The 224,463-nt window shown below is 34.1% G+C and overlaps 5 protein-coding genes and 4 long non-coding RNA genes across 33 annotated transcripts; 7 read left to right on the forward strand and 2 right to left on the reverse strand.

The window, feature by feature from the left end:
• The first annotated feature begins 1,387 nt into the window (after positions 1-1,387).
• On the forward strand, positions 1,388-152,328 carry LOC141455019 (uncharacterized). Of its 9 annotated transcripts, XM_074129828.1 has the most exons (11): positions 1,388-1,595; positions 18,882-18,910; positions 145,105-145,246; positions 145,532-145,639; positions 145,822-146,147; positions 146,999-147,125; positions 147,207-147,449; positions 149,185-149,295; positions 149,379-149,517; positions 151,762-151,862; positions 151,999-152,328. In XM_074129828.1, the coding sequence occupies exons 3-11, from the start codon at positions 145,222-145,224 to the stop codon at positions 152,151-152,153; spliced, it is 1,335 nt and encodes a 444-aa protein (XP_073985929.1). In that variant the 5' UTR covers positions 1,388-1,595; positions 18,882-18,910; positions 145,105-145,221; the 3' UTR covers positions 152,154-152,328. The 9 variants fall into 9 exon arrangements, with proteins under 9 accessions (XP_073985929.1, XP_073985926.1, XP_073985927.1 ...); XM_074129825.1 differs by lacking the exons at positions 1,388-1,595; positions 18,882-18,910 and adding an exon at positions 20,981-21,226; XM_074129826.1 differs by lacking the exons at positions 1,388-1,595; positions 18,882-18,910 and adding an exon at positions 20,981-21,226 and having other exon boundaries at positions 145,825-146,144.
• Positions 152,329-157,126: 4,798 nt separating this feature from the next.
• Shark (SH2 ankyrin repeat kinase) lies at positions 157,127-171,606 on the forward strand. 2 transcript variants are annotated; one of them, XM_074129820.1, is made up of 16 exons: positions 157,127-157,447; positions 158,268-158,361; positions 159,116-159,256; positions 159,334-159,498; positions 160,065-160,249; positions 161,051-161,138; positions 161,482-161,640; positions 161,747-161,946; positions 162,552-162,713; positions 163,969-164,176; positions 164,452-164,552; positions 166,053-166,199; positions 167,428-167,536; positions 168,235-168,406; positions 168,492-168,618; positions 168,975-171,606. In XM_074129820.1, exons 1-16 carry the CDS (start codon positions 157,412-157,414, stop codon positions 169,170-169,172), a joined length of 2,292 nt encoding a protein of 763 aa, XP_073985921.1. In that variant the 5' UTR covers positions 157,127-157,411; the 3' UTR covers positions 169,173-171,606. The 2 variants fall into 2 exon arrangements, with proteins under 2 accessions (XP_073985921.1, XP_073985922.1); XM_074129821.1 differs by lacking the exon at positions 157,127-157,447 and adding an exon at positions 157,833-158,112.
• A 9,209-nt stretch (positions 171,607-180,815) lies between these two features.
• LOC141455024 (uncharacterized) lies at positions 180,816-185,871 on the forward strand. 4 transcript variants are annotated; one of them, XR_012459099.1, is made up of 6 exons: positions 180,816-182,174; positions 182,521-182,627; positions 183,005-183,261; positions 183,641-183,760; positions 184,268-184,471; positions 185,566-185,871. It is a non-coding gene; the product is annotated as an uncharacterized lncRNA (long non-coding RNA). The 4 variants fall into 4 exon arrangements; XR_012459098.1 differs by having other exon boundaries at positions 180,816-181,174; positions 182,008-182,627; XR_012459100.1 differs by having other exon boundaries at positions 180,816-181,174.
• LOC141455023 (uncharacterized) lies at positions 184,265-191,763 on the reverse strand. Of its 4 annotated transcripts, none has more exons than XR_012459096.1 (6): positions 191,687-191,763; positions 188,413-188,588; positions 187,650-187,769; positions 187,078-187,197; positions 186,752-186,877; positions 184,265-185,667 (listed from the first exon to the last, which is right to left on the reverse strand). It is a non-coding gene; the product is annotated as an uncharacterized lncRNA (long non-coding RNA). The 4 variants fall into 4 exon arrangements; XR_012459095.1 differs by lacking the exon at positions 191,687-191,763 and adding an exon at positions 190,234-191,631; XR_012459093.1 differs by lacking the exons at positions 188,413-188,588; positions 191,687-191,763 and adding an exon at positions 190,234-191,605.
• Positions 188,732-189,180, forward strand: LOC141455026 (uncharacterized). The gene is made up of 2 exons (XR_012459102.1): positions 188,732-188,868; positions 188,953-189,180. It is a non-coding gene; the product is annotated as an uncharacterized lncRNA (long non-coding RNA).
• A 16-nt stretch (positions 191,764-191,779) lies between the features above and the next one.
• LOC141455021 (uncharacterized) lies at positions 191,780-203,559 on the forward strand. Of its 3 annotated transcripts, XM_074129833.1 has the most exons (5): positions 191,920-192,384; positions 192,475-192,648; positions 193,003-193,271; positions 196,873-197,377; positions 198,087-199,772. In XM_074129833.1, the coding sequence occupies exons 1-5, from the start codon at positions 192,214-192,216 to the stop codon at positions 198,552-198,554; spliced, it is 1,587 nt and encodes a 528-aa protein (XP_073985934.1). In that variant the 5' UTR covers positions 191,920-192,213; the 3' UTR covers positions 198,555-199,772. The 3 variants fall into 3 exon arrangements, with proteins under 3 accessions (XP_073985935.1, XP_073985932.1, XP_073985934.1); XM_074129834.1 differs by lacking the exons at positions 196,873-197,377; positions 198,087-199,772 and adding an exon at positions 201,370-203,559 and having other exon boundaries at positions 191,780-192,384; XM_074129831.1 differs by lacking the exons at positions 196,873-197,377; positions 198,087-199,772 and adding an exon at positions 194,328-195,740 and having other exon boundaries at positions 191,783-192,384.
• LOC141455016 (ubiquitin carboxyl-terminal hydrolase 15-like) lies at positions 203,246-217,200 on the reverse strand. Of its 8 annotated transcripts, XR_012459091.1 has the most exons (19): positions 216,249-216,601; positions 215,051-215,214; positions 213,235-213,500; positions 213,008-213,130; positions 211,655-212,052; positions 210,898-211,164; positions 210,238-210,436; positions 209,102-209,195; positions 208,590-208,768; positions 208,374-208,487; positions 208,176-208,286; positions 207,358-207,470; positions 207,066-207,261; positions 206,312-206,538; positions 205,996-206,112; positions 204,753-204,871; positions 204,282-204,425; positions 204,042-204,132; positions 203,246-203,952 (listed from the first exon to the last, which is right to left on the reverse strand). XR_012459091.1 is itself a non-coding variant. In XM_074129815.1 (18 exons), coding segments are annotated over exons 1-18 (2,874 nt in total). In that variant the 5' UTR covers positions 217,068-217,200; the 3' UTR covers positions 203,246-204,091. The 8 variants fall into 8 exon arrangements, 7 of the variants coding, with proteins under 7 accessions (XP_073985916.1, XP_073985914.1, XP_073985913.1 ...); XM_074129815.1 differs by lacking the exon at positions 216,249-216,601 and adding an exon at positions 217,066-217,200 and having other exon boundaries at positions 203,246-204,132; XM_074129813.1 differs by having other exon boundaries at positions 203,246-204,132; positions 213,235-213,497.
• On the forward strand, positions 213,897-214,900 carry LOC141455025 (uncharacterized). The gene is made up of 2 exons (XR_012459101.1): positions 213,897-214,070; positions 214,579-214,900. It is a non-coding gene; the product is annotated as an uncharacterized lncRNA (long non-coding RNA).
• Positions 217,201-217,378: 178 nt separating the features above from the next.
• On the forward strand, positions 217,379-220,299 carry viaf (viral IAP-associated factor). Its single transcript, XM_074129835.1, has 5 exons — positions 217,379-217,760; positions 217,835-217,967; positions 218,092-218,320; positions 219,434-219,642; positions 219,989-220,299. The coding sequence occupies exons 1-5, from the start codon at positions 217,755-217,757 to the stop codon at positions 220,117-220,119; spliced, it is 708 nt and encodes a 235-aa protein (XP_073985936.1). The 5' UTR covers positions 217,379-217,754; the 3' UTR covers positions 220,120-220,299.
• The last annotated feature ends 4,164 nt before the right edge of the window (positions 220,300-224,463 follow it).

Genomic DNA, 224,463 nt, shown 5'->3' on the forward strand with positions numbered 1-224,463 from the left:
TGTTAAGACTAAGTTCAACTTAAGTCTTTTTTCGTTATTAAAATAGTTATTCCAACTTGAAAAAAGTGATGTTTTAGTTCATACAATACGACATCATAAGCTAGACTTAATCTCTTAATGTAAGTGCAATGTAATTACTATAAATGAAGTTAATTCAATGGTTGTACATTTTAGTTTTTACTATTTTGCTATTTTCATCATGCTATGTGTTACAGCATTACAGCAATAAAAAAAAACTAATTCTAGTTCTTAGAACATCACACAAGGCAATTCAGAAAACCAAGTATGCTTCATTATAATTATTATTCATTTAAAGTCAATTCATCTTCAAATTTCACTTTCAACTTACAGGTAAAATTAGTGTTAACACTATTTTTGATTACAAGATTTCAATTAAAAGTTTTTCATAAAAAACTATTTAATAAAAAGTGGCGCAACCTACTTGAAATTGAAAGGAGGTTGTATGACCTTGTACTTTTTAAGCATTTAAATTTGAATGGAATCAATGTTCAAATTGAATTTAAATTGTTCAAAATTGACTAAGCAAGTCCTAAATTTATGATCTCAAAATGGGTTTATAGTTTTAAAGAACAAATCAATATTGAGTTCTATTCATTTTAAGATAAAAGTAAGATGGAGGGAATTTAAATTCATAATTGTAATTAAGAATATATGTTAATTTATTTGTCTTACCAAATTCATTGTAAAGTAATTGTTAAAATTGTTTAAAGTACCATTTTATCTGGTTTCTTTTTCATAGAATCTTAACATTACATAACACCTAATTAGGATAAGATATTAAGCCCTCCATATTGGAATCTTCTATAATCTTACTAGCTCCATATTCACTTATTTAATTATAAAGCTAACAATAAATCTTAAATCCTTAAATGATTTCGATGTATCAATGCTCTTAATCCACTTACCTCATTTGTATTACAAATTAATTATAAGAATTGGATTTTTTTAAAAATAATTATTAATTAAAAACTACTTACAAATTTAAAGTTCCTTACGTGGCCATAAAACATGGACTGATCTGAGCAGGGGAGTTACCCATAGAGAATAAATTCATACTTTTGTATAGAAAAATATGAATTAATAAATAAATTTATTAATTTAATTGAATTTTTTAATTGTTTTTATCCATTTTTTAATTATTTAACTTACAATACTTTGTTTTTAATCACTCGTCGAAAAAATGTATAATCAATTTTTTGCGAGTTCTTCAATTTCTTTTTTAATACAATTAAAAAACTATTTTTTTATTCTTTTTAATTAAAAAATATAATTTTTATGAATTGTTAGTAATTTGTTTTTTTTTATTAATAATAATAATTAATTGTATTACGTCACTTTCTTTGTCCCAGGATGTAGAACTTTGAACTCGCCATCTTGTCGTTCGTGGCGTGCCCTAATTTAGTGACCTTATTATTTGGTGAAAATAGTGTTAAGTTATGGTGCTTTTTTTAATAAGAAATGGTTAATAATGGTTAATAAAACTTTTTATAATAATCAATATGGTGTAGTGGACTGATAAAGTACTGAATTTAAAAGGAAAAGTCTTAAAGGCTTTTCAGAGCCATGACTTTGAGGTATGTAGAATCATCATTTCTTTTTCCAGAATGCTTTTCATTTATACCTTATTATTTATATTATCATTTAAAAATTCATAAGTATTACTTTGCATATTATGCAATGCAATTTAAGTGCATGTACAGATGAATATCACAGAGTCATAGATTAAACTCAGTGAATTTGGGTCACCTTTAGATTTTCAAGGTTATTCCAATGATATGGCAGTTTTTTAAAATTAATACTACTTTTTTTAAAGCTTTAACTTGCTAAAAATAGAATCTTAATTGAATAAATTATATTCATTATGCTAATTATATTATTTTGTTTTGCTCAATTTCATTGTAATCTTAAGATAAATTTTGATTTTGTTCTGGTATAAGAAGATGCACTCATTTTTTCTTATAATTAATGGTCTTTAGCTAGAAATCTTTGAATGAAGAACCATTTTTACGGCTCATCTTAAAGTGTAGATGTAATAGAGTGAAGCTTGAACAGCATTTAGAAATAATATTTAAGTTGGGCTTGATCCAGATTACAACAGAACTAAACAGTCAGAGTGAAATTGGTGAAATTTTCTATTATTTAGGTTATTTAAAAAGTTGTAGTTTTATTTAAAGTATAGTTTTGAATGAGTTTAAATAAAATAATAGTTTGAAATCATTTTATAGTGAAACTAGTCGGATCTAATTTTTATTTTGATCTCCAACTTGGTATTTACCAGTTTCAGTGAATGTCCTCACAGAATCCTAAAACAATAGCTTTCAAATATTTTTGATTTATTAAATTGTTCCCTTTCTGTGCAATCTTTTCACAGTATTATCATTATTGTATTCTGTTAAAGATAGTTCTTAACATAGGAGGCTGCTGGAAAACAAATCAATTCTTTCTTTGCTATTGTCTTCTTTTTTAGGACTTCTACCAATCTCTTTATGTTAACATAAGCTGTTTAAAGAATTTATTGTGCTTAAAGTGTAAAATTTGATGCCTATGTGGGTAATCAGTTTAAGTGCTAATCATTTTTTGGATGATTTCTTCGTGTGCTTAGAAAAAAAAGAAAGTTCAACAGCTTTGTAAGTAAGTGTAGTTGGATGTTGGTGTGTACCTCATCTTCTTATCTCCATTTTTCATCTTGAGCTAATCTAAGTCTGCAGTGGCTTTGACAATCAAGTCTTCCTCATATTCTTATCTTCATTTTCCCTTCTTGAGCCCTTCAAAGCATACAGGAGCTTCAACAATCGTGCCATCTCTTTCTCTCTTAAAATTTGAAAGTTCAACAGTTTTTTAATTAAATGAGACGTAAGATTAGATAGATGTTAGTGTGTTCCTCATCTTCATATCTCCTTTTTTCATCTTGAGCTCATCTAAGCTTGCAGTGGCCTTGGCAAACATGTCTTCCCTCATAAACAGTTTTGTAAGGTTAAAGAGACGTAAGATTAGATAGATGTTAGTGTGTTCCTCATCTTCATATCTCCTTTTTTCATCTTGAGCTCATCTAAGCTTGCAGTAGCTTTGACAGTCAAGTCTTCCTCATATTCTTATCTTCATTTTACCCTCTTGGGCCCTTGCAAGGCATACAGGTAATCCATCAAACGAGCCACATCTTTCTCTCACTGTTCTTTTCCCTTGGTGCCCTTTCTAACCGGTTCATTCTGGACCTTTTACCTGACCTTCAATTTGCACAAAGCATTGTTATTTCTTGCGATGTACCTGCAATCAAATTGTAATTGTCTCACTTAACTCTCTTTCTTTTTTTTTCTATAGTTAAGATTCACTTCATATTATCTAGTTGTACCTCTTTTCTAGTTCACTTATTTATACAGTATAGTCTCTACCGATTTTGGCCAGTTATCTTGTTCTGATATCTAGTTTCTACAATATTTCTGATGCTGGACCTGTCCAGCAACACCAACTTTGTTTCCTTTCTAACTCTTTTTATATCCATCTCTATTCAGTACAGTTGCAAATCTCCAGATAAAGAGAAAATATTGCACCTTTTTTAAATTTTAATTTGGACTTAGCTCTTGCTACTTTTGATGGTTGTTTCTACTAACTCCTGAAGATGTCCAGAATGTAGTTTTATTTATTAATGTATTTTATGCTCCTTTATAAAATTTATTTTTAATAATGTATTGTTTAGGAAAAATGTATTGGCCTATAAGGAGTTTTATTATCATTTTTTTCCCCCTTTAATACATTATGAAGGTTAATATTGTATTTAATACTATTATAGTTCTCCAGTTGTAACAAACTATTGATTCAAAATGATCTCAATAGTTTTTTTCTGCTGCAGTCCCTCCTACCATTTTCTCAAGAACCTTTTCATCTATCTACAATGATAAACTAATTACTATTCTGGCCGTTGATTGTGTCACCTGATTTCTTTTCAGCATCTTTGGTGCTCAGTTTGATTCTTCTCCTATTCTTGTTGGTTAGTTTATTTGTTGGTTTTTTGTAGCTTGTTTTTTGGCCTTGGCTTCTGCCATACAGTCTAGCCATACATCGTCTAGGTGCTTATCACTAGAATATCACTCACTCTCCATTCTTACTTATAAATACCTTCGCTTCACACATTCATCCCTCTACTATATCCAACTATTTACATACAAACTTACAATTAATAGATAGATCAGTACTCTATATTCCTGCCATCCTTGTAGCTTAACCGATATTAAAATCACCGCAATCCTTCTCTAATCATTTTCTTCCATTCATTCTAATCGGCTATAACTTCTAAATACATTCATATTTCATTGCTAGCTCTGCTACAGATTTATGCACATAGATGTTTATGGAGAATATTATGTCTTCGTAGCGAAATGGTGCATCTAAATACCTGTATATGTCGTCAAATACCCGTACTCCAGTACCGCTCTTATTGTGTCCCAGTAGAACATTAGGGAAACCTCCGGGTCCGCCCTCCCCCCTACCTATGGGAAAAGGCTCGTAATGTGTTCTGTTAAAGTACTTTTCTATTTTTAGTTCAACGGTTTCGATGTGTCTTTTCCAATTAAGTACTTTGTCCATAGTCAGCCCTAAGAATTTTGCGGTCATTTGGCGTGGAAATTTCCAGTTCGCCAATACCATCTCACCGGAAAGGCCCAATCTCCTCTTTCTAGTAAAAGGGCAGAGAACTGATTTTGGTTCTGATAGCGACGTTGTTGGTTAGTTGTTCTAGGTTCTGGTATTCAATTGTAAATTTAGTTGTAGGTATCTCTAGTTTTAATTAGTGTAAATCTCTTGTTAAGTGCAGTTAATGTCTTTTCATTTAACTGTTAAAACAGTTAACGTCTGACGTTAATTGCATTTACCCCTTTCTTTCTCCAGATTATTTGGATAAGATCTGCTCGTTTTATGAATGATTGGCTAGTTAGGGGAAGTGTAAGCTGCATACCTCCGGACAGTCACCGAAAGCTTACACCTTGTAAACCAGATAGTGATTCTGCTATAGAACATTCCTAAAGATTTTTATGTTCTTTTGCTTTCTTTTTTCTTTTTTAATTTGAGTTAAAAAAGGCTGCCCTAAGGTCTTAAGGGCCGTAATTACAATAACAAGAAAATAATGTAATTAGCATAGTCTATAATTAAAATCACTTTATTAGTCAGAACTTTGTAATAGTTTTCTTAGCATTTACATTCAATTTGTTATTCTTGAATCTCGTATATTCAGGTCATTTGATTAGCTTATAAAACCCGACTTATCAAAACCTGACTTATCATAACCCTACTTATCAATAGCCAGAGAAAGATTCGATTACCTATTTTCAAATTTAGATTGTCAAAAATGGTAGCGATGTATTTAATATAATACAGAAACATAACACGAATAAAAATATGATTCAAACTTCGAGTGTGTAACATAAAAATTAAAATTCCACAGTATTTGCCCACTTCCGGTGTAAACAAAAAATACGCTTGACACCTTTTTTTTGATACACGTAAATTCCATTTCACAATTTTAAACTACAACTTAATATTAGGGGAATAAATGTTGGTAACATTCTTTGACAGGCCTAGTTCTAATTTTCAACACTTGAGGGTGTTTTGGAATAACTATAATTTTAATATGTGCATAGTTAACTGTACAAGTAGTTCGCCCAGTATTACCAACCTTAGTTTATAATTTTGTTGTCTTTTTTTTTTTTATGTTAACCTATTATGTTGCAATAATTTGACTGTTAAGTAATATCGAAAAAGATTCCATATCGATGTGTCAACTAAGAAATATGTAAATGTTTTGAACTTCCTCTTATCGATCGTAAAAAAAAAAAAAAATGCCGAGCAACTAGATTCGATCAAATCGATCGACCGGAAGAGAGCAAAGAAAATTGACTATCGTGTTTTTACTTCCTTATTTTCCCGGTTTAAAAGGTACTAAGAATTTCCTAGGAAAACTGTTGGGTACTTCTAGGAACAGCGATGGTCGTCACCCTTTCCGCTAAAAGTACCATCTAAAAGAGGGGCGCCTGGTACGCTGAAGGCTTCGTTTTCGACACATTCATTCCTGTACTATCCATCTAAGTCATTCGGCCACAGATGGCATGACGCCTGTAAGAGAGAGAGGAGCAGTAGTCTGGGATTACGCTCTCCCTCTTTCTCCTCATACACGAGGTTGATTAAGTAACGAGACTGATGCTGTAAAACATTTTATTTTAAATTTATACATATTTGGTTATTATCACCTTCAATACACACCTATTCCTCTACCCCCTACAACGCTCCACAGCGAATTTACCATTGTTCAGAAAAAGTGCTGGAAGTCTTTTTCTTCTGTGAGCTCCTGCATGACGCGTGCCGCTGTTTCTTTCACAGCTTCAACTGAACTGAAATCGTGTTTCTTTTATTGCAGACTTTGACTTTAGAGAACAGATCTAAAAGTCACATGGGGCCAGGTCAGGCGATTAAGGCGGATGGCCTAAAACTGGGATGTTGTACTTGGCTAGAAACGCCGTCTTGACAGACAATGCAGTGTGAGCCGGCGCCGGTTGTCTTGATTGGAGAACCCCGTGACTTGTTCTTCCACAAATCGGGTCTTTTTTTCCTTACTCTTTCATAGAGTTGAGCAAGCACCTTACGGTAGTAATGTTGATTAATAATAATCGATATTTACATCCATTTTTGACGTGGAAGGGCGACCCTTCTCCTCCGACGTCTTCTCGGCCATCTTGGTAACGCTTGAACCACTCAAAAACTCGCGCACGTGATTAATATTCATCGCCATAAACTTCTTTTAATAAAAGATAAGTTTCAGTAGCGGTTTTATCAAGTTTTGATGTGAAATTTCACGACAATTCGTTGCTCTACTACATGTGTAGTATCATGTTTTCTTACTTACTCAAGGGCTATAACGGTCCATGAAGGACCCGAGCCTCAGCCACTACAGCTCACCACCTCTGTCTATTTCTTGCCGGCGTTCTCCATCTCTGCTGACCAAGGGCTTCCAAATCTTCCTGCACGTCGGTCAACCATCCTAGTCGAGGCTTTTTCCACCAGGGTGTCTATACAGTGCTTTCCTGGGACCTCTCTCGTCTCCTCCATTCGGTGCAAATGTCCCAGCCATCGTAGTCTACCAGACTTTATAGTGGCTACTATATCAGAGTATCGTGTTTCGGCAAAACAAAACTAACACCTCTTACACAAAACGACGGTTCCGGTCAGACGAGATTTCTCTACAAAAACACGTGAGACGCTGCAATCGAAAGAGAAGGCTTTACGGCTGCACAGCTGTCGGTCGTTAGGATTTGGTGCATGCATAGTTCTTCTGTAGCAGCATCAGTCTCGTTATTTAATAGCCGCACCTCGTATTCTGAGCAACCCTTTATTCAACAACATCCAGCAGGATGGCAACTTGCGAGATTGAGGAATACCTCAATCCTGGCAAAAAACGTTCTTCACCCTGACTTCTCCTAAGAGCAGATTTTCGGAATGGGGAAGCACCACAAGGAGGCGTGGATAGCCGATTTTGCCTCCCATTTTGTTTGTGGTTTAATTCAACAAAAGTTGAATTCAACGAAAGCAGTTATACGTTCTAAAAAAAACAGCACATTTCATCTCGGAAATCTAATTACAAAAAATTTTAATGCAACTTTTATAAATAGCCAATTAAATGCGGAAGCTAGTCTCGGCATTTCATTACTTTATAAACTATGTACATTAATTATAGTCTTTCAATTATGTTCATTAATTGCTATTTTTTTCAAGGCCGTATTTACTAGACATTAATTTAATATTAATGATATTAAAACTTAAAATTGTTTTTTTAAAAAAAAGTTAAAATGTGATTAATATTGAACCGGCTTTCTCCCAGAAATCTGAGATTTTCACCGGAAGTGAAGACGTCATCTTAATATACGTTTTTATAAACTTTATATTAAGTAATTAAATGAATCTTGAAAACTTTATTTGTTTGGAGTTTCTTTCAAAGCTAAAGTCTTGACGAGGAGATCCTGAATATTGTTCTGTCTCTAGGCGCCACGGTAGCCGAGCGGTTAGAGGCGAGACCTGCGAAGCTAATATGTATTGTGGTACTGGGTTCGATTCCCGGTCTTAGGCCTTGGATTTTATTTAATGGTTAAATGAGAAATAGTAAAGTACGAGTATGTTTGCTAGTCGCCTCCGTCCACGACACCTAATTTAGGTAGTTGGACGTAAAGCCCCGCCTAAAAAAAATAGGCAATTACTTTACTTTTACTTTTATTGTTCTGTCTCTAATTGTCTTAAGCATTATTCCGCTGTATTGTTTTTTGGGTTATTGCTTCCTCTACAAATTTGTAACTTTGGAATCGTTCCTCGTTTTCTTCCGAATTTCGTTTTGGTTTTTGGCGAGGGGGGGGGGGAAAGGCCCAGAATTAAAGAATAAAAGGCCAATCTCTAGGCCCCAGGGTCTGTGTGTGCGTCTCAATGGGAACTAACAGGAAGTCAGCTCCTTTTGAACTTTTTTCTCCCTTCCTTTAACCTTCCCTGTTTCTTACAACCTGCAACGCAATGTATGCAGGTTCTCCTCTAACAAAATCTTCCGGAAGTGCCACTGAAAATTTAAAGTTTTCTTTTTTCCGAGAGTATCTGAAAAATGTTTACTTTAGTTCTTCACGCTTATGATTTTATTTTTTATGACGTAGGTTACTCTAATAGTAGTTGCTCTAATAAAATTAAGAAACCTCAATCTCTTGTAGTCTTAATTTATAACCTACTGATTTAAGATTGAAGCGCTTAGCCGTACAGTTCCAAGTCCGTATATCTTGGGATTGGGGCTAGTAGGGGCTGTTTAGTGTCACTTTTTGTTCGTTAAGAGTCGAATTGGATCGTTTGGATTAAATTTACTGATTAACATTACGCAACCGGAAGTACTATTTTCCCCAAAACTTGTTCCAACGAATTTCTTTGAAGTCGATATAAAAATTGTACTCATGAGTATAATAATAGCCAAACGATAGACTTGGCTGTGTATTGATGGACATCTAAATCATATTCAATTGGTTTAATCGATAAAATACTAATTCAATTTCTGGTATAATGTAGAAGAACCTTTACTGGCATTTTAACTTGGGTTTTGCAATAATTAGCTAACGGAAAATAGCTGACTTATTAGAGATTATATCTCATTAGCCAGCTGTAAAAACGCACGTAATATGCTTAATAGATCTCATCACTGTCTTTAAATATCAAGTTAGCTGACATTGTCATGATTAAGATTACATAATTAGATGTATTATCATCTGAAATGGAAGTGTTGACATTTTTGGAGGGGGTGGGGAGGACATGTGCAATCTTTTGCGCATGAACTATGAGTTTCATAATATTAGCTGCGATGTTCATAATTATAATTGCTTTCTATGAAGTGATATTCTAATTACCCTTTGTGACATGTGGGAATCTTCTGTTACTTTTAGTTCGTTCTTGTTTTGTTCCTCTAGTTCTTCACGCTTATGATTTTATTTTTATGACGTAGGCTGCTCTAAAAGTAGAATATAGCTTAAAAGCATTTACGTCTCCATCATGATGAGTTGTTCATCACTTTATTATCGAAACTATTGATTTAAGAATCGATCAATCAAGGTTAATCTTCAAACAAATCATGATTACTTAAACCATATCATCCTTCCTACCCGTTACAAAAGTCCCCCGTTATCTCGGGACTTTACCTCAACAAACGACCAACCTATAAATCCTCTACCCAAACCTCCTCATGTCAACCTTGGCTTGTACGCTGATGACGTGGCCTTATACACGTCATCTTGGAGAATGGACACCATCACCAACAGACTTACTCTTGTAATAGACAGACTTACAAAATTCTGCAGCAAATGGAAAATTAAAATTAACCACGTCCATTAATAACACAACCATTCTGTGGTCTACCCACGTGAAGTACTTAGGGCTAACTTTAGACAACAAACTGACTTTCACTACGCACGTTCAGGACAAAGTAAACGCAGGCAAACTGGACTAGTAAGACTATTATTTCCTCTTCTCTCACGTGACTCCAAAATGACTGTGACTAACAAATTCCTCCTCTACAAAGTAGTCATTAGGCCGATGTTGCTCTACGCCTGCTCCGCCTGGAGCCTGGACTTGTAGTAGCAACATCAAGCAACTTCAGATAACCCAGAAAAAATGTCTCAGACTCGCAACAGACTCTCCACGACGCACTAGAATTGACTCACTCTACGAGACTGCGTCCATTATCCCCTGTACACTCCTGTATCCAAAATCGTCTGCTCAAACTCCTTTCCATCCTAGACTGCCATCCCAATCCACTATGCCGTGACATAGCCTCCTACAGATCCTTCTACAACATACAGACTCAGAAGACTAAAACATATCCTACTCTAACTCTCTACACTAGCTGCAGGTTTTTCCTCTCCTTTTTTCCCTGCATTCCAATCCTCCTCACCTAACTTTTCTCTTACTTCACTTAGTTTAATACATTTATACTTCTATATTTATTTTATGTATTGTATATATTGATTATAATAAATATTTATTCTTCTACTCTTACGACCAACCTGGAATCATCATATTCGCTGATAAAAACCTGTTGGCACCAATGACCACAGATATTGACGCGCCAAAAAAATAAAATAAAATAAGAAATTTTGGATGAATACAGGAAGGAAGCTTGACGTAATATAATTTTTCTTTATAATTTCCATTGATAAAAGTGAAAAGTTATCATATGAATGACTTGATTCATAATGGGTTAGTTCTTCGTTTGTATTACAATTGGTATTTACAGGAAATAATATTTAAATGATGCAAATTCAATACATCTTTATTTAAAGCTTCCCTTCCGGTTTCGTTTATTTTAAAAATAATTTTTTGAAGAATAAGAAGTATAATAATTCAATAAAGAGCAAACTAGAATTTATGATAGGTGAAATTAGATTATTGTTGGTTTGAGTTTAAATAATTCAAAAAGGAAACGGAAGCGCTTTTCGAATAATAGCTGCTTCATTAGCTGCTTGTGAAGTACAATTAATGGACATGCTGACTTGATCTTATAAGAAATCTAATGTTCTCGGAAGATTTTATTTCTTTTCATTCAACGCGTGAGACAACCATAATAAACTACGTTAGTCAAAAAGACAATTTATCTTAATCAAGTCAACGTCAAAAAAAAAAGAAAAAAGGTACATCTTCATCTCACCTCGCTTTGTTGAATTTAACTTTCAAAAACTGAAATTAATGATTTAGAAGTATTGTGTCTTTGTATTCATACAGAAAATAATAGATAAGTTAGTCTAGTTTGGGGAAGGAATTGTCTAAGTGTATCCTAGATTGCCACGTGCAGAACCTGGATTCGATTCCAGCTGCTGGCCCTTAGATTTTCTCTTCCTAGATAAGAGCTTCTTACAGCTCTCTGTCCGGTTATGGACAGTGTTGTCTGTGACGAGAGAACACTAGTCCGGAGGCTGGCTGTGCACTAAAAAAAGCTCCGGGCGCCATTAACCTCAGCTGTTGACGCACCTTAAATGGAAATAAATAAATGAATAAATTCTACTTTTGTATACGAGGGAGTACCGAAAAAAAACCGGAATTATTTTTTAAAAGCTATTTATTTACAAATTTTTTACAGAACAACCTTATCCCCTTCAAAATACTCTCCATTACAACTAATACATTTGTCCCACTGGTGCTTCCACTGTTCGAAACATTTTTTGTAGTCATCTTTAGAAATGGCTGACAGCTCCTTCTTCGTTTTTTTCTTGACCTCTTCAATGTTGTCAAATCGGTGACCTTTCATGCCCTTTTTCATGCGTGGAAATAAGAAAAAGTCGCACGGAGCCAGGTCAGGCGAGTAAGGTGCGTGGGGCAGCGGAACCATGCCATTTTTAGCCAAAAACTGTGTAACAGAGATGGCTGTGTGTGCAGGTGCATTGTCGTGGTGGAAGAACCAGTCTCCTGTTTGCCACAAATCGGGTCTTTTTTGGCGAACACTATTGCGCAATCTTTTCAAAACTTCCAAATACAAGGTTTGATTGACGGTCTGACCTGGGGGGACAAACTCTGAATGGACTACGCCTTTGGCATCAAAAAAGCAAATCAGCATTGTTTTGATGTTTGACTTGACTTGACGACATTTTTTTGGTCGGGGTGAAGATGACGTCTTCCATTGGCTCGACTGTTGCTTTGTTTCTGGGTCATAACCATAGCACCATGACTCATCACCAGTAATGACCTTTGACAGAAAGTCTGGATCAGTTTCAAGCTGTTGTTTCAAAGCACGACATGTTTCAACTCGATGTTCTTTTTGATTTTCAGTCAGAACTCGAGGAACAAACTTGGCAGCAACCCTTTTCATCCCCAAATCTTCCGTTAAAATTCGCTGAACCGAGCTCCAAGATAACCCTTTACTCTCTGACAGTTGATCAATTGGCTGTCGACGGTCTGTGAACACCAGCTCTCGAATTTTTTCAACATTTTCGTCGATTCGGGCAGTTGATGGACGTCCAGAACGAGGTTTGTTATCAATCGACACGTCGCCATTTTTAAACCGAGTAAACCACTCGTATACTTGAGTTTTTCCCATAGCGTCATCTTTGTAAGCTGTTTTCAACATTAAAACACTTTCAGCAGCATTTTTGCCGAGTAGAAAACAAAATTTCAGAGCTGCACGTTGTTCACTTAAACTTGCCATCATAAAAAACGAAAAAAGAACAAAACAGCGCTGGTAAAAACTATCACTGCAGATGAACAGAACAAGCCAGGCAGACAACACAGGCAGGACTGAACTGGCAAGGAATTGCGCTATACACGTCTAGCGGCAGAAATGCGTACTACATAAGCTCCATGCGCGGCAACGCAATTCCGGTTATTTTTGGGTACCCCCTCGTATATATTTGTGTATTTAATAAATAAATTATTTATTATTTTAATAACATCAATTTCAACAACAAGGTTTAATTTTAAAATCAATGTTACATAGAGATTATTATATTAGTGGCACTGTAACGGATATAGTAATGTTCCATCGAACTTCTTTGTTTTTATGAAAGCTTAACTTAAAACTGTGCTCGACGGAAGTAATAACAAACTCTTAAATATACAGGGTGGTCCATTTAAAACGCACCAATCGCTAATAACTTTTTAGAAAAGCGGAATTCCGAAAAAAACCCATGAAGTAAACTATGTTTTTTTTCCCCGCATATGCAGTTATTCATAATACTTAATATACTCGTATTATAATACTTTTGTAAATAAAATGTAGTCATAGGCGGGATTCATACTGGGGATCTCCCACTTACAAAGCCACGCTCTTGACCACTAGACCAACATCCTGGCAAGATATTCTTACCGTAATCTTAGGTCATGAAGTCTTACATACGGAGTACATTAAAATGATGTGTTGGTTGCTTTTATTTGATGATAAAACAAATTTATCCTGATTCACTACATGTTTTAAAATCTTCAATTATTATTACTTTTTGTTCTTTGCGTCACAAATAACATTTTTTTGCAGTCAGAGGACCTACCCAAAACGTGAATTTCTGGTGGAAAATTAATATTGAAAACTGTTCACGAATAGAAAAAATTGTAACTTTGATCTTAAATATCTCAACTGATATTAGGGATATCGAAACGAGTTTAACGTCATTTTTCACAAATTTTTATGAAGTTTTCATAATCATTGTCAAAACTAGTGGTCCTCATGACACTCCAATCGGGTTTTTGGCCTTAACTCCGCAAAAAAATGAAGATACAGCATCGGGGGTGGAAAATTTGAAAACTAGACCAAAAAAAAACATGTAGTTTACTTCTAGGGTTTTTTCGAAATTCCGCTTTCCTAAAAAGTTATTAGCGATTGGTGCGTTTTAAATGGATCACCCTGTATATATATACATACGACTATATATCTATATAATATATTTTTTAACCAGGCTTGATTCTTTCCGGACTAACTCTTGATGTCAGTCCATTATAATAGGATCAGATTCGCAAGGAACATCGTCTACAAATTTGTAAGCTGTAAATAACAATAAAGAAATTTACAAAAATATTAAAAAAACAATTTGGTTAAATAATAAAGCATTTTATTCCTAGATTTTTGAAAGAAAGTATTTTGACTAACGTGGTTTTGCTTGTTTATTTTCCGCTTTGAATTCGCATTCGTTATTGAAAGTTCTGTACTCTCCTTGACGCTTGGCGCAAAGTGGTGCCAAGATTTTGAAGCATTCTTCGTCGTCATCATCATCATCTTCATCTTGACTTTCTTCAGATGCTCTGATTAATTGAGTCATCAGTATCAACCCTGGAGCGGGGAAAAAATAAGTGAAATACGTGTGTTACATTCTTTGATTTCCGTCATGTCAAATTTTTTGGAAAAAAACAAGATAGCCGGAAGTATAGTTTGTTCGTCTCCATAACACCATCTTTTCTGACTACCATTCAAACATTTTAGTTTCTACTAAATATTAGTTTCGCTTCACTATAAATAGAAGACTTTTTTAAGAGAAACTTGTCGTTCTAGGATTCGTTCTTAAAATAGATTTTTCTGAGAATAATTTCAAATAAAAGAGGTTGATTTATGGTTGACTAAGTTCTAAGAAGAAATTAAATTCAAGGCAGAGGATTTCGTCAATTTTGAAATTTCAGTGAAATGACATTTAAGAGTGGTAAGCCTGTAATACTTCCCCAAGACTGGTTAACAAGTTAAGCGTGGAATTTAGTTTTAATAAGACTCCCCACAGTGTGCGGAATTATAATCAAACAATGACGTGTCGAACATAGGGCAAAACAACCAAAAGTTTACAACAGTCGTAATAGTCACTGCAAGCGACTTTTTCTGCAATCTCTCTGGGGGCTTACAGATTACAGAGCATTCTGTGCTCATTCAAAAAATCTTACACCACTTCACGTTATGCATTGCTCTAGTTAACTAGGGACACAAGAGCTTTTTTACAAGGAAGAAATAAGCTTTGGATTCTGTGGAAAATGAAATCCATGCTCGTACTGAGATCTGAATCTCTATCTAAAAGGTAAAAACGGGCATTGCACAAGGGTTGAGAGCTTCTATTTGTGTGCGTAATTCCCCAATCTCTAGACTAAACATGTACCAACCACTTATCATTTGGCTGGCTCCCTCCACCTCCCTCCGTATAAAATACTTGGCAGTTCTATTGGGTAAGATAAAGGAAACATCCCACCAAAATAATATTCTTATTGTATTTTATTAAAATTTCGAGTTTTTATAGTTAATGGCAATTTTATATTTTTCACAACGAGTATACACGTCGAACGCACCGTAATAGAGATTTGGTTTGACGTGTATACAAGTCGAAGGCGCTTAACTGGTTAAAGGAAGGAAATTTTGCTGGAAAATAAAATCGTAGAATTATTGTTACTAATACGCACTTCCGGCCACTCGTTTTCATTAAAGCGGTATATTTAGGTACTATGTGGGTAGATCATCGCACTGACATTTCAGTACTTTTTGAGGGAAACCTAACCATAATCCTTCCGCCCTCCTCGGAAGTTATGAGTAGATTTCAAAAACCGGACTTTGTCTATTCATAACAATGCAACAAACTAAAACTATCCGTTAGAACCAGTTGGATAAGGGTTTCAATTGTCAATAAACTTCACGAAAAAGTGTAATGTTGAAAAAATACCCAATAATGTAGGGCATACCCTAGTTTATGAGTGGGTCTTTTAGGGAGGGGGGAAGGGACAACAACGTAGATCAAATTCAGCTCTTATTGTACTTCCGGCGATAAATAAATATAGAAAAAAATCGCTTACCTAAAACAGCAATTAGAAGGAAGTATTTTCTGTTAGCCATATTCCTACCTGGAATGAACTGTAAAAAAAATAAAGTAATGTAAAACTTATCACCATTTTTTTTTTTTTTTTAAATGTAGTAATCGATTAGCGATAAGTCGTGTTCAGGTAATTAATGTGTAACTATTCAGAACTCGATATGACCTATAACAGTCAATTTCTTGATTATTTATAGTACAATAATATGAGTTTAGCAACAATTACTATATCTAGGGGGCGTTTGTTTGAAGTTTTAACATTTCCTACTAATTAGACGTACGAGGGTCGTTTGAAAAGTCCGTGCAAAGTCAGAGAGATAGCACCACTAGCGCGTATCGAGGTTATGTTTAGTTAGTAGCATCTCTTGGAAGAACACACACCAAGTTTCAGCCAGATCGGTCTATTTCTGTGTGTTTGGCATTCGTTTGAATCGAGGAAGTCGAGTGATTTTCAAAAAAAATGGACGAAAAAAGAATTTCGTGTGTTGATTAAACACTACTTTATGAAAGGCAAAACGCCTGAGGAGACTAAAGAGAAGCTTGATAAACATTATGGTGACTCTGCACCTTCGATTAGAACAGTTTATAAGTGGTTTCAAAATTTTCGGAGTGGTCATATGGGCACAAGTGACGCTGAACGTTCTGGACGCCCTGTTGAGGTTACTACTCCAGAAATCATTGATAAAATCCATGATATGGTGATGGATGACAGAAGAGTGAAGGTGCGTGAGATTGCTAGTGCTGTGGGCATCTCGAATGAACGGGTACATAATATTTTGCATGAACATTTGGACATGACATAGCTATCCGCAAGATGGGTGCCGCGATTGCTCACGCTTGACCAAAAACGAAATCGTGTGAAGTGTTGCAAGGACGGTTTGCAGCTGTTCCAGAAGAATCCGCAGGACTTTAAGCGTCGTTTCGTCACTGTGGATGAAACATGGCTACATCACTACACTCCTGAGACCAAAGAACAATCTAAACAATGGGTTACCAAGGGGGAATCTGCGCCAAAAAAGGCGAAGACCGTTCCTTCGGCCGGAAAGATTATGGCGACTGTCTTTTGGGATTCGCAAGGAATAATCCTCATCGACTATCTGGAAAAGGGTAAAACTATTACAGGTGCATATTATTCATCGTTATTGGACCGTTTGAATACTGAGCTGCAAGAAAAACGCCCACGATTAGCCCACAAAAAAGTCCTTTTCCATCACGACAACGCACCAGCTCACACCTCAGCAGTTGTGGTCGCAAAATTAATGGAAATAGGGTTCCAACTCGTTTCACATCCCCCCCTATTCTCCAGACTTGGCTCCCTCGGACTACTATTTGTTCCCCAATATGAAGAAATGGCTGGCGGGAAAAAGATTTTATTCAAACGAGGAGGTGATTGCAGAAACGAATGGCTATTTTTCAGACTTGGACAAATCCTATTATTCGGAAGGGATCAACAAACTAGAGCAGCGTTGGACGAAGTGTATAAGCCTAAAAGGGGACTATGTTGAAAAATAAAAAAGGTTTACCCCAAAAAATTAAGTAGTTTTTATTTTTGCACGGACTTTTCAAACGACCCTCGTAAGTATTTGGATTTGGGATGATCATTGTTAAGATCCTCAACCTCTTTGTGGTCTAACTTATAGCCTACTGATTTAACGGAAGTTGTTTTTTTCAAAGGAAATAACTAATTTCAGTTCTCTTGATTACGAAAAAGTTTTTTTTCCCATTTTTATTTTTACAAAGATGTATATCTACAATACTTGTGCGTTTCCGTCTGCCAGCATTTCGGTCTGACAGAATCTAATTCGAACGTCACTTGGCGGTCAGAAATCCCTCAAAATGGACTTTTTTTTTTAAATGGAGCTCAACCAAATCCCTGTTAACTCCAAAACGCCTACAGACACAACAATCAAAATCCTACAGAAAATCCTGAATGCTCCATACTACATTTCTAACCTTACAATACACACTGGACCTTCACATCCCCTTTGTCTCTGATCTAATAAAGTCTCGCTACTGCAACATTCACAGCCTCCTAGCTCTCTCCATCCTAATCCTCTAGTACAACAACTCTCCTCTCTCCTAACCTTCCAGACAATTCTTCTCGTCGTTTGAAGCGGAAGTGGCCTAGGGACCACTACTGATGTGAGTGTAATTTCCACTGAGAAAGAGTTTCACCAAAATGGGTGAAATAGCTCTAACCATGTCTTTCATGTGAACTTAACCAGTATTGTCAAATTTACTTAATGTAACATTTTTTTTTGTAGTTGTATATGTGGCTAATAAAGTAGATTTTTTTTTTTTTTAATATTTTTTACTTTTTTCTTTTTACTGTTAAGATGGTATTGTTGTAATCCTGCAGATTTTAAATGTTTAGTTTTCATCGTGGAATATCCCATCCAGTTTTAAGGTCCCCTGGATTCGAAAATGTGGTTATTAAGAAATCACCTCTGTGTGTGTGTGTGTTTGAAAATAGTCACGGAGCGGAAGTACTACAATTTGCTGTAAAAGAAAGGAAGTGAATATTTCACAGCAAACTTACAATTTTTTTTTTAAATATAATTACTTCCACAAACATTTAAATTAAATTTTTTTGGGGTCTTAGTGTAGGCGATAGGAGATATACATTAGTAAAATGATTACGAATACGTATACGTATGAAACGGAAGTACGTAAAGGTCGACGGCCTCTGATATAGAACAAAATTTGTGACTTAATTGTTACTTCCTCATGTCAGAACTCTTTTCCATTGCTTTTAATTAAAATATTTTACCAATTCTCTTTGATCTACAAAAAACAAAAAAGTGACATCACCATCACAACTGAATTAGTAAAAATTATATTTCCTTTAAAACCAGGAAGTGCAGAAATTGTAACATTAAAAGAGGTCATAAATGGCTTTATTATTAGATATGCTTACCGGCTTCACTAACCTACTTATATGCTTGTTATTTATTATAGGCTTAAATGATATATTGATGGCTAAAAAAGTTATTCTTATTTTAAAATTTTCAGTTTTTTTTTATTAGTAATATTCCCATCTGTTTGTTTCAGGAACTGGGAATTATGAAGCTGGCAATAAGGTAAGTTTCAGTATTATAACTGTGATTAATTGTTACTGATTATTTAAAAAATAATTATACTCCGATGTAATGAGATGTACAACTCAAAAAAGTGAGCCATAGAAGTTCTAGAACCTTATTCTGGAGCTAACAGAACATAAATCGTCTCCCCCTAAACCTCCTCAAGACAACCTTGCCGAGTATGCTGATGACGTAGCTCTAAACACGTCATCTTGGAGAATAGACAGACTAACTAAGTACTGCCCTAAGTGCTAAATTAAAATAAACCATATCAAGACTAACACCATATTCTTTACTAAACGCAGACACTCTTTTAATCGACAGATTAGACATAACCATTCTCTGATCCCTTACTCTACCCACGTCAAGTACCTAGGCTTAACTTTGGACAACCAATTAATTGACTTTCACTGCACACGTTCAGGATTAAGTGTACTCCAGGTAAACTGACTACACGATTACTATTTCTTTTACTCTCACGTGACTCCAAAATGATGGTGACCAACAAACTCCTCCTCTACAAAGTGGCCGATGATGCTCCATGCCTGCACCGCCTGGAGCCTGTACTTGTAGGTAGCAACATCAAGAAACTCCAGGACAACACAGACTCGCGACTGACTCTCCACGACGCAATAAAATTGATCCATTATCCCCCAGTACACTCCTATATCCAAAATCGCCAGCTGAAACTCCTTTTCCCACTCTAGACTGTCATCCTAATCCATTCAGCCACCATATAACCTCCCCTACGATCTCAGAACCTTAAATACCATACACACACCCATGAAGTTTCCAAAACCAAATATTCTGTCAATCTTAAACCCCACTTTTAGAAGCCAAAAAGCCATTAGCAGATTTATTTTAGAAATGTTGGAGGTCGCAAAAGTGGTAAATTTACAACCATCCCTCCTTAATGGGAAAATAATGTTGAGTTTTCCTGAAAAAAATATGTTTAGAAAGTCTAGAAATTAATTTTTCCCGGTTTCTTCCGCTTAATTGTCGCTTCATTCTAGAGAGAAATAAAAATAGTTCGGATTCAACACATGTTTTGCGCTATTTGGTATCAACTTTATGGAAAAAATAGACGCCACGGTAGCCGAGCGGTTAGGGGCGAGTCCCGCAATGCTAAGATGTATTGCGGTACTAGTCTATATTCCCAATGGTAATATGAGAAATTTATAGTAAAGTATGTTAGGCGGATATAGGCTAGACCCCTTAATGCTAAGATGTATTGTTGGTTAGTGGATTCGATTCCCCGGTCTTAGGCCTTTGATTTTATTTAATGGTTAATAAAAGAAATTTACAGTAAAGTATGTTTGCTAGTCGCCTCCGCCCACGACACCTAATTTGGTAGTTGGATGTAAAGCCGGCCTGAAAAAATAGGCAATACTTTACTTTATGGTAAAAATAACAAGGATAGATTAATTAAAACCTTATCAGGAAAACTTTATCCAAAAAAATGTATTCATTACTTACAATAAATTATGTAGTAATAATATTTTCCATTACACCTTTCATTACGTAATTTAGGGAACGCTATGGATGGGTCAAGGGTAACATATGCGGGGGAACAAAGAGGGATGGCTGCAGCTAGAGAAGAATGTTAGAGAAGGACGTTTTTAATTGTTCTGGGTTTGAAGGGAATACAGAATGGATTAGGATGACAGTTTTAGACTGGAGAGGAGTTTCAGCAGACAGGGTTTTGGATATGGGATTTTGGAGAGATTATGGAAGCTATATCAATGAGGCAATCTATTCTAGTGTATTGTAGAGATTCTGAGAAGTTTGTTCTGTATTGTTTGGAGGGTTAACTCGAGTGGGTGTTCAGAGCAGATGATTTTATTCTGTTTTACAAAAATAAATAAGGCGCAACCAATGAATCTGTGGAGGTGAAAGGTAACTGGAGATGATCAAAATAGACTGACAGACAAAAAAAAAAGACTGTGTGCAGTAGAGTATCTTATGATCAACAAGTTGTTTATAAAAAAAAACGTCTATCTTGCCGTAAGTCTTTTTTAATACCTACTACCTTAGCTTCTAGCCCCCCACTAGCGTCATGATGCTAGCTAAAAGTATAGGGTCAGTCTGTGCTCTGTCTCCATCCAGAGACGTCTGACGCAGTGCCGGGTATTCTTTCAAATTTTGTTTTTTTTTAAATAGAAGACGTAAACATTTTTGGGGATTTTTATTTTTTAAGAATTCTCAGTTTTTTTTTGGGGCGTTCCTAGTTTGTAGTTTCTTTTAATTTTCAGAGAGAAAGATTGTTCTTTATCTGTTAAATAAGACGAAACAATAATGGGAACTTTTTTTCTTACCGTGAGTAAAAAACGTTTCTTTACAATAGATTTCTTGCTTCATTTCCTCTCAAGCTAATAAGTATCTGGTATTATTCTTAATTTCAATACTAAGTTCTCATCGTAATTTCTAATTGAAGCGATTCATTTCGTTCATTCTGTGGACGTACGCACTCAACAAATACAAACAGAAATTATACAGAACTACTGTTCAAGGCGTTGAAGTCTTTTTTTTTTTATATTTTAATTTTTTTCGTATTTCTTATTTCAAGATCTTATTAGTGCACCTGCTGTTTACAAGCTAATTGATCATTACAGTTTCCTATTGGCTCTTATCATCATAGTCTATTTTCTGAAAGTTAATGTAAAACTCTTTATTGGAAATTAATACTTTGTAAAAAAATTGTGAAAATTTTTATACAAGAAGTTTTCATTTGAAATTAACATTTGATGGCCCCTGAGTTAGAATAAAAGTGGTTTTTAATTTCAAGCCCGGGTCCCGTCCTTAAAAACATGCTTAGATTTGTAATTGTTGTTCATTATTTTTGAAGACTGATTCATAGTTTCAATAGGATGAAAAAATAATTGCCATTTCAGTCGTGACACATTTATTCTGCCGAGCTTTCGACCTAGGGACTAGGGGTCATCTTCAGGGCTAGTTTACAAAGTAATACTTTTACATTACAGGGTTGGTGTTCTTCTGTCTTGTCTGTTCATGGACTCTACTTTGTAAACTACTTTGTAAGGTAGTTTACTTTGTAAACTAGCCCTGAAGATGACCTAGTCCCTAGAGGTCGAAAGCTCGGCAGAATAAATGTGTCACGACTGAAATGGCAATTATTTTTTCATCCTATTAGATTTGTAATTTAAATTGAAATAAAATTTAAAATTTGGTTTACTAAATGTGTCTGGCATTGAAATTAGGGCAAAAAGATTATTATTAAATTGATTTTATTCGTAAGAAAAAGTTCAGATATATTGTGGCTGAACGATGCTGCAACATTGCCTGAAAAATCTGCGACTGATTCTTGTGAACTTCTCATTTCTTTAAAGATATCCTCTCCCATTCGATGTACAGCGTTGAGGCACATCTGCATGAAATTCCGAATCGAATGACACCTCATTCATAAAAATCGGTACGCGCGTTTGGGCGCTACATTGTTTACAAAAAAGGTAACAATAACAACAACAAGAAGAAGAACAAGAACATTTTTTGAAAATGCCGTTTTTGCTCGTTTTCAGCAACGTATTACTCGAAATTTATTTAATCTATGTTGTTGCAACAAAATTACAGTCATAAAGGAGGATTTGCCCTTTATTATAAAGAAAATTTGGGAATTTTATCTTTTATAGAAAAAGAGAAAAAAAACTGTCAAAGTTGGGTGTTTTTCATCGATACGCTTTTTCGTGCACTTTTTGACGATCAACTCTTATACAACTGTCCTACCGGACAGTTTTAATCACTGATTTTGATACCGTTGTAGGGCGCACGTATATTGTAACCCTGACCGAATTCGAAGGTTCATTTATCAGTAGAAGTAGATTAGTCAGATTTGTGTAGAGAATTCAACAGCTGAGTCACCAAATGTAGTGTGGAGTTAAACCTTTTGCTATCAAAAATTTTTCGCACAATCCTCAATGTTGCCTTCTATCTATCCAACCCAAGGGGAAACATTCATAGTGACCTCAATATTCCTTGTTCCTGTTTGACGTCCTCAATACATTCTACAGCACGTTATCCGCACATCAGAATTCTTTAGTCTATCGTCTCTCTCTCTCTCTCCCCGTACAAATCCTGATGTTCTTCCTAGACGTCTTAAGCACCAATGGCCTCCAGTGATTTGCTCGAATATGGACTTAAAGCTATCAATAAAACTAATAAGCTCTTATTCGTTATCTGTTATATTTGTGAAGCGCTGCCATTGGATAGTTTCTCTCCCACATTAATCATTTATTGCTGAGAACAGCTGTATTACCTATCGCAACATTTTGCAGTTGTAATAATAAAATAAAAAAAATCGATCTGCAAAATCGATCAGCAAAATCGATCTACAAAATCGATCTGCAAAATCTAGAAAATATTAATCATTAATTTAAAATAAAAAATTTCTCTTAATTTAATTTGTAACATCATAATCTTTGACAGAAGATTTAAATAACAAGCAAAAGTGTTCTGAAGCAGTGGACGTAAATTAAATCGCCTCTCAGCTGGATAGAAACGCTAGTTAGTGTTGTTTGTATTAAAAAACTAAAATGGCTTCTGGAATTACGATCATAAATATTATTTATGGGAGATAGTATTTTTTAAAAAGATGCTGTTGTAAAGTATATATATATTTTTGCTAAATTTATTTACTCTTAACTTTTATTAGAGGGAGTTTTAAAATCGTACAGAATTTTGATTTTGGATTTTCAACCGAAAAGGTATTAACTTCTGAAGATACGAGTAGTATGCACGAAGAAGTACTTCACAACAATCAAAACAAAATTTAAAAAAAAATTAGCTTAATGAAGTGAAATGGCTAGTTTATTAGGGTTAAAATATCTAGCGATAGTATTAATTAATAAAAATAGATAATAAAATGGGCTAAATAGAAAAAGAATAGATGGAAATATTAATATAATTAATGACGAGAGAGATATGACGTGTACAAAACTAGGGAACAATTTGGTAAAATATTAACTTGAGAAATGGTTAAACGGTAAACGTACGAGGGTCGTTTGAAAAGTCCGTGCAAAAATAAAAACTACTTAATTTTTTGGGGTAAACCTTTTTTATTTTTCAACATAGTCTCCTTTTAGGCTTATACACTTCGTCCAACGCTGCTCTAGTTTGTTGATCCCTTTCGAATAATAGGATTTGTCCAAGACTGAAAAATAGCCATTCGTTTCTGCAATCACCTCCTCGTTTGAATAAAATCTTTTTCCCGCCAGCCATTTCTTCATATTGGGGAACAAATAGTAGTCCGAGGGAGCCAAGTCTGGAGTATAGGGGGGATGTGAAACGAGTTGGAACCCTATTTCCATTAATTTTGCGACCACAACTGCTGAGGTGTGAGCTGGTGCGTTGTCGTGATGGAAAAGGACTTTTTTGTGGGCCAATCGTGGGCGTTTTTCTTGCAGCTCGGTTTTCAAACGGTCCAATAACGATGAATAATATGCACCTGTAATAGTTTTACCCTTTTCCAGATAGTCGATGAGGATTATTCCTTGCGAATCCCAAAAGACAGTCGCCATAATCTTTCCGGCCGAAGGAACGGTCTTCGCCTTTTTTGGCGCAGATTCCCCCTTGGTAACCCATTGTTTAGATTGTTTTTTGGTCTCAGGAGTGTAGTGATGTATCCATGTTTCATCCACAGTGACGAAACGACGCTTCAAGTCTTGCGGATTCTTCTGGAACAGCTGCAAACCGTCCTTGCAACACTTCACACGATTTCGTTTTTGGTCAAGCGTGAGCAATCGCGGCGCCCATCTTGCGGATAGCTTTGTCATGACCAAATATTGATGCAAAATATTATGTACCCGTTCATTCGAGATGCCCACAGCACTAGCAATCTCACGCACCTTCACTCTTCTGTCATCCATCACCATGTCATGGATTTTATCAATGTTTTTTGGAGTAGTAACCTCAACAGGGCGTCCAGAACGTTCAGCGTCACTTGTGCCCATATGGCCACTCCGAAAATTTTGAAACCACTTATAAACTGTTCTAATCGAAGGTACAGAGTCACCATAATGTTTATCAAGCTTCTCTTTAGTCTCCTGAGGCGTTTTGCCTTTCATAAAGTAGTGTTTAATCAACACACGAAATTCTTTTTCGTCCATTTTTTGAAAATCACTCGACTTCCTCGATTCAAACGAATGCCAAACACAAAGAAATAGACCGATCTGGCTGAAACTTGGTGTGTGTTCTTCCAAGAGATGCTACTAACTAAACATAACCTCGATATGCGCCAGTAGTGCTATCTCTCTGACTTTGCACGGACTTTTCAAACGACCCTCGTACTTACCGGTGATTGCTGATTTTGTCAGAATAATGGAACGTTTAAACAGGAAAGAAGCGAATAATGTAGCCATAGGTTTCGCAAAAAAAAAAAAATAAAATCAACAAATCAACCGGATCTACGTCATTTGAGTAGTTTTATACACGCCCATAATTTAGGCCCCAACGTGCTCCCCTTTAATTTTAAATCAGGGCATTTTTACTTTAGACATGCTCAGTGTTCTTCTCTTGGCATGCTGATTGTACAATGCAAATCTTTATTATCTTGCCTTAGGAATCCGCCGGATTGCGTATAAGTCCACTGCCTTTAAATAATTTGGCACTCTCTAATTTTATACACGCCTATAATTTAGGCCAACGTGCTCCCCTTTAATTTTAAATCAGGGCATTTTTACTTTAGACATGCGCAGTGTTCTTCTCTTGGCACGCTGATTGTACAATGCACCTCCTTTATTAACTTGCCTTAGGAATCCGCCGGATTGCGTACAAGTCCACTGCCTTTAAATAATTTGGCACTATCCCCTTACAGGGCCTTAATTTTGCCCTATAAAGGGTTGCTTTTTAGAAAGCTGATCTTCCTTTTTTTTTAGCGCATCATAAACTGTCTCCGTATTTAGATTATTTTCTATATAATTTTATATAGGTCAACCACATTTCCGGACTGGGATTGTTAACAGCACTCACGCACCGACTAACAGTCATGGCATTTTCAAGCCAGTTAAGTCCAAGTTCGTGACTTAGTGATTCAAGGCTCGTTCTCTCTTTCTCTCTCATCCAGACACTGAAGAGTCAGCTAATTTATTAGCTGCTTCATAATTTCTAACACTACAAAATTATTGGTCTTAAGCCGTTTGACCTACATTTTGCTTTTGTTATACTGATAAACTTATAATTTGTTAACGAAGTTAATGTGTTTTAAAATTCTAATTTTTTGAAAATTATATAAGTTGGGGCCTCAAAAATTTATGGTAATGAGCAAGTCGTGGGAGTGTTATGTACCGGTTTTTTATTTTTCACCAATTCTTCCCTATATACAGCAATAAATAGTAATAATACTTTATTTTAAAAAAAATGTATGTACATAATTTTTTAAAGAAAAAAGTCTATTAGACATGGCTACTTGCTGCCAGAGTTTACTCCTAGATGAAAAGAGAACTATCTTAATGAAACAAACAAAACTAGACCTAGAAAAATGAAAATATATAATAATAATATTGAGCTGATGCAAAACAAAACGAAGAAATCGACTTTAGTAACAAATTATATAAGAAAATAAATGTACAAAATAAATAATACAAAAATTATAAATATTATAAAAAAGAGGAAAATAAGTAAATAAGAGAAAAGTTAGATGAGGAGGATAGAAATGCAGGGAAAAAAGGAGAGGAAAAACCTGCAGCTAGTGTAGAGAGTTAGAGTAGGATATGTTTTAGTCTTCTGTGTCAGTATGTTGTAGAAGGATCTGTAGGAGGCTACGTCGCGGCATAGTGGATTGGGATGGCAGTTTAGGATGGAAAGGAGTTTGAGCAGACGATTTTGGATAAAGGAGTGTACGGGGGATAATGGACGCAGTCTCGTGGAGTGAGTCAATTCTAGTACGTCGTGTAGAGAGTCTGTTGCGAGTCTGAGAAATTTGTTCTGGGTTATCTGAAGTTGTTTGATGTTGCAACTACAAGTCCAGGCTCCAGGCGGAGCCTGGCGTAGAGCAACATCGGCCTAATGACTACTTTGTAAAGGAGTAGTTTGTTAGTCACAGTCATTTTGGAGTCAGGTGAGAGAAGAGGAAATAATGGGCGTATAGCCAGTTTGCCTGCGTTTACTTGCACTCCTTGCAAGATTTCGCTTACTAAAATCCCTGTCTACAACAATAATTATTATATTTTAAATTAAGATTTTTACCTTTATTTTTAGCCATTTTCAGTTATATACAGGGTGTACATGGTGGAGAGGTCGCGAAATTTCGGGAGGTGATTCAGCAGCTCAAATGCAACAAAAAATATTCTCTTCACTTTGGCCCGATTCTCAATAGTGCCCAAGATATTTGCATTTTTATTAACTTTTCCGTCGATATTCGCGTTTTTCACCATAAAAATGGCCGTAACTTTTCTATCCTTTATCCTACAACAAATCTGCTTATTCCAAACGAAAGAGCATAAAATTTTCTATAAATTTGCTTGGTACAGAGCCTTATAACAATGAAATTTTTTACTTGAATGTCTAAAAATTTCGTCTTCGACGATTTTTGTTAAAATTTTCAACTACATTTTTTCAATGATTAATGAATCCAAGGAATCACATAATTTCAGAAAAAAGTTGCGCATTTATTGAGCTTCAATATCATATGGATTTTTTTTAGTTTTTAATAAAACCCTACCCCGAACAGAGGGGTGTAAATGCAGAAAACTGGGATTTTGCGTAACTGACTTTTCACTACTAATTTAGTCAAATGCAAATATCTTGGACACTATTGAGAATCGGGCCATAGTGAATAGAATATTTTTTGTTGCATTTGAGCTGCTGAATCACCTCCTGAAGTTTCGACCACTCCTCCATATACATCCTGTATTTTGTTATTCTATACGTACAAATTTTGTCAGTATAGAAATTGGTCATGCTAAATACTTATTCACTCTTTATTTTACGTTACATTTCTTGTAATAAAAAGTTATCAAATTACGTAGGGTTTTTATTATAGTTATGTTGATTATTATTTTTAATTAAACATATGTTTAATTATAACTGACAGGAATAATAAAATCCCCTTTCGCGTTACTTCCTTTTTTTTGTACACACATTTCCGGACAGGATGTGCGTATTTTACGAACCAGTGCCTGCCATGAAGTTCCCTAAACATTTGCCATAAGATCTTCACAATACTAAGCAAAAGATTCGATTTTTTAGGCTTATTAAAGTATAGCATTTCCGCGTGACCAACGTTATGCCACTATGTCAATAAATTGTATAGAAAACATCTTGCCATGCTTAATCTAAAATAAACATAAATAGATAATAGTTGTCAATAACTTTGATGGTAAATATATTTCCGTTGGATAATACTAGGAAAATGAAATAATATATACGAGTATATAGGAAAATATTTAATGGTCATTTGAGGGAAATACTGATTTCCTGATCGTAATGGGCACATCTTATTTCCACCTGGGTAATGCTGGAAAATTTGCCCATAAGCTCTAACTGTCTGATCTTCGACTTAAAAACATTAATGGAGAGAACATATCTTAATCAATAACATGATCTTTGATTACCACAAAGAAAGATGCACTATCTTTTTCTAGGTCGAGAAAACAAAAATTACCTTTTAACGGAGCTATTCTTTTCACTGATTCCAGCTGGATGTTCTGGATCGAGTACCCAAAAATTAGGGGCACTCCCTGAGTCGCTAATGCCCACCTTTTCCTACCAGTAACTTCACTGTGTCCAGAATTACGTAGAGCACATTTTTAATGGCACCATCCCTTTAAGACAAGCAAGAATTTCAGGAATCTAGGCAGGAAAAAAAAAAAAACGATCAGGTTAACAAATTATTATGTCACTCAGTCTCAGGTGGTCTTTGATGAGCCATTCCAGATTCTTTCTAGTTGACCCAATCTGTTTACATAACCATGCCGAAAGGTTGTAAGTCCTACGAGGTCATTGAGCTCCATGGAGCTTCTGTATCCACATCGTCATTCGCATACTATTGACCTTTGCCATTCATTTAAAAAAGAAGTCCCCTTTTACGATATTGCGTAAGAATTTATTAAACCATTATAGTAAAGATTTTATTATTTATTTTAATTTTATTACAAAAAAAAAGAAGAATTTATTACTGTTACGGGCGTTTACAAATGTATGCAATAAATAAGCTGACCTTTATTGCAATTCTAACTCTGCTTACCAATCTCTTTTCCTATTTAAATATCTTATTGTTAGTAAGAATTTAACTTAAGAGTGGATGACGTAGTGAAAATGACATTTTAGTTTTCCCGTATTGTGTGAACTTTTTTTGTGTGTCGTCATTGAACGAATGCGTAATTCAGTAAACATCACAATTCGCCTCTCTCTCTCTAGTTCCTGAAGTGGGACCGAAACGTCGACTTATAATTATCTGTTAAATGAATAATTATTTATTAAACAAGTGTGAAAAATGAAAACTACTAGCAATAGTAAATTTTTTAAACTCTTTCAATAAATTGGAGGATTAACTCTTAACTTAGATGAAAAAGCTATCATCTGAAGGTTTGGCAGGTTATTGAACTAAGAATATTAATTACTGTTCATTATTTTTGGTGACTGAATCATAGTTTCAATAGGATGGAAAATTAATGCCAGTTTCAGTCATTATAAACTTTATTATGCCGAGCTTTCGGCCTAGGGACTGTACAGACAAGACAGAAGACACACTAACCCTCTAATGATGAAAAACAGTACATTGTCAATTAGCCCTGAAGATGACCTAGCCCCTAGGTCGAAAGCTCGGCAGAATATATCTATTAAATGGCAATTATTTTTTCATCCTATTAAGAATATTAACTTAACTTTAGCTTTAGAAATCTAAAACTTCTTTATTTTTTTAATTTATATCGTTATTTACAATCTGTATACGCATATATACAGTAAGTAAATAGGAAGAATAAAAGATAAATGGATGCGTGAAAGGCAGGAGGAGAGAAACCACCCAGTGGTAGCACTCTCTACAGGATATTAATTATGTTTATGATCTTCATACTCCAGCAAGGAAGTCGCGGGGCCACTGGCGATTCAATCAGCGAGGAGGATTGTTAGGGATGTCAGAGGAGGCGAGAGACTGTACAAGAGAATTGGAGCTAGTAGAGAGAGCAGTATGGAATTTTTGATATTTAGTCTTGGCGAGTTGGTTTATGAAGGGATATTGTTGAGGTCGTTGTGAAGAGTGAGGTTAGTCACCGTAGAAAGGAGCGTCAGCTATCTGTCGGCAGTAGTTTTGACTGAAATGTCCTGCACTGTCCGTATGTTTGTAGGTTTGGCTGAACCTCACAGCTCTAGTCCTGTAAGTCCCACATAGGTTTGAGGATAGTACTGTATATTAAGCGTTTGAGTTCTATGGGTAATTTAGAGCGTCGTCCAAGAAGTCTGTAAAGCAGTTTCGCAAGTTTCGTCATTGTTTGTCTTTTAAGTCTAGTGTTTGGGTTCCACGTGAGTCTTTTGTCTATGTAGAGCCCATGTTAGCGCACCTGATCTGTACAAGGAAGAGGATTTCTGTTGTAGAGGAAAATCTAAACTTAATAAACAAATAAAATAACTAAGATGTGCTTCAATTTAATTTTTGCCAAATTATTATATATATATATATGATGATGTTTACTGACCTGAACAATAAATCATTTTCATAACTGGCGTTATAGATTATATAATCATGTTATAGATTACGTGCTATTATTATTTATCTAAATAATTTTTAGATGAGTTATCTGTTAGTTGTCTGTAATTAATTTAATATTAGAGGGGTTCAAGATTGAAGTTAACCAAACTAAAACTACTCTTGTGATCTCTACCACTCGTCCATCATAATCACATCTTGATAACTCGTGAGGAGAAGGTCATCTAGTACAATGCAATCACTATTATGTATTCTGTCACTCACTCGCTCTTCTCAAGATATTCTAAAGATGGGCCAACGCCCTAAAACCGGTCGATGACCATAAAACGACACAGTGTATCTTGCTGAAAGGGAGGGGAAAGGCTGTGCTTTTGAAAGTCAATAAGGTCCTTCTTTCGCTCTGTGTGTGTGTCCTTAAGACGCTCGAATTGTTCAAGTGGCGGATATAAAAAACGAGGAATGTAAACAGAAACGAATCGAACAAAATTTCTGTATTAAAGTAGATATAGTATGCTGAATTATTGTCCTTCCGCTGACATTCAAGATCATTCATACGCACTTGTGTCGATTTTCATGAAAATTTTTCTACTACTGTGGAAAATCTATGGAAATATGAGAAGTGAACAGAATTGAAGAAAACTCAATTGGAAATATAACCTCCTAGTTAGTGAATGAATTTTGAAATTTTACACAGTTCTAAAATTGAGGTTTATCTAAGCCTATCTTTGAGTCTAAGCAGGCTTAGTGTCGTAAGTTTAATTCTGAACTGTCAGAAGATGAACTATCTTCTGAATTGGTGCGCTATCTTGAGGCTATTCAAACGACTGAGATGGAACCCACGTACGTCCAATGCTACAGATCTAAACTACAGACGGAACTAGAAAGACTAAATATACAACAGCAGTCTGGGGTTCAGCCGACCAGATAAACAAAAGAATCATACAAACATTTTAATCGAAAATACTACGAAAAATTAATTATGCCCCTTTTCAAACGTCACAAATCTGGCACTATCAATTTCTACATTCCAATCGTAAAGCACCTAGCCAAGGAAAAGTACCAGAACTACCATCCTACAATCTCCCATTGCCCTAATCCTATCGTACAGTCTCTCGCCTCTCAATCCTCCTCGCCTAATGAAGCACCCGAGATCTCCTTTAGGACACTAGTAAAATGGGTATCATCGACAGTGCTCCCAACGGGTAGTTTCTCTCCTCCTGCTACTCAAGTTTAATGGATCCTTTTTTTTTTTTTGTAACCTACGCCTTCACGGTTAATGGCTACTTCGGTCTTACGACGTCTGGTAGCCCAAGATAACGTACTGCTTTCGGCGACAATTGTCAGTCGTTCAGCAAGAACAGGAGGCACCAAGAGTAGGCGACTGACATCACCCTTCCGTTTAATAGATTCCACTTATCACTTAATTACTTCGTGTCTTCTCCTAAATACATAATCTTTTAAGCAGACCTCATTTACAACGGTCGTCAGGGTAACACCTGAACTCTTAAATAAAGATTGAATCTCCATACAATTTTAGAACAGAAATGATATCATTTAGTATTCTAATTTCAAATTTATGGTTATTCAAGTTCCATAATTTTCAATACTATCCAGAAAGGTCTTAAAAAACAGAAAAAAAATTAAACTAATAATCGATACTAATTCTCTCTTTAATTGAATTCAATTATGAATCATCACAATATTTATCTGTGCTTTAGAAAGTGATATTTGAAAGATTGACCTTTTTTTTCTCTCTCTTTGTAATTATTTTTGCGAAGGTTAAACCTTAAGTTAGTGGTTATTGCTAGTGTTCGATATTTTTTTGACTTTAATATCGATGGTAATTAGTTTCATTTATTATAATGATTATTTCCTTTCATAGGTTATTTCACTAGCTTTACAGTTATTGCAGAGTATATTTGATTGCTTTACTGATGTACCCATCTATTAAAATAGATAAATGATTTATCAATAAAATCAAGAAATTATTATTATTATCTTCAATTAGGAGCCATATAAATTTATAGTTAGATCAATTTTTTAATCGAGTTGTTCATACCGATAGGAGGCACATTGCAATCGTGCCAAATTTTAAAGTGTACTTATCGCCGGAATTACGTACAAACTTACAACTAATGGATGGATCAGTACTCTATATTCCTGCCATCCTTATAGCTTAACCGAAATTAAAATCACGTAACCCTTCTCTAATCATTTTCTTCCATTCATTTTAATCGGCTATAACTTTTAAATACACTCATATTTCTTGGCTAGTTCTAATACAGATTTAAACACATAGATGTTGCTGAAGAATATCATGTCTTCGTAGCGAAAGGGTGCATCTAAATGCCTGTATATGTCGTCAAACATAACGTGGACATATCATTATACGAGGGTCGTTTGAAAAGTCCGTGCAAAAATAAAAACTACTTAATTTTTTGGGGTAAACCTTTTTTATTTTTCAACATAGTCTCCTTTTAGGCTTATACACTTCGTCCAACGCTGCTCTAGTTTGTTGATCCCTTTCGAATAATAGGATTTGTCCAAGTCTGAAAAATAGCCATTCGTTTCTGCAATCACCTCCTCGTTTGAATAAAATCTTTTTCCCGCCAGCCATTTCTTCATATTGGGGAACAAATAGTAGTCCGAGGGAGCCAAGTCTGGAAAATAGAGGGGATGTGAAACGAGTTGGAACCCTATTTCCATTAATTTTGCGACCACAACTGCTGAGGTGTGAGCTGGTGCGTTGTCGTGATGGAAAAGGACTTTTTTGTGGGCCAATCGTGGGCGTTTTTCTTGCAGCTCGGTTTTCAAACGGTCCAATAACGATGAATAATATGCACCTGTAATAGTTTTACCCTTTTCCAGATAGTCGATGAGGATTATTCCTTGCGAATCCCAAAAGACAGTCGCCATAATCTTTCCGGCCGAAGGAACGGTCTTCGCCTTTTTTGGCACAGATTCCCCCTTGGTAACCCATTGTTTAGATTGTTCTTTGGTCTCAGGAGTGTAGTGATGTATCCACGTTTCATCCACAGTGACGAAACGACGCTTAAAGTCCTGCGGATTCTTCTGGAACAGCTGCAAACCGTCCTTGCAACACTTCACACGATTTCGTTTTTGGTCAAGCGTGAACAATCGCGGCACCCATCTTGCGGATAGCTTTGTCATGTCGAAATGTTGATGCAAAATATTATGTACCCGTTCATTCGAGATGCCCACAGCACTAGCAATCTCACGCACCTTCACTCTTCTGCCATCCATCACCATATCATGGATTTTATCAATGATTTCTGGAGTAGTAACCTCAACAGGGCGTTCAGCGTCACTTGTGCCCATATGGCCACTCCGAAAATTTTGAAACCACTTATAAACTGTTCTAATCGAAGGTGCAGAGTCACCATAATGTTTATCAAGCTTCTCTTTAGTCTCCTGAGGCGTTTTGCCTTTCATAAAGTAGTGTTTAATCAACACACGAAATTCTTTTTCGTCCATTTTTTGAAAATCACTCGACTTCCTCGATTCAAACGAATGCCAAACACAAAGAAATAGACCGATCTGGCTGAAACTTGGTGTGTGTTCTTCCAAGAGATGCTACTAACTAAACATAACCTCGATACGCGCCAGTAGTGCTATCTCTCTGACTTTGCACGGACTTTTCAAACGACCCTCGTATGTTTGAAATCCTCCTCCTCATTGCAATCTACGCAATAGACCTTTTGTTGATCCTGTGAAGATACGATCCACACACCACGTGATTCCCTCTCAGCCTGCTTATTGTCGTAACAACCCATTTATTAGTGACAGTTCCCCTTAAACCATGGTTGTCTAGGTAAAACTGATCTACACATAGTTTTATAGAATCCTCCCTTTATTACCATTAACTGTAATCTGTCTGCCATTTTTTGTAGTGCTGTATTTTGCAATTATACACTTCATATCGGTGTGCGTGGTAATTTATAATTAGCCATTTCCCCCACTATTGGTGGCTTCCTTCGCAAGTTTATCCACAATTTCATTTTCTTTTATACCACAATGACCCCTTACCCACAAAAAATTAATGCAGACCCCTCCCTTCTGTTTAAAAATGGCCCATAATTTCTAAAATCTCTGCGATAATATGATTCATTCCTGTAGACTGGTTGTGTATATGTGATAATTTACACAACGCACTCTGGTTGTCACTAATAATGGTATATTTTTTCTCCGACAACGAATAAATATATTTTAAAGCCGTTAAAAAATAGCAATTAGCTCCGCTGTATAGATGGACTCCTGGTCTTCTAATTTAATTATAGTAAAATAGTTCCGAACCGGAACATACACGGCACTTCCGACTTAAATGTCTACAGTTAGTTTGATCTTTATTAAAAAATATTCGTAAATGTAGATATATTTGTGTACGAGCTTAAGTTTTAACCTCCCGGGCAAGTCCCATACCAGAGCCTTTTTTGTGCTCTTCTATGTCTGTAGTCAGTGACCATGTTCCGTAGTTCCCAATCTCTTTCTCTGCCAAGGTAATTGTTTGCTCAGTCTGGGTTTCTTAGCCTGTACCACATGAAGAGAGGCGACGTCCCTTAACCAGTACTTACAGTAAGAGAAAGTGAAAAAAAACTTCAATTTTTTGAGAATGAAGATCGATATCTAAGAGAACCTCAACAGCCACGAGTGTAATTCGCTCCGTAACTAATCATTTCAAAGCTACGTGGCTGCACGTAACTTTTTTCCATTACCTTCCGATGAAATGGACCTCTATTTTTTTTCTTATTATTATTACGAACATGTAGAACAATTCAGATGTAGCGGTGTTATTAATAAGTTTTTTTTTTATTACCTTTTTAATTAAGCTTAATCTTAAGGTCATTGACGCTTGGAGATGACGGTTCTACCATTTTTGTTATTATTATAGGACCTCATTATTACTCAGTCATATCTGCACCGTTACTAGTATAATTATAGAATATCCAAGGCGCCACGGTAGCCGGGCGGTTATCAGCTAGACCCGCATTGCCAAGATGTATTGCGGTACTAGTCTATATTCCCAATGGTTAATATGAGAAATTTGTAGTAAAGTATGTTAGGCGGTTATAGGCTAGACCCGCAAAGCTAAGATGCATTGCGGTACTAGTCTATATTCCCAATGGTTAATATGAGAAATTTATAGTAAAGTATGTTAGGCGGTTATAGGCTAGACCCGCAAAGCTAAGATGTATTGCGGTACTAGTCTATATTCCCAATGGTTAATATGAGAAATTTGTAGTAAAGTATGTTAGGCGGTTATAGGCTAGACCCGCAAAGCTAAGATGCATTGCGGTACTAGTCTATATTCCCAATGGTTAATACGAGAAATTTATAGTAAAGTATGTTAGGCGGTTATAGGCTAGACCCGCAAAGCTAAGGTGTATTGCGGTACTAGTCTATATTCCCAATGGTTAATATGAGAAATTTATAGTAAAGTATGTTAGGCGGTTATAGGCTAGACCCGCAAAGCTAAGATGCATTGCGGTACTAGTCTATATTCCCAATGGTTAATACGAGAAATTTATAGTAAAGTATGTTAGGCGGTTATAGACTAGACCCGAAATGCTAAGACGTATTGCTGGTTTAGAAGGTTCGATTCCCCGGTCTTTAGGCGTTGGATTTTATTTAATGGTTAATAAAAGAAATTTTTAGTGAAGTATTTTTGTTAGTCGCCTCCGTCCATGACACCTAATTTGGTAGTTGGACGTAAAGCCCTGCCTGAAAAAAAATAGGCGATTACTTATAGAATATCCAGCTACTTGCTCTCAAGATTTTTCTCTTCCTAGGAGTTTTTTTTCAGCTGGCTGACCGGTGATGTAACGACAGAACATTGTCTGGAAGCCGGCCATGCAAGTGGAAAAAGCTTCAGGCACCTCATGACCTCAGAGTTGATGTTGATGAACCTTAAATTTAAAAAAAAAAAAACTAATTTACTTTTTCTTTTTGTCTAATTTATGCCTCTTCTCTTATTTTCTCTTACTTTGGTAAAAGAAAGTATTACGAACATGTTAAATATTGGAATTTTTGTGTTTCCACTAGAAATATCCGGTGTTTGAGGTCCTCTGAGTCAGAAAAAACAAAAGAAAATGGTTCGTGTGTTTACAAAATATCTCGTTATCTAGGTGAATCGCACACTAATGGAACGATTCCATTTCCTTCTACCAAAGGAAGTCATCTGTAAATTAGCCATCTAAAATTCTCTACCGGAAGTGCCACTGTACTTAGTGTTTTTCTTTTTTTTTAATATTCTCAAAAAGGGCGCCAATTTTTCTTGTGTGATGATCGTTTTTATACGTAAATATGGCGGATATCGTAACTTAAGATTTGAAATAAAGACCCCTAGTTGAAATTCCCATGAATCGTCATTTTTAAGAAACTTAGTATTTATTTTCTACCTTTATTACCAATTTATTATTTATAAATAATTTTCCACATTTTATAAGCTCACAAATAAATAGATGAAATCTTTACTATAACTTTCTATAGATGCTGTAAACGAAATTATTGGCCATTTTAATATAGAACTTGCCTTTTACTATCACTTTCCTTGGGAGAACGTCAAGTTTTTTAAAAGTAGGTCTGTAAGACTATAAGTGCAATATTAAGAGATGTAATTCTGCTTCTACATCCCAGTTACTAATATTATTGCAATCAAAAATTGAATTTTACTTAATTTCTTTAAGTTTCACCTTTCAAATAGGACTCTAGTATCCTTTTAATTGCCCAATATATTAGTTTTGATTTTACTTCCTTTTCTTGAAGTAATTATAAGACCTAATTCTTTTACTCTCTCTCTTACGATTGTAAGGGAAAGTACTGATATATTGGATCAATTTTTTGATACCCAAAAGATCCATTTTGAGATCTCTTCGGTTATCTCTAAAACCGGGGGGGAAAAAATAGAAAGAAGTTCAAAATTTAATTTTGAATAGGGGGCACCCCAATGAAACTTAACGATCAAAGTCTATCAACCGAAAGCAATACTTTTCTTAATATCGATTTTTTTTTTAACTTTTCTCTATCAGGAAATTGGTCCTGACGATTTTTCCTAAATAAATATCATTGCGACTATATCAATAACTTTAATTGGAAACAGATTTTTTTTTTGTAAAGAAAATTCGATTAAGGACAACTGTATGAGAAGGGAATTTGATGTAAATGTGGTTTAGGTTGGTAGTACTGGATAATATCATTGATTTTATCCGTCGAAGTGCGCATGTTCATTTTTTATCCCTAACCGGTTTTGGATTTTCATCCATAATCAGGGGTAGATTAAACAGATGGGGTGTAGAGATTTCCCACTTCACTTATGTCTCGCACTTTCATAGGAATAATTTACCTCGTATGAGTAACAAATAGTAACTCAATTAGCCACACTAGTTACTCTTCTAGAGTACATAAGTTACTCAAACTTAAAAATCTAAACAAACTTTTAATCTTATCTTTAGATTATGAAGGTAATGGTTCTGTTAATTAGATTGTAGTGGGATTCAATTCTGTCAAAAAAATTCCAGTATAATTGTTCGAAATAAAATTCTAACCTAAATCGATGGAGCTTTTTTACGAATATCGATTTAGTTTAATGGCACTTCCGGTCGTCGAAGTTTCGTCAAAAAACTTCGCAACGCGATTACACGAAATTCATTTTATCATGATCTTTCATGCGATATTTCATTATTTCCAAAGAAATTGCCATAAAAACATAAAAAAATCAATTTGGAGCTAAAAATGTAAGAACGGAAGTTCACAGTTTTAAAAGTTCTTAAAATTTTATTACAATTTTAGGATTGCATTCTTTATGTTCTTTTTTTTCCTTTTTTAATTTAAAGTTCAAATTCAGCCATGCAAATGTAATATAATTATAATATGGAGCTAATAAAGTAAAAAGGAAATGTCAAATTCGTGAAAGTGTATTTATTGCGAAAAAAAACAATAGTTACTTGAATTGTTTATATTATTATTTAAATTGTTGTACGTAAGAAGAAATGTGCGTAATATTGAAATAGCCAAATAAATTTGATAATCCAATAATAAATTCAATGTAAAGGAATACATTGATAAGGGAGCCGGTTCACTGCACAACTCCATTGACTCCATAAAACAAAAAACAAAATTGGAGAAATGCCAAGAAATAATTTACATTGTTTTTTTGAAATGTATTTGACTTCATAAAACAAAAAACAAAATTGGAGAAATGCCAAGAAATAATTTACATTGTTTTCTGAAATTTATTTGACGCCATAAAACAAAAACAAAAACAAATTGGAGAAATGCCAAGAAATAATTTACATTGTTTTTTTGAAATGTATTTGACACCATAAAACAAAAAACAAAATTGGAGAAATGCCAAGAAATAATTTACATTGTTTTTTTGAAATGTATTTGACTCCATAAAACAAAAAACAAAATTGGAGAAATGCCAAGAAATAATTTACATTGTTTTTTTGAAATGTATTTGACTCCATAAAACAAAAAACAAAATTGGAGAAATGCCAAGAAATAATTTACATTGTTTTTTTGAAATGTATTTGACTCCATAAAACAAAAAACAAAATTGGAGAAATGCCAAGAAATAATTTACATTGTTTTTTTGAAATGTATTTGACTCCATAAAACAAAAAACAAAATTGGAGAAATGCCAAGAAATAATTTACATTGTTTTTTTGAAATGTATTTGACTCCATAAAACAAAAAACAAAATTGGAGAAATGCCAAGAAATAATTTACATTGTTTTTTTGAAATGTATTTGACTCCATAAAACAAAAAACAAAATTGGAGAAATGCCAAGAAATAATTTACATTGTTTTTTTGAAATGTATTTGACTCCATAAAACAAAAAACAAAATTGGAGAAATGCCAAGAAATAATTTACATTGTTTTTTTGAAATGTATTTGACTCCATAAAACAAAAAACAAAATTGGAGAAATGCCAAGAAATAATTTACATTGTTTTTTTGAAATGTATTTGTCTCCATAAAACAAAAACAAAATTGGAGAAATGCCAAGAAATAATTTACATTGTTTTCTGAAATTTATTTGACTCCATAAAACAAAAACAAAAAAAAATTGGAGAAATGCCAAGAAATAATTTACATTGTTTTTTTGAAATGTATTTGACTCCATAAAACAAAAAACAAAATTGGAGAAATGCCAAGAAATAATTTACATCGTTTTTTTGAAATTCAGTTTATAATATAAATTCAAATCAATTTACTTGATTATCATTCAGCGCCTGCTACTTGAATTTGAATTGAATTATTGCTACGATTTACATTACGAGCTACACCAGCTTTCATCTTTGCCAACTTTCAGACAATCCCCAACCTGACAACTGAGACCGAGACCTTTCGTGATTTTATTTGGCGTTGAAGGGCAATAAAATTGATTCATTGGAGAGCCATTAATGGGATGGTAACTCCACACGTGTTATGGGTATCAGTTTAACTGCTATAAATTGCAATAAAGTTATTAAAAGTAACTGTAAGATGCTGGTGTTACCACTAGATCTCTAAAAAGTCTTTCTCTTTTACTATAAATTAAAATTCATTGAAGTAACTACAATATTTTGTAAAAGTTCCAAGTTATAATAATTAAAAAGAAGAAGAAAACTTAGAGGATTCTCCAAAAGTATTCTCCCTAGAATCTTATTTAAAGCTAGTTGATTGCCAGATTTTAAAACACATCTAATCTTCATTTTTTTTTTCTTTTTTATTTGATGCACAAAATTAAATCAATGATTTATAAAGAGGGTGTGGGGTGGGGGAGTTAGAAATGAATGGAAGGAAACCAAACCTTCTCTACTTCAGTCCTTCGGAAGGCCTTCAGTTCTTTGGGGCCGAAGACCTTCTTTATCTTTCCAGTTTATTTTTTATTATTATTGTTCTATAAGAAATCATCTAAATTATAAATAATAAAAGAATGTTTTTTTCAAAAAAATATATATTATTTATTATGCAGTATTTTTTTTTTTAAGTTGAAAGCTTCCAGTTTTAAAGACACAACTTGTAAGTCCACATTCTTCTGCTCTGCATTATTCTTAGTTCTTCTTATTATTATTCATTCTTCTATATTTGTTAGGTCTTTGCGCTTTGGCCAGTCTTCTCCTTTCCTTTTTACCTCTTTCGTTAGACTACTAGAATAAAGAATAAAAAATATATATAACAGACAATGACGCCACTAATCCACAATTCTTCTCCGTCCCTCGCCGCCCACCATCTTGGGGGAGTTCATTTCAGTTCACTTCACAGTGTGCGCTTTCTTTGACCTTGTTCGCGTGTTTGTGTCCTTTTTAAGAAGGTTGTGCTGGAATTGCGTAAACTAGAAAAAAAATAAAATACAAAAATTAATCCTTCGTCTTCATTTATTTTATTTCTGTTCTTTGTTCGTTTATTTATTTTTTTTTATTTTATGGCGCGCAAACATCTGATGAGGTCTTTGGCGCTCGGTGGTTCTTTCAGTGCACTTTGTAGACAACACTGTTCATCGGACAGTAAATTGTAAGGAGCTCCTAGGAAGAGAAAATCTAAAGGCTAGCAGCTGGATTCGAACCTGGGATCTCCGCATTGGAATCCCAGTATACTCTATCCACTGTACTAGAACCTTCCTTTGTTCTTTATTAATATTTTATTAAAGCGAAGATCTTTAAATTAGTTTTTGTTCATAATTTTTTTTTTATTGTTTTTATTATTCTGTACTTCAGTAGATTAATTTCTAATTTTCTTTTGTGCTTGGAGTTTATACTTAGGAATACGCTGGCTAGGTGCTTTGTTTAGATTGTAGTTGTTTTTCTTTTTTAATGAGGAAATTACATGGAATTTCCTGGATATCCCGTCTCAGCCTTGCGGGCAACAGGAATGTCATAAAACTGCAACCATAAGTAGCAAGCACGCCTAAGCTCAATCTGAAAGAATTTCGCCTATTAAAAAACTGCTTTATTAGAAATGTCCAAATAGCTTTTACAAGTTTTAGATATTGATGATACGTATTTTGACGATCTCCGGATGTAAAAAAAAGAGTTTTTTTTTGTATATATTTTAATTCTTTTACTTTATCACATTCCCTCGCCGGAAGTTTAATTTCTTTCAACTTTCTTGGTTGACCCAGTGGATTCATTGGAGTGATTGGATCCTAATAAAGTGGTTCGATATATTTTACGAGTAAGTAAGTCGACACGATAGTCGAGCGATTAGAGGCGAGGACCTCAAAGCAATGATGCGGTATTGGATTCGATTCCTAGGTCATGGATTTTATTTAATGGTTAATATGAGAAATTTATAGTAAAGAATGTTTGCTAGTCGCCACGATAGCCGAGCGGTTATAGGCTAGACCCGCAAAGCTTAGATGTATTGTTGGTTAGTGGATTCGATTCCCCGGTCTAGGTCTTGGATTCTATTTAATGTTTAATATGTGGAATTTATAGTAAAGTATGTTAGGCTGTTATAGACTAGACCCGCAAAGCTAAGATGTATTGCGGTACTAGTCTATATTCCCAATGGTTAATATGAGAGATTTATAGTAAAGTATGTTAGGTGGTTATAGACTAGACCCGCAAAGCTAAGATGTATTGCGGTACTAGTCTATATTCCCAATGGTTAATATGAGAGATTTATAGTAAAGTATGTTAGGTGGTTATAGACTAGACCCGCAATGCTAAGATGTATTGCGGTACTAGTCTATATTCCCAATGGTTAATATGAGAAATTTACAGTAAAGTATGTTAGGCGTTTATAGGCTAGACCCGCAATGCTAAGATGTATTGCGGTACTAGTCTATATTCCCAATGGTTAATATGAGAAATTTACAGTAAAGTATGTTAGGCGTTTATAGGCTAGACCCGCAATGCTAAGATGTATTGCGGTACTAGTCTATATTCCCAATGGTTAATATGAGAGATTTATAGTAAAGTATGTTAGGTGGTTATAGGCAAGACCCGCAAAGCTAAGATGCATTGCGGTACTAGTCTATATTCCCAATGGTTAATAAAAGAAATTTATAGTAAAGTATGTTAGGCGGTTATAGGCTAGACCCGCAAAGCTAAGGTGTATTGCGGTACTAGTCTATATTCCCAATGGTTAATAAAAGAAATTTATAGTAAAGTATGTTAGGCGGTTATAGGCTAGACCCGCAAAGCTAAGATGCATTGCGGTACTAGTCTATATTCCCAATGGTTAATACGAGAAATTTATAGTAAAGTATGTTAGGTGGTTATAGACTAGACCCGCAAAGCTAAGATGTATTGCGGTACTAGTCTATATTCCCAATGGTTAATATGAGAGATTTATAGTAAAGTATGTTAGGTGGTTATAGACTAGACCCGCAAAGCTAAGATGCATTGCGGTACTAGTCTATATTCCCAATGGTTAATATGAGAGATTTATAGTAAAGTATGTTAGGTGGTTATAGACTAGACCCGCAAAGCTAAGATGTATTGCGGTACTAGTCTATATTCCCAATAGTTAATATGAGAGATTTATAGTAAAGTATGTTAGGTGGTTATAGACTAGACCCGCAATGCTAAGATGTATTGCGGTACTAGTCTATATTCCCAATGGTTAATATGAGAAATTTACAGTAAAGTATGTTAGGCGTTTATAGGCTAGACCCGCAATGCTAAGATGTATTGCGGTACTAGTCTATATTCCCAATGGTTAATATGAGAAATTTACAGTAAAGTATGTTAGGCGTTTATAGGCTAGACCCGCAATGCTAAGATGTATTGCGGTACTAGTCTATATTCCCAATGGTTAATATGAGAAATTTACAGTAAAGTATGTTAGGCAGTTATAGTCTAGACCCGCAAAGCTAAGATGTATTGTTGGTTAGTAGGTTTGATCCCCGGTCTAGGTTTTGGATTCTATTTGATGGTTAATTGAGAAATTTATAGCAAAGAACGTTGCTTCCGTCTATTACAACTAATTAGTCTGAAAAAATAGGCATTACTTTTCTTTTTATTAAAAAAAAAATTGTAGGTTAAGGTTATCCTAAATCTACTCAAGCTTCGAATAATTTATGCTGAACTTCATCAGGAGTTTCATTCCTGTTACTGCGAATGTTTCTCTTCGCTATACCTTAGTCAGAGCTTTGGAGGGTTCGTTTTTCTCCTCAAAAATGATATAAAAAATTTGATGTTCCTCACAACATCTCTTCAATGCTTCTTTAGAAGACTTACTTTGGTAATAATAAAATTTTCTTGGCTGTTCTTCCTTGAGGTTGTTATAAGTTTGCAAGGATTTATGTGTATGTTTCTTGTTACCTACATTCTGTTGAAGAATTGCAGGACAAGCTGCAGGAGAGTTCAATGCCTTAAAGTAGTTGTTTATCCAAGTCTGTTGAAATCCAAATTTTTGTTACAATTATCGCTTTTTTATGTTAAATTGTTGTTATTGTTCTTCTTCTTTGACTTCGCTCTCATGCCTTTCAGCAACTAGCTTTAGATATACTTAGGCCTTTCACCAACGGGTGTACTCTTCTCTGTTATTTGCTAATTTTCTGACTGAAGACCTAGTCTGGCCTCGCTTTTGTTACAATCGCCCGATGTACTCCAAATAGCCCAAATCTTGCTCTGCGGCCTTCAGATTTGGCCCTCCATCAAGCAACTAATCTTCTCCTCTTCCACTTCTCCTGCAGACGTGGCCAAACCACCCCACCAACTACCGATTCTCCAACTTCGTTACGAAGGGTTCAGTACCTCTAAGCTGCTCCTTATTGTTCTTATTTCTAATTTTATCACGCTTAGTTTTCCCTTTTGACCCTGCGGAGAAATAAATTGTTGTTGGTCAAGTCTTTTCTTGGTCCAAATCTTGTAATCTCATTAAATATAATTGTTTCCATTAAATTATGCAAAATATGTTTACATATTCTATTATAATTCACAACATTAATGAGGTTAACAAATGTGTTAACCTAAATTTATTTAAAGAACTAAAGACAATCGTAGAGTGAATAATTACACCACCTAATTACCTGTAATAATACCCAGTAAAAGTGCAATAGCAGTTAGATGTGAACTAGGCTATTAATTAAATACAATTTTATGCAATTGCACCATAAAGAGAGGAGGAAATTATTTTAGACAAATTTCTCACATAAATTCGAAAAGTTCGAAGCCAATTTTTTAAAAAAAATTATATCTTTTAACTTATTTATTAGTTTAATATGTTTACACATTAAAAAGTGTTGAAAGTAATTTTTAAAATGCAACGCTAATCAAAAGAAGATTACCACTATTATGCATGCCAGTCAGTAAAACGGTAAAGTAAAGTACTGCTGCAATTGCTACAGCAATATACTCGTAAGAGCTAATGTCATTTTCAATTTCAAAATTGTAAAAGTTGTAACTTTTAAGTATAACCTAATTTTAATGTTATGTTCATTTAAAAAAGAAGAATATCTCAGCTTTAGTCGAAACTCACTCGCACGACATTCAAATTACAGAAATTTTTGTCGTAGTACTAACTTAAAAAATGAAAAGAATAATTCTGATATTTGGTGAAGACGGTCATCAGTAGGTGGTCCCAGGAAAGAAGATTATTGCGGGGGGGATTCCCAGTTTCTCATACTCAGGTTTCTCCAGATTTCTTCCTATTGGTGGTGATTGCACCACTCTTTACGAAGGAGTTATTCCATCATTCCATTTTTTTTTGATTAAGTAACCTACAATTTATGTACCTCTTGCCTAAGTGTTGACCATTTTTTTTATTTGTTCTTCAATATCCTCATTCTAGATCTATTTTGATCAGAAATTTCTTTCTCCTTTGGTTTCTCTCTCTCTCTCCCTATTTCTCACTAATATTCACACACACTAACAAACAAAATTTACCTGAAACATGTACCTTCCTAAATATAGTAAAAGAAATCCAACAAATCTTCGCTAGATACTCTTATTTCCGTTCTTTTACCGCCTCATCCAATCAGCTGTTATTTTGTGTACAGTCCTCTAACAGCTGGACAGAATAATCAACTTCCGATAGCCCTTAATTGCTCTGCTTTGGATTTATTGATGACAGAAAATACTTTCATTTTTATAGGATGAAAAAATAACTGCCAGTTTCAGTCATTATGCCGGAGCTTTTGACCCCTAGGGGACTAGCTCATCTTCAGGGCTAATCGTACTGTTTTACATCATTAGAGAGTTGGTGTGTCTTGTCTGTTCATGGACTGAGTCTTCAGAACTAGTCCCTAGGTCGAAAGCTCGACATAATAAAGTTTATCATGACTAATACTGGCTGTTATTTTTCATCCTATTGAATCTATAATTCAGTCACCAAAAATAATGAACAGTAATTTCATTTTTATCTCAATTAAATTGCGGAAGTAGGTGAATTTTTCTTTTCTGTTTGTTTGTATCAGTGTTTACACTATTAACCAATCAACAACTTGTATTTGTCTTTAGCCATATCTGGCAGGTAGGTTTTTAAATATTGTAATTTTTAATAAATTCTACCGAAGAAGAATACACATAGATATTATTTGAGAATATTATCTCCTTAAAATAGAGGGGAACAGTGCAATCTCTTGGGATCTCATTAAAAAACTTTTCCCTTTCTTTTTTGTAATTAGGGCAAACCATAACTATATGTTCAAAATCCTCCGTCTCATTTCGTCTCCTACAAAGAGGAGAGACCAATTTACCTATTCTAAACAAATATGACTCACAAATACCATGGTTTGCTCGCATTCTATTTATTATGGTAATAATTCTTTTGCCAAAATAACTTTATGGTTAACCTGTGTTACCATGGTTTTGTAAAATAAGCCCTTATCCGAATTTTCGAATTTCCACTGCCATTTTTCCATGATTTTTTTTTTTTTTTACCCAGCCCTTTAAATCTGATGGTGGAAGAGGGATCTCTTTTTGTGTTTAATGTCCTACTATGACGTCACCACCGGTATCCCAGGATACTTTACTAAATCGACTGTTTACATGTTTTAAAGTTTCAAAGCGACTGAACCAGAACTCATTCTTTATTCCGATTGGTGTAAATAGAATCCTTTTCGACTATAAATTACTATTAGTGTTTATATTTTTCGCATCAGAAAGTTTTGGTCTGTTAAGGGAAGCTTTAACTAAAGCTTTAACCTGATCTCAGCTGGGTAGGATCACCTTTCCAAGCCAAACTTGTCTAGCTGCTGGATTTCGCTTTAATCCTTCACTTTACTCTTTAAGATTTTGTGTTTGTAGCTCATTTATCATCAAAATCATCATTTATATTCCAAAATTATTATCCCCGTTCAATATTCGTATAGCGTCCTTAATGGTTACCGGTTTGTTGGCTTAAATTCTTTTCTAATTTCTTCTAAAAGAACTTTAAACTTAATACTTAATTCTATCAAAAATGTTGTATGTATTGTATGTTCTCTTAGAATAAACACATTACTATTATTATTCTTACTATTATTATTATTATTATTATTATTAAAATTATTATTCTTATTCTTACAAATATTATAATTATTCTCATTAAAATTATTATTATTATTATTATTATTATTATATTATTATTGTCATTATTGTTCTTCTTCTTATTATTCTTATTCTTACTATTCTTCTTCACCTTCTTTTTCTTCTTCTTCTTCTTCTTCTTATTATTATTATTATTATTCATTTTTTAAAAAACTAATCTTGTAACAAAAAATTACTTAAAAATGAAAATGTCATTTTGAATCGTCCTAAGACCTGTATAATATTTAAGATTTGGAAATACCTAACGGAAATTCTCACTTGTCAGAAAATCGTATGTGCCGGAAGAGCGTCCAGTGCAAAAAAGAAGGGATATTTCCAGCTTTCTGTAAGTTAGTGGAAGATCGGCAAAGACTTTCGTTTGAACTTATAGCGACCTGGACGAACTATTTACTGCACCATGTGGTGGTGTCACACACTATGTGACTCATCTGGAAGTGGGTGCTTGGTGCGTGGGAGTTGTTCTCTCTCTCTCTTTCTCTCTCTCTCTCTCTCTGGCTGCTGGAAAGCCAAGAAGTTGTGCACGTCGCTCTAATTGCTGAAGTTCTCCCAAGTTTGTTCGTGCTTTACCACGAATTACATAAGTTACAAATCTAGTATTCAAACATATACAATGCATCTATTACAACTGTAATCGCCAAGATCTTTAATTGAAAGCAAAGTGATACATCCTGTTCAGAAATTTTGATCCTAAGATATATTTAAGTCACATGGTGAAACCAAAACAAAATTTTCTATAAATAACTTTTTGTTTTTGAGATACCAGTTATAGAGCTAACTTTTCTCTACCATTTGGAAAAGAAATGATTAAAAACGAAACAATACGAAGCGAGATATAGAGGTTTGAAATTTGAACCATTTGCAAAACCTCCAAAATTTAACCTTCAATATCTCGATAACTATTATAAGCAAAACATCGCTACTTATAACAGTTATAGAGTTATGTATTCTCTACAATTTGGTAAAGAAATGATTAAAAACGAAACAATACGAAGAGAGATATAGAGGTTTGAAATTTGAACCATTTGCAAAACCTCCAAAATTTAACCTTCAATATCTTGATAACTATTATAAGCAAAACATCGCTACTTATATCAGTTATAGAGTTATGTATTCTCTACAATTTGGTAAAAAAATGATTAAAAACGAAACAATACGAAGAGAGATATAGAGGTTTGAAATTTGAACCATTTGCAAAACCTCCAAAATTTAACCTTCAATATCTCGATAACTATTATAAGCAAAACATCACTACTTATATCAGTTATAGAGTTATGTTTTCTCTACCATTTGGTAAATAAAGTTTTTGATTCGGAACAATACGAAGCGAGATATAGAGTTTTGAAATTTGAACCATTTGAAAAACCTCCAAAAATTAACTTTCAATATCTAGATAACTATTATAACGAAAACATTGCTACTTATATCAGTTATAGAGCTAACTTTTCTCTACAATTTGGTAAAGAAATCATTAAAATCGAAAGCTATTTAGTGTCTCTTTTATTCTTCCGCACTCCGCCTGATTCCAATATGTTATTCACCCTTTTGCGTCTATCTCCCTGGGCAATGATTACCTTGTTTCCTTATTTGACGCATGCGATATCGGTCCCTATAATTATCAAGAATACATTATTTATTTTATGCTCATAAACAAGCTATTTCTGTAGATATATAAGTTCTTAAGTAAATGTTTTTTGTCTAACTATATTTATTGAAATTCTTTCCAGAGATAATTAATGTTGCATGAATGTATGACGAAAGATGCTGATGTTCGTTAAGAACTTGTTAAGTGTGACCGATCGCAAAGTTCCACTTTATTGGCAGGTCAAACCATCTAGCCTTAGATTCATAAAAATGTTCAGTAAAAATCATTTTTGTAAATAATGTTAAGAATTTTGCAAAGAAGATTAAATTTACATTAAGGTAGGACCAGCGCACACACTAGCACGATTACGTGTTCGACGGCTATCCAGTGATTACCGTAATAGTCCCTTAAGGCGTTAGGCAGTGCTACGGACTCTCTAGATAGCCTACGTCAGGCATTAAGATGGACGCGTGACAAGCGATGCCTCAGAGACCTCTTGGATGGAAAAGTTAGGGATTAAGAGGGCTAGTGGATTTGAATGGGAGGATAGTTTGGAATTGAGTTTTAGCTTTAGAGGAAACTAAGGGAATTTTCGGTATGGATGGGTGAGGTTTGAGATGTAAAAGGGAGCACCTGACTATGGTTGGTAGGATTTTGAATTGTAAGGATTGAATGCGATTGAGGTTTGTGCGTTTGGTATAATCCCGTTTAGTTCCAACTCCATAATTCCATACTGGGAGCTAGCAGAGTGTTGTATAGTTGTCGTAGCACAAAGTGAGTTTGGAGTGTTTGGAGTGAATATACTGTGTCTGTTACTCAGTTCATTTCGTTTGAATCGAATAGACAACTATTTAGACACTCTTAAAGGCTGGAAAAGTCAATAAATTCGTAAGAGCTAGGACCAGGGATAAAAGTAGGTTTTTATCTGAAAGATGAACCAGCAATCCCCTTTCTAAGGAAAACTCTGGCCGATGAACGGAACAAGGAGGCTGCATGCCCTCAAGTTTCAGCACTGTACTGTCCTCTAGTCCCAGAAAAGAAGAGCATTGACAGCATCACGAAGTCTTGAGACTGGATAGAATCCCGGCCTGCCGTTTCCGTCCAGTTCCTCTCTCTCAGTACACATAGAGCTTATATCATATCCAGCTGATCAAATCAATTCTCGATGGCAATTAATCTTCTCATTGTTGTCACGCTGAGTTAGAATTACTGATAAATAACCAAATAGGTTAAGAAAGATATGGTCGATCGAACGCATTTGTTACATAAAGTTAGCTACTTACTGTACAAACAGTCCATATAATTGGGTTAGAAAGGTTAAAATAGCATTGAATTTATTAATTAGTTGCTTCAATCATAAAAACAGTTATACAAAAAAACAGAATCGAATTATTAGAGCTTTAGATTGTTGAATGAACAGAACATTAGCTATGATTTGAATGAATGAATGATTGTGGTGTAGGAGAGGGGATAAACGGCCTCTTACTAAGTTGATAGTATAACATTGAAGTGGTTATTAGCGACCAGTATTGTATTGGAATAACTAATTCGTATAATATTATAATCTAATAACATTGACCTTCATTTTATTCAATGGAATCTAAATAAATGAACCAGCTGGTTAGTGGTGCATGAAATATTTGCCTAATAGTATTTAGATCTAGAGGAAGGAAATATTGCAATCGAATATTGTTTTTTGAAGCAGATTTCTGGGCTTCTTTTTGCATATCACTCTTTGAATGGTTCAGCTCTCCGAAAACTCCCCCTAGGGGCCTTAGGCACTAGACCACTGGCTCATACTATGAGCGACCCCAAGCATACCCAGCCCATTTCCTTCGATTCAATCTAATCTAATCTTTTCCGCTTCAAAAATTCAGCATATTTTCTGTGGTATTAATTATTTCCGGCAAAATTCTCCCCCCTCCCTTCCAAGATTAACCTGTTAGTATTCATCAGGAGGTCTCAGTAAATTCTGCCTTCCTGTTTCGAAGTTATACTTAGGCGTACAATAAAAAGTGCATTCGTGAAGGCCGTGCTTCTTTCTTATTACCAAATGAATGAGCTTGGAAACTTTGCTGTTCTCAGATAATCCGGAGTTGAACACACTGAGCAAACCTGCGTGTGAGATACTGATCTGCTTTCAAACAGTATCCGACTTTTATTTATTAAAGGAAAAAGAAAAGTTTTTATTTGAAACTAAAACGTTTTTTTCGGAAATTCGGAATTTCCACCATGATAGTCGCCCACCATCGTTCTCAATTATCACAGAGTTTCCTGGCCAAAGAGAACACAACTGTGTCAGTCTCCCTAAAACCCCTCCCGACATGGGTTTTCTTTTTGCTATTTCCCCATGCTGAAAATACCGCTAAAAAAGGAATAATAGATTTATAGTCTAGAGTAGGGTTTATATCATGCAGAACATGTGCATGTTATATCATGTTATATGGCCGACAACCTGTGCGTTACATCTTAATAGAGACGTTTCAGCACTGCTTCCGAACTGTGGCAGACTGTAGGGGAGAAGTAAAGTTAAGTGATGACTATTTATTCAGGAAGACGTCGAACTATCAAATCATATGTCATGTACGGAGAAAGATAGCAAACATACTTCACTATTAATTCCTTTTATAACCCATTAAATAAATTCAAGGCTAGATTAGTACCGCAATACATCTTAGCTTTGCGGGTCTAGCCTATAACCGCCTAACATATTTTACTATAAATTCTCTCATATTAACCATTGGGAATATAGACTAGTACCGCAATACATCTTAGCTTTGCGGGTCTTCCTATAACCGCCTAACATACGAGTACTTTACTACAAAATTCCTTTTATTACCCATTAAATAAATCCAAGACTGGTAATCAAATTTAGTATCACACATACACACACACACATATTATAGCTTTGTGGGCCTCGCCTCTAACCACTCGTCTACCATGATGTCTCCTTGGCAAGAAGTGTTGGCTCCCCAAGGAAATCCAACTTTGAAGAAGATTAGAGTATGATTGTTGTACTCGTGCATGTGAATATTTCCAGATTCTGGATCGCCGGTTCGAATTCTTCTCTATCCCGGAAATAGGGTTCCAAGATTTTACCCACCTAGTTGCACGAATCAATTTACTTTTAGGAAGTAGGCTGAGCGTTTCAAGATTACAATTTTTGATTTAATTAATTCAATTAGGTAATTTAATTTTCTTTCTAGCAGTTTCATTTCCATAGATCATTTCTTTTAATCTTACTAGCTGGGTGTATTAATATAAATATTATATTAATTAAAATTAATAAAATCAGTAAAATGTTTTTTTATTTTTCCCCGGAATTAAATTTATAATAATTCAGGGGAAAAATAGATTATTACTTAATAATAATAAATAAATGTGAGAACAAAGAAAATAAATAAGTTGCATAATATGGCATAAAAAACAGTACTGAAATTTAGCAACACCTAATGAAATTAACAGTCGGTTTGTTTGTAAGTTCATGACGTTGCAATTTCAGTATTCTACATGGAAATCAGAACATGAGAACTGTTGGCAAAAAGTGGTTAACATTTATTATTATCTTATCTGTTACATTTTTAAAAATTTAAAAGAAAAATTGGCCAGCCAGTGGGAAAATCTATTTTGAGTGTTTTTTCACAATTAAAGCTGACGAGGTAGTTCCGTAACCGGAAAGTACCACTTACTGAATTGATTTTTCACTTAAAACACTTTTTTTTTGGGGGGGGGGGGGTTCGGGAATTTCTCAAAACGGATATGTGAAAACCGGAAGTAGAAAATTTAATACGATCGGCAATACTTTGACTCTCTTGTCTGAGCGTAGTGAGGAGGAAATAAAATAAAAGAAATTTCTAATAAAAATTAAGTTTAAGTAAAATTGGCCTCGATCATGTAAAATTCCCACTTCCGGTTGAAGGACAAAATTGGGTGATTGTCCGAACGGAAGTGAAAGTAAAATTAATTTTCAGGAATCCATAAAAAGTAATCACGAAATAATGAGTTTCCGCCCAATTGTGTACAGATTAGACTAAAAGAAGATTCTGCAATTTAAAAAAAAAAATCTATATCTCGTAAAGGAATGCACAGCCTTTTGTTCAATGGAATATCTAATAATCATTACATAAAACTATGTAAAGAGTAATGCAATTCTGAATCTATTTTGTAGCCAATCATCTTGAAAATTGAACGCGCCCAATTTCACTTTCTCTGTCTGTCTGTCTCTCTCTCTCTCAGCAGAATAGTGAGAAATCAATAGTTTCCGCATTCTATGTTAATATGGACCACTCGGTGAGAGGTTACTAGTGATCGGTTTCCAAATTTTAAATCAGTATTCTTTATTAAAACTAGTCAAATATTTATTATTATTATTACTATTATACGATTTTTATATAATCATAAAGATGGGGTAAAATTATACAGTTCGCTAAAATATATAATTATATAAAAATATACCAAAAAAATTCTTTGAAATTTTTTGTAAACCCATAATTTCTACGTGAAGGAGGGAGATAAGATTCTTTACCAAAAATAATAGTGCCCTCAACTACTTGGCCTTGATATTTAAGGAACTGCTATGTGTGTTTGTGTATAATTCGTCAAAAATATTGTGCAATATCTCTTGCATTGAAGGCGGGAAGGGGGCGGAGGTTAAGATGAAATGAAGAAACCAATTATAATGTACAAGTCTCTCTCTCTATCTTAGTATTGGTACATAACGGGCGGGAATCTCTCCCGCCAAAAAAAAAAAAGAGAATAAAATAAAATAAAAGTGCCTTCATGATTTCTGGTTCTTGCTTTACCGTAGTGATTTTATTTTTTATTTATTTTTTTTAAATCTGGTGTGTAGACTCACACGATTTCCTTTTACTTCTATTCTCAAGGTTCGAATTCATTAATATTCCACAAACTCGCGTATATTTGATCCCATATTTAAACCTCAACAGATTATAGTTTGTAGTACCTGAAATGTAGTGTTACACCAAACCAATTCAAAGTTTACGGAATAATTTAGGAGCCAATACGAGGGACGTTTGAAAAGTCCGTGCAAAAATAAAAACTACTTAATTTTTTGGGGTAAACCTTTTTTTATTTTTCAACATAGTCTCCTTTTAGGCTTTTACACTTCGTCCAACGCTGCTCTAGTTTGTTGATCCCTTCCGAATAATAGGATTTGTCCAAGACTGAAAAATAGCCATTCGTTTCTGCGATCACCTCCTGGTTTGAATAAAATCTTTTTCCCGCCAGCCATTTCTTCGTATTGGGGAATAAATAGTAGTCCGAGGGAGCCAAGTCTGGAGAATAGGGGGGATGTGAAACGAGTTGGAACCCTATTTCCATTAATTTTGCGACCACAACTGCTGAGGTGTCAGCTGGTGCGTTGTCGTGATGGAAAAGGACTATTTTGTGGGCCAATAGTGGGCGTTTTTCTTGCAGCTCGGATTCAAACGGTCCAATAACGATGAATAATATGCACCTGTAATAGTTTTACCCTTTTCCAGATAGTCGATGAGGATTATTCCTTGCGAATCCCAAAAGACAGTCGCCATAATCTTTCCGGCCGAAGGAACGGTCTTCGCCTTTTTTTTGGCGCAGATTCCCCCTTGGTAACCCATTGTTTAGATTGTTCTTTGGTCTCAGGAGTGTAGTGATGTATCCATGTTTCATCCACAGTGACGAAACGACGCTTAAAGTCCTGCGGATTCTTCTGGAACAGCTGCAAACCGTCCTTGCAACACTTCACACGACTTCGTTTTTGGTCAAGCGTGAGCAATCGCGGCACCCATCTTGCGGATAGCTTTGTCATGGTCCAAATGTTGATGCAAAATATTATGTACCCGTTCATTCGAGATGCCCACAGCACTAGCAATCTCACGCACTTTCACTCTTCTGTCATCCATCACCATATCATGGATTTTATCAATGATTTCTGGAGTAGTAACCTCAACAGGGCGTCCAGAACGTTCAGCGTCACTTGTGCCCATATGGCCACTCCGAAAATTTTGAAACCACTTATAAATTGTTCTAATCGAAGGTGCAGAGTCACCATAATGTTTATCAAGCTTCTCTTTAGTCACCTGAGGCGTTTTGCCTTTCATAAAGTAGTGTTTAATCAACACACGAAATTCTTTTTCGTCCATTTTTTGAAAATCACTCGACTTCCTCGATTCAAACGAATGCCAAACACAAAGAAATAGACCGATCTGGCTGAAACTTGGTGTGTGTTCTTCCAAGAGATGCTACTAACTAAACATAACCTCGATACGCTCCAGTAGTGCTAACTCTCTGACTTTGCACGGACTTTTCAAACGACCCTCGTATCGAGATAGTGAACTATCGATTACACCAACCAATTCGAAGTTTACAGAATAGCCTAGGAACCATTATCGAAATAGTGAACTATCGATTGAATAATGAGGCACTTCCAGTTGTGAATTTCTTTTTCAAACTCAATTTTAATATCGCACTTTACACCCATCAATAGTATACAGAAGATAGGACAGCACCTTGTGCTAACTTTTGGAGGGAATCTGTGTTGTGTCATTGCGAAGGCGGCTTGTCTGGCTAAGGATGTTACTTGTAGGGGCCACAATAGATGCAAAGAGGTCGCAGTGACGTAGGCCTTAATGGCCGCTATATTAGAATCTCTTACTTTTTATTTGGGCCTGGCAGATGATAGCCTCTGCAGGTTCTGTCAGGGAAAGGAGGAAACGGCACTGCACGTGTGTGTCAGTGTGAGGGACTTGTCTGGCTAAGGATGTTACTTCTCGGGGAGAGGAAAAACCAAGGCTCTAAGAGCTTTACTCAGGGAGCCGCTCTCCAGAATTAAGAGTCTGATTAAAAGGACAGGTCTGGAGAGTGAGCTCTAGAGTACGGTGGGAGCCCTCTAATAGATCCAAAGGGGTCGCAGTGACGTAGGCCTTAAGGGCCGCCTTATTAGAATCTCTTACTTTTTATTTAAGCCTGGCAGATGATAGCCTCTGCAGGTTCTGTCAGGAAGCGGAGGAGGAAACGGTACTGCACGTGTGTGTCAGTGTGAGGGACTTGTCTGGCTAAGGATGTTACTTCTCGGGGGATGAAAAACCAAGGCCCTGAGAGCTTTACTCAGGGAGTCGCTCTCCAGAATTAAGAGTCTGATTAAGAGGACGGGTCTGGAGAGTGTGCTCTAGAGTGCGATGGGAGCCACAATAGATCCAAATGGGTCGCATTACAATCTTAATCTTATTGAAATGTTGCATTATGGTGGCGAGTTTGTGATGTAAGAAGAGAAACTGGAATCTCTTTGGATTTTAGACTGTGAACTCGTCTTGAAGCAGAGCCAGCAGCCGTGGAGAGTTATCTCGAAGTGTGGTGGAGGCGAGATCCTGTATGGTTAGAGCCAGAGCAGCAGGCCAAATAGTTGTGGAATGTTTGGATAAAACAATGTTTGAGTTTCTTAACTCAACTCTGTTCTAACCTTATTTATAACCGTTTATCTAATCACTTACTCGATTCCATTTAATCATAGATATAATGTAATAAATGTGTAAAACAATTTTTGGAATTTCATTTTTTTAATATCTATTATAAAACATTTAATCCTACTCACAAATCAAATTACGTAAATTAACCAAACATACAGTAAACAAATTCCTTTAACCTTTTTTGGCCCCTTGTAATGAATCTTCCTTAATTTTATTTCAATCCGGAAGTTGTATTGTATTCTTGGAGAGGGGGAGGGTGCTAACCGCAAGCCACCATCTTAAGCCCATTTTTGAGGCTTTCTCTTGAGTAAACCCACAACTATTTTGCTGTTGCTTGATTTCCGTTGAACATATTTTTGGTTTCTTTATTAACCTCTCCCCCCCCCCCCAGTACACTGTACAATACGAAGGTGACGTCCCTAAATTTATGTGACTGAACTCCATGGAATGAAGAATACATTACAGAGTTTATTTATTTACATGTTTAGTTATTATATAAAAGAGTAAAAATTCTTTGTATATAATTTTAAATTCAATTTCCGTCCATTAGGATAATAATATAAAGGTGAACGTGAACATATCGGACCCTCTTCTTCCGTCAAAGACACCTAATTTGGTAGTTGGACGTAAAGCTCGCCTGAAAAAAATAGGCAGTTACTTTACTTACTTAATTTTCACTTTAATTCTTGTCTAGACAAGATTTAAAACAATTATGTAGCCTTCCGGGTTCTAGACTTTTTTTTTTTAATCCTAGATGGCATCAATGGAATGCTTCTCATTTCACTTCCTTGAGAAAAACGAAATGAACCACCCTAAGACATCAGAAACCTTGATGTACCTGCGGATATCTTCGCCTAACAACACGAACAACTCTTACTTGGACTATTCTTATGCGTTTCCCAACCTTTTTGTGGCGCGCGTACCACTTCGTAGATTGGTAGTACGTCATGCTAAATTGTACCACTTCGTAAAAATGATTATATTTTGTGAAATTTGTTATTCCGAGTGTGTTATTTTATTATCTTTATTTGTATAGATATACAATGTATCTTAGGGCGCCACGGTACCCGAGCGGTTAGAGGCGAGACCTGCAAAGCTAATATGTATTGTGGTACTGGGTTCGACTCCCGGTCTTAGGCCTTGGATATTATTTAATGGTTAATAAAAGAAATTTACAGTAAAAGTATGTTTACTAGTCGCCTCCGTCCACGACACCTAATTGGAGTTGGACGTTAAGCCCCGCCTGAAAAAATAGGCGATTACTTTACTTACTTTTTTACAGTGTATCTGTTGCAAAGGAGTTCCAAGTTCATGTTATCTTTATAAGCTTTGTAAAGTGTAAGCTTAAGATCAAGTCTCTTTAAGCAGATTTTTACATAGTTATCATTTAAGTTCTGTCACATGATAATTCTATTTAATTTTCTTTATCTTTTATTTGATAATGATGTAGCTTTTCCTAAATTTTCTTCATAGAAGGGGGGGGTTTGAAATCCAATTATCATTTGTGTTTTCGGGTTTTGGGAAAATACTCCATGAAAGACAATTTTAATCCTGTTAAATGTGCTATTATACGAGTATTTTCTCGTAGGCGCCACGGTAGCCGAGCGGTTAAGAGGCTAGACCTGCAAAGCTAATTTGCATTGTGGTATTGGGTCCGATTCCCGGTTTGGCCTTGGATTTTAATTAATGATTACATGAGAAATAGTAAAGTAGTTTGCTAGTCGCCTCCGTCCACGATACCTAGTAAATGGTAGTTGGACGTTAAGCCCCGCCTGAAATAATAGGCGATTACTTTACTTTATATTTTCTCGTATATCTTGAGACAGACTTACTTTATTCCTGTAAATATTTACAACTTTACTGTATAATATTATTAATTAAAATAATTTTTATGTTTTATAGGAAACATTTCTATGATATTTTTATGCTGTAATTTTTTATGTCCGCCATTATTGATTACTTTTTGCGTACCACAGGTTGGGAAACGCAGCTATAGACATTACAAGAATTGGAGCAGGTTTTTTTGATGTCTTGGGCGTAAAAAGTAATTTGCTTTCATTTGTCAACGTATCCATAGCCAAAATTTTTGAATAATTTAAGATTTGAATTTGATTTATTACAAACAAAAAACAATGTATTAATTCGTGGAAATATTTTCCTAATAGATCGATAAGACCCATTAAAAGAGTTCGATTGTGCGGGCACACCTCTATTAAATAATAGTCTATCGATAGCTTAGAGGCTCTATCTATTCAACTTGAACCCCCCCCCCCCACACCGAATTAATAGACCCTGCCAATTTACAAAGCCCATCATTAATCCCCAAGGATAAAGTTCATTAGACTGGGAGATAGATTAATTATTTTGTTTACGTGAGTTTTATTTTATTTATTTTTTTTCCCCATGATTCCCTCGGACACCTCCACAGTCTGTAATCACGTACAGTTTCTTACTTTTCCCTTAATTCTTCGGGGCAGACATTTAGAAGAATAGTTCCAAGTTACTGGATGAAGGCGCTTTGTTTTTATTGGCTAGTTCTTGGTATACATCTATAATTATATACTGGAGGAAGAATATCTATGGCATGTTAAAAGACTATTTTATTGCTTAAGAGAGGTTTTTTTTTTTAACTCAATTTCTTGGTGAGGGGCCTCCAACAATTTTATGTTTCTTCCATCTAATAGCAAAGCCATTTGCAGAAATTTTATGTTCAGTTTTAATGGCCCCTCTCCTCGTGTCAAAATGGGATTTCTTCTCTTAATTTGATTGCTGAATATTTTTTTAAAGTAATAATAGGGGGGGGGGTCTAAGAATTTTATTTATTTTATTTTTTATTTGGTTTCCACACACGAGACTAAAAAAGATAAGAATTAATTTCGACTGAGATCCAACCAAGAATGTAAATAAACAAGCTAACTCTTTACAAAACATTTCTAGAGACCAATCTGAGCTTATGGAGCCGAACTGTGGAGTTCCTCGAAACCAGTGAATCCAACCCTACCAATCATATTGTCAATAAGCCCCATATTGACAGTTTGGCGGATAATTTTTGCATTTATTTTTAAGGTTTAGATTCCTTGGGGAGGTTGGCAAGTTTTACAGAACCTTATAGTTCGACTCCTCAGTTCCTTATCAGCTTAAAGTAACGTAGGGTTACTCTCCAGTGGGGGTTGTGTTGTTCTGCTGTCTAATTCAGGGGTCCCCTAAACTTTTTACACAGAGGGGGCCAGTTCGCTGCCCCTCAGAAAGTTGGAGGGGCGGACTATAAAACAAAATATGAACTAATCTCTATGCACACTGCACAAATCTTATTTTAAAGTAAAATAACGAAACGGGTGACAAATAGAATATTTAAAATAAAGAACAAGTAAATTTTTTTAATATTTTTTAAATCTTTTATTGGAATTTACCACTGCAACAGTTGTTGCAACAAGCAAATATGGTAAAAGAGAAAAGAAATAGAAGAGATCACGAGTGGAGAAGGCACCCAGTGGTGTCACTCCAGTAACGTGCTTTGCTCTCACGATAAGGAGTAGATCACGAGGCCATCTTCTCTTCAATCTCCTTAGAGGATTACTCTGGTAATGTGGAGGAAGATAGGTGTTCCATGAGAGGGTTAGGATGAGCTGCTGTAGAGTGGAATGAAATTTGAGAAAACGAGTGTTAGCAAGATCTGTAATGAAAAGGGATTTTGTTGTCATTATGGATGGTGAGGTTAGATACACAGAACGGAGCGTTAAGAAGTTTTGCGAAGTATTTTTGGACTGTAATGTCTGGAGACGTAGTGTAATACGATGCCGTATGTCCAAATAGGTCGCAGTAACAGTAGATATAAGAGTCTTTTGTTATGTAGGTTAAGTTTCGAACGTTTGTCAAGTAGTCTGGCGAGAAGTTTTGTAACGTTGGTTAGTTTCTTGTCTTTTCAGTCTAGTATGGGGGATTCCATGTCAACCGTTTGTCTAAGTACTCGTACAGTCCAAGGTAGCGTACTTTGTCCACAGTTGGTATAGGAGTAAATTTAAATCAACAAACTGCCCAGTATTTCTGTGGGAACTATGGGCCTGCTTTTGGCTGATGAGATGGTCCAATGTCCGGTTTAGTTATTGTGCTTTGGACTTTCTTCCTACTTCTGCTATTATTTCACTCTGCTTTCGGAGCCGTGACGCGTGCGTACCGTGTCACCGGAAGTAGTACTGTAGATGAGCAACGCCGCCACATACCACCAATGAAAGATCTACCCTTCCGGAAGTTTGGCGGGGGCCGGATAAGTGGCCTCAAGAGGCATGTGGCCCGCGGGCCATCAATATCAAGTGTTCATTTCTTAAGTCGGTGCTATTTCTTGTATCGATTGGGCTGCCCAAAGTACCGGACGACATAACTGTAAAGTTCGTTTTATACTTCTATTGAGGGAATTCCTACAAAAAACAAAATTAATTAAAACCCTATTTTGCGCATTTTCCCTTTGTAAATAACTCTAATATTACCAAATCGATAGATTTAAACTAATATTATTACGTAATATCTATCAGGGCGTAAAAAGTTATTTCTTATCACCATGAAGTCAGAAACCGAGTGTGTAAAGACAAAATTTTCTGCACGACCGTAGTAAAATGGAATTTTCGTTTGGGGATTTTTCTAGAAAAACGGCAACTTTAAACTTTCCTTTAACCTTTAAACTTTTATATCGATTTGCGATTTGTTCCGTCTCGGTTATAGATATAATATCAAGGAAGGATTAAAAAATCTTTACTGGAATTCCAGTCTGATTTGAAATAATAGAGCGCGTGTTAAAAAAAATAAATAAATGACATAACTTTTTAGCGATTTGATTCTCTGTTTGGCTGTAGATTGCTTTCTTAAATATATATTTGTGTGGTATGGTATTATGATATATGAGCAACACTATAGTAATCTAGCTGTCAGTTGTAGCTCTTGAAGCGGAACACAGACTGGACCAGCTCTGGCGTCGATAAATCGTAGCTACCGTAATATTTTTAATTAATAGAAAAATTGCTATTGTAGAATCGGTTCGGCTTCCGGTTTTACAAAATATTTTATAACTATTTAAAAAATAATGTCATTTATTATAATATTTACTTTTTTGATATAATACGTAATAGTGAAATTTAAGCACCTGACTGCCGTTTATTTTTTAAACTAGCTCATTTTGCAGTGATGGACTTTGTTGTCTGTGACGAGAGAACATTGTACGAAGGCTGGTAAAAAAAAAAAACACTGAGAACGCTCTTCAAAGATGCTGTAGCGTATCCGACAATAGTAAACTTCCGTTTTTTTCCACTGAAAAATTATGCTAGATTCGTCTAAAGAGGATTTCCATTTTGGACTTAAAACGGATTTGAGGTCATTAATGTTCAGGAAGTTCGCTCTACCGGATATTGGATATTGGATTCTCATGAAACAGGCTCGCTGCCTGATATAGGGCTCCTGGGAAGAGAAATTCTTAATGCAAGTTCCGGTTAATTTCGCTTTTTTTGTTCTCACTACGTAAGGAAAGTATTGCGATTCGATCAAATTTCCGGATTTGAGGCTTTCCTTTACAGAAAACATTTGATAAAAATGAACGCGTTTTTATTTATTTATCATTTTCGTCCTTTTTAAATCTTTTGTCCCTCTTCCGGTTAAATGAAAATTGAACGGCCGGAAGTTCCATGTTACTCTATGGATTACTTTTTAAAGATTTTATTCAAAATTAGCTCCAACGATATTCCCGTAAAATTTCTATCCTAATTGCTAACAGTGTTGGTCTACAATTTTCATTTTTTCCAGTTGGGAGTCTCTGAGGAGACGGGTTGGTTATTCTTTTCCCTAAGGTTCTGCGAGTTTTAAATTAAAAAAGAAGGATTTCAATAAATTTTTCGCTAATGTTTCCGAGTTTTTAGAAAATTTAAGATTAAGAATAGAAAACGGGACGGGACCTAGGCCCCACGGCACCGCAGCCACTTGAAGCTTATTGTGCCTTCCCCTTTTGAGTCTAATAGTTGAAACCTCCTCTACTAAGGAGGTTCAGGACTTTACCTACTAGTTCTTTTTGCGCTACAATCTCCTTTGGTCACAACGTTCCTAAGGTTTCATTGTGCAACCGCTCGAACAGCAACACAATCGAACAACAAGTGAGAGGCCCGTTTCCTCCTCTCCTTGACACAGTCTGCACAACGGATACGAGCTATTAAGCCCCACCTTGTGCAGATGCTTCCTGAACCTACCATGCCACGTGAATAGACCTGAAATCAGAGAAATCTGATTTCTGCCCAAACACAGGGTCTCTTTAGCTCTTTGCTTGCACAGCCAAGGCATCATAGTCTTACTGTGTTTAACCCCAGGACACATCACCCAGTTCTTTTCGTGCTCCCACCAGATCCAATCTCTGAGAGCCGCACAAGCCGAACCCTAGGTGATTCCCAGGACAATGAAAGGAGTGTTAACTCCATTCCTGCCCATTAGATCAGCTATCACATTCCCCTTAATCCCCCACATGACCCAGAAACCATTCCAACCGAACTTTATTCTGCCAAGCCAGTAGTTCTAGGGTATTTCTACATTCCCAGACCAGGGAAGAGGTAATTCTGAAGAAAACAATGGCCTTCAGTGCAGCTTGGCTGTCCGAAAAGAAACGAATCTCCCTATTTCTAGGTTCCATCCGCAGGTTTTCCTCAGCACATACTTTTAATTGCAAAGACCTCGGCCTGGAAGACGGTGGCGTATCTCCCAAAGAGACCTCTCAATGAGTACCTCGGGTTTAACCCCATACACTCCACAGACCCAGTCCCACAGACTATCTTGGAGCCATCGGTAAACCAAATGTCTCCCTTCCGTCCCTGCTCCGTTTCTGAGTTTTTTAGAAAATTTAGTAAACAATAATGAATTTCATCCTAGCTCGATTAGTTCGTGGTTTTTCTTTTGGGGTAGCTGTGGATCTTAATTTTTTATTTAAATCATTTTTGGGGGCGGGGAGAGATTTCTTTTTGATCATTTTGAGGAGTAAGTTACAATGTTCATCATCAGTGAGTACCTCTAGCATAGTGAAAAGAGAATGTCGTTTGACTGTCATCGATTGTTTTTTTTTTAATGAACTCCACAGTACCATCACTATCGAATCATTAATCGATTAAGGGTACATTTAGTGGACTGACATTTCCTAAATATTGGATAATTATAATCATAAGAGTTTCTTTTTTATCAATCTATTTCTTCCATTTTTCTTTAAATTAAGTCATTATACTGCCATAACTAAAGAAACATAATTTAAACACTATTTCCCCCTTATAACGTACTTATATAAATATAAAATTGCATAATATAGTGAGAATAAAAGATGATATAGGAAATGGGTGAAAGAACTTTAAACTAGACACCTTATTTTGTAACCTCATTAAAAGAAATCTCTCCAATGGTGAGAAGGTTATGCTATTATGATAATGCCTATGAAATTCGATACAACCACAAAGAATCGATAAGACACATTATATTATTGTATAGAATAAATCGTGGCTAAAAAAGTATTTTTATATATAAAAAAAACCAGGGAAGTTTAGAGCTTTATCTTTTGGTCCATTCATCCTCTCATGTCATCATTTCTCTGAGTAAGATCAATGTTTCTGTTATGTAATGATGTCAGACTGTGTAAGGTGCATTCTTGTTATGATATAAAAAAAATCTTTTATTCTCTATAAATATTAGGTATTTGGTGCGCTATTTTTTTCAGATTAAAGTAAAAACTATTACTTGACTAGTTTTCATTTGATTTCGTGAAACTACATTTAATTAGAATTCCGTGGGGTTTTTGGCCACATAAATACCTTCACCAAGGGTATCCTTGCTGGGTCTAACATTGTGGCATCCATTAATTGGATCATCAACTTTAGCCGTTCACTGCGGAAATCGATAAACTCCACATATTCTTTTTTAAAATATCTTAAATTTAAGGATCCAAAATCACCTTGGGCTTTACTTATACCGAAGACTTTCTTGGAATCCCCACACTAGGCTAAAAGCACAGAACTAAACAGACCTTTCGGCTACTTAAAAGACTTTTAGACGATAGATCAAAACTCTTTTTGGACAAGAAAAGACTGATGTATACTTCTATTTTGAAACCCATCTGGGCGTATGGAGTAGAGCTGTGGGGTTCAACCAAACGCACCAATCTCCGAAAGGATTCAGTCCCTTCAATCTAAAAAACCGCGAACTTTTGTAAACGCTACATTTTATGTCTCCCAACCTGGACTATACACACTGTGACCTTACCATTCCTGTTGTCACACAAGTCGCTGAAAACACGATACAGGAAACTCCACTTCAACCTGCAATCTCATATAAATCCTCTAGCTCAAAATCTCTGCTTCTAGAACTCTTCCTGATAACCCGGACAAGACTTCTTAAAAGACAGTGGTCTCCTCTCAAGTGAAGAGAGTGACCAACCATACGAGGGTCGTTTGAAAAGTCCGTGCAAAGTCAGAGAGATAGCACCACTGGCGCGTATCGAAGTTATGTTTAGTTAGTAGCATCTCTTGGAAGAACACACACCAAGTTTCAGCCTGATCGGTCTATTTCTTTGTGTTTGGCATTCGTTTGAATCGAGGAAGTCGAGTGATTTTCAAAAAAAATGGACGAAAAAGAATTTCGTGTGTTGATTAAACACTACTTTATGAAAGGCAAAACGCCTCAGGAGACTAAAGAGAAGCTTGATAAACATTATGGCGACTCTGCACCTTCGATTAGAACAGTTTATAAGTGGTTTCAAAATTTTCGGAGTGGCCATATGGGCACAAGTGACGCTGAACGTTCTGGACGCCCTGTTGAGGTTACTACTCCAGAAATCATTGATAAAATCCATGATATGGTGAAGGATGACAGAAGAGTGAAGGTGCGTGAGATTGCTAGTACTGTGGGCATCTCGAATGAACGGGTACATAATATTTTGCATCAACATTTGGACATGACAAAGCTATCCGCAAGATGGGTGCCGCGATTGCTCACGCTTGACCAAAAACGAAATCGTGTGAAGTGTTGCAAGGACGGTTTGCAGCTGTTCCAGAAGAATCCGCAGGACTTTAAGCGTCGTTTCGTCACTGTGGATGAAACTTGGATACATCACTACACTCCTGAGACCAAAGAACAATCTAAACAATGGGTTACCAAGGGGGAATCTGCGCCAAAAAAGGCGAAGACCGTTCCTTCGGCCGGAAAGATTATGGCGACTGTCTTTTGGGATTCGCAAGGAATAATCCTCATCGACTATCTGGAAAAGGGTAAAACTATTACAGGTGCATATTATTCATCGTTATTGGACCGTTTGAAAACCGAGCTACAAGAAAAACGCCCACGATTGGCCCACAAAAAAGTCCTTTTTCATCACGACAACGCACCAGCTCACACCTCAGCAGTTGTGGTCGCAAAATTAAGGAAATAGGGTTCCAACTCGTTTCACATCCCCCCTATTCTCCAGACTTGGCTCCCTCGGACTACTATTTGTTCCCCAATATGAAGAAATGGCTGGCGGGAAAAAGATTTTATTCAAACGAGGAGGTGATTGCAGAAACGAATGGCTATTTTTCAGACTTGGACAAATCCTATTATTCGGAAGGGATCAACAAACTAGAGCAGCGTTGGACGAAGTGTATAAGCCTAAAAAAGGTTTACCCCAAAAAATTAAGTAGTTTTTATTTTTGCACGGACTTTTCAAACGACCCTCGTATAATGTTTTGGAGTGTTACCATTGGGTTACTTCTCCACTCGTTACCTTATCATTTACTACTCTATTGTATCATTGTTACTTATAGCGCTAACGCTCTGATTGTAGCACAAATAAACGCTAGAAAAAAAAAGATTCAAAACCGACAAAAGGCCTTACGTGGAACCCGCCATACCCGACTCAAGCGACAGGTACTTTACTTACGTCACCGAATGACCAAAAGACTCCTCGACAAACGCTCCAAATTGTCTCTTAAGATAAAAAAGAAACTCTACATAGCTCTACCAGCCCGAATCAACCCAATGTTAATTATTATTTTAATTTTAATGATTTAAGGCGCGTCAACATCTCAGGTTATTGGCGCCTGGAACTTTTTTTTTCAGTGCTCTGCCAGCCTCCGGACAGTGTTCTCTCGTTACAGACAACCCTTTCCATCATCGGACAGTGGGCTGTAAGAATTCCAGCTGCGGGATTCGAACCCGGGACCTCCGCGTGGGAATCCAGTACGCTAACCGCATAGCTAATCCCTTACCTATTATTATTATTACTAATATTTATATTATTACAAATATTATTATTACTAGACCTGCGAAGCTAATATGCATTGTGGTATTGGGTTCGATTCCCGGTCTTGGCCTTGGATTTTATTTAATGGTTAAATGAGAAATAGTAAAGTACGAGTATATTTGCTAGTCGCCTCCGTCAACGACACCTAATAAATGATGGACGTTAAGCCCCGCCTGAAAAAATAGGCGATTACTTATTATTACTATTATTATTATTATTATTATTATTATTATTATTATTATTATTACTATTACTATTATTACTACTTTCTCCTCCGCCTAATCTTCAAACCTCCATTCTTGTCCATAAATAAATCTCTTTTTTTTTTATTTAACACTAATAATTTATTGTTAATTAATTAATGGCCATCTAGATATATATTTTTCTAAAAGACAGGTATAACCGGAAGTCTTCTATCGTGAAAATAAAATATTATAAGAACCAGTTGATTAGTTGAAGGCGGATTTAAAAAAATAAAATTAATGGAGATAGTTTTAACTATTTCTGGGTAGGTGACATACATGTTGTTAGGCCATTGGTGCCTGAATCGCATACTTATCTATTTTAAAAAATACTATTTTGTGTACAATAGAAAGTGTTATACAATATTTTCTATCCTAATGTTTGTCTAGTTTTAACCGGAGATCTATTATGCGTAGCTTTTGGTTATATTTATTTAATTTTATTTATATATTTTTTTTTTGTTACATTTTTTGGCATTGGCTTTCGCCATACAGCCAGCATCGTCTAGGTGCTTATCACTAGAATATCACTCACTCTCCATTCTTACTTATAAATACATTCGCTTCACACATTCATCCTTCTACTATATACAACTATTTACATAAACTACTGCAAATGGATGGAGCAGCACTCTGTGCTCCTGCCATTCTTATAGCTTAACCAAAATTAAAATCACGTAATCCTTCTCTAAGCATTTTCTTCCATTCATTCTAATTCGGCTATAGCTTTTAAATACATTCATATTTCATTGCTAGCTCTGCTATCGACTTAAGCACATAAATGTTGGTGGAGAATATAATGTCTTCGTAGCGAAATGGTGCATCTAAATACCTGTATATATCGTCAAACATTCGTTTCCTTTCTACCACATAACGTGGACATATCATTATTACATGTTTGAAATCCTCCTCCTCATTGCAATCTACGCAAAGAGGAGAGGACCTTTTTATTTATATATATCTTAAAAAAAACGATCTGTATCAATATTTGATTTTGTATTCATTATTCTAATTCTTTATTTGTTATGTTTTACTCGTCAGTCCTTCTTTTGCGTAACAACTGTTTTTGCTTTTTTCTCTCTTGCTAAGTTAAGCGGAAGTATAGTGATTATGTCAAAATTACAGGAAATACCGGAAGGAAATATCCGTTTTGAGTTCGATTGAGTACAATAACTGCATGCATTATGATCTAATACTTCTATCTGAAATATTTTTTTAAAAAAAATTACGTATTTACATAAATACTTGCGCACAAAGAGGTAATTGATTGCGAAAGTTGTTTTTTTAGGTCCTCTTTGGCCAACACATAAGTAAAGTAATCGCCTATTTTTTTGAGCGGGGCTTAACGTCCAACTACCAAATTAGGTGTCGTGGACGGAGGCGACTAACAAACATACTTTACTATAAATTTCTCATATTAACCATTGGGAATATAGACTAGTACCGCAATACATCTTAGCTTTGCGGGTCTAGCCTATAACTGCCTAACATACTTTACTCTAAATTTCTTTTATTAACCATTAAATAAAATCCATGGCCTAGAGGTAGGAAATCGAACCTACTAAACCAGCAATACATCTTAGCTTTGCAGGTCTCGCCTCTAATCGCTTGACTACTGTGGCGCCTTGTTGGCCAACACATTATAGAAACACATTATAGTTTTCCTCTTAATTTTCTGGAAGTGCGGCAGGTGCATTTTCTGAAGTGCATGAACTTAAATTAAAATCAAGTTTCTATTATGATTTAACTTAATTTTTAGTAGTCCCATTCATCGTGAAACATTTCCATATTAATCGTTAAACATCCTCTAACTAGGAATCAAGTACCTCTAACAACATTTGTAGAACCATGATGAAGGAAAATATATGCTAATTTCTTTGAACTATATATTATTTCCGATCCTCGTCTAATTTCACAGATTCCTAAAATATCTTGTCTTTGTTTCATCCATAGCATTTTCAAGTTCCATCAAATATCTATCTTCACCTTTCAAAGTCCTTACATTAAAGCTATAGCCCATATTTTGAGAAAGTAATTGGGAGGTTTAGGTTCAAAGTTGCCCTCGGAGATTTACCCTTTCTGGGTTGTCCGTGTATCCCTTGTTGAGGTCATTTTGCCAATAGTCAGGCCTACCTATGCTTTCATAGACGGAAAGTACCAAAGCTCTCCACAGTATCTTTTCTCTTTCAAAAAAAGAAGTGATCTTACCAGCATTCTCAATTACTGATTTGGAAGTCGATGATACAGTTTTATTTCTCTTTACCACAGATTTGGATTTACCTTCTTTCATATTCTGAACATTCCTTACATTTGGGTGGGGGAACCATTGTCACTCAGAAGAAGCCTCTTTAATGGGTACCTTCTCGCATTATAGCAAAGCGAACTTACCTTCTCTTCTAGCCTACATCATTTCAAGGTTCAATTCATCCCGTTTTTGTAAAGCTCGAGCTGGGAACTCATCGTCTATAGTCTATAGAAATTCCTGTATCCTTTAATTGTCTTCTATTTCTTTATAACAGCCATCTTCATTGCGATAATTAGTAAACCCCAAACTATTGTAACTCTGTTTTTATCTTTTTCTCTTGTCGATAAAATCGATATTATCGAGATTACAAATTGATCTGCAGAGTATTTTGAAGCAATGAAATTATTTCCTCTTCTAATTTTACATATTTCCTGTTTTCTCCGGTTTCTTTAAAACCTTTTATTTTGATATTTTTTTGTCAGTTGATTTAAGTATTTCATCAATTTTATCTTGGTTATTTTTCTTATTATCTTCACTGCTTTCCCTTATTTCTTTCTTTAATTTATTAAACTTATTCAACATTATATTACATTGATCTTATATTTCTGTTTATTGTGCAATTCTATGTTACAGTAAATTTCAGTTATATTCGTAAATTATGGTAAGAAAAAGTCATGTGAGTGTTCATGAGAGATTCTTTTCATGAGAAAGTGAAGTGAAACTGTCGAATATTGGCGAAAACTATTCAAAAACGATCTTAACTTAATAAGAAATTCATTGAAAATTGAGTTGATTTTTTTAAAAAATAATTTGTCAGCATTATTTCTGAATATCTACGTAAGATTAATATTATTACTAAAATATCAAAAGAAGTTAATAAAATATGAGAAAATAATAATAGATTTAGATAAAAAAAGTAACAGGTATTGAAGCACCATTGTTGTAGTACGCTTTGACCAGCCCATAACTGGTTATCATTGGACGGGGCGTGGCTACACTAGAGGTGGGCATGACCCGCCCACAGTCAGCCACCGTACTGCATTGTGATTGGCTAGTGCTTAAATTTCAATGAAATAATTAATTTAAAATTTTTTTTCCAACATTTCTCCCATAGGTATTTGATAAACTATCGATTAAAACAATAAAAAAAAAATTCCTAAAAAAATAATATAAATAATATTTCTTTTGGTATGATACCTCATATTTTACCCAATTATCGTTAACAGAAACAAAAAAGTTGAGAATTTGTATTGTTTAATCGTGAAATAGACTTAAGAGAAATGGGCATACTGGAGCCTGGTAAGCCGCCATTAAAAAGGCTCTAAGCTTACTTTACACTCCATTCGGTGGAGAACTCTAGCGGCAATTTCTGTAAACATAAATGCAGTTTTTATATTCACATTTAACCATGTTGGTTACTCACTAGACCTGTGTAGAACTATCTTAAACTCACATTTAACCATGTTGGTCTCTCACTAGATCTGTTCAAAACAACCTTACACTCACGTTTAACCATGTTGGTCACTCTCAAGACCTATATAGTAAGTCTGCCTTACACTTATGTTTAACCATGTTGGTCCCTCACTATTCCTTTATAGAACTATCTTAAACTCACATTTAACCATGTTGGTCACTCTCGAGACCTATATAAGTCCACCTTACACGCATGTTTAAGCATGTTGGTCATCCTTGAGACCTATGTAAGCTTACTTTACACGCATGTTTAACCATGTTGGTCTCTTTTTTAACTAACGTAAGTCCATCTTACTCTCATGTTTAACCATGTTGGTCACTCTCGAGACCTATGTAAGTCCATCTTACTCTCATGTTTAACCATGTTGGTCACTCTCGAGACCTATGTAAGTCCACCTTACGCTCATATTTAACCATGTTGGTCTCTCTCGAGACCTATACACTTATGTATAACCATGTTCATCACTTTTTAAACTTATGTAAGTCCATCTTACACTCATATTTAACCATGTTGGTCACTCTCAAGACCTATATAGTAAGTCTGCTTTACACTTATGTTTAACCATGTTGGTCTCTCACTAGATCTGTATAAAACAACCTTACCCTCACATTTAACCATATTGCTCACTCTCGAGGCCTATATAAGTCAACCTTACACTTATGTTTAACCATGTCGACTACTTACTAGACCTGTATAACACTACCATTCACTTACATATAACCATGTTGGTCACTCTCAAGACCTATATAGTAAGTCTGCCTTACACTTATGTTTAACCATGTTGGTCACTCTCAAGAGCTATATAGTAAGTCTGCCTTACACTTATGTTTAACCATGTTGGTCTCTCACTGGATCTGTATAAAACAACCTTACACTCACATTTAACCATATTGCTCACTCTCGAGACCTATATAAGTCCACCTTACACTTATGTTTAACCATGTCGACTACTTACTAGACCTGTATAACACTACCATTCACTCACATTTAACCAACCATATTGACTACTCACTAGACCTATATAGCACTTACACACTCACATTTAAGCATTTTGACCACTCACAAGACCTACATGGGACAATCTTACACTCACATTTAACCATGTTGGTCAGTCTCGAGGCCAAGAGATATAGGTCCACCTGACACTTATGTTTAACCATGTTGGTCACTCTCTAAACTTATGAAAGTCCATCTTATACTCATGTTTAACCATGTTGACGACTCACTAGACTTATATAGGACTACTTTACTCATTAGACTTTATTAAGACTACCTTACACTCATATTAATCATGTTGGTCACTCTCTAGACCTTTGTGTATTCACCTTACACTCATGTTTAACTCGGTTGGTCACTCATTAGATCAATGTAGGACCACCTTACTCTCACATTTAACTATATTGATCACTCTCTAGACCTACCGTAAGTACACATTATTACACTCATATTCAATGAATTTTGAAGAAAACCTCATAATGCTTGAAAATCGTGTAAGTTGTGTGGTACTTCCGTTAGGCAGATTGTGTCCCAAATCTTATTTTCGCGTCTTTTAAAAGTACCTAAACAAGGTAACGAATTTGAACTTTTGTAAAAACAACTTTTTCTTCATCAGAGATTCTTAAAACTGTCATTTCACGTGAAAACTTGTAACTGAAACTCAGAACAGGAAATAATTTAATTTTATTTAAATCAATTAAATAAGAAAATTAATTGCCATTTACGCTGCAAATAAATTATTTAATTTAAATGTGTGATCCAATTGGTCACAATGTAAAGGCAATTTAACGTTTAAATTTTTAAAGCGACCAATAATAACTAAACTGCTAAACTATACAATATTTAAAAAAGTATTAATGTTTATATTCCATTGGCGGAAGAACTTGGAGGTATTTGGCGGGAACGCGGGGCCTGTCCTTTATATTTGGCGCCTTCACTGTCTCGTTTAGCGCCACTTTCTCCCGGGTTGTTTTACCCATTTGTTGTTGATGAACAGATCCATTTATTTTTTAATAAATAAGTAATATAGACAGATATATAATTGCATATAACTGTTTCTAGCTGCACAAACTCAGGAAATTATTACGAACTAACAGAGGTAAACATTTACAGCGGAACTAATAAGTTACTCCACGGCTGTCTATATTATCTGGAACTAAAGAAAAAAAATGCTTCTACAAACTAATCTACAAACGAAAATTTTCTTCTGTAAGTGCTATTTAATTCAACTATTAGAAAGTAGAGCTAGTGAAGAAGCAGTTATACGCAAAATAGGCTAAAAGTAAAGACTATTTTTTTTAAGCTAGGCTTAACGTGTCCAGCTACCACCAAATTAGGTTCGAGGGCGGAGCCGACTACTAGCAAATAAAAGTGTAGTTAATGAAAGTATTTAGTAATAAAAATATTTGATTCTAATTTTCTAAATTTTAATAAAATCGATTATTAGCGGAAGTGCCATTTTACTTGAATTAAATTTTGTGGTTTGCAGGAAGTCATATGAGTCATATAATTTCTAATTGTATTTTTTTTCTGTTACAGGTGAGTACCCTTTCCTGTCTATTCAGCCCTTAGGTAAGTCCTTAATTTAATCCACTAATTGTACGTTACAGCTCTTGGGGTTTGTTTCATCCAATCCTTGATCATCCATATCGATAATATGATATCCTTCTTTCGCTCTAAACATGTGTGGAATGTACGAGTAAAGACAGTGGGTAGAATTCAGTGAAAAAATTCCCATAATTTCAGAAGAGGACCAACCTGTGTGTGTGTGTGTGTGTCTCATTGGCAGTTGTCTCATTGGCAGCTGTCTCATGGCCCTTTATTTTTCACTTCCTGGAACTTTTTTGTCTTGTTTTAAAGCAGAACTTCCGTTATTTTTGTTTTTTGTTTTTTTTAAATTATGCTTTCAGCCATACGATTCTTAAAGCCCATTATATCATAATCTCATTTCTGTCAATGACGATCGATTTCAATGTCAGTACTTCTTACAAGCTACAACGGAACGTGCATAATTTTCAATAATTAGCCTACCGGTTGATTAAGTAGCAACCTTTTGATGTTTCCTATCATACCATCCTTCAATCCTAGGAGTCAACACTCTTGTCCATGCTGCCTTGCTACAGTACTCCCATTCTTCTTACCACTTATTCATCTGTGTCTCGTCTTGCCTCAATTTTAGTTAGCCATCGGTTTTGCTCCTGTTCTTTTATATATGATGTGTGGCTATTAAATAACGAGACTATGGCTGTAAAACATTTTATTTTAAATTTAAACATATTTAGTCATTATCACCTTCAATATACACCCTCCCCTATCCCTACAACGCTCCACAGCGAATTTACCATTGTTCGAAACAGTGCTGGAAGTCTTATTTCTGTGAGCTCCTGCATGAGACGCGTGCCGCTTTTTCTTTCACAGCTTCAACTGGACTGAAATCGTGTTCCTTTTTAATGCAGACTTTGACTTTAGGGAACAGAGTTCTAAAGTCATATGGACCCGCCAGGTCAGGCTAATAAGGCGGATGGCCTAAAACTGAGATGTTGTACTTGGCTAGAAACGTCGCCTTGACAGACAATGCAGTGTGAGCCGGCGCCGGTTATCTTGATTGAGAACCCCGTGACTGGTTCTTCTACAAATCGGGTCGTTTGTTCCTTTACACTATCACGAAGTTGAGCAAGCTCCTCACCGGTAGTAATGTTTTTGTGTATTTTCATCCGTTTTGGTCGTGGAAAGGCGACCCAGGCGGTCATAATCTCCGACGTCTTCTCCGCCATCTTGGAAACGCTTGAACCACTCAAAAACTCGCGCACGTGATTAATATTCATCACCTTAAACTTCTTTTAATAAAAGATAAGTGTCAGTAGCGGTTTCAACCAAGTTTCATGTGAAATTTCACGACAATTCGTTGCTCTACTACATGTGTAGTATCATGTTTTCGGCAAAACAAAACTAACACCTCTTACACAAACGACGGTTCCGGTCAGACACAGATTTCTCTACAAACACATGAGACGCTACAATCGAAAGAGAAGGCTTTATGCTGTGCACAGCTGTCGGTTGTTAGGATTTGGCGCATGCATAGTTCTTCTCTAGCATCATCAGTCTCTTAATTTAATAGCCACTCTTCGTATGGCCTTTCTTTCCTGACCGAGAAGGTAGATCGGGATAACCCTAGCCACCACCATAAATCGCCTCTTCCAAAACTGTTCGATAAGCGAAAGCCATCCAAAGGAACGCTCTCTTCGTTGCACTGCAGACAGCTTCTACCAGTAACATGCAGTGTTTAATCTATCTGTCCACATCTCTGCCCCATACAGCGTAATGTTCACTGCATTACTCACATAAGCAGGATCTTTTTGCAAGGTTGCGACCCCTTTTGCAATTAGCCATTAGCCAAGTTAATGCAGCTGCCATCTTAGCGATCTTCTCCACACACCTATTATCTCTCATTAACTAATCCCTTGTTGCAAAATAGCGTTACAATCCACTTGTATCATTTACAGGGCTACAAATGGGATACAGGTGTAATTAAATTTTATGCAAAGCTTGACCTGTTTTGATAAGATTGTGGAAAACCCGTTAATTAATTTCACTGCTTTCTGTAAATTTTTCCAATGATCCCTTTTTCCCCACTTCAAATTTAACCTTCACCTGCACATAATTATTGTTTACATTTTCCTCTAAACGAAGTCGGGATCTTCGCATGAGAATCCAGGGCGCTAATATATACTGAGCTAAGTTAATTATAATTATTATATTTGACATTTACTAGACATGTGTGGTTGTTACGAACGAATATGATAGAATAAACTAACCTGATTGGTGGACTCGAGAAGTCACCCGGTGATGACATACCACTAAAATGTTGTTATAAATAACTAAAAAAAAATAATAATAATAACTGCATTGTAGGTTAGTAGTTTTAGGACGAAACATCATACGTAATCAAAAAAAAAATTCATTTTTAAAATATTCCTAATTAATTTGCTAATGACCTTTGACCTTTTTCTCTTTCTTTCTCTTTCTTTCTTTCTCTTTCTTCCTTAATGACGTAACAATAAGAATAGAACAAAAAATATGCAAAAGGAGTTATAAGTCAATCTATTCTGACAAGTTACGCACATTTTTTTTAAAAAAAAAAAATACTTCGTCTTTCTTATTACGTACATTATTAGTTATCTAAGAGGCAGTGAAATTTTCTGTGTTGATGATGATGAGAAATGCAAGAACAAAAACATTTATCTAAGAGTTAGCTGTAATCTTTTTTTGTCGCTTAAATGAGCATTTATTTTTGCGATGAAATTAATGTGTATTGACAAGAGTGTCTTACATTTATCGTAGCTAATTTATCTTTCTAGGAGGAGCTTATTGTTCTTTCGCCGACTTGTTATTTAGTTATTCATTTGCGCTTTTGATGTTCTTGGGCCTTTTTTTTTTGCTTTCACTTTTTTGCAATTGTTTGTTTTTGTTTATTAACCTTCAGGTCTTCCGATTGTTTCCTTTTTTCACCCGCCTAATTTTTCCAAAAATGGATACGAAAGTGGAGGGAAAAAAATATTTTTTCTGTTCTATTGTGGGTAATTCATATTTGTTTGGACACTTAGACACTTTTTAATTTCTTTTACATTTTTTCTGCCTTTTCTTTAGTAGATAGATAGATAAAAAAAATTATTTCACTTTTAAAATATATACATATATACAGAGTGGAGTGCCAGTTAAGAACTATAACCTCCAGAAATAGTTCCTTACAATAAATTTATTAAATTATATTGTATATTAAGGGGAAAACAATGGAAAAACCCCCAGCTTATAAGAGAGATTTCAATTCAGGGAGTCCCTAACTCTCCTGTGCCTGTGCACCGTGTCCACATTATAGTCACCTATTCGTCTGCAGAGGTGGTTGTGACTTGGTTCACATTTGCTGAAGAAACCAGTAGCGAGGCGCTTGATGTAGTGTTCTATATCAGGGATAAGCAACACGCGGCCCGCCAAGCATTTCTAAAATTGAATTTATTTTATCGACTTTCTCCCATCAATATATTGTTATAAAATTAATTATAATAGAATGGTAGTACATACTAAACCGAAATATTTTTTTATGGCGAGTTACTTGTCGACGACGTTTTTAAACATGCAATACGAACGCGCCGCGTCTGCGCGATTTTTTTGTGACGAGATACACACTTGTCGGTGACTTGTTCAAACATGCAATACGGACGCGATGCGTTTCGTACGAAGTTTTGTAAATTAATAATAAGAGTTAATCTATGTGCGGCCCGCCAAAAAAAATTTAAATTTAAATTGGCCCATTGATTAAAAAGGTTGCTCACCCCTGTTCTATATAGTCCATGTTAGTGTTAGAGTGTGTCTATAATGCGCGTGTAGCGGGCGGAAGTTGTCACAAGCCTGAGGATTTTATTTTGGATTATTTGCAGCGAGGCGATGTTGTATCGACATGTCAAACTCCAGATGGGACAAGCATAAAGTAACATGGGCCTAACCACTACCTTGTACAGCAGGAGTTTATTCTCTGGGGGACAGTCCTTTTCTTTAGTTTCTCTTATTCTCTACTACACTAACAGGAAGTATTGTAATCGTGCAGATTTTTTTTTATTTTGAGCTTGCAACGGAAATACTTCGTTTTGTTATCCGTTTAAAATTTGGGATAAATTACGGAAAAGGTGTTTTTTTGTTCTATTTCTTTAATGATTTAAGGCGCGTCAACATCTGAGGTTGTTGGCGCCCGGAACTTTTTTCAGTGCACTGCCGGCCACCGTTCTCTCGTTACCTGGACAGTGTTGTCTGTAAGAAGCTCCTAGAAAGAGAAAAACTAAGGATCCAGCAGCTGGATTCGAACCCGGATCCTCCGCGTGGGAATCCAATAAGCTAACCGCATAGCTAATCCCTTACCTTGCTCGAAATATTCTTCGTGTGCCTGTCCGTATCTAAATTTTGTATTCTACAAATTTAATTATTTTATTTTAATTTTTTACTTTAATTTCATTTCCAATACGTATTAATACAATGATAAAAATTAGTGACTATTTTAAACTTGATTATGCCGTAATAAAACAATAATTGCCTTGAAAGGTTAAAATGCCTGCAAAATGCGCCACAATGACTCAACTTATCTTAACTGCACCCTTGTTTAATACGGTTATTACTAAGACTTAGTAAATCCTTGTCTTATTTGAAGTGATCACCTCTATTTAAATAAGGTCATATAGTTGGATTTTAATATTTTTTTTTTTTTTTTTTGTAAAGTATGGAAGTAATAGTAAAGTTGGAAGTTCATACTGTATGATACAGCCTACAGGAAGTCGTGGCAAAGCCTTGTAACGATTTATTTGTTCTATTTTATTTCATACTTTGAACATTACTAAATCGAAATTTAATTGAAGTTGAAGGTTATCAGTCTTTTCTCTATGACACATTACGTGTTGCGTTTCATTAACATAGCACAAAATTTGACGTATTGAAGCGTGTATCGAAGCGTAATTTAGCAAATTAACCAAAAAGTTGCATTGTTCTAATTACTGGAAATATATTATTAATGAATTCCTAATAAATTTAAGCTAAACGCTTAAACCAAGTAGAAAACTAATTCACTTTAATTGAATGGCATCATTTTTAAGATTAACATAATACGATCGAGTTATAAACGAATAAAAATACACCCAGATAATTTTTTTTTTAAGACACAAAATTATAACCATATAAAAGGTTTTCTTTTAAGAGATGCGTGTATCTAGGTGGATAAGGAGGAGATACAATCTGGATGTCAACCAGAAATAGCCCTCCATTAACATGTTCCAATCACTTCCTGTCTCTCGAACTTCCTCTTGCTTTATATCTTTCTTTTTCTTGAAATAACTTTTTATAGTTTTTTTTTTTTTTTTTTATAATTTACATTCAGTCTGTGTGTAATAAATAAAGCGAATTTGCATTGCCTTTTTATCTAATTATTTAATCCAAACTATAAATTGTGGAGAATAGAGGTTTATTTTATTTTATTGTTTTTATTTTATTGTTTTCTTTCGTGGTCTGTGATTGGCGCTGGATATTACAAAAAAAAATAAACAAATAAATATATAAAACAGCTGTTCTCTTTGTGTTACCTTCTTTGTGTAGGAATCGATTAACTTCTTTAATTATAGGTTATGTTTTTCTAACAAACAGATGCGTGTTGTACCTTATAACCTTCCAACCAACAATTTATATCTTTTACAACTAAATTGCATACGAATTTAAATGTATTTATTTTACTTTAATTGTTTTAAGTGGTTTTCAGTTTGTTTTTTTTTTGAAATTTTTACTTTAATTAACAACTCTGATCGCGAGGCCATCGACGCTTCAGCCTTCTGACTCGAGGGAAGGACAGGTTGTGTAAAAAAGAGGGTGTTGAAGTTTTGGGACAGTTTGGTATGAAAGGTGTAACGGAGGCTAGTTAAATGTAACAACAAAATGATTTTTTTGGTCAATTTGATTATGATTACGAAGTAAAGTAATCACCTACTTGCAGGAGAGGCAAAAAAAATCACCTATTTTTTCAGGCGGGGCTTAACGTCCAACTACCAATTAGGTGTCGTGGACGGAGGCGACTAGCAAACATACTTTACTGTAACTTTCTTTTATTAACCATTGGGAATATAAACTAATGCCGCAATACATCTTAGCTTTGCGGGTCTAGCCTATAACCGCCTAACATACTTTACTATAAATTTCTCATATTAACCATTGGGAATAAAGACTAGTACCGCAATACATCTTGGCTTTGCGGGTCTAGCCTATAACCGCCTAACATACTTTACTATAAATTTCTTTTATTAACCATTGGGAATAAAGACTAGTACCGCAATACATCTTGGCTTTGCGGGTCTAGCCTATAACCGCCTAACATACTTTACTATAAATTTCTCATATTAACCATTGGGAATATAGACTAGTACCGCAATACATCTTGGCTTTGCGGGTCTAGCCTATAACCGCCTAACATACTTTACTATAAATTTCTCATATTAACCATTGGGAATATAGACTAGTACCGCAATACATCTTAGCTTTGCGGGTCTAGCCTATAAACGCCTAACATACCTAACTATAAATTTCTCATATTAACCATTGGGAATATAGACTAGTACCGCAATACATCTTAGCTTTGCGGGTCTAGCCTATAACCGCCTAACATACTTTACTATAAATTTCTCATATTAACCATTGGGAATATAGACTAGTACCGCAATACATCTTAGCTTTGCGGGTCTAGCCTATAAACGCCTAACATACCTAACTATAAATTTCTCATATTAACCATTGGGAATATAGACTAGTACCGCAATACATCTTAGCTTTGCGGGTCTAGCCTATAAACGCCTAACATACCTAACTATAAATTTCTCATATTAACCATTGGGAATATAGACTAGTACCGCAATACATCTTAGCTTTGCGGGTCTAGCCTATAAACGCCTAACATACCTAACTATAAATTTCTCATATTAACCATTGGGAATATAGACTAGTACCGCAATACATCTTAGCTTTGCGGGTCTAGCCTATAACCGCCTAACATACTTTACTATAAATTTCTCATATTAACCATTGGGAATATAGACTAGTACCGCAATACATCTTAGCTTTGCGGGTCTAGCCTATAACCGCCTAACATACTTTACTATAAATTTCTCATATTAACCATTGGGAATATAGACTAGTACCGCAATACATCTTAGCTTTGCGGGTCTAGCCTATAAACGCCTAACATACCTAACTATAAATTTCTCATATTAACCATTGGGAATATAGACTAGTACCGCAATACATCTTAGCTTTGCGGGTCTAGCCTATAACCGCCTAACATACCTAACTATAAATTTCTCATATTAACCATTGGGAATATAGACTAGTACCGCAATACATCTTAGCTTTGCGGGTCTAGCCTATAAACGCCTAACATACCTAACTATAAATTTCTCATATTAACCATTGGGAATATAGACTAGTACCGCAATACATCTTAGCTTTGCGGGTCTAGCCTATAACCGCCTAACATACTTTACTGTAAATTTCTCATATTAACCATTGGGAATATAGACTAGTACCGCAATACATCTTAGCTTTGCTGGTCTAGCCTATAACCGCCTAACATACCTAACTATAAATTTCTCATATTAACCATTGGGAATATAGACTAGTACCGCAATACATCTTAGCTTTGCGGGTCTAGCCTATAAACGCCTAACATACCTAACTATAAATTTCTCATATTAACCATTGGGAATATAGACTAGTACCGCAATACATCTTAGCTTTGCGGGTCTAGCCTATAACCGCTCGGCTACCGTGGCGCCTATTTGATTATAATTGTTTAACGTAGATAGGTGCGTTAACGATAGTGCGTAGTTGTTGTTTTTTTTTCGATTGGAGAGAATTAATGCAGTTAAGATGCGAGCGCTTAGCCGTACAGTTCAAGTTCGTTTGTCTCCGGATTGGGGATAATAGGGTATGTGTACGAGTTTCTTTTTGTGCTTTATATTCGATTTGGAACGTTTTTCGATTAGTCATTTGATCATTCGGTAACCCAATTTATGTTTTTTTGCCGTTTGAGTCGGTGTATTTGTGTGTGTGTGTATATCCACTGTAACTGAAAAACGTAAAATTACAGAAAGTTCGATTTGACATTTAATTTAGATGCCATTAGAAAATCCCACAATAAAGTTTTGGTCAAAATCGATTTAGCGGAAATACCGTTTTACTGAATCGATTATCTAAGTTTATTTTTAAAAATTTCAATCAAATACAACTCCAGCAATAAATTTGGTGTATTAGTTTTAAATATGAAGATCCATAACTTCGATTTGAAACATTTTTAAAAGAAAACTTTGATTGAGGTCACTTCCGGGAGAAGGGGATAGTTAGGCTACCCTTTAAAGTGTCAGGTTATCCTTCCCAGAGACGTTACGATCAGCCAAGTGGGTAAAAACAAGTTTTATGAGTAACGTAGGGTTCAAAGAAGATGCGACTTTAGTCCGAAGATTGTCATGTGCTGTTAATTAATATGAATTTTTTTTGTCCCTCCTGTGAATTCATTACCTGGATTCAGAGATTGCCAGGACAAGATCTGGGAACTGCTTGTTGATGACCCTTTAAGACTTACCAATCAGAGGCAGTGTAAAGATTGTCGCTAACCTAATAAAAAATAAATAGATCTACACTGACCTAATTATAAAAAAATATTAATTATTGGAACTATTTTTAATTACATCTAGACAATGTCTTCTCAACCAGGAAGTGGAAGATAATTAATAAATTAATTTTATCCACAATATAAAATAATAATGACTTTTTTAAAAATATCAATGAAAGTGATACGGGTCACCTTTAATTAAAAATTCACCTTCCATAATCCACACCTTATAATATTTCAAAGTATTATAATTTTTGAACCTATTATTATAATTTAAAACCGTCATAGTTTATAATATCCTTAACCTCTTGAGTTCAAATTCCTTTCGAAACTTTATAGTGTTTATTTTCTTTCTTCCTTTCTCTATCTCTCTCTTCTGAATTCTCTTTTGTTATTTTCTAATATCAAGGTCATTGCAAGGTTTTTTATTTTTGCACTAGAGACTATTATTATTAATAAGTATTATTAACTAGTATTATATGTATTAAGGCTCATCAACGTCTGAGGTCACTGGTGCACATCCTCCGGACTGACAGGGTTCTTTCGTTTTAGACAACACTAAACATCGTCGGCCAGTAGCTCTTAGGAAGAGAAAATCTAAGGGCCACCAGCTGTGGATTCGAACGCGAGATCTCCGCTTTAGAATCCAGTATCTATTCATCACTGAGCTAATCCCCTCCCTAATTAGGGTACCCAACATTTATTGTGTTTTATTTCTTCCCGTAATTTTTAAAATTCGTTACTTTTTCTCTTCGGGTAGAGGGAAGTATTGGGATTGTGGCAAATCTTCTTTAAAACAAAAATGTTTTCACCAGAAATTAGGGTAGAAATTAGTTCAATGGTTAGCGACGCGGAGGTCCCAGGTTTGAACCCAGCTGCTGGTCCGTGGGTTTTCCCTCAAACGTTCTTTTTAAAAAGAATTATCTTAAAATTCAAGGCGTCATGGTAGCCGAGAGGTTATAGGCATCGCCCGCAAAGCTAAGATGTATTGTGGTACTAGTCTACGATATTCCTATTCCCCTTGGTTAATATGAGAAATTTATAGAATGTTAGGCGGTCAGAGACCATACCCGCAAAGCTAAGATGTACTGCGGTATTAGTCTAGATCAGCGGTTCCCAACCTGTGGTACGGGAAAGATTGTTTAGGGGTACGCAAAAAAGAAGTTATTATGGCGGAAGATATAAAAATTATACAGATATATTATTAATGAGAAAAAAATTATATAATAAATGATTCCTACAACTTATTACAAAATTATTATACTTACTAAAACTGAATAACATATAAATTGACAAGAATTAAGTACTCATTCGATACTGCAGTATTTTTTTTAAAAGTAAATATATTTGTATATCAAAAATTATTAAATGATTTCTTGAAAATGTGAAAATTCGAAAAAATGTTGCCTTAGTTTTGACTAATATTAGACATGGCCCGCATATTATTTACTTCTCCTTTATTAACGCTTTGCTGTTTCAATTTACGACTCCTGCAATAGTTATTGGTTTGAAATGTTCTTTACTAGACACATAATATTCAGATTCTTTTGATGTTAATTTTTTTTTTTTTTTTATTATCCTTTTAATGAAATTTACACCTGTACCTACAGGTACAATAGGTAAATGCGATGAATATATGTGGATAGCGTGGCAGACGTGAATGACGGTCATCCATTGATGGCCGCCGTTAGTCACCCAGTTGGTCACGGGGCCAACGGCGCCTCAGCCGTCTTCGAGGATTGGAGGGTAGCGTAGTTGTAGACAGGTTTGCAGCTAAAGGGTTGGGATGCAGTGAGAGTTTTTGGTGAAAATTTTTGTATCGAATTTTGGCAAGTTCGGAGATAAGTGGAATTTGGAGATCTGTATGTATAGTGTGGTTGCTTACATAGAATGGAGCGTCTAGTATGCGGCGGAGAATTTTGGATTGCAGTGTTTGTAGTCTATTGAGGTTGGATTTTTTAGCTGTACCGTAAAGTTCGAGTCCGTAAGTCCATATTGGTGTGAGAAGGGCTGTATAGAGTCGTCGTTTGTTCTGTAGTGAGAGTTTTGAGCGTTTGTCGAGTAGCCTGGCTAGAAGTTTGTATCGTTTGTTTAGTTCGGTACGTTTAAGTCTCGTATGGGGGTTCCAGGTAAGTCTCTTGTCTAGGTACAGTCCAAGGTACCGCACATGGTCGGCAGGTGGGATAGGTGTGTGATGTAAGAAGACAGGTGGCGGAGTTTGACGTTTGAGTGTGAAGACTATGTATTTAGATTTAGTTGGGTTAATTTTTATACGCCAGTTTTCTAACCAATGTTCTATTGAGTGAAGGTGGGACTGTAGTGAGCGTACTGCGAGGATAGGGTCAGAGTGTGTGGAGAGAATGGCAGTGTCGTCAGCGAAGGTGTAAATAGAGGTATTAAGGTTAGAAGGTAAGTCGGCAGTGTAGATTGTGTAAAGAAGAGGAGCTAAGACACTTCCCTGTGGCACACCAGCAAGGACGGGATAGATGGAAGAGTGAGTAGTGCCTTGAAGAACTTGAAAGAATCTTTCAGAGAGGTAAGAGCTGAGTATGAGGTAGTAAGTGCTAGGAAGGATGCGTTTTAGTTTCCACAGTAGACCTTCGTGCCAGACTCGGTCAAAGGCTTGCGAAACATCGAGGAATACTCCAGCGCAGTACTGTTTTCGCTCGAGTGAAGAAGCGATGGTGTCTACAACACGATGGGCCTGCTGGATCGTCGAGTGGCAGCTTCTGAAACCAAACTGATGGTCCGGTATAATTTCGAGAGATTCTGTAATTTCGTAGAGGCGTGGTAACAGAAGTCTCTCGAATATTTTGCCCAAGAGAGGCAGTAGGCTTATCGGCCGATAGGAAGAAGGTAGTTGAGTCGGTTTGTTGGGCTTGGGTATCATTCGAACTGTAGAAAATTTCCAGAGTATAGGGTAGTAAGTAGTTCTGAGAATAGAGTTGTAAATGGTAGTGAGGAAGACTATTGCTTTTTTGGGTAGTTGGAGTAGGATGTTGGCAGTAATTAGATCGTAACCAGGGCTCTTTTTTTTATTGAGATTAATAATGACTTGCTTGACTTGGGAAGGTGTGAACGGTTTTGGAGGCATAGAAAGAGGTAGAGGTATGTCTAAGTCCCTAATAACGTCTTGAGTATGTTGTGAGTTGAGAACGTCAGGATGCGGAATGAAGACAGTTGAAAGGTGCGTTGCAAATAGTTCAGCTTTTTCCGAGTCACATTTAGCCCAGGAACCGTCAGTAGTACGAAGAGGAGAGGAGGTAGGTTGAAATTTTAGAATACGTCTAGTGGCAGCCCAAAGGGAGTTGTCTTCAGTAGTCAGAGATTCGGTATATTCGGTGTATTGTTTGTTGTAGTATTTGCGGAGTTCTTTTTTAAGTTGGTTTGTCAGGTGATTAAGTTGTTGTTTATGAGATGGGTATTTTGTACGTTGCCAGAGAGATCTCGTTCGTCGTTTGTTAGTTATGAGTGTGCGCAAATAGAGGGGTAAGTTGTAAGGTATGCGAGCAGGTTGTTTAGCGGTGCAGTTAGTCGTCGCTTGCCAGATACTCTGCTGGATGGCGGCAGTGAAGTGATCAACGGTATTGTCTAATTCTTGGGGTGTTTTGAGAGGTATTTTGAGGTCAATTTTCTTCTCAAGTAAGTCTCTGAAGAAGTCCCAGTCTAAAGGTCCGTTTATTAGCGTTGGTTTTGGTGGTCTAAGTTTGTGGTGGATGTCTATTGTGAGGATGACTGGACTATGATCAGAGGAGAGTTCATTTAAGGTGAATGAGTGAGTATGAAATGATGAGATGTTAGAGCAGATGAAAAAGTCAAGCAAGTCAGGGAGTTTATTGGGAGCAGTCGGCCAGTAAGTTGGTTGAGAAGGTGATATGTATGAGAAGCTAGTTAGAGAGAGTGCATTGTAGAGTAGGCGTCCTCTTGGGTTTGCCACCCGACTACCCCAGCGAGGATGCTTCGCGTTGTAGTCCCCACCGCTTATGAACCTGGGACCCAGAGACTGGAAGAAGGATAGAAATTGGTTTTGAAGGATTGTGTGATTAGGTGGACAGTACACTGAAGCAATGTTGTAGTGGAAGGGTTCACTTTGGAGAGAGATCACAGTAGGTTGTATGTAGTTTGAGGCATTGTATGGAATGGGAAAGTGAGATAATGAATTTTTTATGAGAATAGCAGAACCGCCATGTGCAGTACCATCAGGATGGTCAGTTCTGTAGGTTTGGTAGCCAGTGATGTAGAAGCGTGTTTTCTCAGTGAAGTGGGTCTCTGTTATAAGGGCAATGTCTATCCGTCTGTCGTGTAGGAGGATGTCCAGCTCTTGTCTGTGGTTAGTTAGTCCGTTTGCATTCCATAATAATATAGTAAGAGAGAACTGAGTTAGAGGCATTAAGGAGCGAGACGGGGAAGTAAGGTGTTGACAACGGTAGTGAGAAGAGTGACGAGAGGAGTAAGGAGCGATTTGAAGTCAGAAAGGAAAGAATTTAGCAAAGTGGTAATGTCGGAAGGAGAGGCTGACTGCTGAGGCGGCGGCGGACCCGCGACCACTCGGGCATAAGATGAACAATCGTTGACGGTGGCTGAAATGTTGTTCCGTGGGAGGTTCCCTGATGAGGCCGAAGCAGCAGGTTGCTGAACAGACGCAGCTACTCTGTTGAGGGCTGAGGGATGGTCGTAGACTGGCGGTCTTCTTCTTGAGCGTTGAAGTTCCCGGTGGACTATGCATCCTTTATAGTTCGCAGGATGTTCTCCATCACAAAGTGCGCATTTAGGACGTTCTATGGTAAGCTTGCCACATTCTTGAGTGAAGTGCTCGCCAGCGCACTTGACGCACCTTGGTCGATGCTGGCAGTAACTTTTGGTGTGACCATATTCTTGGCAACGTTTACATTGCACAATAAGCCGCTGTTTGTGAGGTTCCTCAACTGTTATTCTCGTGTAGCAAAGTAATTCTAGGACAAAAATATCCTTGTTATTATTATTTGGCTCGAGGTCAACGAAAAAAAGTGGCAATGTTTGCTTTGTAACAGGATGAATAACTGGAGTGATACTGCGGGCAATATGCCCATGTTCCGCTAGTTCCTCTTTTATTAAATCGGGAGGTGTGCTTTGATGCAGATACCTTATTACTACCCGATATGCTTTCTCCTGTTCAAGTTGGTAGGTATGAAATTCTGCTTTTTTCTCCCTGAGGTAGTGGATTATTTGTCTGTAGCCGTCAACTGTTTTCGCCTGTATAATTAAATCAGTTGCTCGGGCTTTGCATGTAAAACAGTTTGGACCAATTAACTGTGTCAGTGCTTTACAGAGATCAGCGTACTTGGTTACGTTTTTTAAATATATTGGCGGTGGTTTCGGTATTTTCTGAGACTGAGTAGGCACAGATGCAGGCATTTCATCTGGAGTAGCTAGGGGAGTGAACGGGTTGTAGGTGAGTATTCCTGGAGCTACTATTGTGTCTGGCATGGAATTTGCAGTTGCACTGCTAGGCTCTGGATTCAGCTCGGGGAACAGAGTGGGTTTGCTTGCTAGGCTTGTTTTCGTAGTTGCTGCAGGCGGAGCATTTTTCTTTTTGTCTTTGGGGGGAGAGCTGTGAGGTGAGATTGTTCTTTTTTTGGTTGTTTTTGAACTTACAGAGGAAGTAGATAAGCTGGCGGGAGATGATTTGGAGTTAGATGTGTTGCTCATCTTTAGAGTTGGGAATGGAGAATTGGAAGATAAATAAAGAGGGGTGAGAAATTGTCTTAGCACTTGGTTTTACACTCGGAAAGTCAAATACTTACAGAACTGAAGGTTTTGTCACTATGAATGTTTTGCACAAAAACTAAGGAAAAAAAAAAAAAAAAACTTATATTTACATTGTTCTTGCACACCGTTAAACTGGTTAAAAGTACTTTACAATCATCTATTAACACAACTTAAACTCTTTTAAACTGATTATTTAAGAGAGCAAAATAAAATAATTGATGTTAATTTAAAGTTACAATACGTAAAATCAAGAATACGATTATTTATTTATTTTATTTATATATTATATATATTTATATGTTAGGGATACACACTAAGGAAACAATCAGGTAAAGGGGTGCACTAATGAAAAAAGATTGGGAACCGCTGGTCTAGTCTATATTCCCAATAGTTAATATGAGAAATTTATAGTAAAGTATGTTAGGCGGTTAGAGACTAGACCCGCAAAGCTAAGATGTATTGCGGTACTAGTCTATATTCCCAATAGTTAATATGAGAAATTTATAATAAAGTATGTTAGGCGGTTATAGGATAGACCCGCAAAGCTAAGATGTATTGTTGGTTTAGTGGATTTGATTCCCTTAGTATAGACCTTGCATTTTATTTCATGTTTAATATGAGAAATTCGTAGTAAAGTTTGTTAACTAGACGCCTAGACGTAAAACCCATCTTTAAAAAATAGGCATTGCATGACCTTTTTTATTGAAACTAGTACTTCATACGAATTCAAAGTTTGAAAAAAAAACTAAGGAACTATAGTAAAAGAAAGTGGAGTGAGCTAAAGTAAAAGTAATTAAAGTAATTGCCTATTTCTTCAGGCGGGGCTAAACGTGTAAGTACCAATTAAGTGTTGTGGACGGAGGCGGAAGCTCATACTTTATTATAAACAATTTTTTCTAGCGAATAAAAAGTAGGTACACGCGTGATTCAAACTGAGGATCTCGTATTTATACAGCTTCGCTTCATAGCAAGTAGACTAACGCTATGCCCCAAACTTTGAGTGAGGTTATTTTATTTTTCAATTTTTTTTTTGAGTTTATAACTTTATCTATAATTAGTGCTCATTTAATTATTTTACAAAAATTATTATTATAAATAGAGGGGGGTAGAAAAGTAGTCGGAAAGAGAAAAGGCGGCACCCCTCTCCTCACTTCTCCTCCTTCTGGCCGCCAGTTACATGTGAACTTCTCATACCCACCCCCGCTCTAGAGCAAGCAGAAAAAAAGTTGATCACTTCGCAAGAGTTATAGACGCACAAAATAGAGGGAGTTATGTTTTTTAATACATTCAGGTTGGTAACAGTGTTCAAAAAGACAAGCGTGTATGAACAAGTTAGTTAAAAGATACTTTTAATTAACTGCTTCGCGTACCGGGTGCTTAGTGTTTTCTTTTTTTTTTTTTTTTTTATTGCTCAGTGATTCCTTGTTTTTGAAAAGTTATTGATATTTATATTGCCCCCCCCAAAAAAAAATATTTAAAACAAAAAGACAATGTTCTTCCGAAGAACATTATCTGTGGCCGGGAATCCTGGTGGTTGTAATAATACAAGTGGCAGTGAAGACGACGTCAGATCGACTACAGCCAGTGCGGAAGCTTTAGCACCTCAAGCAGTGGCTCGAGCTGGTACTTCAATTCCGGCAAGGTTTCATTATCTGGCGGATCAACCCTTGGAAATTACTAATTCTCTTAAGGGATATAATTATCCGGTAATGCTACTCTTAGTTTATTAATCTACAAAAATTAGTTTAATACCAATCTATTTAACCATTGTCCTTGAGTTATCCTAAGTACTAGGAGAATATTCCCTTTATTCAACGCTCAGTTTATTTTTGGGAGTCTAAAACCAGGGTGCACAACCTTTAAGGGCTAGAATTATGACGCTCTTGAGGAAGGAAGGGTCTTAACTGGAAGTGAGCCGCCTTAGACTTTGCTGTCATGGAAAAGATCAACCACCCTCTGCCTCCCTGATGACCTTAATCGTAAAATTTTCCCAATTAATATATTTCTAATAAAAATCTTAGAAAGCCCCAAACTGTGAAATTGATTCAGTGAAGCAATACTTCTGGTTGAATCAATATTTTGACCAAACCCGCTTATTGTGGAGTCGCGAAAACTGTGACGAATCTTCTGGTAGTACCAAAGGGAAATATCAAATTTGAAATTTGGAGGATTTCCCCCCCCCCTAGTTACGGTGGATTCATGCAAACACCAATTTGTAAATAGAACTTCTTCATATCGAGGGGGGGCCTAAAATGAATATTTTATGGGTAAATAATTGAAATCAGGGTAGCCGAGCGGGTTAAGAGGCGAGACCTGCAAAGCTAATATGCATTGTGGTACTGGGTTCGATTCCCGGTCTTGGCCTCGGATTTTATTTAATGGTTAAATGAGAAATAGTAAAGTACGTTCGCAAGTCGCCTCCGTCCACCGACACCTAGTAAATGGTAGTTGGACGTTAAGCTCCGCCTGAAAAAAATAGGCGATTACTTTACTTTACTTTAATTGAAATCGGAAATCTGCAAGATACCCATTTCTTTCCTTACTTAGCTAGAGATCTTATTTTGTCCTAAGGGAAGGATTTAGGCGAAAAAAACCCGTTTCTTGTTAGGGTTAGTGCGTAATACAACTATTAGTGGGCTAGAGTTCACGCTAAGGGCCGTCCTTTTGAGTAATTCCCACCTTCTGCTTGCTTCTTTTCGGCGCCTAATCTATTCCCTCTGAACCCTACAGGAATGCATTTCCCAAACATTTGAACCTAATTCATTTAAGAATTAAAGAATTACTTTAACAACAATTGCACATTACAGAATCATTCTTCAATACATTCTTTAACTAGACTGGCTGAAATCTTTTGAAATTGCATTGTCACACTTTCCGCGTGGAAAAAGAAATTTTCCATTTAATCAGAAATCAAATCAGACACAACCTCCAGACAACAATAGAAATGATTATAAGACCTTTGAGGTTATAGAATATGTTTTGCCATTGTCGTCTTTATTGGTATTGGACACTGTTCTCGGTGGAGACCAACAGTTTCTCCACGTCAAGAAAGAAACTAATGGTTCAAAGATTATGTTTCAAGTTATATTTCAATTTCAATAACATTTAGGTACCATGTGTTTGCGTAGTACAAAAAATTATTTTGGATTTTGTTAAAGAACAAATATTTTTGTGAATGATAAATATTCAGTAAGGCTGTCCATTAAATTGTTCCTACGAATTTATTTTTAATCGGTGTTCTTATTGTGCCCTAGTGGCTTAATAAATTGGTTTAAAACAATAAAACAAACATTTCTTAAAAACGTCCATTAACCTGACGCATTCATCCACTTTAATTTTATTTATTTATTTATTTACAACGTGTACATATCTACAAGCTTTGAATCCTGGTGGATCCAGCGTCACAATCGGGAAGGCATGTTGAAAAAATAAATAAATTTAAGGCGCATCAACATCTATGGTTATTGGTGTCCAGAGCTTTTTCCAGTACATTGCTGGCCTCCTGATAGTGAGCTGTAAAAAAGCTCCTAAGAAGAGGGCTAGCAGTTGGATTCAAAGCCAGGATCTCCTCGTTGGGATACGTTAACTACTGGAGCTAATCCCCCTCCTTTTTGTATCCATCCAGCTGTTGCCAAATAGGATTAAGATGCTGGAATCTTTGTAACATTTACTGGGCTACAATACCAGGTAGCTTTGTTCTATAGTAAAGCTGTACACAGGTTGGCCAAATTTGGCGGAAGAAAATGATGCTGAGCGAATGATCTGTATTTCACAGTAAGCTTTTATTTGTACCTGTTCGTGGGTGGCCACAATTCTTAGGGAATTGAGACAGAAAAAATCATATTTTTACTTTTAACTTATTTACACAGAAGTTGTACTTACTCTGATTAATTAAAACAGACCGGTAGGACAGTTGTATAAGGGTTGATCGTCAAAAAGTGTACGAAAAAGCGTAACGTTGAAAAACACCCAACTTTGACAATTTTTTTTCTCTTTTTCTATAAAAGATAAAATTCCCAAATTTTCGTCAAAATATAGGGCAAATCCTCCTTTATTACTGTAATTTTTTTGTAACAATCCAGATCTAATAGATTTCGAGAAAAACGTTGCCGAAAATGGCATTTTCAGAAATTGTTCTAGAATTGTTGCTTAAAACTTTCAAATGGTAGTCCCAGTTTTATTTGGGAAAAAATTAATTTTAGTGATTTAGATATCTGTGGGATTAGGGACTTATATATATATTTTTGTAATTGCCCGCACAATTAATAAAGTAAAGTAAAGTAATTGCCTATTTTTTTCAGGCAGGCTTTACGTCCAACTACCAATTAGGTGTCGTGGAAATATAGACTAGTACCGCAATACATCTTAGCTTTGCAGGTCTAGCCTATAACCGCCTAACATAATTTACTATAAATTTCTCATATTAACCATTGAGAATATAGACTAGTACCGCAATACATCTTAGCTTTGCAGGTCTAGCCTATAACCGCCTAACATAATTTACTATAAATTTCTCATATTAACCATTGGGAATATAGACTTGTACCGCAATACACGCTTAGCTTTGCGGGTCTAGCCTATAACCGCCTAACATAATTTACTATAAATTTCTCATATTAACCATTGAGAATATAGACTAGTACCGCAATACATCTTAGCTTTGCAGGTCTAGCCTATAACCGCCTAACATACTTTACTATAAATTTCTCATATTAACCATTGAGAATATAGACTAGTACCGCAATACATCTTAGCTTTGCAGGTCTAGCCTATAACCGCCTAACATAATTTACTATAAATTTCTCATATTAACCATTGAGAATATAGACTAGTACCGCAATACATCTTAGCTTTGCAGGTCTAGCCTATAACCGCCTAACATAATTTACTATAAATTTCTCATATTAACCATTGAGAATATAGACTAGTACCGCAATACATCTTAGCTTTGCAGGTCTAGCCTATAACCGCCTAACATAATTTACTATAAATTTCTCATATTAACCATTGGGAATATAGACTAGTACCGCAATACATCTTAGCTTTGCAGGTCTAGCCTATAACCGCCTAACATACTTTACTATAAATTTCTCATATTAACCATTGAGAATATAGACTAGTACCGCAATACATCTTAGCTTTGCAGGTCTAGCCTATAACCGCCTAACATAATTTACTATAAATTTCTCATATTAACCATTGAGAATATAGACTAGTACCGCAATACATCTTAGCTTTGCAGGTCTAGCCTATAACCGCCTAACATACTTTACTATAAATTTCTTTTATTAACCATTAAATAAAAATCCAAGGCCTAAAGACCGGGAATCGAACCCAGTACCACAATACATCTTAGCTTTGCGGCTCTAGCCTCTAACCGCTCGGCTACTGTGGCGCCCCGCCCGGACAATTAATGAGGAACCCTGCGACTGTTTCAGACTTTTCTCCTACTGATACTATTTTTCACAAACACTAATCTTAGTTTTAAAGAGTAAAAGTATGGAAAATAAAAACCGGAAATAGTTTTCTTTTTTGTGTTGTTGAAATTTCGTAATAATTAATAATTGTGAGACAAAAATACACGAAAGTTCACTTCCGGAAACCGATAAACGCAGTTTGAATATCGTGTATAAAAAAGATCCAATATAACGTTTTCCCATTAGTAAGTCTATTCTCGTGTATTATTTATTTTTTTAATACAAAAAAGTTGGAAAGTGAATTAGTTCGTAGATTTTTGCTAAACATTTCTTGTTCTTTTTAACTAGTTTTTATTCATTTATTGATTATTTACAAACGAGTTAGATCGGCCGCGAGACTTCCTACTATAATTTTAATTTAACCAGACAATTAAAAAATAAAATAAAATAAAAATCCTATATCGTAATTCCTGAAGAGATATGTCTGTCTAACTTGGTGTCGCTAGTGTACCAGGCAGGAACTTAAATTCTTGAATTTACGAAGTACAAAATTTAAAAAAATACTGTAACTACGTAAAAAGAAGTATTCCGCTCGTTTCGAATTTTCGATATCGAGTTTTGACCGGATATATCCGTTTTAAATGAAAAGGTACAGGATGTACAAATTAAATATCCGGTATAGGAAACCACGATCGGACTCGATAAGTTCTTGGAGTAATTCCATTTTACTGAAACAATTTTGTAACTTTATAATCACTATTTTAATTATTACAATTAATTATTGTCATGGAAAACCAATTATAATTGTTAATAAATAAAAGCCCTGTTGATGGACCCCAGTTCCTTGGACGAAAGCTTGGATTCAAAAAATAAAGGGGGGAATTAAAAAATATTTATGAATGAAATTGGCTGTAATCTTTTTGCCTTTTTGTAACGTGTATAATTGTGAGCTACATTTTTATTTTATTTATTTATTTTTCAAGGCGTACCAACATCCATAAGCACCGCGAGCTTTATTTTTCCAGTGCATTGCTGGCCTCCAGTGCAGTGCTCTCTCGTTACAGTCAATACTGTTCACCAACCATTATTGGACTAAACTGGATTTGAAGCCCTGGATCTGTCCGCTTTGGAATCCAGTATCCGCTTACCGCTAGCTAATCCCCCCCCCCAATCTTGTCAGCCAATAAAATAATTTCTATTTTTTGGCTTACCCCCCTGAATACCTGTACAATTGTTATGAATAATATTGAAGTCTAACTTCTTTTTTTTATCGATAGTAACTGTATTTATTCATTGTAAGTTTCAATAAAATTTACGTACGTAAATTGCTGTAAGAGGAAGTCGTGTGAGTGTTCACACCAGATTTGTGTTTTTGAGAACTTCCGGTGCTTTTTTAAAGAAATAAACCACTTATTCCTGAAGGACCAATTAGTATTATCCCCCTACAGTCGTAATTTATACGTAATACTAAGGGATCGAGATTTTTATTTTTGCCTTTTTTTGGGCATTGGCTTACGCCATACAGCCAGCATCGTCTAGGTGCTTATCACTAGAATATCACTCACTCTCCATTCTTACTTATAAATACATTCGCTTCACACATTCATTCCTCTACTATATACAACTATTTACATACAAACTTACCAACTAATGGATGGATCACTTCTCTATATTCCTGCCATCCTTATAGCTTAACCGAAATTAAAATCACCGTAATCCTTCTCTAATCATTTTCTTCCATTCATTCTAATCGGCTATAACTTTTAAATACACTCATATTTCTTAGCTAGCTCTGCTACAGATTTAAGCACATAGATGTTGGTGGAGAATATTATGTCTTCGTAGCGAAATGGTGCATCTAAATATCTGTACAAGTCGTCAAACATTTGTGTTTTCTTCCTACTACATAACGTGGACATACGAGGGTCGTTTGAAAAGTCCGTGCAAAAATAAAAACTACTTAATTTTTTGGGGTAAACCTTTTTTATTTTTCAACATAGTCTCCTTTTAGGCTTATACACTTCATCCAACGCTGCTCTAGTTTGTTGATCCCTTCCGAATAATAGGATTTGTCCAAGTCTGAAAAATAGCCATTCGTTTCTGCAATCACCTCCTCGTTTGAATAAAATCTTTTTCCCGCCAGCCATTTCTTCATATTGGGGAACAAATAGTAGTCCGAGGGAGCCAAGTCTGGAGAATAGGGGGTATGTGAAACGAGTTGGAACCCTATTTCCATTAATTTTGCGACCACAACTGCTGAGGTGTGAGCTGGTGCGTTGTCGTGATGGAAAAGGACTTTTTTGTGGGCCAATCGTGGGCGTTTTTCTTGCAGCTCGGTTTTCAAACGGTCCAATAACGATGAATAATATGCACCTGTAATAGTTTTACCCTTTTCCAGATAGTCGATGAGGATTATTCCTTGCGAATCCCAAAAGACAGTCGCCATAATCTTTCCGGCCGAAGGAACGGTCTTCGCCTTTTTTGGCGCAGATTCCCCCTTGGTAACCCATTGTTTAGATTGTTCTTTGGTCTCAGGAGTGTATTGGTGATCCATGTTTCATCTACAGTGACGAAACGACGCTTAAAGTCTTGCGGATTCTTCTGGAACAGCTGCAAACCGTCCTTGCAACACTTCACACGATTTCGTTTTTGGTCAAGCGTGAGCAATCGCGGCACCCATCTTGCGGATAGCTTTGTCATGTCCAAATGTTGATGCAAAATATTATGTACCCGTTCATTCGAGATGCCCGCAGCACTAGCAATTTCACGCACCTTCACTCTTCTGTCATCCATCACCATATCATGGATTTTTTAAAATGATTTCTGGAGTAGTAACCTCAACAGGGCGTCCAGAACGTTCAGCGTCACTTGTGCCCATATGGCCACTCCGAAAATTTTGAAACTACTTATAAACTGTTCTAATCGAAGGTGCAGAGTCACCATAATGTTTATCAAGCTTCTCTTTAGTCTCCTGAGGCGTTTTGCCTTTCATAAAGTAGTGTTTAATCAACACACGAAATTCTTTTTCGTCCATTTTTTGAAAATCACTCGACTTCCTCGATTCAAACGAATGCCAAACACAAAGAAATAGACCGATCTGGCTGAAACTTGGTGTGTGTTCTTCCAAGAGATGCTACTAACTAAACATAACCTCGATACGCGCCAGTGGTGCTATCTCTCTGACTTTGCACGGACTTTTCAAACGACCCTCGTATCATTATTGTAGGGACCGTTTTTAAACGTTTATACAAAAAATCTTTTGAGAAAAATTTTTGTGGGAAAGTGATTCTTAAATTCATCAGGATTTCCTCCCCGCCCCCCTAAATTCATCTCGGCAATTATTTTTTAAAATAAAGCTCCTTACTTCCTGTTCTATATTCTCGTATTCTTTTTGCAAATAAATAGGTGACTCATCAGTTGTTTAATTTCTTTTTCTTTATTTTAACTTTCACTTTAAAAAGTTGTTCGATTAAGGAAGCTTTTTTTTTAGGAGTAAAGTTTGATTTAAATTAAAATAATAATAATTATTATTATTATAATTATTATTTTTTATTACATTCCAAAGAGGTAATTGTTTTTAGATTATGCGCTTTTAATGTTCGTTGAAAATAATTACAGGAATAAACGATCGGTGTTTATGAATAATATGCTGATGTTGTTGGGTCTTCGGTTTTGATCGTCGTGAAATAAACGATTAAGACGTCAAACTTTGTAGAGGATATCTTTGATTTTATCCGGAAGTAGCGTGCCTGTTTGTTGTATTTCCGGTCCAGTTTTGGACTTTCATCCATCGTCAGTGTGGTTCATTGATCAGTTTGTTTATTGAGATTTTTAACTTCATTTATGTTCCTGTCTTGTACTACACCTGAGAAAACTGTACACTCTTTCTAGCCGGCAAATACAGCGTGAAGATTTGGAAGAAAGAATGAACAGGGAGTCTACTACTTCCCTTTTTAGCGTCAATCACCAGAATCATATCGCCTTAGATCTGTGTAAAGTATGTTAGTAAAATTATGTGGAAGGGATTAACTGTTTTGAGGAAATCAAGTAGTATTTCATAAGTGGCTTTGAGTCGCCGTAGATGTTCGGTCGTTTAGGGGATATCCTGTATGAAGTCCTAAGGGAAACAGTCAGCAAAAATGTGTTTGTTTAATTGTGAGCCGGACACCTTACGATTGACTAGTTGATGGCGGTTCATTAACATCAATTATCCGTGGGTCAGTATAGTAGGTCCCATTCGGAGGCGGCACAGAACCACCTCTACTGAATTTGGATTGATTGGAAAGAGCTTTCTATTTGTTGACTTCACTTTTAATCTCTATTAACAGTCAACTTCTTTAATTGCAAATCTTACACTTCTATTTTTTTTTTTTTTTAATAAGTTCATAAAGACTTTAATTTTATGGACAAAACAAATATATTAATAATTGTTTACAGGAGGTTAAGAAAAAACTACAAATATTTTGCCAACATTATGTAATAATTTTGTAAAGCCTACTTCAAATAAACACAACTACTTTACGATCGTATTGCGCTCATCGTACTTTTGCATAAATTTGTTTGTACGTACGTTTATTTGTATATTACTGATGCAACCAAGCGCATGCATACACATGCATGACCTGTAATTTCAAGAATACAGAACTTTCTTGTAATATTTCCTGTAGCCCGGCCCTTCCTCGTAGTAGTACGTCACTGTTTTCTAACATTTTAAAGTAACTAATCTTCTTTCTCTCTCCCAGCTTCGTTTCTCTAATTCTAATATTTTTATTATTATACTTTTTTCTGAAGATGTAAAGTTAGTTCTGCAATTAAATGAATTTTAATATTAGTTGGTACAGAATTAGTTTTAGTAATTTATGGATGTAAGTTGGTAGAACTGTTTTGAGTAAAACTTCACTAGACAAACTTGGCTTTTCCCCCCTTTTTTTTTTTTTTGTATTCCAACATAGTATTGTAAAATAAAACGCAACTAGTCATACAATAAACATTGAGACAACGGTACCTGTAGTTGTTTTGTCTAAACTTTACACAGTTAGGCATTGGGAGCAACCTGTTCTTCTTTCTTCACTTAAACGCAGGCTTCGTATTTCGGCTCTAAGTTATAGCTCAACCCTAAAATACTTTACTAACTGAAAAGAAAAAACGTTGCAGTAATGCCAACTTTTGAACCAAAATACATTGCGCGTGTTCTAAGAATATTAGGAGTCTGAATGTTTTTATACACAAACTACAACAACAGTAGGCGACATGGTAGCCGAGCGGTTATAGACTAGACCCGCAAAGCTAAGATGTATTGCGGTACTAGTCTATATTCCCAAATGGTTAATATGAGAAATTTATAGTAAAGTATGTTAGGCGGTTATAGACTAGACCCGCAAAGCTAAGATGTATTGCGGTACTAGTCTATATTCCCAAATGGTTAATATGAGAAATTTATAGTAAAGTATGTTAGGCGGTTATAGACTAGACCCGCAAAGCTAAGATGTATTGCGGTACTAGTCTATATTCCCAATGGTTAATATGAGAAATTTATAGTAAAGTATGTTAGGCGGTTATAGACTAGTCCCGCAAAGCTAAGATGTATTGCGGTACTAGTCTATATTCCCATTGGCTTATGTGAGAACTTTATAGTAAAGTATGTTTGTTAATATCGTCTCAGTCCACGACACCTAATATGGCAGTTGGACGGTAAAGCCTGCCTGAAAAAATAGGCATTTCTTTACTTACAACAACAGTTTACAGCTTCCCGGAAATGAGCAGTTTTCCATGCGCAGTGAGATTTACTAAAAGCGCCTGCGCAGCTCAAAGAGAGTCAGCTGTTACGAAGGGCAAAACAACCCTATAGTACACAGGGTTATACATTTTTTTTTTTTTTTTAGAATTGCGAAACACATTTTACGAGTACTTCATTTATTTTATCAAAAATAAAAAAGAACACAGATCAGGGGCCGGCTCACAGCTGATTATATTGACTGCTTTTACCGGAAATTAAAAAAAAAAAGTCACGTATATATAAGATATTAAAACTGATCTTTTAACAAGATAACACTCTCCTGTACGAATTATTTAAAAAGAAAACGAAAACAATGGACTGATGTTAATTTCGTATAAAGTTTTTCCAACGTTAAGTGAAAGTATTTCCATTGACGTCACTAACGTATCCATAAGAAAAAGCTACATTTATAAGGTTGGCTAACAAAACTAATAATAATATGGGGAAAAAAATTGTAATAAAAGAAATTAATTAATCTAACAGCTGATATTAACAGAAGATTCACGTATGAAAACACACACACACACACTCACAAAAGCCTATAACAATTAAATAATGTGGTGGAAGGCATATTAATTATTAATATAAGGAAGTGGGTACAAACAGTAATTAATAATAACACTACTAATTACAAACATCAAATCTACAGCGGAATCTACAGTCACAAATCTGCATTCTTTTTTTTTAACACATTGTTATTTATTGTACACCGTAAATAATATCGAACATGATGATGGCACCTATATCACGATGCTATGTTTTATAGAAATAGGGAACTGCAAAAATGGGGAAAAAAAGTGTCTGTGGAAGGTTTAAGAAGGGTTGAAGCCCAGGTAGGGCTCAGAACAATGAGAAGATGCCCTAGCATTGAGAGTAACCTTAAGGACGCCAGACGAGGGACCCTCAATCGCATTCAGGCATTGCATTCTCTCATTGAGGATCCATTCTTAGCGTCTCTTCACGACATTACTCTACTCGTCATTCAGTTTAGCCAAGTCTTTTAGAAGGTTTAAAGCCAAGTAGGGTTCAGTACAATAAGAAGATGCCCTAGCATTGAGAGTATATTGGAACGCCATACTAGAGACACTCAATCGCATTCAGAGCATTGCATACACTAGAGAATCCATTCTTAGCCTCTCTTCACTCTATTCTAGTAGGTTACTGTAGTTTATTGTACCATAACTATTAATGCTAGCCGTTAAAATCTTTGTCAGCAATTTTTTCTATCTTCTTAGATAGCTACTTAAATCTCCTTCCCGTAGCTGCACTTAACAACTTCAATCTCATCTACAGCTATAGTAGAACTTCTTGTGATTTATCGTATTTTGGGTTTTTGTTGACCATGCAATCCACTGTCACACCCTGGCCATCCAATTCCATATACTGGAAAAACCAGCTAGCCGATGTTGAAAGGCAATCATCACCTCAGACCTGAGATCATATTCTGTTCTCAAGGTGTTCCAATTTTGTAGGAAGCGAATTTCAGCTGGAGAAGTTGTGCCACATTTAAGGGGAACAGTAGCCAATAGAGAGCATTAAATTAGTAAAACAACAATTAATAAAGTATTTTAATAAATTATTATCACAAATTAATTTATTTTAATTTTTTGCAAATAATAATGGTAATAATCAAACTAAGCATTATTATTTTCATCAGCTTGTTGTAAACGTTGTTTACCACCAATTTTGAATTTGCCTTTATGTAATTAATTAACTGTTCCGAAGTTAGGCGCCACTGTAGTCGAGCGGTTATAAGCTAGACCCGCGATGCTAAGATGTATTGCGGTACTAGTCTATATTCCCAATGGTTAATATGAGAAATTTATTAGTAAAGTATGTTAGGCGGTTATAGGCTAGACCCGCAAAGCTAAGATGTATTGCGGTACTAGTCTATATTCCCAATGGTTAATATGAGAGATTTATAGTAAAGTATGTTAGGCGGTTATAGGCTAGACCCGCAAAGCTAAGATGTATTGCGGTACTAGTCTATATTCCTAATGGTTAATATGAGAGATTTATAGTAAAGTATGTTAGGCGGTTATAGGCTAGACCCGCAAAGCTAAGATGTATTGCAGTACTAGTCTATATTCCCAATGGTTAATATGAGAGATTTATAGTAAAGTATGTTAGGCGGTTATAGGCTAGACCCGCACAGCTAAGATGTGTTGTTGGTTTAGTGGGTTCGATTCCCGATCTTAGGCCTTGGATTTTATTTAATTTTTAATATGAGGACTTTAGAGTAAAGTATGTTTTCTAGTCGCCTCCGTCTTCGATAACTAATTTAGTAGGTGGATGTAAAGCCCCGCCTGACAAAATAGGCAATTACTTTACACGTTCCGAAGTGCATGTAATATGTAATGGGAAATTTCTTGGAGTTACATATCGAAAATTTTGCAATATCACACTCTTCTGCCTTGTATCTAGACGTGATCAGCGAGGACTTATCACGGGATTCTCACCGGATGGTAGCGACATGTTTGTTTGTCGGTGTATGTGTGTCCGTGTGAGAGGAGGGGTAAATTAAAGTCTTTTTCTTTAACATATTCTTTACTTTAACAAAAAAATAATAATTCTTAAAGAATATTAATTTAAATTAATATTTTTATTTATTCTTCTGTTTCTTCAAAGAATTTTTCGTTTCTTTAAATATGCAAATGCCTTTATGAAACCAAAATTTACATAAACACAAATTATCTCTTATTCTCCTTTGGTGATAAAAAAAAAACAACGTTATTTTATGTCATAACTTTATTATGTTTTATGTTATACAATGAAATATCGCTTCAAGAAAGAATTTCAAAGTTCATCATTATTATTATTATATTATTTCTTTAAATATATTTTCATTATTAAATTTATTATTATTAACAAAGATTAATTAATTTGTACTGTATTAAGTTATTTTTAGTTTTGTAATAAATTAATAAATAATTCTGTAATTTATTTTACAATAATTAGGCTTTGCAAATTTTCTTCAAATTTGGAGTTTATATTGAATTAAAAAATTCTATTCTGTAAAATGGAAAATTCGGATTAAATCAGATTTTTTTTTTAAATCAAGTCCTGTTCCGGTGGAGGTACTAAGTCCAAATATTAAGTTTGCCTATTCTGCGATTTTTCTGTTCTTGAACTTTTATTTTGAATATACACACGCAAAGACAGTTTTAAAAAAAATATATATATATTTTATCCGTCTTAGTAAGCAAGTTTATTGCTTCGAACCAGCTTCGAACTTTCATTCATCAGCAGAGTTAGTACTGATTTATATCAGTTTGGTGTTAACTCAATTGTTTTCCTAGTTGGAGTAAGTAAAAAATAACCAATATTGGAAAGATTTAGAAGAGCATACGAGGGTCGTTTGAAAAGTCCGTGCAAAGTCAGAGAGATAGCACCACTGGCGCGTATCGAGGTTATGTTTAGTTAGTAGCATCTCTTGGAAGAACACACACCAAGTTTCAGCCAGATCGGTCTATTTCTTTGTGTTTGGCATTCGTTTGAATCGAGGAAGTCGAGTGATTTTCAAAAAATGGACGAAAAAGAATTTCGTGTGTTGATTAAACACTACTTTATGAAAGGCAAAACGCCTCAGGAGACTAAAGAGAAGCTTGATAAACATTATGGTGACTCTGCACCTTAGATTAGAACAGTTTATAAGTGGTTTCAAAATTTTCGGAGTGGCCATATGGGCACAAGTGACGCTGAACGTTCTGGACGCGCCCTGTTGAGGTTACTACTCCAGAAATCATTGATAAAATCCATGATATGGTGATGGATGACAGAAGAGTGAAGGTGCGTGAGATTGCTAGTGCTGTGGGCATCTCGAATGAACGGGTACATAATATTTTGCATCAACATTTGGACATGACAAAGCTATCCGCAAGTTGGGTGCCGCGATTGCTCACGCTTGACCAAAAAACAAAATCGTGTGAAGTGTTGCAAGGACGGTTTGCAGCTGTTCCAGAAGAATCCGCAGGAATTTAAGCGACGTTTCGTCACTGTGGATAAAACATGGATACATCACTACACTCCTGAGACCAATGAACAATCTAAACAATGGGTTACCAAGGGGGAATCTGCGCCAAAAAAGGCGAAGACCGTTCCTTCGGCCGGAAAAAATATGGCGACTGTCTTTTGGGATTCGCAAGGAATAATCCTCATCGACTATCTGGAAAAGGGTAAAAACTATTACAGGTGCATATTATTCATCGTTATTGGACCGTTTGAAAACCGAGCTGCAAGAAAAACGCCCACGATTGGCCCACAAAAAAAGTCCTTTTCCATCACGACAACGCACCAGCTCACCACCTCAGCAGTTGTGGTCGCAAAATTAATGGAAATATGGTTCCAACTCGTTTCACATCCCCCCCCCTATTCTCCAGACTTGGCTCCCTCGGACTACTATTTGTTCCCCAATATGAAGAAATGGCTGGCGGGAAAAAGATTTTATTCAAACGAGGAGGTGATTGCAGAAACGAATGGCTATTTTTCAGACTTGGACAAATCCTATTATTCGGAAGGGATCAACAAACTAGAGCAGCGTTGGACGAAGTGTATAAGCCTAAAAGGAGACTATGTTGAAAAATAAAAAAGGTTTACCCCAAAAAATTAAGTAGTTTTTATTTTTGCACGGACTTTTCAAACGACCCTCGTAGAAGAGTATAGTTGGTCCTGCACTGTGGACGCAGAGGTGCTGGGTTCAATTCCAGGTTTATCGCCCTTAGATTTTTTTTTTTTTAATTTTTTTAATTACATAGCAGACTTGTGTATTTGATTAATCAATTTCCATTTTGCCATTAACTGTATATAATTAATTTTGAAGCCAAAAAAAAACTTTTGTTTCTTATCTTGGACAATTGTGTTTATATATTGAGTTCAATTGTATTGAAGTTTTTATTGTTTACAGTTCGTATTAAATTACAAAATAAATACAATTGCAATTAATTAGAAGCAGAAGCAGAGAAGAAATTTAAAAAAAATAATAGTTCACACAACACAATGTGAATTACATTCAAACCAGAACAATAGGCTCGCTACGTGTTCATTTTTATCATTAGGAAAAATTGGTTCACGAGTAATTTTATAATTTTCACTAGTGAAAATTATTTTGGCTAGTTTCCTTCCTTTTAAGTGGCTTTTTTTGTTGCGTAATGCAATCCCCACCACCACTTGTTTAATTATAACTAGATTATTGCTTAATGTGAAACAATATCCTATACAAATCTTTACTAGAACAATGTTTAAACAGCGAAAACAACTCTTTAGAGTGGGGTTTAAGCAGCTTAGAAGAATTTGTTAACCAATAGAAATCCTGGATAGATAAATTAAGATCAGTATATTGGTTAAGACTTTTTTTGTAATTAGTAAATTGAAAAAAAAAGAAATCGGAATTAAACCAGGCTTAATTATGCCTTAAAGCTTAATTTCTATTATTATTGTTTATTTTTTAATTAAATTATTTTTCTTTCACACGCTTATAATCAAAATAATTGAACAAAATCAATAATCAAAACAGAAATATTACTAATTACAATTACTAATAGCAATTACTAATTTCTATCTGACTTTTTCTTTTAAAGTGCAATTTGTAACCTTTGACTTTCTTATTTTAAGACAATCTACTTTAAAAATTGACTACTGGGTCCATCTAAAAGAGTTTCCATTGAATTAAACAACTTGATAAACCTAACACTGTTGAGTGCTCGTGAACACGTTTTCTGGTAAAACAAACGTAATTTCTCATACGAAGATAAAAGGAATCCTGGAAAATGATATACCGTTAGAAAAAGCCCATTAAACAAGGAAACTTTTAGAGAAAAGTGCCCAGCACCTAGGTCTGATAATGATGACATAAGGGCCTAATGAGTTTTCTTAAAAAATTTCGATTACTTTTATTTTTCCCAGTATCCAGGAGGAAGATTGAGGCTGTTTGGAGAATAACTTCTGCTTCAAAATGGTATAAATTTTTAGAAAATTTATCTGTCTTTCTAACCGTGTCATCGGAATCGAATTCGGACTAAAACTTTTTGAGTAATAAGCATTTTTATTAGAAAAAAAATTTAAAGTGACGTCACTCAAGTAAGTTAAATAGAATAGACCCTCAGGAGTCTATTTAACAATAGTAGGGGTCGATCTGAGCCTGGGGTTCGATTGAGGGGGCCTTATTTATAATTACTTATTATTATTTAATATAATATTAAGGTATTTAAATTTTTAACATTAAGATATTTTTCATAAAACTATTGTTTACACAATGTAAAATTACTTTAATAAATGTTTAAAAAATCATAAAATAAATGCACAAACACAGTACCTAATAGATAGTTTTATTTTTAATTAACTGAAAATTACTTTTATGGGGGGGTCGATGGAGATTTCGAAAAATTATATAGGGGGGGTCATGATCAAAAAAAGTTTGGCGGCCCCCAAATTAGGCAAATAGCGTACAGACTGGCAGATGGTACTTATTCAGTTGTACTCTGATTGGACTATTAACATCTTGTGGCTATTCTTGTTTTATTTATACCACATAGTCTTAAGCTAGTGTCTTTCTAGTTTATTCTATTTCCTAAGAAACTAGGTGTTACTTAGAATAATGTAACCTAAATCTTAAATAAAGTGAACTTTATCTTAAAAAACTATCAGCAACTACCATAAAATACTACAATCAATAATGAAGTTTTGTCAAAACAATATTTAAAATTAAACAACCCCAAAAAATTGCCAGCAAGCAACAAACCGTAGAGTCACAATATTCAGAAATTATGTGCCTCTGACTTTATAGGCTTACATAAGACATTTAAGGGCCGGATAGCGGGGCCCTTTCATCAATCAATGGCTGGCCCTTAAGGACTTCATTAGATTGTGCAACCCTGCTTTTTGATCATTCTCTTGAATTCTACAGCTGATCAAGAGATAGCCTTCATTACCTTTCAGACAATTGTACTGAACGGGTTCCATAGGTCTTCCAATAGCGCTGTCAGCGTTGTTCCCACGTTATGGCAAAACAAGTCGGTGCGTAATTCTCTAATTTTGGTTTCAAAATTAACTCCTATCGGTTATGCCAGCCTAATACAATATAAAAAAAAAACTAATGCTTTTATCGATATTAAAATTTGTTCAGTAAAATACAGTTTTAGAAGTAACTCCTTTCGGTTATGCCAGCCTAATACATTATCAAAAAAAAAAAAAAAAAAAAACTAATGCTTTTATCGATATTAAAATGTCGTTCAGTAAAATACAGTTTTAGAAGTAACTCCTTTCGGTTATGCCAGCCTAATACATTATCAAAAAAAAAACAAAAAACTAATGCTTTTATCGATATTAAAATGTCGTTCAGTAAAATACAGTTTTAGAAGTAACTCCTTTCGGTTATGCCAGCCTAATACATTATCAAAAAAAAAACAAAAAACTAATGCTTTTATCGATATTAAAATGTCGTTCAGTAAAATACAGTTTTAGAAGTAACTCCTTTCGGTTATGCCAGCCTAATACATTATCAAAAAAAACAAAAAAAAAACTAATGCTTTTATCGATATTAAAATGTCGTTCAGTAAAATACAGTTTTAGAAGAAAACTTTTTTAATTAATAAGTTTTGACTGTATGCAGTTAAAGGTAAGTGGGCTTTTCCAAATTGGGATTATATAAACCCACCACTTTTAGGGCTTATTGTGACAATGTCAGATATCTGAAATGGGGAAAAAAAAACCGCTCAGTGATTTGCGTTCTGGATTCCCACGTTGAGATCCCTGGTTCAAATCCTGCTGCTGGAGCCTTAAATTTTCTCTTCCTAGGAGCTTCTTACATCACACTGTGACTTCAGTGCGCTGAAAAAAAATCTCCGGGCGCCAATAACCTCAGATGTTGTCGCGCCTGAAATTAAAATAACAAAAAGCAAAAATGCTTGTCCATTCGTGCGTTACAGTTTACAAGAAAGGATGATCTTTCTTCACGGACATCTGCTCAGCTGGAAGACGATTCTCTTTCTGTAACAGACTGTGACTAAAAATTTTCATGAAGATTCCACAACGAAACATGTTATTAGGTAACAATGTTCAATAAGAAATTGTTTTTTCTATAATGTCAAGTTTATTTATTTTGAAAGACTTAACATAAATCACGTAATACTTTGTACGTTCTGAGTGTGTCGAGCTACTATATCGATTACAATCTTTTTTTTTTCTACTCCACAACCATACAAATCGACCTTAAACGATTTTTCCCTTTAGCTCTCAGGAATCTCTCACTGGAATTTTATGTTGAAATTTTGACATTTTATTTAATAAAACTGTCCTGAATTTTTTTCTTTACAAATGAATTTGTAACGTTCATATTTTAAGTAAGGATGTTGATGCCATCGTTGAAGCAATAGAGTAATATCGATTTTGGAGTCTAAGTAGAGTTGGTAATCCGCCCTATAGATCGATTCACTATTTTTGGGTTTGGTACAATTTAAACCTAAAGGAGATGCACCCAGTTTCGTCTTTTGTAGGCCCGTTATCTTTAATAAACATGATGTGAAGCATAAGTTCGGTTCTTGGATGGGATGCCTTTGCTTTACGAGAGGAACAAGATGCTGGCTGTGGTGGGCTGCTGACTTTTAGACCATTACCATTATTATTTCAAATTTAAGACTCTTCAACATCTAAGATTATTGGTACCCAGAGCTTTTTATCAGTGCACTGCCGGTCTCCGGACACTGTTCTCTCTTTGCAAACAGCACTACCCATTACTGGATAGTGAATCGATTTTTTCCAGGGGAGTACTTCAACTGTTAGGGGAGGCTTCTGAGGTTTGATTAAACCAAGTACAATTATTTCCCAATATAAGCAACAAGTACTTGCTATTGTTAATTACTTCTTTCAGTAATTTAGCGATATTTTTTAACATTAAACCAGTACATAAACTATACTTTCATCTTCAGAATACAAAAACTAAACATTTAATAGTTTTAGAAAGAAGTGACGTAATCAAAAGAACAGAACACAGTGAAAATTACTCCATCACGAAATTGTTACATTAACCTTCTTTTTATTAAATAAAAAATTGCGTTACGTCATATCGTAATTGAAATGTCGCTGCATCAGCTTTTTTTTCTTCTTTGCGCCAAAAATAGAAAACTGCTGATTTTAAAATGTGTTGTAGCGCAGTAAAACCTACTCCAGCTGAGTTGAAAGCAGGGGAGTAGTGCTGCACGAGAAACGAGATAAATCTCGGTCTCGTCTCGGTTTTTCAAATATTAATTTTTAGCTACAAAAATATAAAATTGTGTTCTTTATTAATAAATAATCATTACGTGTATTGAATTAATTATTAAAAGATACGATTTTATTATATATGTTCAATATTGCTACATCTATTTGACTTCGAATTACATAAGTAAAGTAAGCAAAGTAAAGTAATCGCCTATTTTTTCAGGCGGGGCTTTACGTCCAACTACCAATTAGGTGTCGCGGACGGAGGCGACTAGCAAACATACTTTACTGTAAATTTCTCATATTAACCATTAAATAAAATCCAAGGCCTAAGTCCGGGAATCGAACCCAGTACCACATAAATTCACTAAATTTCACTATTCATATCATAAAAGAGCTTTTACTGAGTCAGAAGTTAGAGAAGATCTTCTGTTGGCCATTATCATCGCAGCTTGCGAAAATAATCTTTCCGATGGCACTGAAGTTGCACAGTTACTAAAAATATCTTTCGCCATTCTAGAAAAATTTTTGAAGGAATTCTCAAGTGTTTTCCTCCATTCTAAAATGTCAACGTCTACTGTGCTTGGTCTAATTTGGTGTAATTAATTATTTCTGTCTTCCATGCTTCGGTGATATTTGCTGATTTTTGAGCAAATGGCGCAAAAATATTGATGCAGTCGTCGTCGTCGTCAAAAGGTGAATCATCAGATTCTTTATCTTCACCAACAGCCATAACTAATGGAGCGGGAAGTTTGTTGGGAGGTGTATTTTTTATTTCACGAATCGACTTGTCATAGCAGGCAGATATGTTATTTTGGTCTTTCATTTGGCGCGTTTTTAACATTTTTTTGAAATTATATAAAGATATATAACAGTAATAGTAATATATGATGCATTGAAGTGTAAGTAGTTGTCTTCTTTTACACACATTTTCATTACCAATATATAAATTAAAATAATTATTAGAAAATAATAACATTTTTTGAAAAGATTATTAATAGCAAACCGCTTTTAATACTTAAACAAAAATTCAAAAAAACCGAGACCGAGACCGAGATCGAGACTGCATAAAGTCTCGCCTCGTCTCGGTCTCGTGCAGCACTACAGGGGAGGTTAATAAGTTAAGCGCCAATTTTTCTGGCAGAAATAATCTGCAGGTCATCAGCTAGTTGAAGAGCCTTTGGACCATGACCAGTAGAGAGGCTAATGGGTTTTTACTTCTTTGACGCAAGATAAGGCTCTAAGTAACCTGCCTATCTACCCGAAAATCTTCAAGAACCGTAACTAGGGGGCGGTGTTTTCCTGAAAAATATACGTCAGAGTAAGTCTTCCACTTTAGCTAACACACTAATCAAACTCATGAACGTCATTTCTTCATCCATCTTTAAAGAAATTAAACTAATTAGAAGTTAACAACTCAAAAAGCGTGTTGTACTTGGTTTTAAATCCTCTCTAAAAGTGAATTTAATGGGCAGTAAGAAGGTAGTATAGTTTTCCAAAATTTTATTTTTTAATTTATTTTGTAATTTACAATCTGTATAAATATATACAATAAGTAAATAGGAGGTGAATGAGATGAACTAGAGCGGCAAGAGCAGGAGGAGAGAAGCTACCCAGCGGTAGCACTCTCTAGATGAGATAGGGGAATGTGATTTAGTTCTTCAGACAGTAAGGAAGTCGCGGGGCCACTGGCGATTCAGTCGGCGAGGAGTATCAGGGATGTCAGAGGAGGCGAGAGACTGTACAAGAGGATTTGAGCTAGCCGAGAGAGCAGTATGGAATTTTTGATATTTAGTCTTGGCGAGTTGGTCTATGAAGGGAATGTTGAGGTCGGTGTGAAGGGTGAGGTTAGTCACCGTGGAAAGGAGCGTCAACTATCTGTCGGAGGAGTTTTGACTGAAATGTCCTGTACAGTCCGTATGTTTGTAGGTTTGGCTGAACCCCACAGCTCAAGTCCCACATAGGTTTGAGGATAGCACTGTATATTATTCGTTTGAGTTCAATGGGTAATTTGGAGCGTCGTCCAAGAAGTCTGTAAAGTAGTTTCGCACGTTTCGTCATTGCTTGTCAGTTTTCCAAAATAAAATGAAAAAGAGGTTGACTATAATTTTTTTAGATTATGCGATTATGTAAACTGTGAAGAATACTAATTTCTTGGATCATCAGCGGTTATTATCCTCAATAGTAGTAAATAATAATTTATCTTTCCACAGCCTATTAAATCCAAGTTTTACGTAATTTATACCTTTTTCTTTACTGTAGTTTTTTTTATTACGTTGACAGCACTGTTTTTTTATTCTTTTTGTCATTCTACAAAGTTGGTAAACTTGTTGCTGCAAACGCTTTTTTTTTTTTTAACCGTGGGATATAGGACGGTTGGAAAAATAGAATCACCTTTGTGATATGCATCTTACCTGTTTTTCACTATTTGTATTTATAGATCGCACTCATACCAACTGATTTTTGTTCTACGCAGACTGTGAAAAGAAAGTTTTTGTTCTAACCTTTGTTCCACATCGTCCATCCATCCTTCGCCGCTAGTTTTCTTACCCTTGCACAGAACTATAGTTTACTTCAACATCTTCCTGTAAATAAAGGGATCACTAGAGATATTCTGGAAGACACCCTGATCCAGTGCACAGTTTTAGCTAAAACTGTGAAATCTATATACAATAACAAGGCTGAGAAGTTCAGTCTGGTTTTTAGCCGTCATGTGACCAAGAAACTTGTATTTCCGGTGTAGTAAACAGTACTATTACCTAAAAATATCAGAACAAACAAAAATTAAAACTAGACAAATAGAAAAAGGAAACTATAAATACGTTACTGATAAACACACGTGCGTGTGACAGATATTGTCAGTAGAAGAACTATTTGGGTCAATCTATGCGTGAGCAACAATCCTCCTTCAGTAGTGTTGTGGATTGTTGCCATATTTTAATTAATTTTTAATTTTATTTTTTTCCCCTTTTTTTGGCCAACCTGTTTGTAGGTGCGTGTTAAATTGTTTATCTAGAGTAAGCACTCTTTTTTTTTATTGGATAATTCTCTCCATTCTAATTCTTTTCTTATTACTAACTGAGGAAATATTGCAATCTTGTTAAAATTTTAGAGAAAAAAAAAATTTCCCCGGAAATAGTGGTATTGAATTAGTTCTTTGGTTTGTGGCACGATATTCTTTAGTGCACCATTGTCGTCTTTTTTACTAAATTTCTGTCGAAATCCACTTTGTAGATTTCATTAGAAGGGCGACTCCACCAAAAAGGGGAAGGAACGCAGGCAATCCAAAATGGTTCCCATTGTTCCCCGCCCACCCCTCATCTCATGAGAGATACCGCAGCTTTAAAACCACAAATCCGGCTAAAGGTTGCCAGATTCCAATACAATAAACTAATAAAGTAGTAACAGAACACTAGGGAGCATGGCGACTCAATCGCCCAGTGTACTGAATAAACCTAGAAAGTTCTGGTAAAGATTACCGGATGCTACAATCTCCGGGAAGGGAAACATTTAACCTCCCCGAAGACGAGGAATCTAGTTTTAGAATAAACTGGACACACCTCTACAAAGTGCCGCACAGTCTCTCATTGGACTCCACCACAGCCAGCGCAGATTGGCGAGACTGGGTAAGAACGCATTTGAAAAGTTGGTACGCTAAATTCGCATGTCCACTCAACCAACCTGAACCAAACTGGCGGATCCGGGACCTGCTAAATCCAACTATAGCCGGTTTTTGACAGGCCAAGAATTTCTTTAGCCTGACGGCAGTCAGCTCGAGATTTCCACTGTTTCCGATGTTCCTTCAAAATCCACTGCTCCACCTCTGTTCTACAACGTTGATAGGATACAGGAATAATGGGCTGAGGAGTCTTCAAATCCACATTGATTTCTTTTACTAACAGAAGATATTGTAATCGAATTGATTATCGATTCTTTTTTTTTTTACAAATAATTTGTAATTTCATTGTCTTAAACGCAGTCAGACCATCTGAACAGATTCCTGCTTCTTTGAGCTCTTGGCATATCTCCAGTAATCGATTATTCCAATGATCAGAGACTGTAATAGCAAGGACATAGCTCCCAGTAGATCTCTCTTAGTTTTTAACTTTAGCTCCTGAAAGATTTTAGATCCTACAACTGAACTGGAAACTATGAAGGACCATTTTCATGTGTGATTTCCGGTACTGTTGTTGTTATTAGATCTATTCATTTTTTAGTACGATTCAATCACATTTATGATTAACACTTAATAAGAAAATTTTGAGTAAATATTCAATTTTATGAGAAAAAAAGAAAATTGTAAGAAGTGAATGACGTGTTCGTTGTTAACAGCTGGTTCTATATACAAATAAATTTTACGTGAAATTAACATATTCTTGAAAGATAATTGAGGAGAAGAATATTTTATCGCGATTTTGAAATCAAGAAGGCAGCGGTTTTAAAAGTGAATGACAATTTTGTATGTAAATGTGTCTCCAAACAGATGATTCTAGTCTGACTATCAGATGTTTGTCTGTGAGTCAATGATTGGTAAACCTGTTCGAGTTTTCCTCTTTGTTATTGTTGTTCACATTGTGTGCCTTTGATTTTGCTCTTTATTTCTACATTTTATCTAGATCGTTCTGTTCGCTTTGCTAGTGGAGAAAAAAAAATTATTTTCTGTATTATTTGCATAAATTTAATAACACTATAAATCTTCCTTTAAAAATCTCAAAATTAGTGAAACCTTAGTAATTATTAAAGGGTACTGTACGTTTAGCGCATGCGTAATGTTTCCCGGAAATCACGGAATTATACTCAGTTCACTCCGGTACTTGGAAATAATAATGGCAAAAGCTTTATGAAGAGATTTTGTAGTTTATGTCCGTCCCGCCCTCGGGTGAATAGACCTTCACTACTGTAGCCGCCAGCTCCAGAAGAAAGAGTTCGAAGTCCTTAAACCGGACACACGCCTACGCTGCAATCTAGGACATTCTAGTTCTCTGCGGCCACCGTCCATGAGTCATTGGCCTTCATTCGCGGCTCTGAGATGCACTTTCCTGTGCGTATTTTCACTTTCATTCTCCTTCTCTCTCGCACGCTGCAGCTTTCTTTATTTATATTTGATTTTTGCATAATTTTTAAGTTTATTTATTTACTTATTTTTTTTTAGAAATACACGTTTTAAGGTACCATTTTTAGTAACATACTCGTACATACTGCAGCACATTTTATAGAAACGGTACATTAAATGGAAGCTACTCTAACCTCCCTCCTTAATCGAATTATTCCGGAAATACGTTTTAAATAAAAAGTTGTTGAGTAATATGCGTACAATAAAATCTCAAATCCCACCTCTCCTATTGATTTTCGTCCCATCTCTATTTTATCAAATTTCTCCAAACCCTTTGAACGTTTAGTGCAATCCCAGCTTTCTAATTACCTCGAACAAAACAATCTCCTTAATCCACTCCAATCTGGCTTTCGTCCTTCTTATTCCACTCATTCTGCACTCTTGAAAATTACCCACGACTTGCAGACGGCTATTGACGACCAAAAACTTACCATCCTTATACTCCTAGACTTCTCCAAAGCCTTTGATACCGTTGACCATCATATCCTGCTATCTAAACTACAATCCCTCTCTTTTTCCAATAGCACCCTCCGTTGGTTCCAATCCTTCCTGTCTAATCGTTCCCAATTCGTTGTCACTCCCGATAGTAATCCTTCTTCACTTCTTCCTTTGTCACGCGGTGTACCTCAAGGTTCTTTCCTATCTCCCACCCTCTTCTCAATTTACATCAATGACCTTCCTCTTTCCATCTCTCATTCCCAGTATCACCTCTATGCTGATGATTTTCAGATTTACATATCCTTTTCCCCGTCGGATTTGTTTGAAGCTGTATTTAAACTTCAAGAAGACCTCAATAATATCTCAACATGGGCCACGAACAATAAGCTTACCCTGAATGTAGAAAAGACCAAAGCTATAGTTATTGGCTCCAACCCACTCCTTAAATCATTGGCTCCTCTTCCTAATCTTTTCCTTTACAATACCTCAATAAAATATTGTTCCTCTGTGAAAAACCTTGGTATCACTTTCGATCAAAACCTATCCTGGAAAAACCATGTTTCCCAAATCTCTCGTCATTCCATCCATATCCTTAAGCAGTTTAATAGTTCCCGTCACCTTTTTCCAATTAAGACCCGGCAACTCCTAGTTTCCTCTCTTATATTCCCCCATTTCGACTATGGTTGTTTAGTGTATGGCGGTCTATCTGGTGATATTGAAGCTAAGCTTAAGCGCCTCATGAACTGCTTCATAAGATTTATTTTCAGCATTTCCAGAGACTCTCGCATTTCGCACTACTACGATGAGTTGAAGTGGCTTTTTCCTGTCTATCGCCGCCAATATTTTTTGGCTTCTTTCCTTTTTCAAGTCATCCAGACTCAAAGGCCTTCCTATATTTTTCAACTCCTTAAGTTTAAATCCTCCATCCATTCCCGTAACACTAGATCTCGCTCATCTGATCTTTATATTCCCTCTCACCGTACCTCATCCTTTGACAAGTCCTTCCTCATACGTGCTACCTCTCTCTGGAACTCCTTGCCTTCATCTGTCCGCCATGCTCCTACCCTATCCATCTTTAAATCCCGTCTATTCAGTTATCTCCTTTCCATTCAGCTTCCTCCGAAATTCTAATTGTTTTAATTTATTTCCTTAATTTCTGCTGTTTTATTATTTTATTTTTACTTTCATTTTCACTTATTATATTTTCACTTTTGTAAATATTTATTTATTTATTTATTTTCCTTTAATCACAGGCCAAACTGTTAAGGCCTCTATTTGATCCTGTATTTATTCTTAGGGGACAATTGTCCCAGAATAATAAATCTCTTTTCTATTTCTATTTCTATTACAATCAGATTTTTTTTTTTCAAATAGAAAATCATTGTAACCATTTCCGGGAAATAAATTTTGTTTAATTGTGGTTTCTTGCGGTTTAAAATTTTTGAGCGCTAAGTTATCTGTTCTAAATTCTTGATTTAGTGGATTTTGCCTGAGAAAACTTAGGTTTTGAAAAATCCTAGAAAGAAAACTTAAAAATGGGTTTTACAATTTAAAGTAAAGTAAGAGCGTATTTTTTTTTTCTTTTCTCTTTTAGGCGGGGCTTAACACGTCCATCTACCAAGTAAATGTCTTGGACAGGTGGTTGGAGTTCCGCAACATATTTTATTAATAACATTTTTTCTAACAAAAAAAAAAAATAAAAGTGGCTAAACACGGGATTCGAACTGGCGATCTCCCACTTACAAATCCATACTTCATAACCACTAGACCACACCCGGCAGCTCCGTTTCCATCAACTTATTGTAATAAATTTATTAGCCAGTGCACTTTAACCTTGTCAAAACAGTTTGATAGAATAATACCTCCGCTCCCCCCTTTTTTTACTATCTTTTTAGAAGTGTGACACGTGAACACGTGAGGTTATTTCGGAAGGTCAACATGGCGTGCTCTTTGTTGGACATAAAGAGCTGCTTAGCGTATTTTATGGGGGCGCACCTAGAATTTTTTCTTTTCAGGGCTGGGGTATTTGGTTTGAGGAGTTCTTATTTAGGATATAACACAGTCACAATTGATGATATTGCAAAGGACCTGTTTATGGTCATTTGAATGCTGTAGTGTTGCGGCTAACCTAAGTGTGGTCATAGTATTTTGCGGCTAACCTAAGCATGGTCATAGTATTGTGGCTAACCTAAGAATGGTCATAGTATTGCGGCTAACCTAAACATGGTCATAGTATTGCGGCTAACCTAAGCATGGTCATAGTATTACGGCTAACCTAAGCATGCTCAGACAAATAGTCGTCGTAATGCTGGAAGGAAATCTCTGGCCAGATGCAGTTATTCATTACTAGCCACTTGCTTGAGATAACCAAGCCAACAAGGCCTGCCCTAACAGGCTATTTCCTGCAGTGTGTCGTTAACTAAAGTTTAAATGAAAATGTGACAACATATTGGTCCCATAATCCTGCATCTTAAAGTCATTTCAAATATTGTAACATCATCGTAGTATGTCTCAAATTTATCAACTAATAAAGACTTGTCGGACTTGTCAGTAAGTGATAAGAAATTAAGTCAGTTAAGTAAAGAAATCGTCTAATTTTTCGGGCAAGGCTTAACGTCTAACCACAAATTAGATGTCTTGGACCGGAGCGAAAGCACATACTTTGCTATAAACAATTTTATTTGTAACTGGGGAACCCTAAACTTTAAAGTCCACTACCCCAAACTCTCGTCCTTAAAGCAATGATGCTTAAAGCCCAGCTATGGGTCATGGAAGTATCGAAAACTTTGTCTAGAATTCCAAAATTGAATTAAATTTAAAAATTATTATTGATTTTTGATTTTTTTTCTTGATTAAAGAAAAAAAGGGCTTTAATATTGATGTAACCATTTTTTGATGATGGGAAAATATTATACTGTATAAATGCAATATGGCTGTGTTGATGATGCTTTTTAAGGAGCATTGGTGGTGGGGGGGAGTGGCCGCTTTGCAATATTCCCCTGGTGATGTTTAATGACGCAACTTTTATAGCCAATACACCGTATACAATGGGATTCTTTCACATAAATTCCTCTAACGGGACAAAGGTCATGGAGCAGCCATATGCTTACATGTTGATTTAACAATGCACACAAATATATGTACATATATCGCATCTTTTTCTATTTCTTAACAATCACGATTTAACCTTTCTCATTCTCCAGTAATTCTTATTGCTTAAGATTATTTCTGTGGCTAATGTCCAATTTATTGTTTTTATGGATAATGTTCTTTCTTGATAATTAATAGAGTTTTTTTGGTAATTATAATGTTTAAAGTTTCTCTTATTGTTCATACCCCAAGACTAGACTTAAAAGAACAGAACTAAACAGACGACTACTTAAAAGACTCTTAGACGATAGATCAAAACTCTCTCTGGACAACAAAAGACTGATTTATACGTCTATTTTGATGGGCGTATGGAATGGAGCTGTGGGGTTCAACCAAACGCACCAATCTCCGAAAGGATTCAATCTCTACAATCTAAAATACTTCGTACTATAGTAAACGCTCCATTTTATGTCTCCAACCTGGACTATATACACTGACCTTAACATTCCTTTTATCGCACAAGTCGCTGAAAACACGATACAGAAAACACTACTTCAGCCTGCAATCTCATATAAATCCTCTAGTATCAACATCTTTCTTCAAGAGTTCTTCCTGATAACCCGGGGACAAGACGTCTTAAAAGACAGTGACCCCCTCTCTATTGAGGAGAGTGACTAACAATCTAATGTTTTGGAGTGTTACCACTGGGTAACTTCTCCACTCATTACTTATCATTTGTTACTCTGTTATCATTGTTACTTATAGCGCTGATTGTAGCGCAAAATAAACGCCAAAAAAAAATCTTATTGTTCCTAAATGTTGCGATTCGTGTAAAAGTTCATGAAAATTGGTTTCTGCCGGAAAATTTAAGGCATGCTGATGTAAAATAGTGGTCACAATGCTGTTATTACAAGTTTCTTTTGATTGGTATTCATAGCGTTTTATATTTGTCTTATGATCCAACATTTCGGCCAATCTGGGCCCTTCCTCAGAGGCTTATTTCTTGAAGAATTATTGTTTTGAACCCTAATTTTTTGTTTGTTTACTTTAAGACGGTGATGTAGTCATCTGGAGCTTTTTTATCATTGCCTTAGTAGCCTCCAGAAAGTGTTTTCTCGTTACTTACAACACGGTACATCACTGTAAGCTGTAAGAAGCTCCTGTGAAGAGAAAAATTTAAGGGCCTGCAGCTGGATTCGAACCGCGTATAGTTAACTTCTATGTTAAACCATTGGATCTAATCTCTTCTCCCTTTATTCTTCATATCTTCAAGAATCGTCTTCTTTTTTTAATTGTCTTATTTAATAGTCATTATTGCCCTAATATTTGTCTATAAATCAGGTGTCTTTAAAATCTTGGCCCTTATCATTTAGTATTCAATTCTTTTTTGAGTCATCATTTCGCTTGAGCCGGGTTTCTTATCTTTATTAAAGTAGTACCAACATCTTTGAGGAGTTATTCAGAGGGTCTGGCCCAACTGAGTTGGGGTTATATTAAGATCGGTTGAAGTAAAGGTTAATTTTTCTACGAGGATCATTTTTTTAAAAAAGAAGAAGTTATTTACTTCTTTTCTTTGGTATTTTTATCCTACGATTTAATAGAAAACGAAAATAATAGATGAACGTCCGTGACGATGTAGGAGAGGATTCTGTTAAATAATTTCTGTTAGATGTTCTGTGCACGTGTGCTGGGCACGTGTTGTTCGCGTGTATATTTTTTTCCCCACCTCCTAGCTAGGAAAATTCTGTAAATTTGTTATGCCGTTTTTTTAAGGTAGACCATTTGTTCCTTTTATTTATATCAGAGCCAGCTGAAGTAGGTCTTAACTTTTCTACGAGGTACATTAAGATTAATGTTGATGTGAGCTTGATGAACAAAGTATCAACGGACGTTGGAATCTTACTTTCGAAACCTGCACGAATTACTAATTTCTTGATCGCACTAGTTTCCTACGTTCGGCGTACATAGTTTGGTACTCCGCCTCTTCTTCATCCTATCCATGGTTCTACAACCAATTATTGGATCTTCGCTTTCTCTAGGATATCCATTCCCCACACAAGTCTTTTTCATCAAATTCATAACTAGACCGGGAATCGAACCCACTAAACCAACAATACATCTTAGTTTTGCGGGTCTAGTTTCCAACCGCCTAACATACTTTACTGTAAATATCCATATTAACCATTGGGATTATAGACTAGTACCGCAATACATCTCAGCTTTGCGGGTCTAGCCTATAATCGCCTAACATACTTTACTATAAATTTCTCATATTAACCATTGGGAATATACTCGTAGACTAGTACCCCAATACATCTTAGCTTTGCGGGTCTAGCCTACAACCGCTCGGCTATTGTGGCGCCTATCAATTTCATTTTTTTCCCCAGTTTAATTAAACCCCTTAAGGTTTACTGTTAAAATACCTGCAGTCTTTATTCCTGACGACATATAAAAAAAAATCCATCCTAAAAATTAAAAACAAACTTCCACGTATCTCGTTTTACTGCTGACCTCCAAACCTCAAGTTATAATTATGATTCGATTCGCACTCTCTTCAAAAAACACTCGATCGAATTCACACGAATTAGTTATGAAAACAGAAAGTAAAAAAAACTTGAAACAAGGACAAACAGAAAGAAGAAGAAGAGTTATGCATCATTGCACAATAACTGTTTGGTCTACTGAGGAGAGTATAATTTCTGTTTCGTGTAAAAGATGCAACGAGAAGTATTAAGCAATCAACGCTAATTTGTGAGGAACAGTAACTCTGATAATGAAAGAAGAAAATAAGATTAAAAGAAGAAAATAGTCATTACCACACTTTATGGGAATCTTTTAGTGCCTCTTCATTGGTCGGTTTTAGTAATGATAATTACAACAACAAAGAAATTTATTTGAAGATTTAATAGTGTAACAAAATAATCTTGAGCAACAATAACCTAATTAACTTATCATTCCAAGATTTTGTTTTCATTACTCATTCATTAAAGCAACTATTTCACACGAACACTTCATTTCGAAATGAACATATGACAATAAATTATGTGAGAAAGAAGAAATGACAAAAACGGGTTAACAATGGCCTTACCCACATTGTGAGGAAACTAAAAAAACATTTAGTGTGACCAACATACACGCTCTTGCAGTTCTCCATTTTAACATTTCAAAATATCTCAAAATGCCCAAAATGAATTTAGCTAGAAAAATTAATTTAAAAAAAAAAAACTTCTAAATACAAAGATTTGAGAAAATTTAGGAGACTTTTACGAGGAAAAATTTGAAAAACTCATTGAGTATTGAGTACATCCAGTAATTTTTGGAAATTTTCTACAAACACGTAATTTTTTCAAGACATTTAAACTCACCATTACAATGAATTACAATGTATAAATCGCAGAGCATCAATGCATAAAGTAACGATAACATCGAAAGTACCAATAATGTTATGTTTTAATCATCCTTGACTAAAAATCTTTGCCAAAAAATACCTGTGATAATTATCGGCGAATTTTATCGACACATCTTGATCGTCTCAGTGTGGGTAATTTGGATAAAAGAAGAAGTATAAGAAGATAGGGAGTAAAACAATAATTGTGCATAAATAATTATATTGACAAGGACAAATATTTATAGTGTGACATCTGGTAAAAGATCACAATACTTTATAGAAGAACAATGAGTATTGCGTGTAGGCTGGAAGAAGATGACCCTGTTGATGCTGCATGGAGAATTAGATGATACGGATGAAGAGGAGGACGAAGAAGAAGAAGAAGAAGACTTCTTCTCCTTTCTCCCTTTAATTTATTAGAACAGCATCCTTGAAGATTTACTCCCACGATCTTCAACACGCCGTTTGTTTTATTACATTTACTGAGCAACGATAATATTATTAAATATTCTAATGGTTCCGTGTTATTGTAATTTAATTGTTACGTTCAACTGCCATGTAATAATGATGAATTATAATTATACAATCCGCCGCCTGGCGATGGAGGACGCGATAGAGATAGTTAACCAACTGTGGATTGTTGTCAATTGACGAAGACTTTTGTTTCCAGTTCACGTATTATGCGCATCACTTTTAATTATACTCTCTAAATTCATAACTATAAATAGGGAAATTAGAATTTTACATAATTAGTTTATTATTGTAAATAAGAGCTAGCAGGATCAGAATTCTGAGTAAAGATTTTAGTATTTGGGCTTTACATCCAAACTATCAAATTAGGTGTCGTGGACAGAGGCAACTAACCAAGCATGCTTTACTATAAATTTCTCATATTAATCATTAAATAAAAACCAAGGCCTAGGACCAGTGATGGCGAACCTTTTTGAGACGTGGGTCAAATTTTTTTCATTTCAAGAGTTAAGTTTAAAAATTTTAATCACATTTTTTTCAAAACTGAACATCTTTAAAATTCAGTTGGCTTAACGGGGTAAAACGAGACGAAACAAGTGGCTATGGAAGTCTCTTTTTACAAAACATAATTGAACAAAACCTTACAGAAAGTGTGTTTTATCTGAAGAAAAATCTAAATATGGTTGTTTGCTTTGGGTTGTCGAATTTTTTAACAAACAAAATATGAGTAAAATTATACATTTTATTTGATATCAGTGTCTGACCCGCGGGTCATAGGTTCGCCAACACTGGCCTAGACCGATGGGAATCGAACCCACTAAACCAACAATACATCTTAGCATTGCGGGTCTAGCCTATAACCGCCTACTATAAAGTTCTCATATTAAACATTAAATAAAAACCAAGTCCTAGACTAGGGGAATCGAACCCACTAAGCCAACAATAAATTTTAGCTTTGCGGGTCAAGTCTCTTAACCATTCGGCTATTGTAGTCCCGTTTTAGTAAAGAGTTCTCTAGCTAACTTAATGAGAAGAGAGCCAATTTTAGACCTTTTAAGATCCACTCTAAGCCCTGTAAAACTTATCAACAATTTCTATTATGTAATTTAATCAAAATTGAGCATGAACTAAGTTTGTTTTTTGTTCACTTCTTTGAATAGCAAATACCAGAACTATAACTGTAACGCCATTCTTATCTCTAATATTGATCTAATAAACTAACGGAATGTGATCATAATAATAAAAAAAAAAAAAGCTATAAGAGAAAGTAGTGGGTATGTTGCACTCAATACTGAAGCCGGAAGTGAGGAGCATCGAAATATAAAACACCTGCTTTAGCGTGTAATTATCTGTATATGTAATGTAATAATAATGTATACGTGTGCAGATTGCATACATACGTTCAGAATGGCCAACATAGGTCCGTAAATATTGCTCTGTAACTATTTAGCTAATAAATAACCTGTGTGCTCAACCTGGATGTACCTTAAGGGTAGCTTCCTTTATCGATAGTAATGCGTAATAAATACGGGGGGAAAAATAAATACATATTTATCTCATTCGCCTCAACATTAATTTTACGCTAGATTTAGTTATCAGTGCGAATATATGCTTTACAATTACCATATTGGTAGTGAAATGGTCTTTTGTAACTCCTTTCTTTTTTTGGGGGGGGGCGGCTAATATTTCAAAAGGAAGTAAACGCGATCTTCTGTAATAAATAAGGAAATGGTAAAAATCTTTTGTAAATTAGAAGAACTGATTTAGGAATCCTGTAAGGCTTTAAAGACTTAACCACAAGGTTGCCAAGCAACACCCTCTGCTCTTCCAAATCTTTTTTTTTTTAATTTATTAGTTAAGTTACACCAGCGCTAGATGCACTATAAGTAACAATGACAATAGCTGACATCGAACTAAGTAATTGAGGGGAGAAGCTACCCAGTGATAACACTCCCTAAGTCGTGTTCCAGGATTAGCTACTCTCTTCAGAAGAGAGAAAATCGCGAGGCCACAGGCTGATTTTAATCGTCTGGGAGGATGATCTGAAAGGTGATGAGAGGATAAATGGCAGACGAAAGGATTTGAATGAGAGTGCAAGTTCTGATGAAAACTTTTGTAGCGAGTTCTCGTGTAACCTAGACCAACAAACGGAATTTCCAGGTCTGTGTGGATAGCTAGATTTGAGACGTAAAAAGGAGCTGTTTAACGATAGTGTGGAGAATTTTAGGCTGAAGCGATTGAATTCGTTGAAGATTGGAGCGTTTCGTTGAACCCCACAGTTCAATACCAGTAGGCGCCACGGTAGCCGAGCGGTTAGAGGCGAGACCTGCGAAGCTAATATGTATTGTGGTACTGGGTTCGATTCCCGGTCTTAGGCCTTGGATTTTATTTAATGGTTAATAAAAGAAATTTATAGTAAAGTATGTTTGTTAGTCGCCTCCGTCCACGACACCTAATTGGTAGTTGGACGTTAAGCCCCGCCTGAAAAAATAGGCGATTACTTTACTTACTTTTTACTTTACTCAATACCAGTACATTCAGACGGGTTTTAGTATAGAATTGTGAATCAGTCGTTTGTTATTAAGGGAAAGTTTTGAACGTTGGTCTAGTAGTCTTTTAAGTAATCGATAACGTCTGTTAACTTCAGTTCGTTTAAGTTGTGTGTGCGGGTGTTCCAGGTCTAGTCTTTTGTCTAAATAAAACCCAAGATAACGGGACAACATTGGCAGGAGGAATCGGAATTTAATTCATAGAAGATCCGGAGGAAGAGTGATGTGGCGGGAGAGTGAAAGTAATATTTTGAGATTTTTGTTTCATTTAACTTGATTTTACCATTTTCTTGAACCATTCTTCAAATAGAAAAGAAATGAGTTTGAAGGTTTCTGTGTGAAGTTACTGGATCAATGTGAGGAGAAAGTAGAAGCTGTGTCATCTGCGTAACTTAGGAGGACCAGTTTCAGGATGGATTGGTATGTCTGCTGTGTATATAACATATAGGATAGGTCCTAAGATGTTTCCTTGAGGAACAAATTGTATTAATTTAAAGATTAGATTGTTAGTTCAGCATTTTGTGAAGGCGCACATCACTTTTCGGTTAGCTGATGATGTCATTGTGTTAAAAGGCACTTTTATTATATACGTAATGAGGTTGTAGATCTGGAAAGTGTACCTTAGTGGTTCTTTAGAGGAATGTTAGAGATTACATTATATCGAGAACAACGGAAAAATTCTGTTACGAACATTTACGCAACTTTCTCTTACTGTAATTTACCTAGATTTACAGTAGGACTTTACGTCCAACTACCAATTTACAAAGCATTTCCGTTTAGCTAATTTTAGACCAAAAGTCTTTACCGGGACGTTTGATTGACTCTGATTTGAAATATCGCTTTGAATTTTCTGCCTTTGAGTTACGGTGGACCAATCATTGAAAACGAATATTTCAATCATAAAACAAAGACAAAAAGTAAAGACGACAATTACATAAAAGATTGGTGATTCATTTAAAAAAAGCGGAACTCAAACCGATTTGTCAGCTAGATTCGCGAGATTAAAATTTATGAAGACAGACCGAATTGTTGTTTACACCATTGTTTGTAAATTGTATCATTACGGATGTCAGGTTCATTGTGTGTAAATCACACTGTTAACGCTCTCGTAAACATCTATTCCTGTTTCTTTGTTTTTAATTAGCTTATAATCCAAGGATTGGATGAAGTGGTAGGCAAGGATTAATGGATAAATGGCTCCCCCACCATATTGCAGGTCCCACACCAATCATATCTGTATTGAAGAAGATGTTAAATACTCGCCAATATTCCTAAGACCGTTTTCTATTCCTCACTGTCTATATCTCAAAGACCTTTCAACATCTCGTTATTTCACAGCCTCCGTACTACACTTGAGCTCGTCATTCTGATCTTCATACTCCTTCCTACCGGACAGCAGTCTATATTCCTCATCCGGGCCACTTCTCTCTAGAAATCTTGCACCTGTTTCATCAAACTCATCTCCATCATCAGCTCTTTCAACTTCAGCTCACCATGTCCAATACCTTTTGAGTTTTCCTCTGTTTGCTTTCAATTACTTGAACAACACTCTTTGTTTTCATAAGTAATATGTACGTGTTTAACCTTAACATAATATTTTTATTTCAATTTATTTTTTTGTCAGCCATTATTATTTTAATTCTAATTATTCTTAGATATAGCCCATATCCTCTAGAATTATGTTCTTGTTTTCATTTCATTCTTAGATTTAGAGATAGATTTGCGCTGCCTGGAGAAATAAGAGCTCCCCCCCAAGTTCGAAATCCATTTGTATTCTGCAGCTGTAATTCTCTTCCTCTTGATAGATGAATAAAAAATTTTATTTTACATACAAAATACATACATATATATACAATGGAGTGCCAGTTAAGTACTATAACCTCCAGACATAGTTACTGTACAGCAAATTTATTAAATTATATTATATACTAAGGGGGAAAACAGTGAAAACCCCCTAGCTTATAAGAGAGATTTCAATTCAGGGAGTCCCGTAACTCTCCTGTGTGCCTGTGCACCGTGTCCACATTATAGTCACCTATTCGTCTACAGAGGTGGTTTTAACTTGATTCGCATTTGCTGAAGAGACCAGTAGCGAGGTTCTTGATGTAGTGTACTACATAGTCCATGTTGGTGTTAGAGTGTAGGTCTATAATACGCGTGTAGCGGGGGGGAAGTTGTCACAAGCCTGAGGAATTTATTTTGGATTATTTGCAGCGAGGCGATGTTGGATCGAACTCCAGAAGGGACAAGCATAAAGCAACATGGGCCTAACCACTACCTTGTACAGGAGGAGTTTATTCTCTGGAGACAGTTTAAAGTCCCTGCAGAACAGCGGGAATAGTACTCGAGTGGCTTGCCTTTATTGGCTTTAAAAGTCAGCCCACGATCCAGTAATACTCCAAGATACTTGATAGTGGCAACCCACGGCACAAACCGTCCCCCGAAGTGGACATGTCGATACAAGATCGGCCTGCGCTCAGTGAAAAGGATAGCCTCCGTTTTTAAGGGGTTAATTTTCTATTTTCCACTTCGTGAAAAATCTGTCCACACCATGACATGGCCCTAGCAAGCCTGTTGACTATCGTGTCTAATCTTCCTCTTGTAATTTCCTAGTACTTCCGTCTTAATTTAATAATTTACGGTCACGAAACCAATATATCTTCCATCTTAAGTTATTTTTATACGGAAGCGAGTTATTCTATTAAAAGTTTTTTTTATGGTGTGATATCAAAATTCATCGAGTTGAATAAATATTATTTATTTACATTTATTAAAAAAGTGAAAGCAATATATTAATATAAATTCTCAAGTCTCAAAAAATAAATAAATAAAATAAGCTAAATTTAGTACTCATTGGCATTGCCGATAAAATATATAAATATTAAAACATATGTTTGATATACAAAATTTTTTATTTAGTTGAAATATTACTTTAGCACTGGTTGAGTTAAAAAAATATGTAACATTTTAATTAAAAGAAGTAAATAAACTTCAATTTAATTATAAAGATAGTAAAGGCAGTGAATTGATTGAGTGTAATAAAGTAGTAATCGGTTAGTAATAAATAAATCACTGGTGTTAGAATGTCGCTATATAAGGTGCAGAGCAATGGAGAAAATAGAGGATGCTGGGTAACACCAAGATAGTTTAACTAAAAGTAATTAATTTCATCCTGAATAATGTTTTTTTTTCTATTTAATGACGTCATACTAAACACTATCGATATTTCTTATATCATCGTTTCAAAATAGGTGCACATATATATCGTAAATCGATTATCGCATTACTTGTAATGGTTTAAATGTTAAACAAAAAAATGATACTCAATTTGTCCAATACATTTTAAATTACTTAAGAAAGATTTTAAGGCCATTTTTTTTAAAATTATTAGATGTGTAATCGTGATTATTGATGAGCGTTGAAATAATCTTCGTTTACTATTTAGCAACCTTGTTCTTCCGCGATTACTTTGAAGAGCGAGAGAGAGATTTGATAAGGAGTTAAGAGCAGTGCTAGATGAAGGTCGCTGATTGAATCCTCCGAGATCTCTTTGCGGCAAATTCTTCATGTTCAACATGCCACCGAAGACAACAGGGAAAGCGATGAAGACAAGAAGAAGAAGCACAGGTGGAAAGAGAGCTTTGCAATATTCTGAAGGTGCTGAAGCACATCTTGTAGTGTTGGTCTTATCCTAGTTTCTTCTCATCCATGAAAAACCATCAGCCATGTGAATCATTCTTAAACGCTGGGAAGAGGCAAGCCAGTACGGCTCCCAGTTTACAGACACCAAACCTTATGGAAAACTTTTACAAGAATAACGCATGCGATCTGCAATCAGGTGAAAATATAAATTCGCTCTTCTTATGACCATTTCCTGCTGGACAGTTCCAACAGCATGGTTGTTCACTTAACAGCTAAAATTCCTCTGCAATTAGGGTAGTGATCCTCTGCCAAAGAGATCACCAGAACGATCACAGGATGTCTCATCCCTACCATATTATTTGTTAAGTCTTCCTTCTTTGCCTTCCTGTTATACTCCATCAATGGCTCCTCCAGCTCCCTTACAACATTCATCAAGGACTTTTGACATAACCCAAGCACTCCTTCAGAACTCTTAGGGCGGCGGCTTTTGGCGATTAACAAAAAAATGACATTTACTTTCCAGAGCTGTTGCCTTGGACAGAACTATCAGTTGTTTTGTTGGTTTTTAAACAATTCCATTCACAACTTTCTAGTATCAACTGTTGACATTTTACTGTTTTCTAGCCTTGAGGAGAACCTATTTACACAGATAATCCAAAAAAAATAAAAATAACCAAGAAATCTAAACAATAATAACAATAAACAGTTCTAACAGTGCCTCCAAAGAAGTGTGGCGTCATTTGATAATTTATAATGACGTCATTACTTGTGATGGTCACTGTCTTAAGTTAGTGTCGTAAAATCTGCCGAGAGTAGGTTACAAAATAACCTCCTTAAAGTGTTTGTGTTTGCAAAAAGTTAGCCCAAGTTGACCTTGACACTTTGTGAAGGGATAAAAAGATAACCTAGATAATTATGTCCAGTTTGAAGATGTAAATACACATCCCCGCTTCTTTTTTTTTGGTAGCTGTTTGTGCCCTTTCACGACTGTAGGGTAACATCAGTGCTGCTTATCCATGGACAGATATAGAAGAGTAAGAAAGAGAGATTTAGTGCTATTTTAAATCTCAGACCACCTAGAAAGTGTAACGGATGCAATTTAGCTGCAGGCTATGTTTAAATACTTCATGGAATGCATTTATCTTTTTGGGACAGGTATTGCATAAACTGACCGCTGCCTAAGTACCTCGAGCAATAAACTGGCTCTTTTATTATGAGTGAAATTCCAAGTGTGTTACCCCATTAAGATGAGAGGCATTAAAGTCCAAAATGAATCGAATTAATTTGTGATTAGTGGATGAAACATAGATCCAACAGGGTGGAGTCTAAAGAGCGACGTCTTCCTAAATGAATAAGTGTGATTTTCGTTAGTCTTCGCTCAACGAAGATCCTGAAGAGCGGTGGCAGGAAGCAGTCGGCACCACAATAGATGCGTTGGTTTCCGCTTTTTGTCCAACTCGCGTAGAATCTTCATCTGACTAACCAGATGGAGGAGTACCAGTCAACGGAAGATGCGACTTTGAAGGATTGGCATTTTCTGAGTTTTCCGCTTTTTTAGGACTCATCTTGTTCTTGGGCGCCACGGTAGCCGAGCGGTTAGAGGCGAGACCTGCGAAGCTACTATGTATTTTGGTACTGGGTTCGATTCCCGGTCTAGAGGCCTTGGATTTTATTTAATAGTTAATAAAAGAAATTTACAGTAAAGTATGTTTGCTAGTCGCCTCCGTCCAAGACACCTAATTGGTAGTTGGACGTAAAGCCCTGCCTGAAAAAATAGGCGATTACTTTACTTTTTACTCATCTTGTTCTTGTTCATTCATAACTTGTTGGGACAACCATTTAGGATTGAAGGATTTTGGTAGATCGAAGATTCTATCGGGATTCCGGCGAAGCAATGACATTACTCTTCTTTTTGGAACATTTCACTGAAGTCTCTATTTCAAAATCTAAGCTAGAATAAAAATTGTAATTACGTAAACATCATTCTAACCACATTTAGTTTAGAATTTATATCAATTGTAACCTAACTTTAATTTGAATCGAAAAAAAAATACCCATTTACTTAATCATTTAATTGCACTAATCGATTAAATTTATCACCATGCGCGCATTCTATCAACAGTATATGTAAACGCATAATTGCATACAGCTGTTTCAATGACTTCTTTGCTTGCAGTTATCTCCTAACTCTCAAAGACAACACCCAGTTTCATTCTCTCGAACTCTTACAGATTATCAGCATTATTTGCATTGTTTTATTCAAAATTTTGGTCACCCTCTTTTCATCTCCAATCTACATGAAAGTTTAATCTTGAAATGTCGATCGATTTGCTTTTGATTCTGTTGTGTAAAGCCTGAAGGAAATTTTCTGTAGATATGTACATAATTTGATTCTACACTGTTTAACAGTCGACACAATGCGATGCTGCCTTTTTTTTTTTTTACAGGGTGAATAGCCAACTAATTCCGAATGAAGGAATCAGCAATTCGTACCTGATTCCTGTACTCCTGTAGCAATTCAGCAGCAGCCTATTATTGAATGCCTACCGGTTCCCAATAATCTAACAAAAATTTAATGAAATTTATTTTCATTAAACCATTTAAATGTTATATCTTTATTTTATTTTTTTCAAGTTCTCAGTAGATTTGTTTGTTGCGTGAAATCTTTTGAAAAAAAATTAAGTATTAAAAAGATTATAAACAAACAATTACGACAGAAAGAATAAATTATTTTTTTTGTAACTTGCAAAGTTAAAATTAAAAAAACTAGTCAATTTTTAATGATCAAGAAAAAAGAAAAGCAATGGCCTGATTAAAATTAGAAGGAGTGGCCTATATTACGTTAAAATTCCAATCTTATCCACGGAATTAGTCCACTTTGTCCATACGTTATCAATGGAGTTGGTCCGCTTTTTTTTTAAGAAATATAAAAAAAAAGGTTATAATTTCGAGTTCTACTTATTCAATTCAATGGATCAATTTTGATATTTTTTTTACGATTTGTATTTATTTCCCAATTTTTAATAATTGGGAGTAACTCGATACAATGTAATACATATCTATGTATAACAATCCAGTAGCCCGACCCCGGTATAATTTAATTTAATTTACAATCGATTTTTTTAAAATTTAATTTACAAAAAAAAATATTAAGTCGATTTCAAAATCGATTGCTTTGTAACTTCTACATTTTGGAGGTTATAAATGATAACCTTCTATAGAGTTATTGTTTTGTGTACGCTGCTTTAAAGTTTAGTTTATGTTCTCTTCAATTTTTGTGTTACAAGTAATTGAATTTATTTTCTAATGTTTAGAAATTTGTTAACTAATCATGTTTGATGATAAAGTTTCAAAGTGGTTATCATGGAATACCATATCTGGTCGGACAGTTCTAGTGTAATTTGGTTTCAATTGTATCAAGTTTTAACTTTTGAAGGCAGCACTAGTAAATTGCCTTTCTCATCATTTTCGACCATCATTGGACTTGAGAGCTTTTGGCTGCATCGTATGAAGTTTCAGGAGTGCCATTCGAACCAAGGTTTGTGAAAATGTTTTAATAAGCTAGTCTATGTTCACCCTAGAATTCGTCTGATAAAGTTACCATTACCGTTCGAATTATAATTGGCTTGTTGCAACTTTGTCGGAAAGAAGTTGAAACAGTACGGTATCTAATGATCAGTGTATCGTGGAGTGGACTAGCCACTTTTTTCGCAGCATTCTTGTCCCAGTAGTTCTGTAAAAGAAATAATAAAATCTTTAGAGGGGCGTCTATAATTTTTAATAAAAAAAAAAATTTGCTGTTACTAATTTACAAAACCTGTATCTTAACCTGCATCAATGTAGCCTCCTCCAATTTCACTGATATGCATAAAGATGCAGATGGGGGACCCAGTTTATTGATTTCTTTAAGAAAAATCTAGATATACGGCCAACCGGTCCTCCTACATTACGTAAAGGAGAAGGTATGCGATACTTTGCACGTTTTTTTTCAATTGGTCAGTTCGCTGTTAAAATTTTTTTTTAAAAAAATCTGGCGTAACATTTAAGATCCTAACTTAAAAATTTAGAACATTTACTTGTCATAGCAAAATCACCATGCATTTCCGTGCAAAGTAATCTCCCAGCTTTTTCTCAGTAATTGTCTAAATGATTGTTTCAAGGAAAATTATAAATAAAGGTATATTTGCTAAAGAAAATCTCATATTTTCTTATGTCTTATTTCCGGACGAAAGATTTTCTTCAAATTAGGAATTTGTCACTTCAAAATGGGGGGAAAAAAATGAGCTTAACAGACGTGTAAATAATGTTTAGAATTATAATGATGTAATAATTGGCGCGTAAATAGGGCGATGTTGGTGGGTTTTTCCATAGAGCTGTGTTCCCCACAGTGTTGCTGCATTCCCCAAAAGGCACCTAATTGTATGAAATTGTGAGTTACTCTAAAGGAGAAAGGACTTGTAACTTTTATAGAAGTCCTGGATAATAGGTACGCAAGGATTTCCATGAGAGTAATCCCAGTCCCCAGGGATATGATGGGCCATAACTTTACTGTGATGGATCCTGCTTGCTTGTAGTGAAACAATTACAGATGAGGACCTACGCTGTTCTTTTTTCAAGATAAAGGCGGAGGGCACTGTAATTCTAAACTTCAGTGTTCCTAAGTTCAATACTGGATATTGGACATGCGGTAATCTTATGGGTCGGCCTCTTTGTTAAGTGCTTCTTCTTCTTCTTGGTAATAACCTCCGACCACAAACCTTCGTGAGTTTGATAATGGATTCCTAGGTTGTTCAACATTATTTCTTATTCGATCTTATCGGCGGAATCTTTTGTTCCGATCAATCAGAGAGTACTTCCAAATTCAATCGCATTTTCTTAACTCAAATTAGTTTTTATTTTGTTCTTTTTTCTTTTACAGTAAGTGATATTTTTATAGAAGAGTCATTATCATTTTCGAATTAATCATCTTTTTTTTTTTTTTTTAATCAGTAACCCAAACTTGTGGCTCATGGATATTGTCGAAAACTTTAAGCTTAAATTCAAGCTTAAAAGCGAAACATTTAGCTTGAAATTCATTCCGATTTATTTTTTTTGTGGTCCAGATTTTTTAAATAAAACCAAATGAAAAATCCCAAGATATGAGGCCACTATAGGAAAAGATTCATGGGCTTGTAAAAAGAGGGATTTAGAGAGCTGAGGGATTCAGAGATACCATCTATTGGAAAAGGACAGCTTAATCAGTTGGAAGAAATCAGGAGCGAGGGTATAAGGGCAGAATATTAAGATGATGAAGAAGTGTAACCTAGGAGGCGAACCTGAGGACGATTATTGTGAAGAACTGTTATGGGTTAAGCCAGAACGAAGTCCGAGAATAGAGCAGAATAGCCTCTTTCTTAAATCCTTTATACTGGCGGCTAGAAGAGGTCCAAGATAACTTATCACTACTAAGTTTTAATTTCTATAAAGGCAGTTACATTGCCTCTCTGTTACTCTCTGGGGCGCTGCAGTCATTGGAAGGATCTAGGCTTCCTCCAACAACCTCCAATCATTCCAATCGCCGGACTTGGTGCCCCCATCTACGCACTCCTACACCCTCAGCTACAGCATTCCATCTAATCCTTCACTGATAAATCTTCTCCTTTGGTCCATCAATTCGTCTCGAAGATCTTCAAGAGTTCGCCTATCTTCTCTTGCAGACTTACGCACGTAAATTCTTTAATGATAGACACTGCACAAGTTTCTGGTTTCGTAAAGGCTGGACAACGTTCTGAAATGATGAAAATTTTTGAATGGTAACATATTTATCGCCTGCACTGTTCCAAGTCCTAAAATTAGCGCCAACTTTATTGAACTCTTCCTGACAACTGTTCCTTGATGATGTAATGATAAAGGCCTCTTGATGATGTGATGATAAAGGCGAGCTCAATGAATGCCTTTACTGACACATTTTCAAGAGTTTGAAGACAAGCAGCAAGAAGACAGTTTGAAGAGTTATAATTTTTTAAAAAAATCATTATGTAAATATTAGAATTAAGTTTTTTTTTTTTAAATATACATACATAAATAAATTGAAAATTAAGGAACATATATGAATATTAATGAATAAAAGGGTTGGCCCGCAGTTTATTTGATTGTGTCGGTGTGCAATGTGTTGATAAGTGGACGAACGCCTATTTCACCTGGAGCAGGTAAGAGAGCGCCTAGTTATCAACAACTTCTCCTTGTGATGGAATTCAGGAAACCACCAGAGTCTGGTGAGGTCGGTTCCTCTCGCTCCTTCTCTTCTATTTCGCTCCCCCTTAATTACCTCTCTCTCTATTTAGCTCGCCGCTACACCCTAATCATCACCTGTTCGAAAAGAGACCCAAGATGTCATACTCTGCCCTAAATCATACATCATCCTCCCACCAACTGAACAATTTTTTTTTTTTCTAGATAACGTCATTGCAAAAAGATCTCTTCAAACAGAGATAACGTTGCTAATAATAACTTTATCTTTATTTAGCATAAATGACATGAAAAAAAATTATTTCCTGACTAAAGCGTAACGCACGCTGATAACCCTATTCTGATAGCAAGCAACATAGGAGTATGATTGGGTCAAGAAAGATGTCCAATCAAAATATTTTACTTTTACAAAAAAAAAAAATGGGTCTAACTAACAAGACTAATGAGGGAGCCTGTTCTTCTAAATCTTCTTAAGCATTACGGTAAACTACCTTGGAGACCCAAGAATAGAGGAATTACTCGTGGAAGTTGTGAGATTAGTCCAGCTTTCCACTCCAGGATGACCGAATATCTTATAGCACAGGAGAGGCTGCAGTAATTTTGTCAATTAATAAAATTATTGGTGATAAATAACTGATAAGTATTTTCAGATTGATGTATGATGTAATAATATTGTCTGTCAAATATGTTCCACAACTCTGAAGATAATATCGTATATCAATTCTCCAGCGATTTTTCCCCAATTTTAGAGCCTCAAAGCACGTGTTTTCCGGCGAAAACACTATTTTGAACATTTTTCACGATCACAAGTGCTTCTCAGTGTAAAAGAAAGTAAAAATGTGCCAAAGAACGAATCTTATAAAAAGCTCCTGAAACAATGTTTTTAAGTCTCTATGAAGTTACTTAACTAAGTTAAATATTTATTATATAAATTATTTATTACAAAAATCTTATGAAACAGCCAGTTAATTTAGCTCTAGTTAATTTTATATTAACTAACTACCTTAATTGGTATATTTACAGCAAAATACGTTGATGGTGTTAAAAGTGGGTAAACAGGTGTTTTTTAAATCAGCTGATAAGAAAAGTTAATTAATATAGTGCAAATTAGGGGGCAATTTACCGCTTCTCATTTGAATAAAAAAAAAGTACATAATTTTGTTATTTGGTGGTAATTTGAGCCTTGAGGGGAGTAAAAATTAATGATTCAAATAGCCAGTACTTTTTTTAAAAATAAGACGGACGGATATTGTCTCCGATTTAAGTGTAAATGAGATTGCACTTCCGGACTGCTGACCACATCGCTGTACCGGACTGAAATGGCGAGAACAGAACAAGCGGTGTTACTGTAACTTGGAACACATCTCAAACTACTGATCTTACAATTAAAAAATACTGAGAATAATATTCACGGCGATATTGGATGCGAACGCGAAGATCGCTGGTTCGAATCCAGCTGCTGGCCCCTAGATTTTCTCTTCCTAGGAGCTTCTTACAGCTCATTGTTTGGTGATTGTCCTGTGACGAAAATTAATTGCTTCCCTTTACTGTCCTCTTCTACGGGACGAAGTTACCCAGCATCCAGACCCCAGTAATCCTTTCCTTTCTGAATTAGTTATAATATAAGTTCCATGCCAACCACTAGTCTGCCAAAATGATTGCTCTTCTCTTCCAAATAACCTTCCCAGACGATTGAAAAGAGGGTGCCCTCGTGTCTTCCTTACAGAAGATTTGATTACAAGAAGAAGTCTCGCCATTGGACGAGTTCTGTTCTCAAGAGGGGTTCTGTGATTATTAGCAATCTCTGCTTCACGTATTTACAACTTAATTATTTACACATGCAAATGACTGATAAAAAAAAGCCTCATAAATGTAACAATGGTGTATGCCTAATGTTAATTATTTGAAAGAAAAATGATATCATTTATTCATAATCTTAAAGCAACATTATTTATTTAAGGTACTGTAAAACAAAATTAACAATAAAGCTCAAAATAAGTATGGGATTTGATAAACTATTTTAGACGTATATCTCAGAATTATCTTGTGTACTGTTTGGGAAATCTCAGCATTGGCCAATGCTACGTAGTACCAAGCATTAGCCAATCATTTTAAACTTTTCCAGTTAACATATCTATGCAAATAAATGAAGATTGTATGTGGCAATGCTATCCAACGTGATGTATCAATGAACATGATTCCTTTAATGTAGTCGTTGACCTGCACCCAATATGTTGCAAAATGAAAATATTATTATTGCAATGCAGGTCAATTTCACAAGTGCATCTATATACAGATTTCCAGATCATTGGACAGGGAGTATTGTCATATTCCCTCAATAGTATCCTGAAATCGTTGCAAAATTTTTGTACTATAATATTTAAGATGTGATTGAATAACCCAAGATTTTTCCAAGTTATGAAAATTCTTTCCACCAAAAATAATTGGGTTTAATCATTCAACTGACAGTTTACCATCATCTTTTCAATTTAAGGGAAGGGATTAGTTTAGTGGATCCTAACACAGAAATCCCGGGTTCGAATCCAAGCTGCTGGCCCTTAGATTTTCTCTTCCTAGGAGCTACTTACCAGATCTGTTCCATTTTACTTCTCAAAACAAAATTTTGATCATAACCTTGTTGCGGCATCCTCTGTTGGTACCTTGAGCTAAATATTAACTTCCTGTAATTTTAGTTTTTGGATTACAGTGGTTACGCAATAATATAACAATGGGTGAAAACCACTTTTTCTGAGTAAAAAGTTAAGTAAAGTAATCGCCTATTTTTTCAGGTGGGGCTTAACGTCCAACTACCAATTAGGTGTGGACGGAGGCGACTAGCAAACGTACTTCACTATTTCTCATTTAACCATTAAATAAAATCCAAGGACAAGACCGGGAATCGAACCCAGTACCACAATCCATATTAGCTTTGCAGGTCTCGCCTCTAACCGCTCGGCTACCGTGGCGCCCTCTTTTTCAGAGTATAGGGACTTCAAAACAGATCTTTTCAGGGAAATCTCCCTGTTCTAGTACCTTTTAGTGGAGTAAGGGTTAGTGAAAACGACGAACTTATTTTTTAAAAAGTTCTAGGGATGGGAAAGAATGAGTCACATATTAGCTGATAATGTGGCACTGACTTAAGGCCAAGATTGTCTTGTTCCTTGATTCTGACTTTGTTTTTAGCTTGGTTCCATACCCAAAATTCAACCTATATGAATAAGTGTAGCAACAATTGGCTGATACTTTAAGATGAAAGCAAAAACTCTTCACAAAACAGATAACTCAATCTCTGATCATGGATGAAAATACGAATCCGATCAAAAAATTTTCCGAAAAAAGTGAGCTTTTATTTAGCAATAATGAAGTCTAATCAACGCTCTTTAGATGAAAGCAAACACATTGCTACAGCGGGAATTCAATCAGATGTTACTATCACTGAAATAAACAAGTTTGTTAATAATAATATATATATAAAAAAATTGTTATTTAGGCCTTAGAGTATAATGCTGGATTGATAAGCGAGTTTAAAATGGCATAATTTGACACGTGATCGTTATGTTTGCGGGAAGATAGAAACTGATTGATAGCAGTGACTGATAAGACCACGCTCACACACACATACACATAGTGGTCATGTGCAATGTATGGACATACCCGAGAGAGCGTGTGTGTGTAGTATTGCAGACAGTCCACTGGGGTCCTGGAAGTGTAATACCTCCACTAAGGTTATCTCTAGCTGATAATCGCGTCCAAGGTTTTTGCAATAGTTCACTGGATAATTCTACAAAAGAAAGAGAAGTGTTATAAAAACAACTACAAAATGTGTTTTGTTTATGAGCCGCATAAATCTTATTTTGTAGTTGGATTACAGGAAGTAATTTTTTGGGAACAATTTAAAATGTTATAAAATTGATTTTTCACCATAAATACGTGCCTTAAGTTTTTCTTTGGACAAGGAAAACGTGATTTTCTTTAAAGAATTTGGTTAAGTGCGTCCTCGACAAAAGGAGTTTATCGAGTATTCGTAAATTTCTCGAAAAAGAAAATCTTACGATGGCTGTGTTAGTTTGAAACGCTTTTTTCTGGGAAAATTGATCGGAGGATTTTCCGTTTAACTCCATTTGTTGTTCATGTTTTCGCTCATCAGTGACTGATATGATGCTCAGGTGTGCTTCTTGAGAGAAGTGCGATCTACGTGGGAGGATACACCCGACTTTTTTTGTTGGCCAAACATTCTCAAAACATCTTTCTCCAGTCAACATCTAAGGCTATTGGTGCCTGGGCCTTTTTTTTCAGAGCACTGCCAGCCTCCGGACAATGTTCTCTAAGATACATTCTCTTACAATAAGAAGCTGCTAGGGAGAAAAAAAAAATTAAGAGCCTGCAGGTTGATACGTACCCGGGATCCCCAAGTTTAAGTCCAATACTCTAGAGATTTAGCCAATCCGTACCTTATGCTGGGTTGTAATCGCAATCTCGTGACAGTAATGGCGGCTGATGCCACTGTCTTCTTGATTAATTTTTGATGATTTCGCAGCAAAAAAAAATGACGCTAGAGAGATGAATTATAGAGAGAAAATTGTAGTTACACTCATTAATCTGTGTGCTGGTTGTTGTCGAGTCTGATGAAGCCACATGCCACTAGGTAATGGAACTGTTTAGCTGATAACAGGCGCTCATTCCTGGTCCTTGAACAGGGCGTAATGGATTCTCTTCCCAAGGTCGCCGCGGTCTGGAAAAAAAAACTGGTAGACTGGATCGCCATGTTTCCCTAGTTTCCTGCTTCTAGCAATGTGTGGTGGACTTTGGACGGAGGACTGGACAGGAAACAATGGTTAGTATATTCCCTAAATGGGAGCCGACCTTCCGCACAATCTAATCAAGCTTTTCACACCACAGCTTCAACCACAAGTCCTATATGGAAAATGAAAGAAATAAAGATGGCATCAAGTCAAAGATGCAACCTTAATTAATTACAAAAGACAAGACACAAATAACCACAAAATAACCACATAATAAAAATACAATCATGAAGGCCAGCGTTAAAATCAGCTGATTTTAACCACAACAAAGTGTAACCTCCATTTGGTTCATTCTCTACTCAGATACCACACAGCACACTCATTATAATGAGGGGCCACATCCGGCCTAAAACTTTGGAAGTCGAGTTTTCAAGACTAGTCTGCCTTACCAAACCAGAGTTCCAAACAGATTATCTAAAGTTTTTTGTCCTTAGGGTATCCCGCTATTTCTTCGATTCAAGATACTTAAGGTATTATTCAATTTTTTTTATTATATTCTTTTAAAAATCCTAAAATAAATTGAATAAAAATTAATCTCACATTTGAGGAACTATTGAGATACTGACGAATATGCGAAACTGAGAGTAAAGTACAAACACCTTACCGACTGTTACAGTCCTTAGTCAGCTGTTTACATTTCCTAATGAAACTATTCCGACCAAAGATAAAAAAACAATCGATTTATTAGAGAGTGTGAATAGTGCATTTTGTAATCCCTAATAGATTAGATTAATTATTAGACCGTAAAGGAGTCATTAAATCGAGTTGTTTCTTTCTAACCAAAATTGGTAAACAGATAATTTGAACTATTCTTAGAATGTTGTAAACACTCATTGTGATTCACAAATCGTTTTATATTTTATGTTGTCTTATTTTAAATCACCAGTCTACTCAGGTTTATTGCCATTTTGTTTTTTTGGTTGAACACATTTCTCTTACTTCAATTACTTACAATTTTAATTCAATTCAAACTAGAACTTTTACAACTTTTTGTTTTAAAAACCAATTGCGGCAATTTTTTGACCAAAAATTGCCAACTGCATGAGGAAAAATGTTCTAGACACTTCTTCAGGGAGGTTTGGAACGGAGTAGTGAGTATATTGGCACCTAGATGAGAGGTTATCTCCGTTTGCCGCTTCATGTTCTTCCTAGAGCACACCAGTAAGGATAGACTGGTCCAGCGTGTGGTTGGCCCCGATTTCCTTGGACCAGCTCATGCTTGCGTTTTCTAGGAAAGCCTGGTTGAGGGAGATATATCTTCTCCTCTAATTGTGTGCAAAATTAATTAAATATACTTCTCTTTTGCGTATAGGGAGGAATCTGCTACTGTTCTTCAGTAAAATTCATTAAGAAGTTAACGGCATGAAGGAAAAAAGGTTGTTCTAAGTATAGTAGGGTTCTATGCTGTGAATTCAAAGATCATAAATGTAGGATGAAAAAATAATTGCCATTTCAGTCGTGATACATTTATTCTGCTGAGCTTTCGACCTAGGGACTAGGTCATCTTCAGGGCTAGTTTACGAGGGTCGTTTGAAAAGTCCGTGCAAAAATTTACTACTTAATTTTTTGGGGTAAACCTTTTTTATTTTTCAACATAGTCTCCTTTTAGGCTTATACATTTCGTCCAACGCTGCTCTAGTTTGTTGATCCCTTCCGAATAATAGGATTTGTCCAAGTCTGAAAAATAGCCATTCGTTTCTGCAATCACCTCCTCGTTTGAATAAAATCTTTTTCCCGCCAGTCATTTCTTCATATTGGGGAACAAATAGTACTCCGAGGGAGCCAAGTCTGGAGAATAGGAGAATCAATGATTTCTGGTGTAGTAACCTCAACAGGGCGGTGCAGAACGTTCAGCGTCACTTGTGCCCATATGGCCACTCCGAAAATTTTGAAACCACTTATAAACTGTTCTAATCGAAGGTGCAGAGTCACCATAATGTTTATCAAGCTTCTCTTTAGTCTCCTGAGGCGTTTTGCCTTTCATAAAGTAGTGTTTAATCAACACACGAAATTCTTTTTCGTCCATTTTTTGAAAATCACTCGACTTCCTCGATTCAAACGAATGCCAAACACAAAGAAATAGACCGATCTGGCTGAAACTTGGTGTGTGTGTTCTTCCAAGAGATGCTACTAACTAAACATAACCTCGATACGCGCCAGTAGTGCTATCTCTCTGACTTTGCACGGACTTTTCAAACGACTCTCGTACAAAGTAATATTTTACAACATTACAGGGTTGGTGTGTCTTCTGTCTTGTCTGTTCATGGACTGAGTGTGCTGTTCAGTTCACGGACTGACAAGACAGAAGACACACCAACCTTTAAAATATTACTTTATAAACTAGCCCTGAAGATGGACCTAGTCACCCTAGGTCGAAAGCTCGGCAGAATAAATGTATCACGACTGAAAAGGGCAATTACTTTTTTCATCCTATTGAAACTATGAATCAGTCACCAAAAAGAATGAACAACAATCATAAATATAGATAATTTAAAGTACATATCTCTTCTCTCATTGAATGTTCTTTTGGGAATTTTAAAAAATAGGTCGGCAATATTTAGAAAATGTATTATACTCTAATATTAACAAAGCCGATCTGCAATTAAGCATTACTTTTACAACTTGTACATACATAAGTGTAGTATTTTTTACGATGGTTTGTTTTCTATATTTATAATTGTCTTCATGATAGTAATATATTTTTCATAAGTAATATCATTTTTGGCACAATTGGGTTGTGTTCATGTTAGCGATATCATTTATTGTGTTCCCTTAATTGTTACATTGTAATCTCTAGGAATATTTGGAAGTTTGGGTACTTTTAATTTTATTCAAGGTTACCAGCAGTACGACCAAACCTAATGTTTTGCTTTTTTTTTAAATAATTTTTCTATTAATGTTACATTATTATTATTTTTTAAGAATTAATAATTGTTCCAAGAAAATTTTAACCTTTTCTCATTCAAGGTTTATCTCCTAAACTGTTGGATACCTAAGTCATGATTTTGACAAATTGCTTGCCGCAGCATCAGTAAGGCTAATGGTTACGATCAAGCTACTTTAATTCACGCATCCATATTCCATATCTATCTTCCAGACACTAATTTGTTTTTAATATTTGCAAAAAGAAAAAGTTGAAGGCCACTCCAATGACAAAAGGAATGTATTATGAAGAGATCTGTGTTTTTTTTAATTTTGCTACGTGTAAAAGTTAATAGTTTAGGTAGCCATTTTATGGGGAGTATCATTTTTGTGAATGATGTAATTCAACATAAAATCTCACAAACAGTAAGAAGAAGGTATAATAGAAAATTTTGAATTTTTTTGTTTATTTGTTGATTATGTTGGCATCTGCGGGTAGAGATAAGGTTATGTCGTGTTGGAGGTTATAAAATCGTGTAAGAGTCCCTTTCACTGGAGATGAAGTTGAGAGAAGAAGAATTACAGCTAGGATAATGTCAGGGCCGAATTGGAGGCAGGGACAAGTCTATGGAGACCCCTAGGCAATAGGTCGTCTTTAAATATGAGAAGAAAGGTGAATCTGGGTAGAAGAAACAAAAAAAATAAGGATAACTGATTTACGCAGGACATCCTGCATAGATCCGCAGTATCTGATCGTGGCTAGCGTGATGCTCCAAGGACTTTTGTCTGGTATAAGCTTATACAGGTTCTTTTTATAATCAATATTACTTTTTTTCGCCTTACACCTTCTCGCCAATTTTAAACCACTTACCTAATATTTTAAATATGTACTCATGTTTCCGTTTTACATTAACGATGCTGAATTACATTGACACAATTCATTTCTCTCATTCCTAACCTTCGTACCTATAACCTAACTGGAAGGTTTTTGTGTAGGCCGTCTTTGCAAACAGACCGTCTGGCATTTGGTTATTAACCTGTCATTTTGTTAATTATGGATATTACTATTTGTTTCCCGGGATGGTCATTCTTCAGCAGATGTCTACAACTACTGCAACAAAGTGAAATTTCATGTCAAGGTGCCTTTATAATTAGATTTACCATATTATTCTTTGTTTCTCGAACCAGTACGATTTCGAGATTAGGGTTTAAAATGGAATGTAACGCCTTCACTATATGCACGTAAGTAACTGAAAAATAATAGCGAATTAGTTGCCAAATTAATATAATGGTCAAATTAAATGTATAACAGTGCTTGCATTATATTGAATACTTGAGGCCTGAAAGATATTTTTCTTCTCCATGTAGCGCGGATATCGTTGCTGATTTTGGTCCGACTAATTGCTCTGCCTTCTGTAGGTAAACTGTTCCTCGGATATGTTTTTGTTTGTTTTTTTAAGCGAGTCAATATCTGAGGTTATTGGCGCCCGGAGCTTTTTTCTTAGGCTGGAAACATAGTGGCGCGGCGAGCAAAGCGGCGATGATAGCTACTTCAAATCAAAGAGAGCGACGAGCAGCGAGCAAAGATTCGCATGCACATAGTGACGAGTTTAGACGCGTTTCTCCTTTCGACGAAACAAGATGGAGGAACTATTTTTATATGAAAATTCTTCGTTGAAACTTTGGTATTTGCAACAGCTTAGTAGTAGGAGCTGCAGTGTACATGACATAAATAAGTCTAGAAATGAACTTGGTGAATTTCATCACTTGTACCAACAACTTCGGGAGCATCCTGGCAAGTTTCATGCGTATTTTCGAATGTCTATATCAACATTTGATTACATACTAGCCCAGTGTAACCCCATTAATCAAAATCAAATTTTATTGTTTTTGAGTAATACAGCTCATAACATGAGTTAGGCACAATATAGAAAAATTAACTATGTAGGTTATTTACTAAATACAAATCTGTGTAACCCCATTAATCCTAGAAGTTACTTTAAGATAAGAAAATCAAAATAAATAAAAATAAAATAGAAATGAATGCAGATAAAAAGAAATTAGTCAATTAAAAAAACACAATAATTTTATTAAATCACTACACCATGATTTGTCGTAAATTAATGTTGTTCATCTGAAAAACTGGAGTAGTACGACGCTACAGAAGAAGGATTGGAGAATTCGTCCTAATCAGAAGTAGTAGGACGTGAAAATGTAATTTAATTTTGCCTAGTATTTAGATGAAAGTTAACATTAAGGGATTGAGAACCAAATTAAATGTAGCAAAAATTACCTGAATTCTCCATTAACTACTAATTGTTAATTAATTTAAACTATTAATTATTAAAAACTATTGTAGCTTCACAAATACTATGGCCCCACAGAGGTTTCTTTAAACAAACTAAACCAATAAATGTATCAATATCCATAACCTTTGAAAAATAACCTTTACAAATTGAGCGCGATGAGAGCGAAGAAATCAAACATGTCATAACGCTTCGCTCTACTCTCTAGAGATAGCGTTGCTCTATCTTCGCTTTGCTCGCCACTATGCGCGGTCCCATATGTTTACTTGTGTTTGATTTCGCCGCTTTGCTCTTCGCTATCATCGCCGCTTTGCCCGCCGCTCCACTATGTTTCCAGCCTTAGTGTACTGTCGGCCTCCAGACAGTTTTTCTCACGTTACAGACAGTACTGTCCATCGCCGGACAGTTTTAGCTGTAACAAGCTGCAAGGGAGACAAAATCTGATGACTAGCAGCTGGATTAGATATTATAAATTTTGCGTAAAGCGTTCAGCTTATAATAATTAAAACTTATCGATTCTTTCAAATAACCAGGACAAAATGATACGATACACTGGCTGGACGATACCTTCTAAACAGTTCCAGATCATTATTTTGAGATAAAGAAAGAGTAAAATACAAATGATAGATCTTTTATAGATAGATGGACCCGTTTCGAAATCTTTTCGCTACTGGAAAATCTATTTTCTTCTAACAGTTTCCAGTACTTAATCATTTAATGGATTAACAAGTGGTGAATAAATCGCTACTCTACTTATAATGACGCTATATTTCCACTCTCAAAAAACAAAAACAAACTTAACAAATTACAAGTGAAAAGTCTCACTCCTTCTTAATCCAATTTTTCAAATTCTCAAAATTATTAATTTTTGGTCCACCATTAAACGTGGGAAACGTTATATCCATTTTTTTCGAAGATCTGTTGCCAAGTAAGCGGGACATAGACCAATTTGGTTTTGTTGGCAGTTTAAGTTAGGCCGGTGTATTTGACGTATATCAGACATAAATTGCATTGGTTTGCTGGAAAATATTTACCTACTTACCATGAATACTTACAAACAATACCCTAGATTATATGGTAAGTTTTGTTAATAGTCAAATATGACCTTTCTAATAGAAACATATTTATTTCGTAGATAAAAGCGGTGCACATTCAAGTCGAATACGTAAGTGCTGAATGTTGCAGTTATTACATCAATAAACTCTTGAGAGTCGCATTTATCAATGATGAAACAGAAATCTAAGAATTATTATCGTGTGAATTTACATAAATCTCTCTACGATTGTTTCAGCAAACCTAGATAGTTAAGTAAACAACTCAATAAATAAAAACGAAATAGCTAACAAATGAAAAAAATAAAATAATTATAGTACATACAACTCACACGATATCATTGTAATTTATATCTATTCAACAATTGTAATTAAATCATTCAAATGCTAATTGATTCTTCAGTTTTATATTTCATGACATTTACAAGTCAAGTATTCATAAGTAATTTGTTCCATTTTGTTTTCTGTAATTATTCTCTCTTTTTTTCTTAGTGTTTCGTGTAGGAGTCGATAGACATTTTTCTTTTTCGATTGTTACAAAAAAACTGCATTCATATCAACGACTGGATACGGTTCACTTATAAATGAAATTTTTCACTATAATAATCATGACGTAATTGATCTCTTTATTTGTAAATTTTTTAGTTGAATAGAAATAATAAATGAGCTGTTTTAAAACAAGACCGGCATAAATCCAGGTTTTCCTGGACAGTAACACTGTAACTTTGGTTACTTTATTGTTAGAGCTTCCCTGCTTAATGTTTTCCTCAGTAGCAGCCTCGGCATATCTTCTTCCTATCTGGCCCTTTTGGCTGGGAAAAAGTGAGTAAACCTGTTTTGAACATGTTAGGACATGATTATTAATGCAAAGAAAGGTTTGCGGAGATCTAAAGCCAAGAATACTATTAATTAAAAAGGATATTTTATTGGGTTTTCTAAAGTAAGTGTTTTTTAGTTGGATGCATTAGTGAGATATTGCATTATTGAGACATGACTTCCACAAGTAAGGCAAGATTAGAAAATAATCAACGCTTTTCAACTTACTTTGGTCTCCGAAGACCGATACAGTAGTCAACATAGAAGCATTTTTCTGAGAAGCGAGTTCAGATTAAAGTTCTAGATTAACATGAATGCAATTGTTGCGTAGTGGCTGTTTTCTGATAAATTCCCTCCTTCAAAATATTGAAAACTCTTTTCAGTGTGAGGTACTTTTGGTTTGCTTCTTCTGTTGCCAGATCCGGTGATTCGAGATATCAAGTATGAACTTTCTGCTTCGAGTCCCACAATCTGGGCACCTTATTTTTTGATTGGCAAACTTCTACAGTATACTGACCCCTCATCGATTCTTTTTTTTTTTTTTTTGCATGTCAGTTGATTCCCGACCTCCTGTAGGTCATAATTTGTTAATATAGGTTATTCTGTTGAACACTACTATAGCTAAATGCTTTAATATTAGTTTTAGCATTCCTTAACTGTTTATAAATGATTAATGTTTGTTGTCTTTCTGTTGCAGAGAACACGCACCGATGCAATATACAAAACAGAAACTCCTCAACTACCAGAACGACCCTTATTATCCTGGAGAGTACTAAGATGGGCCATTATTCCAGTAATCCTGTTAATATTGTTAATGGCCACAATTTATACTATAATATGTAGGTATAATTTAAAGAAAATATCTATTCTTTAATTAGTAATTATTAAATTGTTGTTGAGTTTATTTTTAAACTCTGTTGAACTTGAGAAATCGTTTTAACGCATTGCCAAACGTTGCGAGACTAATTTGTGTCTTTCTCAATGCTTGTGTTATGAAAGGAAGATGTAACTCTACGGGTGGTTGTTCTTCTGTTGAGCCAACGATGGCTGTTTTCATCGATGCAACCATTGTTTAGGATCTTATTTTCTCAAAAATATTCATTCAATTTTTTTTTTTATACCAGGGGTGAGCCAGGATAGAACTATGGAAATGTTGAATAAAAATATATCCTCCATTGAAGAAGGGCTGTTATTCGATCTCGAAACACATTCCAGCCATACTAAATCTCCAGGTTTGTTTTGTTTTTCAAATTTCTAAGCATTTTGAAAACTTTTGCCCTTTCTTGAAGGCTTCATTGATATTTTATCTGGTTTAATGAGGCTGTAAAGGAGATTGGTCTCCAAGACCATTTCCTTGTGCTACTAAACAACATTTAGGTTTTTGTTTTTCTAATACTTTTTGTTTGTAATTAAGCAGATCTCATTTCTCATGAAGAACCATCACTAGTACCAAATATTGTTAATGATCTGGAAGACATGAAGACTGGAGACGATCAAGAAGATGAAGAATTCGACAACAGTACGGACGTTGCTCTGGGTGAAGAAGTATCCTTCATTGATAGATTGATTTCTAGTTTCCATGAGAATCGACCCCCAATCAGTCGTAGCAATAGCAGTGACAGTTCCGAGGATAGTCTGCAGCCAGCCGAAGGATTAAATATCAAACATTTCACCAGTTTGGGAGAGACTGGATACATGAGGAGAGTGCCAAATGGGCATAAATACGGGGAATACCAGGTAGTGGTATAATGTTCATTTATCACAGTTGGCTAAGTTTAATGCTTGTTTTGGTGAGGAAAAGTACCCCCTCAGTTTAAACATCATTTATCAAAGTTGGCTTAGTTTAATGCTTGTTAAAGGTGAGGAAAAGTACCCGCTCAGTTTAAACATAAGACAGGTTACGAAAAGATCTATGCGATTTATAAAATGGGAAATTTGATCCAGATGGGGGAACGATTTTCCGTCACTATCGGTTCGTATCGTAGCTACTTCTAAAGTAGCGGAAATCTGTAAAAATGTTTCTCAGAACTTGGGAAGAGTTTTGTTTAGATTAGATGCTTATTATCTCCTCTGGTAGTGACAGAAGCAGCGTTAAAATGCTGTAAGTTGTTAATCTGGAAAACAGGTTAAAAACCAAAATTTTTCACAGAATTTGTTTCAGATAAGGTAATTTCACTGTTTAATTATTGACCTAAAAAAATTTATTGTGGTTCCCGTAAATGTCAGAATGTAGACGCAAGCCTACAATATATGTGATAATTAATTGAAGACTGTGGAGGATTTCGTCTTTGGGTTCACTAACTTAAAACAGTTGAACACGTGCCTAGGTCCCAGTTGTGTAGTGCCTAGGTCCCAGTTGTGTAGTGCCTAGGTCCCAGTTGTGTAGTGCCTAGTATTAGGAGAACGTTATTAGGCTGAAATACACACACAGAGGCCCAGATTCTTGGACCAGTGGCTAGTCTACTACCTCCTGTAGTGTAAGTGAGAGAGTCCGGCTCACTGGGATGTTAATCGCGCCATTATTTACAGAACTTAAGCTGAAAATGCTAATTCAAAAAATCATCGTAAAACTATAATTAGTACATTTCCAGTCTTTTCCATCCGTGAGTAAATACTTGGGAATGAGCACAACAGCGCTTCCAGTGTCGCCCACTCTTCCAAGTCTGCAGCCGAAAGGAGCGTACCATTCCACTACTCCGCCGTTGAATCAGTCAGACAGTAAGTACCCATTTTATTTGTATTTTATGATTTCTTATTTTATAGAGATGACTTTTACAATTTCTATTACATATTTTACAGGTAATTGCCATTCCCCACAACTTCCTATGTGTCGTGGTGTGATCCCGTGGGACCTTACTTCGATACCATCATTGCCAGGAATATCTACTATGGAATCTTTAAGAGAAGCTATGCCATATTTTGAACTGATCCTAGATTCAGGATGTAGTCAAAGAGCTAGACAGTTTCTATGTACCCTGCTGGAACCAGAGTGCCAACCTTTGGGTTCTTCGGTTACTCCACCTTGTCGAAATACTTGTAAAGGTTTGTTATTATATAATTTTTGTATTTAAAAATTGGGTGGTCTAGAAGTCATTCTAAAAAATTTTTTCTACTAACACCTTTGGTAGAAATATTGCTTAATGTAAAATTTAACTTCTATGTTGTGAACTCTGCTGGTTGCACGTCGATTGCACATCAGGAATAAAAGCGGACTGACAGAATTAGGAGAAAAGAATGAGAAAGAGCACTGAAGAAAGAAATCTTGTATCCTTAACATTCGTGCCATAAGACAACAATAAGGTTTACACCAATCTCTATGGTCAAGGACAAAGAAAGAAAGAAAAATACATATATATTATTATACACAAGCGGTGACAGAATCCAGTTCAATTAATTATAAAATTAATCATCAGTATCAGTAAAAACCAAGGATCAGGAAGGCCGTCACCTGACTGTAACCACAACTAAGCATAACCTCCTCACGTAGCGTGATGAACGAATCCCTATCGTATCTTAAAAAGAACACATCTGTGCCAAATTGTGTTGATTCGTAAAAATTCGTTTTTTTTTTTTTCATCCCACTGTTTCAACTTGTAAATGTTCAAAATAGGTATCAAAAATTATGAAAATATCCTCGGAGACTTTCAAGTTACATATGGCACATCTTATCGCTTCTTTAACTCAAGACTATCTTGAAATTAACTAGTAATAAGTTGCCCTCGTATCTTGAACAACTTTTCCATTAAATTTTATGAATTTTTATCGTATGCCTCCTATAAGGCGAGAATGATAAAAAACAAACGTCATCTTTAACTGGGACTTCAAACCATCGCGCTTACAATGCCAAAAACCTGTCTGTCTATTACCATAACAGACTTAGGGTACGTTTACAACGGAGCTGTGAGTATAGATGATAGCAGAGATGGTAACTGATAGAGTAAAATATAATCGCTGATTAGTGTGCACAACGGAGCTGTGATACATGCAACATGTCCGAGAAGTGAAGAAGAGTTTTTATGTTCAGCAGCAACAAAAAGTTATATTTTAAAGAAAAAACGCTTTAGAAAATATCATGTACATCCCATAAATAAAAAACGAAGTACTTTGGGCGAATTTCACCATTTATATCAGGAACTTAGAAATTATCCGGATCGTTTTTTTGAACATGTGAGGATGGGTTCACCCACATTCGACTATATTTTAGAAAAAATAAGGTCAAAATTAAGAAAACTTTGGAAAAATTGTCATGGAAATCCTATAACCATAGAAGAAAAACTAGTGATTACTCTTAGGTAAGTAATGATTTTATTGAAAAAAAACCAAATAAATACACATGAAAATAAATGTAAGCACGATTTAAAAAACAAAATATTGTTTAAAAGTAAATAATAAAATAATAACCAAAAATAATGAGTAAAGACAGCACTAAATAATTTTTCGACGTCCATTTTGAAGCTCCGATACTGGAGTTCAGCTAGCAGAAAAATGAAAAATTCAATTCTATCACCTATGCTCGTTTATAGCAGCGCGTATGAGTCACTAGTCGAAGCTTCGTTGTGCACGCTCACATAAGAATGTACTAGGTTATTCTATAAGCGCTGATGCATCACTGCTATCATCTCCGCTATCATCTATGCTCACAGCTCCGTTGTGAACGTACCCTTAGAATGAGTTAACATAAGCTGAACAAAAAAGTCTATTAACTTCTTTGATATCAATACATTTCTGAATATGACAGTTTCCAAATAATTTGTTTAAAGCCATCTTTCGTAATTAGTTGTTGCAGAAGAATGCAGTGATTTTATCATCAACATCCTAGATTTATCCCAAATCTTTAAATGTGATAACTATCCAGATTCTGAGGATGAATGTATTAATTTAGCAAGAGGTAATCTTTTTGTCGAAATTTATTTATTTTATTTGTAATAAAATTATATGAATACATTTTTTATTATTTATTTATTTTTTTAGGAGATCAATGTTTTAGCAAGGAAACAAGTTGTGGTGATGGCAGTTGTATACCAAAAAGATGGAAGTGTAACGGAGTGCTGGATTGCAAGAATGGAATTGATGAAGTCAACTGTACAACTTGTAACAAATATCAATATGCGTACGTAAAATTGTAAAGTGGTTAAAAAATTTCGTATATTTCGGAATAAAATTGAATAGACAAAAACAGTAATATCGTGGAATTTTAATCGTTTTCCTGTGATTAGGTACAGTTCTCTGATCACATGTTATTATTACCAAGTGTCTTGATTTTCAAAAATCTTTTTTCCAAGGTGTTGTGATTAGATATTTTATTTTAGAGAATTTTATAATCGTAGAATAACCATAATAAAGTTTTTGACATCTCGGAAAAGAACATATATAAACATTCATTCCAACAAAGTGCAGGCTTCGGTTATAGTTCATCTTGTGGGTTTTAGAGTTCTACTTACTCAAAGCGTAAATTGGGTTTCACAAAAGTCTTGTTCAGATGATCACAATTGCGTTGCCATAATTGACCTAATCATTATTTATCTTTCACAAGAGGACTTCATTTTTTAAAAAAGAAGTAGGTATGCATGGATGTATCTATTTTAGTGAATAAAGATAACTAATGTAAGTTGTTTTACGGATTCGCGAACCCATTATTATTAATTTCCATTAATTTTTACAAGTTCATTAGTTCAGCAATGCCCACTTGGAAGCGCCACTTGCTGGGCTGTACAATCCTTAACCTTACTGTCTCATGAATTTCGTTCTCAGCTTTATTTTAACTCTTTTTCATAAAAGTTGTATTTATTTCATATACAATTTTATTTACTATTAAAATGTATGTAGACTTTAAAAGCCAAAAGTAAAGTAAATTATTTAAAGCTTACATTGTACTTAATTCTAACGAAAAATACAAAAAAAAAGTTACAGTCTAGCAGAATATAGTTGATTAAAACAAAATTTTAAAGTTAATTTAACAAATTATCAACTTTGCTTAGATGGTATGTTTATTATTAAAAGAAAATTGGCCAAGGTATTTTAATCTGTAGATACTAAAAAAGTTACATCAAATTAAAGTGGATTACGCAAGTTTAATCAAGCTTCTACGTTAAATTTTGATGCATTAGTTCTACTGCTTTAAATTTATCGTTAGCCAAACCAAATTGTGAATATATTTTTACAAACTCAATTTACAAATTTGGTCTTAAATAACTAATGAAAGTCATCCACTGAAATTAGTATAAATGTAACTTACTATGTAGATACTCTCATACACTTTACATATTTCTCCTTAATAAAAACTAAAACAGTTTTAAAAGTTAATTATAAGGGTTGAACAAACGACGAAAGGTGCACAAATCAGCAAGTACCCAACATTTCATTCATACTTCATTGATGTTTGTGTAATTTTACTGCATTAACTTTTCATTAATATTCTTCAGAATTCAGTAGATGTCACAGACCCTTATGCTGGCCAGTTTATTCATAATAATTTTTTGTTAAAATTATGATAAAATGTACTTTACATCTTCATAAATAAGTAGACATATTTTATATCTTCATTCCAAATTATTCTTCTAATTTATCTTTATTATGCTCTTGATTCTGTAAAATCATGTAACTAGCATGGATATTCTCTTACATCCATACTAACTAATTGTGATTTACTTTTACTTAATGCTTTTTGTTTTTATTTTATTCAATATAATTATTAGCATTCCACAATTCTACTTACTGATCCAATTTCCTCTTATGCGACATAGAAACATCAATTGAAGAGTATTAGTGGTAATTGGCTAATTTGTATAATCTTTTTAACACGCTTGAGTTATTCGACTTAACCTTTTAGTTAAAATACTTACTGTTTATATGTTTTTAGATAAAAGTTTATATATGTTTAAAAATCGTTTGAGTTATGAAAATTTAGGGTTAATGGTAGAAATCCATTTTTAATTTTCGCCAACAAATTTGTAATATTAGGCTCCTCAATACGTAATAAATCAATACAAATAAATAATAAATGAGGTGTAGTTTTGGACAACTCAATACCATTTCAGTCTCCGGATTAGGTAAACTTAGTAATGTAAAGAATTAATGACAAATCGTTCGATAGATATTTAAATATCCTTTGGAAGCTGTCCCCTTGGTTTTTTACGGCGGCATACTCATGTTTTCATCTATCTTCGAAATTTAGTTTCAACATAATAACAGATGGAAAATTTTCTAGTTCTAAATCTCCTATCATCAACTATACGATAACATTGTATAATGGTTACTTGGATATTCGAAAGATAGTATTTTTCTGTGCACTTAATGTCATCAAAGAACTAGAAATGTTTGAATAAGAAATATTATTACTTTGACCACTTTTCAGATGTGAAAGCAAAGACAGCTGCATACCATTGGAATGGAGGTGTGACGGTAATGCAGATTGTGAAGATGGATCTGATGAAATCAATTGCCACCAAGAAGAAGGTTGGTTCCTTGTGTTATCGTGGCTTTTTCTTTATAGGAATCTAACTTCTTTGCCCTCAAATCCATATCCTATTAACACTTCTCAGTTATCAATGTCATTGTTTCATTATAAAACGAGCTGATTGCTTACTTACAGAAATGGTAATGCATTCGCACGCTTCGCCATGTCCAGCGGGCGAACTACGTTGCGTTGATGGCCGATGTATAACTTTACAACAGATCTGTGATGGTAACAAGGACTGTTCGGACGGCGCTGATGAAGCAAATTGCAGGATTCAGTACAAGTCGTGATAATTGTGGTGGTAAAAAAAATGGTATTAAATAAGAAAACTTATACAAGAAAAAACCGGCACGCTAAAACTCTTGGTGACGATATCTCATACTTTAAATTTGAATTTAATTGATAATAGATAAGTCCCAAATTTTGTAACATTAAATGTGCCAAAAACATTAAAATCGTACTTTTTATTTCGTATTTTTTTAATATTATTAAACAATGCTTGAACCAACTGATTACCAAACCATAAAATTGGGGAAAAGTTTCTTAAAATAAAGGAAACTTAGAATCAGAAAGTAGTTAATATTTTTTTGTTTCTTATAATTTTTCGTTATACATACATATGTCAAACAATGTGACCTGTGAATGGGTGTTTGATACTGAGGACTGACTTGTACAGCGTGCAATGTTACGTTTTGTTCACGCGTTTTAAATTTTGATCTTTTTTTTACCTAAATTTTTATGTATAAATAAAAAATTATTTATATTTTTTATAAAACTTTGTTAACCAAATGTATATTGTATATTATATTAAATATAGTAAAAAAAAAAAATTTGTCTTTGATATCTAGCGAACTTTGAACTGAGGGCAAAATGGTGCTTCCTTTCGCAACTCCTTCATGGTGATATCAAGTAAGAGAGATATTTATTGTATGTGGAGTAGCTAATTGCTTTAATTAAAAATTAAGTACGAAAAAACTAAAAGTGCAGAACGATTGCAATATACGATAAATCCATACTTACGAATGTTTCGGCTGATTTTCAACCTGAAAATCTCTTCGATATCTTTTATTATACCTCATTTCTTTCATTTTGCTAGAATTAATTCTGGAAGAGTTCGTACATTTAAACTCTTTAAATAAGAGCTACGAATAACTTAAATCACTTTCTTATGTGCAGATCAGCCCACAATACATTTACAATAGGCAAAAAAAGTATTTGCACACCCTGTTATTTTAAGGTTTCATATAAAACAAAATTCGCTTTTTTACCCAAATTACGTTTATTTAACTTCTTAAATCAAGCACTATAAGATGATAAATAAAAATATGCAAAAGAGTCAAATAAATTAAGTATAAAGAACATAATGTTATTTTAAACTGCAAAAAAAGTATTTGCACACCTAGTTAAACATTGCAAAAAATAATTTGGTTTACCCATAACCAATCATAACATTGTCCTTAATATTTAGTGTGCATCCCTTTAGCTTCAATTACGGCTTGTAACGCCTTGGCATTGATTCAACTAAATTTCTTGTCACCTCATCTGATAAATTGTTCCAGGAATTAACTGACACTTGTCTTAAGTGCTCCTTACTTGTAATAGAGGTCTGGCGGACTTTCCTGTCCAGAATATGCCACAGATTTTCAATTGGGTTCAGGTCTGGTGATTGAGGTGGGTTCAGTAATCTTCTTGGGGCATTATAAAGAAGCCATTCTTTTGTAATGTTGGCCGTATGTTCTGGATGGTTATCCTGCTGGAAATGAAAATCGTTCTCCAAACCTAATTTTACAGCACTTGCCTTCAAGTTGCCTCGCAACACCTCCAAATAAGACCGAGCTGTTATTATGCCCTCAATAACTTCTAAATTACCCACCCCAAAGTAAGCCATACAGCCCCAAACCAAGATATTTCCTCCTCCATGCTTAACAGTTTTTAATATATTTTTTGTATTCAAACCAGTTTTATTTCTTCTCCAGATTGTTATTATATTTTGTGGTTTAAAAACCTCAATCTTGCTTCCATCAGAAAAAAATAATTTTTTCCCGAAATTCAACAGGTTTTTTAACAAATTCTTTGGCGAACTCAAGACGTTTTTTCCTATTAACCTCACTAATAAATGGCTTTTTTAAGGGTCGCCTGCCTCGTATGCCTTTATTGTGAAGGACGTTTCTTATTGTTTGAGGTGTAACCGTCTTTCCTGAACAAGACGCCAGGTCATGCGCAAGTTTTTGAGCGCTGTGAGTTGGTTTCCTTAGCGTGTCTTTGAAGACCTTCCTCCTCTCCCGTTCATTTAAGGCTCTTGGTCGACCTGTTCGCTGTTTATTTTCTGTTGTTTCTCTTTCAATGATATACCTCACTGTTAAAAACGATAAATTTACTTTATTTTCGATTTCTCTATTACTGTTTCCAGCACGATGTAATATAAGCACTTCCTGTTTCACACTCACAGGAATTTTTCTAGATTTTGGAGCCATCTCAATGCACTAGTTGAAAACACAATTAAAACTAATGAATCTAGTAAAGGGAGTATAGACAGTACCAAAGGTGACGTTAATCCTCTTTTGTTAGGGCATTTGTTTTATTTACATGTCAAGAGATCCCAAATTACAGCTGTGCAAATACTTTTTTTGCAGTATAAAATAACATTATGTTCTTTATACTTAATTTATTTGACTCTTTTGCATATTTTTATTTATCATCTTATAGTGCTTGATTTAAGAAGTTAAATAAACGTAATTTGGGAAAAAAAGCGATTTTTTTTTATATGAAACCTTGAAATAACAGGGTGTGCAAATACTTTTTTTGCCTATTGTATATAACAAATCACTGATGTTCTTCAAATTAATGTCTTGCTAGAAAATCATGATCTATCCGTTAAGAAAAATACAGACTCACAATGTTTGCGTAGATGTATGCCTACAAAACCATTAATTGTATTGATCGAAAAAGTACTAGTGATTTCATCTAACATGAAATCTGCTCTCATTCTGATTATATTATTCTTTGATATCCCAAGTACATATTCTAGCAAAATACTGCTCTTTAAATGATACAACTTCAGGACTAATACTCTTTATAATTGACAGGTAATAAAACATTTCAGATGTTGCCAAAAACTTACACTTTTGCAACTGTATTAATGAAGAATGAAATCTTCGTTGTACTCAAGTACTAAATATCAAGATGCAAATGAAGGTGAGACAAAACATGATATCAAAGACGAGACTACCACGATTGCAGTATGAGTTGAAATTTGTATAGTGTAGTTCACAAATCTTAATTAAATAGTGTAATACTAACATTATATTAGAATATTCTCAGCAGGTTTTTACGAAGGTGAGTAAATGAAACAAATTATTAGAAGAAACTTTTAATTTTTAATATTATTGAAAGATAGAGTAGCAAGATAATGGGAAAAACTTTGAGATTCACAAAAACAATATAAAAACTTTAAAAGGTCAAACAAAAAACATAAGAGATTTACCTTCTAGATTTACGTGGATCATACGAACACTTTCCCGAAATTTAAAATACTTCAGAGCCAAGCTACCTCATGATGCGAAAAACAAGAATAAGGATAACAACAGCATAAAAAGTAATTTCGAATAACGCCAAAATAAGGTTATTGATTCCTAACCAATTTTACTTTCACATACATAACCTACGAATGTTTTTTTACACTACTATATAGCCAAAATAAAAAAATTCACACTTAAAACGAAGTTAAATTACATTTACCAAAGGAATATGATGTATTCATTCGATTTTATTATGGAACACCAATCTGAACGTATGGGCACAGCTAAACTACGTGAACACTAGCGCCACCACATCAACAATCAACGAAGCAAGCTATCATATTTTACTTAGATTTACTATTATTATAGCACTCTAGAAGAGCCTTCAAAAAGAAAAACAAGATATTTACATGATTGCTTATAATTTTTATTTTTTTTTGGCAAAAGTAAAAAAAGATTCTGGTCTAATTATATTGGTTGGGCTGTAACTGGGGCCCCACTCATGGACGCGATCCCACTACTGCAAACCACGGGGACTTTTGGCTGCTGGGTTTCCCCCCTGGCCCGATTCGCCCCTCCTTAGCTAACCTGGTGTAAATTGGCTCCCCAGAATACACCATGTTGATGGCCAGCTTAGTGCGGACATCCAGTCAACGTAGTAGCACCCAGACACAGTTGATCCCGACCGCAAATCATCCTCAGAACCCGACCTCCAAGTAGTTGGATTACAGGGGCACACCACAACCCCCAGTCGAGCGTTATGGATTTTGATCTAACTCTTACATTATAAGTTTTCCTTTTCATTACAAATTATATTACTCTTAATATTTACCTCAGTTAAAAAAGACTAAAAATTTTATTTAAAAAATGAAAATTGGAAAATCTGGCAAAATACTAATATATTTTTTGTATTGCTTTGCGATAATTAATAAATGAACTTCCATCAATTGAAATTGAAATTGAAGCGCTGATTTAATTAGGCAAATCCTTAATTAAAAATCTTATTTAAACGCTCATCTTTAGCGCAATTTACGTACTTTTTGGTTGAAACAGATCACACGACAGCGGAGCACAGCTTATGACTTCATGCTTCGAATTCCTTATGTAAAATTTCTGTTATTGATAAGTAGAGTACATTTATTAGGCATTGCCCATTCACATGGTGTAATATTTAGGTGCAAAACAGTATGTAAACATTTATTGAAAAGTTAATATATCAACGAAATGGCATTTAATTCGGTCGGTCAAATGCTAAAACTGCTTTTATTTTTGTCTATTCTAGATTTTGTTTTTGATAAAGAGAATTTTGTCAGCGAATACGAGTGAGCATTATAATTTTCGAATGAAATTTAGCCAATTTTAGCGACATTTCATTCTTGAGTTTAGTTTGCCCCTGACTGATAGTTATTTCTAAAAATAATATTTCGTTTATAGAAATCTACGAAATATAAAATATTCTAAAAATTTCGATCTTTTAATTTAAATTAGTTGTAGTTCGCAAGTAGGCAATGGTCAATATTAATTATTTTGAAATACATGCAATCTACGCTCCGACACTCTAAAATTGGTTGAGTGCTGTATTTATGATTTTCTGAAAAATATAAATTGTAGTTTACTTCAATTTATATCGATACCAGATTTTAGAAAGAAATCTTTTAATAAGATATAAATAGTGTAAAAATAAACGGCTGAAGAAAAGGATAATAAAAACATGTGGTTTTCTATTCTTTTTTAGAAATGAGAGCTGGGTGAATCATTCGATCAGAATTAGTTTAGTACAGATTCGAAAGTAGTGCCGTCTTTTCTTTCAGTACAAAGTATGAATCACCAAAACAAGCAACTCAAGCTGCTTGCCTTGGTTAGACATTATGTTAGTGAAACAAGAAAAAACTATCTTGAACAAATGTCATTTTACAACAAATTAGTTTAGTTTAGATGTCTTCTACTTTAGTTAATGTGTAGTTCATAGTGTATTTTGTGTTTAAAATTATAAGAGAGAAAAGATTGCATTAAGGAATACGAAATATAAAATGTTAAAATTATTTAATAGATTTTTAAACAACAAGGTAAGTATTTTTTTAAATTACAAAAATTGTTTTCGTCAAAATTCCTTTTTCCTTGCAATGAATTAAATACGTTTAAAATTCAAATGAATTTGTGCCTCTGTTCAGATAGTTAAAAAAAAAGAAATCATTTACAATTGATTGCTATTTGATTCATTAAAATCGCGCTTTAACCATTCGAAATGTAACGCTATGATTTGCAGCGACGGAATTTTTATTAATTACTCGAATTAAGTTATCCTCAATTTACTGATTTATCTTTAATAAAAATAAATTCCGTATATTTTTGCTTGGAACATTCTTCTAAAAAACATTGAAATGAGAAAACATCCCAACTGTTTTAAGTTAAGTATTTATTCGAAAAATTTGGATCGGTTTTATTTCATAAAATCTATTTCAAAACATAAAAAAAAAGAATAAAATAACTTATTGCTACAACATCGTTATCCAGCTGAGAATGACATGTATCCCCAAGGTTATTATAACCTATAATTCGTTGCACTGTTTCTCGTATAGTTTCTGAAGGAGTCCAGAACCTGTTCGCTTTGTCGTTTGTTAAATTTTTTATTGCTACCCCTGAAATAAACGAAATTTTATTACGCTGATGTGTTCTATTATTATTTTAACTATAAATGAGTTTAGTGATTTCTTAATTATGTTGTTTTCATGTAAGTCGCATTAGATAGTAATCTTAAGAAAGTGGTTATATTGTAAGATATTTCAGTGCTGGATAATTTTTATCCAATAATTTATTAGTGCTATTTGTAATATAAAGAAACATTTTTTTTAAATATGTTGTTATATATCTGTTAAATTTTTCTAGTTTAAATTGTTAGTTGAGGAGATGGCTAGTGAAGATGTTTGCTGGTATCATGGTAACTTATCTAGAGAGGACACCGAAGATCTTTTGCTTAATGGTAATGATTAATTTCATTTTACTGCTATTTGGTACTCTATTTGATTACATACATACTTATCAAAACAAATTCATTATGAAATTTTTAACACGAGATAATTCCTTTCAAAACCACCTTAATTTAGTTTTGAAATTATAATTATTTGAAATCGATGTAATACCATTTATTCTGCCCTAGGTCTTAGTTAAACAGTGGGAATTTTCTGTTCTATTTATTGATTCTAACTTCGGAAAAAGCTTTCAGTGAGACAAATTTTTTTGTTACTTGTCTATTTAGCTTATTCTTGACCCTAAAAACTCTTTTTCACAATTTACTCTTTTACTAAACACAGTTTAGTAGATTCTGACACTTTCTTGGGCAAACTGTCAAAGTAGTGCCCAGAACTACTTCTTTCGTAATCTTAGCAGACCAGCTCGCTTTTTTCTCTAGAATGTGTCAATTAGTTTCTCAGAATCTAGTTCCAACCTCAACTTTCTCAATTTTGATCTGATTTTATCGGTGGCAGTTATTATGTTTGCATTGAAAACTATGAATGATTTAAGTATTAACAATAAGTCCTTTTTCACTTTACAAAATATTTTTTGCTCCCTACCGATTTAGAAACATAATTGTTTATCTCGAACACAAAATGTTTTGGTATTATGGTCTGCGTTCGCGTTATATCATGTACTAAAATTAGGCTTGCATGCCTGGACTTTAGTAGTTCTTTGTAGGATATTTACGTGTTTTTTTTTTTACCTTTTTTTATTTTTAGGAGTTCCACCGAGAAATGGACGATTTTTAGTCAGAGATAGTAGTACAACTGTAAAAGATTTTGTACTGTCCGTTTATCATGAAGGTGAAATTATACATTACCAAATCAGGCGACATGGTGAAGATGCTTTCTTCTCTATTGGTTAGTGTCAGATATTTTTCTTTTAAATACCTATCAGAGACAAATAATATTGTAAATATCTAGTTTGAAAATTTTAGACGAACAAACGATAGTTCACGGATTGGAAACACTAATTGAATATTATCAAGAGAATGCTAATGGATTAATTTGTGCTCTTGATGAACCAGTTAGGAAAGATCCACCACCCCATGATACTAGAAGACATGGTCGGACCAATTTACTACATCGTGCAACAAAAGAGGGTATATAAATAAAATAAAATGTTTACAATAAGCAAGCTGTTTCTTTTGCTAAATGATCTTTCACATCATTTTGAAATAGTGATACTAATTATTCCTTTCCGGAAACAATTAATTGAGCTAAAAAAACTAGTATTTATAATTATATTTAACCAACAGAAATTGGCTATAATTTGCTAGAAATTACGAAGAAATAGCAATAAAGCGTCATCTTATGGCAGCGGATTTGGGAGTAAACGAAGCAGTATGATTCCCCTTTTCCAGTTGTCTAAGCATTAATTATCTTATTTTTCTTAGCAATCAATCTAATTTTTATTAGGTATTAAATGGTTACAAACTTTTCTGAAGAAACTTCATTTTTACTACCATTCTTCTGATTAGTTTTGCTTCAAATACATTTAAAAAATTATGTGGTAAGAATAATTTGTTGTATTGGAATGCATGCTAAGCAGTAAATAAATAAAAAATAAGCTTCAGTTTCATTCTAATTTATTTTTTGACTTCTTGACAAATATTACTGTGAATAAGCTACAAAAATTTACATAGTATTATTATTTTTTCCATTTTAGGCAATTTCACTGTAGTATCGGAATTACTGAAGTGTGGATACAGAAGTTTAGAAGCTAAAAACCAAGATGGCCAGACAGCGGTTCATCTTGCCAGCAAACAAGGTGAGGAGGCCATCCTGGAGAAATTGATCGCTAGCGGAGCGAACGTCAATTGTAGAGACCAGCATGGCAATACACCATTACATGTAAGTTATCAAGTCATTTATTAAGTTGAATAAACTTTTTTTCTCTAATTCTAGTCGTATTATTATAGCATTTTTCCCTGTTCTGAAATTAATCTTATGTTAAGAATTGAATCAGGCAATGAGTTTTAGAGTACTCTGAAAATTATTAGAATTCATTATAATACTTTATATTTTTTTATCTAATGCTACCAAAGGATTGGATGAAAGAGGAGTTGAAATGTTAGTAAAAATAGTTTGATTTTTTTACCTTGCTACTATGTGTTAAGAATCCTTAGTTGTTAAAGTTATCGAGCCTGCTTGCATCGCATTGTAACTGCCGTATCTCATTTACTCATTTATTTTATGTAATCAATTCAGTCAAGAGTGTTTAGGTGTTGCCACTGACCTCCAACTTTTGCCAAGTTCTTTTTCCAATGCTAATTCGTTTTCCTCAGCAATAACTGAATTCCTATTTTCCCTTTTTTCTTTTTTTTTGTGCCTTTCTCTAGCCCGTTGAATGCACAGACCGTTCTAAATTCCTCCCTCATTTTAACAACTCACACAAATCAAGAAACTGAGTAGTATCTACAATATTAGCAGCTAAAATATGGTAGATAGTTCATTATCGTTAGATAGTGGTTACGCCAACTATATTTATGTCTCCCTTTATTTTTCCATCTATGCCTTTGGACGATTAATCATTGTTATTAGCTAAAAGACAGAGGTTCAAAAATTATACTATTAATTTAGTTAAAGCAGTTTATGGAATGAAAAAAAAAAACTGATTACTAATAATTATTCTTTGACATTTGAATGTTTCAGTATGCTTGCCAAAATAATTTATTATCGATAGTCCGAATATTAATCAGCAGTGGCGGTGCTAATGTTCAAATAAGGAACACAAATACAGGTAATATGGCTAGATATACTGGACAATTTAGCATTAAAAGTGAATATTTTTATTGTTAGTGTTTCAACAGTAGCTATGATGTTGAAATTAGATGGATTTTGCGTTGATTTTTTTTTTCTTTTTTAATTCGAAAATGTGACAAATACTGCAGTTAAGAGTTAGTGACATAATGAATATCCTAACTTTAGTTTTTACTGTTAATAAATTGCTTCATATCTGTGATATACTGATATCACATGTAATTGTTTCTTGTTGTTAGACAATCATAGAAATGAATCATTGATTTATTAACAATTTTGAATTTTGATTGTAGATATTTGATCGTACAGTTATGTTTTACTAGGTTGGGTTCCATTGCACGAAGCAGCCAGTAGAGGGCATAAAGAAATAGTAGAATTTTTATTATCCGTCGGCGCTCCAAGTAGACCTCGAACATTAAAAGGTGAATTACCCCATGTTCTGGCCGAGACAAATGGATATTATCAATGTGCTCATTTACTTAGTAAGTTTATTTAATAACTTTGGTGATTAAGAAGTAGTTTTTGACAATTAACACAAAAGTTCCTTGGGTTTAAATTATACTCTTAAATTAATTTTCTTTTGTACAGAAACATATGAGAGTCCTACGCCGGCAACGTCTCGATGTGATTGGTACCATGGTACGTTAAGCAGAGATGAAGCTAGCCAGTTATTGCAAAGCCGAGGAAACATTGATGGTACATTTCTTATTAGGTACAGTGAACAGCGTGGCTACGTGCTCACCATGATGTGTTCAAATAAGCTTTACAATTTTCCAATTACCCAACATGTAAGTTAATATTATTATTATTATTTTGAACTAAGTAAGGAAAGTATTGCGACCATGGCAAATTTTAATTTTTGTCCAATTTTAATATCTTTTTTTGCGGTCCACGGAGTGCAAAAAGTAAAAGTCACATGAAGCAGAAACTTTATATTAAGATTGGGTTCTATCTGTATATTTCGAAATCAAAACCTCTCAACCGAAACTGATAGAATTTTTCACTTTTTTGAGGTTTCGTCAAACTATATCTCTAAAGATTTTTGTTTTTAAATATTTACATATATACGTCTACAACCATTATTTTAAACATTTTCCTTGTTTAATTCGCATATGGGTACTTCTGAGAGTGAGAGGTATGCTTTTCTATGTCTAAAGAACTATTAGTGAAATTTACGGTTTTGGGTGCTTAAAGGAGTATCAAATTTGTTCATGTATCTATGTTAAAAGTAAATTCCACAGGCGAAAGTATAAATTTACCAAAATGATAATTTTTCCATTATCTGAAGTTTTTATGTATTTGCCCTGTATTTTATATATTTACTGTTAACTTCGTTTATTGAATATTATGAAACTATTCATTTTTATTTAATTTATTTATTTTGCTATTTTAGGGACCATATTATGCAATAGATGATGGCCCATATTTGGATTCCCTTCAACATATTGTAGAACATTACAGTATGATGCCTGATGGACTACCGACAACTTTACAGAGCCCCGTCAAACCAAGACCTAAGCCACCTTTGCCAAGTTTTCATCCTGGAATAAATAATGTAAATTTTTTTGTTTATTACAAACGTCTTACAAAGAATGATCAATATTTTTTGACAAGGGCAGTACAACCTAAACTTCTTTTCTGAAAGGCCTTAAAGTAACATTATGGATGCACAAAATATGCGTCCATGATCAACTCTTTGAACTAATTGTTGTATAACTTAGTTTGTTTTACACGTACACTAATAATTGTTAAATTTATGGTTTCTTTTTCAGAATAATAGTTTCTCTGTACCCATATATTTGAAACCCCGAGTTTTTGGAGGAAAACTGTTTTATTAATTCTTTCCTTTAATTAAAGTACCTGGTCAGAGTAATTTTCTAAATTCTCGCCTTTATACTTTCAACGAATCAAAAACAGTGGTATAAGTCCAAGTTTGAAGCTCAATTAACTGGTAATAAGCGTTTACGAAATTAATTTTAGAGTTTTTAGGGAATTTTCGGAAACATTCTACACACATGGAATGATGTTTAAACACATAGAAAACTATGACTTTTTTGTTGATATTTTTGTTATACCCTTGACCTGTTTGGGACTTACATTCTTCATCAGAGATTGATTGTTAGTTACGTGTAGAGAATATGTCTGCCTATGTTTCCGCCTCATACTACACTTGCTGACAGCCTTACTGATTAATCAAATTCTGGTGATGCATGAAAGTCCTGTGAGGGGTTCAAAAAACAGCACAGTGGACTTAACTCATTTAAATTTTGTAATCGTTACATTTATTTGATTGAAACATTTTTTCCTTGAACGGTCATTACTTGTTAATAAGATTTTCCTTAACTTGGATTTCTATAAATGATTTTGATTTGATATTTACAGAGTGCAAAGAAGTAAATTGTTCTGTTGTGAGGTATTGTAAGGGAGAATAACGAAAACCTCCAGAAAAACCATTTTTCTCGGAACATTTTTTCGATAAAAATTATATGCTTTTATTTGTACTAGTCATTATAATTGCATATTATTATAATGAAAAAGATAAGTTTCCATTACGTGATATTGTATGTACATAAAAAATAATACAGTTGGGTCGCTAAAAATGGGTTCAAGGCTTGTCAGTGGTTCACAAAAATTTTGGGGATCTGTATGTCATTTTAAGGTCTTCCAAATGTAAGGGTCGAACAACTTTTGCAAATGTTCAGCCTATTTTTAGATTAAATTCTAAGTACATTACATCAGCTCTTCGAAATCACATTTAGCTTAAGCAATTAACACATAATACCTAACATTATCTTATTTTTTTTTTTTAGTTTACATTACCCTCACGTCATAGAAAAGGATATCGTTGGTCAGAGGGTAATGCTACATTACCATTACCGCCAAAATTGAGAACTCCACGACACAGTATCGATTCAAATATGAATAGTTCAAATCTTTCAATCGTGAACTCGAATCTATCACTGTGCCCGTCTATAATGTCATTACCTCTACCACTTCCTGATCCAAATACTGCTCAAGGTAAATTTGATTAACTTTTGTTTATTATTTGAAAGGTGGTTCTTTTAACATTGTGTGCAGTAGATTTAATAAAGCACATGAGGACAACCTAAAAGTTATCTTATTACCTTTCTTAATGACTCACTAAGAAACAAACTTATAAAATTTACGAACACTTTTAGGTTCCCTCAGACTATTGATCAGGATTGATTATGTGTATAGGAAACCACCTGATTGTTCCAATTTATTTATTTTTAAGATTTATTATTTTGTACTAATAAAGATCTTTATGTTAGTGTTTATTCCTCAAGAAAATCTAATTATCAAAGATGTTCTTGGAGAGGGAGCGTTTGGTTCTGTATATAAAGCCTTATATCAATCTAACGATGGTCTTGAGGTGAGAACAGTTTTCTTTTATTTCGATTGTTGTGTGTTATCTAGGTTTGTAAACAAGTGTATTGATATTTCGTATTTCTTTTCTTGCCTTTCATGGGTCTACGTATTGGGCAAGAAATAGGGATAAGTCTATCCTTGACTTTTCAAATTTTTGAAGTATTTACTATAAATGAAATGTCCACTGTTTCTATCCTCTTGTTTTTTCTCTTTTTCAAGAGGATGTTTGATCATCTTGAAAACTGCAGATCTTGCACTTTTTTGAACTACTCCGAAATTAGCAACGTAGACCTTTGAAAAAATATCAAGATTTATGTCCGACAATTTAGAAGTAATTCATGTGTTCAATGATTTCTAAAGTTTATCTTAATTCTGATTTGTGTCTGCTGGTATCCTACATGGCTTCTGGGATATGACTTCTTTCGATATTTATATTTTTTAAATTATTTTCCGATATAGTATCTTAGACTTCATTGTATTAAATTTTCTTCGGTTAAATAAACCCTCCTTTGAAACCATGAGATCAGTACCTTTTACTGGTCGTCCCACTTAATTTCCATATAATCAGAGATTAGAAATAAAGCATGGATCTTTAATTCGTACCCTATAAAACTATAATGCAATTCATTCTCTAACTATTTTTACTATATTAACTGTAATTAAGATAAATCGATTGATGTTGGTTTCCTCCGTGACGACTACACTTAGGACTGTAATTTTCCTGTTCAATTTTTTGCATAGATTAAGTTAATAAACTTAGTTAAAGAGATAAACTTAACACTTTTCCTGATAACCGGGTTTTTCTAAACTGTACACATCTAAAGAAGGCTCGTATAGAAAAGGAGATATTTTACGAGTCGATATATATATATATATATATTACATCCCTTAGTATGATAGGCTTAAGGCACCTTTTCTTCGTTGGAAATATTCTAAATGAGAATGAAAATTTCCAAGGGCATATCTGCTTGAGCTGCAACAAGCAAGCTGTTAAGGTCAAGGAGCAGGCTAAGGGAATGGACGGGAAATCAGACGTTTCTGACTCTACACCACTTGGAGGGAACACATGGTTATATAAAGGACATTGTGTTTTTGAATTTTAAACATTTTTTTGTGAGTTTAGTTTCATAGTTTAAGTAGCAGGCTATTTCAGGATAGAAACCTAACTCTAAATAGGTTAGGTTAGAGCACTTACTAGAAATGCTCTTCGTGACACCATTACAATAATCGAAAAAAAGAAATTTAAACAAGGATAGAGCAGCTACTTCCTGCCTTATCCTACTTTCTAGTCATTTCTGCTGCATTCTCCAACTTACTTCATATTTCTACGATTTACGTGATGATTATCACCTGACTTATTTTAGAAGTTTGATAAGTTTCATTGCAAACTATTATCTATAAAGTTTGTTTCTCGCATAGCTTATGCTTCTATAGCTTTTCTTCCAGAATTAATAGATACAAGTTTCAAGTTTGTTCTAACTCTTGAATTTCATACATTTCTCAGGAGGAAGTTGCTGTAAAAACCCTACATAAAGAACACATCAGTTCGAACGAACGCGACTTCATACAAGAAGCGAAACTTATGATGGGTTTGAATCATCATTGTATTGTGAAATTAATAGGACTGTCGAGAGGCGATAACCTTCTAATGGTATTTATTTGTTGTTTTATTATGACTCAAGATATTTTTTCGGGTTCATCGAACATCCATTAAATTAGATAAAAGAGAAGTTTTTCGTGTTTTGATCTGTGTAATCTCTAACGGTAATACAAGTGCAGATAATTTTCCTGGCAGTTTTGAATAGATTATAGTACTATCTTGATTCTACGATACTGTCTACTCAAACTAATAATCTACTCAAAATTTCGAAAGAAAAATTATTTCTGGAACGACATTTAATGGGATAATTTTACGAACACTCAAATGAATAGATTAAAGAAAGTACTAGTTAAATTTGGTAATGTTTAAAAAAAAAAAATTATTATTTTATATTAGTAATAATTTATTTTATGCATCTTATTTTATTATTATTTTTTTTTTAAGTAATTAAAATTAAATGTTCAATTATCATTATAAATTACATCTGGTATGGTAATATTTATAACCCACAGTATCAGCTGATTAGTAGAGTTCTGTGGACGATCTCCATAACTTAGCAGAGTGCCGCCGTATAGTCCGTGTAACGTGCTTGAAATTAGTAAAATTAATTGAAGTACAAATTTATAAGAAGTTGAGTTCTTGAGTGATACCATCAAAATATGTTACTGAATGAAATATTTACTTAAAATCACTGTAATACAAAAATAGTTCTAAAACAGCTAATCACGTGAATAATAATTCATTTTAATTGTAAGGAAAACTGAAATAATTGCGTATAAAAAAAGGTACATACATGTATGGGAAAGAAAAAATTAAAGAAGGTATTTATTGAATTATTTTTCTATTACTCATTTTTTAACAATAATGTTTTTGGTTGTCTTAAAGCCATTTTCTGCTGAATATAAACAAAAAAAAACTGATGGCCAACTTACTTTTTAAGGCTTACTGACGGGCTTCAAGTTTTTTCGCGATCCTCTTGAAAAGGATGACTATTAAGCCAACATAACCTTTATTATTGTTTTGGTCTTTGTTACTCTTACTATTATTATTATTCTTTATATATATTAATAGATATAAGAAGGATGTATTTATCTTTTTTCAAGCTTTCACATAAAGTATAGAAAAGATCTATCGCAAGGCTAGTAATTCTTACTTGTGAAAATTAACATTTACAGAAGAATTGTCCTTTGAAGAAAATTTAAGCATCTTGAAATTGTAGACAAAAAAAAGTCGTGTTAAAATCCGATTGTATAATTAATGATGTATGTTTACTTTATAGGTCCAAGAATTGGTGCCGTTAGGATCGTTATTGACATTTCTTCAACAACATCCCGAGCAAGTTAGTCCTCATTACGAGATCCTAGTATGGGCTTCACAAATAGCTTGTGGTATGCATTTTACCAAGTAGATTTTTTAAAAAAAGATTCTTTTAACCTTCTATATCCCTTCAGTTCTATAATAGTTGAACGTATGTTTCTGTTAAACAACTCCCAGAATAAAGGTTCATTTAATTCAACTCTGCTTGAATCCGGTCCCACCAAAGTGGGACATCTGATGACAGATGGAAGTGCAAAACTGGTCAGGGATGCGATAAACATACTAAAACAGATTAAATCAGCGATATTATCCAGCTGTGCGAGCCTAATCTTATTTTCATCCAATCTGTGAAAGTGCTCGATTACAATTAATTTAATATTTACGAAGACGCCTATTTTTCTTTATTATCTAATAACAAATGAAACAACTGCTATACTTAAGTCAGTCAATGCGCCATACCCACATATGTCTTTTGTTTTATTACGGTTACGTAAAACTAGAATTATCTTTGTATCACTTCTAAAACTAATATTACGAACGGAATCTGGAAGCTTCTTTGTTAAGTTCTTAAATAGTCTGCAGAACTATTTCAACAAGAACTCTTACCAAATTGTAACTGCTATTGACATACCATATGAATATTTATTTTTATGTTTACTTTTTAATTGTTCGTTTTATAATACACTCCAAAAAGTTTTATTGGAAGATTCTAATTGTTTAAAAGTCTGTGTGAATATTAATGTATTTATACTTTTTTAAATTTCTTTAGGCATGGAATATTTAGAAGAACAGAGGTTCGTACATCGAGATTTAGCAGCGCGTAACATACTGTTAGCGACACGGCATCAGGCCAAGATTAGCGATTTCGGGTTATCGAGAGCGTTGAAAAACGAACAAGAATATTATAGAGCAACACAAGGCGGTCGATGGCCTATAAAATGGTTACTTTGATAAATTTATTGCACAAAATTGAAAATTTAATTTAAAAAAAAACCCTTCCATTTAAAAATGTAATTTTTTTTAAAGGTATGCTCCAGAATCCTACAATTATGGAACGTTCTCGTCGGCTAGTGATGTCTGGAGTTTTGGTGTCACACTTTGGGAAATGTTTACATACGGAATGCAGCCATTTTCAACAATGCGTGGAGCTGATGTAATTAATTAACTGTTATATTTTCTCTTCTATCTCTTTGAAAGATGTGTTAAAAATTAATCAACGGGAACTTTTAAAAGTAGATTTTTCATTTTTTTGTGTTTTTTCTGGAATACGTCTTTAACGAATGTCTTTTTAACTTAATGTTTGTTTTCTAAAAACGTGTATACTTTCTTTAAAAGGGGAAAAAACTCCTTTTTGTGTTCCAATTTCGCATTCAAAGATGATAAGTATATAGCAAAAGTGCGATTTTGTTGAACGTATTGTATGTTCCCTTACTCCTATTAAGAGGAAGTTCTACTATCGTCTCCGTATAAAATTTGACACACCTATTATAAAATTTTTTTTTTTTACAGGCTATAGAATTAATTGAGAAAGGTGAGAGATTGCCAAAACCAGATGATTGTTCGCCAGAAATTTATCAAGTAATGGAAGACTGTTGGGCATATCATGCCAGGGATAGACCTACATTTTCTAAACTTGCTGAATTTTTTGCATCATTAAATACTTATGAAAATGTACGTGAACTTATTTCTAAAACTGACATCAGTTGAATAATGTTTAAAAAAAAAAAATTTCTTCCATTATTGAAGTAAAAGTTTATATATTTATTTTTACTTCATTAATTCATTAGAAATAGTATTAAAAAAAAAAAGCTAAGAGATTTATACCTAATTTGTCTTTCAGAAAGTAAATTAATAATTGCTCATTCCATCAGCATAATTAGAATTAATGTTCTTGTAGAGTTCTTAGTCTATGCCATAATTTGTGCACAGTCTGGTGCTTAAAATGCCATCTAAATTCAGTAATACTGAGTTACCTCTTAGTTTATATTAAACTTAGTTAACCTAAATACAAGTGATAATCGATATTTCATTTACATTAAAGAACCAAGCTTGTAGAAGAAAATACTGACTGTGAAAATATTGTTGAAGCTTCCTTTTGAGAATAATTTTTGGGTTATACACACCAGACGTAGTAGAATTTGAGATTTAATTTAACTCGATCTTCTAATTCTCTTGGTTTTATTATTATTTTTTTTCCATGAGAAATTTTGAGAATCGTATTAAAACTAATTTCCTTCGACGCCTTGTACCGAAAACAGTACAACAGTAGTAAGATAAGTAGTAAGAATCTGAATTTTTATGTAAGTTTGGAACATAAATTGATCAAATTGGTGTTTTTTTATTTTTATAACTAACATGTTGGGAAATTACTTATTTTGTCCTATTTTTGAAGGCCGTTCCGCCCCCTCTTGATGTACTCGCCTGATTTTATAGTAGCTTCTTTTTTAAACTTGCTTCTATTCGGATTCCGATAGCTTTCAGATTTTTCTAACCTTATCCAATTCCTACCTGTTCTCCACTCTCGTCGCTTAGTGGTGCACAGAGCTCCATAGTCCATAAATGGATTTATTCCTTTTTATTTTAGCTGCTAGCAGCACAGTCATTAGAATTACTTGTATTATTTTGCATTTAGTTTTCCTTTTAAAGAAATAATAACGGATGAATTAGTTTCATTTCCATTTCTCCCATTTACGAGCCTAGTTCATGGTACAGCCGTAACAACCTGGTAACATGGATTTGTATGGAAATCTTCTTTAAATGGTGGCATCGCAGTTAGGTAGAATTTTAATCCCCCAAAGAATTTCCAGTTTCTTAAGTTATCTCCCAAGTCTACGGTGGGTCTACAATAAGCAAATGAAGCCTATTTTTACTCAGACCTAAGCACGGCCTCATATCTCTGCCTGGGCAAATGTTTGCTTGCCTTAATCTCAGTAGATTGATCGAAGCCGTCTTATTCTTCCTTCTCCCGCTTCTGGATGAGTCTGCCTATTTCCAAAAAGTGTTCATGCCTTCATAAAACGATTAAGGTTTTGCTCCATCTTCCCTTAGAATCTCCAGTTTCTTTAGATGCCTTTTAAGTTGACAATAGGTAACCCATTAGCAAAAGAAGCCTATTTATACTCAGTCGTATGGTGTATAGCTCCTTGTTTTGCCAGGAAGCCTTTAGTAGTAATATTGATTTAACTTCTTCAGCTTGTATAAAGATTTTTAGCACCTAAAACATTCTTTTTATCATCGTTCAGCCGTCATCATTGAAAATTGTTGTAATTTTATTCAGTCAAAACACAACAAATTTTAAAATATCTCAGTATTACTAATCATTAAAATTTAAACAAAACATTTTTAATCAATAAAATTACTATAGCAATATAAAATACTGGATAGTTATTATTCTATTGGAAAACTATAACTTTTTAAAATTGATTTCTTTTCCCAACAGTATTTGCATGACTGTGCCAATTTTATACGATTTTTTGATTTGTTTATTGTACTATTAATTATAAAATTAAAAACACCAAAAAGAATGTAAAATACAGAATTCCTACGTGTAAAAAATTATGTCCAGCATTTTTTATGAAATAATCATTTTTTTTATATAAAGTACCTGTATTTCGTTTTGTTTATTCTTTTATTTTAACGTTTTATCATTCTTTATTTTAATGTATTTTTTTTGTTTTGTTTTGGTGATATGTCCAGCAAGAACTATATATATATATGTATGTGTGTTTTTACTTTGTTTTATTCTATTGCGAGACTGTAATAATTTAGACACTATTTTTTATTTGGGACGTGATTACATGAAAAATACATGTTCAAATTCTTTTAATATTAATTTATTTAACGCTAGTCTAGAGTAATAGATAAAAAACACTGTAAAATTCAATAATGAAATTACTTTTATTGAATTATATCATCGATAATGATAAAAGATGGATTTTTATTGTTTACAATTTTAATCTTCTAAAAAATGAGTAAGATTTAAACATATTTTTATTTTGTTAAATATTGGTATTAATAGTTTATTTTATTTTTAACTTTCGTTCAATACTTTTTATTTGAATTTAAATTTTATCAATGAATTGTAACCTTTTTTTTTTTTGTTAAGTGTATTTTGAAAAATTAAATATATTTTTTCAAAATATTTTTGTTTGCCATGTGGGTAAAAAAATTTCTAATTAGGCATCGATTTTTATTTTAAAATCTTGAAATAGTTTTCATTATTGATTATTTCATTCCTATTTTAGTGAATCATCTGAATGTATCTCATAAGTAGAAAATTACGAACTAATGACAATCGTAATATACCGTTTGCGAAACCAGAAGTAAAGGTTTAATAATCATTGTTATTCTGCAGACGGTGAAAAGAAAGTAGATTGAAATTGTAGTTAAAAGGAATCTGCCACTGATTATCAGAAACTTTATGTGAAAATAGCTTTTGGCTGTACTTCTGCGAAATAGTTGTTGCTACTAACGGGTCTTGCTTAATAAAGGACAGTATCTTCACTTTTCAACCTCAGTAGATCTTTCAAATAACATTAGGTCGGCTATTTCCTGGATAAGGTTCAGAAATAAAACAGAAATTGGAAATCTTCATTAGTTTAGCTAAAAATTCCTTTATTGCTGTTATTACTTTCTATTTCTAAGGTGAGCGTACGTTATACACCTTTTTTACAGCTATTTCTGGATGTTGAGGTTCAGAAATATAACAACAACTGGAAATCTTTAGTTTGGCTTGAATGCCTTATTTTCTGTTTCTAACATTCGCTTTGAAAGCGAGTCGTACGTTGGACACATTACGTCGACTTCAACTAGTTGTTCAGGATGAGAAGAAAGGCAACAATTGCAAATCTTCATTAGTCTAGCTTGAAATTTCTTATTTTCTATTGTTAATAGTGTAACTAAAATCTAGCTTAACGTTGAACGCATTATGTGAGCTAGATCTGGATGTTGAGGTTTAAAAAAAAAGGAAAAATTCGGAAATCTACATTAGTTTTGCATCTAATTCCTTAATTTCCGTTTCTAACTTTCTATCTCAATCCCAGGCTTGCAATCAACATATTAGGAATACACATTTCTGGAGGATGAGGTACTGAAATAAAACAAAAATTGAAAATCTTCAATAGTTTAGCTTCAAATTCCTTTATTTCTGTTTCTAACATTCTATTTTAAAGTCAGGCGTACGTTATAGACATTTGGTCGGCTATTTCTGGATCTAGAGGTTGAGAAATTTTTTTTTTAAAAAAAAAGAAATCTTCAATACTTTAGCTCCAAATTCCTAATCTTCTGTTTCTAACATTCTATCACAAAGCCAGGCATACATTGTACAGATAAGGACGCTTGGTATATGATGTGGAGGTTCTGGAAATAAGGTAAAATATAAAATCTGCATACTTTTTGCTAGAATTTCTTTATTTTCTGATTCTAAAATTCTATTTCAAAGCCAGGCATACATTGTTCACATTAGGTTGCCTTGTTTTCGATGTTGCAACTTGAGAAAAATAAGAAAATTGGAAATATCCAATAGTTTAGCTTGAAATCCCTTCTTTTCTGTTCCTAACATTCTATTTCAAAGCCAGGCATACATTGTACACATTAGGTCGGCTTGTTTTCGATGTTGCAACTTAGAAAAAATAAGGAAATAGAATCTTCTATAGTTTAGCTTGAATTTCCTTCCTTTCTGTTTCTAATATTCTATTTTAAAGCCAGGCATATACTGTACATATTAGGTCGGCTTGTTTTGGATGTAGAGGTTCAGAAATGAAATGAAAATAGGAAATCTCCAGTAGTTTAGCTTGAATTTCCTTATTTTCTGTCTCTAACATTCTATTTCAAAGCCAGGCGTACATTGTACACATTAGGTCGGCTTGTTTTGGATGTAGAGGTTCAAAAATTAAATGAAAATAGGAAATCTGCAATAGTTTAGCTTGAATTTCCTTTCTACCTGTTTCTAACATTGTATTTTAAAGGCAGGCATACATTGTACTCATTAGGTCGGCTTGTTTTGGAAGTAGAGGTTCAGAAATAAAATGAAAATAGGAAATCTATATTAGTTTAGCTTGAATTTCCTTCCTTACTGTTTCTATTATTCTATTTTAATGTAAAGCATACATTGTACACATTAGGTCGCCTAGTTTTGGATGTAGAGGTTCAGAAATAAAATGAAAAATGGGAAATCTTCATTATTTAAGCTTGAAATTCCCTATTTAATGTTTCTAACAAGAATGGAGTATTACTCCATTTCAATTAAATTATAAATTAAACGTCAACTAATTTTCTTCTACTGCAACTACTTCAAACAGTCTAGTGCTATTTCTTTAAGAATAAGTTTCTTACAGAAGGTCTATACTGTGCACCCTTTCTTTCTACTTCAACATTCTTTGCAACGCATCTCGTTACTTCCATTTATAATGAGTAATAGTTAAGGTCAGTTGTCAATGTTATCTTATATTTTAGGGAGTTTATATAAGCTTTTCATCGATCTTGTGAGTTACTCAATTTTGTTGTTTTTTAGTCTTCTTTCAGCCTTATAATTTTTTGTAAAAATGATATTGTTACCACTTTGATTATATCAAGATTATTTTAATCAAGATTGGTAACCTAAAATATTCTTATGACACTTTATAAACTCCTTTTGATTTGCATATAAGACTTCTGCAATTGGTAGTAATTGTTAGGAATGGCATTATATAAAATTTAAATAATAATTTAAGATATTTTTCTGAAATGCCCTACAGTAGTTTCGTTTAGTTGTAGGAAAACATTTGCTGCTGTCGTGCGTGACAGCAACGCGATTGTAGCTGAAATCTCTACATCAAACTAATTATTAATTAATCTATCCCAGATTAATGAAATGCCTTGCTACCTACCGGCGACCGTTAAAAAAGTAAATCTACTACTGATCTTATTAGTTCTAGCAGTCGCCGTTAGATAGTATAGGCAATAATTTTTGGTATCTGTTAATTTCAAATTAAAAACATGTATAGATTTTAATTCTAAGAAATTACAAGGTATGATCAGATAATTTTTTTGAAAGTGTTGTTTAAAATTATTAACAGTAATCTCTTTTTACATTAAATATGAATTCAGTTAGATCTGGTTTATTTTTTGTTTTGTTTGAGCTGTTCTTGAAATTTATTTTATTGAAAAACGCTACCAAAAGTAACAATTAAACATCGTATTCTAGTAAACGATGACCACCAAGATGAGTAATTACAATAAAAAACTAGATTGTAAAACGACAGCCAGTGGTGTTCCTCAGGTTACTGAGGAAGGAACACAGGCTGGGATAAAACCAAAAGGGGAAAGAGTGAAAGGCCCTAAGACGGATTTGGTGGGACTACAGGGAACTTCTTCTGGAGGGAGCGGCAACGCAGACCCTCCAGGTAAAGAGGCAGTCACTGGAGTCTCCCAGAAGTTGAAGGGTATTCACATTACACCTAGGAAGCCGAGTGGTGCTCAGCGGAGAAAGCTAGCTAAGCTTAAGGTCGCTGAGGCTGGGAAGGAGTGGATTCCTGGGAAGGACTGGAGGGAAAGGGGGAAGGGGCAGAAGACCTCCAGAGTGGTAAACCAGCCAGGTGGGCAAGGTATAATTCCTTCGACCTCCTCGGATGGGGCAGGCATTGGGAAGGAGGCGAGAGTCGTTAGTTCTCTCCCTCCAGAAACAAGTCAGACCCCTAAGAGGCCTAGGTCGGAGGTCAGTACTCCAAGTTCGGCATCGGGGAAGGCGGTGGCACAGGGTAGCAAGAGGGTGAAACTCCCAGAGGAAGGGCCTACGGGCTCTTTCAGGGACGCTCTCTGCGCTCAAAAGATGGCCATCGTTCTTGACTCCTATCCGAATGACTTTTTGTCGGAGGAGCAAGCGGATCTTCTTCAGCAGAAATTGGTGGAGGAGATCTGTAGTGAGAAATGTACTGGCAGCATCGGACCTCAGTTTCGGAGCTGCTTTCTCTCCAAAGGTGCACTCATTCTCGCTTGCGAGGGTGAGGATGCGAGACTTTGGTTAGAGAGGGTGGTTCCGGAGCTCCGGTTGGGTGAGGGAGCTAAGCTGAGGGTGGGTCCTGCCAGAGATATCGTGAGGGCGGCTAAGGTGGCTATGTGGGTACCTGGCGCTCTCAAGAATACCACTCCGTCCGTTATTTTGGACAAGCTGCTCGTTCAAAACGAGGGCTTGGATATAGCGGAATGGAGGCTCCTAAATAGGAAAATCGAGCCCAAGGGTCAAACTCTTGTGTTCGAAATATCGGAACAGGCCCTGAGTAGGTTGAAGGGGACTAACTTCGAGGTTTTTCTAGGACTCGAAGTGGTCAGACTCAGGGTAGTTTCGAAGACTTCTACTAGTGCTGCAGCTCATGACCCCCCTGAATCGATGGAGGTTGCTTCAGGTGAACCTCCATCACAGTAGAGGGGCGTCTGCAGCTCTAGTAAAATTCATCAAGGAGGAAGATATCGCCATTGTCCTCATCCAGGAACCCTGGCTGGTACGGGGGCGAATTGCAGGACTTGGCGAAGCGAAAGGTAAGATTTATTATGACCATAACCTTGACAATCCCAGGACATGTATTTTTGTTAGGGAAAACATTACTTCTTTACTGCTAATGGAATTTTGTTTCAGAGACCAGACCGCAATAAAGGTGAAGCTACATGTGGATAAGGAGGCCAGGGAGATTGTCGTGGCCTCGACCTACCTTCCATATGACTCTACAGTCCCTCCCCCATCGGAGGAGATGCAGTATCTGACCAACCGGTGTAGGGAGAGAGGACTGCAACTACTGATTGGGTGTGATGCTAATTCCCATAACGAGGTATGGGGTAGCTCAGGAACCAATCAGAGAGGTAAGTATCTTCTGGACTTCATTAGTGCGAATAATTTGCATGTTATAAATGAGGGAGAAGAACCCACCTTCCACAACTCTATTCGTAGGGAAGTGATCGACCTAACTTTGGGAACTAATTTTGTATCGACCCTTGTTAGGAACTGGCATGTGTCGGGGGTCCCCTCACTTTCGGATCACATGTACATTAGGTTCGACATTGGGTTTGACTGTAAGGAGGTGGTTACTTACAGAAACCCTAGGAGAACAGACTGGGACTCGTTTAGACGGGATCTCAGCGCAAACATTGGTACAGTCAACAATAACTTTAGGACCCGGATGGACATTGATGAAGCTGCTGAGAGACTTCAGGGCGTCATCAAGGAGGCCTTCTGGGAGAATTGTGCGGAGACAGTGATAACATCTAACAGGAAAGTAGGCTGGTGGAATAACCAGCTGAAGGAGCTCCGCAGTAAAGTTAGGAAACTGTTCAATGTAGCTAAAAGAAGGGGTACATGGAAGGAGTACCGTGAGGCCCTAACTTCTTACAACATAGCCATTAGAAAGGCTAAAAGAGATGCTTGGAGGAAGCTCTGTGAAGAGGTAGAGATGACCTCGGAGGGGGCTAGGCTCCATCGCATAATATCAAAAAGTCCAGGGGGTGCCCTGGGTACCATCAGGAACGAGGAAGGGATTTTTACCAAATCGGGGAGAGACACATTGGAGTGTCTCATGAGAACTCATTTTCCCGATTCGAAGGTAATTGAGTCAGGACAGCATGGTGAGGATACTCTGGGACCCGATAGGTGTCGGGGGACCAGGGAAACCTGGGCCGTGGCTAAATACTGCATTACCTACAATAAGGTGGCCTGGGCTGTAAATTATTTTAAGCCCTATAAATCCCCGGGTCCTGATGGCATTTTCCCTGCCCTTTTGCAGCAGGGGAAAGATTTAATTACTCCTATTTTATGCAGGATAATGAGGGCATGCTTGGCACTCAACCATGTCCCTAGGGCATGGAGGCCTGTAAAAATTATCTTTATTCCAAAGCCTGGGAAGAGAACTCATACCCAGGCGAAGGAATTTAGACCAATTAGTCTAACATCGTTCATGTTGAAGGTGCTAGAAAAACTGATTGACATGTATATTAAGGAGGTGGCTTTAAAGCAACGGCCTCTGCATGCCAATCAGCATGCCTACCAAACAGGCAAATCTTGCGAGACAGCCCTCCATTGTCTGGTTAAGGAGTTGGAGGCTTCGGTATTTTGCAAGGAGACAGCTGTGGGCGTGTTTCTGGATATTGAGGGTGCCTTCAGTAACACTACCTACAGTTCAATTGCCTTGGCGATGGATAGACATGGCGTAGAGTCCACTGTTTCAAGATGGATCTGTAACATGCTATCGTCAAGGAGAATCACAGCGACCCTTTTTGGGGAATCGCTGGAGTTAACGACAGTTAGGGGGTGCCCTCAGGGGGGGGTTCTATCCCCGCTCCTTTGGTGTATGGTCGTAGATGAGTTACTTGAGGTGCTAGACCTTCGTGGGTTCTCGGTCCTTGGCTATGCAGATGATATTTCTGTAGTGGTCAGGGGTAGACATGAGACAATCGTGGCTGAACTCATGCAGGAAGCTCTCAAGGTTATAGAAAATTGGTGTAGAAGGGTAGAGCTTTCAGTGAACCCTTCTAAAACTACTCTGGTCCCCTTTACAAGGAGAAGGGATAAGGAGAGCTACAAAAACCTTCGATTTTTTGGTAAAACTCTGGATGTGTCGGGTGAGGTCAAGTATTTGGGCATTGTCCTGGATACCAGACTCACTTGGAAGGCGCAGATTGAGAGAGTTACATTAAGGGCTAAATAGGCCCTTTGTGGAATAACTAGAACCTGTGGGAAGACATGGGGTCTTAGCCCAAAGATGACCCACTGGCTCTATACACGTACAGTCATACCTATCATCACCTACGGTTCAGTGGTGTGGTGGAGGAAGACTGAACAACAGACGGCAATTAAGGCTCTAGCAAGGGTGCAGAGACTGGCCTGTCTGATGATCACGGGGGCCTTTAGTAGCACCCCTACTGCGGCGCTGGAGGTACTTCTGGGGTTGGCTCCGCTTCAATATGTTATTCAGGCGGAGGCAAGGGCCAGTGCGTACAGAATGGCGAGCAATGGGCAATGGAGGCGTATAAGTTCCTGCATTGGCCATATGATTATTTCAGATAAGGTCGACCCTGGGCCGGTTATTGACATGGCAGGGGACAGTATCTGTCCTAAATACAGTTTCGAGACTCCTTTTCAGGTGTGTATTAAACCGAGGACTGAATGGAGGGTAAACTGGACGGATCAGTACCGGAAGGGAGGCATTTGGTTTACCGATGGCTCCAAGATGGACTGTGGGACTGGGTCTGGAGTGTGTGGGGTTAAACCCGAGGTACTCATTGAGAGATCTCTTGGGAGATACGCCACAGTCTTCCAGGCCGAGGTTTTTGCTATTAAAATATGTGCTGAGGAAAACCTGCGGATGGAACCTAGAAATAGGGAGATTCGCATCTTTTCGGACAGCCAGGCTGCACTGAAGGCTCTCGTATCCTTCAGAATCACCTCTTCCCTGGTCTGGGAATGCAGGAAGGCCCTAGAACTACTGGCGCGGCACAACAAAGTTCGGTTGGAATGGGTGCCGGGTCATGTGGGTATTGAAGGGAATGAAAAAGCTGATTATCTGGCCAGGAATGGGGCTAACACTCCTTTCATCGGTCCAGAGCCTGTCCTGGGGATCACCAGGGGTTCGGTTCGCGCGGCTCTCAGAGATTGGATCTGGAGGGAGCACGAAAAGAACTGGGTGATGTGTCCTGGGGTTAAACACAGCAAGACTTTGATGCCTTGGCTGTGTAAGCAAAGATCCAAAGAGACCCTGTGTTTGGGCAGAAATCAGATTACTCTGATTACAGGCCTATTCACGGGGCACGGTAGGTTCAAGAAGCATCTGCGCAAGGTGGGGCTTATCAGCTCGGAGCCGTTGTGCAGATTATGTCAGGAAGAGGAGGAAACGGCCTCTCACCTGTTGTTCGATTGCGTTGCAATCGAAAGTTTGCGCTATGAAACCTTTGGAACGTTGAGGCCGAAGGAGATAGTAGCGCAAAAACAACTAGTAGGGAAAGTCCTTGTCCTCTTTAGGAGGGGAGGGTTCGCCTACTAGAACTAAGAAGGGACTGGCACAATAAGTCTTCTGTGGCTGCGGTGCCTTGGGGTATAGGTCCCGTCCCATCTACCATCTAATCTAATCTAAACGATGACCACTAAAGTTCATCAAATTGTATACTTCATTTCTTGCAGTAAGTAGTATCTGAGGTAAATAAAGAGACAATAATTTGTTAAATTTTCATCAACTGTTTTAATTAACAGTGTAATATAAGTAAATGCATTAAATGTGTCAGTTTCTAACTTATTCCAGCATGAGATAACAACAGTTTCTACTATGTCCACAGATGCTTACGAAAATTACCAGAAGTTGTTTTTAACAAGCTCGTTGATTTCTTAAAAAACTGTGTTTTCTTTCCATTAGGTCATTATAAGAGATTTAAATTTATTTAGCACTTGATCTTTGATAATTTATTAAATCATAATTTTTAAAAATAGTGTTTCACGGATGAATTGCATAGAATGTTTTAACACATATGAGTTATCCAGGATTTTTATCGTGGAGTTTAATTTCCTAGAAATAAAACCATATAAAAGGTTCTGAGAACCAGACAAATTTTCTTTAAAAATTCTTTCTTTCAAACATTTTTTGATCAATTATGGTTTATTTGTTTATCCTGTTGCAAATTAACTATTGGAAATCTTTTAGTAGTCGTGAAGCCTCTAAAAAGCGTTTTTACTAATTGAATCATGATGATCAGTGAGAATGGAATGCTTTTCTAACCATTTACAATTTGACGTTGACAATTTAAAATGCTATAGAAGGCTGATTGGGCGAGTAACTTTTGTTTTTGGAAATGAGTGTTGGCAAAAATTACTGCATTAAAGGCTCAGCTTTAAGGTAAAGTACCTCTTAAAACAATATCTTTCTGCTTAATTAAGTGAGAATTTAGAAAATAAACAAAGTTATAACTTGGGCACGTTATTGAAAGTCATTCTGTACTAATCAAACAGACAAATGAATAAAGTTTACCAAAAGAAGAAATAAAACAAAAAATCGTGAATAGTATTAACAATATTCTTTATTGTTAAAGGTTTTCCATATTATAATAATTACACATTAGTTATTTAATAATTTTATTTGTTTATTAATATTTATAATAATTTCTTTTAATTTATTAAAACAATTCCTAGTGCAATTGAACTTACAATTCAGTGTTATCTGCTTACATAAAATACAGTACCCCCTCATATAAAATACAATTTTAAAAAATTATCTATACAACAAAAATACACAAGGCTTAAATTCATATCAGGTTGTATTAATTTGAATTCAATATTTTCCAATAAATATTTTACAGCTCATTAACATTTTAAATACATTAACAGGTGATATATTGTAACCAGTGTGTAACCTCCCTTGCTCTGTAGCAGGTGTGTGGCTGGAAATGTATTTGTCGAACACACTAACCAATATATATTTATCAAAATATCTTGTCTTATTACTCAAAGCATTACGGTACATTTAGTTCAAAGTATTACAAAGTAAGAACTATAAGTTTGATTATATTGTTGTCTAATAGCTCGCTGAAATGAGCTTAGTGGTAGAAACTGCAGTCAGGAGCTTTCTATCTGTATCCAATACCTAGTAATGCTCAGCTTTCATCTGGAATTGATTACCTCTACCTTTCTTTACATCTCATCAACTATATTCTGTAGTATAAAGAAGTCTAGGAAATCTACCTCAGCCTGTGGAACTGTTCAGGTAAAGTTTTAATTTTTGTCGAAAGTAGATTTTAATTTGATTGAAAAATTGAACGTTAAACGTGCATGTGAATTCTGAATATTTTTTAAATTAAATTGAACTATTTTTAGTCGATCTACGCATTTTTTAAAAATCATTTTCATGAAAAAATTAGATGATATTAGATGATAAAATTAGAAGATTACATATAAAAGTGGTTTTTTTTATTCAAATTAGTCTTGATGATAAATGATATGTGTATCTTTTCGAAATATATGTATATAGTTCGTTTTCATTGAATAATCTGGTTTAGGTTTCTTAAAAATTATTTTAATTTACATATCAGTGCTTTAGATTGATTTCAGTCACATTTATTTATTTTATATAAATAATATTTTATCAATAGTTACAGATGTTATTCGTATTTCTATAGCTTTTATAAAATTTATTATTTAATAAAAGTAATTTAATAAAATCATACTTTTTTCATGAAAATTAAATGAAAAGTAGTTTATTTTGGTCGTAACAAACTAAATAAACCAATGATTTAAATTTATGGCAATTAGTGTAACTTGACCAGAAACAAGTTTCATAAAAAGTAATGTTGCATTTAGGAGTAATTCAAGTTCAAATACAGTAATTTACTGTCGCCATGTTTTACAATGCTATGAGTACATTCTAAAAGCCTGATCCGTTTAAAAGGTTTAAACTATAGTTTTATTTGAAAGTGTCTTAAAGAACCATAAGTGTGATTATATTTTGTTAATATCCTGCTGTAATACGTGAGAGAAACCACGGTCAGGAGCTTTCTATGTATTTAGTGCTTTTTAACACTTTGACATGATGGTGTTTAGTAATGCTCAGCTTTCAACTGTAAGTGATTACACACCTATGGACCCTTCTTTACATCCAGCAGCCCGCCGATAATATTAGATGATTCTCATCAAGTCTATTCTGGAGAATGAAAATATCAAGAAAGTCTACTTCTTACCTCTCTGCTTTTTTTGGCATTGGTTTATCAGTTAGTCTTATCTATTATTTCATACATTCTAAGTATTACTTAAACTTTCTAGTATTCCTAGTACTTATGAACTAAAACCTTTTCTGACAACTAATCTTTCCCTTTTAAACTGAATAAATAATGTTTAAAGTTTTAATTTTTGTTGAAAGTAGTTATTAATTTGATTGATAAAATTAACGTCAAACTGCATGTGCATTATGAATATTTGCCCATTCAAATTGAACTGTATTAGTCGTGCTTAACATTTTTTCTTTCATTTAGATGAACTAGAAATAACATTAAAAGATGATAATTCATCTTTCATTCTTTCTTTGAAGAGAATTCATTGAATAATGATAATTTTCAGATTCAGCCAATACTAGAAGTATTTTCTGTTCATCAAATGGAGAACTTAAAATTAAGAAGACGTTGAGAAAACTTCAATCCAGTGAAGAAAGAGATCATCTTCGATGAGTGAGTATCTACAAACAACTTTGGTTTTGAATAAATTTCTAAAAAACTAAACTGTATTGTTTAGGTATTTGTAATCTGCATGTTTCTATCACAAACATTGTTTATTATATGATCTTTTGACTTAATGAAAGAAGTATTACTTAGCAGGAGAATAAAGAAAAACGTTTAGTTAAAAAAAAAAAAAAAAAAAACTATTTCATACTTATTTTTGTTACATAGTCTTAGTATTTTGCGCTCTAACATAAGATACATATATAAAAATGCAAATTTAAAAGTGGTTCAGTTTAAATATATGTAGTGTCAATGAATTGAACTCTCTTCAGTTCAAGATTAACTCTTATGAACACTTTATTTCATTGAATAATAACGATTTTCAGATAGAAAAAGCCAATTCTCTCCCAAAAAATCATGATGCAGTGTAATGGTTAGAGAGAGATGTCGCTTCGATGGTCGGAAAGCAACTATTCTCCCCACCAAGTTGCAGCCTAGTAATGCTCAGCTTTCATCAGGAAATGATTATTTCTGTGGACCTAGGAGATTCTCATTAAACCTATTCTGGAGAATGAAGAAGTCAAGGAAATCTCTACTTACCTCGAATAGAAGTGACGGAGGTGACAGGCTTTTGGAGAATTAAGTAAGAAAATATTTATTTCTCATTAGTTCTTAAGACTTATTATTACTGAAGCTCTACTCCTTTCTATGATTACCAACAAACGTGATAATAGAAGTTAAATTCTTTTTAACAGAAAATAAAACTTTTTTCTCTGACCAGAGCTTTCTCCTACTTAGAATGAAAAGCGTGGTACCTAGATCACTATCTAGCGGAATAATTGTGAACTGTAAATAGTTATATAGTTCCTAACTCTGCCGCTAGATTGTGCGGGCGTCAATTTTTATATTTTCATTATATCTATCTTTTCAAATCGCTTGTGACTATGATATCTATTTACTGTTGTATTTCAAATATGTATTCTTTTCTATTTTTTCAAGTAATTTAGATTGGTTTATTTTAGCTAGTGAAAAATCCATACTGCGGTTCAATCTTCGATTCCATGTTACCACTAACGTCTTCTACATTACGAAGGTCTACATTTTCAACAAACATCAAACAAAATGATGGCCTATATTTCTAGGTGAGTGAACATTCCATTGTTATATTGTTGGGTAGTAAATACCCTTACTTAAACCTTTTAGTGTGTTTATATTATTAGAATTCATTTTTATATACGACGTAAATAACTGCAAATATGTTAATTGCCATTTTATTTGTTAAATCTTTGAAAATAAACTATTTCAATACATTTGAACGTATCTTGTTATAAAAGTCTCAGTTTCATCTCTATTTTGCGTCTTCATGTCTTACTTATTCAGTAAGTGTTTTCATTAAATGACTGTTAAATTGTGAAAGATTCGACAATAGAGTAATTAATACCACTTTCACTCGAGATTTTTCTTTCTTGTCTTAATGATTATTATTTAGAGGATTAGATTTTATCATTAACAAAAACCTTTAAGTTAAAATATATATATTTATTTACGTCCTATAATTTACATAGACATAGTTTTTATAATTTACTATTAAAGAAATGTATATAATAAATTAATGAAATACAAAAGGAAACGTAAATATTTGCCACCAGATAGGAGTGCTGTAACCTCCCTATATGTACCAAGTAGCAGCCTAGTAATGCTCAGCTTTCATCTGGAAATGATTATCTCTATGGACCTTGCTTCACATCCAGCAACCGAAAACATTAGGAGATTCTCATTAAACCTATTCTGGAGAATGAAGAAGTCAAGGAAATCTCTACTTACCTCTCTGCCTGTGTGGGATTGTTTTTCAGGTAGTCTTATCTATTATTTTATACATTCTAAGTATTGCAACATAAACTAATCGTATTTTTTTGATAAATTCTCTTTTCCTTTGAGTCAGAATAAATAACGTTTTAATTTTTGTAAAACTGAATAAAAGTAAAAAAAAAAGTTATTTAGTTATATGTAATATGCATGTTTATGTTGCAATCTTAAAATTTATTTGAATTGTTTTCTTTTATATAAAGAAAAAAAATTATCTAGTAGGAGAATGAAAAAAACCTGTGATTTTTTTAAAAAAATATTTATTTGCATCTCTATTCTTCTACATATTCAATTATATGGCAAAAAAATATATATTTCAATTAATAAAATGCAAAAAGAAGTGCTAAAAAAGGTTAAAAGTGACAAAAAAGAGAAATAAAGAATTAGTTCCGAAAAAATCCGTCAGAGGGCGCCACCTATCAGCTGCTTGTTAAAAAGCAGATAACAGTGCTGTAACCTTCCCTATATATACGGCAACAGCACAGAATCTCGTCAGTACGACTTGAGTGATGCAGGGGGGAAGGTTGCTCTGTCGCTCCAAACAAAACTATCTTATCTAGTCTAGTCTAACATTCATCACCTCTCTTCCAAAGAATCATGATGGGTCGGGAGATGTTGTCGCTTCGACGGTTCTCCCCACCCTGCCCCGCCCTTCCAACGAACTTAGTTATATAGCCTCCCAGAGCAACATGGCGGCAGTCACTCACCTGATCGCCAGTGCCCACCAGATCGCCCAGCTGATCAGTCGCTCTTGCACACTCTCACGACTCTGCCGGCCATTTTTAACCTTCCCTCAAGGTTTTCTTTTTTACTTCTACCACTCTCTAGACACTGTAACCTTCCTGTTAGGTTATCTTTTTTATTTTTTTGCATTTTCTTCATCAATTTGAAATATTATTAATTTTTTACGTTTTATTTTTACTTTTTCACATTAATTAACAGATTAAATAAAAAAATAAATTAAATAATTTTTAAGACTTTTTTAGCAACAAAATTACACTTTTTTTTAAACATGCAATTTTTTAATTTTGATAAAAACATGCATATTACGTACAATAACTACTTACTTTTTTTTTTATAGATTCCTAACCAATGAATGTTGACATTGATGTTTCACGTCTTTTTCACTTGGGCTTCCAATGACGAACAGTTTTGCAGTACTCTGGTATCAATAGTATTCATTCTGAAAAATCAACATTTATTGTAATGTAATATTGTATGTAATGTATTGTAATTGTTATTTAATGTAATGTAATGTTTTTTGGAATATTGTAATGTTTACTGAGTTTTACCTAGCATTAAGAAGCTACAGAAATTAAATAAAGAAGATTGTAATTGAATTAAAACATTTACTTATAGATTAAAATAATTTATTATAGAACTTAAATGTATTATAAAGGGAAAAAGTTGCCATGTACTTCATATTCTGTAGTGAAAATTTTGCCTAAAAGTTATGTTTTATGTAAAAATATATAAATGTACAAATGGTATAAGAGTAAATAAAAACCTTTGCATTTAAAAATAGCTTTCTTTTATTTACGTACCTAAAAAGTTAACACCACTTTACAGCAAAATTTCTAAATAAATAATAGAAGTTTAAGAAGTGAAATTAATGAAAATGGTTCAACAGGATGTTAAACTAATAAACAATTAACTGCAAGGAATAAAAAATGACAGTTCAAGCAACGGCTCTACCATTATTACAGGTGTTACCACAATATAAGAAATATTGTTGAAGAAGTAGTAGACTGTATTACTGATGAATAGAAGTAAAGAACTAACATGAATAAACCTGCACTCTGGAGAGCATAAATGCGAAAAATATACAGATTTAAATCAATTCAAAATTCAATTAAATACACTCTAAAAGTACGAAGTTTTTATTCGTAAAATAACTTTATTTTACTGTTAATTACATTTAGTTGTCTAACAAATTAAAAAACATTCTTATAAACAACGTTTGAATACAATTTAAACTTATTCCATGAGAGAAAACTTTCCCCCCTTAAGCCCCCTCAAAAAAATCAAAGAAAGAGTCAATAATATTGGAAAAAAGTTTAAATTGACTGAAAAAGTTTCGTTCGGTTAAAAATGGTACAGCACTCACATGCATATTTAACGATATATATGTAAATTGATCTTAACCTATCTTCTACGAAAGTGGAAATATTTCTTATTCCGACTCAAGGGAAAACATTAATCACTATAAAAAAGGTTTTAGTTTATGATGTAATACTTTAAACATGCTAAATGATGGATGAGCTTACCTGAAGATCATTTCCAAAGGCCAAGTGGTAGGTAGATTTCCTTGACTTCTTCACTCTCCAGAATAGAGAGGATAAGATCCATCTAACATTTTCCAACTTCCACATGGAAAGCTCAGCATTACTGGGCTGCAAACCGACAAAGATTTTACTTTAGTCCAAAGTGATAAAGTATTACTACGCCATGCTTCCATCTCGCACTACACCAGCTGACTTAGTGAGGAAGGTTACATGGTGATTATTCAAATGCTAATTAAATCGTAAAATTATTTACGAAACCTAGTGCTTTTTAACCAAGTGTCGGCCATTTTTAACCTTCCCTTACTTACTTTTTTTTTATAGATTCCTAACTAATGAATGTTGAGATTGATGTTTTACGTCTTTTTCACTTGGGCTTCCATTGATATACAGTTTTGCAGCCAGTACTCTGGGAATCACCAGCATTGATTCTGAAAAGCATTATTTATTGTAATTTAAACAATTAAAATGTTTAGTGAGTTTTACCTAGCATTAAGCAGCTAGAGAAAAACATCTGTAACAAGTTGATGTATATTATATAAGTTAAATAAAGAAGACTGTAATTAACCTAAAGAATTGACTTTTTTTAAAAAAAACCTAAATCTTTTCATTCAATGATAATGAAATAAATTTCCATAAAACACACTTATTCCTTTAGAATAAAATTAATTTGATTGGATAATAAAATAACACACATAATCTACTAACATTATTATGGAATTATTTTTATGAAAATGAATTAAAAAATTATAAGCTAATCACGGCTAAGGCCAATGATGAACACTAAACAATTTTGCAAACGGCTAAATTAGTCGTTGCTCTCGAGCAGTTTGCATGCATTAGCTACAAATGAACATGCATATTACATATAATATCTACTTACTTGTTTTATTCATTGATTCCTGACAAAATGTTTCATGGATAGATGTTTTACGTCTTCTTCACTTGGCTTCCATTGATAAACAGTTTTGCAGCCTGTACTCTAGTATCAGCGGTGTTTAATCTGAAAGTCAACATTATTTAATGTAATTAAAATAAAGTGTTTACTAAGTTTTATCTTGAATTAGATGTTAGAGAAAAACAACTATAACAATTGGTAAAGTATTATTCATAAAAATTAAATAATTGTGATTGTAATTGAATTAATTTATATATAGATTAAAATAATTTATTTAAGAACTTAAACCTGTTTATTCAATGAAAATGAATTAAAAAAATCATCAGCTCGACTAAATATAGCTTTATGTAATTGGAAAATGGTACAGAATTAACATGCACGTTTGATGTTTAATATTTAATCCAAATTGAAACAACAAAAAATCAACAATAATCAACAAAAATATTAAACTTTTCTTTTTCAGATACAAAGGAAAAGATTCAAATATTTAAAAAAAAAATTAGTTTTATGATTCATTACTTTAATCGTATTAAATAATCGATAAAATTACCCAAAGAACATGGTTTATTATTCGAAATAGAATGAATGCGAATTAGTTATAACCAATCAATTATTTTTCAGTTAAACTAAATCACTTATCAAGCAGTTCCAATCCGCAACAATCAAAATAAACCACTCTATATTCACTTTTCTTGACAAAAATTATATATTTTTTTTAGAATATTATGTTTTTTAGAATAAGTTTCACCTTAATGTAAAATGTATCGCTTATTTTGTCCATCGTAGTACTGTTTGTTCAATCCCTTACAGGGTTAAACATAATATATCTTGGAATACTACAATATGAACTGTTTCCGAATGCAGTACACTTGCTGAGTGAGGGAGGTTACACACTGGTTACAAGATATCACGTGTGTTAATGAGCTGTAAAATATTTTTTGAAAAACAGTGAAATAACATTAATGAAACCAAGTATGTATTTAAATCTTGTGCATTTTTGTTACTAGGTAATTTTTAGAATTGAATTTTACGTGAGGGGCGCGTTATATACATAAGTAGAAAGAATATTACTAAGAATTACACCAAGTTCAAATTCGAAGGGGAAGATTTAATTCATATTGGAAAAGGTTTTTTTCCATTAGATGCAATAAATAAAAGGTAATAGTACCTGAAGAACAGTTTCACCAAGTAGCGATCTAGAAAGGTAGATTTCTTTGTTTATCTATTGACCAAAATGTATTACGGATTTGAATCACCTTAACTTATGAGCAGACTTAATTTATATGAGCTGTTGGATGTCAAGAAGGGACCAAAAGATGAAAGTTGTGCGTTACGGTCTGTAAGCTGGCAAGGTATCTGTCAAACTGTATTATAAAGTTAAATATTTGTCACGCATTTATTGTTGTTATCTAAACGAATGTTCTAAACTGTTGTGCATATTTTGCCTAAAAGTAATGTTTTATGTAAAAATATATAAACGTAATATATAAGAGTAAATAAAGACCTATGCATTTAAAAATAGCTTCTTTTAATACTTCCTACCAAGTTAATACCACTTTGCAGCTAATTTCTAAATGAAAAATAGAAGTTTAAGAAGTAAACTAAATGAGAATGATTTAACAGGACGTTACACTGATTAACAATTAACTGCAAGGAGTAAAAAATGTAAAATAATTTAATAAAATGGCAATTCAAGCAATGGCTCTACCATTACTACAAGTGTTACCACAATATAAGAAATATTGTTGTAGAAATAGCAGACTGTATTGCTGATGAATTTCGTGAAATTAATAGTAAATGTTTTCTAGCATGAATAAGACTGCACTATGCAGACCGTAAATGCGAAAAATATAAAGATGTAAATCAATTCAAATTCAATAAAATACACTTTATTTCAACTATTTTACTACGAAAGAGGCAACACTACATATTCCGATACAAAAAGGAAGATTAATCATCATAAAACAAATTTAAGTTTATGATGTAATGCTTTGAACTAAATAATGGATAAGATTACCAGAAGAATATTTCCACAGGCCAATTAGTAGGTAGATTTCATAGAATAGAATAGATTAGAACCATCTATCTGAGTGTAGAGATATAAATTTAACAATAAACTAGCAATGATGTAAATTATTTCTTACTAAAAATACAAAAAGTCGGCTGCAGAATAAGGCTACACATATTCTAATGTAGCATTTCTCAACAAAATTGAAGAGCCCTAATGAAACGTGTGTTGAGGCCATTACTGCCTTTTAACATTATTTTTACAGGCCTTATAAGAATACTACCAGAAATTATCAAAGTTTATGTCTACATCTAGGTTGTTTGAGAGGCATTAACTTCTTTTAATTAGTGATCTTAATTTGCATTAAGGTTATTGGCATAAAAAAAGGTAAGAAGAATTTCAGAATAATCCATGCAAGCTGATTAAAATTCAAATAAGACATTACTTTTACACTTTTAGTAAAACCAGAAAGCAATATTCTTAAGAAATCACTATAGTACGTATTAACTTTCTCTATCTACCAATGAAGTAAAGAAAAATAGAAATATTTATAATACTTACGATTTTACATATAAAGCTTCATCAAACTAAATATTTTTTAACGAATGAACGAAAAAAAGATTTATACTTCTTCGATGTCCGCGTTTCACAACTCACACTACTGAATACACTTGCTGACTCAGTTAGGGAGGTTACATGGTATGTTATACAAGGTAAACTATGGTTAATGAATCGTAAAACATTTTGTAAAAATTATGAATTGAAATTAAAGAAAACCTAGTAATTTTTTAACGCTTGTTTAAGTGTAATATTTTATAATTTATAAAATATAATTTTATAAATAAAATTAATGAAATCTAGTATGTATTTAAATCTTGTGCATTTTTGTTTCTATGTAATTTTTAAAATTGAATTTTACGTGAGGGGCGCGTTATATACATGAGTAGAAAGAATATTACTAAGAATTACACCAAGTTCAAATTCAAAGGGAGAGATTTAATAATATTGGAAAAGGTTTATTTTCCATTAGATGAAATAAATACAAGGTAAGAGAACAGTTTCACCAAGAAGCGATCAAGATAGGTAGATTTCTTTGTTTATTTATTGACCAAAATGTATTACGGATTTGAATCACCTTAACTTATGAGCAGACTTAACTTATATGCGCTGATGGATGTCAAGAAGGGGCCAAAAGATTAAAGTTGTGCGTCACTGTCTGTAAGCTGGCAAGAAGTTAGTACTTAGTAGGGCCCACGGATAAAAGCAGTGAATTAAATAATCATCACGTACACACGCACATTATAATAGCAAAAGAGAAAGAGTTGCTCTATCACTGTCATAATTTGAATCACGAAGTTTAAAAGAAATTTTGGTATTGAATTCGTCTTACAGAAAAATACGAATTGCACACAGTTAATATGAAAAAAACTAGCATAATTATTAATTTATCATTATTTTTAATGCTTCACTACTAGATGAAGTGAAGTACCTATGAATTTAAAGGAAGAATGAATATAAACCGACAATGTTTTCTTCCTTCTGCTATACTAAACTTTCACTCAAGAATTAAAGTTATTATTACTAACGTTTAAGAGAGGGCCTTCTTACGTGGGGGCAAACTTCCTTCCTAAATTATATTTTCATCGAGGCCCCAAATAGTCCTATCTCCATAAAATTTCGAATCAAATGACACTTTATTCATGAAATCGGTTCGCGCGTCAAACATTTAAACGTTTGCGGCCTCTTAGTGGGTACATATAAGTGGATGACGACACGTTTATATCACATAGAGAAACTGTAACCACAACATAGATATTTTTGAAAAGGGGTATTTTTTTTTTAATTGAAAAATGCCACAGAATTCACTGTACGATTTTTTTTTTAATTAAATTAAAACCTTTCAGACTTTTTTTTTATACAGATTTCAATGGAATGATTAATTATCTCTACCTGAAAAAAGCATTGGTTTTTCAATGAAACTTTAAAAATGTAAAATATTGGATTGTTACATTACTTATAAAACAGTTCCTTAGGCGAAGTGTAGGTTGATATCCTTGATTGCTTAAATCTGTAGAATGCAGATACGACTGGATGAGAATAACCTAATATGTTATTATCCTGCGCGCTGCTGCATGTCTTTATATTAATAATTTGTTTGAAATTTAATTCGGAACAATAAAAGTTCTTTGTATCATTTAAACAATTTCACTGTTGTACGTCTGTTTTTTTATTTTTTTTATTTTTTTATTAATCGATATAACCATTATCATTGACAAGTTCTAATTATTTTTAATTAAGCAGGTTAAAATTTAGGTAAGAAAACGGTTGGAGTTTCTTGTTTTAATTATTATGGTAACAATTAATATTTGTTCGTTTTCCTAAATGTGGTTTAGTGGAACAATTACAAATTCAGTGAATAAAATATTCAATTATTTATATGTAGAATTAGGAAATTATTAAATTTATTTTACACGCTATCGACTGCTTTTGGCACGCTATTGGCTTTTTCATAATTAATTTTGCTCACCAAGGGAAAATGGAATGAAACGTTTCTTCAAAGTTCTACAAAATCTTTTTACAATGTCTAGTGAAAATTATAAAACTGTGTGTCGTTTGTGTTTAGCTAGCAATCTAACATTAATTTCAATTTTAGAACCTTTCCATGATTTTTCACAAATTATTGAAAAAGTTTCTGCATGTCTTCCTGTAAAAGTAAGTTATTTAATACTGTATTTTATCGTTCGTATACTTTTGTTTTTTTAAAAGTAATATTATGTTTACTTTTTACCTTTATTTTTATAGATAAGTAAAGAAGATCCATATTCGAAACAGATATGTGAAAAATGTATATTCAAACTTGAAGAGTTCAATGAATTTAGAAACAGTACAGTTAGATGCCAAAGAATATTGGAAAGTTGGGAAAGAAATGCTCGGTTAGCCAGACAACAAAAGGATAGTGGACAAAAGAATTTTAATGTAATGTTAAGTTTATTCATTAGTTTTTAAATGTTATCTTCAAAAAACAAGTTTTTTAAGTAGTCTAAATATTTTTACTAATCGTGTAAAAATCTTGGCCGTACAATCTTAATTGATGTTCAAATGAAAAAAAAGTAGTAGAACAAATTAGTTACGAACTTATTTTAATTTTATATATTTTTGCAATCTTATCTATTATCCGATTGTTAGAAATCTTAAGAGTGGTTTGTATGGTGGGTTTGTAATCTAGAATAAGATTCTAGATTAAATGGCTAATCTTTTTTTTAAGAAACTAACCTACCTATTTCTTTTACTGAGAATTATATGCCTTAATTGCTTCCTTATTTTTTTTAGCGTTCCTCAGAATCATCTGATACTTGTAATGAAGAAGAAATAGAAGATCATGGGCTGATTGGTTCAGTTACTGAAGGATCTGAAGAAGAAAGCGACGAAGAAGAACAAGAAGATATCAGACCTATAGAAATTGTTACAGTAACTTCGGAAATTGCTAGTAGAGAATCAGAAAGACCAGTTAATTCAAATAAACTACCAACAGGGAACGAAATAGCTTCAAATTCTCAAAATACCTCTACATCTTTTCCTCCAGGAAATGCTTTGGACAGGTAATTATTTAGCTTTAAAAAATAAAAATACATAATGAAGTGTCTGGAATAGTTGAGGAGAATGATACTAACAAAGTACAGTTAGTTTTCTTAAATTATTCTGTATTCAGAAACACTGGTTCTAAAGAGACGGTTTCTAGCAATACAAATACACTACCTTTTTACTATGATCTTTCACTAATCTCCATTGATTTTATTTAAAGTTGCAATTACTTGATCTCATTTCAGAAAGCCCTATACTTATTAAGTTCTTCACTAGACTACCTTCTCATCGAAGCCATTGACTTATTGATATATTTGCTTAGACGAACGGTCCATTTTCATCAGTTTTTACCTTTAACAAACCTGCAGTTTCGGCGAATTTCAGAATTGATGCTAGAGATACTCGTAGTTCGAACCCCGCTTGAAATCCAATTCAAGCTTTCGAATAGAAGGCCAACTAGGAATATACCCACCTTTTCCCACTCTTTCTACAAAGTGGATCCTTTGCAATGCCCATAATGTATGAAAATTCTTAACAAGCCAATACTCTTAACAAAAGTAATCCTGGTCTAATTTCAGTCGCTGCTAAGGAAATTGCTAAGGAAGTGTTCTGGGATATCCTGTGCCTCCAGATACACTTCGCAGTGATTTGACCTCATTATATTCACTATCTTAGTAGGTTACTAATTGTACTTTGTCGTCTGATGAATTTATATCATTTTGATAAACTATAACAATATATCTGTATCTTTTCATTAATAAATGTGGTAGCATATCTGCATTTTCTTGGGTCATTGCTTGGATCTTGATTTTTCGTTCTCACATCCAAAAAAAAAAAAAATTTTCAAAAATGCGATGAATTAACTAAAATAACTTAGGATAAGTACAAATAAACGGAGTGAGCGACATAAAGATACGAATGGTTCACGTAATGATCCGAAATGTGCAACTATGATCTAAGTATACTCGCATGCAGTATACTTTAAAATTATCTTCGATAAGCTGACTTTTAATTTACAGAAAACATAGAAACCAAATTGTAATTTAAATAGCAATATTCCCCATTCTCTTTAGGCGAAGAGGATTAGTAAACTGCGAATACAACAAAAACAAAAAAATGTCCTTAGCTGTGGAAGAAGAAGAAGGAGGAAAACTTGAAAGAATCAAATGTGAAGATTGTGGCCAACAATTTAAGACACTCTTAAATTTAAGAAAACATGTAAAAGAATTACATTCAAATTTTGTGTGCAGTGAATGTGGTGCTAAATTCACTTGCACAAGATATTTGGCCAGACATGAAGCCCGGCATGTAGCTAAAGCTTCAATCCCATGCAATTTATGCAATAAATTGTTTATAAACAATTCTGAGCTGAAAGAGCACCAGAAGTCGCACAAAATTGGCGAACCAGTGACATGTTCATTGTGCGGATATGTAACTTTGTATAAATCGAATCTCTCCAGACATTTGAAAAGACATAACAAAGATTATACAGTATTTTGTGAACAGTGTGGCGATGGTTGTTTTAATAAAGATGAACTATATACGCATCAGATTAAAAAACATGGTGCAATACCTTATTATTGTACAGTCTGTACGAAAACGTTTACAAGTCGTGGTTGTCTGAATGAACATAACAAGGCATCTCATTGGACAACTACTAAAGATTTTCTCTGTAAAACTTGTGGGAAAGCTTTTAAAACTAAAACCGCCTCTAATCGTCACATGAAAGTGCATTTAGGATTGAAATTCTGTTGCAGTCTATGCAGTAAAGCGGTTAACTCTGCATATTCACTTAAAAAACATATGAAAGCTCATTCTGGTGAGAAAAATGTTGTCTGCTATGTCTGTGGTAAAACATTCGTAGATAATAGATATATGGCCGCACATCTACGGTCCCATACTGGAGAACGGCCCTATGTATGCAATGAATGTGGAAAACGATTTACTCAGGCTACGACATTGAAAGTGCACATGAGGTACCATACTGGACAACGTCCATACGTTTGTCAGATTTGTGGTGCTGGTTTTGTCACCAATACTTTACGTTCAAATCATGTTAAACATCATAACAAATCTAATAATAGTAATAACGCATAGGTTCGGACAATTTGAATTGTCTTTTAATGGGGACTGAAGTTGCTTTAAAAGCCAATCGATTGCGTCATAATGATCTATTCTGGCCCCATAAATATCAGTGCCTCCATAGAATATAGACGTCAGTGAAAAATGTGTCAGTGAGAGAGAATGTGTAGATTAACTCGAGTTGGCCTGCAGGTACGCTAAATTCTATTAGTTGCCTACATCAACTACCTCTACAGGTCCTAGGTGCATTATTTGAGCTCGGAATATCCGTTTAGTTAGCCTGGGATATGCGCAGGACTTCAAGATTATTTCCCTGCGGGGGAGAAGCTGTAATCTCATGTTTTATTAAACTTCTAGTTCTTTAGTGATTACAACCTTCACTGCTAAAGTTAAAGGAATTTAAGGTATATTTCCTTCAATTTTTTTTATTTTTTTTTTTGTTAATTCTAAGATAAGTTTTCTTGTGGGAAGAAAATGTGAGATTCGGTCTAAGTGGATAAAATTAAAACCTTCGCCTACGTTTTGATAATTTTAACAGTGCACCAAATTATTGTTTTTGATCTGCCAATAAATGTAGTTTGAGTTTAAGATAACCGAATTTTTATTTTCATCCATAATTAATTGACAAGAATAGGATTGAGAATTGAGATTGATTAGAATGCGTTAAAACTTGTGAAATTTAAATTCTTGAATGAATAAATTGAATCATTCTCAGATAATGGATGAAAAACCAAAACCAAACTTCCGAAATCGCAAAGCGATGAATAAACTCAACTATAATCTAGCATTGCCCTCTCTAAACACATTTTCATCAGCTTAAAATTATATTAAATTTGAGTAATCTTTAATAGTGTAAATACAGTATCGGGAATTTATTGTATCCCAAAATGATTCACAACAACTGCGTTCACAATTGTACACACTACGGTCGCGTAAAGGAAGGGGACCGTTGGCATAAGCATTCCTGGAATACGAACTCTGAAAAGGAAAATGTAAGGGTTGAATTTACGATGTGCTGGAGTCAATTACGGACAGTGGTATTTTGAATAAGAACTACCTAAATCGAGAATAATGGGTTCGCATCTGTCAAAGGTAGTTTGATCCCTCTTTCCGATTTTTTTTTTTTATACATTCATCTCAATTATTAATAATGTCAACAATTTTAATTAAGGATTGTCAATGTATGTACATGTCGATCATGTATACATAGTTTTTAATTCATTTTTTATAGTTTAAAGATATTCCCCTGGTAGAAGGCAGAAAGTTTGGAAATGGCACAGTTTCTATTAATAAAAATAGAAACTTAGAAAAATTGCTGTGAACGAAATCGATAAAAAAAAATTTTTTTTCGCATTTACTAAGATATTAGGTTATTTTAAGTTATTTTACGTAATAGTGAAAACACCCACTTTTCCGGTATATAAAGGTATTTATTGATTTAAATTATTCTAGAATAAGAAAAGTTATCATAATAGGCCATTGAAAAAACATACCTTTATTTTTGCTATTCCATAATTTCCCTGTATATTGTTGTAGTCCAGAAATGGTCAACTCGTTTGGATTCACTGCACCAGTTATTGAAGGAACCGTAGTAAAGATCAAAGAAGAATTGGATAGTGAAGAAGAAATGAAAGGGGAAGAAATTTTAGAAAATACTCCATCATTTTTTAAAAAAAGAGCAAATAATAATGATGATCCATTACCAAAAAAATCTAAAAATTCCTACGACAGGAAATATTGGCGCTTTAGAAAATGGTGTGAAATTAAAGATGTGAAAAATATTACAGAAAATGTATTATTAGATTATTTTAATGAAATATCAAAAACATTCAAGTATTCTACATTATGGTCAACTTATTCTATGCTGAAATCAACACTGAATACCTATCATAATATTGATATCAGTAATTTTAATAGACTTAAGAACTATATTAAAAGACAAGCTGCTGGCTACAAAGCAAAGAAAACCCAAGTCTTTACTCATGATGATATCAAAAAATTCTTGACTGAGGCTAGTGATGATAGATACTTGGCGTGGAAGGTAAGGGGTACTTTCTTAGTTTATTAAATAGCTTTTATTTTCTCTTATTGCGGTCAATAAAGAGAATCTCGTAAGATTTATCCGGAAATATATGATGTTTTCTGGGCTATCAATATCCCCAGAAGAAAAATAGTTACTTAGTTTAAACCCTGTTCAACCGATATGAGCAGAAATATTACCTTGACACTATTGAGCTAACAGTTCCATTCTGACAGAATAAAAGAAAAGGGATATTCGCTACTTCATCACCATCTTAATATATCGACTCCACAGCACAGAGTTGAAGTTTCTTATCACCAGTTGCTTTCCCTTATTTCCAATGCTTGATTCAGAGAAAATGCACCTTGATTTAGAGTACAGATCGTGTTTGCCAATCTTCTCCAATCTGAAAAGGGATTGCACGGGCCTCACACACCATTCGCTTTGTAAATTCCAGTCTTCCTTTCATACATGTTCTCAACATGTATGAAATTTCCTCCAATGTAGCAAGCTGTTGGTAGACGACAAATTGTAACTTATATAAAACCTCGTAACCCACTTTCAACCCCATTACCTACTTCAATAATATTAGAAAAACAAAAAAAAATAGTATAAAGTTTTTTAAAAAAAAACTACAACTATGAGTAATCGCAGTAAGAGAAAGTTCAAGTTTTTTACACCTATTATTTCTCACTCTTTTTAACTAATAATTTTTTTTCTTTCCAAATAGGTTGCGTTAATTGTCGGAGTAGCTGGTGCTTGTAGCTGTATTGAGCTTTTAAATATAAAAATTGATGACATCCAAGAATGTGGGGACATTCTTATAGGTCAAATACTTAACACAAAGCACAATACAGAAAGAACATTCATACTTTCGGATCAGATTTCAGGTGTAAATATCAAAGATCTATATAAAAAGTACGTAGCACTTAGACCATCAGGTGTGCCACATCAACGGCTATTTATCAGCTATAGAAATAGTAAATGCACTGTCCAACCAATTGGTATCAATACATTGGCCAAAATTCCATCATATATTGCTCAATACCTGAAATTACCTAATCCAGAAGGTTACAGTGGTCATTGCTTTCGAAGTACTGCCTCAAAGTTATTGGCTAGTGAAGTTAATGGTGATCTATTTAGATTAAAACATCTTGGGAGATGGAAGAGAAGTTTAAGACAGGAAGAAGAAAGTTAATTTTTCACAAGGCACAATTAATAAGGAGAACTAGAAACAGATTAAAAATTAAACATTGAGGACAAAATAAGCAGAAATTAAGATGCCACGAATAGTTAATTATTGAAAGAACTGCACATAATGAGAGTAATGGTGCTTTATATATTGAATATTAGAATTTAATGTAAATATTATTACAATTAAAAACCTCAGAATTCGCACCTTTTTAAAGAAAAGCTCAAACTTAGTGTTTCGAATTACTCCTATTTCTATTCAGTTCACGATTTCTCAAAAATGGCTCCAACTATATAATGGAAGCCTCAGGTTGTTGTCGGGTAAACTGAAGATAATGTGGTTACATCCACAGTGTTGGGCAATATCGTTGATTTTATACGTGGTAGTTCGCATTTTTATTTGAAACTCTGATCGGTTTCGGGCCTTGTTCGATCAACAGAGTCTGTTTCGTGAAGAGTGAATCAGTTGCCGTCTCGCCTTACACATGCTGACTGAGTGAGGAAGGTTATATAGTGTGTATGTGGGAGGTTCAAAATGTTTATGAATCGCAAAATATTTTGCAAAAATAATTAAATAAAATTAATGAAATCTAGTACTTGTTTAAGAGTTCTGCACGATTATTGCATTTGTAATTTTTTTACAATTATAAATGGAGTTGTATTTTTCAGAGGGGGGCGGGAGGGCGGTGAAAATTTAAATAGAAAACACAATTATATTTCATTTGTTCTGGGAAATAATTTTTGGTAAATAAAATATGTATCTAATCTCCTAGGTGTCAGGTTAAGAAAAATAAATCGAAAATCCATAAAAAAAAAAGAACGCTTTTTATAGTATACTTTTTTTTTGCAATTCCCTCGAAAACGAAATTAATGACTTTTCCTAAACATACACCTTCGTATATATGTTTTTTCAGTAAATCCTCGAATAGAATGGGTTGAATTTAGAATCTCTTTTTTCACAATAACATTTCAATATACCAGCCATTCTTCATTAAGAATTATTTCCAAATCCAAGCAAAATGCAGATCTGTATTTTTTTCCTCTTCTGAAGACAACAATGTAATTTCCTTGAGGCAAATGTAGGATTTCGGCCCCTTATCCCTGTGGAATGGGCTTGAATTCTGGTTTTGAAAAGGGAGAATGTGGGGTATTTTATCTGCCCGACTTTGAATGTTACAGTTATTTGAGGAATACATTCTGAAAATAAATTAAGAAATAAAATGTTTCACTTTTCTTTGCTTTTTTTTTTATAATTCTAACCAGTTTTGGAATTACATTCATCTTCTGATGTTGATTTCAAGGGTTTGGTGTACACAACTCTTGTGAACCTAACGCTGATCATGGATGAAAATCTAAAACTAGTCAGAGCCAAACAAAATGAGAATCCCGTGTCTGATAAATTAAATATCAGAAGAATATTAATTTTTAATTTATTATCTAATCTTTTTCTTAAATTTTTTATTTATTGCAAAAACGCTATTCATCTTAGTTTGCTCTGCAGAATTATTACTCATTTTTATTTAGTTTTTAGAAACTTCTACGGTAGAAAAATACTCATTATATATATTTATAAAGTTTTTGTCTTAATTTTCCAAATATAATTTGAGATTTATATTACTTTTTTTTAGATTTAAGATTGCCTAATAGATATTTATTTTTCCAATTCAAAGAAACTGAAAATAATTAGAGCACTTTTATCTGTGATTTTTCAAATTGTTTTATAAAATTTAAGTATTATTTTCATTAAAAGACATGTTCTTTTGTATAAGTATTTTTATTTATTTTTTAACCTTTATTAATATTTTTATCATGTTGTATAAGTTGGCCACGAAAAGGTGTTCCCTTCCATCCAATATGATAATTTTAGTGGAAGTTTAGTTAAGTAGGTATGCTTACCTTTTGAATGGTCAAAAACATAATAAAAGCCCATTTCGTTTTCTTAGAGCACCTGAATTCTATGCCACTTGATTTGAGAGCAGATGAGAATCTTATTTTCTCTATACGCTCACATTGTTATGAGCAGATGAGAATCTTATTTTCTCTATACGCTCACATTGTTATATGCACATCATTTCGTCGACAGAAATATTGTTTTCCTAAATGAAGTTGGAGGTTTCCTTGAGATCATTAAATTTTTTTAGAAACTACGTCAAATCAACAAAGAAACTGGTATTAACGTTCTAATCTATAAATATCGTTCAGATAAAACGTTCTGTGTGATATTTGTAATAAAATTGTCACATCTAGGCAATCGTTAAATCGTAAAATATAAATCATTAGGCTTGCCGAAAGAATTAACCAAAGGGATCACTTACTTTCTAGAAGAAAAGGAAAAGAATGGTAATCTTCATAGACTCACAGACGATAACTGGGCCTACGACCGTGTCAGTGAACAACACTTTTGAAATACAAGGACTTCATAAGCGATCTTACAGTGGAGTATAGGTAGTTTTACCCTGGATTCCAGGATGTATCAGTTTAAGAAAAAGGGAAGACCGGCAATCCAATTAAGACCCTCAGAAGCTTTAGCCACAATAGAAAAGCGATAAAGAGTAGTTGCAAATGGGATGCGACGTAAACAACCTCCTTTAAATTAGATTGGACATTAAAAAAAAAGAATATCCTATTCACATTTTTAACTACTAGAAATTTTAGTAAAGTTCAATGTAAAAGAACCTATCGTCACAAATATTTTAAATAATTTTATTAAAGTCTTGATTAAATTAATTTCTTACACATTAAATATATTGAATGCATTTATATTTGAACCTCAAAATAATTTTTGAAACATCTAATACAGTAAATTAAATTCCTTTTTATAGGTATCCGGAAAATGAAAACATCCAAACTGATACAACTCCAGTTGAAAGTACAAATTCGGCGATTGTTGCCGAAAATAAGACCACAAAATCACCAGAGAAAACTGTACAGTTAGCTGTTAAAATTAAAAAATCCAAGGAATACTTGTGCAAGGAATGTGGGAAAAAATTTAACAACAGAGAAAAATTCACCTCGCATACGGCCACACATTACAAAGTTTATAACTGCAGCGAATGTCCTTATAAGTCTAAATATGCCACCAACTTTAAGATACACATGATGAAACACAGTGGGCAGTTTCTAGTCAATTGTAAAGTTTGTAAAAAAGGTTATTATAGTATGCAATATTATAAAAGTCATTTTAGACTGAAACACAGTAAGGAAATTTCTACTTATAAATGCCATGATTGTGGTAAAATTTATGGTAGTAGACTTAGGTTAAAGCAACACTTAATAAGACATAAAATAGCAAATAGAGGACAAAGATATCAATGTGAAATATGTGGTAAACTTTGTCTATCCTATAAAGGTATGAAAACACATCTATTGATCGTACACGAAGGCAAACGTTTTACATGCGATATTTGTAATAAAATTGTCACATCTAGGCAATCATTAAAATATCACAAAATGCGACATAAACGTGAAAAAACGCACGTTTGTGATGTTTGTGGTAAAGGTTTTGTTGGACAAAGTAATTTATTAGTTCATAAAAGGGTACATACAGGTGATCGTCCCTATAAATGCAATTTGTGTGATCGCAGTTTTACACAGAATATCACATTGATTGTACACAAAAGACAGCATAGCGGTGAACGGCCATTTCGGTGTAACTTTTGTGATAAAAGATATGTTTGTAATTCGAATTTAAATCGACATAAGAAAACTCACAAATCTTAATTTTGTGCACTAGTTTGAGATAGATAAAGTATTACGTATTGATCGTAATACTACAAGACATTAATGGATTTAAACCGAAAAGTCCCAAAAACAAAAAAAGAAAAGAAGCTCTACCACCTGTGGATGTGTGGATATCATCGTCGCTTCTAAAACGCAAGCTCTTATCAGCTTTCATTACATTTAAATGTTTTTAACAATACGGAAACCTTGAGAGGTTCTCGAGAAAGAAATCATCTGAAATAACAGTTCAAGATACAGATCTTTCATTTGTATAAATGTAGGATAAAGTACACCATCACAAATACTCTTAGGGAACCACTCCTTCGAGGAAGTGAAGGGCACTCAGATGACTATCTCTTCGAGATACGCAGAAATAGTTTGAGATTTAAAAAGTACAATAGGCAAGCTTACATCATCAGTTGTCCCGCAGTGCGCTTTGAAAGTAACCTTACAAAATTGAAATAAATTATAGATACGAAAAGCTCAGCATTTATGTTAATAAATATTTCATGTTTCTGCTTCCTGCGATTTTTCATTTACACAGACAATTTTCTAACGACTTTTTTTGGTCAACTCAGCAGTCATTAAAACTGATTTTTCCTAAAGAAAACTCAAAATAGATTGTTTGACATGACCACAATACTAGCCTATTTAACAATTATTTCCTCATTTGCATTCGAACGTTAAGTTTACTTAGGTATTCTAAATTTAGAAAAAGAAATGCAAAATATCGAAATAGAAATAGTAATCAACAGAAATAGAATCCTATAGTTACCTAAAAGTTATTCATGTAAACAGAACCACCATTAAAGATGCGCTTTCATTTATATCCGTAATCTGTGATTTCGTTAAATTTTCTCATCAATAATTTTTTTGTGGGTAAGCACCGCTAATTTTTCATAGCAGGTGTTTGATGAATGAAGATAAGCGTCAATCTTTTTTTCTGTTCTAGTTAAATACAAAAAATAAATAAGTATATAAAATAAAAAGAAATATATTTCACAATTTTTACTAAAATTTCATGAAAACTGTAATAATTACCAAAATTATGTACAAAATATAGGAATTATATACCACTTTCCTCCCCATTCCCCACAAAAAAAATTTGTTTAAGTAATCCATTTTTTATAAACGTACATAAAAATCACGCAGGAAAATTTACTATCAGACCGAAGAAGAAAACACTTAAGAAATTTAAGTTTAAAATGTAAAGAAGATTGCAGAAATAGCGAGAAGAAACAGCCTATTAAAAAGGAGACTATTCTATACATTTTTTTTTTAATTGAATAATTTATAAATACACCTTTTTTATTATTATTATTATTATTTATACTGGTTATAAAATTTAACTAATTTAATCTATAAAAACTGTAGCCTCCAATATTTATTATTTTTCAAAAAGTTTACAATTAAATATAATACAAATGGATACGATCGATCTATGTCTCCTATTTTACGCGATAATAAATTTGATTTACTTGTACTTTCTTCTGAAAATTTAATTAAAAATTATTTTAAAGATTATAAATATTTGTAAAAATTGTTGTTCATTTCGTTTTCCGTTGTTTTTATCCTGGGTTTAATGATCTTGGTCAATTCATATAGTATATATTTTTTGTTTTGCTTCTTTTTTTTAATTTTTCCTAAAGAAGTCTCTTCAGAATAGTAACGATCACAGAGAGAGCCTATATGTATAATATTTTACAATCATAACGTACCGCTATACAACAAATATATAAATACTCAACTGGGCAGTGAATACAAAATAAATTACTTTTTCTATTTTCCTGTTTATAATATCTATAGAAACTCATTTAAGTTCTGTTATTGAGCTCTGTCAATTTCTAATGTAGGAACAGTAATTCCTGCAAAAGTATAAAAATAAAAATTACTCTTATTTTTACTAAATTTAAGAATGTAATTTTGGGGAGGAGTAATTGTTAACTGCATAATTGAAATGAAAATTGAATAGAATTATAATAGTCTGTGCTTTTGTAGAGCATTTATATTTTACCTTGCTTCATGTAAAATAAAATATAAGCATTCCTCAAATCTTCCTCCTGAGGTATTTTTTTGGCCACATAGCAATCATTGAAATAATGCCATACCCCTGTGTAAGGATGTTTAGTGTACGCAGTGTAATGGCCAGCAGTGACACCTGCAAAAATCAAAAAATATTTAATTTTAAATGCAATAAACAAGTTATTAGATGCTAATGTAAAAAGATGTAAAACTTAAGCCAAAGTGTCAGTTTTGAATATATATTTGCAACTTGTAGAATTTTGTACAAAAGTTAGAGAGACTGAATTTAACAAAAGATAACAAACAAACCCCATTTATGCAGATATAATGTGTAAATTAAATGGGAAGGTGTCCCTGTAATATTAGTCCCGGTTTTGTCCCACAGGAATGCCTAGATTCCTGTTAAAGAAGTGGCTATTCCACTTCCAACTACACAAAATAAAGTTACAATAAAATATTTTACCTCCAACATGGCACACTACCCCATATAAATCGTAAACTGAGGTATCAAATGTTAATCCACTTAATGGAAAATCTACTTTCTCATCTAACTTTGTGATTATACGATTATGGAAAACAAACCTGGAAATTAAATTTATCTTTAAAAGTATGTAATGTTTTGATTAAGTTTTTATAGTACAGGTAGTCCTCGACTTACAACGTTGATCCGTTCCTATGCGGCGTCGTAAACCGTTTTTTCGACCTAAGTCGGAACATACGTAAACTGTACCATATACAGTACAGTACTGTAAGCACTTAGCCTATCCTAACACAGTACCCTACATAATTATCAAAAAAACACAGTACGTTTAATTATGAAATGAAACAGTAATAAAAAACAGTAGTGTACTGTAATAAAAATTTCATACTACTGAACAGTACTGCACACCAAAACATGTACAGTAGTTCGCGGGTTTTTTCATAGTACATACTGTACTGTACTATAAATGGAAGTCGTAACCACGAAACGTCGTAACTCGAGACCATCGTAACCCGAGGACTACCTGTATTTCCATTGTAGAGAAAGCCATTTATGTCTCTTTATTCTTAAGATTTTGTTTATTTCTAGATACCACCATTATCAAAATTGAAAGTATGAAACCGTACACTCGGACTAGTTATTTCTAGATTTGCTTTAAATCTACATCTGAGCTGCAGTCTTTAACGTTGTATTCGTAAATAAATACGGTGATGATAAAATTTAAATAGTGCCGTTAACTATAAATTTATCTAATCCTTATTTCTGACCTCTTAATTTCTCTCGAACCGCTACCTTTACCTACAATGCCACCAAAAAATCTACGTGTTTGTGGGAGCACTTTTACCTTTTCATCTTTTCTTTGATCTGTTAAACTAATGTAGTCTGTATTCAAAACAACAAGTAACTAACTCTTGTTTATATTATACTTAAAGCTTTAGCCGACCAAAAGCTCTCTATCTGGAGATGAAAGATCGCTGTTAGAATAGTAAAGATTGTCACGACCGCGATTAAAGGCGCAAAAAAGGGAACAGAAGGCTCCCGTATCGTTAGTACGCTTTTAAAAGAAGTAGATAAGATTCTAAAGAGAACAAGAAGATGTCGATCGTCTTCTTTCGTTTTGGCACTTTGTATGGATTTCTCCGCTTCATTGTTATTAATCTAATATTGTGATATTTACATATTTTTTTACTTAAAAAAAGAAAAAAACATACAAAAAAAATGGTACCTTTTCAGATAGACAATCAAATAATCTGGATAACGCCAAACAGTTAGCGTTTTCGTTGCGCATCGATGTTCTAAACATTTTGGACAATACCACGGATTACTTTCATCCAACAATTCACTGAAATACAATATTACCAGTAGGAAATTTAAAAATATATTATGTATCATTCCAACTATGAATAGAAAAAGAAAAAGAAAACGAAAGTGATGTGTACATTCACACGGCTTTACCCTGAACGTTTTAATGCTTACATCTCTTGAAAATCGATCCAGAATCGTTATACTTCCTACTTACGTACTAGTAAACTAAAATTTACCTTTGACTGAATGCTCGTATACAATCATACAAGGAAATTGCGTTCTGTCGTACTTTAAGACTATGGGATACAGCGTTGTCTGTAGTTGGAGAATTATTAGCCAGTTCCACCGGTGCAGAAAATGCTACAGCCAAAGTGTCACTAGAATAGAGACTCACTTGGCCCTCGGTGGGTATATCACATCCACGGCAGTGCATGTTAAACATACAACGAGAACAATGGCTTCCCTGTAAATTAAATAATAAAAATAAATACTGATTAATAATGATATCAGCATACATGTTCATAATTTTAGCTGAATCTTATTCCTTTAAATTACTTTTCCATTAAAATAGCAATTCAAGTTTTACAAGAAATCTAATAAAAACAACATTTAACCCTTAAATCTAATTAAATCACAAGTCAGCGTTTGCTTTCGATGGCCCTTTTAGATTTGCTTAGGATCATCGAAGTTCAATGCAGTTATTTCCAGAGAAAAATCGATACAGAATCGTTAAACTTCCTATTAACGTAGCAGTAAACTAAAATTTACCTTTGACTGAATGCTCGTATACAATCGTACAAGGAAATTAAGGCGTGTAATGTTTTTAAACCGAATGAAAGAAATTTCAACAATGGAAAAAAAATAAAAATTGTAAATTAAAAAAGTCAATAAATATACATCTATCCAACATTAAACGAAAGAATTTCTTGTCACTGACAAGAAAACAAGTTGAAATAAATAAATTATAATATATAAATATTAACCACTTACCTGACCATCCACTGTAAGTAGTTTATAAGATTTGTCATACGGCACAACTTCCTTTACGGCCTGGTGTAGATTTTCAGCTGAAATACGATTAGGAAGCCGAAGTAATCTTGGGTGGCCAAAAAGTTTAACACCTTTTTCATTGTTATTGCCAACATTTGTAGAATCCATACGAAATACCACTGGCATGTTAACTGACCTACGAGTGTTAAAAATAAAAATAATATTGTAATTAATTAATTGCAATATTAAAAAAAAAATTGTTAAAAATCTAATGAAATATAAGAGAGCTTACCTAACAGTAAATTGTCTACCATTAACTATTGGTACCATTTCAGTTTCTGGATTAACATCTCTTCTGCATAATGGACATTCAAAACAGGTGCCTCTGGAATGTTGACACGCAGCCTGGAAATCAATTTTACTTTAAATAAGAAGTAAGATCAAATTGAAAATTAATAAAAATGATCTACAAGCGAAAGAAGTTGTAGATATACAGTGGGAGGTTTTGAAAACAATAAAAGGATAAATTCCAGTCAAATATCCGGATAAGTTACAAGAAGTTACAAATTAAAGTCAGAAATAGAACAAAACCGGCCAAACAATTCAGCCCCTTGTGAATAAAATGACGAAAGAAGTTCATATCATTGAGGTTTTAGTTAAACTGAAGTCATTGGAGAATTTAGTAGACTTGACTTTGAATTTACATGAAGAATGTACGCATTTAGTATCAATGAACTCTTTCGCTTCTTTCACGAAATCAAACATCTACGCCGCTAGTCCTACTTGATTTTTACATTTGTTAAAAACATTTCTTTCCTGGCAATAATGTGATCAAGACAATTTATGTGGCAAACCTTCACTCACCCGAAAGAGCATTAGGCAGCAACAGATGAACTCATAATTTTTTTAAAGGACGACAGAAGAAAACATAACTTCAAGGTCTTAGAAAAGGTGGAGGAACTTTTCTGCTTTGGCTCTTTAGGAAAAACAAAAAAACGGCTCTTTTCCTCACAATTTTTACATTCATTCCAGTAACATTTGTTTTCTTTAAAAAATAATACTTTTTCCTCTTAAATTTTAAAGTCATACAGGTTTTAAAAAAGTATTTACAGTTATGCAGGTTTCACATAGAATACAGGTACAGCCCACATGTTGGTTCATATTGCTGTGCTTATCTTCAAGACATATGGTACATCTAGTGTCAGTTAAATTATCTTCCCCCTGGAAAAAATAAATAAAATACAATAAATAAAAACTGTACAGAAGAAAAATAATAATAAAAACCTCTTTTAAATCTCACTAATTAACCTTAATGCCCTCAGATTTTGTTGCAGAATCGGCTGCGTCCGCAGTACTAATAATTTTAAAAGCATAAATAGTTCTATCTGTATCGTTAATGTTTCGAATAATACAATTGTCATCCTGGAAATATTCAAAAATTACAGACAAAAGCAAATTACTTTTGAACGTTAATAATTAAAAGTTCATTTTATGAATGTTGGAAAAAATTTTAATATCACTCACCAACAATTTAGCGATATGATGGTCCAATACTTCACCAATTAAAATTACATCATTATTATGCTGTGATGAATCGATTTTTTGCAATAACTGTTTTTTCAATGTACCCACATTATCATATTTGTTCACTTCTAATAAATATTGTATTGGTTCTTTCAGTGATTCAGAAACAAAGGTTACAGCTAAAAATTTTAATAACAATAATAATAATATACTGCATCTTTAAAGGCTAGAAGAGCTTGGATTTTGGTTAATGTAAGAAACAAACAGCAGAAATCAACATTACGTTATTACTGATTGGCTACTGATGATCATATTAATGTTACATTCTGCCAACTGGACGGGAAATTAAACGCATTCAATCTCCATAACAAGGAGGTCTTTAATAATCAACCATTTTTTTTTTTTAATATTCAGAAAAAGTCGCCTTGTAGTTGGGCGTTTGTCAAAATATAATTATAAAATAGTAAGTATTTTTTAGGAAAATGTGTAATAGTGAGTACAGAAATACGTACCAAATTTTTTCTTCATGGTATTTGGTAACGGTACTGAGAGATACATGAACGGTTCGTATGTGATTGAAACAAATTTACAATTAGAACATACCACCTGCAAATAAATGCAATATTTACTTATATCATTATCGCTTTGTCTTCTACTCGCAAGTAGATTATTAAAAATGTTTTTTTACCAAAATTTCACCGGAAATAATATGTTTTGATACATTTGATTACCATAAATCGGATTAGAGAATATTCCGTTGCATGTTTGTTTGGGGGCAGGGCATATCTAAACGAAATATCTCAAATACGAACAGTATGGAAAAGCAGGGAGCTTAATCTTCACATTATGTTTGGGTTTTTAAGGCTTAGACTTTAGTTAGTGAAAAATCAAGCACTGGAAGTTGAGGGTTTGATTCCAGCTTGCTGCACTTAAATTGTCTTTTCCAAACGATTCCTCTTAAGCACACATTTACACAAGAGAAGAGCGATTCAACAGGCGAAACAATTCTTCGCCGATCCAAAACTCACCGTGTGTAGGAAGGATTGAGGGCCCGGGTAGCTTTAGACTAGTCTAAAATTCACTTAATCAAAACATCGGCTTTTCAAAGAGCTTTTGTATGTGTGTATTTGCAATCCCCCGACCTAAAACCCAGACTGTATCAAATTAGCCATTTGCGATGTATTGATACTTACTTGAATATGTATTACTAAAGTATTGTCACGTTACTGAAGAAAGAGAATCAATTATTTTAAGTATTGGTATTGTATTGACAAATTACTCGGACCGAAGACTTGAAAAAAAGAAATTAAAAAGGGATCTGCTTTCATATTGGAAGCGATTCGTTAACTTCTAAAAAACAAACAAAAGTTAAAGATAAAAATACTATGTACATATTTCGTTCTGTATCTTAGAAGTGATTTTCTTTAAGTGCTAAAATCATGGTGGAACTTGCCTCGCTTGCCCAAAACTTGGGGAGGTCACCAATTAAAAGTATTCATAAAGTGAAATCAAAAAGTATTAATTACTTAAAGTAAAACGTTAATTCCAATGCATTTGTAAGAACGTATTATTTTCCAAGTTTACAACTAACTATCAGATGCAAAAACATGGATACTTAATTGTAATTTAATATTAACAAAAAACTTACGGTACTTTTAAATTGCCCTTGAAATGTATCTACAATAATGCTTCTATTCTCTGAAAGGTGCTTTTGCCAATGTAAATCAGCATCTGGTTCGCCGGTATTTTCGTATCTTATTTCACTTGCGTTGTTCGTTCCCGATGAGGAAGGTCCACATTCATTCCTTAACTCGTTCTTTATGGATTCTTTTCGTTCAGATTCCATTCTGAAACAAAAGGGTAACAGTATAGATTTATACTTCTTCTAGAAGCTTTCTAGTCAGAAATTACGACCCAAAATCGTGCCCGACTCCAAATCCTTTTGATAAGCACGGCTTTTGATATGCATCACTACACCTGGATTTGTCGGAAGCCTGTCTTTTTTACAACCTTTTGCCACAGATGTGACTATCCTCTGGATGCAGATTTTGAAGTAGTTGTAGAAAAAAATTCTCCAAAACTGCAGTGTGTGCGATCTTCGTAGCACCTGCCAAGCTCAGGCAGGTAAGTCTTTGAAAGCTTCAGCGATATGACCAACCCCTCTGTTTAGGTCTTCTAACTATCGCCCCAGAAAGAGAAAATTTAGAATGATTTGATAAATTAAGATCCACCACCACATTTGAAGTTAGAACTACTGGAAGAAAAATCCTTGTTATCAGAAAGTGATATCGTAAAGTGAGCCACAAACCTTTTATTCTTATCATCTGATAGTTTCTGTTGCCTTTCTGATTCCATTCTTTTATTCTTTTCTTCTGGTTCATCTGTGGGCGAATTTAATTTAACTCTTTTGAGATCAAGTCCTTCTTTTAGATTTGCTCCAGTGGCAAATTTTGTAAGAGTACTTTTACCACGTTTTCCGTGCACATTATTTTCATATAAATGAAATGTATTCACCGAGCGACCTTCCGTCCTTCTTCTTGGAATGTCAATTCTTGGATACTTCTCTGAATCAAATCTAGAATAAAATTTAAATAATTGAACAATTGTAACAATAAAAATTGATTTTTAAAGGGCGGAAAATTTTAAGATCAAAGATTGTTGCAAAAGATGCAGCTTGCAGTTTCTAGACACTTTATATCTTTTAAAAATTAATGATATATTTATCGTTCGCCAGGACCTTTAATACATATTTACCAATGACTCAACACAAAAACGAGTTCTGCTTAGTGGTACGTTTAAGCACTTTTTGACTTATCACCCAGATTCTTCTACAATGCTCCGCAAAAATCTTGTAACTAATCATCCTTTTCATCGCCTCCAGTGGATACTACTCAAGTTTAGAACCACTGGTCTTGGCTGACTTATAAAAGATTATTTCAGCCCCTGAATAATTGCAACAACCTAGTTGTCAGATTTTGAATACTCCTATCGACCTTCTCAACGAATCCCTGTTTTAGAATTAATCTCAACGATTAGGGCAATAATTAATAATAATATAAACTAACCTAATTTCATTATTTGCCTCCTCTTCAGTAACCATAACATTTACATTAGAAGTTTTTGCATTTTTTACAATATCTTCTAGACTAGATATTTTCGCTGTATCAGTATTATTTAATGAAATAATAGTATTAATTTTATCATTATTTGGATTATTATGTACCATCTGTTCATATACTGAATTTGTACAAATCTTATTTATCTTTGATGAGCATTCTTCAGAATTGTTTAAATCAGAGGTAGTTTTTTGTTTTGTTGGATTTAATTTTATATTTGATTTTTTTGTATTGTTGTCATATAATAAATCATTGATTATGTTGGTTTCATTAATTTTTGTAGGAATATAGAGGTAGTTGTTGAACTCGGCTCCTTCTGGTACATATTCCTCTACAGGTGCATTTTGCTGTATTGAAACAAAAATATATAAAATATATAACATACTTTCATTTTCATAGGATGTTGAATAAGTTAAAATGAGTTTGTCACCAAGATTGATTCCTAAACCTAAATCGCTTTATGTATCATACTTTTCTTAGACCTTACATCTAGTGAGCATTGTATAAATTATGGTTTATGTCGAACTAGAAATATCTACATTACGCCTTTGATTTCCTGTTGAAATAACATCTGTTACGAAAAAGAACCCATACTGTTAGTAGCAGTGAAACGAACCAATTATTCTACAAAAATTCATTTCACACCACTCTCACAGAATATAAAACATTTCTAACTATACAATGAAAATGTTTACATTTTGATCCATCAAATTTTGGAAGTTTATTTAAAGAAAGTAAACCTATGTACTTATGGTTGATTTATGACACATTTGGTTTATTCAGCTCATTGAACTCAAGATTTCTCTCTTTCTGGGTAAGAAAATTATTGGGATCACGTCAAATTTTCATTTTTTGAGTACATAAAAGTTTTTAGGCCTCAGTGACCGAAAATATTTAGTGTAAACGAACTATCTGAAAAACAAGAAACAACAGAAAGTCGAAATTCCATATTTTGATTTGATCCCTAAAGATGGACTCCATTATAAGTACGCCAGCGAAATTCTACAACTAGAGGATACCACTTTCAAGTTCGGGTTTTCTTCACTTTTTTGAGATTTTCACGAAAATGGCACAAAACAATTTTCCGATAACTTCGTGTATACAATACTTTCTTATAGGTGGTAAAATTTAATTCACTCACTTTTTTTTTATGAAAGGTAAGATTACACTTCTCTGTAAACAAACTCGAAGTATTTTGAAGATTTAAAGAAAATTCAAATGAGTTCTAAGCCAGAGAATTGTAGAACAAGCAAATCGAGTGACTGTGTTCTCACCAGAATCATAACAGTACTGAATACTTACTTTCAGAGAAGAACAAGGTAAATCTCTAGAATTATCTGAGAAAGGATTTCCTTTCTTTTTTGCTAAATTTAATTGTTCGTGTAAACCATCAAGTAATAATGCCAAAAATTCCTGACAATCGTGCTTAAAAAGAAACAAATATACACGTAAATAATTCATTCTAGTTTATAGTTCAATAAAAACAAAAACAAAGTTTAAGTAAATTATAAACAAAACTAAAAAAATACCTGTCTAAAATCACTGAATTGTGGAAACTGTGTAGAAATTGAATATCTGAATTTTGTGGGATGTAGTGACGTAAATCTACCAGACCATACATTTCTAATTAGATCTGCTATAGTTCCGGTGAGCGATAGACGATGCGGCGGCGAACTGCTGAGCAATGAGGAAACCAGAGGGGCAGTTGCTACAAGACATTGTACGCCTGCGCTCATGAAACAAGTATTGCCTAGATTTCGCAAACCGCACACTCCGGCTTCACCATTTTGATCTACTGAAAAATAGATAAAAAAAATGGAACTGTAACAATAGAAATGATTAGAAAAAAAAAAAGCGTAAAAGTGCAAGTGAGGAAATTTAACAAATTGAACAAAAATTAAAGTGTATTAATAAAAAATTAGAAAATCTTTTAAAAATAAAACCAATTACATATGACATTAATACTTTTCCTTTTTATATTAAATTGCTGGTAACACGGCTAAAATGTAGGTATTTTTCTCTGCACATATTCAACTGAAATTTATATATTTTTTTAATATACGCTCCAAACAAACATTATCAACTCTAAAGTTTATATTAACATCATGTTTTATTGCTTTCTTGAAAAAAAAAAAAAATTCAACGAAAATCATATGTTGAAGTTACTTAGCAAATTAACTGAAGATTTTTTGAAAAAACGATAAATTAACAATCCCGTCTTAATGAAACAAATATTTGATGTTATCATAGAATATACTTTAGTGATCATAAAAAAACTATTTCAAATTTCTGATGAACTATAAAAGTTAACATCAGCTAGTCTAAAAGAACTCAACGACCCTCAGAAGAGTTGCTACTTAGTGTGGTTAGCAAAATATAACAGCATCGATAATAATAATAATAATAATAATAATAATAATAGTAATAATAATAATAAAATAACTAGGTTCCAAATTTGAAGGGTAGCAATAAAAAAAACATGTTTTATATTGCTCTAGAAAAGTCTAAACTTCCTTAACAAACCCTATCTTCTCCAAAGTGGACTAACTAGCCATTACTTCAGCGACCTTACACCCGTAACTACTCATCCTGTAGAACTTCTGTAGTTCATTATGACGTATGTCCTCTCATATTCACATGTATATAATCTAGAATATGTTTCTTCAATGAACAAACACTGTCACGAATCACAATAGATATTTTAGGTTGCTATAGTTCTGCCTCTTCCTAAATAAAAACTTAAAAACCCAATCTAAACCAGATTTTTACCAAGTAAAGAAAGTATATTTGTGACTCAGAGTAGTACCTTTTGTTTAATAGCTGTACCGAGAGAAATTAGTCTTGGCTTTTTCATTCAATTGCATATTTTACAGAATGGCTTCCCAAACTAAGCTGCAATGAAAGACAGAAGAGCTCTTTGGGTAAAAAGATGGCGCAACTAAGTATTGCAAAGATTCAGCTCGATAACAATCTTTCGGTCAGGAATAAGTTTCAATTAAGAAAGGTACAAGTGGAAAATATGAGAATTAGCAAAACCAAATATGAGTCTTTATTATTCTCAAGATTCCCTTGTCTCTAATGAGAAGAAAGAAGTGGTAGAGGATCATAAAACTGCAGACATTACATTGAAAAGAAGCCAGGTTTCCACAATAACACATTTTCATCAGCCAATATTAAAAACTAAATAAAAAGAAATACTCTAGTTCACCATTAATATTCTAAATGCATAATTCTTTCTATAATCAAGAGAAGTGAAAACTAAGAAAAGTTTTAGTTTTTAACTCAATTAGCTAAATTAAACCATTACTTAGAGAACAATGAAATCCAACAATTATATAAACTCACATATATCCTCTTGATCTAAGTTTCTATTGACAGGAAGTAATCTCTCATCTTCAGAAAATGTGCCAGTATTAGCATCGTATTTCACACGAACGGCATTACTATCTGGAGGAGGAAGCGGAATGGCTAGATCGGAAAGTGGAGTAGCCGTGAAATCATCTGCAGTCCTGTAAAATAACTTTTTAAATTATCAAAATAATAATCAAATTCTTATCCAAAAAATTATTATTAGACAAATGTGGTGAATCATGTTAATTAAATAGGTTTTACTACTTAATAGTAGTAGATTAATTGAAAAACCGAACCCAAAAAATTAAGAAAAATCTTAACATTCATGACACTTACAGTGAGATATTTTCATTTTGGACACCTTTATTATAAATTAATAAAACGTTTGGTATAGAAAATGTAGAATAAAATCGATAATATTATGTATACCTAATCAATAATTTGTAGAGAAAGCTAAAATTAAATTAAACTTTTCTTAAAGTCTATTTGTTGATTTTTACCAAAAAATATCCGTATACATAATTCCACTTTCTCTAAATTGTACATAATAACGTGCAAGATACGATGCATCCCTCATTGTTAATAAAAAAATAACCCAAGTAATTATTGTATGTACAAAATATATTGTATTTGAAAGTAATTGTTCAAAAGTGAATAAAAAAAACAACAGCTCAGATACTGTGTTTGATTCCAACTGAACGCATTTGAGAAATTGGAAAGTACCGTCGCGGAAATGATAAATCTTAATAAGCAAAACTAATTTGGAACGAAACTGCTTTTGAAGAATGGGAGAAAATTGATACTGCATTTACCAAAAAAGGGTTCATTTAACTAACCATTTTTAAAGTTTCGTTACGTAAAAAAGTGACGACATACAAAATATTAGAGAAACTAAGCAATTAAAGAAGTTTTGTTCGGATAATTTTATAACTATGAATTGTTAGAATGTTCAATACATGTTCTAAAACATTTAAAAACTCAAAACCCATTTAATGTTACATTAATGTTATATTCTTCAACAATTACTCTTACTTGCGTATCAACTATCATTTTCAATCGCAACCCTTCATTTAACAGCAATAATTCTGATGTTAATGATGCTCTCTAAATTTTTGAGGGCTAATAAATCATTAAATAGTTATAAACTTTAAGAATAGTTATTAACCAAAAATTAAATTAAAACAAACCTTACCAAGAATTTTCTACACCCATATTAAAACTCCTAGTTGAACCTAAAGGAACTTTTGGCAAACTGTCGTATATATTGTCATTTAGTTCTAACTGATTCGGAATCTTGTTTTCCGAAGAAATTATACCTACATCACAGTTCATTAATTTCTAAGGTACAACAAGGTGTAAACACAATAATAAGAAACTATCTTTGAGTGATAAGAAACAATGTACACCAAGTTACACACATTGATGTGTATAAATTGATCATAGTTTAATGTTTTAATCTAACAACGAAATAATCACTAAAATTCGCTAACGATTACTTACACGTACATCAACACATTCGACCACATAAAACAGTAATAAAGAAATAGAAACCTCACTATAAAGCAAATGGAAAGTGTTGCCAACTTAAAAACTTTTTTACATAGGAGTGCTAATTTCCATAATTATCTTTTAAAATTTGTTTTTTTTTCATTCTTTTTAATTTATATTTATGAGAAAGAATTTTGTGGTATAAATTCAAAACCAATTATTCCTCAAACTCAATGGTCGTAATGAATAAATATTTATTTTGTAATTATTTAAAAATAATATTAAAAACGAGATTTTGTTTAAATTATACCAGTAATTAACCAGTTGTAGGGTTGTACGGTTCTATATTAGTATACAGAACGAAAAGATTTAGAAAAAAAAAATCATTGAATTATAATATGTAATTATTAATATCTCATTAAGGTATAGACGTGCTATAACGACTCACCCATGAACTTAAAAATGGAACCGATAAATTACTGGAGAACAAATATGATCGCTAAAACACATTTGATACATACATGAGTTCAGCCGAATAATGGTTTGGCGATTCGATAAGGCAGCTAAAACCAACATCATGTAAGGAAGACCAAACTAATAAACCTAACCTGGGATCTTTGTTGCTAGATAACGCGCTTATGCAAAAAGGTTAGAAAATAGATAATAAACGTGACATATCCTGGCAAAACCTTAAAAGCTAAAACAAGTTCAACTTTTTGCCTTGCGCTTAATTTTGGAAAATCGGGGGTACAGTTGACACTTGAATTATCTTAAACTTGAAGATCTGCATCGAAAGAGGATTGTATCGACAAAAAAAAAAAACTCAGATGTTACTAAAAACAAATCCATAACATTTTTGTATATTTAATTCATTTGATGATTCAGCCGTGAAATACGATCTTGTTGCTTAGTCATGCAAAAGTAGGGCACATGTCGATTGTAGAATTTTAGTAGGAGGGGATTTCTCGTGGAGGTAGATGTTCATGAATAATTAATATCAAATTTTATTAGTGTGGCATAGTTCTTTAAAAAAATAATCCTAATATTAGATCGGTAAATGTGTATGTAGGCTAAAATCATGGTAAAGTGGTAATAGTATCAATTAGGAACCAATTATATTAGTATTTTAGGTTATTACCTTATATGTAAATTCGGCAAGAAATCACCTAAGTGACTCATAACTGAATATTAGCTCATAGACTTAAAAAACATGCAGGTACACATTAACAATTTATGATTAATTATGATAAGCATTATTTATGAAATAAATCAAGGAATTTTATTGTGCAGAATTCAAACGAAGATACAGAGTGGAATGATATTTTAAGGAGTAAAGGTATTATTCCTCCCAAAGAAAAAGAAATCACTGAAGATGAAATTGTGAACTTAGTTGAACAAACTATTCAGGACAAAAAAAATAAAGGTAGGATTTTTTCTTTTTCAAAAGTTTGTTTCCATTGTATTAAGTTTTAGGCCTTGTAAACGAAAAAACCCTAATTTTGACACTGTAAATTACAAAATTAATCATTGGTCTTCCTAAATTTCAGTTGGTAAATCATGGGATGAGCTTAATTTAGATGAACTGGACGAATTGGAAGATGATGAAGATGATAGTGTTATTCTAGAATACAGGAACAAAAGACTGGCAGAAATGAGGGAGATGGCTGCTAAAGCTCGATTTGGTTCAGTTGGTGAAATTACTGCTCAAGATTATGTGAACGAAGTAAATAAAGCCGGACAAGGAGTATGGGTTGTACTTCATTTATACAAATCAGGGTAATGTTATAAGTTATTTTTTTGTTCTTTCAAGTTTTAATGTAGTGATAAGATTGTATCCTTCCACCACGAACCAAAAAGTTCCTTTTTCTAAAAAATAATTGAAAGTAACGGCTTGTTAACTAGTTCTGGATGAATCTAGCTTTTGGCCTTCCAGTGATTGTTTGGAAGCAATACCGCAGATTAAGTTATTTTCGAGAATTAGACTATTTGCTAGAAATTTCCAGATGTTTTTAAAAATATCGCATCTATATTGAAGGTTCAGTTCTTTATGAAGCTGTTGGATCTAGTCGAACTATGATGTTGCTTTTACTGACCTTATTCTGTGGTAATTATATTCTTTTTAGCTTGGAACTCACTGCCCGTCATACTTAACATACATTTGCGTTAGACTGATGAGTAATTTATGACAACTTTTGACTGGGTCGTTTATTGGAACCATGATTTGTGATTAAGGAAGGAGAGAGAACTTTGCTATTAACTTCAAACTCCAGCTCATTAATTTTTGAGGCAGTCTGACGTGTAGTGTTTGATGTTATCTTGCTGCAGAAGAATATATTTTTTCTATCCTACTCCATGCAAAATCTACACTCCTTACATATTTATTAAAAATGTAATAAAAACATTGTTGCCTCGCAGAAAGCAAAGATCGTCTACAATTATATATACAAGCCTCATCCGATCATACTGATTGAACATCAACATCTTAGAAATTTAAAAAAAGCACGAAAATAATCATCTACATCAACAAAAAATGATTTATGAGCAAACTTAACGTAGACATGTATGTGATATTATTGGAACCCCACAAACTAGAAGCCCAAGAAGCTTTTAGCACAAGAAGAAGAGACTGGCACTTTTGGGTTGAGATCGTTTATTCGTGTAGGTCACTGTTGGTAGGAGTTGAGGTTTTCTCAGTTGAAAGTTTATTTGTTCAGCCACGCTCTGTCGAATGATTTATATTTCTGAAATGTTCGATTATTTATTTTGATAAATGCTTTAATAAAGTTGTGTGAATTTCTTTGTTAACTACAATTAGGTACAAACAAGTACGATTAGGTTTATTAAATATATTAACATATTTATTTATTTATTCATTTTTTTTAATTCCAGGATTCCCTTGTGTGCCAGATTGAATATGCATTTAACTACAATTGCTAGAAAATTTCCTGCCACAAAAGTTTTAAAAAGTATATCCAACACTTGTATACCAAACTATCCAGATAAAAATCTACCAACAATATTTGTGTATTTTGAAGGTGAAATGAAATCACAATTTATTGGACCAACAGAATTTCGAAGAGAAGATATTACAGAAGAAGGTAAAAATTATTTGATTAAAGATTTTAATTGGGTATTTACCCCTTTTTTAAATATTGCAATGATGTACTTTAAGACTTCCTTCTAAAATATCATTTCCAGAAATGTTTCTTTTTCCATCTACTAATTAATATTAATGAAAAGACAATAAATTATTAAAAATTAGGAGTTGCTTAACCCGAATGAATGGTTGTTTTTAGTTTTCGTTACTGTCAATTCAAATAATTGCAACTAATTCAGCAACTAATTGCTGCTAGACAAAATCACACGAGTGTTTCAAATAAAATTTTAAATTTTTTAGTCTGAAATGCTTATTAATTGTATATTTACAATTTTTAATTTCTGCAGAATTGGAATATATGCTTGGAAAGACAGGTGCAATTCAAACTGATATTACAGAAGATCCTAGGCCAAAAGTAAAACCAAGAGGTATATTCTATTCTGCCGAAGATGATGATGAAAAAGATGATTGGTATTAAAAACAAAATAAAAAATACTATGATGAAGGTGTACAACTAACCAAAGCAAATGTTGTTCTAAAAAAAGAAAACATTGTACAAATGATTTTTTTTTGTAATTATTCTAATGTAAATTAAAAAAAAAGTTTTATGATATTATGTGTTAATGATAATTATATTTATTAAACAAAATATTTAAAACTACAGTTTTTTATTCAGCTTACATATTTTCTGATGCGAACGTGTTTAAATAAAATTATAGACAAATTTAATATATTCTATTTGTAATTACTTTTCCATTATTTTTGGTGACTTATTCATTATTTCAATAAGGCGAAAAATTAGATGCCAATTTCAGTCATGATATTTATTTATTGTGCCGAGCTTTCGTCCTAGGGACTAGGTCATCTTCAGGCCCTGGGTCCACAAATAGAATTTTCAGATTGCACAGGATAAGACTGTGTAGATACTCTCTTATAGTACCTGAAATTTTCAAGTTAAAAGACCCTAATTTTACGGACCGCTACCTTGGCAAAAAAAAAAAATACAGCTCAACTAGGAAACAGCTTGTTTAAAATGGTTAATCGAATAAAATTGTATGCGGTGTTGCAAATCAGGAAGCTATTATTGCCACAAAGTCGAGGAATTATACAATCTCTCAACAAAAAGCTCTATAAACAGCAAGATCCGTTTTAAAACTAACTAAAATTATACATAAAAATTTCCAAAAGCTTTCTGTTTAAACGAAATGAAGTGTTCTAGAAAAATACCGTATCTTACCTTTTTGTCTACCAAATAAAAATGACCCTGTAAATTCAATCTAGCAAATGCCATAATATGTAGAATACTTATTGATAGATGATATATTTATCTAATGAAAAGTAGATTAAAATTATATATTTAGAGGTAGGTTGTTATAAATTGAACTATTGCTTCCAAGAATTTCTGACAGTGAAATCTTTAACTTCAAATATCTAGAAAACTACTCGATAGATTTTCTTTATATTTTATCTGTATATGGAGACAACTTTTGTCTATAATTGTATAAAATTTCGTAAAAATCTGTTGAGTTAAAAACGAGATATTAAGAGTTAAATTTTGGTTCCATGTGAAACAGTGAAATCTTTAAGTTCAAATATCTCAGAAACTACTCGATAGATTTCCTTTATATTTTATCTGTATACGGAGACAACTTTTGTCTATAATTGTATAAAATTTCGTAAAAATCTGTTGAGTAAAAAACGAGATATTAAGAGTTAAATTTTGGTTCCATTTGAAACAGTGAAATCTTTAACTTCAAATATCACAAAAACTACTCGATAGATTTTGTTTATATTTTACCTCTATATGGAGACAACATTTGTCTATAATTGTATAAAATTTCGTAAAAATCTGTCGAGTAGGAAACGAGATATTTAGAGTTAAAGTTTGGTTTCGTTTGAAACAGTGAAATCTTTAGGTTCAAATATCTGGTAAACTACTCGATAGATTTTCTTTATATTTTATCTGTATACGGAGACAACTTTTGTCTATAATTGTATAAAATTTCGTAAAAATCTGTCGAGTAGACTTGGACTACTAGAAAACAGAACATAAGACCTCTCATTCAACCCTTCTCCATTCACTCAGGCACCCACTGACTCTATTTGTACATGATCATCCAGTTAGTGCTGCACTCTTACAAGAAGATTTGAACTAAATCCCTTTGTGTGCGCAGCTCTACTTTTTGGTAAAAAATTGTTAAATCGTTTTCATTATTGTAATTTCTCTTAGTTTCAGTTCTATCCAATTTATAAAACATAGCTGGCGATATTTGTTCGTAGATTTTGTTTATGTTTATTCGGGCTGCGACGTATAAAATCAGTGATTTTATCGCTGACTGCGAACCGAACCACATTTTCAATATATCAATGCTAATGATTTCTGGAATGATTGTATTATTGATTAAAAATAATCCATATTATAGGTCGTAGAAAATAACTTTTAAAAGCCCTCTTACTTGATATATAACAGAAATCTGTACTTTACCAAATTAATGTAAATTAGTGAATACTTCACTTACCTTAATTATAATGTTTTGTTTTTTGTTTTCAGCTTCATAAATTGTACTAAATCTATTCGGGAGCTTTTTTTTAACTCTTATTACTGGAACAGAATTAAGACACAACTTCATCTTATCAAAAGAAATCTAGAGAGCGACCAAAATATTCATTGATTTCCATAATTTTTTTATTTATGGATTCTTTTTCAAAAATTGATTCTAAAATTTACGAAATATAAAAGAGTTTTTACTATATTTAGATTTAGGAGATGCTAAAATTTGCTTACTAAAAACAGCACTTCCACTGGAATCCGTCTGTATCTTCTAATTGCTCCGAGGAAGATGGTAACTTCTCAGTTCAAGTAATACAGGAGGACTGCAGTACTAGATTAATCAAATAGGATTCATGTTGAATGCTACCATCAAGGAAGATGACTGTGATGGACCTTTTGCAGCCAGTGCCATGACTTTCTCTAAGGGAATTCTTATCTAATCCAGAGGCCTAATAAGTAGAGACAGCAAGAAAGAGTATGCTTCATTATCAAATAATATTACGATAAAAAAGTATTTGTCTTTTACTCTGTAGGTTAACAAAAATCGTCGTTTACCAAGTTTTCCTTACTGATGTCTACATCTTTGTGTTTGAACAAATTAGAACACCCTAATCACTGATAATTAAAGAATTGTCTATCACTACATTCAAACATGATTGAAATTTGAACTTGCTCCATTTTATTATTATTTTAAAATATATGTATATTTTAATAATTTATCCATATCATATTTATATGAAAACTAATTCATAATAAACAGATTTCTAAAAAAAGTAAGAGAAGAAAATGGAGATTTCCAGAAACATAATTTACAAAAAAAAAAACTAAAAAAATTTGGCGAGAGAGCACTTTTATTAAAAAATAAAAATTAACAAAGAATTTTCTTTTCTCTTTACTTTTAAGTTTTCATTATTATAATTATTATTATTTTTAAAAAAAGAAGCACTTTTCTTTGTTTTATTAATATGTATGTGTATGTGTATGTATAGGTATAAATATTTTTCCAACAATCCTACTGTACACCATTTTTTATTTTAGAATTTTGTATTCTTTTGCTTAAATAGAAAGGAGTTAAGAATACACAATGTTTAAGTTTGTTTTTTTTTAAAATATTTCTTCCAAAACAAAAAGGATTCAATTTACATTCATTATTATTTATTTACTTTTTGGGGGGAAATGACAAATTAATAAAAAACTCCCATATATATATATATATATATATATATATATATATATATATATATAAATACACAATTAATCCATCCAGCTCAATAATTTTTTTAAAAATTTCAAACTCAACTTTTATTATTATTTTGCTTTAAAACAAACTTTAAATCAGTTTTAAAATTAAAAGACTAATTTCCCAAAAAAATTGGTTTGAAAAAATAATTTTAAGCTATTTACAGTTAAAAATAAGAAGGAATTAATAAATAAACAATTTTAACCAAGTCTCTGTTCTTAAATGAGATTTTGTACTATCAAGAAATTCTTTCTTTTTCATTTTTTAAGCTTATTAAAAAAAATTTGTGGACGATTTTTCCGCTTCGATCGCAGAGAATCCTGGTGGGTGTTATGAGCGTTTGGGATGTGCAAATGATCTTATGGCTACGTCAAGGCCAGCCTCTAGTTTATCAAGGCGAATTGCACACCTCCAACAATCTAGATCTAGACCAGAACGGGGATGCCCAAAAATTCAATAGGCTCTTAAAAAAATAATACCATTGGATGTACCTACTGTAGATGAATATGTAGATGTTGGTTTCTAGTAGCCTCAAATGAATTGTAAAGAAACTCAAGAGGTTTTTGGCATCCCTTGCAAAAGTATTACACAATCAAACATCACGAATGCATCCCATTTAAATCATATGAGATCTTTGAATGAATGTGTTCTTGAGGGCATCCCACACTATAGTATAATACCTGCCATCAATCCATCAATAAACAACTCTCATGCAATAATCACAGATTCATTCAGCAAAAGTAATTGATGCATATATTTAGTAATCCTATAAACTGTGAAAAAAAATGCAAAGTCAAGCAGTACCTGATTGCGATTAGAGACATCGGACACTTGAAGTACCCTGTACCATGAAATATTTCTTTTACCTTCAAGATTTGCTATAATGTCAAGGAAACTGGCGCCAATAAGCCACTTTACGCTGCTGTGTCCGCAACATAAGAGGGGGGGGACCAATCAATGTTCTAATCCAACAATCAAAATCAATCCAATCAACCAAGTTTGCCATAAAAATGTTCTTAAACCACAGAAGA

This window comes from Rhodnius prolixus, unplaced genomic scaffold (genome assembly GCF_049639745.1).
Source record: "Rhodnius prolixus isolate KJV_2025 unplaced genomic scaffold, Rpr scaffold_15, whole genome shotgun sequence".
In the NCBI taxonomy this organism is placed as follows: domain Eukaryota; kingdom Metazoa; phylum Arthropoda; class Insecta; order Hemiptera; family Reduviidae; genus Rhodnius; species Rhodnius prolixus.

Coding starts and splice junctions, on each gene's coding strand:
- viaf (XM_074129835.1), top strand. Junction 217,968..218,091: donor TCAGGACAAAAAAAATAAAG/GTAGGATTTTTT, acceptor CCTAAATTTCAG/TTGGTAAATCATGGGATGAG. Junction 218,321..219,433: donor CTTCATTTATACAAATCAGG/GTAATGTTATAA, acceptor TTTTAATTCCAG/GATTCCCTTGTGTGCCAGAT.
- LOC141455019 (XM_074129822.1), top strand. CDS start 88,756: ATGTTCTTCCGAAGAACATTATCTGTGGCCGGGAATCCTGGTGGTTGT. Junction 147,126..147,206: donor GCCGTTGAATCAGTCAGACA/GTAAGTACCCAT, acceptor CATATTTTACAG/GTAATTGCCATTCCCCACAA. Junction 147,450..149,184: donor TTGTCGAAATACTTGTAAAG/GTTTGTTATTAT, acceptor TTTCGTAATTAG/TTGTTGCAGAAGAATGCAGT.
- Shark (XM_074129820.1), top strand. CDS start 157,412: ATGTTAAAATTATTTAATAGATTTTTAAACAACAAG. Junction 158,362..159,115: donor CGAAGATCTTTTGCTTAATG/GTAATGATTAAT, acceptor TTTTATTTTTAG/GAGTTCCACCGAGAAATGGA. Junction 159,257..159,333: donor AGATGCTTTCTTCTCTATTG/GTTAGTGTCAGA, acceptor TGAAAATTTTAG/ACGAACAAACGATAGTTCAC.
- LOC141455016 (XM_074129812.1), bottom strand. CDS start 216,388: ATGAACTGTGATGTAGGTATAATTTCTTCGGAAAACAAGATTCCGAAT. Junction 211,165..211,654: donor GAGGCAAATAATGAAATTAG/GTTAGTTTATAT, acceptor ATTTTATTCTAG/ATTTGATTCAGAGAAGTATC. Junction 204,872..205,995: donor TTGATTGTCTATCTGAAAAG/GTACCATTTTTT, acceptor TTTAATTTCCAG/GTTTGTTTTCCATAATCGTA.
- LOC141455021 (XM_074129831.1), top strand. CDS start 192,214: ATGAAACGTTTCTTCAAAGTTCTACAAAATCTTTTTACAATGTCTAGT. Junction 192,385..192,474: donor CTGCATGTCTTCCTGTAAAA/GTAAGTTATTTA, acceptor TTATTTTTATAG/ATAAGTAAAGAAGATCCATA. Junction 192,649..193,002: donor GTGGACAAAAGAATTTTAAT/GTAATGTTAAGT, acceptor TATTTTTTTTAG/CGTTCCTCAGAATCATCTGA.